The 219,230-nt window shown below is 40.8% G+C and overlaps 4 protein-coding genes and 2 pseudogenes across 9 annotated transcripts; 2 read left to right on the top strand and 4 right to left on the bottom strand.

Moving 5' to 3' along the window:
- Positions 1-1,605: 1,605 nt before the first annotated feature.
- Positions 1,606-22,296, bottom strand: POLG2 (DNA polymerase gamma 2, accessory subunit). The gene is made up of 8 exons (XM_008012078.3): positions 19,198-22,296; positions 15,967-16,093; positions 15,739-15,844; positions 13,885-14,058; positions 8,769-8,909; positions 5,921-6,001; positions 4,176-4,276; positions 1,606-1,809 (listed from the first exon to the last, which is right to left on the bottom strand). Exons 1-8 carry the CDS (start codon positions 19,757-19,759, stop codon positions 1,644-1,646), a joined length of 1,458 nt encoding a protein of 485 aa, XP_008010269.2. The 5' UTR covers positions 19,760-22,296; the 3' UTR covers positions 1,606-1,643.
- On the top strand, positions 14,557-15,263 carry LOC103243192 (ATP synthase subunit f, mitochondrial pseudogene; annotated as a pseudogene).
- A 115-nt stretch (positions 22,297-22,411) lies between the features above and the next one.
- Positions 22,412-29,616, bottom strand: DDX5 (DEAD-box helicase 5). 2 transcript variants are annotated; one of them, XM_008012079.3, is made up of 14 exons: positions 29,514-29,616; positions 28,808-28,994; positions 27,456-27,621; positions 26,997-27,093; positions 26,755-26,888; positions 26,578-26,643; positions 26,202-26,343; positions 25,954-26,114; positions 25,695-25,867; positions 25,229-25,339; positions 24,956-25,017; positions 24,808-24,867; positions 23,347-23,571; positions 22,412-23,118 (listed from the first exon to the last, which is right to left on the bottom strand). In XM_008012079.3, the coding sequence occupies exons 2-14, from the start codon at positions 28,849-28,851 to the stop codon at positions 22,715-22,717; spliced, it is 1,845 nt and encodes a 614-aa protein (XP_008010270.1). In that variant the 5' UTR covers positions 28,852-28,994; positions 29,514-29,616; the 3' UTR covers positions 22,412-22,714. The 2 variants fall into 2 exon arrangements, with proteins under 2 accessions (XP_008010270.1, XP_037849633.1); XM_037993705.2 differs by lacking the exon at positions 29,514-29,616 and adding an exon at positions 29,246-29,352.
- Positions 29,617-29,731: 115 nt separating this feature from the next.
- CEP95 (centrosomal protein 95) lies at positions 29,732-60,143 on the top strand. Of its 3 annotated transcripts, none has more exons than XM_037993702.2 (20): positions 29,732-29,871; positions 31,334-31,462; positions 32,894-33,001; positions 35,866-35,976; positions 38,335-38,440; positions 41,289-41,404; positions 43,357-43,482; positions 44,687-44,877; positions 47,735-47,847; positions 48,036-48,165; positions 49,702-49,855; positions 51,783-51,922; positions 53,515-53,607; positions 54,461-54,593; positions 55,407-55,576; positions 55,687-55,761; positions 57,149-57,301; positions 58,797-58,943; positions 59,238-59,309; positions 59,804-60,143. In XM_037993702.2, exons 1-20 carry the CDS (start codon positions 29,853-29,855, stop codon positions 59,978-59,980), a joined length of 2,463 nt encoding a protein of 820 aa, XP_037849630.2. In that variant the 5' UTR covers positions 29,732-29,852; the 3' UTR covers positions 59,981-60,143. The 3 variants fall into 3 exon arrangements, with proteins under 3 accessions (XP_037849630.2, XP_008010274.3, XP_037849631.2); XM_008012083.3 differs by having other exon boundaries at positions 44,684-44,877; XM_037993703.2 differs by lacking the exon at positions 54,461-54,593 and having other exon boundaries at positions 44,684-44,877; positions 53,515-53,611.
- Positions 60,144-65,266: 5,123 nt separating this feature from the next.
- Positions 65,267-183,997, bottom strand: SMURF2 (SMAD specific E3 ubiquitin protein ligase 2). 3 transcript variants are annotated; one of them, XM_037993699.2, is made up of 19 exons: positions 183,900-183,996; positions 129,108-129,146; positions 121,010-121,118; positions 116,068-116,201; positions 113,471-113,536; positions 109,008-109,092; positions 106,389-106,472; positions 103,264-103,466; positions 100,977-101,061; positions 94,563-94,721; positions 86,712-86,907; positions 84,836-84,939; positions 80,955-81,069; positions 78,876-79,054; positions 77,900-78,037; positions 74,586-74,706; positions 70,576-70,777; positions 69,236-69,311; positions 65,267-68,921 (listed from the first exon to the last, which is right to left on the bottom strand). In XM_037993699.2, exons 1-19 carry the CDS (start codon positions 183,949-183,951, stop codon positions 68,822-68,824), a joined length of 2,247 nt encoding a protein of 748 aa, XP_037849627.2. In that variant the 5' UTR covers positions 183,952-183,996; the 3' UTR covers positions 65,267-68,821. The 3 variants fall into 3 exon arrangements, with proteins under 3 accessions (XP_037849627.2, XP_037849628.2, XP_037849629.2); XM_037993700.2 differs by lacking the exon at positions 129,108-129,146 and having other exon boundaries at positions 183,900-183,997; XM_037993701.2 differs by lacking the exon at positions 113,471-113,536.
- A 7,753-nt stretch (positions 183,998-191,750) lies between these two features.
- LOC103243191 (mitochondrial import receptor subunit TOM6 homolog pseudogene) lies at positions 191,751-192,021 on the bottom strand (annotated as a pseudogene).
- Between the last annotated feature and the right edge of the window lie 27,209 nt (positions 192,022-219,230).

Here is a 219,230-nt window from a genome sequence, read left to right as displayed (position 1 = left end):
TAAAATATTTCCAGATTAAATGATATCTGCTCTCTGCCTTGCAGTAATATTCAAGGAGGCCAGGCGAGGTGGTTCATGCCTATAATCCCCATATTTTGGGAGGCTGAGACAGGAGGATCACTTGAGCCTGGGAGTTTGAGAGCAGCCTGGGCCACATAGTGAGACCCTGTCTCGTATATTAATAAATCAATTTAAATAAATAACTGAAATAATATGGAAGGGTGGTATTAGTGGATGAGGTGGGACTGGCCAAAGGTTGGCTGCTGTTGGTGCTAAATAAATTTAAATAAATAACTGAAATAATATGGAAGGGTGGTATTGGTGGATGAGGTGGGACTGGCCAAGGCTTGGCTGTTGTAGGTGCTAAATAAATTTAAATAAATAACTGAAATAATATGGAAGGGTGGTATTGGTGAATGAGGTAGGACTGGCCAAGGCTTGGCTATTGTTGGTGCTAGATAATCAGTACACGGGATTAGTACTATTAATTATATGTCTGTTTTTAAAATTCTCCATAATAAAAAAAAAAAAGCATAGAATAATCAAAACGAGGCTGGGTACAGTGGCTCACAATTGTTATCCTACCACTTTAGGAGGTCAACGCAGGAGGACTGCTTGAGGCTTGGAGCGCAAGACCAGCTTAGCCAACATGCTGAGACTCTGTCTCTACAAAAAAATTAAAATTAAAGTTAAAAAAAAAAAAGAGAGAAAAACCTACCAAGTAAAATCAATTAAGATAAGTTAGCCAAACTTTTGAAATATTTTACAGGCACTGTCAGTTGGAATTTTTGTCAGGTTGATAACAATGGGATATTTTACACAATCATATCAACACAGAAAAGATTTCTTATAAACATAGATATTAGACAGGAAACAAACCGCAATAGATGACATCTAACATATATTTTAGTTTGCTTTTCAAAAATCCATAAATATTCTTAAGTTTTAAAAGTTGATTTTTAGGTTAACTTTTGATATCTGACAGTATAGATGTGGCAGATTCCATACCTTTTCCTTCCTGGTAACAAAGCCCATTTCTGAGAGAGTGAGATACTATTGCAGCCTCAAGGAATAAATTGTTTGATCTAAATCATTTTCATTCCCTTGGATAGTGATTTATCTAGAAATCATCATTTGACTTAGTTTTGACCAAAGAGATGTAAAGACATCTTCCAACTGGGATGTCTGGAAAAGTTTTTACTTTCCTAATTTAAAAGGGAAGAGTCTTGGCTGACTAGCTCTTCTCTCTTTAACTTTTCTCCTAACTAGATACACAGCCACCTATGATCCTGAAGCGACAATTATAAAGATAAACACCAGCGTACGAAAGATGGCAGAACAGAAAGGAAGTGCCTAGGTCCCTAACTATAGGAACAGTAATACTCGCTTTGGACAGTCTACCCTGTAGAGTTCTTGTATATGAGAAAAACAAACCCCAATTTGCTTAATCCAGTATAGATTTTTGTTTCTTGTAGCTGAACATATTCCTGATACAATGAAAGACATCAAAAATATAAACACTGAATGAAAGCAGGCACCACAAATGTCCACTTCGTAAGTGCAAAGGGGCTAGAAATAAATCTGAGTGAACATAAGACAACCAAATTAGGAAAGAAGAATATTTATTATACAAATATAAAAATCTATACATTCTTAGCTGATGATATATACTTAATCAAAAAGTCTTTTAATTTGGATATATGCATCATTTCCTTCATTGTCGTGTCTCTGCTTCTCAGATGTATTAATCCATTCTCCAAAGTAGTTTCAGTGATCAAAACTGTGAAGAGGATACTCATTTCATCATACCTAAGAACAAAGTAGTTAAACAGACACATGAGCACAAATGTAAATGATAAATTCCTCCATGTTGCCAGCTGTCACGCCAGTGTCCATGCACTCTCAAGAGTCACAAACTCAGTCAGGGCTTGAGGGTGATCAAAAAAACCCAACATTTGTAAAGTTCTGAATCGTATTTAAAGTAAACTTTTCAGACAGTTTCTAACTTATTGCTAAAGCTGAAAAGTCATCAAATCAAATCAAATCTGAGAATAAACACTGGTACCTCAACACATCATTTGGGCATTTGGGGTGATATCACAGATGAACCTCATAATCTCCACCTTTTGGTTCTTGGACGCAATCTGAGAACAATTATTTTAGATGGAAGTCTCTTACAATAAACAATATTATAATAAAGATGCAATTTGGTATAACAAATTATACGGAAGTTTCTTACAATAAACAATATTATAATAAAGATGCAATTTGGTATAACAAATTATACCAAAATCATGTTTCATTTATTACTGAGTATGTTAGCTTATAGCTTCTAGGTCAGTAATAACCAAACAGACAGACGCACGGCTGACCTTCTGTATGCTTACCAAGTCACACTATCTCATTACTGTTTCTTTTGTAGGACTCCATCAGAAACTTTTTATTTCTCTGTTTATTGTCTATTTTGTCCTCCTAGAACATAAGCCATAGTATGGCCAGGCGTGGTGGCTCATGCCTGTAATCTCAGCACTTTGGGAGGCCGAGGTGGGCGGATCACGAGGTCAGGAGTTCGAGACCAGCCTGGCCAACATAGTGAAACCCCATCTCTATTAAAACTACAAAAAATTAGCTGGGGATGGGGTGCCTGTAATCTCAGCTACTAGGGAGGCTGAGGCAGGAGAATCGCTTGAACCCGGGAGGCAGAGGTTGCAGTGAGCCGAGATCACACCATTGCACTCCAGCCCGGGAGACAGTGTGAGACTCTGTCTAAAAAAAAAAAAGGAATAGTAAATTTTTCTATCTTGTTCACTACTATATCAAAGTGCATAAAATATAGTAGGTGCTTAATAATATTTTCATAAAAATATCCTGGGACAATAAAACCTTTACCATATAAAGAACAACCGCAACTTGATAATGTCCACATGGCTCAAAGTATAAGATTTTAGAACCTGAGAGGACAAGAAAGTTCAAGTGCTGCCCCTTCATTTTATACGTAATAAAACCATTAGATGCTCTAATTATAGAAAACTACTTTTCTTTGGACATCATCTGAAAGGTGTATTTTTTTTTTTTTTTTTTGAGAAGGAGTCTTGCTCTGTTGCATAGGATGGAGTGCAGTGGCTCGATCTCAGCTCACTGCAACCTCTGCCTCCTGGGTTCAAGCAATTCTCCTGCCTCAGCCTCCCAAGTAGCTAGGACTACAGGCACAAGCCACCATCGTTGGGTAATTTTTTGTATTTTTAGTAGAGACGGTGTTTCACTATGTTGGCCAGGTTGGTCTTGAACTCCTGACCTCAGGTGATCCGCCCACCTCGACCTCCCAAAGTGCTGGGATTACAGGTGTGAGCCACTACGCCTGGCCTGGAAGGTGTATTTTAACAAATGTTCAGAGAACTGAAGATCAAAACACAATGCTTCACAACTTTTCACCCAAAAGATATGCATTCAACGCAAAAAGTTTTTAAAAAATAACAAGAATGGATTATTTAAAAACAACAATTAATGAAATAGTATGGGGTGAGACTAGACACAGAGAGCTCAATTAGGAGATGATTTCAATAATCCAGGCAAGAGATATTGTTGACTCTAGCTTGGGTAGTGGCAGCGAAGACAGAGATGGATTTGAGATACATTTAGAAGGCAAGCTTACAGCATTTGGTGATGGACTAGATATAGAGTATAAGGAAGAGGGAGGAGTTAAGGATGACAGCCAGTTTCTCTGTCTTGAGCAATTGGGTGAACAGAGGTGCCAATCCCTTAGAAGACTAGAATAGACTATCCCTCCAGAATAGAATTCCTTTCCACTCAGTCTCGGAATGGACCACAATGCCAGCAAAGACAGGCATTCCACTCATATTCCTTCAGTCTTGATTCAACACATGCTGTCTACATACATACTTTCATCCATAAGTGGATAAGCTGAGGTATACAAACTTCATGCCATTAAGTCTTGGAACTGCACATGGCATGTACTCAAACACACTTTGCTGAATCCTGTTCCCTGCTGTAGCAATGAACTAAGTATACATAGTTCTGTAAAAGGGGAAGTGAGGAATAATTTAAAATTATATTTTATATATAAATTTAGAAGAGATTTGTTTCTGTAATTCATAAGGAAACATAATCAAAAACTGTTGAAGAAATACACTCTTTAATGATAATACAAGTCTTACTTTGAATAAAGTTGTTCCAATGAGGACTGCATAGTTTCCAAATAACCAGGCCACACAGAAATTCCATTTTCTAGTAACTCATTAAATAGCCCTTGACAAACCTAGAAAGAAATAGAAAAACTTCAAATATGAAAGAAATAATGGTAGTTAAGAGTGATTATCTTATTTTTGTGAAGCCACAGATCACCCTCTTCAATCTCTAAAATGGGTATGTTTCTTTATGTGATGTTTATAACTTCCATATCATATACTTCATAAATTGTATACTTCTGAAAATGAAGTAAGCATTGCAAAGCTGAGTACTAAATGCCAATCTTCTGAGAAATCTGTATGCCAAATAAGAATTTTTATTATCATCATTCAAAACACAAAATCAAAACAGATTCTGTCAGAAAAAAAACCAGGAGATGCAAAGGGCTGTATGAACTCAGAGCCCTCATCTGACAGGTGAGACCTGAGCCCTAGGTTATACCACCAAGTCAGGAAGAGGAAGAAGAGCCAGGAAAGAAAAAGGATGAGGAAAAGGAGAGGAGTACTCCAGAAGCCAACCATGGAAAATGTTTCGAGACTGATCAACCAATTTCACTGGAATGCTGGAGACAAAAGCTTGACTGGAAATACAGAAGTAATGATGAATAAATGACATAGTAAACTTTACTGTTTTCTTAACAAGCAATAGGGAAGCAAAACAAAGCATAATTTAAAACCCCCTTAACAGTCTAGCACCAACAGTCCAGAGCAGGGTTCCTTACCCTGGCACTGCTGACCCAGGGTGTTTAGCAGTATTCCTGGCCTCCAGGAGAGGCCCGCAGCACCCTCCCACTCTTAGGACAACCACAAATCTCTCCAGACATTACTAAATGGTGACTGAGCTACATCACCCTAGGAGTTTCCTAGCTGTAAGTGTATTAGGGAGGCTGCCATACCCTGGGAGAAAATGTGGGACATAAGCCAGTATCTTCTTTGAGTTCACTACCTCCCATCTTCCCAGACCTCTCCACAGAAGCCAGGGTCAGAAAGCTGGGGGACTCTCAAAGTCTTTAAATCTTTTTAGTGTCCACGTTCACGTCTGGACTGAGTCTCAATTACCCAGACAGAAATGATGACTGCTGAAGGAGTCTCTGGAACGAAATGAAAGCCATCCCCCATGGCTTTTCTTAAGAGTATTTAATCATCAGAACAAATTAGAAGAATCAAATTATATATCTAGAATATCTGAATATAGTCAGTTATCAAAAGTGTTAAGTTCAAAGGGGAAAGGCTAGGCACGGTGGCTCACGCCTGTAATCCCAGCACATTGGGAGGCTGAGGTGGGTGGATCACTTGAAGTCAGGAGTTAGAGACCAGCTTGGCCAACATGATGAAACCCTGTCTCTACTAAAAATACTAAAAAATTAGCCAGGTGTGGTCACCTGTAATCCTATCTACTAGGGAGGCTGAGGCAGGAGAATTGCTTGAACCTGGGAGGCAGAGTTTGCAGTGAGCCGAGATCGTGCCACTGCACTCTGATTAGGGATGTTAGGTTGAGCATCCCTAATCAGAAAACCCAAAATCCAAAATGCTCCAAAACCTGAAACCTTGAGTTCAAAGGAAATGCTCATCAGAACATTTAAGATTTTGGATTTTTGGATTAGAGATGCAAATATACCAAAAAAATCCGAGATCCAAAACGTCCTGGTCCAAAGTATTTTGGATGATACTCAACCTGTAATTAAAATCATGACATTTAAACTCATTTAACTCACCTGTCTTAGTTCCAATGTGGGGCCTCTTCCTACATCCAAAGCAACCTTAATAGGGGCTAAACAAGGGTGAAGTTTAAGTACCTAAGGCAATTAAATGGGGGAAGGAGAAGACAGGAAAGGGGGAAAAAGCATAGTTTGTTTAAATATAACAAAAGTTTAAATATAACACAAGTATTAACAAACACAGTTTCTTAACAGTTACAATTTTCTGTGTGAAAATAGAAGTTAGCTGAGGTCATAAAAACACCATGTAATAACATATTCAGCTGCCCTCCAGATTTCTCCACTTCGATGTTTGGCAGAAAGAAATTAAATTGGCCAGGCATGGTGGTGCATGCCTGTAATGCCAGCACTTTGGGAGGCTGAGGCAGGTGGATTCCTTGAGCTCAGGAGTTCGAGACCAGCCTGGGCAACATGGTGAAAACTTCTATCAAAAAAAATAAAAAAAAAATTAGCTGGGTGTGGCACACACCAGTAGTCCCAGCAACTCAGGTGGCTAAGGTAGGAAGAACGCTTGACCTGGGAGGTCAAGGCTGCAGGGAGCCCAAGATCATGCCACTGCATTCCAGTCTGGGGGACAGAGTGAGATCCTGTCTCAAAAACAACAACAACAAAAAAAACAACAAAAAAAACCAAATTAACTTGAGACCCTCCCATTTTCTGACAACTCCCTCAGTCAAAATGCTTCTTCCAAGCATCACTTTGGACCCTACCAGCCAGGGCCACGTGGCTTAGCATTTCAACTTTCTCTCTCTTGTCAAAACCTACTGCTCCTCTCTCTTTTCATATATACTTTTTTGAATTAAAAAATTAAATTTTTTTTTTTTTTTTTTTTTTTGAGACAGGGTCTGGCTCTAATGCCCAGGCTAGAATGCTCCACTCACTGCCTCACTGCAACTCCCGTCTCTGGGCTCAAGCCATCCTCCCACTTCAGCCTCCTAAGTAGCAGGGACTACAGGTGCATGCCACCATGCCCAGCTAGTTTTTAGTATTTTTTTTTGTAGAGACAAAGTTTTGCCATGTTGCCCAGACAGACTGGTCTCCAACTCCTGACCTGAATGATCCACCCACCTTGGCTTCCCAAAGTGCTGGGATTACAGGCATGAGCCATTCAGCCCAGCCTGCTCTTCTCATTCATTAATTCATCCAACAAACATTTTAATGCCTCTGATACCAGGAACAGTTCCAGGTGCTAGGGGCAAAAATCTCTGTCTCTCGTGGCAGGGAGAAACAGACGATAAAAATAAGTAAATAACATATGTGAAGGTGGTAGGTGCTAAAAAAGGAAGAAGATGGAACATGCTGGCAAGGGGCAGGCTGGGGGAGGTTTTCAGCAACTTTAAGGTGGTCAGAGAAGGTCCTTTTCCTATGGTGACACTTGAGAGGACACTGGAAAGGAGGTGGGGGGACAAGACGTGGATGATGGAGAAAGAGCACTCTAGGCAATGGGGAATACAAATGACAGGGCTCTGAGCTGGCAGCATCTCCGGCATGTTCTAGAAATAGCAAGGTCAGTGCTGTTGGAGCAGACTGAGTGAGGTGGAGAATAGCGGATCAAAAAGAGGGCTTCGGTTTTTCCTGAGTGAGATGAGAAGCTTTCCCGGAGGGCTCTGAGCAGAGGAACAACACAACATGCACCTTTGAACAGAGCCACTCTATCGGGGGAGGAGGGGTGGCGGTGGCTTATAGCAGGGTGGTAGCAGGGGACAGGCTAGGAAGTGGTCAGACTCAGGATATGTTTTGAAGTTAGAGTCAAACAGGATTTGCTGATGGTTTGGAAGTGGAGTATAAGAAAAATAAAGGATTCCTTTCTTTATTAGCTACATACCATTTATAACCCCCATCCCCCAGAACAATTTCTATAATCAGACTTCTCCATGGCTATAGCAGGCTAAATGAACACTGTATAAATTACTTAACTAAGCAGAGTGGTTTCCTACAAACTCATGGTTTCCAATCCCAGCTGAACACTCAACTCAACATTACTTGTTAAAACTTTTGATTTGGGGCAGCTTCCTTTTATCTTCAAAGGGTATATATATGACTATTCCCCACTCGTGCCATTTAAACCCCCACTCTTCCACATTTAAACTAATAGTGCCTCCTAAATCCCTGAGAAAATAGAGGGTATCAGTAAAATGTCCTTCAAAGGCCAAAAAGCCCAGTAGCCTTTTTATTATCTCACTATCCTTTTTTTCTTCCCTGATGTTTCAAATAACTCCTTTTCAAGACACATTCCTCTACTTGGGCTCTTGATTCCATCCTGACCCCTCCTGTTTCCTTCATCTTGCCCCACTAGTCATTTATTTTCTCTCCTATAACTTCAACTTCTCCTCTCAATTTTCTTGATCCATAAAAATGCTCCAAGTGCACGTTCATGCACTAAAATCAGCCTTTCCAGGCCCACATCTAGCTCCTCTGATCCAGCGACCAGCCATGTGGCACGAGACCAGAAGCCAGATACCCGGGGGCAGAGAGGTCAACAGCACTGGTGTCCCTGATCCGGGTCTTTCTTCCTCCTATGTACCAATGCTTCAGCTTCTGATACAAATGGAAGCCACCAATGGAAAGGTTCAGGGGCTAGGAGTCACAGAGACAGCTGTCTGTTCACAATTAAACAGAAATGCCTTTGGGAATACTTATTAGGGATGCCTTGTTCTATTCTGTGAGAACCTGATTCTTATTCCTGTGGCCAGATTCTAAAAAAACTAAAAAATACTTAGACTACATGCACTAACTTTATTATTCACAGTTTATGGTAGAAACCAAGCACACTAACATTAAGAAAAAAACAACAACCACCCATATTTTTAGTTTCCCAAGCCTATCTCTAAAACATCAACAGCACCTTTCTATGAAGATTTTTCTTTCTTGTAAAGGAGTTCTCCGTCAGCTGGAGAGCATCATAGAGGTAGGCCAGCATGCCTCGGTCTAGATCCCCATTTACAGACAGAACACAAGGAACCACATTTTTTCGTCCATCTCGGCCCTTCACAGAAAAACAGAAGAAAAATAAAGAATCATTTCACAGAACTTTTTTTTTTTTCTTTCCTGAGACGGAGTCTCACTCTGTTGCCTGGCCAGGCTGGAGTGCAGTGGTGCGATCTCAGCTCACTGCAACGTCCACCTCCCAGGTTCAAGGGATTCTCCTGCCTCAGCCTCCCGAGTACATATTTTAGACTTACACAATCGGAATACAAAAGTAAAGTTTCATTTTACGAAGCACCCACTCTGTACCAGGCCCGTGGTAGGCACTGGGCCCAAGACGACGATAAAGATGCATTCTCTGCTCTCAGTGAGTCCGATGTTTCATCAGCGAGGCCCAAATGTGAATTTTAAAACTATGGTGCTTGGTTGGGCTCTATCCCAGAGATTCTGAACGAACTCAACTAAGTGGGACCTAGGCATCCATTTTTTCAACAGCCCTACAGACTATTCTTTTAATGCTTCTGAGCTAAGAGTTAGTATTCAGAAAGGTAACCCTTTTTTTTTTTTTTTTTTTTTTTAAATACAGCCGGAGTCTCGCTCTGTCACCCAGGCTGGAGTGCAAGGGTGTGATCTCACCTCACTGCCAACCTCCGCCACCCGGGTTCAAGTGATTCTCTTGCCTCAGTCTCCTGAGTAGCTAGGACTACAGGCACAAACCACCATGTCTGGCTAATTTTTTTTTCTATTTTTAGTAGAGACAGGGTTTCACCATATTGGCCAGGTTGTTCTCAAACTCCTCAGCTCAGGTGATCCACCCACCTCAGCCTCCCAAAGTGCTGGGATTACAGGCGTGAACCACTGTGCCTGGCCTAGAAAGGTAACACTTGAAGTAAAAATTGTTCACTGATTATTCATAAAGTTCAGAAGAGGCCTTAGGGAAAAAAATGGTGTGCTTTAGGGAAAGGGATTTGGAGTATAATTTTCTGAAATGTAAAGTTATTTTCATAAAAAAAAATCTTTTAAAAACTTACTTTTTGCATTAAAGCCATAATTATGAAAATAAACTACATCATAGTACATGATATGAATTAAATATTGATAAATAGACTTCTCTAAATTGAAGAGGAATCATTTCAAATTTCTTAAAAATTTCAATCCTAGAAATTTTTTAAGTTTTGGATAAAAACAGTTGCACTTTCATCTTTCTTTTTTTGTAAATCATTATTCACCTGGATATTAATGTAATTTTAAAAAATACTTAAATAACCACCTTTGGCTAGAGTCACAGAACAAAAAAAAAAAAAAAAAAAGAAAAAGAGAAAAGCCCACAAATTTAAATCCTCAGCTTCTGTTAATTATTCATGATCAACCAGTCTTCATTAATACATATATATACTGACATTTTAAACCTATTTGAATTGCATATGATACTTTAAAGATTCACAAGAATTTGCCCTCAAAGGCAATAAACTTTCTGATACCTGGGACTCTATTCTACCAGTTGTATTTCACACAGTTACAGAACTGATAGTTAATAAGATAAACTGGGCTGGGAGCAGTGGCTCATGTCTGTAATCCCAGCACTTTGGGAGGCCACGGTGGATGAATCACTTGAGTTCAGGAGTTCGAGACCAGCCTGGCCAACATGGTGAAACCCTATCTCTACTAAAAAGACAAAAATTAGCTGGGCGTGGTGGTGCATGCTTGTAGTCCCAGCTACTCGGCAGGCTGAGGCATGAGAATCACTTGAACCCAGGAGGTAGAGGTTGCAGTGAGCAGATATTGTGCCACTATACTCCAGCCTGGGTGACAGAGTGAGACTCCATCTCAAAAAAAAAAAAAAAAAAAAAGGACAAACTCAAGTATTGACAGATTCTGTGGTGTGATATGAATCAAACAAAATCTAAATCTGAATCTTTAAGTATGAAGAATGCTTTAGGCTGGGCACAGTGACTCACTCCTATAATCCCAGCACTTGGGGAGGCCAGGGCAGGAGGATCACTTGAGCCCAGGAGTTTGAGACCAGCCTGGGCAACATGGCAAGATCCCATCTCTATTTAAAACAAACAAACAAAAAACTGTTTAATGTTTTCTAATTTTTTGAAAATTGGATATCCAACAATGTCAGGATATCTGGTGGCAACTCTTCTAACAATATCTGATTTCTCACACCATCCAGAACAAATTATTTTCTATCCTAACTGTTCTTCAGCCTTTATTGGTCTGCTTCACTGTTCTCTAAAAAATATATTTGGACATTAACTATAAAATCAACTAAAAACATATACAAAACGGCCTAAGAGGCTGGGTGCAGTGGTTCACGCCTATAATCCCAGCACTTTGGGAGGCTGAGGCAGGAGGATCGCTTGAGCCCAGGAGTTCAAGACCAGCCTGAGCAACACAGCGAGACCCTGTCTCTATTAAATAATTTTTAGAAAGAAATGGCCTGAGAAACATTTCAAGAAAGCATACTAAATGACAGAAATTCTACTTAATATTTTATAACATAGTCAACTAATGATGAATAATTTTGTGAACTCTGGAAACAGAAAAGGAACAGTGTCATGGAAGAAAAAATTTCTGCAATAGGAAAACTCTTCATTAGTGAAAATGATACCAATAAAAGAACAAAATAATCTGGGCTTGGTGGCTACACATGTAATCTTAGCACTTAGAAAGGCAGAGGCAGGAGGACAGCTTGAGCCCAGGAGTTCAAGACCAGACTGGGCAACATAGTGAGACCCCATTCTTCATACAAAAGAAAGAAAAAAAAAAAAGAACAAAATAAGAGACTAATAGTGACAATACAAAAATCATCTTTAAATCCCTAGGCACAAGGTTGAGCTGTTCTTTAACTATGATAATTAACCAATAAGTTTCATTTGAGAGCTGAATACCCCAAAATGAAGTGTGATGGTGGTGGAGTTAAAGGAAAATGTTCACCAGTTAAGCCTTCTAGTTTTTCATTAGTTATTCATATTTAAAAACTCCAGCCTGGTCAATATGGTGAAACCCTGTCTCTTCTAAACATACAAAAATTACCCAGGCGTGGTGGCGCGTGCCTGTAGTCCCAGCTACTCAGGAGGCTGAGGCAGAAGAACCACTTGAACCTGGGAATCGCGACACTGCACTCTGGCCTGGGCAACAGAGTGAGACGCCGTCTCAAAAAATAAAAAAATAAAAATTAATCTACTTTCTACTCATTATATATAAACTCCTATGTTTTTGCTATGTATTTTTTCTTTTTTCTGTTGAGACATGGTCTCATCCTGTTGCACAGGCTGGAGTGCAGTAGCACAGTCTTGGCTCACTGATGATCCTGGAACAATATATTGCTACAAAAGGTAAGGAAGTGCTCATCAAGACAATGATGGAGATATGTCAAAAGGACACTGGCCAAGTCTAGGACAATTTGACCATCAAAATAAATAATGACAGTAACACACTGTAACCTACTGAGAAAGTAAACTGTGAATCCATACCAATATAAAAAAAAATGGGGGAGAAGGAAAAGCTCTACTCTACAGTATATTGCTGACCAGTAAATCTAGAAGGAATGATAGAATTTGGTTTAAAAAAACAAAAAAAAAAAAACAAAAAAAAAAGGAAAGGGGAAAAAAACACCATTGGCAAATCTCATAGTACTAACTGATTTCAGCAAGAATCATCAAGGGATGCTGCAATCAGTAAGGCCAAATTTGGTGACATGGCCAAACATGGTGACTCATTCCTATAATCCAAGCATTTTGGGAGGCTGAGGCAGGAGGATTGCTTCATCCCAGGAGTTTGAGACCAGCCCAGGAAACAAAGCTAGACCCCGTCTCTACAAATATTAAACAATTAGTCAGGTGAGGTGATACATGCTTGTAGTCCTAGCTACTTGGGAGGCTGAGGCAGGATTGCTTGAGCTCAAGAGTTTGAGGTTGCAGTGAGCTATCACCACACCACTGTGTTTCAGCCTGAGCGACAGAGTGAAATCCCATCTCAAAAAAAACCCTTTCAAGGAAAAAAAAAAAAAAAATCACCATTTGGCAAACCTCACAGTAATAACTGATCTGGGCAAGAATCATCAATGGATGCTGCAACCAGTAAGGCAAAATTTGGTGACAAAGAAATTATCTGCATCATCTTAAAGTATCTGCCCACGACACTTAATTACTAATTTTTTTTTTTTTTTTTTTAGATGGAGTCTCACTCTGTCGCCAGGCTGGAGTACAGTGGCACGATCTTGGCTCACTATAACCTCCACCTCCCGGGTTCAAGCGATTCTCCTATCTCAGCCTCCCAAGTAGCTGGGACTATAAGGGCACACCACCACACCCAGCTAATTTTTGTATTTTCAGTAGAGACGGGGTTTCACCATGTTGGCCAGGATGGTCTCAATCTCTTGACCTTGTGATCCTCCCACTTCAGCCTCCCAAAGTGCTGGGATTACAGGCATGAGCCACCGTGCCTGGCCATTAGTTAATTCATAAGTACAAAATATTTATTAACTTTACATTGGAGAAATCTGGTAGACACAATCTTAACTAAATGATAAAAGTTAACATCACCAGTAACACTCCTCATGACACACTGAGAAGACAGCAGCACCACTTCTGTAGTACTCCCGACAAAAATATATAAATCACGTGGAAACAGCAGACAGATCCCAGTCAAGGCATATTCTATAGACTAACTAGACTGTACTCTTCAAAAATGTCAAGGTCACGCAGGACAAGAGGAACTGTTCATATGAAGGAGAGTAAAGGCATATGACAACTACATGAAAGATAAGATCTTGGACCTACAAAGGCCATTATTGAGATAATCAGTTCAATTTGTAGGGCTCGGTGGCAATAGTGGATTACTGTTAATTTCCTGATTTTGATGGTTGGATTGTAGTTATGTAGGTGAGTGTCTCTGCATCTGAAAAATACACAATGAAGTATTAAGGGGTCATGGAACACCATGTTTGCACCTTATTCTCAAATGGTGCAGAAATGATTTTAGAGAATCTGGGTAAAAAATACATAGGAGCTCGAGGTAAAACATACATGTAATTTAGATACGTTGCCAGGATACATGTGTAAAAGTTCTTGATCTCCTAGGTTCCACAGGGTTTCTATCGACTCCTTTCCCCAGGGAAAACTGTAGTAAAGTTTGTTTCCTTTCCTGCCTTCTTCATCCTGACAGTCACTGCTGGTGAAGTTAGATGGACTCATGGCAAACTGGAAAAGAAAATTTAAGTTTGTCTTAACATATAAATACATGATAATTTAACTCTACTCCCATAATTATCTGTAAGAATTTAAATTGATACTTTTTAATTCAGCAAATGTGTGAAACTACTCAAGTCCCGAAAACAAATTTTAAAATATATTCTAATTTAGTTTTTTTTTCTTTTTGAGATGTGTCTCATTCTGTTGCCCAGGTTAGAGAGTGCAGTGGCTATTCACAGGTGCAATCATAGCTCACTGCTGCCTCCTACTGCTGGCCTCAAGCAATCCTCCTGCCTTAGGATTCAGAGTAGCTGGGACCACAGGTTGCTGAAATTTAGTTTTTAAAAAGTGAAAATACTGGCTGGGCGCAGTGGCTCACGCCTGTTATCCCAGCTCTTGGGGAGGCCGAGGCAGGGGGATCACTTGAGCTTAGGACTTCGAGACCAGCCTGGGCAACAGAGCAAAACATCTCTACAAATAATAAAAGAAGTTGCAGTGAGTTGTGACTGTGCAACTGCACTCCAGCCTGGGCCAAAGAGTGAGATTATGTCTCTAAAAAAACGAAGATGGCGTCAGTTGTACCAGTGAAGGACGAGACGCTTCTGGAGGTCAAACTAGGGGAGCTGCCAAGGTGGATCTTGATGTGGGACTTCAGCCCTAATGGCACTGCTGGAGCGTTTCGAAGAGGTTACTACTGGTACTACAACAAGTACATCAACATGAAGAAGGGGAGCATCTCAGGGTTTACCACGGTGCTGGCAGCCTACATGCTCTTCATCTACTGCCTTTCCTACAATGAGCTCAAGCACGAGTGGCTACGCAAGTACCCTGAAGAAGACACACTCTGTACTCCCCCAACAACCTTCTTGGCCAGAGCCCCTCCATAAGGAACACAATCTCGATTGCTGCTGAATCCTTTCATATCCTAATGGGAATTAACCTCCAAATATAAGATGACTGGTACTTGTGGAAAAAAAAACAATAACAAAAACAGACAACAAAAATAAAAGTGAAAATACTGAGTATATTGCTTAAAGTATTGTTTTTTAGTAGGAAAGAACTACAGAGAAAAAACTGTTGATGTTATCCAGCCTTTTTATGGCCAATAAGGAAGAGGGGATGTTAACCATGAACTAAACTGGGATAAAGAAGAAAGTAACAGATAGTCCAGTCCTCATTCTTACCCTTCTGTGAAGTTCTTGATGACTCGTGATTATTCCATACAGTTTAAATGGGTATTTGGGGATGTTTGAGTCGGGAAATGGTAACATAACACATGGCGAGACAAAAATGCTTACTTCAACTCTTTTCTTCAGTGAGTACTAAAACTTGATTATCAATTATAGAGCCATTTTGACTAATATGGAAAGTTCATGGAGGTAGGTAGGAAAAGCTGAAGCTGTGACAATGGTCAAGGGTCAAACTCTACATCAGCCAGAAATGCTAGGTGAGGGCTTTGAATTTCACCTTATACAGAAAGGCTAATCAACAAACACATCTGAGTCCAACAAATGTTTTTACCAAAGTAACTTTGTAATCTGGAACAATGAAAACCACTACAAAGAGGTTTTTTATTTGTATAACATATTAATAGCTACATATATCAAATAAAATTTCATGTATGTCAGAAGAATTACCACTGATACATTATGACAGTTTATTAACTATTAAAGTTTATTGTTGCAGTACCTTTCTCCACCACTGGAGTCGATGACGTAACCAGAAATCAAGCCATTGGTTTGAAGTTCTCGCAGGAGTAAACCATACTAATGAAGCTTCAGTCTTCTCACCAATTCTTTAGATATAAAAAAAATCACGAAGTTAGCTTATCTGAAAATTATATAATCTATCCCAAGTGGAAATGACTGGTTTTTGACTATTTAAATACAAGGCCAAGTTATTTGCCACTTTTTATACCTTTTAACACCATTTGGTATCTGCTTAGTGTCAAAAACAGGATGAAAACACACTCCAATCTGAGCAAGGCCATAAGGTAGCCTCTTGTTTACCAGATCCAGGCAATTAACATAGTGTTCCAAGGCACCTGTCAAAACATAAATAATTGTATACATCTAGTCCACAAACCCAAATTACTTTTGTCAATAGATACATCTATAGTAGTGATAATGTTAACACAGCAGTACAAGTATCATGGAGCTATAAAGACAGATCTTGGCCGGGCTCGGTGGCTCATGCCTATAATCCCAGTACTCTGGGAGGTCGAGGTGGGCAGATTGCTTGAGCTCAGGAGTTCTGAGACCAGACTGGGCAACACAGCAAAACCTCATCTCTAAAAACATACAAAAATAAGCCAGGCATGATGGTGTGTGCCTTGTAGTTCCAGCTACTTGGAAAGCTGGTAGGTGGATCACTTTAGCCTGGGAGGCTGAGGTTGCCGTGAGCTGGGATGGTGCCACTGTGCTCCAGCCTGAGTAACAGAGTGAGACCCTGTCGATCACCACTTAATTCTAGGTAGTTTCACCCCGACTTTTTAGTTTGAAGTTTTCTTTTTTTTTCTGAGATGGAGTCTCGCTCTGTCGCCCAGGCTGGAGTGCAGTGGTGTGGTCTCGGCTCATTGCAGCCTCCGCCTTCCGGGTTCATGCCATTCTCCTGCCTCAGCCTCCCTAGTAGCTGGGACTACAGGCACCCGCCACCATGCCCAGCTAATTTTTTTTGTATTTTTAGTAGAGACGGGGTTTCACCGTGTTAGCCAGGATGGTCTCCATCTCCTGACCTCGTGATCTGCCCACCTCAGCCTCCCAAAGTGTTGGGATTACAGGCATGAGCCACCTTCCCCAGCGAAGATTTTCAAACCTACAAGAAAGTTGAAAAAATAATAAACATCCATATACAGTGAACACTTGTATACCCTTTACCTAGATTCATCAATTATCAACATTTTGCTACATTTTTTTTTCTTGTTCACTCCCAAATACTGCAGCATGCATCTTCTAAAAATAAAAATATTTCCTATATACCATTATACCACCATAAAAAGTGAACCATAATACCACAATATAATCTAACATATGGCGGATATTTTATTTGTTCCAATTTTCACCCCAAATATCTTTTACTGTTCTCTTTCTTTCCAATTAAGATTCACGTATGGCATTCTGAGTAGGTTTCTTTCATCTCTTTGAATCTAGAACATTTCCCCTGACTCCTTTCCCCCTTAATTTTGCTATTAATGACACTAACTTTTGAGTCCAGGTTAGTCACAGATTATCCCACATTTGGAATTTGTCTGATTGTTTCCTTATGATTTACTTTCGGCTAATAATTTTTAGCAAAATACTACATAGTAGATGTGTGTATCTTATTGCATAATAACAGGAGAAACATGTTATCAAGTTATTCCACTACTGATGACACCAAATTTGATTACTTGGTTAAGGTAGTAAATATCCACTCCCTAATAATATCCTGCTCTCCAACAGTATTTCACCCAATATTTTAGAATCCATTGATGACTGTTGCTTGAATCAATTGTATCAGGGATTGCAATATTAAGAAATGGTGAATTTTCTAATGTATCTTTCCTTCTACATTTATTCCATAGCTTCTGTAAAAACATAAGCTTTCTCTACCTCTTCCCCACACTCCCAACCTCTAGGCTCAATTATTTGTTTTTGATTAATACTATGGGCTCTTAGATTTTAATCAATGTGTTATGATCCATTATCATTAATATGTATCTTAATGTTCAATTTGTCCTAGACGTAGCCAGTGACAACCCTTCTCAAGTCAGCATCTGTGACCTTTTGATATGACCCATTAGTCTTCAAGCAATTCTTTGCTTTTTAGCACTATAAAGTGTTTTAAACTCACCTTGTACTTCCCCTAACCCTAGAACTGGAATCAGCCATTTCTCCCAGTACTGGTTCACCTTAGAAACCAAGATCTGGGCACTAGGTGTGCTCATTGCTACGGAGGGACATTGCTTCTAGGAACATTCAATGAAGAAAGTTAGGAAATATATTTTTAAAAACCATAAGGCTAGGCAGTGTGGCTCACACTTGTAATCCCAGCACTTTGGGAGGCCAAGACGGGCGGATTGCTTGAGCTCAGGAGTTCAAGACCAGCCTGGACAACATGGCAAAACCTCATCTCTACGAAAAACACAAAAATTAGCTGGGTGTGGTGGCATGCGCCTGTAGTCCCAGCTACTTGGGAGGCTGAGGTGGGAGGTTCACTTGAGCCTCAGAGGTTGAGGCTGCAGTGAGCCATGATCACACCACTGCACTACTGCACTCAAGTCTGGGTGACAGAGTGAGACCCATATTCGATTTTAATTTACCAATTCATATTTAACATTAGTTTATACGTACCTTCTTTTACATATTATCTCTTTTTTTACAATGAAAATCTTGGTTCCTAATAACAACTAACCCAACTATTTGATTTTTTTTTTGAGACGGAGTTTTGCTCTTGTCACCCAAGCTGGAGTGCAGTGGTGTGATCTCGGCTCACTGCAACCTCTGCCTCCTGGGTTCAAGCGATTCTCCTGCCTCAGCTTGCCAAGTAGCTTGTTCACTCCCAATACTGTGGCATGCATCTTCTAAAAATAAAAATATTTTAATTTTTATTTAGTTCGCCATCACGGCCGGCTAATTTTTGTCTTTTTAGTAGAGATGGGGTTTCACCATGTTGGCCAGGCTGGTCTCCAACTCTTGACCTCAGGTGATCCACCCGGCTCAGCCTTCCAAAATGCTGGGATTACAGGCGTGAGCCACTGCGCCCGGCCTTGATTTATCCTGTGATACACATGAAATAGTTTCAGAATTATAATTTCAATGTTTCCACTTGGAATAAATCTAAGAAAAGTTCAAAATGTCTTTGTAGTTCCTTATGCACTTAGACTACACTGCACTAAATGACAGCACTGTGTTCAAAAGTTGCCCCGTGAAATTGAGAGCGTTTCCAGGTCCTTCGGACAGATTCTTTAAGGAACAGCAATGATTCCAAGGACCAGTTTTCTCCAGGGTAGAGCACTATTAATATATACTCGATTACTTCAAAAAGATGAGAACTAGCTAACTTCCTTTGCATGGGAATAAAGGGCCAGTTGCAATCCCCAAGATTCAGCAAGACTGCCTCGCCTTTCCACCCCACACCTGTTTTGAAGCATGAAATCGTGAAGCATACCGTGAAGAAGGTTCTCCCGTAGTTTCCCAGAAGTTTTTAATACGTTCTCAAGAAATGCTACTAGCTGTTCCTTACTCAGCTCTTTGTCTTGCAAGATTTCGCGTAGAGTTTCTGCAGAAACTAACCTGAAGGCACTGTCCCCGGGTAGCAAAGGGCCTGGTTCGTGGTGGAGAGCGTCCACCGGGAATACCTGCTCCCTGAACACCACCACCGAGGTCCACCATTCTGCGGCGAGGTTCTTCCGCAACTCTACGCCCAAGGGTCCAAAGCCGGGGTGGCACCCGCTCAGAAGAGAATCCCGGCTAAGCTGCTGCTTGCTTCCACTTAGGAAATGCCTTCTCTGACAGATCTCTAACAGCGCCTCGCTTCCCTCTCCAGACCCGGGGACTTCTGGGTGCTCGCCGTTCCCCTCGAGCTCCGCGTGCGACCTCAGGTGTCCTCCTTGGGGGCTACTCCTTTCCGTCAACAGCTCCGGCTGCCCCGCATCTACTCGACCCCCAAATCCAGACAACAGGCACCTGCAGACCTTATGGCAGGCCCTGACGGCAACACGAGAGCGCATCTCCCTCCAAAGTTAAAGAGCACGCTCTCCCATCACTCAGCGTATCCCAACAAGCCGCCACCACCGTTAACAGAATCCGGGTAGGCCAGGGCGCAGGCGCAACGGAGGTGAGCGTGCTTGCGGGCGGCAGGCCCCACCCCGGAAGCGCATCTCTGCGTTCCGGCGCCTGCCTTCCCCCGCACACCATGGCGGACGCCGGCTAGGATGGTTCTTTACTAGCTTGTCGTTCGTCTCGCGCCCCTCCCCTCACATCCATCTTTTTCTTTCCTCGTAAGCACCTATAAAGGTTATTCCCACCTATTTATAACCGTGCTGTAGCCACTTGAGTCACTTCTTTCTGCCACTGTTTGGCAGCCCAGAAAATTAAAATACTTTATTATCCAAATCACCTTCTATATACACCTCAAACACTTTTAGACTGAGGTGTATATAGATGGTGATTTGGATAACACCAGATTTGGCATTTGGTTCCCATTTAAAGAGTTTTAGTCCTTTACGGTAGTTTAAGCCCAGGCCTTAACTGTAGGCAAATGCTGCCGCCAGGTGGCCTAGGCCTAACCCCAGAGCTGTTGTCTTGACGCTTAAGCTCCCGGGGGTGCGATGGGACTTTGTGACTCAAGTAGTGGTACAGTCACTTTAAATATTGCAGTGGCTTCCAAAGGGCAGTCCTCAGCCAGCAGCATCTGCCTCACCTGGGAATGCACTAGAAATAAACCAAGGGGCCCTGACACGTCTTAAACCCTCCTGGTGAGACAGAAAACTACGTATGTGCGATTTCTTCCAGGGGACCCTTCTATGGGTTCATCAAAACGAGACTTGTGACTGTTTTAAGACTCATAATCACATCGCAGGTTTCTGATTTTATAATTGCTATTTAAATAGGTCGACACCTTAAGAACCTCCCAGAAAGCGGAAAAGTGGTATACCCAGACTGAGGAAGTCTGATTCCAAAGTCCATGATTTCTTACACCAGCTTCACTCAGTTGAACAATCTGCATTTCACTGTGATACTACCAAATTACCACCTGATTAAGCGTGGGTAACAGCTTAGCAATTGAGTTAATGTAACTTAGAACTTTTATCATTAATAAAAGTGCTGTACCAGGTTCAAGAAATAGTTCTTTACAAGTGTGTACAAGTGTTTAAAAAAAGGCCAGCTAGAAAGTGCAACAGTATTGCTGAAAAGCAAATCTAGTAATTAACTGCAAAGCTGGGTACTATTACTGCCAGGTGTTTTCCACATTCAGGAATTCACACCAGGTAAGAGATCTATACGCAAATAAATAGATAGAGAGAATGGGGAGAAAAATCACATTTATTAGTTAAAGACAACCACAGGCTGGACACAACACACATGCTAAAAAGTGGACTGTCTTTTAAAACTTCCAAGGTAAATAGGTAAATGTTTTCCACAGCCCCACAATCATTTCATTAAGTACAAATTAAAAGGCCCACGGTTAAGACATTAAACAGTAAAATACGTAATAAATGCTCCAACCTCCCCTCTCCCCCGAAAGCTGATTCTAAGTTTAAAACCATGAATTTGACTAACCATGCCACTGAAAACCATCCAGGTTACTAGAGGCTGAATGAGTTTTCAATGTCTGAGTCCTAGAAATATCACTCCCTATCCCAGCCCTAGCAAATTCTAACTTTACATTTGACATAAGGCATTAACGTCGATTAAAGCCTCAGTTTAATAATCAGAATTTAAATGAAGTCTCCTGAAGACTTCTGGCAAAACCATGTATCAGACTCTGGGAAAACATTCAGACCCACTTCTAGCTATTACTGAAATAAATGATTAGAAAGTTAGGTTGGTGAGCCAAAGTTAAACCTAAAGCTATCCCCTGGATCTTTCTAGCAATAAACCCATGTTGAACCTACCATGAAAACTTTTATTCACTGTGCTTTTGGTTATGTTGCCTCCTGATTAGTCATTAATTTTAATGAGGTTTTTTCCTTGTGTTGAGTATGAATAGACCTTACAGTTTGAAGATCTCTAGAATTCCCTGAATTATTGGAGACATTCATGACTCCCAGTGTGACTACAGTTAAGAGCCCCAGGGAGCCTGTGAGGACTAGAATCTACAAGTAACCTGCACTAAGAACGTTGTGCAAATTCAATCAGTTAAGCAGACTCAAGTTTAGCTCCTGGCCATCTTAAAGGGCGAATGTATGTCTTTCACAGGTTTGTTCAACATTTCAGTAATTCACAGTATAGCCAAGAGCAGGAGAATAAATCTCTTGAAAAAGCCAGTTATTTGGAGCTTTTTAAATTATAAATTTTGCCAAAGTCATCCACATTCTCACATTATATAGATGACTTTGTATCTATTTTACTATTCTCTTATTTAACCATACTAGCAAATAAGGAAAAGGCTATTAAATGACTCCCCTGATGTTGGGAGCTGACAAAGCTTTTATGCAATGTAGCCAATAACTAAAAATTCACCTAAATCAGTTCATTGACTCCTGCAATATGAATAGTTCATTGTAAAGGGCCTTCTGATTCCCCCTGCCTCCCAAATTAAAAAGGAGCAGTCATTTGTTTTCATGATTAAAAACAAAACAAAACAAAACAAAAAAGACCATCTAAGCAAAGTTTTACATGACATTATATATATAAAATAAAGTACAATTTCCACTTAATTCAGTCTTCAAATATTTTTTATTGGAAGGCCATGCATTGCCTTCATTTATTGTATTTCAAATCACTGTACATTTACTTTTGTGAAAACACTGCCTGCATTTTCTAGTACAAAAAAAACCTAAAAATTGTTTCAGGAATGTAGAGAAATATCCAACTTAAATAGCGAAAAAGTGCACCATAATTACTGCTGCACTGCAGTCATTTCTGCAATTCCCATGTTTCTTAAATAACTATCTTGTCAGATAACACACAATAGAAAGAGCAATTATGAAAAACAGACATTTACATATACTTCTAAAGTCTTATTGAGAATATCCTGTTGGCATTGGATAACCAATCATAGGTGCGGCTGCAGTAGCAGGATACGCATATGCCTGTTGGTTCATACCATTGTGCATATTTGGAACATTACTTCCGTATTGCTGAGTGCTATCATAACCATTCTGGTAAGTCCCTGTTGGATTACCAGTCCTAAAACTGGTCTGTATACCAGCAGACACAAAATTACTTCCAAAGCTCCCATTAGTGTAATTTGCAGCACTGTAAACACCATTCTGAGTTTTTGCCCCAAAATCTCTTTTTAGCAGGCTAGAGTAACCTCTGTCATAATTTTCCCTGTCTCTAAAGGTATTAAATCCACCCCTTTTGCCCGCAGAGTATCTGTCCCGACGGTCATCCTTCATGCCTCCTCTACCCCTGGAACGACCTGTCAAAAAAAAAAAAAAAAATTGCAAATTCATCAATTATGTCTATGACAGAAATCATTGTGGACAGAAAGAATTAGATCTATTCATTGCAGGCGTGAAATGGTTTTACAGTTTTTCAACAGAAGTTTTCCATTCAAGGTTTTACTCACCCTCCAATACCATTTAAATGGATTTGTAGACAACGATGTGACTCACAACTACCAACATTTCCTATCAGTCATCCTTACCTGAACCTCTGTCTTCGACCAACTGAAGCAACTTGGGATTAATTGCTTGATTAGCTTCACGAAGCACAGAGATAAGGTCGCTCACTTGCTTTATGTTATTAGGTGTAAAGAAAGTGTATGCTGTGCCTGTTTTGGTACTGCGAGCAGTTCTTCCAATTCGATGAATATAATCCTCTGAGGAGTTAGGGTAGTCATAATTGATGACAAATTTCACATCTTCCACATCTGTAAGGTGTTGCAGTGTGGCAAAATAGCAATGTACGGAGTTTTGCACACCACAACAGCCAGACCAAAAATAAAAAGTTAGACAATTGTATTCCCAAGAAGGTACGGGCTGCAAAAAATACAGTTAAAATGGTTATCCATTCCCTGTAGGAATACCATTGAGATTGAAAAAAGAAAAAAAAGCACATGTCATCTGTATAAGTTATCACCCACCCAGTGACAGACCCTGTCAAAAGGAATGTGTATTCCCTAGCACATTCCCAAATCAGCAAGTTCCCTTACAGATCATCAAGTGACATCTGAATGCTTCTGCGCAGTAGGGCCACTTAAAGTTTCACAGCAACCTCTTCATGTGCTCATTTTGAGGACCTTGAAACAAAAAAATGTACAAGGTCCTTTGCATTACACATTCATCAGAAGTTCAAACTTCTGGCCACACTGCTTGTCTTGCCAAGACCTTACAACCGCAGCTGCAAGAAAACATACCTGTCCCCCAAAAGTTGTTTTTATGCACTGTGTCTCGTCTAGGCAAGCGCTTCCAAGAAGCCAGGATTCACTTGAGAATGTGTCTCTCTCTGGCAGGTCTCGACATGACGACTACTGTGTAGGTGAGGGAGGAACTTTCAAAGCACTTTCTTTTCCCACTGACTATGTGTGAGAAGTTGCTCCTGCTCTAGATCTCATGTGCCAGTACTCACCAATTTGTAAAAGGCTTAGTACCTTTTAAAGCTGCTCTCTCCATTTCAAACTTGAACAAAAATTTCATTGAACATTGAAGTTTGGAAATATTTCTTCGACATTTCAGCAAACTCACTGAAACTCAAAGACCCACAGATCACAGTGAACAGTTTGAAACAAGGCTGTACCATGGCAGTCATGCAAAGCATGGGACAGAAGAAATACCACGGCAGTGAACTGTGAGGATAACTTCCATTTTTTCCCTCGGAGAGAACAGTTTACGGGGCAGAGGTGATATGTTCTGCCTTTTGAAGATTACTGGCACACGTTCAGCTTTTTCACCTCTCTAATCGACTGGAAGCAGCCAGCCGATCACTAGTCCTCCATCCCCCTCGAGTCCTCCGATTGTCATGCCTAGGCCTTGCCACAAAGACAGCACCTTTATGTGAAAAAAACTTAGAAAAAATGCAAAGGTTAAAGAAAGCAATAAACTTTCTTTAAAAAAGTTAAATGGAGATCTTCTGGGAAACCAAGCCATGAATGCGAGTTTGTACTAACCTAGCCCTCTGGAGGCCACATCTGTAGCAATCAGAATAGGAGCTTTTCCATGTTTGAATTCTACAAAGGAAGGCATATACATGATCAATTATCTGAGCAGACTTCTAGCTGAGTAAGGGGGGAAAAAAACTTCATTTGAAATATTTACCATTTAGAACCCAGTCACGCTCTTGTTGACTCTTGTCACCATGGATACCCATGGCAGGCCACCTAAAAGACAAGTTGTATCATAAAACTCACATTGAAAACCTCAGACTCCAGTGCTTCCACGTCTTGTCACAGAGCTCTTTAATTTCACCAGAAATTAAAAAGAATTAAATTCACTTATATTATCAGATATCCACTGCTCCTGATCCAAAGTTTGCCCTTTCCTAAGCTCAGTTACAAAAAAATCTGCTTCAATGGAGGAGCCCACACATACCCATCTCTCCTCATTTTTCTGGTAAGCTCATCACATCTTCTTTTGGTTTCCACAAAAACAATGGTTTTATTCTCCTTCTCACTCATGATCTCTTCCATTAGACGAATAAGTCTAATAATGGGAGAGAGAAAGGAAAAATCCTGAGTTTTAAAAGACCATTGGTAGGGCCCCACATTTATGGTCAGCAAAACATTAAGTTCAGTTTACATGGCTGGAAGTCAAAGAGGAAACACCTGCTAACCCATGCCTTATGGAGTAGTTCGACCCTTGGTCCTTAAGTCAACCAGGGGACACATGAATTCCTTCTATAGGAAAACTATAAACGGTGATAGTCATTATTTGAAGAATTCAAGATATTTTCAGAAGGATTAATAGGCTAAACGAAATCACACCAACTGAAATAACAACGATCCCTCAATTTTAGCAAGGTTGTTAGGAAGCGAATATAACAGTTAATAAAACTTACTTTTCATCCTTTTCTACGTCATGACACACGTCCACAATCTGAAGAATGTTGTGGTTTGCACTCAGTTCAAGTGCACCAATGTTTATATGGATATAGTCTTTCAAGAAATCTTCAGCAAGCTGTCTTACTTCTTTTGGCCAAGTCGCACTCCACATTAGAGTTTGCCTATCAGGCTAATGGATTTTGGGGGGAAAAATTAGTGTCAGACTAAAAGTAAAAATAGAATTGAATTTGATCACATATTTCAAAGGACACTTACTCTTATTTGATCCACAATCTTCCTTATTTGGGGTTCAAAACCCATATCAAGCATTCTGTCTGCTTCATCAAGGACAAGGTAGGTTGTTCTTCTCAGGTTGGTTTTCCCACACTCTAAAAAGTCAATCAGTCTTCCAGGAGTTGCAATACAGATTTCCACACCTTTAATTAAACACGTAAGTGTAACTACAATACCTAAGATATTTATATTTAGCACCAATGACAAATAAAACTCTCTTCATTACAGACCTCTCTCCAAATCACGTATTTGTGGTCCCTTGGGAGCACCACCATAGATACAAGTAGACTTCAAGCGACATGCTCTACAATATTCAGCAGCTACTTGCTGCACCTGTTGGGCCAGTTCCCGAGTTGGTGCCAGCACCAAACACTAAGGAAAGAGAAACAGCTTTCAGCACAAACCTGGATACTAGTTTTAAACTGTTAACTTATCAGTTATGACGGCAGATCCTTTCTTCATGTGTTGTCCAATACCCAAAGCAACTCCAGCTGAATAGGGAGAGCTAACCTCTGTATAAAACCACCACAAACGATTACATCTTTTGCTATGTAATCTAAAATCTATGTATTACACTTTAATAAAAAGTTAAAAATATATACTTACAATGGGCCCATCGCCTCTCTCTAGGAATGGCTGATGATTGATGTGGACAATGGCAGGAAGCAAATACTATTTGGGGTGAAGACAGGGACAAACAGAAATCACATTAAAATACTCTTGTTTTTAAATTACCATTCCGTTTTCTTGCATATATCACATCAAGAGTTCTCCCAAACTTACAGACAATGTTTTCCCAGATCCAGTCTGTGCCACTCCAACCATATCCAATCCACTTAGAGCAACTGGCCATCCCTGAGCTTGAATAGCAGTGGGTTCAGTGAAATTCTGTCTTGCAATAACATCCATGACATTTGCTATAATTAGTGACAGATATTTAACAAAAATTAGTGATGCCAAGGAAAGGAGGGGGTAGGTGGAAACAAAAACACAGGGGTAGGGTAGAACTGAAAAGTAGCACTCACCAGGGAAATTAGCTTCATAAAAATTTAGAACTGGCTTCGGGCAGTTGTGACCTCTAACTGTAATTTCCTTGCTTCTTCTGTATGTTTCCACCTCTTGCTGCAAAACAAATTATAACGATCTTAAAACTTATGACAACCCCCCCTAACTAAATATGTAATTGGCAAGCCCCTAACATCATAATTTAGTAACCAGTTTAAAGTAGCCTTCATTTTAATCTGGAACCGCATATGAAAACCCTATATGACAAAAAAGCCATTTATTCTGCTATACTCAACCAAAAAAAAAAAAAAAAAAATCCCAAAGCCACCTATTTGCAAAAGTGAGTCACACCTTTCCCAATTATGAAGTCAGAAAACGTAACTCTACCAAAATTGAGTTATTTGCAAAACACCTGTCAGAATTTCATTTACTAGACTCCACTGAGTTACAGCCTGATGAAGCCACATGAATTTACTCACTGCTGTCCGCCTAGCCAAATCAGGGTGCTCTTGATAGAAATTCTTCTCAAACTTGGGCAGCTCATCAAGATTCCACTTCTTTTTAACTAGTTTCTCCCCAGGGTTTCCAAACTTCTTTCCAGATAAGGGCCCCGCCCTACTTCCTCCAAATCGAGGTGCACCAAACCTGGAATGAAGAAAAAACATTATTTACATTTTCAAATGGCTACACCTAGGTTTCTCTACAGATTTGTTTACCATCCCTTGGCACAAGCTAAAGATCACTGAAAGCCTAGCACTATCCTTAGTGATCATCTCTCTCTCTCAACAGCCACAGTTAACGTTTCCCGTAGTCCCAAGTACACACAACTTAGGCCACGTAAACAGCCTGGGATTTACCATATCGAAAACTTGTCACCCAGATGCCAGAATTTAGGATTACACACCACTTCTTGTGGTTACTATTATCTTTCTCACCAGTCTAGCAATTCACTATCAGTGATAACAAGGCTACATGAACCGAAGAGCATCACAACGATGTTACTCATATGGCCGTTTTCAAGCCAAAGAGCTTTGATGTCAACAATCTAGACAGCACAGACAACGAAAACGGAACAAGGGTTTAGAAACACTTCTGCTACCAAACCGAGCTAGGGGGACGCCGCGGTAGAGCTCCGGATCAACGAATCAAAATTATATAACCCAGAAAAAAAGAAAAGGAGGAGCCGGCGACTACCGGGGGAGGAGTCCCGGCCCGGGCGGAGCCGGCCGGGCGGCGTTCCCGCTGGGGCGGCGCTTCCCCCTTTGTCTCGCATTTCTCTCTGCGCCACATTTTCTCGACGCTGCCATTTTGAGCTCCTCCGCCGGGCGGAGTAACAAAGGCGCCGCCGCCATGTCCGAGGCCGGCATTTTATATCCGCGACTCAGCCACATGGCTGATGCCGGCCGCCCTCCTACCCCCACAGCACCAGTGGCTTTGGAGGTGGTCCCTTCGCTCTCACAGAACGCCCGACCACCCCAAAAACACCTCCCGAAAGGCCGCACCTAACAGCTGTTCCTTCGTCTGCCTCGAAACGTCGCGCTTTCATCCGAACAATGCGCTCCCTCTGAATTCCCTCAACAGCTACCAAATGGCAGCCGCCCCGACGGCTCCCCGACCCCCACACAAAAAGCGAGGACGAAGACACTATACCGTCAAATCTCTCCCACTCACTGTTACGTGAATATCAAAATGGCGCAAGCCTTCGGGAAAGGAGGCCCCAAGATAGCCCGGAAAGGCCGAGTCCAAGCCGCAAAGCCCCGGCCCGCCGCCACCCTGACCCGCCCTCCCATCCCCCACCCGCCAGCCCTGACAACTCGGCTCCCACACTCACCCTCGATCCCGGCCGCGGTCTCGGTCACTCGAATAACCCGACATAGCGTCAATGGTTGCGGTTGGCGGGGAACGAAGTAGATAGAAAAAAGTGCGACGAGTCGCTGGAAATGGCTTCGGCGACGGCGAAGCCTTGAGGGGGCGGCAGCGAAGGAGAGACGGCGATGACACCAACCAAAGCTGCACAACTACAGACCGGTGGAAATGAATGAGGTGCCGGCCGCTTTCCGGCAGCCGCTTTTATAGTCTGGACCTCCTCCTACGCCGCAAGGCACGCTGGGAGCCGCTCTATGACCTAATCGCCCCGCCCCTCGCGCAGAGGCCGCAACGCCCGCCGGCGTTCCGCGATCGCCGCGCTTCCACCCCACCCCGTGCCGCTCTCTCAGGTCAGGGCCCACCCACCATTGAAATGCCTCATTCTGCACTTTCTTGACCTCACCTTCTTCTCGTCTTTCCACACCTCAAGAAAGCCACCCTGCCCTTTCCCAAGCCCAGCCAGACGATAAAACAGCCAGCCCAAGCGCGCCCACCCTCCCCACTCGCAGGTGTTTACGTCTCCAAAGAGCCCTCACGCCTGTTACCAAATGAGAGGGAAGGCGGGGGCCTGGCGTTGTCACGTGACTCTACCCCCCCACCGCCCACCGGGACAGGGGCCGCACTACTTCCCCGTTGACGTCGGCGGAGGGATACATAACGAAATAGCTCACCGGAAGTGCGCTGCCAACACCCAGAACCCGCCCCCAGCTGCCGGCTGACTTGGACCGTCCGACCCACGGGTCTGACAATCCTCTGACGGGTTTGGCCGGCGGAGAATGGTCTCTAAACTTCCCAAACCGCTTCCGTGGCACGTGCTGTGAAAGGAAGTGCTCCTCTGATGACCAATCAGCGGCGAGAAGTTCTTTTAACGTCCCTCCCTCTTTCACGCCTCCTTCCCCGCGCTTTAGTTCGTGCGCCCGCCCCCCAGCGTCTGGTCTGCGTTCGGTCCTTGTAGGACACCGTAGCCGGTCTGGCCGCGTCGGAGTCCGGCGGCGACCTGCCTCCGAGACATGGCCCGCTCGGAGTCTGGTGAGTGTTTCCCTGGGGTCGCGGTGTGTGTTTACTGAAACTGTCCACTTTCAGGGAGGCCTCGGGCTAGCCCGGACTGGGTCTGGGATGTCGGCGGGGCTCTTTACTGTCAGACGCTGCGTCGCGGTGGCGGGTTCTCTGGATAGGGTGTCTCAGCTTCATCCCCTCTTCGCTTTGAGGCCGTGGAACAGCAGTATGAGGTGGGAGAGAGGCACTGGGGCGAGGCCGGTAGGACGCTCGGGTCCTGGCTGCAAAAAGAGCAGTCAGAAGGGTCGTCCTCGGACTTGTGTTTCTGTGGGGCGTCTAGCCGCTGTCCATGTGCCCTCCTCCCTTGCACTATGGGCTCTGAGGTCGTACCTTCTTTTGTAGTGGTCTTTAAAGGAACGGCACTCTTAAGGTTTATTCATGCCCCTGCCACAGAAGAATAGTGGTGCTTTTTTCTCTTCAGTGCCCTCTAGAGTCATGGGCTTTGTCTAGCACCGCTTTTGAAGAGCGAATTAATTTGATTGTCTAGGACGCTTTTATCCTTTTCACAAGGACTGCGTACAAACCAGTTGTCGTGGTTTGGCCAGTTGTGAGAAATGGGCTTGGAGAGGGGGATTATGTGCATGGAAGATACACTCTCATTCGTTTCCAGAACGTTGTGTGTCCAGAACATAGTGGAGATGTTTGTTTCTAATATCGATTGCAAGTGCTTTCCTACCAATCGTCAGGCATTTCAAGGAACAAGTATTTTAAGCTAAGTTGCCTTTGGTAGAGAAACTGTTAAACTTCGCAAATCCCAGCAATATCTAGGGGAGAGGAGAATGTGGTATGCAGGAAACGTCAACAGTATTGATAATTCTGAGCTTCATGTACTTCCAATATTTTGTTTCATGTAGATCAATATAATAAAAAAGAAAAACTAACAAATGCATTAGTGTTGATGTTGTCATTATGCCAGTTCTTAACAGCCTAAGTTTAATCACCATTTATTTGGGCACCAGAGAAATCCTGACTTGCGCAAGATAATTGGGTAAACACATGACCAATACTGTTGGGAGTTTGAAGCAACATCTTTTATTAATGACTTTCTAGTAACCTCAGATTATTATTAAACTGTTGCTTATGAGATAATATTCCTGTTTACTTGTAAATATGTTTTAACTAAAAACACCCACGTACGGCTTATATAAGTAACTGAAGATTTTAGGCTGCAACAGTAACAGTTGAATTTGTAGTATAGTTTTGACTATAGAAATTACAGCACTCTGGAAATCATCCCAAGAAATTCAATACATCTTTTTAAAAATCATGCCTAACGGGTCTTTGAAATTCTATAACAATCAAATTCCCTATCTTCTACAAAGTGCAGTGTCTTTTTTTTTTCTGGTGGAGGGGGAGGTTGTTGGATTTTTTGAATGGGTGTGTGATTTTTTTCTGGTGGTATTTAAGACTGATCTTTCCCCCTTTTTCCCAACAGAGTGGGTAACCATTGCCAATAGCCTTCTTTTTAAGTGTCATATACATCTGAGAATACATGAACTTCAAGACTGTGATGCTAATGTTTTTATTGCCCTTTATCAGTCTATTTTGGGAGAAAAGGTACCAGGTAAGACTACTAAAAGCAGGAGTAATTTTGCCTATATCTTAGGCCAGAAGTTTTTGGTCCTTTAGTTAGATGCTTTGGTATTTATAACATTTCATTTTCTCTTTGCCTATATATTTTTAAATATTGCATATTAAATTATATATTAATATACAATATATATTGTATATTAAATGGTATTTAATATTGCGTATTGTCTAATTATAATATTGTATTCCTTAAGGAATACCCTGTGGAATCCACTCAATAATGGCCTTGAGCAGATCAGTTTGAGGGCTCCTGATAATCTCTGGTTAATCCAGTCATGGCTAATGCCTTGTGAAAGTTGCATCCTTTCTGAAAATGTACCTTCAAAAGTTGTAAAATTGCGTGGAACTTGGGAATTTATTGGATCCTGTTACTTAACCAGTGCTGGGGTGAGAATTGATATTTGTACTTGATGAACCTAATTTACCAAGACAGTTAACAAGCGCATATGTCCTTTCATCTTGCTCCCCATCTCACTATGTTCAAGAACAGGGTGGTACCAACTCAGCTTAAGTGATTCTCCCCTGTCTGCCTCCCAAAGTGATAGGATTACAGGCATGAGCCACCATACCCAGCCTGAACTGACATTTTAAATCTTTATACCAATAATTCCAGTTGGCTACTCAAAAGGACATATAAGGGCCGGGCGTGGTGGCTCACGCCTGTAATCCCAGCACTTTGGGAGGCTGATCATTTGAGGCAGGTGGATCACCTGAGGCTAGGAGTTCAAGACCAGCCTGGCCAACATGGCAAAACCCCATCTTTGCTAAAAATACAAAAATTAGCCAGGCATAGTGGTGCACGCCTATAATCCCAGCTACTTGGGAGGCTGAGGCAAGAGAATTGCTTGAGCCGGGGAGGCGGAGGTTGTAGTGAGCCAAGATCACGCCACTGCATTCCAGCCTGGGCAACAGAGCGAGACCCTGTCTCTAAATAAATAAACAAACATACATATATATAAAATAATCCTCGAATGCCTGCTGTGTTTTTTTTTTTTTTTTTTCCTCTCGTAGAAAGCAGCCCATAGTTATGGGTTAAAGTATCATGTCTTGGCTCCCTTACTAGACTATTAGCTCTCTTTGAATGTAGGGACCACTTTATCTTCCTTAACATGGTGCTTCTTGTAAAGCATGTTCATATATATATATGTATATATAAATGGTGTAATAAATGTTCAGTCAATATCCAAAATTGATAAATCGGTTCAATCAATAAATACTCAACCAATAAAGATTCTGCTGTGTAGAGTTCAGGATTTATTAATTTTAATCTGTACTTTACAGCATGTTCTGTTTGGGCAGAGCTTTCATAGCAGTTGAGCATATTCAGTAGCCTAGTGAGAGACAATGAGATGAAAACTTGGCCTCTCATGGATACAAAATTATGTGATTTTTTTTTCCCCCACAGACCTCATAGCTATTCCTAGGAGTCAAGAGGATGATGCACACAATGTACAAGCAGTAATTGATTCGCTGGCCTTGGATTACTTACAGGTCAGCTTGTCTCACATAACAGGTTGGTATATATTTAACTATCACATAATTATGCATTTTAGTAAAATAATTGTTAGAACTGTAGACATTGTTTACTTAACCAAATGATTGAGCTTATGGAGTAGACCAAATTGTAAGATTGAGCTAAGACAATCAACTGATTAGAGGTCAGGCCGATACATGAGAACTTTTCCAGGAGAGCTGTACATCGATTTTGTGATTGATCTGGGTGTGAAACGTGAGTATCCTAGCTGGTAATTTGAGGTATGTTTTTTGTTTTTATGTTATGTTGTTTTGTTTATTTTTATTTTTTTTGATTCAGAGTCTCACTCTGTTGCCCAGGCTGGAGTGTAGTGGTGCAGTCACAGATCACTGTGGCCTCAACCTCCTAAGCTCAGGTGATCCTGTCACTTCAGCTTCCCAGGTAGCTGGGACTACAGCTGTGCACCACCATGCCTGGCTAATTTTTTCTATTTTTTGTAAAGACAGAGTTTCGCCATTTGCCCAGGCTGGTTTGGAATTCCTAGGCTCAGGCAATCCACCTGGCTCCGCTTGTGAAATTGCTGGGATTACAGGCCTGAACCAATGTGCCTGGCCGTGTTGTTTTATTTTAAAGCATGCTAATGCTTCTTGTTTGTGATAGCTAAAAATTAGAAACACCTAAATGTCCATTAGTAGGGACTGGTTAAATAAATCATGATAGTTGCATACAGTGGACTGCTCTGTGGCTATAAAAGATGATTGAATATACTCTTTGTTCCATGTTAAGGGAACAATCTGTAGCATCTGTGATGTGAGAAAAATGTAGTACAATTATAATGGTAATGTGCAGAGTAGTATGCTAGTGTTTGTAAAAACAAAGGTGTGGAGAAGATATTTGCAGTTGTTTGCAATCAGAAGGACTGTCTAGAAGCATATACAAGAAACTCGTAATACTGATTGCCTCCAACAAAGGGAACCTTAGGGTTGCAGGAGAAAGGGACAAGAACTTTCACTGTATACTTTTTGCACTTTCTGAATTTTGAACCATATTATCTATTCAAAAATTTTTTACTGTAATTAAATCTCCAAAATAAAGTATATTATGTTGTATTCTAAAACCAAGCATACAAAATATATTTACAGATCACTATATTATGTGTATTTCATTTATGTTTAGAAATGAAAGATTATTCCAGTAAGTTATTTCAAGCTTATGAATAGAGGGAATATTGACGATGTGAAACTATAATCACAAAAAGAGGATTTATACTGTTGATTTATTCTTTGATAGTTGTAAAAGGAGATAAATGTTAATCAGGATAAGTCCTGATTTACATCTCTTAATTTGGTACTGACAAGAACAAATTTTTTGCAAAGAGAATAAAATACTTCTCTGTCTTAAGTTTTTTAATGCACTTCTAGGTGAGTCAATGGGTAAATCAGTTTGGAAATTATTTGAGAGATAGTCCCATAGTTTCCTTCTTTTTTTGCTATTTGTAATTGCTTTATCACCCAAGTAGGACAAGTTCTGGTATTTGTGCTTGTTAAACATACTATAGCAGGGTTGTTAACATACATGTTTGTAAAACTTTTTAATGCATAGCTGTCTTTGACAGATTACACCCACCCCGTGAAAAATTGTAAAACAGTTTCTCCTGCAGCATGAAGCACTGCATTCTGGCTGGCAGTCTTAGTTGCTAGGTTGTCAGTATACTCCCCATCCTAGAAACTGAAAAGTTTTGAGGATACTCTTGGGATATACTTAGGTATTTTTAAGCCAGAAAACCACATCCAAAACCAAGATTTCTGGTTCATTGTTTTAAACGAAAAAACTATCAAATATTGTCGTTACTAGTAGCAGTATAAAACGTCACATTTCTGGTTAAGGTTTGTTGTGCATCATGGCTGAGGTTACGAATGGCTAGATTCTCCCAAATATCAAGTTTCTACACTGCTTCTCCCATATTGGTGTGAACTCATAAGAATGCCAGGCATGATCTCCCAAAGGACAGAGTATCACAAGAGTTAAGTTCCATCTATACCTGAGGTTGACTTGGAGTCCATTTCAGGTGACATTAAATATGTCAAGTTTTCATGCTTTTTGCCAACCCATTTCTAGTCAGCATTTCAACCTAAACATTCATGTTAAAAATCTGTTATGGAGCAGGTACTGTGCTAGGGACTGTTATAATCTATGAGTGTGAAGTGGATATGGCAGGAGATGTAGCTGGAGACGCTGAAGATGGGGTGAGATTTTAAAAGGTTTTATATGCAGTGCTTATATTTCAGAAGGGAGTCAGGGAAAGGAATTTAATCAGAAAAATGGTATGATATACACAAAATGAGGAGTTAACAAATATGGGGGGTTATGGTGGAGAACTCAGGAATTCCCGATGAAAGTATCCCAACAAGTTTATTGTTTTTTTGGTTGTTGTTGTTTTGATGTTACTCTGCTGCTGTAATCTTCTGAACAAACCACCATTTAGAATAGGATACCACAGTCTGAAAGTGTTCTCTCCTGCCATTTTTTTCCACCAATCTGGTAAAGTCCTGTTTTGCTGCATTATATTTTGGTATAAATCTTACTAGAGATGTTTTCTTAAGTCCAATTATTTTGCTTCTCCAAAAAAGGAAGGAATATGCCAGTGAATTATTAGATACCATATTTAAATCTTCCCCCTTTTTTTCTTCAAACATAATCAGGCAGCAGGAAATTGGTGTTTTTAATATTTATAATTGTTTCATGTGTATTCTTTTTTTTATTTAATCTCCAAGGAACTGTAAGTTGCTATATCGCCTGTGTTCTTAAGTGGCATTTTCACAATGTTATATCCAAGTTTCAAGATTATGAAGCTTTCAGATTTCATGGTTAAATTTTTTAATGGCTCTATATTCTGTCTCCAGGAGAAAATATAGTGAAAGGAGATAAAGAATCTATTAAGAATCTCCTGGAAATATTTGATGGTTTGTTGGAGTATCTTACAGAACGCATCAGTGAAACATCTCATGAGAAAAGTAAGTTTAAGAATGGAAATTTGGTTTGGTTTACCTTTTATGATATGTCCCTTTTGCCTTTTATCTTTTTGTATATTTTTCTTCATAGGAAGCAGATTCACTGATACAGTATACCTGATAACTTTAGTTGTAAATTTCAAATTCTTACTGTTCTAGCTGGTTGGAAACTGTCATAGACTGTCATGTTCTTTATCAACTTGCATATTGCTTATAAATTACTTTAAAACTAATTTATACTAGAAAGGTAAATTTCTGGCTAAATTATTTATTGTCCTATGATTGCATAAAATGTCCTACTCCAAAATTTTGTGTTTCTGAACTGCCATTTATGCTGAACATTTGGATGTTACTGAGGCATCAACAGGAAGAACTGGTGCATTTCTGTCTTTAGCTTGCACTTACATTTGTGACAGCCTAAATATTTCAAATGTTTATCATTGCAAAAAGTAAAAGAACTTAACTGTCTTAATAATTTGAGATTAAGTGAATAATGCTGTTGGTCATGAATGGAGTAATATATTACCTGTTCTTATATTGAAAAGTTACCCAAAATAAATTTTCAGCAGCAACCACAATTTACATAAATTCGAATATAAATTAAGACAAAAAATTGGGGTAGGCTCATCCTCCTTCATTCTCACTTAGTGAGACCTGTGATTATAACATTTGAAATTAATCTTAAAGTTTTTAGTTAGAGATAGTTTCCTACCTTTAATCATTGTTGCTAAACTATTTAAAAGCTGGGAGGGAAAATTGAAAAGTCTGCCACAGTGGACCTTTCTTGGTTTCAAAAATTGAGTGTTTTATATGTGCCTGGGTACTCTGGGAGGATTCCAAGCTGCGTGTCATGTTGATGCTCTCAAACCTGTACTTGAGTCAGGGAGACAGCCATAAATACGTACGTTAAAAGCATAAAGGGGGAATTAGAACTAGGGGAGAGTATTGACAGGTGGAACTCACCTAATTCAAGGCTACCAGTAGGTATTTGTATGGTGTGTACCTTTTTAGTTTTTTTAGCAATAGGGTTAAGAGGTAGAAAATTACCTCTAAGTAAAGAGATAGAGATTAATTTGAAATGTAAAGAGAGCAGCAGTTTTTTACAGTTTAGTGCTTGCTCGCAGGAAGGGGAGGGATGGTAGTGCCTGGCTAATGATACGGCAGTGGGGATGAATAGAGGAGGGCACAGCTGAGGGATACTTTTATGTGAGTCTGGTGGTGATGAAAGACTGAAGGATATTCCCAGGGGAGATCGGCAGTATGTGGTGAGCTACTGGGGAAGTTGCTCAGATAGGCTTCCCTATATGACAGTACCTTAGCTGGACAGCATTTTCTTAGTCTGCTTCTCATCTTTGGAGGTCTAAAATATACTTACCTGGCAGTATTACCTAGAGCTGATTAGAGTCTTCAAAAATGCCTGTTAACAGTAATGGGGAACAAATCTTTATTATCACTAATCGTATCAGCTGTGCAGGGCAGCTTCTACCTGGGACCTGAGCTAGCATTATCATTTACCACTGAAGAAGGAGGGGTTCAAAGGAAGACCGTGGGTTCAGTGCTGGGTTCTGCCTCTCACTATATGACGGCAGTTCTCTAAGCCTGTTTTCTCAGCTGAAATTCTTTCATAGTAGTTCTGAAAGTTAAGTAAGTAGATATGTGTAAACAGTTGAGCACACAGCCTAGCTCAGAGTAAATGCATAGTAAATGTTAATTGATGTTATTGAAATGTTGCTTGGTGAATATGGAAATAGAAAAAAAAAGGTGGGTGTTTGAATAGTGAATCTCTAGACATGGACATGAAAATATCCAAAGGGGTAAATCTGAACCATGGGAGGTTTCACCTACCTATATTTTGAAATCGTTTCCCTAGTGAGTTATAGCCACTGGTGAAAGTATGTATTCTTCAAGTATGGTGGGGTGGAAAAAAGACTGATGATCTTAAGAAAAATTTCATCCAAGCCCTGATGCAGCCTGACTCAGCCTAAGGCATGATTATCTTGGAGCTTGCATTACGTTGATGCAATCATGTTTTCTGTTATCTTGATATACCTCAGACATACCTTACAGATGGAGAGGTATAAGAATATTAAATGGACCTGCTACCAACTTAAGAAATAAAACATTGTTCATGCAACTCTATGCCCTGTTTTTAAAGCAACATTCTTTTTTCTTTGTTACTCGAATAATACATGCTCATTACAGGCGAAGATTTGGTTCTTTCTGATTGTACTTTCACAAGAACCCTGTTTACCATGGCAAATTAGGGTTGCCTCACTGTCCTTACCTCTCCCTGCCTCTTACAAAGAAAAAGTAGTATTCACTTAGGGGTTTTTTGGTATTGTTTTTATCTGTTCTGAACAGGTGAAACTCAACAGTATTTTAAAGAATCCGATCGAGGAGAACGTTTGGAAGAGCCAGAAAGTACTAAAGAATCTAAATCATCATGGAAAAGAGTTTCTTTTGGGAGGTAGCACTCAGTGTCTCTGAATTTAATGAATACAAGTTACACTTTTTGGACTAAGAATTAAAATTGCACATAATATACCAAGATGGCACGAAAAAAAGCTAATGTGAAACTTCTACTAGCTTCTCATATTTTAAACCTACCTGAGGGAGTTTTTAAGAACCTTGAGTTATATATAATACCTAAATCTCAGTATTAACTACCTACTCATTTTTAATTTTTTTTTTTTTTTGAGACGGAGTCTCATTCTGTCTCCCAGGCTGGAGTGCAGTGGCATGATCTCGATTCACTGTAAACTCTGCTTCCCGGCTTCAAGCGATTCTCCTGCCTTAGCCTCCTGAGTAGCTGGGACTACAGGCATGCACCACCATGCCTGGCTAATTTTTATGTTTTTAGTAGAGTTGGGGTTTCACCATGTTGGTCAGGCTGGTCCTGCACTCCTGACCTCAGGTGATCCACCTGCTTTGGCCTCCCAAGGTGTTGGGATTATAGGCGTGAGCCACTGCGCCCGGGCCCTGTTTTTCTCTTAACCATCAAAGTAGGTCATCATCTTTGCAAAAAACTTGCAAAATAGAAAAAGCAGGAAAAAAAAATCTATTCCAAACTAAATAACTGCTGTTGACATTTTGTTACGTTTTTTAGTCCTTTTTACTATGTTTTTTTCTTTTTTGGATTTAGTCATATGTCTATATAATTTTGTTGCCTGCCCCTCACCCCTGCTTTTTTAATAAAGAGACAGAGTCTTGCTCTGACACCCAGGGTGGAGTACAGTGGCGTGGTCAGAGTTCACTGTAGCCTTGAACTCCTGGGCTTAAGCCCAAGTAGCAGGGACCACAGGTGTGTCTGGCTAATTTTTCTCATTTTTTTTTTTTAAACAGAAATGGCGTCTTGCTATGTTGATCAGGCTGGTCTTGAATTCCTGGCCTCAAGCAATCATCCTGCTGCAGCCTCCCAAAGTGCTGGAATTATAGGCATGACCCACCTCACCAGGCCCGTTTCCTGCATTTTTAAACTTCACATTAAGTGTTCTCAAATTGTTAAATTCTTTTTTTTTTTTTTGAGACAGAGTCTTGCTGTGTCACACAGGCTGGAGTGTGCTGTGGCACGATCTCAGCTCACTGCAACCTCTGCCTCCCGGTTTCAAGTGATTCTTGTGCCTCAGCCTCCTGAGTAGCTGGGACTACAGGCACACGCTGCCATAGCTGGCTAATGTTTGTATCTTTAGTAAAGACGAGGTTTCACCATGTTGGCAAGGCTGGTCTTGAACGCCTGACCTCAAGTGATGTGCCCGCCTCAGTCTCCCAAAGTGGGGTTACAGGCATGAGCCACTGTGCCTGGCCTCAAGTTGTTAAATTCTTTTTTTTTTTTTTTTTTTTTGAGACAGAGTCTTGCTCAGTCGCCCAGGCTGGAGTGCAGTGGTGCGATCTCGGCTCACTGCAAGCTCTGCCTCCCGGATTCATGCCCTTCTCCTGCCTCAGCCTCGCGAGTAGCTGGGACCACAGGCATCTGCCACTACGCCTGGCTAGTTTTTTTGTATTTTTAGTAGAGACTTGGTTTCACTGTGTTAGCCAGGATGGTCTTGATCTCCTGACCTCGTGATCCGCCTGTCTCAGCCTCCCAAAGTGCTGGGATTACAGGCGTGAGCCACCGCGCCCAGTCTAAATTCTGTATAATAATTTTTAATCACTGTATAACATCATTCATGTGGATACGTCATAAATTACTAAACCATTCTTCTGAAGTACAGGGTTTTTAAAAATATTATCAAAAACGTGATACTTAATGTTTATTCCTTTTTTCTCCTTATATTTTGAGGCTAGATTCAGAGTAAAACAGTATAAATGTTTTAAGGCTAATAACAGAAGTTGCCAGATTGTTTTCCAAAAAGGCCATGACTGTACATTTACCAACAATATAGAAATGCTGGGTTACAGGACCCTCATGAGCCAATATCATTGATCATTTTCACAGTTTTTAAGCTTGTGCTTATTTCATAGACAAAAATATATTGTCATGACAGGTTTGATTGCACTTCTTGTTAATTAGAGGTTGAACATAATGCTATGTCTTTCTTTTAAATAACTGATTCTCATTTTTTTTAAAAAATAGAGTTTGTCATGGTTCGAAGAGCACAGGCAATGCCTTCTTTTTTAGGTATCGTACGTTGTAAAAAACATGTCTCAAAGGAGACCATCATAAGATGGACATCTTTTCTTTTCTTTTTTTTTGAGACAGAGTTTCGCTCTTGTTGCCCAGACTGGAGTGCAATGGTGCAATCTTGGCTCACTGCAACCTCTGCCTCCCAGGTTCAAGCAATTTCCTGCCTCAGTCTCCAGAGTAGCTGGGATTACAGGCGCCTACCGCCACGTCCAGCTAATTTTTTGTATTTTTAGTAGAGGTGGGGTTTTACTATGTTGGCCAGGCTGGTCGTGAACTCCTGACCTCAGGCGATCCACCTATGTCTGCCTCCCAAATTGCTGGGATTACAGGTGTGAGCCCCCACACCCGGCCTGATGAACTTCTTTCCATAAGATTTTTAAAGTAATAAAATAAGTGCAAAAGTGAAACAATTGAAGGATATTTAATGCAAAATTAGCATCCCACCCCCTTTACTCCCGTACTCTAGAGTCACCAGTATTTGCTGTTCTCCTATACATTTAATCATTGACACTTTAGATACAGCTATTTCCATCATTCATGTATCAGTCAAAACAAAACATAAGCAGCAAGACATGCTAAGCAGCAAAAGGGAGAGTCTTTTCCTTTTTCTGCACCCAGCAGCTGTCCAGGTCCTCAAGGGAAGGGCCCTCTGGTCAGGCTGGGCCCTGAGTGAAGGAGGGAACTTTTTCAGGTGCTCCTTGTCTTCTGAGACGTTGGGCCCCTCTTGGGATGGAGATGAAGCAGAATCCACCGGTGAAATCATTAGACTTGGAGACACAGCGCACACCTTTTCTCTAAGAAGTAATGGTGAGTAGTTAAACCTTGAGTATCAGTTATTATTCAACATAGAACTATAAAAATGTAAATGGCATGTAGGAGTGTTTAAAATTGAGAAGAATAGAGAGAGCCCTAACTGAGCATGGGATTTGAAATTCCAAATATCCCACTACCCATTAAATATGAACACTTATCTGAAGTCACAGGCATATGGGCAGATAAGTCCGAGGCAAATAAATGTATGCAAGTTTATCAGGCAATTTGTGGTTCCTGATACCCTAGGAAGAGAATTATGGATACATCTTATAGTCTGGTCACACTTTCAGGGTATTCCTTAATTGTAGTTTCCTGAACTGGTGGTTGATTCACTTTTTTCATTGTTTCAACCAAGAAGTTCGTACACGCAGTGGCAGTTTTTCTTCTAGGCTTCAGGCAAGATTTCTAATAGCCTACTGCTTGCACACAGTAGACCTGGATATCTTTCAAGCCCCATTTTTGAGCCTCCAACCTTTTCCCTCCTCCAATCATCCTACCCCATCCTGACCACCTTGGCTTCATAAATTACTAAACCAGTATATGGACCATAAGTCTTGGAATATTCTCCCTTTTGGTTCCTGGCAAACTCACCCTCCAGTAGACCAAAAAGCTATGCTTGCCGTTGGGATAGGCACAGTAACAGAAGGACCAGAGTCAAGCGTGGCTATTGCAAGAATGCTTCTTGAAGGAAGAGAATCAGATGGATTGACTGGGAATGGAAGGGATGGTGATTGCAGAAACAGGTTCGTGATGTCAAGTGCTATGTAAAAAAAGATGTTACTGTAAAATGAATTACTTATTTTAACATTATAAGTAGAGAGGGGAATTGTGTTTAAGAATAATGCAGTTAAGGCAAAGGAAAAAAGATTGAGAGAGATGCCTGGCCAAGGTGTTTGGGTTTGATGTGATAAAAGGACTTATGGCAGCTTCCTTTCATATTTAGATTTAAAGTGATGGCTATCATATACATTCACAGGCATCTAATTTAGGCTTCAATATATGGACCATAGTCTTTTTTTTGACACTGAGTCTTGCTCTGTCACCCAGGGTGGAGTGCGGTGGCGCAGTCTCGGCCCACTGCAACCTCTGCCTCAGCCTCCCAAGCAGCTGGGATTACAAGTATGCGCCACATGCCCAACTGATTTTTGTATTTTTAGTAGAGATGGGGCTTCGCCTTGTTGGCTAGGCTGGTCTTGAACTTCTAACCTCAAGTGATCTGCCTGCCTTGGCCTCCCAAAGTACTGAGATTACAGGTGTGAGCCACTGCGCCTGGCCTGGACCATGAGTCATTGTTTGTGGTACTAGCTAAGACCCTAACTGGTATCTATTCATACCAAGACGTGCCCATATAACAGCCAGCATTTCCATAACCCTGGCACCTATTTTTCTAAAGCAAAATAATAAAACATTATATAAAACTGCTTTTAAATTGCATAAATGTTTCTGGACTACAAAAGGGCATCTTTCTGATAGCAATTAAAAATAATTGATATTATGGCCGGTCACAGTGGCTCACGCCTGTAATCCCAGTACTTTGGGAGGCTGAGGTGGGTGGATCACCTGAGGTCAGGAGTTCGAGACCAGCCTGGCCAACATAGTGAAACCGTGTCACTACTAACAATACAAAAAAATAGGCAGGCATGGTAGCAGGTGCCTGTAGTCCCAGCTACTCCAGAGGCTGAGGCAGAAGAATTGCTTGAACCTGGAAGGTGGAGGTTGCAGTGCGCCGAGATGGTGCCATTGCACTCCAGCCTGGTGACAAGAGGGAAACTCTGGTCTGAAAAAAATAATAACAATTGGTATTTTGAGCAGTTGGACCAACATTACTTCTTTCAGCATTATTTAATATTTCTGTTTCCTGAATACAAAACTCTTGGCTTTTAGTATAATGTTCAGTAAACTATTTTGATAGTTAAACATTTTACCTTTAATATTTTCTTTCCTAGGTGCTCAATGTCCTAATGAAATGCTGTCTAAAAAAACCTCAGTCTCACCAAGTTCTAAATCACGTGAAGATGTGTTGTACTCTCCTAGTGTTTTGTCCAAAAATAGGACATCCTTTGTTGAAGACAGTGAGTTGTAATGGATGTTAGTTCTTTACTGCTGATGATCATTCTTGGGGCAATTGTTGTTGCTATTGACCTTTTTACTTTTATTGCTGTATGTGAGATCCTTTTTGGTCTTACATGATCTTACTTGTAAATGTTTGCTATTTATTATGATCTCTGAATTCTGCTTAAGATGGTCTTTGGTTGCATATTTTTGCATCCACTATTATCTAAATTCTTGACACTCACCTTTTCTTTCTTTCTTTTTTTTTTAAATGAGACAGAGTCTCTGATACATTAGTACATCTATTGGTGGTCTTCATATTATTGGTAAATAACAAAGTATAGTAACTGGAAAAACATTCCTTTTTTTTTGTTTCGAGACAGAGTCTAACTCTCTTGCCCAGGCTGGAGTGCAGTGGTATGATCTTGGCTCACTGCAACCTCCGCCTCCTGGGTTCAAGGGATTCTCCTGTCTCAGCTTCCTGAGTAGCTGGGATTATAGGCGCTTGCCACCACGCCTGGCTAATTTTTGTATTTTTAGTAGAGACGGGGTTTCGCCATGTTGGCCAGACTGGTCTCGAACTCTTGACCCTGTGTTCTGCCTGCCTCAACTTCCCAAAGTGCTGGGATTACAAGTGTGAGCTACCGCACCTGGCCTGGAAAAATCATTCTTGTTTCTTATCATCATCTCCAGGATTTTCATGTGGTAGTAATACATAAAAATATTACTGCCTAATGAGTTTTGTAACATGTGAATGAACCATAATTCACATAACATAACATTCTTCAAGTCACTTAAGTTGCTTCCAGTTTTTTATTATTTTAAAGTAACTTTCAGGAAACAGTTTTATGATAATAACATTAAAATTACATCCGGGGTCAGGCATGGTAGCTCACACTTGTAATCCCAGCACTTTGGGAGTCTGAGGCAGGAGGATCACTTGAGCCCAGGAGTTCGAGACCAGCCTGGACAACATAGTGAGACCTCCTCTCTACTTCTTTTAAAACTAAAAAAATTAAAAAAGAAAATTACTTTCTAATTTAGTTAGATCCCTGTGTGCTGAGGCTACGTCTCTGGTTTAATTATTTTTTTATGTTCTTTGTCTTAAGTTTAAAAAATATTTCTAATGTGTTTGAACATGTTTATATACGTATGTATTTATATAAAATGGTTTATTTCTTAGAATTGCATCGTAATATCCACTTTAATTTGTCTTACTAGCAGAAACCCTTTCTGTGAGTAGGATTCCAAATGCTAGGAAGCTAGGGGAGCCTATCCGAGCAGCTATTCCTTTACATCCACCCTACCACCCTTCAGAGCCTCGAGCACCCTGCCCCATAGGAAAAGAATACTTGCATTCAAGTCACTGCCCCCCAGCTGTAAATTCTACTCAAGAGCATATGGAATTTTCTGGGGTAAGTGGAAAAGCTTACTTTCAGTTAGCTAGAAGTACACGTGTATGTGTGTCTCTGTGTTGGTAATTGATTAGAAGCCCGTGTGTGTGTGTGTGTGTGTGTATTGGTGAAGTCTTTATTCTTTGTCAGGGAAGCCCCTATATTTAAAGAAGTCTCTGCTAGAATTGTCAAGCATATTGCACTAGTCAAAGCATTGTCCTCCTTAAAATTTGCCTCTGTATACACCTGCACATTCTTGTTCTAGGAAGATAGGAGAAAGATGAATGTATATAAAGGGAAATAATAAGAGCCAACACATAGTGAATGTTTATTTTGTGGCAGGCGCAGTTCTGGATACTTTAGGGGTGTTGAATAATTTACTGCCCATAACAACTCTGGAGTAGCTACGATATTTATTGTGGCAAAGCTGATATAGACAGGGTAAGGTTACACAGCAGTTACAGAGTCAGGATTTGAACTTGGGCATTCTGGCTTCAGAGTCCATATTGTATCCATAATTTAATAATTTCAAATTTAGAAAACACAGAGTGGAAAAGAAAATAACCATCCATGCATATTCCCATTATCCAGCATGAACCACTGTTCATACCATACTGGCTTATTTGCTTCAATTGTAGTGAGCTGAGATCGTGCCACTGCACTCCAGCCTGGGTGACAGAGTGAGACTTCATCTCAAAGAAAGAAAGAAAGAAAACCCTTTTTATTTAGTCATCCTGTTCCTATCTTTTTAAAAAGAACAGGACTGGGTTTGGTGGCTCACACCCATAATCCCAGCACTTTGGGAGGCTCATGTGAGCGCCAGAGTTTGAGACCATCCTGGGAAAACATAGTGAGACCTTGTCTCTACTAAAAATAGAAAATTAGCCTGGAGTGGTGGTGCATGCCTGTGATCTTAGCTACTTGGTAGGCTGAGGCAGGAATTCCTTGAGCCCAGGAACTACAGTGAGCTGTGACCACACCACTGCATTCTAGCCTGGGCAGCAGAGCAAGATGCTGTCTCAAAAAGAAAAAAATAAAATAAGAAAACAACAGGCAGGTATATACACAAGGTAGATATATAAACAGTGATACGTTCTCATTATTTAAACATTCAAGCAATGCATTAAAAGTACAGAGATGAAATAAGCATTATTAGCATTAGGTGACCACATTCTCAACATTCTATGCATCTAAAAAGTAGAGTGGATAAAAAGAGGGGTTAAAATGGAGTCATAAGATAATGTTTACTTTTCGGAGAATCATAGTGGGAGTTTTGGAGATGGTTCTGAGCTGGTAATATTCTGTTTCTTGACCTGGGTGGCAGTTAAATAGGAGTATTTATTTTGAAATAATTAAGCTAGAAATACTTTGTTTTAAAAGTTTCATAAAAATAAGATTATGTTGTTTGTTTTATTTTTTTTTGAGACAGAGTGTTGCTCTGTCGCCCAGGCTGGAGTGTAGTGGTGTAATCTGCACCCACTGCAACCTCTACTTCCCAGGTTCAAGCAATTCTCCTGCCTCAGCCTCCCGAGTAGCTGGGACTACAGGCGCACATGCCACCACACCTGGCTGAATTTTTTTTTTTTTTTTTTTTTTTTTTTTTTAGTAGAGACAGGGTTTTGCCATGTTGGCCAGGCTGGTCTCAAACTCCTGGCCTCATCCGCCTGCCTGTGCCTCCCAGAGTGCTGAGATTATAGGCATGAACCACCACACCCAGCCTACTAAAAGGTATTTAATTTTACTCTAATAGAAAAAGATAATGAAGTGAAATTAAAGATATCATTAAACATTAAATAAATGGCCAGGTGCAATGGCTCATGCCTGTAATCCCAGCACTTTGGGAGGCTGAGGTGGGTGGATCACGAGGTCAGGAGTTCAAGACCAGCCTGGCCAAGATGGTGAAACCCTGTCTCTACTGAAAATACAAAAATTAGCCAAGCACAGTGGCCGGCGCCTGTAATGCCAGCTACTGTGGAGGCTGAGGCAGGAGAATTGCTTGAACCCAGGAGGTGGAGGTTGCAGCAAGCCGAGATTGCACCGCTGCACTCCAGCCTGGGTGACAGAGTGAGACTCCATCTCAAAAACAAACAAACCAAAAAAACATTAAATGTTTCTTCATCACAAGAAGTATCTTCTAAAAGATGATCTCTAAGACTAAGAAATAAATTTAGCTGGACACGGGAGCTCATGCATGTAATCCCAGCACTTTGGAAGGCTGAGGCAGGTGGATCACCTGAGGTCGGGAGTTCGAGACCAGCCTGGCCAATATGCGAAACACTGTCTTTACTAAAAGTGAAAAAAAAATTAGCCGGGTGTTGTGGCATATGCCTGTAATCCCAGCTACTAGGGAGGCTGAGGCAGGAGAATCACTTGAACCTGGGAGGTGGATCGAGCCTTTGCACTCCAGCCTAGGCAACAGAACGAAACTCAAAAAAAAAAAAAAAAAAAAAATTTAAAATGTTAAGGGTTTATATTCATATTTTGGGAGGTGTTGTCTTTGTTTTAACTGTTTCAATTTTGGACAGCCTTTATTGACGTCAATACAAAAGATAACCACTTGAATACTCTGTACTAGTGGTAATTTTTTTGTTGCCCAGGCATAGTGGTAATCCCTGAAATTTCTTATTTAGAGAACACCTGGCCTGTCTTTTTATTTGAATGGCATCCTAAGCCACACTTTTTCTCTCAGCCCAAATTTCTAGACATCGCTCCAGTTCTTTGGTGCATTGAGTGTCAATAGGGTCTTTTGACAAATGCACTTCCAAACGGAGGTTGAAGGCACATAGCTTGTGCCACAGTTCCTCCCTCCCTCACCCCCAGAAAGTTCATGTTTCTTATTTGTAGCTTTTTCAAATCAACTGTTTTCTGTTTTTAATAGGATCTAGATGACAGAGTTTTCTTAACTTCCAAGTTGCCGAAAGACAGCAAAGAGGACGTGTACCCAGCTCAGGTCCAAGGGCCTAGGACAAGGAAGCCTCCCAAAGGAAAAAGGTAACATTACTGCAGACTTAAGTGTTTACAGTCTGTTTGCAAAGAAATTTGAAAATGCAGGGGCATAATCTCCAAATTTAGCTGTGAAGACCAGAATGAAATATTTGTTAAAGTATGTATTACAGTTATTTTAAACTAAATAATAGACACCTAGCTATTTTAACTGTCAGATGGTCACTTAATTACAGAAATGAAAACAGAGCTACAGCCTCATCCTGCAATTCACCTTTTCCCCAGAGGCCAAGAAAGAGATTAACAGAACAAGAATTACATGATGTGTCAGAGAAACTCTCTCAGCGACTCTCTGAACTAGATTGGGCAAGTCTTGTTTTTTCATCTATATTGAGATTCCCATGGCTTAAGTGATCATTTAAATAATCTCTCAGTTGAAAGTGAGGTATTAGAAATATAGTTGTGTCTTATTAATAGTTACTGTGAGGCCGGGCGCGGTGGCTCAAGCCTGTAATCCCAGCACTTTGGGAGGCCGAGACGGGCGGATCACGAGGTCAGGAGATCGAGACCATCCTGGCTAACACGGTGAAACCCCGTCTCTACTAAAAATACAAAAAACGGCCGGGCGCGGTGGCTCAAGCCTGTAATCCCAGCACTTTGGGAGGCCGAGACGGGCGGATCACGAGGTCAGGAGATCGAAACCATCCTGGCTAACTCGGTGAAACCCCGTCTCTACTAAAAAATACAAAAAACTGGCCGGGTGAGGTGGCGGGCGCCTGTAGTCCCAGCTACTCGGGAGGCTGAGGCAGGAGAATGGCGAGAACCCGGGAGGCGGAGCTTGCAGTGAGCTGAGATCCGGCCACTGCACTCCAGCCTGGGCGACAGAGTGAGACTCCGTCTCAAAAAAAAAAAAAAAAAAAAAACAAAACAAAACAAAAAACTAGCCGGGCGAGGTGGCGGGCGCCTGTAGTCCCAGCTACTCCGGAGGCTGAGGCAGGAGAATGGCGTAAACCTGGGAGGCGGAGCTTGCAGTGAGCTGAGATCCGGCCACTGCAGTCCAGCCCGGGCTACAGAGCAAGACTCTGTCTCAAAAAAAAAAAAAAAAAAAAATTACTGTGAAAATGTTCTGTAAATCAAGCAGACGAACAGGAAGTGATCTCTCAGCCATTCATGATCTAACTAAATTTAGTGCAGATTTATTCAAATTTTATTGAATTTTGATGAAAACTAAATCATTTAATGTAAATGATTATGTTAAGCCATTTTTCTTTAGATATATCTATATAGTTCCCCTTTGCCGCAAAAGACAGATCTGGTATGAAATTGGATGGATCACTGATTCTCACAAAATACAATATTACAGTTTTAAGGTATCATTGAATGAATGTTTTAAATCCCTATGTGACTTAGTCAAAAGTTTATTGAAACTTGGTGATCCATAGCACTGATCTATACCTTTTTAAAACTAAACATGTATGCCAGGTGCGGTGGCTCACACCTGTAATTCCAGCACTTTGAGAGGCTGAGGCAGGCGGATCGCTTAAGCCCAGGAGTTTGAGATCAGCCCGGGCAACATGGTGAAACCCTATCTCTACAAAAAGTAAAAAATTAGCTGGGCTTGGTGGTATATGCCTGTAATCACAGCTACTCAAGTGGCTGAGATAGGGGATCACTTGAACGCAGCAGGCGGAGGTTGCAGTGAGCCCAGCTAGCACCACTGCACTCCAGCCTGGGTGACAGAACGGGATCCTGTCTCAAAAGTAAATAATTAAACATGCATAAGCGTCTGAAAACTTGTTATTAATGACTGTCAAAGGAAGCTTTTTTAAAGGTCTGCCTACTCCTGCGAATTTACATTCTGGTGAAGTCAGTGAAAGATGTTGAAAAAAGTTTTCTCAATAGATGTTAAAAAGTGCCCTGGGTGATCGGATTAAAGAAAAGACTCACCATAAAGATGATGATACTGGAAATGAAGAGGTAGAGGATGGAACTGAGGAGACACTGTCTCAGCACAGTGATGGCATCGTGGAGTATGGGCCAAAGAAGACAAGGCCAGGTACTTACCCCAGAGAGACTGAGAGAGGGGGACAGCCATGTGAACTACTTAGGCAGTTCCATCTGTTCTTAATAACTTAGATTCTAATTTTAAATAGTTGAGAAATATATAAAAGGATCAGAAGTAATATCAAACACCTGGATCTTCCCCGGCTAGAAGTAGCAGGTGTTAACAGTTATATTTGCTTTAGCCCCTTTGTGTTTAAGAAATAAAACAGTAGAAACCCCCTCTGCTCTCCCCACAGATCTCTTTTCCCCACCCTTAGTGCAGCCACTATCTTAAAGTTGGCATCTTTTCTTCTGATCCTTGTTTTTATACTTTAACAGCTCATACGTTACTTGTCTAAACATACTATTGTTTTATGTTGTTTAGAAATTTACATACTGTATATATTATTCTGCAGCTTGCATTTTTTTCTGACATTATCTTAGAAATCTATTGCTGTTGATACTTATAGATCCAGCTCATTCATTTTAACTGCAGTGTAACTGAGTTCTTACAGTGTGTCACTTTTGTGTGGGTATGTATGTCTATATGTATAACACTATACATTTCCCCTATTGCTGGACATGTTGATTGTTTCCATTTTCATTACTATAAAAAATCTGCAATGAACAGCCTAGAATATGTGCAAGAGTTTCTGTGATATCTCCATCTAGTAGGATTGCTGGATCGTAAGGCCTACATTTCTTCACCACTGCCAGCTTGCCCACCAAAGTGATTGCACTGCTTTATACTCATATCAGCAGTTTCTGGTTTGCCACGTCTTTGCAGACACTTCCTACTGTTTGATATGCCATTGTTCAAATCCAATTATCCTGTCTTCCACCAACTAAAATCCTGCATATTTTATATTTAGTTTTATCTACTTTGGTCATCCATTGTTTCTTCAGAAATAGCCTTTTTCTGACCCAACTTCCTTAACTTTTTCAGTTGTTTTTTACTCCTTCAAGAATGCTCTTTCCTTCTCTTGATTGTTTCGTCTCTCTTCCCTTTAAAAGGACTCAGCCAATTTCTAGGCACCCTCATCCAGGAACCTCTTCCTTTCCCTTATTATGTACATACACATGGTATCCTGTTGTGAAAACAGGTTATAAATTAAAATATTATTTCAGGTGCGTCTTCAGTTTCTAGAGAAGAATACATCATGCATCATGAGCAGCTATCATTCAAAATAGATTATGCAAGTCAGTTTTTAAAAATACATCTTAGAATTTGAAATGTGAAAGATTTGAATTAAAAGCTTGTGAAAAAAATAACAAGCTCAGGGAAAATTTATTTATAAAGGTACCAAAACTAGCTTCTTTGGTCTTAAGGCTCTCTTGAAGTGCTTTTCCCACTGGAGTCATCCTCTTCACAACTATCAGATGCCCAGACACACCTATAGACAATGGGATAAAAAGGTTTGTAGAAAGAAATGGTTTGTTAGATCTCTTTGGCAGTGTGCAATTAGGAGGGCTAGATTGCTAAGTAGGGAAAAATTGGGACCGCTTAGACAATGCTTAACATGTTAACTTTGCCTGTAAGCATATATAATAAGATAGATATGTATGCTTACATCCCACCTCCTCAGGACCCAGATAGGTTAAAGGATAGCAGATGCGCGGCTCAGATAATTTACCTTTTCTCTTTTCCCATCTCCCCCATCACCAAGAGCACTCTCCATAGTCCTTTGTGCATAGGAGGCATTCCATGTGTTGAATATCCAAAGTTGAATGTAGAAGCTAAATGTTTGAGACAGTACATATTTGTATACATTTGTCTGTTACTTGGTGTTACCATACCAATACAAGTTAGTTACAGAAGACAGTCCCTTTAGCACATTTCACTCATCAGTCTCTCTGGATTTAGTAAAAACCAACTTTGGTTTCCAGCATAACATTCTGGCTATCAGGAACTAATGTTATGTGTTTTTTCTCTGTTGCAGGACTTTCCATGCATAGAAAGCCACCCTACAGATCCCATTCGCTCTCTCCATCTCCAACTAACAAATGCAAACAGTTCCACACGGAGAGAAAAAGGCAGCGCAAACCAAGAGAAACAGATACCCACCAATTCCGAGCACAGGTGCTTCCCCATCTCTTGACTACCATTAAGCAGCAGCCAATACCATTTCCCCTCAGCCAGATGCTACCATGAACATGCTGTTGATTTAAGGCTTAAAATGCATTTAATATTCTTGAGCGGAATGGATGATAGAGAGCTACGTGGCATAGCTTATGTCCCCATTAGCATAAAATTATACTCATGAAACTTAAGAAAAATAACCTGGCCAGACATAGCTTGGTGTTCCAGTAGATTAAGAAAGAGGAGATCAGCGTGAATTGTTATTTTCAGAGTGAGCTTCAGAGATGAGGGGAATTTGAGGTGGATTAAAGTGACAGGCCACTTGAGTTACAGAGAAGATGAGATCAAGTACCCAAGACAGGAATGAGAGGAGGTGGTTGGGATTCAACAATAAGGAGACTGACTGGTATTACCTAGGAAGACTTTCCACTGTGGAATGTGGATTTTGAAATGTAGCATGGATTTAGAACACTTAAGTTGTTTACAGTAGTAGGTTTTATAATGCAGTAGGATTTATGATGGTGAAAAACTAAAACTAATTCAGAGGTCTCACACTCATTTGTAACTCAGCATGTAACTTCCACTCAGGAGAGTATCAAAATAATTGCAAAAACTTGAGAACAGAAAAAATGCGTGATGTAAAATTTCATTTTATGTCCCAATTATATATGTTAATGTAGATTTGTGAGCCGGGTGCAATGGCCCAGCACTTTGGGAGGCTGAGACAGGTGCATCAGCTGAGGTCGGGAGTTTGAGACCAGCCCGGCCAACATGGTGAAACCCCATCTCTACTAAGAATACAAAAATTAGCCGGGCATGGCAGTGCACGCCTGTAGTCCCAGCTACTCAGGAGGCTGAGGCAGGAGAATCACTTGAACTCGGGAAGTGGAAGCTGCAGTGAGCCGAGTTTGTGCCCCTGACTCCCGCCTGGGCAAGAGTGAGACTCTGCCTCAAAAAACAAAACAAAAAAACCCATACATTTTGTGATACAGAGTCTGAAAGGAATTTTTTAAAAAGTGAATGAGTGGCCGGGCGCGGTGGCTCATGCCTGTAATCCCAACACTTTGGGAGGCCAAGGTGGGCGGATCACAAGGTCAGGAGATTGAGATCACGGTGAAACACCATCTCTACTAAAAATTAAAAAAAAAAAAATTAGCTGGGCGCAGTGGCAGGATTTTTTTTTTTTTCCTCAAAGCGGAGTTTCACTCTTGTTGCCTAGGCTGGAGTGCAGTGGCATGATCTCGGCTTACCTCAACCTCTGCTTCCCGGGTACAAGCGATTCTCCTGCCTCAGCTTCCTGAGTAGCTGAGATTACAGGCATGCACCACCACGCCCAGCTAATTTTGTATTTTTAGTAGAGATGGGGTTTCTCCATGTTGGTCAGGCTGGTCTTGAACTCCCGACCTCAGGTGATCCAGCTGGCTCAGCCTCACTGCATGCGACTAAGCTTGGATGCTCATTTGAGGCACCGCTGGGATTCAAACCCTGGATCTCCTGTTTACTAGACGGGTGCTTTAACCAACTAAGCCCTGGTGCTGCCCGTTATATATGTTTTTAACAACTGTACTATCATATGACCTTTTCCCCTATAGGCATTTACTGAAGCATTTGAAAGGGAACTAAGAAGACATAAAGTTCAAGAGAATATTGGACCTCTAAGAATACATGAGAAGGAGGAGGAAACAGTGGGTAAAAGTCTACACTGTAATAAATGCCATTTGATCAGATGAGGGGGAAGTACAAAGATGATCTTTTTAAAAGAAGAAGGGGCCAACAGGGCCTTAATCATGAGCTCTTTAGGAAAAGGCAGGATTTCATGTCATGATACAGGACTTTTGCTTCTTAATAAGGCATTCAGGTTGCTAAAATATGACAAGACGTGGTTCCAAAGAAAACTAGCGTTTTTTCCCCTACTTAAAACTTACCATCAGTTTTTATAAGGGTATTTGACTTAGCAGTTCAGGGTCTTAAAAACTAGTCTAGGCTGACAAAATTAAAGAAGAGTAAGAGAAGACAGAACATCCTAGTTGCTCTAGACCTGGTTGTAAGAAACCCAAAACTGAAGTTTTCATTGCCTTTCAAAAGAATGGTTACAGAAACGAAATGAAATCATGGGGAAAATGCTTATGCTAAAATATTAGTGAACAAAACAGGATATAAAGTATAGTATGGTTACAACTAAGCATACTGCATAGTTGCTTGAGAATTTTTTAAATCTATATGGAAAAAGAAGTACATCGAAACATTAATAGGTTAAAAAAAAAAAAAAAGGTTAATAGTGGTTGTATTTAGGGTGTGGGACTATGGTGACTGAAACTTGAAAAAGATTCAGTGCTTTTTCAAATTCCGAGGGATGCCAGAGGCCAAAAGATGCCTTTAGTTTAGAGTGAGTGAATTATTAACTAGATTTTACAAATTTGAAGTAAGGTGGTTTGGCTGGGGAGTAGTTAGCTATTTTTGTCAATATGTAATATTTAAGATGATGCATGAAAGAACTATTAGACCTTTTATCTTTATTGTTTTGCATCTGCTTCTAAGGAAAAAATATACAGAGGAGAAGCTGTTCTTAAAGAAACTCCAGAATGTAGTCAGCCCTGGAAGATTTACTCTAGAAAAACCACAACTCAAAGTCCAAGAGGTGGCCTCCCAAAGCCAAATAAAGCAGTTCCAAGTAAGAACCACAGAATTGTACTTTATGGAAAACTGGCAGCTTTTGAAAGCGAGTGCAGCATTCCAGGGACACAGCACTGAAAGCTAACATCCACCAGTTAGCTGAAGAAAGTTTTTTTTTTTTTTTTTTCCACTGCCATGTGGCTGGTTTTCTGTAGAGGGCTAAAACTCTTCAATAAGGAAGTACCTTAGGGAGGCCTATATATTGGCACCCAAGGAATGCCAGGACTGCCACCTGCTGCGCCACCATTAGCCTCACTCCTGTGCTTACTCACTTTGGATGCCTTTTTGTCTGTTTCTGGGAAGTTGGTAGAATGAAGGGGATGCTCCAAGGCAAGCAGATGACCTGTCCACCTCCTGTATATTGACAGTGCCAATGAGTGTAGAGTCTTGTTACAAGGAAACAAAGCCATGAGAAATGCCAGGCTTCCTGTTATACCCCAAAGATTGCTGGCCCTCCTACTATATCCTTTAGACCAGAAACTTTTCTTCTAAGCACTTGCCTACCAGGAGGGTTGAGGAGTCTTCTATTTTACCATACATAGAGAATCTACCCGCAGGCACTGAAGCAGCTGAGCAATTAGGATGGACTTCCCAGGACTAGCATGGCATCAGTCAGAACTTATTTTTATCCTTATCAGTAGTTGACTTACTCCAATCAGAGGAGGAATGCAAATTATTATAAGTACATTTAGAATTGTTCTTCACAGAATCAAAACCACATCACTTACATAAGCTTTGATCTACCAGGGATGCTGGATGACAGTTCTTGTCCACAAGTCTCAGATTAAGAACATCTTCTTTTACCTTGCAGTGAAAGTAAGTGAACACAGTCTCCTGCCCCTTATGCTGGAGCAGTTTCCGTTTCTCTATGTTTCTGGCCCAACACTAAGCAAAATGTGGAAACAGCAAATTGCACAGGTTGAACAGCTTAAGAAAGAGGCATGTAGAGAAAATCGATCAAAGAAGAAACTGCAAGATGAAGTAAGTGACTGTCAGTCTTAAGCATAGAAATTTAAATGAGAGAAGAGCTTATCCTTGAGAATTGAGTGAACAGCATTATTAACCTACTTGATTTTGTGTCCCCCTTCAAGATAGAAGAAGCCCTAAGAAGGCATGACCTCCTTACTGCCCTTGTCAGGAAAGAGTATGAACATAACAAGAGACTGGTATGTCAAGAGCAAGTTGGGTATTATAATTTTGAATTTGTTATATTCATTCCCTTTATGTGTGCTAGCTGGGCAACAGTCCCACAGACCCTTCACCTCTAACGCCTGCATGTGGAAGTGTTGCTTAGGTCTTTAACCAAAATTGATAGCCCATGCCTGTAATCCCAGCACTTTGGGAGGCTGAGGTGAGAGGATCACTTGAGACCAGTCTCAGCAACATAGTGGGACCCTGTCTTAAAAATATATATATATATATATATGTGGCTATGGAAAAAATGAGCTTGGCATGGTGGCATTTGCCTGTGGTCCCAGCTACTTGGGAGGCAGAAGTGGGAAGCGTGGGAGGGCAAGGCTGCAGTGAGCTGTGATCTTGCCACTGCACTCCAGCCTGCGTGCCAAAGTGAGACCCTGTCTCAACAACAATAAAACAAACCCAGAATGGGCAGGGGAAGAGCTAGGTACTTTATGTACACAGTTGCAGTTAGTCTTTATAGTAATATATTAGAGATGTTTTCTATGAAATGAAAACCCTGAAGCTTTGAGATATTAAGTAACTTGCCCTGGGTCTCACTGATAAGCAAGGGACACAGCTGAGATTTTAATCCAGTTCTGTCTGTGGACCTCCATGGATCCGTCTAGGTGCCAAGTGGCTGAACTTAGTGCTGTTTGCCATCTCCCATCCTTCTCAGGTCCCAAGTAGAGAGCTCCGGGATTTATCAGCCTCCATTACAATTTTGATGAGAAACTGTACTTAGAGAATTATGAAGGGAGAGGATGGAGGTCAGAAACAATCTGCCAAAGGAAGAGATTTGAAAATCTTTGCCTGAGTGTGGAGTAGAAATAAGCCATGAGAACTATAATACTAAACAGTTCCAGAAAGATCTCAGGAACTGCAGATGGTACTTTCCTATGGGGGGTGAAAAACACTAATATCTGAAACACCTACATAAGAGTCTGTAGGTGACCCCATTTCCTCTTCACTCCTTTGTCAGATATTGTCTAATTTCCTTAGTTTTTGCCTAATTAAATACTCCTGGCAGCCCAGGCGCTGCTTGAAAGTCTGGATGTGCCATTTTCCTACTCCTTGTGAGCTGGCATATGGGCCAGCCTTGTTAGCAGCCTCCTGGTGGCATGGGAAGTGAGCTCTCAGTTCCGCAGGAGTGCCCAGGATCACTGCTGCCCTCTGCTGCGGCGGGGGGTTGTTGGAGCTGCTCTTCAGATTGAGGTGATGAAGCTGCCAAAGGCTGAAGGGCTTCTGGGGCCACTGGCCCCCCACACCTGGCATACTGCCTGAAGACATCGTGATGGGGAGTGGGGCAGATGAGAATGCTGGAGTCTGCATTCCTCTTGTCCTTACTCTTCTCTTCCCTCCCCTTTCCCTTCTTAGCAAGACTTCAAGGACTGCATTCGTAGGCAAAGGTTGACCCAATCAAAGATAAAAGAAAATCGACAGCAAATCATTCGTGCTCGAAAATATTATGATGATTATAGAGTTCAGTTGCATGCAAAAATGATGAGAATGAGGACCCGGGAAGAAATGGTAAGTCTGGCTTTTCTGTCCAGCCCTGTTAAGAAGGTGAACTTTATTACCTTTCAGGACCACCTTCTTTGTTCGTGAGTCTTGTCCAAATTTGAATCTAAAATCTAAGTCGAAGTCCTATAGTGCTGGCCTTGAGTTCTGCTTGGCCGCACTTCATTTTCTTACTCCATTGTGCATTCCCGTCCATTCTCAGTCTCTGTCTCTCATCTTAATGTGAAGTCTTACTTCCTCCCTGCCTCTTACACATAATAGGTACGTCTCCAGTAAAACTACTTTAGAGGTTTGGGAACATGTTGTGAGAGACAGAAATTTAAGGTGTGATAACATGACCTTGTATTCCACATAAAATCAGGGATAGTGTCAAAACAGCTGTACTGTGAGAGGTTTTCCACAAGGTATTTGCTATGTCATCCTTTTCAGGCTGAAATGATTAACCTTTTGAGATCCCAGGCGAGCAAGAAATTTCATCTGTAAAATATTTTAGTAATTGTAGTTAACTACAATGGTAAAATGTAAAATGGTGCAGCTGCTTTGGAGAACAATCTAGCAGTTCTTCAGAAGGTTACCGAAAGGTCATATAGAGCTACCCTATGACCCAGCAATTTCACCCCTAGCTATATAATCACACAAAAAACACAAATGTTCATAGCTTTACTTGTAATAGCCTAAAAGGAGAAACAACCTAAAGTGTCCATCAGTTAATGAATGGATAAACAGTGTGCATTTATTCATACAGTAGGATGTTACTTGGCAATAAAAATGAATGAAGAATTCATATATACTGCAGTATAGATGAACCTTGAAAACATGCGGAGTGAAAGAAACCAAATATGAAAGGCCACGAATTACATGATTCCATTTTTAGGAAGTGTCCAGAATATGCAAATCCATGGAGATAGAAAGTAGACAGACTGGTGACTGTCAGGGGCTAAGGATGGGACGGGGGAATGAGCACTAATCAGTATAGGGTTTCTTTTTGGGGTGGTAAAACTGTTCTGTAGTGGTGATGGTTGCACAACTAAGTATAATAAGGCCTACTGAGTTATTTACTTTAAAAGGGTAAGGCTGGGCTCAGTGGCTCACACTTGTTATAATCCCAGCACTTTGGGAAGCTAAGGTGCAAGGATTGCTTGGGACCAGCCTGGGCAACATAGTGAGACCTCATTTCTCCAAAAAATTAAAAATTTAGCCAGGTGTGGTGGCACATGCCTGTAGTCCCAGCTACTCAGGCAGCCAAGGTGGGAGAATTGCTTGAGCCTGGGAGGTCAAGGCTGCAGTGAGCTGTGACTGCACCACTACACTCCAGCCTGGGTGACAGAGCGATAACCTGTCTCAAAGAAAAGGAGGTAAATTTTATAGTATGTCAAAATATCTGAATAAAACTAGTATTTCAAAAAAAAAAAAAAAACCTTTGTGAAATATAATCAGTATATACCTCTAGTTGGCCAAAATGATTATATTCCTCAGTGACTTTATTTTTACGATTAAATGACAGATATTTAAGAAACTGTTTGAAGAAGGTTTAAACATTCAAAAGCAAAGATTACGAGACCTAAGAAACTATGCCAAAGAAAAGCGAGATGAACAAAGGAGACGCCACCAGGATGAACTGGACTCCATGGAGAACTACTATAAGGACCAGGTGGGCTCCTGGCACTTGATTACGCTGTTGTGCTTAGTCCTGACCACTTGCCCTTGTGGAAAACTTGCTTAGTCTGTTGACAGTAAACTTCCTTGTGTTAACTAAAGTTTGCACTCTACAGATTAGAGGACCCCATTTTCAAGATTGAAATTTAAGATCAAATAATACTTGACCATAGTACAGTATATTGTCCTATTTCCATTAAAATTATTTTAAGCCTATGAACATTAAGAAATGTTACATTTGGACTATAAACATTAAATATAATATTTGGTTTTTTCTTCCTATAAACAGTTTTCATTGCTGGCAGAAGCCATATCACAGGAACATCAAGAACTTAAAGCCAGAGAGAAATCTCAGGCCCAGGTAATAATTAACAAGATAGAAGCAAAGTCATGCACTACTGCATGGCAACGTTTCCTTCAGCAAGGGACCTCGTACATTGGTGGTTGGAGCACTAGGCTATACCATATAGCCCCGGTGTGCAGTAGACAGTACCATCTGGGATTGTGTAAGTACACTGACATTTTGCACAATAACAAAACACTTGCTGCATTTCTTGGAACATATCTCCATCATTAAGTGACACATTTATTTACATTTTATTTACATTTATTTACAGTTTAGGAAGTAGAAAACAAACGTAAAGGGAATGGAGAGAAGACTAATAAGGCAATCCATCTATGACCCAAGACATTTTTATCCTATGATTTTAACTTTAGTTAGGTCTCTGTAAGAGCTGCTGCTAGATTATTAAAAATTTTGGAGGAGTTTGATTAGCTGGAAGATGAAGAGGGAACAATAGATGAGGGCCTGGATAAATGCTGTGAACGGCAAGATGACATGCCTTCTTTTTTCAGACATTACATAAGGTGAAGAGGGAGCTGAGATCTAAGATGGAGAAGGAAATTCAACAGCTGCAGGACATGATAACACAGAATGATGATGATGTTTTCTTCCGGGAACTGGAAGCTGAGCGCTTCAGATCTCGGCTTCAGCTGGCTTCCTTTCAGTACAGTAAAAGTCCCTCCCTGTGAGGCCAGACTTGATCATAGGTGAAGGTTCTGGAGGCCTTTACCAGGACAGAGCTAGAATTGAGCCAGTAAACAGATAAGCCAGAAAAATCATTTTCAAATGCTTTACCTGTATTTCCAGTACTTTTTATGAATTTTAAAATAAAAATTGTTTTCTAAAAGCTTATTACTTTTGAATTTATGACCTAACATCTGAAAAGGGGGGATCTTCATTAGTCGTATTTGTGCTAAAGCAATTAACAAGCCTTGTTTGAGCAGCCAGCTCCTGAAGTTTGTTGCTTTAAGTCAATAAAAATAATTAAGAATTAGCACTTGACAAAAAAATACATACGTTAGAGAAGAAAGGTGGGTGGTTATCAGAGGTGGGCCTTGGAGAACCTTGACAGTACCGTGTATGTGTCGACTTTTCATAACGTGGCTGGAAGATGAGGGAATATGCATTATGGCAGTTGGGCGCAGTGGCTCACACCTATAATCCCAGCACTTTGGGAGGCTGAGGCAGGTGGATCACTTGAAGTCAGGAGTTCGAGACCAGCCTGGCCAGCATGGTGAAACGCCATCTGTACTAAAAGTACAAAAAGTAGCTAGGCATGGTGGCACCCGGCTGAGGTACAAGAATCGCTTGAACTTGGGAGATGGAAGTTGCAGTGAGCTGAGATCGCACCACTGCACTCCAGCCTGGGCAACAAAAGTGAAACTCTCAAAAAAATAAAAAATAAAATGCATTATGGTTTCTTTTGGTTGGCAGAAGATAGCAGTGAGAAGAGATAAAGGGTGGAAAGCCAGGCTGTCATTCAAAGATGCATTAGTGACTGCAGGTGGGAAGAAGGCATGATGGGCTTCAAGTGGGCAAGAGTGTACCAGCCTCATCTCTGGTATGGAGGAATATGAGGAAGAAAAACCACTTGGGGATGGTGTTTTCAATGGAGAAGAAAAGCTACACTTAAGCTAGAGGAAGCTTCAGAGCAGTTGAGGATATGGGGACTTGGATGGAAGCCCAGGAGTGGCAGAGAAGAGTGCTGTGGGGATGAGTGTATGCATGATGAGAGGCCAGGAGGCATGAAGCAGTGAAACCGGACCTAGAGAGAAAAGACATCTGATCAACTGCTGTGGTTCTAAGTGCTGAGCTCTTGGAATGGAAACTGTCAGAAGGGTGGGCCACCAGGCAGGCGAGAGCTTCCAGCGGGGAAAGGCTTAATGGACTGGGTGTGTTTGGAGCATGGTAAGTGACATGCGGACACCTGTGATGGGTTGTGACAATTCAACAAGCACAGGTGAATGGAAAGGACAGGAAATGCACAAGATGAGGTGAAGGGGTGGCCTGCCCCTCCGCACCTGTGGGCTTTTCTAGTCAGGTGGGACGAGAGACTGGGAAAAGAAAGAAGACACAGAGACAAAGCAGCACTCAGCATATGGAGGACGTGCGCTGGCACTGGTCTGAGTTCCCTCACTATTGATCACTATCTCTACCGTCTCCGAGAGGGGATGTGGCAGGACTATAGGGTAATGGTGGGGAGAGGGTCAGCGGGAAAATGTGAGCAAAGATCTCTGTCATAAATAAGTTAAAGGAAAGGTGCTGTGCCTTAATGTGCACGTAGGCCAGATTTACGTTTGACTTTACACAAACATCTCGGTGCATTAAGGAGCAGTATTGCCGCCAGCATGTCTCACCTCCAGCCACGAGGCAGTTTTCTCCTATCAGTAAATAGAACATACAATCGCGTTTTACACCGAGACATTCCATTCCCAGGGACGAGCAAGAGACAGAGGCCTTCCCCTTTTACTAATCCTCAGCACAGACCCTTTACGGGTGTCGGGCTGGGGGACGGTCAGGTCTTTCCCTTCCTAAGAGGCCATATCTCAGGCTATCACTGGGGAGAAACCTTGGACAATACCTGGCTTTCCTAGGCAGAGGTCCCTGCTGCCTTCCGCAGTGCATTGTGTCCCTGGGTACTCGAGATTAGAGAATGGTGATGACTTCTACCAAGCATACTGCCTTCAAGCACTTTTTTTTTTTTTTTTTTTAACAAAGCACATCTTGCACAGCCCTAAGTCTATTAAACCTTGAGTCAACACAGCATATGTCTCTGCAAGCACAGGGTTGGGGCTAGGGTTACAGATTAACAGCATCTCAAGGCAGAAGAATTTTTCTTAGTATAGAACAAAATGGAGTCTCATGTCTTCTACTTTCTACATAGACACAGTAACAGTCTGATCTCTCTTTTCCCCACAATAAGGCTAGATATGCAAGAGCTGGAACATAAGTTCTAAAAAGTGTTAGAGGATAAAGTAGATCTAGATAGCCATAAAATATTGAGTAAAAAAATTTTAGACTACAAAATATGCAGTTTTATAGAAAAAACCACGGTGTGAACGGGTATTATACATATGATGCAATATAATGTAAATACAATACAGAAAAGATCTAGAAGCATAGCACCCAGAAAAGATCCAGAAGCATAGCAGGTGTGACTCTGAGTGGTAGATTATATACCATTAGATCTGTTAGCACAAGCCTAACAATGCTTTTACTATACTTTTTTTTAAATGTAAAATATTTTAGGAAGATTAAGTTGCTAGTTCTGGTGATTGGTGGGAACTGGTGCTCTTTACCAAGCTAAAAAGTAACTAGGAATAACCAAAGAAAAAAAAAAAAAAAAAGAATTTATGAGAGAATTGGTCAGGGAAGGAATAGGATTGCTCAGCAAAGGTCAGAAAATAGGAGACAACATATTTTTGAAAAATGAAAAGCAAATAAAGATCACTTCACCAGACTAGCTTAACAAGCAGAGGACGGTGCGATTCAAGTGCTGTGGATCGTGTGCATCAAGCCAGTCAGCCTGGAGCAGCCCAGGAAAGATTCATCACAATCGTGCATTTGGAAAGTCCTGTGGGGGATGTTACAGAGTGAGGTGCTTCGTATTAGAACTGAATGCCTCATCTATCATAAGAGACTAACCAGACAATATTTACAGTTAATGAAAAGCCCAGCCTGGCCAACATAGTGAAACCCCATCTCTACTAAAAATACAAAAATTACCGGGGCATGGTGGTGCACACCCTGTAATCCCAGCTACTTGGGAGGCTGAGGCACGAGAATTGCTTGAACCTGGAGGTGGAGGTTGCAGTGAGCTATTGTACCACTGCACTCCAGCCTGGGCAACGGAGCAAGACTCTTAAAAAAAAGGGCATTAAGAATACTTAAGTGGGCAGGAGAAACATCTTAGGTTCCCCCGCCCATCCCATAGACTGCACCATGGCATGGTGGTACCTACCTGTAGTCCCAGCTACTTGGGAGACTGACCAGTAGTTTGAGGCTACAGTGCACCATGACTGTGCCAGTGAAATAGCTACTGCACTCCAGCCTGGGCAACACAGTGAGACCACAAACAAATAGCCAAGTCTGGGATTCAGGGCCTTGCTGAGGTGGGGTATTGATTCATGTGCTCCCGTCATGACTGACTGCTTTGCTGTACATAAATTGAGTTTTGAACGCTTAAGTTTGAACTTAGCCTACAGTGAGACACAGGCTAGCATTACTTTGGAAGTTCATTTTCTAACCACCATGCAAAGCTATATGGCTATCAGCTAGTACAGAGCCTGGCACATAGTAGAAGCACAGTAAATATTTGTTGAATGAGCAGCAGACAAGTCACATTTAGGGCAGATACCTTTTAATTAAAATTTAAAATCTGGTCTGTCTAGTTTGCTACGAATGTTAACATAGGAATGTAAAGTAACACTTTTCTTGTGTAATTACCTCCTCTATCCTGTTACTAGGCTCTTGTTCTGTTGCATATATTCTATTGTATATACATGTATTGTAAGCATTTGGTATATGAAGTACAAATCAATAGTGGGTAACATGGTTAACCTTCATTACAATGAAGGGACAAACTTTTCAGGTTAAACTTCTGATCATTAGTCAAATCAAACTTTTGGATAATTTGTAGACTATTATAATACGAAAATAAATAAAAAGTTGTTTTTGAGTCAGGGTCTCAAGTCTGTTGCCCAGGTTGGAGTACAGTGGCTCAATCACGGCTCACTGCAGCCTTGGCCTCCAGGGCTCAAACGATCCCCTCATCTCAGTCCCACCTCCAGCAGCTGGGACTATCAGGCACGTGCCCCTATGCCCAGCTGGTTTTTGTATTGTTTGTAGAGATGGGGTTTCGCCATGTTGCCCAGACTGGTCTCAAGCTAGGCTCAAGAGATTCACCTGCTTTGGCTTCCCAAAGTGCTGGGATTACAAGTGCAAGCCACAGCACCCGGCCTGAATTTTTTTTTTTTTCTGAGACGGAGTCTTGCTCTGTTGTCCAGGCTGGCGTGCAGTGGTGCAATTTCAGCTCACTGCAACCTCTGCCTCCTGGGTTCAAGCAATTCTCCTGCCTCAGCCTCCTGAGTAGCTGGGATTACAGGCATCTGCTACCACACCTGGCTAATTTTTGTGTTTTTAGTAAAGAGGCGGGGTTTCACCATGTTGGCCAGGCTAGTCTCGAACTCCTGACCTCGTGATCTGCCCACCTCGGCCTCCCAGAGTGCTGGGATTATGGGTGTGAGCCACTGTGCCCAGCCAAAAATCTTTAATATACTAAAACTTTACAAATTTTAGATAAAACCAGTAAACATAGCAATGAGGGACAAAGCAAAATAAAAATATTCAAAAGAATATAAAAGTATATAAACAAAAGCATGCTCACCCTTTGAACTTTAATACACTGCTACTACTTACATGTTGCCCAGGTTTTCCCTTCTGTTGTACCCTATGCTGTGTAGACTTACACAGACCATATTCATTCCTTTTCTATCCATGGAGTTAGCTGGACTTTAGTCCACTATCATTATTAAAATCCACGGCTTCTAGAAAAAATACAATTGATTTCTCCTTTTCATTTTGAGAATTTTACTGCTCGACATACCAAGGTAGGGCTGGCAAATGTGAGTCCCTATCACAGGCCTGCCCTCCGGAGCAGAGATGTGTTACAGCAAAGATGGATGCAGACTGGTGACAGGACCAAGATGCTCTTCCCCACTAACCCCTGACCCCCTCAGAAATCCACCTACGTGCAGCCCCCAATAGGTACTGCCAACTGGGCAGTCACCACGGCCGGAGAAAATGGGCGCCTCCTCCGCTCTGCCAGGAGACAGAAGGGAGGCCTGAGCTCTGCAACATGACAGAGGCACCAACTCAGGATGGCATGTGTTCTTGAACTTTTCATTTTGTGACTCATGTTGTCACCCTCCATAGAGCCAATCATAAATGTTTTCAAAACAATTACAAACTCAATATTCTTTAAAAACTTTGATGCTGTGACAGTGCAAACAGCATTGATTTTATTGCTCGACTTCGGCATGGGCACATACATAGTTAATTTTTAAAAACCATTTATACAGATGTTATTGATAAAGCTCATGTAACAAATGAGTGAAAATACAAAGAATATCAAAGCTAAAACACTCTGTAATAAATACAAATACAATGAAAATGATAAAACTTTGTTTTTAAAGTCAGTTTGAGAGAAGAATATTACATAAAGTGAACTAATTACATCTAGAAATAAAACAACTCAGCATTTGGAACAATCATCCTAACATGTTAAATACCACAAATGGCACCCGTTGACTGTACGCTTAGAAAACAAGCAGAAGGCGCTGCTCTACCAAACTAAGGATGGCTGGAACAGCCTCTAACTCCCAACAATGCAATCAGTCCTATGCACTGGAAGTTCAAAGCCCAGATTAGTGTTGTAAAGCGAATTACACTGTATTTGAAAGAAGAGCATCTTGTGCTCCGGACTGTAAATACATGAAAGAGAAAAAGGCTTGGTAAAAAACCCATTCGGGGCAACAAACTATGTGCAAAACAAAATGTACACTATACACAGCACTATTTAAAAAGTACACCAAGATACAAGGCCCTCTGAGACAAGACTCACCTCTCTGTACTGCCTGTGAGCTCTACGAAGGAATCTCTGTTCATAACTAAGCATTCATGATGGAAAGGCAAGAGTATGAAAACAGGTATCACATATCTGAAATAACAATACAGCCAGGGGGAAGACAAGAAGAAACCAGTTAAGAGGGACACAGAAATAAAGATTCACATTAAACATGAGGTGCGAGTCCATGGTTCACATTGGGGGTTTCTGCTTAGCACCTATTTGGAAGTAATTGGGTAATGTAACTTTGAAATGGAAATCTAAATCGTGTTTTTATAGATGATGTTGATAGCGTAGACTCTTACAGAGAGTAATTTATTTATTTTTGGGGGGAGCAGGGGGGACGGAGTCTCACTCTTGTTGCCCAGGCTAGAGTGCAGTGGTGTGATCTTGGCTCACTGCAGTCTCTGCCTCCCAGATTCAAGCAATTCTCCTGCCTCAGCCTCCCAAGTAGCTGAGATTACAGGAGTGTGCCACCATGCCTGGCTAATTTTGTATTTTCAGTAGAGATGGGGTTTCACCATCTTGGCTAGGCTGCTCTTGAACTCCCGACCTCAGGTGATCCGCCCGCCTTGGCCTCCCAAAGTGCTGGGATTACAGGCGTGAGCCATGGTGCCCTGCCAATTTCTTTCTTTTAAAGCTCTATTAAGTCATTAGCATAAAGTTAAAAAGGCACTCAAAAAACAATGGTATTTGCCTGCTTTATATTGTGTATTAAAATAAGTGATAGTAGCATTTCATTATTACTGCATCCCTGTCAGTTATGATTTATATAAAGTATTCATTATGTACTTATTTTTTACTGAAAGATTTTAAAAGTAGGCACAATTATAAACTGCACTAGTGCTTTAATATAAAAGAGAGATGGGCCTGCAACCAATAGGGTACTACCATGACAGCTGAACATTACCGATTATCAAATAGCATAAAACTACCTTCCATACATTTCAAGATGCTCTTCAGTACTCAGAATGCAATGTAAAAAAACAAATTGTTTGAGAGGAAAAAGGCAGACATAAGCATATTACCACTGCACAGTTACAACTATGACTAGCTTACTTGTGGCAGTTGAATGTGGCCAAATGAAATACATTGAAGTACTTAAAAACTACACAAGTAGTTCTCAACTTTTTTAGAGCAGCAAAATCTCCACTTCTTTCATCCCATTCATTCCTCCCCGCCCCGCTGCACCCCATGAAAGCTTACTTGAAATTCCAATATACATAAGAGAAAAACAGGCTGTTCTGGGTAAAGGGGGTGGGGATATGAAGCCTGAGGCCCCTGCTAAATACCAACTAGGCCTTCCCCCTCGCTCCCTCTCTTTGCCCCTCTTCTCTTAAACCATTACTCCTGAGGCACCTCTGAGGAACCCTTTGGCGCCAAGAACACAGACTGAAACCCACTCCATCACATGAAACAGAACAGAGGACCTATTTACTTCATAACTTTAAATTCTGCAGCTTAATTATCTCATGAAAATTTGCTTATTTCACATCAATGTAAAAAAACCCCTGAATAGTGCATATTTCTGATGGTTGAATTTAAAAATCCAATTGCGATTTCAGATTTTTTCAATCCCTCACCCCAGAGTTTTCATTGCTTCTGGATCATACAACATACCACACACCTTGAAAGCTAAATCTGGACGTTTCAAAATCAAATGCAAATCTTCGACACCAAGGGAAGTGGGATTCCCTTACTTCCAAAATGAACTCTTTAGTTTCAAAGTAATTTATGCCATAGAGTTAGAATCACTGTTCATACTACCGCCCCTCAACCTCACTTCATTCTGTTAGGTAAAAGCAGGATTTTCTAAGCTTATTAATAATCTTTAAGTAAAATTCTTCCTTTTTCATAATTTTACCCAATTAAAATTATGAGCAGTTAACACTTTAGGATAGTTTTGTTAATGGAAACTTACATTGTAGTCAAAATACAATATAAATTCGGTGCACTTGTCAGAGACTTTGGTTTATAGGAATAGTACATATATTAAAGATAAGCTGACCCAGCAAAATAATGAAATCCCATCCCATTCGCATGCTGTGAGAAGCTATAAAAATGCAGTATTTTAAGATTAAAAGTAAATCCAAAATACTAATCTCATTGATTCAAGATAAAAACATTAGTTTTTTTTGTTTGTTTTGAAAGAGTCTCTTAAAAACAGGGAGCCCCTGAACACATCTTATTGTCGCAAATAAATGGCTAAGTTTATACTAAACGTCTGCATTAGGAATTTGACAACCAAAATTATATAGCTGTATTCCAGGAAACTCATTCTTGAAAAATGTAAAAAAGACCCACTTAGACTAAGTTGAAACATATAATGCAAAATATAATGCTCTGCCATAGAAAAACACAAACATGTAAATGGCTTAATTTGTTAAAGATGATTCTTTTAGCCAATTGTTTACAAAGGTAGAATAATTCAAAATAATTTTTTATTTTTATTTTTTACAAAGAGCAAGTACAGGAGCTGTTCAAAATTATGTATTCAATCAAAATGAAATGTGACTTGTACCGACTGCTGAAGTTGTCTTGGTGTTTGAGAGACTTGAAATCTGTGAAGCAATTTGAATAGATTACCTTTTATAAAAATAGTAGTAGTCTTTAAGTGTAGAATACTGCCTAACTCTGGAAATGTAGGAAAAGTCAGCATTCTTTAGGTTCAAGATATTAAGTTTAAATAGCAGCTGAATGTGGCCTCATGGCAAAGCATAAAGACCTTTTTTCCTTGAAAAGGAATTTCAAAATTGTCCTTTCCCCTCACAGTGTCCTAAAATGTAAAAAAAAAAAAAGGGGGGGGGTTGTTTTCCTGTATTTCAGCATTCTTTGAAACTCTGCTGAAAGGAGACTGTCAGTCAGGGTTGTATAAATAGAGTCCTGGGCAAATCCTTGAAGCTCGTCATTCCACAGCAAATCCACATGTTTCTTCAATGGCTGTTAGCAGCTTTTCATATAGCTTTTCATAGCTTTCATAGGGCGGAATGTCTATTCGATTGAAGCTGTGAATAAGCAAATCAAATTTTACACAGTTCATTCATAATAAGTAAACTGGCCCAGCAAGTGTGTACCAATATAGCCACAACACTCTGTCACACAGAAAACTAAAAGGTATTTCTCTAAAACAGAGGTGACCACTTTTGAGTTTTCCTACCAGTTTTCGAATAATCTTAACTTTAAATCGCTTAAGCTGCTTATCATTCCCTTTAAAGGCTCATTCAACACTAGTAAGTACAATAAAGAAGAAGTCCAATCTGTTCGGAACTAACACCTATGTACATGGAATGGGGGGAATAAAGCTACAAAAATACCTTACCAAGTGTGGGCTTTCGGCAGGTTGTTTGTGCAGGCATCAATCTGGTGTATGGTAAAGAGTCTCGGGCCTGCAGCACCTGCAAATGAAGGAAATATGGGTGAAATCACTGCAGGTGCGTGCATTCATTGCCAAAATCTTAGAATAAAACTGGCACGTAAACCACAGGATCTGGGGATAGAGGAATGCTAATGAATCCGCACGTACTACCAAAGGGCAGCAGGAAAAGCATCTGGGTTTTGAGAGCCAGAATTAACCTTGGATAAGGCTTAGATTCCATAATACCTTTGTATTTCCATTTGAGAAAAAACTCGAGATTGAAATCTCTTTCCCAATTTCTATATTTTAGAGAAAATCAATATCCCAAAAGCATGAGAAGAAAAGTAATCAGGAAAATCCAAGGTAAAACACATAGGCACACATTCAAAAAGATGACCTAATGCGAATTTAGATTTCATGACTCAAACTGGGCTGAGCGCAAAAGAGTCGTCTATAGAATCCATTTCAGTTCGCACAGACACCCCATATAAATGCACGTAGCAGAAATACAACCTCACTTTATGCATCTGGGCAGTGTGATGCTGAGGAGCTCTCCTTACAGAGAAGGGCAGCACAGCTGAAAGCAGGTTCGCCCCAGGGATTTCAGAGCATGCGCTGTGGGCAGCACTGCCGAATTATGTACCAGTCTCGCTCTGTATGTCCTTAGTCATCACCAGCAGCTTTGACAATGAAGTGCTTAAGAGGTAAAGGAAGCAACTGCCACCCAGTGAAGCGCCACAATCATTAGCAATATTACAAGCTCATCCCAAAATTAACCAGCTGATTCCACGGAAAATCATTCTTAAAAAAGGAATATGGTTGTAAACAAATGGTCTGATGCCATGCAGTAATTAAAATGTTCTGACCGAACAGATGGTTTCCATGACCCATGCTGCTTCTGTCTAATAAAGAACTGAAAAGTAAGGGGAGAGGCATCCCAGGCAGGTAAACATTTTCACCAGGTCGAGATGTGAACATGAAAGTGAATGACTTCCCTTACAGGAATGTGCAACAGAATTAAAAGTAAGGTGACCAGAAAACAAAAGGCAGAGCATCACCACGTACGGTCTCTAGCATGCGGCACTCACTACAATCAGAGAAGCCCACAGAAAAGGCTCTTGGGAGGGGAACAAGAGAAAGGAAGGAGAAGAAGGTATCACAATGTGAGAGTCACAGGTAAGAAGTGAAAAGAGAATCTCTAAGCACACAGTTTATAAAATATCTACACAGACCCCATACTGACAGACCTGGCCCCCACCCCTGGTCCACCTGCCGCCCCGCTTGCCTGCCCCTCGGGCTGTTACCTTGCAATGCTTTGAAGCCCTGCAGAGGCACTCGAGAGGACCCTGTCACAAACTGAAGCAATCGTGCTCGTCGCTCTTCATCAAAAAACTCCACAGCTTTCCAGAACCATTTGACAATGTTGCTGTCTGGTGTACAGTGTTTTAACCGGGTGTTTACCTTCCAGTCACTAACATCTATTTTTCCAAGTCCACAAATAATAAGCTGTGAAAATAGTACACAGTAATGAACCTGTGGAAACCATAGCCAGGTCAAAAATTCCTCAAAAGAGAACTTCAGATTTGTACTGCTGGCTCTCATTTGGTGGTTCCTAATCGAAGTTGCACATCAGAATCATCTGAAAAGCTTTTCAAATTGACATACCAGGTTCTAGGCTCAGAGATTTTAATTCTGTGCATCTGGGGTGACAGTTGGGATCTATATTTTTAAAAGTTCCAGAGGTATCTACTCATTGCAAACTCCTTCCCCAGGGTCTGAGAGCCACAGCTGTGATAGACTTGACCAGGTAAAAAATTGTGACTGTTTCATAAGTTCATAATAAAATTATAAAACTTTAAGAAAATAGACAGCAATTGAGATCCAAAGAGTAAATACAGTTGATATGTGCCTTCTTTGGACCTGTACCATCTACTAGTTTCAATATCTATTAGCTTTGTTGATTGAGGGTAATTCAATCAATGTCCCCTGCTGTAATATGGCAGTAACATCCATTTCACTACATCCTGTGGAAGCAACCGATAATGCACAGAAACTTTAGAAATGGGTGTTGAATAAGTGATTCATACAATTTGCTTAATTTTTTTTTTTTTTTTTTTAAGACAGAGTTTCGCTCTGTCTCCTAGGCTGGTGTGCAATGGCATGATCTAGGCTCACTGCAACCTCTGCCTCCTGGGTTCAAGTGATTCTCCTGCCTCAACCTCCTGAGTAGCTGGGATTACAGGCATGCGTCACAATGCCCAGCTAATTTTTGTATTTTTCAGTAGAGACAGGATTCCGCCATGTTGGCCAGGCTGGTCTCCAACTCCCGGCCTCAAGTGATCCACCTGCCTCAGCCTCCCAAAGTGCTAGGATTACAGGCGTGAGCCACCATGCCTGGCCTACATTTGCTTAATAATCTTAAATTGATATTAAAGCACAAAATACATGAGCACATTGATACAGACCTCTGCTAAACACATCCTGATGGGAGGGTCACACAGATGAACTATATCCAAATCATTTTGATATTACTAATACATCTCCCTAGGGTCCAAGACTAACTCACCATACTAATCTAACAAGTTTATAATAGCGAATTCCATGTGTACTATAAAACATAACTTGCAAATCCTAGATTTTATAGAATTAATTAAACCCAGGATTAATGTATACACTGCTAAAATAAATGTTATACATATCGTCTTTAAAAATGGGTAGGGTGTGGTGGCTCACGCCTGTAAGCCCAGCACTTTGGGGGGACAAGGCATGCAGATCACTTGAGGTCAGGAGTTCAAGACCAGCCTGGCCAACATGGTGAAACCCTGTATCTACTAAAAATACAAAAAGGTAGCCGGGTGTGGTGGTGAGCACCTGTAATCCCAAGGCATGAGAATCACTTGAACATGGGAAGTGGAGGTTGTAGGGAGCCGAGATCCTGTCAGCCTGGGGGACAAAGTAAGACTGTCTCTCCAAAAAAAAAAAAAAAAAAAAAAAAACCCAAAAAACTGTTAGCCAGGTGTGGTGGTGCACACCCGTAGTCCCAGTTACCGGGGAGGCTGAGGTGGGAGGATCACTTCAGCATAGGAGTTAACCGTGAGCTAGGATCATGCTACCGCACTCCAGCCTGGGCAACACAGTGAGACTCTATCTCAAAAATAAAAATACAAAGTTTAATGATTCAGGCCCGGTGCGATGGCTCATGCCTGTAATCCTAACACTTTGGGAGGCAGAGGCAGGTGGACTGCCTGAGCTCAGGAGTTTGAGACCGGCCTGGGCAACATGGTGAAACCCCGTCTCTACTAAAACTACAAAAATTAGCCAGGCATGGTCGTGCACACCTGAAGTTCCAGTTACTCGGGAGACTGAGGCAGGAGAATCGCTTGAACCCGGGAGGCGGAGGTTGCGGTAAGCAGAGATTGCGCCACTGCACTCCAGCCTGGGCGACAGAGTGAGATTCTGTCTCCACAAAAAAAAAAAAAAAAAAAAAAGAAAAAGAAAAAGTATAATGACTCATTAGCAGTAGAAACTATATTCAAATCCTAACCCTACCAAATAAAGTCTCCAGTAAGGCTTCCATAGGGTTCTGAAATAAAATCTCCAACAAAGCTTCTACAGGGTTCACTGAGTTAACACCACACTGAACAGGGAGGAGGTTATCCAAAAAGGATTATGGGTGTGTTTAATGACATAAAAGACTCCTCCCTAAATTCTTTTCCTCAGAAGAATGGCAGTTAGAAGGCCAAATCCTCGTTTATTGTGTAAAGAGATGAAAACGCATTATATTGCAACCTTATCGGCATTCCTGCTACGTTCTCCTCCAACTACTTCCTTCTGGCTATTTCACTATGAACAATTCAATCACAAAAGGAATGGGGAGAGTATTAAGTAAGACCAACCTTTTTAGATTTGTTTGCTAACAGGTCTATTAACAGATTTAGTTGATTTAGTTAGAAAGGACATTGAAGGCAGTGAATAAAATCATGTTTCAAATTATTAGTAGACTTCAAATATTTGTGTTATCCCTAACTACTAAATAAATATGGGAGCCTGAATAGAATTAAACCTCATGTTTCTTAGTAGTTCAGTAGGAAATTCAGATGTATTTGTCAAAGGTCTTAATTACAAAACCAGACCTGAGGTGTTTAAGGGACAGCTTTAAAAGGAAACAAAAAACTATTAACTGTTTTGTATGGCTGTTAATCTAAAGACATTTAGAGGTCAGGTACGGTGGCTTACACCTGTAATCCGAGCACTTTGGAAGGCCAGGGTGGGTGGATCATTTGAGGTCAGGAGTCCCAGACCAGCCTGGCCAATGTGGTGAAACCTTATTTCTACTAAAAATATAAAAATCAGCCGGGCGTGGTTGCGGGTGCCTGTAGTCCCAGCTACTTGGGAGGCTGAGGCAGAAGAATCACTTGAACCCAGGAGGTGGAGGTTGCAGTGAGCCTAGATCATGCCACTGCTCTCCAGCCTGGGCGACTCTGTCTCAAAAAAAAAAAAAAAAAAAAAGATACAATTTCTCCTAGGTGTTTTAGTTATTTTCTCAATGATCTTGTCTTGCAAGCTTAGTGTAAAACCAACTGAGAGTAGGCTCTTACCCAAATTAATTTCAATATGGTAGATTAATGAGGTTTTACTTAACTAAATCAGTAACTACTAAGTTAAGGAATAAATATATATTGGAAGAATGTACATATAAGTCATGAAATCTGTTTAAAATAAGAAAGTACAGGATAGAAAAATAAATTTTAAATGTTCACAATATAAGAGAGATTGCTCACAGTCGGGCATGGTGGCTCAAGCCTATAATCCTAGCACTTTGGGAGGCCAAGGCAGGCAGATCACTTGAGCTCAGGAGTTTGAGACCAGCCTGGGAAACATGGCAAAACCTTGTCTCTACCAAAAAAAACAAACAAGAAAATTAGCCAGGCGTGCTGGTGTATGCTTGTAGTCCCAGCTACTTGGGGGCTGAGGTGGAAGGATCATTTGAGCCCACGAGGCCTAGGCTGCAGTGAGCCGTGACTGCACCACTGCACCCCAGCCTGGGTGACAGAGTGAGACCCTGTCTCAGAAAAAATAGAGAGAGAGAGAGAGAGAGAGAGAGAGAGAGAGAGATTGTTCACTCACAGAAATTCCAAAGCATGAAAGGCCTTCAAAAGCATGAAAGACTTTTCCTGTGAATAAGAATTCTCAAGCATAGAACCATGAAACTTAGAAAGTACTAGAAATATGACTTTCCTATAAAATTAAGTAACAAAATAATTCCCAATCCTTTCTTGTTATACTAGTGATGTTATAATACTAATGCACTAACCTCTAACTCCTTTTCATCAAATGTCTTCAGCAAATGTTGTGGAATTACTTCATTAAAACCTTTCTGCAGAGCCAGGAATTGAGCCTCAATGCCTCGTAAAAATCTCCAGTTCACATAGAGCCTGTAAACATTAGGCAGGATTGTGTAAAATCACATATATTTTCAGATCTGGTAATTATTATAAACCTCTACTTTAGCAACATTGCATTTTACAAGCATCTAACATTAACAATTTAGCCTAAAGTCTAAAAATAAATCTCAGACTAATGGGGATAAATGATCCCGGAGGTGTGACACAGTTCAGTGTTGATGAAAAGTGGTAAACTTCTACTAACAGCAGCAGCATCAGCAGAGCAACCCTTTGAATCAGAGAAGCTCCCAGGAAACAGGATGTCTACTAGAGCTGAGTCTTGATGAAATTTCTTTCTAAACTTACAGCAGACACGCCAATAACTAGAATAAAGAGCTCTTTCACTCAAAAATGACTATTTTTTCTGATTTTACTTGTAAATGTAATTTGATTGTGTTGGGTGTTTTGTTTCTATTTGAGGGAGGTCTGTGGGAGAACAGGAGGTAGATAATCCTCAAACCAAAAATGAGAAGAAGAAACAGTAAAAGCCAATAGCAAGCGCTTTTTGATTAAATAATCATTGTTCTCTAGAGGATATAAAAATTCTGGAAGATGTAATTTTACCAATAAAATATGCACTAAACTACATCTACTGTGTGACTGTATGATTTATAAGTGAATTGCTTTTAATTATCTACCTACCCAAGAAGACCTCTCCATCTCACACATCACAGAACTTACTCATCTGTCAAATTTGTTAACATTTCCAAATTTGGAGAAATGGTTCTCCACTTCAAGAAATAAGTTACTTAACAATACATCCTTTGGAGGACCATATTTTTGTTTGCTGGGCTAAGGGGACAGAAAAACTGTACAACTGTAAACATTTTTCTTTGTAATTTTTAATCTCAAAACTGTAGCTGGCAAGAGATTAGTACCGTGTGCTGTAAACACGACTGAACCCTGGAGAGTGGGATCCAGGGACTGAGTAGGACACACGAGGTCTTGAAAAGGAGATACTGCTAAGACTTAGGAAATTCTCATTTGTTCTTTCTTTTTTTATTATTTTAAATTTATATTAGATAGAGTTTCGCTCTGTCGCCCAGGCTGGAGTGCAGTGGTGCGATCTCAGCTCACTGCAACCTCCACCTCCCAGGTTCAAGTGGTTCTCCTGCCTCAGCCTTCAAAGCAGCTAGGATTACAGGTGCTTGCCAACACACTTGGCTTATTTTTGTATTTTTAGTAGAGACAAGGTTTCACCATGTTAGCTAGGCTGGTCTCAAACTCTTGACCTCAGGTGATCCACCCACTCTGGCCTCCCAAAATGCTGGGATTACAGGCATGAGCCACCACACCCAGCCTGTTCTTTCATTTTTTAAAGTAGAAATGTAATACATACTTTTTATGTATGTAACAAAAAACCAAACATTAACTATGGAGACAGTAAAATATGAAAGTCCATTCTTTTACCCTCTTTCTCCTCCCTATTTCCAGTCCCATCACCTCCACTCCCTCATCCTAGGCAAAAACTGTATTTGACTGCAGCCTCCTGAACATCTTCAGTATAATTATTAAAAAAAAAAAAACAGCCAGGCACGGTGGCTCACGCTGTAATCCCAACACTTTGGGAGGCCAAGGCAAGCAGATCACGAGGTCAGGAGTTTGAGACCAGCATGGTCAATATCGTGAAACCCCATCTCTGCCAATAATACAAAAATTCGCCAGGTGTGGTGGTGCGCACCTGTACTCCCAGCTACTCGGGAGGCTGAGGCAGGAGAATCACTTGAACCTGGGAGGCAGAGGTTGCAGTGAGCCAAGATTGTGCCACTGCACTCCAGCCTGGGCAACAGAGTGAGACTCTGTCTCAAAGAAAAACAAAAGAAAACAAAAAGCAAAACAACAAAAAAAAACATAGACTTTGTTCCTACATAATTCTTGTAAGATTTAGTTTTAAAATTTGACAGCTTATGCAGTATTTCTTTTAAATATCCACATAATATTTTGTTGAATGTATAATATAATCATTCTTCTCTAAAAAGATTTTAGTAGTGTAATTTTTACAAGTAGTATTTAATTGACCATCCTTTCCTGTACTTCTTCAATTACATGTGTGTTTCTGCAGAAGAGTCCTAAACACAGAGCTGCTAAAGGGCACGTACTGCTGGTATCAAACTGCTTTCCAGAAAAGCTATGCCAGTGTTCACTCCAATCAAGTGGACCTCATTTTTAAACTAGGAACAATGTTAGTAAGATTTGAGAACATGATCTATACAAAAAAAGTATAGCATGCAAGTTTCTGTGTACATACAGTAAAGTTGAAGTTCAAACTTCCAAAGCTGATTACCACAGTTTTATGTTTAGTAGACTTTTTATTCTCATAAGCCAAATTAGCCCAATACATAAAAATTCCTCAAATTTACTTTATGAAATCTGAAAAACATTTATTTACATTTATCCCTAAACTCACAAAGTGCTTGTTTATAAACAGGCTAAATGTTAGTAATATACAGCACAAAAGCCCTTCTGAATTGCCACCTGTGATAGCTACACCACACATGGCCCCATTGCCCACATCTCCTGGTATTCACACCTTTGTACAGCTCCTCTTCCATGATGAAACTGGGCTGGCTGTCTCAGTTTAACCAGAAGTAGACAGCAGAAGTCATGTTGGCCAGGACCAGGCTTAGGCCTTAAAAAGATCTAGCAGCTTCTGCTTTTGAGCTTTGGAAAGCTGGCCACCCCATAAGAAGTCTATCAATACAGTGGGTAACATGGTTAACCTTCATTACAATGAAGGGACCAACTTTTCAGGGAGAAAGAGTGGCTATGGGGAGAGGGAGTGGTCATGGAGAGAGGGAATGGCCTTTGATATCACAGAGGGAGAACCAAGGAACTCAGCCAACAATGAGAACTAGGACCCAGTCAGTGACCCCAGTGACAGCCATGCCAGCTAGCCCTCGGCCATTTCAGTTATCCTAGTTATGAGTGAAGAGGCCATCTTGGTGTTGCAGGCCTAGCTGACATCTTGTGGAACAGCAGTGTGTCATCCATGTTGTTCTTTTGCCCAATTTTTACCCTCGGAATTGTGAGAAATAATAAAATGGCTGTTCTTAATAAGCCACTAAATTCTGCTGAAGCGGATTTGGTAACACTAAGTAATACTATCTAAATATTTAAGTTTGTTCATACTAACATCCTAGAACATTTAAAAAAAATTCAGCCTTGAGAACATAGGAGTGTTTACCTGACATATTCTTTTTTATTTTCTTCATTAACAGGGATACTTTTCCCATTTGGCTTAAGTTCATGCTGAATAATTTCACCATATGCATTATGTTCAACACAGAAGGTATGGTCCAAAACACCTGTAATATCATTCTCACTGGAAAGGAAAGAGGAAGAGATAGGTAATTGGGAAACCTAAAATACAGACCCTATAGATGTATTAACTGGTGAGATAAAACTAAGATCATTTTATAATATGACAAATGTGAGGTCAGATTCAGCTTATGAACTCTTAAACTACCACACTACCTAGTTCCTTCTGGACAGAAAAGTCAAAGAGCTTTAACCTTCATAAACACAGGAAACATTTAACTTCCTGAGTGATGAGAAAGAGCCCTGGTCAAAGCTGGGACTTGCTAGAACCACCAATATAGGACAATTTCAGTTATATTTGGCATTCTGAAGAGCCCTACTTGGTACTGTACTCCAAGGGGCCAAGTGCCTGTGTATCCCTAGTTGAGAAAGCCACTGTATACTTTATAAAAAATAAACATTTCCAGTGTATCTTCATAAAAATAACGACCTCTTGCAAAACAGAATCAGTTCTTAGCTTAAATTCAACAATTAGTTCTTATCTAAAAGTACGGTTCCAACAATCGCCACTTCATTAAAAGCAATGGCAGCAAGAATTTGCTATTCTAGCAGGTTTGGAACAGAATTTACATCACATTGAGGAAATAATCATATAAAGTACTTTTAAAAACAGAATATACTAGTTTTTTTTTTTTTTCTTTTTAAAGTCGTAACACTTGCTAAGTTTAAGGAATTTGAAATATATAAAGAAGCTACAGAAAGGGGGAAATCATATGAGATCCTATCACTCAACCACTCAATATTTTCTGTGTAATTTTTTTTAAGTACATCGGTTTTGAAACTTTTTTTTTAAAAGCTCAAGAGTTTAACTATAATGAAGAGACAGAAGACTCAATACATACAGTATCCACACTAAACTGTTATGAAGATCTGGATCTACTAACTCCATGTCATCCAAAGTAATTGACTTCCCAAGCAATTGCTTATAAAAAGGCAATGTGAAACCACCATCAATATAATGTCCATGAAACACAGCCATTCCCATTATTCGTCCAACAAAGTGGAAATAGGATAAATGTTCCTGAAATTGAAAAGAGTGTATATACTCAAGTTAGAAACTACCCAGGAAAATTTTAATAAAAATGAAATATTTCAGCAACATTAATTTTTTTGAGAATAAGCATAAAATTTATACTCTTCAATATAGTCAGGAGAGAGTATTTCTCTAGGGCATGCTCAGGAGTCTCTAGATCACTCCGGAACAGCATATTACACAGGGTAATATGCCCTTCTCACAGGGGTCAGTCATTCTGTAAATTTTATCTTTTAGAAATTAAGCCCAAACTATGGTCCCAGAGCTTCATTCAACTACTTGCAGATTCTTTTCTCTTCCTTCTCTCACTTCCTTGCTGAGCCCTTTGTCATGAAAAAAAATCTTTCAATTCTAAATCTCCCCGCCTCCTTGACCTAACCAGAAATTAAACATCAAAATACCATAGATTTAAGAGCAGAGACTTGGTGTCAGGCTTGAATTAGAATTATGATTCTGCTAGTCACTGGCGTATGGACAAATTAACCCCTGTACGACTAACTGTCCACATCCGGAAATATGAGGATAATAACAGTATCTAAAAAGCATCTCTATGAGGAGTAAAATGAGGTGATGTTTGAAACCCATGGAACTGGACCTGGCATGCTGTAAGCCCTCAATGAATGTGGGCTATTGTTACTACAGGGGCAGCAGTGCGCCCTCCAAAAAGAACCTTCACCTCAAAATCCTCCCTAAATAATTTCCTGAAACAAATCTAACATTTCTACCCTTTTATATATATTTGGTCTTTTGTCACAGATTATTTTGTTAGATGTTTGTATTTTTAAATTCTTTTTTTTTTTTTGAGACAGAGTCTCGCTCTGTCACCCAGGCTGGAGTGCAGTGGCGTGATCTCGGCTCACTGCAAGCTCCGCCTCCCGGGTTCACGCCATTCTCCTGCCTCAGCCTCCCGCGTAGCTGGGACTACAGGCGCCCGCCACCATGCCCGGCTAATTTTTTTTTGTATTTTTTTTTTTTAAGTAGAGAAGGGGTTTCACCGTGTTAGCCAGGATGGTCTCAATCTCCTGACCTCGTGATCTGCCCGTCTCGGCCTCCCAAAGTGCTGGGATTATAGGCTTGAGCCACCGCGCCCGGCCAAAACTAAGTAATCTTTTAAGCTCGTCTTTAAACCTCTTTCTTTTTTAAAAGTAATAAAACACACACACACGCACACGCACACACACATATATATTTACCACAGTTGCATTATACTATTTGATAACCTTCTTTTCCCTTAACACATCATAAACACCAAATTTCCAAATCATTAACTATTATCCCACATGATCATTTTAGTGGCTGTATAGTATGCCCTTCTATGGAAAGACAATATAAGAACAATACATTAGTATTAACTGCTGACTTCTGTTGAGTGCTTAATAATGTAATTGATAAGAGTTGTACATTTAATAACATACAGCACTGTGCTAAATGCTTAACGTGCCAGTCCCCATTTAATTCTCATAACCCCTCTTTGAGGTACACATTTATTTATTAGCAATGGCAAAACTGAAGCTTAAGTCCATGAACTTGCCCTGAAAGGTCACAAAGCTAGTAAGTATGAGACCACGACATGTCTTTCTAATTCCAGAACCTATGCCTTTAACCATTTGTGTGATTCTGCTTCATGTCATAATTTAATCAGTCCCCACTCTTGAAGACAACTATTTGTTCTCAGTTGAGTGCTACTATAAACAATAAACATCCCTGTTTCCAAATTGGTGCATGTATCTGTAATCATCTGCTTGGGAAAATTTTGTAGAAGAGGAATTGCTGAGTCAAAGGGTACAACTAAGACAAGGACAAATAATTTCTATATAATAAACTACATTAATATATAAACATGAAAAGCATCACAGGTCACAATTCACATCATAACTTCAAATCATACCGGATTAACTGCAGAATCAGGATTGATCTGCAATGTATAGATATCATCTCTTGAATACTGGAAGAGGCCATAGTATGGATTCAGCATTTCATGTGACAAGAGATACAACCATTCCCTAGAAAACAGATATGACCCAGGAATTTTTTTGTTAATGTATACATTTTTATTAAGATATGCTATTCATCATTTTAGCAAATAATTTTTTAAATTAATAAAAGGCAAAAAAGCACTAACTGTAGTTATATAAGATCACATTGGAAAAATCTACCATGCCCAAATAGCAAATAAAAACTCTATTATATTGAAGTAACATCTCACTCAAAATTTAGGAAATTTTATTGTATTTTAGCATCAAAGAGTATAAAGGTATTATCCAACAGCTCAGCTACTCACGAGATGATATAGTCCAGTGGTCTGTTACTTTTAATTGCCAAATAAATTTGTAATCCATAATAAACATAAAACAAAAGGAAGAATATGGTTTTATTTCAAAATGTCCATGTGAGGCTGGGGACGGTGGCTCACACCTGTAATCCCAGCACTTTGGGAGGCCAAGATAGGTGGTTCGCTTGAGCTGAGGAGTTTGTGACCGGCCTGGGCAACAAGACAAAACCCCATCTCTACAAAAAATACAAAAATCAGCCAGGTTGATAGCACGTGCCCATAGTCCCAGCTACTTGGGAGGCAGAAGTGGGAGGACTGCTTGAGCCCCGGAGGTCGAGGCTGCAGTGAACTGAGATCACACCACTGCACCCCAGCCTGGGTGACAGAGTGAGACCCTGTCTCAAAGGAAAAAAAAAAAAAAAGTCCACGTCATCTATACTATCCTGGTCTACTATCACGGCAGATTTATACCAGTTTATACAGACATATAATATAGTATTGATTTACTCTTCATTTTGGACAAGGGTATATTTTGTTGTAGTATTAGTAAGGACACTTCATTATCCATTTCATTATCTTTCACTGTATAAACCCTAAAACATACCATGATAAAAATATAAGTGGGCAAAGATTGAAGGCATTTGGTGTAGGTATGGACTCAAGGGCAAACCTGCATTCTTTGGGTATGTTCCATAACACTTCTTGACTTCAAATGTAAATCAATGTTTTTAAAACCTGGAATAAAAAGTACTACCACCTTGAATTTATTAAATCCTTCACATTTTTCAAAGTATAAAAGATAATTTGTTACTCACTTTGGAAATGCACTAGTCTAGGACTTAAGAGATGTAGTTCTAGTCTTAATTATTGTCATTCCTCGGCTAGGGAAGGCTATTTAAATGATATATTTTGGTATTATGGATTAAACAGATTGAATAATATTTTTGAGCAAATGCAGAATAGTATTAAAACTAGTTAAGGGAAAATATTTCCAAAGTCTATGTGATGGAGTCTAAATCAAATTACTACCATTATGTAACATTTGAAAAACTACTCTAGAGATTAAAAAAAGAAGTGACATCTCCACATAAGCAGCCTTCCCAACATAACACTCATCTGATGTGTCTTGTGGTTTTGGTGTGTGTGTGTGTTTTTTAAAAAGAAAATCTGAATTTTTGTTTTGTTTTACCAAGTATTTAGAACACAAATAAGAGCAGAACTCAACTACTTTGAGATTCTACTATGGAATAAATTTCAGAAAAACCAGATCACCGTCACATTCCATTTATTCTGCTCAAACCCTGACAGTAGTAAGGTTAAAAAACAAAAAACTGGGCTGGGTGCAGTGGCTCATGCCCGTAATCCCAGCACTTTGGGAGGCCAAAGAGGGCACATCACGAGGTCAGGAGATAGAGACTAGCACGGCCAACATGGTGAAACCCCGTCTCTATTAAAAATACAAAAATTAACTGGGCGTGGTTGTACGCGCCTGTAGTCCCAGCTACTCGGGAGGCTGAGGTTGGAGAATCGCTTGAACCCGCGAGGCAGAGGTTGCAGGGAGCCAAGACCGCACCACTGCACTCCAGCCTGGTGACAGAGTGAGATTCTATCTCAAAAACAACAACAACAAAAACTGACTACTAGGCAGGCATGGTGGCTCACGCCTGTGATTCCAGCACTTGGGGAGGCTGAAGCAGGAGGATCACTTGAGGCCAGGAGTTTGAGACCAGCCTGGGCAACATAGATGCTGTTTCTACCAAAAAAAAAAAAGTTTGAGACAGAGTCACGCTCTGTCGCCAGGCTGGAGTGCAGTGGCATAATCTCGGCTCACTGCAACCTCTACCTTGTGGGTTCAAGTGATTTCCCTGCCTCAGCCTCCTAAATAGCTGGGACTACAGGTGTGCGCCACCACACCCAGCTAATCTCTTTTCTTTTTTTCTTAATTTTTAGTAGAGATGGGGTTTCATCATGTTGTCCAGCATGGTCTCGATCTCTTGACTTTGTGATCTGCCCACCTCGGCCTCCCAAAGTGCTGGGATTACAAGCGTGAGCTACTGTACTTGGCCAAAAAAAATTTTTTTTTATTAGTCATGGAAGCATGTGCCTATAGTCCCAGCTCTTTAGGAGGCTGAGGCAGGAAAATCACTTGTACCTAGGAGTTCGAGGCTGCAGTGAGCCATGATCACACCACTGCAATCCATGGAGCCTGGGTGACAGAGCGAGACCTTGTCTCTAAAAAACTAACTAAATAAAATAAACTACTTAATTGATCTACACATATAATTACAGTACTCAGATGCCACCACTAGATGATGATGATGAAGTTTTCCCAATAAACATTCACTCTAGTTATGAGTAAGCAATACAAATTCCACAGAAACTATCAAGTCCTAAGTATGATGTGGAAGGGATTATTTTTTAAAATCCATACTAAAGAAACTATCCATCCATAAGTTTAAGAGGTGACGAATGAAAATAAGTCTATAAATACATGTAATGCTAAATAACAATGGGAATTATTGAAAACATAATTTTGGTTGGATTTAAGATTAAGGAAAGCAGAATTATCATAATGATCCTTAGAACATTTCAATACAGAGCTACAGTGTTTCTCCTGCATTTATATAAAACAAATTTTCACACTTAGTAAAGAATTCTTGTAGTAAATATAGTATCAGAAACAAATCACTGGCTGGGTGTGGTGGCTCACACCTGTAATCCCAGCACTTTGGGAGGCTGGGGCAGACAGATTGCTTGAGCTCAGGAGTTCGAGACCAGACTGGGCAACATGGCAAAACCCCATCTCTACAAAAAAAATACAAAAATTAGCCGGGTGTGATGGCTTGTACCTGTAGTCCTAGCTATTCAGGAGGCTGAGGTGGGAGGATCTCATGAGCCCAGTATGGGGAGGTTGCAGTGAGCCGAGATCATGCCACTACACTCCAGCCTGGGTGACAGAGAGAGACCCTGTCTCCAAAAAACAAAAAGAAAATCAATTTGACTTGACCTGTGAGTTACAAATGTAGCAGAAGCATTATACTTTCTGTACTGAAACATTCTGAGGACCATCATGATACGTACATGTGTATAAACACATGCATGCATACACATTCATTTAACAAGGTAAAAAGACATATCAATGGAAGCAAAGAGAACCAGTATTCAGTTCAGGTTATATATCATTTAAATCTCAAAACTGTTCCTGACAATGTAAAGCAGAGGCAATACCATGCTGAAGGAGAGAGATAGAGAAAACACAGGGCCTGTAGTCTCACTGGACTCAGATGATCTATTGGGGAGTTGTAAAATACTTGTCTGGTAGCAGTACTACCCTAACCTCATTATGAATATATCTGTTAGGATATCCTCAGTAATACAAACATTAGGGAATATAATACCAAAAAATAAATGTCAATGAGAAAGTTACACCACAGGAAGTATCTTAAATTGGTAAGTACAAAGATCCATATGTCATAAGCTGGCAAGCAAGTCCTTACCTGGCAACCCCTCCATAGTCAAGGCCTTCTTCTCCACGAAATTTTATCATTAATCGCTTCCAGAGATCTTTTGGTCTCATTTTCATGACCTGTCGATATGATTCCTGAAAAAAAATAATTTTTAATACAATATTACTATTAGGTCCTTTTAGCCTATTACTTAATCTCTCCCTGCCAATCTACTCAAAAAACTCAAGTCTAAATAAGGTGAAATTTGGCCAGGTGCAGTGGCTCATATCTGTAATCCCAACACTGTGGGAGGCTGAGGCAGGAGGATCACCTGAGGCTAGGAATTCTAGACCAGCCTGGGCAATATAGTGAAACTGTCTGCACAAAAAAAAATTTTCTTAAATAGCTGGGCATGGTGGCACGCGCCTATAGTCCTAGCTACTTGGGAGGCTAAGGTGGGAGGACTGCTTGAGCCCAGGAGTTCAAGGCTACAGTGAACTATGATCATGCCACTGCACTCCAGCCTGGGTGACAGGGCAAGACCTTGTCTCTTTTAAAAAAAGAAAAAGAGGCAGCCTGGCGAAGTGGCTCATGCCTGTAATATCAGCACTTTGGGAGGCTGAGGCGGGCAGATCACGAGCTCAACAGATCGAGACCATCCTGGCCAACACGGTGAAACCCCATCTCCACTAAAAATACAAAAATTAGCTGGGCACGGTAAGCATATGCCTGTAGTCCCAGCTACTCAGGAGGCTGAGGCAGGAGAACCGCTTGAACCTGGGAGGTGGAAGCTGCAGTGAGCTGAGATTGTGCCATTGCACTCCAACCTGGCAACAGACTCTGTCTCAAAAAGAGAAAGAGAAATGGGGGGGGGGAGGAAAAGGGAGGAAAAGGGAGGGAAGGGAAGGGGGAGGGGAAAGGGGAGGGGAAAGGGGAGGGGGAAGGGGAAGGGGGGAGGGGAAGGGGGAAGGGGAAGGGGGGGAAGGGGGGGAAGGGGAAGGGGGAAGGGGAAGGGGGGAGGGGAAGGGGGAAGGGGAAGGGGGGAGGGGAAGGGGGAAGGGGAAGGGGAAGGGGGAGGGGGAGGGGAAGGGGGAGGGGAAGGGGGAGGGGAAGGGGGGGAAGGGGAAGGGGGAGGGGAAGGGGGAGGGGAAGGGAAGGGGGGAGGGGAAGGAAAGGGGGGAGGGGGAGGGGAGGGGGAGGGGGGAGGGGAAGGGGAAGGGGAAGGGGAGGGGGAGGGGGAGGGAGAGGGGGAAGGGGGAAGGGGAGGGGGAGGGGGAGGGAGAGGGGAGGGGGGAGGGGGAGGGGAAAGGAAAGGGGGGAGGGGGAAAGGGGGAGGGGAGGGGAGGGGAGGGGGAGGGGAGGGGAAGGGGGAAGGGGGAGGGGAGGGGAGGGGGAGGGGAGGGTGAGGGGACAGGAGGGGAGGGGGAGGGGAGGGGGAGGGGAGGAGGAGGATGGGGGGATGGGGAGGGAAGGGAAGGGGAGGGGAGGGGTACTTTCAGTATTCTTGGAAAAGAGCATAAAATAAATTTAATTTCTAATTTTTTTTTTTTTTTTTTTTGAGATGGAGTTTCATTCTCATTGCCCAGGCTGGAGTACAATGGTATAATCTCAGCTCACCACAACCTCTGCCTCCCAGGTTCAACCGGTTCTCCTGCCTCAGCCTCCCGAGTAGCTGGGATTATAGGCATGTGCCACCACGCCCAGCTAATTTTGTATTTTTAGTAGAGACGGGGTTTCTCCATGTCAGGCTGGTCTCAAACTCGCAAACTCAGGTGATCCACCCATCTCGGCCTCCCAAAGTGCTGGGATTACAGGCGTGAGCCACTGCGCCCGGACAATTTCTCTCTAATTTAAAATAAGGTTTGTATTAGCAAACAATGGGTTTCTGGAAAAAAAATAATAAAACAAAATAAGGCTGTAAATTTACCTCAAAAATCTCTTCCCTGGAAACCTCGATGCGGCAGTGACCTGCCTGAGGCTGTTGCTGGGAAAGTTCTTGCCGCAAAATTTTTAGTTTCTGAACCAGGTCTCGCTTGTACCTTGGGACTGTCAGGCATTCTGTGTCATCAGGACATAACGATACCACTTGCTGTTGCTGTTGGTCTTTCAATTGGTTCTGCCGACTAGAAGTAAACACAGATGTTATTATTAAAGTATTTCAAATTTTAAAAATTGCAATTATAGATTTAAAATAGCATCATATTATAAAGCAAGTCTAGCTATATCATTTTCCAAGCCTTAGTAGAACATATACTTGGCTTGACATTTTTTGGCAGCAATAAACCAGCTACAAAGTTTATTTCTCATAGTCCACATAAACTGATAGAATTGGATAATGGAATTTTATCCATAAAGCTTTATATAGCTTCTGAAGACAAATTTTTCCAATATAGCTTCCATTTTCCCCTACAGAGTTAACCATCACCCACTTTAAAACTCTGGCATGTGCCAAACACGGCTTGTTATCTAGAAGCTGTCTTTCCGGAAGAGCCAAACAGGAGTCTGAATGGCAACTTGGCAGGGATCCCTTCTTTTTTATACACCAGGCCAAATATTATACCTAAAACATATGACCATACAAAGAAAATATAGCTTTGTTAAAAATGCCAAGTCAATATTACCTACCGTTACAAATACTATAATAAAGATTTTTTAAATATACACACAAAAGCAAAATAGATTATGTACATAAATGCATTCCATAAACTGTATAATCTTATTTTTTTTTAAATGAACTTGGGTATATTTCACATCAGATACAAAAAGTAACTCAAAATGGATTGCAGACATCAATGTAAAATCTAAAGCCATAAAACTTCTAAACACAGGAGAAAATTTATTATGACATACATTAGTCAATTAATGATTTCTTAGAGATAACACCAAAAGCACAATCCATGAAAGAACAAATGGATAAACAGAACATCCATTTTTAATTTTTTTTTTAAAGAGGCAGGGTCTTGCTATATTGCCTAGGCTGACCCTGAACTCCTGGCTCAAGTGATCCTCCTGTCTCAGCCTCCTGGTAGCCAGAACTACAGGCACACAACACCACCCCTGGCTTAAAGAAAATTGCTGCTCTTCAAAAGACACTGTTTAGGAAAACTAAAAGACTAGTCAAGTCACAGACTAGGAGAAGACTTTTGGAAGCATATATCTGATATGTAAATATCCAAAGAAACTCAAAACTCAACAAAAATCTGAGCTGCTCGATTTGGGAGGGCTGGGGACATGGCAAAAGATTCCACCAAAGAAGCCATTCTACTCCTAGCTTATTTATTTAACCAAGAGAAATGACAGCATATGTCCACACAAAGACTTGCACATACACGTTCATAATACTTTTATCTGTCAAAGTGAAACACTGGAAAACAACCCACATGTCCATCAGTAGAGAAATGAATAAACTGTGGAATACCCATACAATGGAATACCACCACCAATGAAAAGAAATGAACTATATATGCAACGACAGCGATGAATCTCAAGATTGTGTGAGTAAAAGAAATCATACTGCACGATTCCATTTATCTAGAAAATGCAAACTAATACACTGACAGAAAGCAGGGCAGTAGTTGGCTGGAGATGGGGTGTTATGGGTTGAGCTGTGTGTCCCCCAAAAAGATATGCTGAAGTCTCAACATCTGGTCAACCTGTGGATTTGACCTTATTTGGAAATAAGGTCTCTGCAGATAAAATCAAGGTAAGGTAAGATCATACTGGATTAGGATGGCCTTAAATCCAAAAACTGATGCCTTTATATAAGAAGAGGGAAATTAGGATACATACATACAGGAAAGAAGACTATGGGAAGACAGATAACAAAGATTGGAGCAATTCGTCTATAAGCCAAGTAACACCAAAGTTTCCAGAAACCGCTGGAAGTTAGGAGAGAGGCATGGAACAGATTCTCTCTCAAAGCCTCCGGAAGGAACTCATTATCACTTACTACAGAGTCAGCCCCTTACCCTGTAGTTCTGCCTCCAGAATTGTGAGAGAATGAATTTCTGTAATTTTAAGCCACCCAGTTTATGGTATTTTGTTACAGCAGCCCTGCGAAACTAACACAGGGTGGAAGTCCCACAGGGAAGGACAGAAAAAGGAATCACAAAAGGGCAAGAGAAAACTTTTGGGGGTGGTGAATATGTTCACCATCTTCACTGTAGTCATGGTTTCATGGTGTATGTCAAAACTTAAACTGTACACTTTAAATATTCAGTTTATTGTATGTCAACATATTTCAATGAGGCTGGTTTTCAAAAATCCAGTGGACATCAAGCCTCTTCACAAAGCCTCCTGTGAAAGACTAAGTCATGCAAATGGAAAGGTGGCTTAGAGCTGAAGAATAAAACTGACACAGAAGAAAATCCTTTTGGGATGAGGGCAGCTAGCCTGGAACTATTGTTCCTGATGCACTTAGGGGAAAAAAAAATTAACTACTCAATAAAGCAGCCTGTCTCTTCAGGTGTACTAGGGTGCAAGGGACAGTTCTGTAAGGGCTGATGCCAGAGTGCGGCCAGGAAACAGTGGGGGTGCTGGTCTGCTATCCTTTTGGGCCTCTGCCAATGTCTAAAGACTTTATCAAATAAGCAAATGATTTTCTTGAAATCAAGTAAATCTGATAAGCAGGGAAAAGACTCAAATTGTAATCCCCTTGCCCATAAGCCATGTTTTTCTTTAAAAAGAAAAGCTTCCTTTAAGGGTATAGGGCAGAATATCTTCATGCAATGCCAGTCAAAGGAAGGGAAATAAGTAATTAGTGTTACAGGAATCAAAATAGGGAAGGGAAAAAAAAACCCTCCATAGTCAGACTGGGTGGTTCAAATCCCAGCTCCAGCACCTTTTATGCACCTCTGGACAAGTTTTATAACTGCTTGACACTCCATTTTTCTCACTGGTGAGAAGGAAGTAGCCCAGGATTGCAATGCAGATGACGTGGGCACTCAGAGCATGGTAGTGCAAAAAAAATGTCAGTTACTATAGCTACTATTAAGGCAGTTACTGAGTTAGAAAAACATGCTTTTCAAGCAAAGGAAATGAAAAAAAAAAAAAAACGGACTAAAATGCTTTCTAAGAAGAATATGCTTCCTTGGCAAAGTTATTTATTAAACTCCAATGACAATGTTTTGCAATAGTTTAACAACACTGTATCCTGTCACTGATAGATTAGATACTGAGGTTTCACAGAAACTATGCAATCTTCAGAACATGTAAAATGACCCCCTTGGAAGAGAATAATGGCAGTAATATTGCAGGAGGGATTTGTAAAAAAAGGGGCTAAGGAAGATTAATGCGTCTGTATAAGAAAGGCTTTAAGTCAAACCAGATATCCTAAAAACGTACATTTATATATAATAGGACCAGGATACACTTCGAAGAGGTAACTTCTTTTGTTGCTTCCTCCCAAAATATTAATTCTCAATTCTTCTCAGCTTAAATACCATGTTCCTCTCTAAAACACGATTTGTCCCACAACATTTTTATCTGGCTCAGATAAGCAAGGTCTCAATCTGTTGCCTAGAATGAAGTGAAGTGCAGTGTCACGATCATAGCTCACTGTAACCTCCAACTCTTGGGTTCAAAGGATCCTCCTACCCAGCCTCCCAAAGCACTGGGATTACAGGCATGAGCAACTGTGCCCAGTTCCTCCTGATTATAATGCAGTACTGCCTTTCTCATTTCCTAAATGCTGAAACAGTAAAAAAAAAAAAAAAAAAAAAAAAAAAAAAAACCAAAAAACAAAAAACAAAAAACTAGCTAAAAAAAGTCATCTAAAAATATTTTAGGTTATATAACAATATAATCCAAACATCATAGCACCCTAAAATCCAAAATAAGGGTTAAACTAATTTCATCACTTCAGAATTAGCCTAATAACAATAATCTATATTCTAATGATATTTTTGCCAAAAAATTTCCAAGACAGAAGAACAATAAAAACCATAATAGATCTACCAAATGAGGTAATAATATATTTGATGGCTCAGAGACCTAGATTCAAAACTCCGTTAACACTCATTTAAACAAAAACCCCAAAATTTAAAAATGTTTAAAAAATAGAAATAAAACATTAATAGAAAAAATGTTCTATCTAACATATCCTGATATGTAAAGATTAATAAATTAACAGTTAGAATTTAAAATTAGCACCTTATGAATCTTTTTTTTTTTTTTTGAGACGGAGTCTCGCTCTGTTGCCCAGGCTGGAGTGCAGTGGCGCAATCTCGGCTCACTGCAAGCTCCGCCTCCCAGGTTCACGCCATTCTCCTGCCTCAGCCTCCTGAGTAGCTGGGACTACAGGCGCCCACCACCGCGCCCGGCTAATTTTTTGTATTTTTAGTAGAGACGGGGTTTCACTGTGTTAGCCAGGGTGGTCTCGATCTCCTGACTTTGTGATCCACCCGCCTCAGACTCCCAAAGTGCTGGGATTACAGGCGTGGGTCACTGCGCCTGGCCTAATTTTTGTATTTTTAGTAGAGATGCGGTTTCACCATGTTGGCCAGGCTGGTCTCGAACTCCTGACCTTAGGCAATCCGCTTGCCTCAGCCTACCAAAGTGCTGGGATTACAGGCGTTGAGCCACCACACCCAGCCCACATAATGGTTTTTAAGAAGGTTTACCAGTTTGTGTTAGGCTGCATTGAAAGCCGTCCTGGACCCAGCCTAAGGGCCGTGGGTTGGACAAGCTTGACCTAAAGGGATGATCCTGGAGGCAGGAAGTAAATAAAGCACAACCATCTCTTGGAGCTTTCCTGGGCCTCTGAGAGAGCCATATTGGCTCTTCATTATCATTGTATATTTGTCAAGTACTTTGGGTATGTTACATACCAAAGCAGCAAAAAAAAATGGGATACGGGTCTTCTTAAGGAATTCAAAGTCCAGTAGGGGAAACAGAAAGGTAACAAACAATTACGATACAAAAGTAAAACAAAAGCCCTCTGCAGAGTGCTCCAACATCTTTTATTCCTTATCATCTCCCCAAAATCCAATTTGTTGTCCTTATATGCCTTTTAAAAAAACCTAGGCCGGGCACGGAGGCTCACACCTGTAATCCCAGCACTTTGGGAGGCCGAGGCAGGAGGATCACTTAAGGTCAAGAGTTGGAGACCAGCCTGGCTAACACAGTGAAACCTCGTCTCTACTAAAAATACAAAAATTAGCCAGGCGTGGTGGTGGGTGCCTATAATCCCAGCTACTTGGGAGGCTGAGGCAGAAGAATTGCTTGAACTCAGGACGTGGAGGGTGCAGTGAGTTGAGATCGTGCCATCGCACTCCAGCCTGGGTGACAACAGGGAAACTCCATCTCAAAAAAAAAAAAAAAAAAATTCCATACACAAAAGTAAAGTCCACATGGATTAATGACTTCACTGTAAAAGACAAAACTATAAATGTATTAAAAACATTTACTTATAGTTCAAATTTTAAAAGATAAAGATTACATTAGAAAAATGGGCAAAAAGATACAAATTCACAATACAGTTGATGCAGCTGGTCAATAGGCCAAAGAAAAACTGTTCAAGCTCAACAGACAATGGCAAAAAATTGTGAAGAAGACCTTCACAAAAACAGGAAATCCAAATAGTCAATAAACCTATAAAAAGGTGCGCAACCTCATCAGCAATTAGGCAAATTCAAGTTAAAGTTACAATGGGAAACTATTAAACATCATCAGAACGGCAAAAATTTCGAAGTCCAACAACAGCAAGTACCAGCAAGCTTCTGCAGCAACAGGAACTCATATATTGCTGGTAAAAGACTAAACTGGCATAGCCACTTTAGAAAAGTTGCCTTTATATATTAACGTTGAAGACAGAAATATTCTATGACATAGCAATTCCACCACCAGGCAAGCACCCTAGAGCAGTGTTACTCAAAGGGTAGACTGCAGATGACACTTATTTTGCTCTCTAGGCTATATAGATCCTAATGCATACTTCTCTATTTCTTCAGATACTTTTACATTAGGGCTTTCAAATACCTGCGACCTTCATTTGTAAGCAAGGTTTTAGAAAAATCTTCTATCTACAATAAGGTAAGATCGATCTACTGACATAATGAGACTGCCAGGATAATTATACATATTTCAAAGGAGGAACCAAAGATACACATTTTAAATGTTTTCTCCTATTATCCTAAAAAAATTGGTAGCCAGTTCTCATTTAAATTTTTTGCTTTATTAACCTAACTCCAAAAATTAATGAAACAAGGACATTTTCAAAGTCATTTTAAAGAATATTATTGTTTTGTTGTGTTTTTAACATTTTAACACACATAATAAGAACTTTACAAAAGGTGAATGAGGAAGACCAAGCAGGTAACGAACGTCACCATTCATTTAGAGAAGCTAAAATGAAGTATTCTTAGCTTAAAATCCTTGTTGCTATACCACTCTCAGTGTTTTTGCCAGAAGTGTTAAAAAAGACACTTTGCTACTTTGCTTAGTAATGAAGTTTCCTCTTCTCTCTTTTCCTCCTCTTGCCCCCATTCTTCAGAAGGCAATGCTAATAAACAGAATTAGAAGAAATGAGGCAGCTAGAGAGAAAAGAAAAGCAAAGGATGCAAATACACACACAATGTTTAGGAGAGTGCCTCACAGGCAGCTGAAGTCAGAGCATCTGGGTTTGACCCCAGACTTCACCACTGGCAACATATGTAGTCATGGAACCTCTATGCCTCAGTTTCCTCATCTGTAAAAACGGCAGTAGCTAACTCACGGAGTTTTTCTGAGGATGAAATTACTAATTTGTGGAGTTTTTTTGTTTGTTTGCTTTTTAAAGACAGAGTCTCACTCTGTTGCCCAAGCTGGAATGACTGGCGCAATCACAGCTCACTGCAGCCATGACCTCCTGAGCTCAAGAGATCCTCCCACCTAGGTGTCCTGAGTAGCTGGGACCACAGGTGAGCACCATCATGACCAGTTAATTTTTAAATTTTCTTTTGAAAGAAGAGGACTCACTATGTTGCCCAGGTTGGTCTCGAACTCCTAGGTTCAAGTGATCCTCCAACCTCAGCCTCCCAAAGTGCCAGGATTACAACATGATCGACATGCCTGGCCTTACTAACACATGTAAAGTATAAAAAACAATGCTTGGCACACAATAAGTGCTACTGAAGTGTTAGCCATTAATATAAATTATTAATAATTTTGTTTTACAATGGCAACACAGAATTAGCCTGTTCAACCCCTACTTCTGCTGTCAAGATACTGCCTCTGTAAAAGACCACCTTGAGCACCTCTGATAACCCTTTTCCTAACATTCCAAGATAGGTTCCTACTTAAAAGCATAGTAGGTTTAAAATACTCATATCAGAGTAAACCTTGTCACACTCTTACATAAATTTTGCTCAACAAAAGTAAATTATAATTGATGAAAGAAGATGTTCTTTCTTTCTTTTTTTTTTAAAGAGGGTCTCCATCTGTCACCCAGGCTGGAGTTGGAGTGGTGTGATCATAGTTCACTGTAGCCTCAAACTCCTGGGCTCAGGAGATTCTCCTGCCTCAGTTTCCCAAATAGCTAGGACTGCAGGCATGTACCACCACATCCAGCTAATTTTTTAATTTAAAAAACTTTTTTTTTTTTTTTTTTTTTTAATAGAGACGTCTCATTATGTTGATCAGGCTAGTCTCAAACCCCTGGCCTCAAGTGGTCCTGCTGCCTCGGACTCCCAAAGCACTGGGATTAAAGGCATGAGCTACTGCACCCAGCCTCACATTTATTATTGAAAGCATCTATCTGTTTGATCTTCCCATTTTAACATGTATTGTTTCAAAAACTTACTTTAAAACTAAATGCAAGTTAGCAGAGAGCCGAGGATCTGTAAATTGTGTTGTTCTGTTGTTATGGTCAACGAAATAAACTCTGCCTGTTGCAGTATTACGGATCTCCCATCCAGGAGGCAATGGACCAAGCTCTTCACAATTGATGTTGCTAAGATCCCTGCAAAAACAAATATAAAATAAAAAATACCTCATTGCTGGCCCTCCTCAACCAAGCAAGTGTAAATGACACAGAACAATTCCACAAAGTCTGAGAAAATGTATTGTTTCAGAAACTTGAGATGTTCAACTGGAATCTTTAATTCCCAATGGTTTAACAAACTCGCATCTTCAAAGCCCAATCCATAAATGGCTCAGAAAAACTTATCACATAGTCTACATTTTTTAGTAAGTTCCTAGGCTTTAATGTAATACAGATTTAAACTAATATAAAATCAATCACAATATTTGCCAACATAAACTGTATTTCAATACGTGTTTGACAGGAAATAATTTTACAAGTGTCAGTGATATCAAGAATTAAATGCTCTCTAAAATTTCCCTTCATTTCTTTACTATACCATAAAATTTGCATAAAATGTCCATCCCATGATTAATTTTAAGCTCTCCAACAAAGCAAAACTGGAAATGTACTGAAATTATGATCCTGAAAAAAATCACAGCATATTTTTAAAGAATAAGCTGCAATTCTAAAATCTGTAGTCAATGAAGAACCTGTTTAAGATACATTACCAAGAGTGCTCTAAGGGTTACCACTGCAATAAGAAAAGCTAAGATTTTTTTAATGGACGAAAGACTATTGTTATTATATTACACATTCTTAAAATACTAGTATATATAGACAAGGATTTATAGCGTCTTAAAGAATGAGTTAAGCAGCTTCCAGGTTGGTGAACACACTGAGGTACCGGGGTGGTGGTCTGACCAGAGAGGGCATGGTAGCTCCTTGCCCTCCCCGCATACTGTGCCCTAAGCATTGCTTCTATTTGGCTGTTCCAGAGTTATATTCTCTATAATAAACTGGCAATAGTACTGCAAATTCTTATCCTCTACACTGTTAGAAAAAAAATCTTTCAGTGAAGCTTCCAAAGTGTTGAAATTGCTGGTTGTCCTCCACCAGAAAAGTCACTGCCTTTGGTGACATAACTGAGATTGCATGTTAACAATGTAGGATATGCTCAGGTCATTTCCAGCCTTAAATGAATACTTTAGGCTACCAGAGCCATCTGTAAATACCAAAGAAATGACATACTCTAAAAGTGACCAAGCAAACTCAAGCATCTAGACAGCAAAACTGTTCCTGTGGTCCTCTTTTTATTATTAAAAAAAAAAAGAAGAAAAAAGCAGCATGTTTAATGTAAATTGAAATTGTAACAGATAATTATAAGTAATGACAAATTTCATCAAAATCACATTTTAAAAGTTAAACTAGAAAAATGTTTTTCCTGAGATGACCTCTCCTTGGTCAGGGTGAAACCAGTGATGGGCACACAGGGACCTAGGTTTGCCGAAGCAATGATTCTGACTTCTACTATAGGTGCTCCAAGAGACTCTTACTACAGAACAGCTAAAGTGTAGGAAAAAACACTATTTGAAACACTGCTAGTCTCAAAAGAGGCAAGTGAAAGTTCCAAGAATCCTTCTCAAATTAAAAAAAAAGTGGGGGAATTTGGGGGACTGAGTGAAGCTGGTACCTGAGTGGCAGGTAGGCAGAGGGGCAGGCCAGCAGCAAGACTGCGATAGGAAACCTGAAGCTTCCTCCCCAAGCTGAGAATTCAAAGAGGGAGTTCAGCCTCCCAAATTCAGCCTCCCAAAGTGCTGGGATTATAGGCGTGAGCCACTGTGCCGGTCCCAGATAGATTTTTTAATAGTTTAGAAATGAAAAACAGGAGCTGGAGGCCATTATCCTTAGCAAACTAAAGCAGGAACAGAAAACCAAATACTGCATGTTCTCACTTATAAGTAGGAGCTAAATGAGGAGAACACACGGACACATAGAGAGGAACAACAGGTACTGTGGCCTACCATAAGGGAGAGGATCAGCAAAAATAACTAATGGGTACTACGCTTAGTATCTGGGTGACAAAATCATCTGTACAACAAACCCCCATGACACAAGTTTACCTATAACAAACCTGCACATGTACCCCTGAACTTAAAAGTTAAAAAAAAAAAAAAATTAAAATAAAAAAATGAACAATTCTACTGACAAAATGCAGAATTTCATTTCATGTCATTTTATTTAGAATTTTATAAATCTACAGTCATACATGGGAGAGTGCTAAAGCACTGATTAAATGAGCAAAAAACTAGAAATAATCTTTATGTCTCATTGGATCTGGTTAAAGAAAAATGCAATGTTATACAGTCATACAAAGTAATACAGATCTGTATTTCAGGACTACAGTCAGTCAGTATGCAATATAACAAATAACAAGGCATTAGTCATTGTTTTAAAGAGAAATGCAAAACATGATGAAACGAGATTTCTTGGATAAAACTAGGTATCCTGGATATCTTTAAATAAAGTTTGTTTTAAAGAGTCTGACTTTGCAATTTTATAAATATCTTTGAATAGTGATATTCTAATAGAATCTAAATATTTATAGTATACTTTCATAAAAGATCCTCCATACAAAAGGCATGTTTGCTAAAGGATCCTCCAAAACAAAAAATACAAGTTTTTAAGGCAATTTGGGGGATACAAAATAAGAAAAATAATCCCAAGTGTTATTTCATAAAATCATCATTCAAACTACATGTCGATACTCAACATGAGATATTCTTAAAGCTTTGCGGAAATCCTTTACTCATTAATAAAAAACTGACATGTTTCCTCTGAAATAAGTGTCTATTACCAACAGTGGTGCTGAAATCTGTCTCAATTTCAATTTCTGTTGCCAGATTACATACTATTCTTTCAACATATAACTCAAGGTCAACTTTCTCACTATTGTAAATCATTTAGTTAAAAAAAACATGATCGGCCAGGGGCGGTGGCTCACACCTGTAATCCCAGCACTTTGGGAGGCTGAGGCGGGTGGATCATGAGGTCAGGAGATCGAGACCATCCTGGCTAACAGAGTGAAACCCCGTCTCTACTAAAAATACATTAAAAAAAAAAAAAAAAAGATTATTTTTATTCTATACATTTCCTACAAATAATTTCTAATTATTTTAAAGAAAAGCTTATTATTGACCTTCAACTGGATAAACCGAATCCAAAAAGATTTTCATAATTTATATAATAAAACTGATTTTGAAAAGTTAGGCCCTTGGATTCTTTTTTTTAGTAAGCTTAAAAAAAAAAAAAAGTAAAATTTCCTCCCCACTACTTTTTATTTATTTAGATATGGAGTCTTGCTCTGTTGCCCAGGCTGGAGTGCCATCATGAGATCTCGGCTCACCACAACCTCCACCTCCCAGGTTCAAGCGATTCTTCTGTCTCAGCCTCCTGAGTAGCTGGGATTACAGGCACATGCCACCATGCCTGTCTAATTTTGTATTTTTAGTAGAGACGGGTTTTCACCATGTTGGCCAGGCTGGTCTTGAACTCCTGACCTCAAGTGATCCTCCCGCCTCAGCCTCCCAAAGTGCTGGGATTACAGGTGTGAGCCACCGTGCTCAGCCCCCACTACTTTTTAAAAACTAACAGCTTATATTGTCAAGACATGGAAATGGCAACCTTGATAAAGTAATGAGTAATAGCACATTCCCTTGGTTGCCACCCTCAAAGGATTCTGAGCTCTATAACACAAAGTAAGACATTTTCATAATTGTAGTTTTATTTATAAATAGAGAGCATCAAAGCAACCCAAGACAAGCTAGTCACATCTGTTTTTTTTTTCTTTTTTTTTTTTTTCTTTTTTTCTTTTGAGACGGAGTCTCGCTCTGTTGCCCAGGCTGGAATACAGTGGCGTGATCTCAGCTCACTGCAAGCTCTGCCTCCCGGGTTCGCGCCATTCTCCTGCCTCAGTCTCCTGAGTAGCTGGGACTACAAGCGCCTGCCACCTCACCGGGCTAGTTTTTTTGTATTTTTTTAGTACAGACGGGGTTTCATCGTGTTTGCCAGGATGGTCTCGATCTCCTGACCTCGTGATCCGCCCGTCTCGGCCTCCCAAAGTGCTGGGATTACAGGATTGAGCCACCGCGCCCGGCAGTCACATCTGTTTTTGATTCAAATACACAATAGAGTCCTGAGTATAAGCTTTAGGCAGAAAAAAACCCTCTGTGGGTTGTTTTGGGAGGTTTGTTTTGTTTTGGAGGAGGGGGGCTGCTGTGCTTAACATAAAATACCCACAACCTACAAATCCTTTGTATGTGCAACATACAGAGTTGATTTCGAATTTAATTTAGAATTCAAGCTTTTTTCCAGTTTCAACTGGACTACTTGGTACTTTGCATCTATTCATTAAAAAACAACTCAAAATAGGGCCAAGTACGGTGGCTTATGCCTGTAATCCCAGCACTCTGGGAGGCTGAGGTGTGCAGATTGCTTGAGCTCAGGAGTTCGAGACTAGCCTGGGCAACATGGCGTAACCCCATCTCTAATAAAAATACAAAAATTAGTGGGGCATTGTGGCGCATGCCTGTAGTCCCAGTTAAGAGGCTGACGTGGGAGGATGGCTTGAACCCAGGAGGCAGAGGTTGCAGTGAGCCAGGACTGCACTACTGCTCTCCAGCCTGGACAGCAGAGCCAGATCCTATCTCAAAAAAAGGGAGGGAAGAAGGGAGGGAGGAAGAAAACAATGTTCCAAAAAATTATGGTAAATCACTAAATTCACTTGTGTGTCATTTCATCTTTTTGAAGTTAAAAGTAATTGACATTTTGGTTAGTAAATGCAGTATCTGCAGCTGAAATACAAAAGTCTGGATATTTAAATTAAATTAGGGCCAGGCAGAGTGGCTCGTGCCTATAATCCCAGCACTTTGATAGGTCGAAGCGAGAGAATCACCTGAGGTCAGGTGTTCATGACAAGCCTGGACAACATGGCAAAACCCCATCTCTACTAAAAATACAAAAATTAGCTGGGTGTGGTGGCAGGTGTCTGTAATCCCAGCTACTCAGGAGGCTGAGGCAGGAGAATCACTTGAACCCGGGAGGCGGAGGTTGCAAGTGAGCCAACATTGCACCACTGCACTCCAGCCTGGACAACAGAGTGAGACTCCGTCTCAAAAACATTAATTAAATTATGTTGTTTTCTAAAAATGAAATTTTAATAAGGAACACATAAAGGAACATTGAATACATTTATGAGGTTAAATTTTTTAAATGTTTTTTTTTTTTTTTAAGCTGAACCATATTAAGAGTATCAACCTACTACGCTTTTTTAAAGGGGATGTGTTCTATGTTTCTCCCCAGGTCAATTTTCTTTTTCTATCCTTTTTTTTTTGTTTTTTGTTTTTGTTTTTTTTTTGAGAAAGGTCTCGCTCTGTCACCCAGACTAGAGTGCAGTGGTGTGATCTCGGCTCACTGCAACCTCCGCCTCCCACCTTAGCTTCGCAAGCAGCTGGGACTACACAAATTTTCTTTCTTTTTTTTTGAAATGGGGTCTTGCTCTGTTACCCAGGCTGGAGTACTATAGCGCGACCAGGGCTCACTGTCACTTCAACATCCACGGCTCAAGCAATCCTCTTGCCTCAGCCTCCCAAGCAACTGGGACCACAGATGTGCTCCACCACATATGGCTGATTTTTAATTTTTGGTAGAGACCGGGTGTATGTTGCTAGGACTGGTCTCAAACTCCTGGGGCTCAAGCGATCCTTATGCCTCAGCCTCCTGAAGTGTTGGGAATATAGGTGAGAGCCATTCTGCTCTGCTTGGTGCCCTAGGACAAGTTTCAAACTCCTAAAAGATCCATGTTTTTATTCCACTCTTTTTTTTTTTTGAGACAGAGTCTCGCTCTGTGACCAGGCTGGAGAGCTGTGACATGATCTCAGCTCGCTGCAACCTCCACTTCCCTGGGTTCAAGCAATTCTCCTGCCTCAGCCACCTGAGTAGCTGGGACTATAGGCACGCGCCACCATGCCCACCTAAGTTTTGTAGTTTTAGTAGAGATGGGGTTTCACCATGTTGGCCAGGATGGTTTCGATCTCTTGACCTCGTGATTTGCCCACCTCGGCCTCCCAAAGTGCTGGGATTACAGGTGTGAGCCACCACGCCTGGCCTATTCCACTTTTTTTAAGGGGAAGCAGGGGAGGATGGCTAGGAACTGGTGAGGGAGGGGAGAACTGAGGTGGGATTGCAGAGAAGTAGGCGAGACTTTCTGCTAAATGTCGAAACTGCAATAACTATCAGAAGAGTCAAACTTTTACATAAACTATTTTTAAAAGGTAAAAATTTCTTAAAAATCAAAGAAATCCTAGGTGAAATGGCTCTTTGATAGTCTAAAGAGTACTTAAAATACGTACTTACCTGGGCACTCTTGGATCATGCCACGTGCTCACACCAGTCTGTGTATGTAAGAAATACACCTGACCTTGTTGCGTTGTCCTCTGTTCTGTAAAATTAATAAACACTGATAACAAAAACATTCAGAATGTCCGGATCAAAGACAGTTATATACACTAAGATGATACACTAATAGGGAAAAATCTCCAAATTACCAATCTATTTTATTTATTATCAAAAAAGGGCTTTACAAATCATTTGTTCTGTCTCTTGGAAACAATTTCACAAATGATGAGGGCCACGGGTCAGCTATCTAAAAGCAAACTAAACTTATAACGTGGCTCAAATACTAAATATGTTGCAATGGAAAACAAATCAAGATTGTCACAATACTAATAATTAAAAGATTTTAAATGAGGTATAAAAGGCTCTGAGAAAGAGGCTGGCCAACATTGGGAAGATCTGAGGAAGAACTTACGGAAATTTTCAAAGAGTCTGGAGGTTGATAATGCTTACTATGCCTAATTTTATACCAAAACTTACGTTTTCTCTTTGCTAGACAAAGGTGTATTCTCAAGATTACATTTGAGCTCAAAGAGAAGCAAAACAGTGAGATACTGGGAAGACATTCTATGTCATAAACAGATAGAGATGGAAAAATAGCCAAATTAGAAAGAGCAAGCATGCACACTGGGGAGAAAAAAGTCAAGGACAAAATGAACTCAAAGCCCTTGGAAAGACAGAGGAAAGGCCAGGGTGAAGAAAACAACCTATAAAAGCGTTTCTTTATGGTGGGTTTTGTTTTGTCTTTTTTTTTTAAAACAACAGAACCACTTTTCTTTAAATAAAATCTAATGAGAAACTTCAATACATAAAACAATAAAACTATTATTAATATTTATTAGTATAAATCTAATTTGTTTATAAACATATAAAGTCAATAAACTTAAACTTTTAAACTTTCACAAATTATAAACAAAATCATATTATTATAGAGGACAGCTATAATAATTTCAGCCTTGGTATCTATTTTATTTTTATGTTGTGGTTGTACAATTTTTAAAATTCAAATCACAGAAACATTGTAAAAGTATAACCACTCCCACTCTAAAGAGCTTGCCTTCTAATCTCCAAGAGAAATGGCAGGAGAGAATTTCTTCTCAGGTCTGAACATTGATAATTACAGTTAAAATTTACTGTGCCAGACACTGTGCCAGTGTTTCACATGAGATTAGGTATCACTGATTTCTTGCAACAAACTTAGATGGTTGATGCTATTATTTTCCCCTATAGAGGATAAAACTGAGGCTCAAAGAGGTTAAATGATGTGTCCAGTGTTACATGGCAACGCCAGGATATGAACCTAGGTCCTAGGTCTCTCAAGCCTCTAATTTAATGATTGTGCTAAAAGTTAACCTCTGAGTCATAGCACAGTTAATGGACAAATTTTTTCAAATTAAAGAGCTAAAATACATTTAAAACTAAAATGAGAATCATGCATTTGCAGAAGAGTTTTTAAAAATATCCTTGAGTAAAATAAAACTTAGGTGTGGCAATTCACAATGTTGGTTATTAGGTGTCAACATCAATCCAAAGTGGTTTATCTACAGTCTGTTAAGAGGGCAAGGATGTAAGTAACCTTGGTGAGCTTTTGGCAAGCAAGGAGAGGAAGTCAAGTTCAGACTATATACAAGTATTCACAAGATGGTATTAATTTAGAAACTTCTGTATTCTATTAGGAGAAGACTCATGTTATCTTTCACATGAAATTTTATAATCTAGGATTTTATATAAGATTGTAATCATTTTATACAAACATAGAAGTGACTCAATCATTTATATAACAATCCACTCAGATAATCCAAAATTATAGACAATACAAATACATGATCAGAAATATGCCTTTGAAATTATTTCTAAATATATGTCTAAAAAATTACATCGTAGGTTGAACTTCAGATTACTGTTATCAGTAACAATACCATCTTACCTTTCTATTCAGTGCCTATTTACAAAATAGTCTCACTTCATCTCGTATGCTTCTCACACTACCTTTGTTATAAACTAGTCATCTCACTTCATGATAAAAGAGCACAAACGCTGAGGCTGAATGACCAGTGCAAGGTCAAACTGTTGGCTGGGTAGTCATCTACCACTTCAAAGACTTTTCAAAGTTGGGAGGTTTTATATTTATTTTCATGCAGAATCCCTAAGCCCAGATTAATAACTTTTTCAAAATATATTTTCTGACTTCCTCAGCAAGCTGAAATCAGTAAACCACATTTTATTTTTCCTTTGCTAGTTGTCATACCATAGCCTTCTGGTAGGTCTGGAGGAGTATGTAAATGTGTCCTGCTCATGTAATTTCTATGTCGTTGTGACCTGACTCTCCTCTCTGCCAGCCTGGGATCTGAAGACTGTCCACACGTTGCACCATTTGTTCCACTAATTGGAGTGTTCTCATCAACAAAGCAGCTAAGAGGTCTGCCAGGGCTAGAATATTCGGATGCCGGTCTATTGAAAATTAACAAGGAAAAGACATTATCAATTTAGATATCGAAAGTAGAGTTCTCTAGACAATATATATACTGCAGTAACAATCACTTATCATATTTGAAAACAGAATGACTAATACAAGTGTAACGACTTCAAGAACTGAGTAAAAGCAAATCTGAAGTCTCTAAGCACCAAAGAAACACAAATGATAAGCACGTCAACTATGTATTTAAATGACTTTATTTTAATGACATTTGATATAAAATCCACATATATCTGTGGATGTGAGACTGGTTTACAAACTACTGCTAGATCTAGCTACAGCCTCTCTCTCAGATCTGACTTCCCACCATTCTCCCTCCCACTCTGCTTCTGCCACACTCGTATCGTTCTGTTCCTTGAACTTGCCGAGGTCATTCCACCTGAGAGCAGTTGCTCTTCCTTCCACCTGGCATATTCTTTTCTCCCACTCTCTCCAGGCCTGGCTCTTTTTTGTCATTCAAATCAGTTTATTATTGCCTCCTAAGAGGTCCCTCAGACCTCCCAATCTAAAAAAGTCACCCAGTCCTTTGACAACACATCACAAAAAGGAAGAAGACAGTTTGTCTCTTTAAGGAGCTTCCAGTCTACTATTGCAGATCTTCCAAAATAAAAACTAATCAAGAGTTCATTCTTAAATTAACATGAACGGGTATGGTGGCTCACACCTGTAATCTCAGCACTTTGGGAGACCGAGGCGAGCGGATCACTTGGGGTCAGGAGTTTGAGACCAGCCTGGCCAACATAGTGAAACCCCATCTCTGCTAAAAATACAAAAATTAGCTAGGCGTGGGGGCAGGCGCCTGTAGTCCCAGCTACTTGGGAGGCTGAGGCACGAGAACTGCTTGAACCTGGGAGGCAGAGGTTGCAGTGGACAGAGGTTGCAGTAAGCTGAGATCATACCACTGCACTCCAGCCTAGGCAACAGAGCAGGACTGTCTCAAAAAAATAAATAAATAAAAAAATAATTAGCATTTAAAACAACAATCATCCTTACATACACGTAGAAATTAAAGTTAATTTTACTGGTTAAATGAGTCGGAAGGAAATGGGTGTTCAGTGAAACCCTGAACACTGACACAAGTACATATTCATTTGTGCTCACATATAATAAAAATGGGTACTTCAATAAATTCCTTGGCAGTTTAATACTAGAAATGCAGCTTGGCAACATGAGCTGGCTTTTACCTGAGAATCATAATGTTAATGAGAAAATGTTGTGATCCAATGAGTTAAGCAATTAGTTGTGTATAAATAAAAGTAGGTGCAGCTAATGAAAAGAATTTGGTATTTTATGTCTCGGGCCAGTCCTGCTCAAGAGGGGGAAAAACAGGCAAAACAAAACATTGCACAAGATGGCAAATTTTGTTCTCACTTAAAAGAGTGGGGAGAAGGGGATTCAGTCAAGTAGACTATTTGTTTTTGGTTACTTCAAAAGCACCTCTTTGCAGTTTCCAAAATTATCTTGCATCCCAATGTCGTTATACAGTAAGCTCCATAAAGTGACTATACTTGACATTCTTCAAGATTTAGTTCAGAGATTCTTCTGCTTATCAATTTAATTCATTCAATAATTTTATTTTATTTTATATTTTTGAGACTGAGTCTCGCTCTATTGCCCAGGCTGGAGTACAGTGGTGCAATCTCGGCTCACTGCAACCTCCACCTCCTGGGTTCAAGCAATTCTCCTGCCTCAGCCTCCGGAGTAGCTGGGATTACAGGCACCCACCAACATGCCCAGCTAATTTTTGTATTTTTAGTAGAGACGAGGTTTCTCCATGTTGGCCAGGCTGGTCTCAAACTCCTGACCTCAAGTGATCCACCCACCCTGGACTCCCAAAGTGTTGGGATTACAGGCGTGAGCCACCATGCCTGGGCAATTTTTTTTTTTTTTCTTTTTGAGATGGAGTCTCATTCTGTCACTCAGGCTACAGTACACTGGCACAGTCTCGGCTCACTGCAACCTCCACTACTCGTGTTCAAAAAATCCTCCCATCTCAACATCCCAAGTAGTTGGGACCACAAGTACATGCCACATGCCCAGCACATTTTTTTTTTTTTTTGAGACCAGAGTCTCGCTCTGTTGCCCAGTCTCACTCTGTTGCCCAGCTTACTGCAAGCTCTGCCTCCTGGGTTCACGCCATTCTCCTGTCTCAGCCTCCTGAGTAGCTGGGACAAAAGGCGCCCACCACCACGCCCGGCTAATTTCTTTTTTGTATTTTTTTTTTTTAGTAGAGATGGGGTTTCACCGTGTTGGCCAGGATGGTCTCGATCTCCTGACCTCAAGATCTGCCCACCTTGGCCTCCCAAATTGCTGGGATTACAGGTGTGAGCCACTGCACCCGGCCATGCCTGGCTAATTTTTTTGGTAGAGAGCGTCCCCCTTGTGGTCTCCCGCAGCTGGCCCCTTGGAGGTTCCTGGATGTCGTACGGCTTCCTCCTTTCCGGGACCCCTCTCCTTTCCTGAGTGGCCACTCTCCATCTCTTGAAGGGGTACCCACACTTTTAAGTGAGAACAAAATTTGCCATCTTGTGCAATGTTTTGTTTTGCCTGTTTTTCCCCCTCTTGAGTAGGTCTCAAATTCCTGAACTCAAGTGATCTGCACGTCTCGGCCTCCCAAAGTGCAAGGATTACAGGCTTGAGCCACCACACACAGCCTCATTCAATAAACATTTATTGAGTACCACTGCAGGCTCTGGAGCTACAATGACAGCATGACCTGTCAAACAAACTGTTGAAGATCACTTTAAAAAAATAACAATGGCACCTGTTGTAAGATGTACTGATCTACAACAGCATAAACCGACAAAAAAAAATCTAGTAAAGCTGACAGATAAATAGAAAAGGACTTCAGGAGGGTGGCCAGCATAGACTATGGGAAAATACTTGTACGTACTTACCGTGTTGGGCGCTCCCATTGTGTAGTTCTTGTTATATGGTTTAGATACTGGATTCTTCCAGAGGCAGTTCTCCTTTCTTCCCAGCTTAAATAAAAATATTGAGTGATACAGGAAACTTGGACACAGAATGTTTTCAGTGCAACAAGCAAGCCAGTAAGATATCTGCTGTTACAAATCAGGAATGCCAACCTGAAGTATCAATTCACAGAATACAGAATTTTTTCAACTTATTTTAGAACTACATAATATATTTTATGGGATTCTGAAGCTTCTAAAGTATTTACGCTAAGGTGTATCAAATATTTTCCATCAGCCAAACTCTGAGAATTTTTAATGTCAACAATGCACAATTAAATTCATACTAATTACTCCAGAATATGGAAAATGGCTATACTAAAAATATATTTAGTCATAAAATCACGAGGTCTCTTGACTTCGTGATCCACCTGCCTTGCCTCCCAAAGTGCTAGGATTACAGGCATGAGTCAAAGCGCCCAGCCGAAAGCTTTTCAAAGCATTTAGCCTGCCCAAACTAATTTTTTAACAGTCAAGACTGTTGGCCGGCATGGTGTCCTCATGCCTGTAATTCCAGCATTTTGGGAGGCTAGCGTTTTGGGAGACCAAGGTAGGCGGATCACCTGAGGTTAGGAGTTCCAAACCAGCCTGGCCAACATGGTGAAACCCCGTCTCTATTAAAAATACAAAAATTAGCTGGGCGTAGTGGCGCGCGCCTGTAATCCCAGCTACTAGGGAGGCTGAGGCAGGAGAATTGCTTGAACCCGGGAGGCAGAGGTTGCAGTGAGCCAAGATGGTGCCACTGCACTCCAGCCAGGGTGATAAAAGCGAAACTCCTTCTCAAAAAAAAAAAATCTAAACAGCCTTTTCTTTCTTTTTTTTTTTTTTTTGAGATGGAGTCTTGCTCCTTCGCCTAGCTGGAATGCAGTGGTGTGATCTCAGCTCACTGCAACCTCCGCCTCCCGGGTTCAAGCAATTCTCCTGCCTCAGCCTCCTGAGTAGCTGGGACTACAGGTGCACGCCACCACACCTGGCTACTTTTTATATTTTTAGCAGAGATGGGGTTTCACCATGTTGGCCAGGATGGTCTCGATCTCTTCACCTCGTGATCCTCCCTCCTCAGCCTCCCGAAGTGCTGGGATTACAGGTGTGAGCCACCATGTCCAGCCAAGACTGCTACTTTCTATCAACTCTTTATCATAATTCATTTAATGAAAAAGAGCCAAACGGCTATAGAAATGTGATAATTCTAATATTTCTACAAAGATATTGGCAGAGGTTGAAGGGCTCTAAAAGACAGAAAATGAAGAGATGCTAGGGTATTTTCCCCCCTCTGATTACAATTATAGTACATTAATGTAGGGCAAGTTTAGAACAATAAGCCTTATTACTGCTGGTACTCTCTCAATATTGATTAGTTATTTCATCCTAAATTTCCTTTTCAAAAATATCATAATCTACCTCATATCTACAAAAGAGCTAACAGACATATCTGGAAGCTAAAGTGATCTATGAACAGTTAAGTATAGTGATTTTTAACTGTTTAAAAAATGAGCAAATACCGTAACCTGGGTATAAAATTTTGTATAAAACGTAATTGGAGTTAAAATTTAACCATTTATATACTTAAATGGATGCAATTTATTACATGTAAGTTATATCTCATTGAAGTTAATTAAAAATACTTTGAATGTTAAAAATAAAATCAGAAAAGAGTCAGAACTAGTATTAAAGAGACCAATGATAAAAATCATGACTTTAGAATCAAGACAGGTTTGTGTGTTTTGGCTTTGCCACTTACTATCTGGCCTTAAACAAATTACTTAACTTCTCTAACTCTTAGTTTTTGCGGGTAACAACAGTAATAGCAATAGAAATAATAGTAGCTAATTATTTACTAAGCACTTATTTTATGCAAGACACTGTGCTAAAGTGCTTTACCTGAATTATTTCATTTAATCCTCTCAACATTTTATGGAGTATGCTATTATCACTCATACTCTTTTGTAAATAAATATAAACCAAAGCGCATGGAAGTTAAATAAAGTAAGGTCATAAAGCCAGTACACAGAAGAGTAAGGATTAGAATTCAGGTGGTCTGATTTCAGAAGCATGGCTATATACTACCTTCCAAGATGCTATGAGAATTAAATGATATGTACATAAAGCGCTTGTAACAGTATCTGTCATATACATGCTCAAATAAATGTTACTATGTTATTTTAATTACTATCACATAAATTATCCATCCCATCCCTCTTAAATACAGCAATGTTTCTAATTTAGCACTTGCAGGGCCTGTTTTGAATAATTTAATCAAGTAACTTTTTTTAACTAGATAATATTTACAAGAGACTTATATTTGTCAATAAATTTCATTTGTCTCCTAGTCAAAACTCTTAATAACCAAATTTAACACATCTAATTTGTGGCTTATTTTATAAATTTGTTGTGACAAGATCTTCCATTAATTTTACCATTACAAGGAAAATCTACATTCAATATACAATAAACACCATTTAATATAAAATAAACACCAACTTATTTATATTCTAAGAATATTATCTATATATTTCTCTAATGATTTCAGTGATGTTAGCTTACCCGTCTGGTAAATCATTATCAAATAAACGACTGCAGTCCACAACTTGTCCTCCTGTGCCTATTCGGTCTCTGGACTGAAGACTTACTATTAAATGACAGAAATATTACTAAGATTTGTACAACTAGAAAGAACTATTATAATCAAAAATTTCTATCTTTAGAAGACATCTGGCTTAGCTTATTTTAATACTTTAGAATGAATTCTTTTGTTTCTACTAAAATTTACAATTTCTTTTCCCATAGATTTTTCTCTTTAGGAGTAATATTAGACTTCTAAGGTTTTCTATACTTTAACATGTTCACGGAAGAAGCCTAATTCCTTTTTCACCATAGTAATGGTGCATAGCAGAGTTACTGCTGTACTTAAGAAGAGGCATAACGTATTAAGGGTATATTCATGTACAAATGAGTTTGAAAAGTCCACATTAATGTGACTTTAATACTTGATCATCTGACCATCTAAAAAATACACTGGGCTGGGCGCAGTGGCTTACACCTGTAATCCCAGCACTTTGGGAGGCCAAGGCAGGTGGATCATGAGGTCAGGAGATCGAGACCAGCCTGGAAAACATGGTGAAACCCCATCTCTACTAAAATACAAAAAATTAACCAGGTGAGGAACTATGGGTATGGTGTGCACACCTGTAGTCCCAGCTGCTGGGGAGGCTGAGGCAGGGGAATCACGAACCTGGGAGGCAGAGGTTGCAGTGAGCCGTGATTGTACCACTGCACTCCAGTCTGGCGACAGAGTGAGACTCCGTTTCAAAAAAAAAAAAATATATATATATATATATATATATATATATATATATATATATATATATACTGTATTCTAGCAAGAGGGCCATCCTGGTATTCCAGTAAGAGAGCAATCCTTGGATTCCGTCTGAATAATGAAAAAGTTAGGTTAAATAATATCCCTGAAGTCCTTCTGTGCTACTCCTGTATTGTTTAATTCTAATTCTGGTAACTCTCCCAAAAGACAGAAGGCAGTACGGTCAAACTTGACTATAATCCAACTTCTTAAATAATCGGTGAGCACAAGTATTACATCTAAGGACCCTTCATTCAAAGAAGGGTCTCAAAATTCTGAAATCTTCCAGCTCTGTGAACATTTTGAAAGATCAGTGCAACACAAAGCTCCTTGATATTAAGTCCCATTTAGAGGAGAGAACACTATGAACACCTACTTGGCAAATGTAAATAAAACATTATATGAAAACTGTACTAGACAACTATATTAATCAGTTTTTAAATAGATAAAATAAGTGAAATGCTTACCAAAATACAATCACAGTAGAAACAATGTATTTTCTCATTAGTATTGTTTAGAATAATAGTAAGATTTAAAGCTGAAGAGTTTCATGGGCTTCAACTTACATCTCCAGAATGCTATGTTAATAGCACAGCTATTAACTGGTTAAATGAATTACATACCCACCATGGACTATCATACAACATTAAAAATGCTACAGATTTTGCAAGCCTTAATGCAAAGTAGGGAAAAAAAAAAAAAAAAGTAACAATGCTATAGAAATGTGTTTATGGTCCAAAAAAAAAAAAAAAAAAGAGGTTTATGATAAATTTAAACTGGTTTTTAAAAATTCAGTATTATCTCATTTAAAGAAAAACATAAAAAAGGTATACATTCAAGTGATAACAATAATGATTCATTAGACTTTCCATGCTCAAACAATCCTCCCACCTCAGCCTCCCAATGTAGCTGGGGCATAACAGTTTTAAACAAGGAAAAAAGTTTGTACTCCTTGAATCAATTATCTAAATTTGGGAGATTCTTTTCTAAAAAAAAAAATAAAGCAAAGTGCACAAAAATGCTTGCAAGTTTCAATGTTATAATAGCAAAAAAAGAAAATTTTAATTAAGTTGTGATATATCTATATATTTCATCCTTTAAAAATCATTAATTACAAAGATTATAAATACTAGAAATGATTATCATTAAGTGAAAGAAAGCAAAGTAAAAATTTAATGTTCACTGGAATTAAAGACATAAATATATACATTTTATATACATATTTACGTATATAAAAATAGTAGAGGGGAATACAGTTTTTTTTTTTTTTTTGCGATGGAGTCTCGCTCTGTTGCCCAGGCTGGAGTGCAGTGGTGAGATCTTGGCTCACGCCACCATGCCCAGCTAATTTTTGTATTTTTTTTAGTAGAGATGGGGTTTCACCATCTCTACAAAATTCACCAGGCTGATTTCGAACTCCTGACCTTATGATCTGCCCACCTTGGCCTCCCAAAGTGCTGGGATTACAGGCATGAGCCACCGTGCCCGACCCGGGAATACAGTTTTTAAAGTTAGTCTTCTAGTGCCCTTTTCTCCATTTTCCAAAAAGTATATATACCTACTTACAATTATTTGTTAGAGGGCTCATTCTGAAAGAACTGGAACTCATTCTGTTTTTGAATGACAGAACTAAACAATCATAATGTCTGAGTCCAGCCTGCCTCTCTCTTTACTAATGGTCCTGTTATGAACACCAGATTAACACAAGAGCTTTAAATAAATACATATATACACGCATACACATATTTAAGAGTAAAACATTTGTTTTTTATGTGGTGTACTCCAGTAGGTATATTTCTAATGTCTAACAAAGTCTGCTATTTATATAAACGCAAATTCACACCTAGTAAAACTATTTTGTTACTACTAGACAGTAGTTAACGAGCATTATGTAACATATCAAATACAGAAGAAACACTTTTATGTGAAAATATTGTATGACTGAATTTATTTTTGAGATTTTTTTTTTTGCTCCCTTCTCAATCTAAGAATGACAGGAATTATCAGTAATGCTGTAGTGCAGATCAGGAATCCCCAACCCCCAAGCCATGGATGGGTGGGGTATTGGTCCAGGGTCTGTTAGGAACCAGGCCGCACAGCAGGAGTGAGTAGCGCGTGAGTGAGCATTACCCCTGAGCTCTGCCTCCTGTCAGATCAGTGGCGACATCAGATTCTCATAGAAGCACAAACCCTATTGTGAACCACATACACAAGGCCCACTCCTTAGGAGACTCTAATGCCTGATGATCTGTCACTGTCTCCCATCACCCACAGATGGAACCACCTAGTTGCAGGAAAACAAGCTCAGGGCTCCCACTGATTCTACATGATGGTGAGTTGTAGAATTAGTTCATTATGTATTACAATGTAATAATAATAAAGTGCACAATAAAAGTAATGCACTTGAATCATCCTGAAATCACCCCCACCCCCAGCCTGGTCTATGGAAAAACTGTATTCCATGAAACCGGTTCCTGGTGCCAAAAATGGTGGGGTGCACTGGTGTAGATACTTCCCTGGGATAACCACAATAGGGCTTTGCTATGTGGCTACTCTGGTGGTTCTCTAACTATGAACCCAATTCACTGCCTTGTAAAATGAAGTACCTTCAAGTACCTTGAGTAACTCAAACCTCTCTGATGGGTTCATAACAAAATAATCTTATTCTAAGTTCTGCTCTATCATGAAGTGTGACATTCCTATTGGATTTTTCTTTTTTCTTTTCTTTTTTTAAGACAGGGTCTTGCTCTTGTCACCCAGCTGGAGTGCAATGGTATGATCTTGGCTCACTGAAACCTCCGCCTGCCGGGTTCAAGCAATTCTCCTGCCTCAGTTTCCCAAGTAGCTAGGATTACAGGCACCCGCCACCATGCCCGGCTAATTTTTTGTATTTTTAGTACAGATAGGGCTTCACCATGTTTGCCAGGCTGGTCTCGAACTCCTGACCTCAGGTGATCCACCTGCCTCAGCCTCCCAAAGTGCTGGGATTACAGGTGTGAGCCACTGCGCCTGGCCACATTTTTCTTCTTTAATTTAAGAAGCCTCTAAGATGAATAGTGTCCTTCCATACTATGCATCTTGAGCAAATATCAATTCTGAAGAAAGGTCTCAGCAAATTTTGTATCAAGCCCTTCCCTCCAGGTCAATTCAAGACACCCTAAATATCATGTAAGACTACTAAGTACCTCATAAGTAAGGTAACAATTTCTCCCTTTTTCCAGTGCTACACTACCATCACTCATTTTTTTTTTTCAATTAGCATAGATTTTAAAGCTGTAAAGCATTAAACATTAAAACAAGTTCAATGGAATGTTCTCTTCTTACTAAAAAAACTAGTTTGAGAATTATTTTCAGTAAACTTCAATAACATCTATAAAGTCTGAACTTAGTGATCTACTATATTAGGATACTTTGAAAGAATTATTTCCTAAAGGATCAACGGTTCTTCACAACACTTTTTTTTTACAATAAGTTTTTAAAATTAAGTTAACCTGGATCCTAGATTCACTGCAACATTTTACCTGGCTCATTTAATTCAGGCCAACACAATGAAGCTACAGTTATTATACTTTGATTTAAAAGGTATTTTACATTTTAAGGTCAGTTTGAATGAAACTAAAATTCATGTAACTTTAAATTCCACACTTACCTACTATCTGTCCTCTAACTGTATCATTGTCATTTGGCCCAAGTTTGCATAAATCCAACCTCTGATCTATTTGAAGTCAACAAAGAAAGCAATGAAAAAATTAGTTGATATCAGAGATTCTAACATCTATAGAGTGACAATAAATTTCCACAATCCATTAGAAATCAAGCCTATCATTTAAAGAGTTCAGATTTCAAAAACCATGAAACACTGGTGTATTACATTGCCAACATGCAGTCACATTCTCTCCAAAACTTTTAGACCACTTTAGTCTGAGTCTTAATAGTTGTTGGTCTTAAGGAATTTATCCCTGAGCCTTGGTTTTCTCAAATATGACAATATGTGAATCTTCATATTTTTTGAGGATTAAATCAGATAATTACGCAAAACTCTCAGCATAGTGCCTGGAACATAAGTGGCCAACAAATGTTAGCTGTCATTAACATTTTTTAACTAACCATTTCAAATGACATGGACACAAAAAAGTATTAAGAAGAAGCCAAGAATAAACTGTAAAATCTGGGTTTGCATCAGTTCTGTCATTCATTTAAGAGTAACTCATTTATTCTCTCAGATGCCTCAACTGTAAACGAGAAATAACACTGGCCTGACCCTGAAAGTTACAGTAAGGAACAAGGTCACTTAAAGGATGCTGGTTTTACTTTGATTACCGCACTTATAGCTGAACGCTTTTACAACTGTATGCCATCTGTCTACTCATCTGTGAATTGATAAAAGGAGGAGACCATATCTTAGTCTTTGCATTTTCCACTCCAATCTGGCAGAACATTGCATCAGGTAGGTGCTCAATAAACATTTGATAAATTCAATACTACTGCACATCAAAAAGGTCAAATTAATACAAGGAAACAGTCACAAGAAACACAAAGAAAAATCCATGCCCCTAAACTACAGTCCCCAGTTATCCAACCAAAAATACAGAGACTTTTCTCTTTGCAAAATAAATGGGTGCTACTAAGTTGGCTATATAGTGGATTCTGCAGAGCAACTCCTCCTCTCCTATTCAGTCCTTCCAATGCAGCATGCTCCCTTTGCCAGGAGGCCTTTGCCCTTGCTTATCAGAGGACAGGATTCATGCCTTTTTTTCCTTTATACAGCCAGGGTTTAGAAGAGTAGCACATTAGGTGTTCAATAAAAGTTGGGTAAATTGAACATGGGATAATGTCAGACATTTGATCTATAACTTTTCAGTTTGCTGAGTAAAAAAACAGTTCATTTTTATAAGCAATTCGTTTTTTCCAATCCCAATGTCTTTTCCCTACTGTTGTCACTCTGTCAGCCCAGAAATATAAGAATTTCTTAGATGCCTTTAAATACCTTGGACTAAGAACTTCTAGCTCAATTTTCTGCCTTTTTCTTTTTCACAAGGTCAATAGACACCTATGCTGTGGTATCATACTACATTAAAAGAGACAATCTCTTAATATATTTAACATTCAATGCTAAATTTACTCTGTTTTTTATTAGTTTCCTTAGATCTTATGTGAGTTTGTTTAGCACATGCATCTGGGCTAAAATCCCATGACAATGACTAACAGTATTTTTTACATTATATAAAAAAGAATTCTATAGAAACAAACACACAAAAAAACCTGTTGAAAAAGGAATTCTCATTTATGTTCCAATGGAAAGATCCATCCAAAAGATTCACCTGGTTATGCTAAGTCAACTTATAAATCCATTACGAAAACCACTACTAATGTCTTGATCTTGGTCTAATCTTCTAAATCCCCAGGCTGGTGATAAACTCAGCTACAGTTAAGTCATTAATACAGCTGTCGTACACTCAAAATAACGTTTAATCTTTAACTTTTAATTTTGCCACAGCAGTTCTTACCCTTTTGTAATTGCCCTTTAACTGCCAGCTTAAACACTCCAATCACCTCAATAAAAACATTTCATCCACAAATCCACCAAAACCAGAAAAGGGTACTAGAAATTTTAAAAGGCATATACATCCTGACATCTTTCTTTCTGCCATTCTGGATATCAATCATTTCTTAATACTTGTAAATTAGCTGGAAATGAAGCATCAGCTCTGATTTGGCTATAAGTTTCACATATTTAAAACTTTTTTTTTTTTTTTTTTTTTTGAGACAGAGTCTTGCTCTGTCACCCAGGCTGGAGCGCAGTGGTGCGATCTGGGCTCACTGCAAGCTCCGCCTCCTGGATTCACGTCATCCTCCTGCCTCAGCCTCCCGAGTAGCTGGGACTACAGGCACCCGCCACCTTGCCTGGCTAGTTTTTTGTATTTTTTAGTAGAGACGGGGTTTCACCGTGTTAGCCAGGATGGTCTCGATCTCCTGACCTTGTGATCCGCCTGTCTCGGCCTCCCAAAATGCTGGGATTACAGGCTTGAGCCACCGCGTCCGGCCTAGATCAGGAATTTTCACCAATGTTTCAGATGTACACAGGAAGTTGTGTTTGAAGCCCTACCAACATACTCAAATATATGTATTTTTAAATATATATTTGAGAATACATATACAGTGCATGTATATATGTATATGCACACATACATATACACATACACACATATATATTTTTTAATTTGAAAAGCACTCGTATCTACTCACAACCAGTGTCTTTGAGGCGGTTGATGGCATTGGAAAGAAGACGAACACAACCAAGAAATCCAGCACCTTGTTTCTTATGGATCTTCTTGTGATTCCATACACTGATCGTAACTGAATCAGACTTTCCAATATACCTAAAAAACAAAACAGCTGCATGAGTAACTTGGTAGTTACAGGCAGTTGGCGTAAAATTTTTCTTTTGTTCTTTTTATACTCTAAAGTTACATACACACTTCAGAGTCTGGCTGGATTACGCAAAATACTTCTTGAGTTAATCCACAGGATTGAATTTAAATTTCTAATAATCTTGAAAGTAAAATCTAAAAAGAAATTTTAGTATATTTTTATCACATCTGCCACTCTCAAGCTGGGCTATAATTCTAGTCAGTAAGAAGGCTATTTTAGTAGCTAGTGTCTAATAACACTAAGGGAGTTTATTAAATAACTTCTTTCCAAGAAAAAGAATATTAAAAACTTTTATCACAGTCACATTTTAAATACATTTCGATGACATGACCTACTTTTCAAGTGATAGTGTCAAGGCTGACAGACCAAAAATCTGACCTACCTGTTATATTTTAAAATGCTGTAGAACAAAAGCTGTTTGTAACGCTTTTCCCCTGCTTCTTTCCTGTATGCAGGCCTTGAGCGAGCAGGACTCTTGCAGATTTCACTTCACTGCCTGCAGACAAGCAGAGCAGGGAAAAGCGTTACTGTACTTGTCTGTGCATACACCTGCAAGTATGTAAAAGCTCTACCACAGCCAATAGTTAACATGGCGTCAACCCATGCAAAAAGATAATAAAATAACATATCAGTAGAATCCTAGCTCTATTTCAATGACAATAAGAGGTCAAATTTTTGGTCCAGCAACCTTGATCTTAAAGTATCATTCAATAAATTAGCAATATCAGAAAAATTCACCTAGTATAGAGAAAAGCCTAAACCATTTAAATAAGGACTAAAGCTTTTAAATAAGTGACATGGAAGGTACACTTGAGCCCCAGGATCCAGCTGTGCCTAAAAAAAATGCCCACCCCTGGGCTTTTAATTACGCAAATCAGTACATTCCCTTTTAAAAAATTAAGACAATTTGAATTTGGTCTCTGTTACTTGCAAATGAAAAAATTTGAACTAAAATATTGTTCAGTATGCATGTACCAATTTTCAAATACACCTACCAGATCTGTCTTGGCATGTATCTACCTGCATGTAATTCCAGAGCCAGAATCAAGTACTAAGTAGCTGAATTACCCAAACTAAACATTTTTTTTTAAAAGTTACATTAGGCCGGGCGTGGTGGCTCACACCTATAATTCCAGCACTTTGGGAGGCCGAGGCAGGCAGATCACCTGAGGCTGGGAGTTTGAGACCAGCCTGACCAACATGGAGAAACTTTGTCTCTACTAAAAATACAAAAAACTTAGCCGGGCATGGTGGCGTGCGTCTGTAATCCCAGCCACTCGGGAGGCTGAGGCAGGAGAGTCGCTTGAACCTGGGAGGCAGAGGTTGCGGTGAGCCGAGATCGCGTCATTGCACTCCAGCCCAGGCAACAAGAGCGAAACTCCGTCTCAAAAAAAGGAAAAAAAAAAAAAAAAGTTACATTAAACCAGTTGTCCAACTAGTAAGCCTGGTTTACAGGTATGCTGAAATACATATATTGATTACCTCAGTCCTCAGGGCAACGCATCACTGGCTTAAGCGACTTCATCTGTGTAGTCCAATGTGCCATATTTTTTATGTACACCATGATTTGAAAAGGCTGGTAAATTCTACATTAAACCATAATAAGAAATTCCTAATTACAGACCTTCTGGAAGACAGCCTAACTCTGAATTACTAAAAATTATGAAATATATTGTATTACTTAAGGGTGTATGTCACAAACATTCTGTCCAAATATTCCTGGGCCAGAAATGAATCTGAAATATTACCTTTTCTTATACACTGAGAAGTACATGCTCTCACTTTAATGAAACCTCACGTAATATACATGGCAACATAAACAGTAAATCCTTTTACAATTGAAAGTTAAATAGAGGGCTCTATTAGCTTCTATTAAAATTCTGACTTACTAACAAACATATGATTTATAAACAAGTTTCAGGATGTTTTGTTGAGAGGGGGAGAGGGACACCTCTATAGGTGAATATAATGTTACCATACAGACCAAAATATATACTCAGGATTTTGGGCTAAAATTTAATTATTAGACTTTTGTTTGTATAGTTAGCCAATTAAAGGCAAGGGTTTTGCAAAATGACTTTAGAAACAATCATGAGAGAAGCCTCTGGTAGCCAATTAATATTAATTGTAAGATAAACCCTAATAAGCACATGAAAAGATGTTCAACATCACCAGTCATGACGGAAATGCACCTCAAAACCATGACCGGATACAACTTCATACCCACTAGGGTGGCTACAATTTTTTTTTAAAGAAAATAACAAGTGACAGAGGAATAAAGAAACTTCCAGTGGCAAACAACAGTCAAGACAGATCAAAATCAGGATGCCATCAGCAATACTCTGAACCTACACTGTCCAAAATGGTACCCATCAACCACACGGGACCCTTGAGTACTTCAAACATGGCTAGTCCACACTGAGGCAAGCAGCCAAAGAAACCACTGATTTTTTTTCTTAACATAAAATGAGAAAACTGCTGATTTTTAAAAGACATAGTAAATATGTATATATACATATATGTAAGTAGCTCAATATTTTTATATTGACATGTTGAAAGTATTTTTGATATATTGAATTAAATTATTATGCTTCATTTTAAGAAACAGGGTCTCGTTATGTTGTAGCTGGATTATAGGTGCAAGCCACCACGCCCAGTTTATCGGCTTAATGTCATCTGTCTCTTTTTGTTAATGTAGATGCTAGGAAATTTGAAATTATAGATGAGCTCCCATTTGTGCCTTGCATTATATTTCTACTCAACAGTACAGATCTAAACCTAGAAGATAATGGAGCAACGTATTCAACATTTGGAGGTAAAGTGATATTTCACCTAGAAGCCTATACTCAAACCATATCAAAAGAAGTCAAAATATATCTTCTGCTAAGATCTCAACTTTCTTCCCATCTTTGTATTATTTCTCAAAATGACAATGGAAGATAAAGTTCACCACAACAGGAGAGTAAACAATCAAACAAAAAAAAGAAGTCACTAAACCTAGAAGAGACAAAGGAAATTGCCAGGCAAGTCCCAGGACAACTGCACAGCAGGTCTTAGAGAACCATCACACCAGACTGAAGAAAGAGAACAAAGACTCCCAGGAGAGGTATCTCCAAGAAGAAACAAAGCCAATGGAATACTGACAGAACTGAATATATGGAGAAAAGATCTTTAGTTCTGTAGGAGAGTTTGAGAATCATGACATATAATTTCGCATTTCTAGCTAAGAGATAAATAGAAAACTAAACAAAAGGGGAAAGTAGCTCCTAACTTCAGAAAAAAACAAAAGCTGTCAAGAAAGAAAATATAATTCTTGTACCCATGTGACCCAACTATGGATATTTACATAATCATAATAATGTAAACATGGAACAATGGTTTAACCAAAAGGTTCATACAATATATTGGAAGACTAAAAAAAGGAGGGGCTTGTGAGTGGCATGAGAATGGGGATGATGAATACCAATTTTAAAAGCTGAACCACTGGGCTGGGCATCGCAGCCAATGCCTGTAACCCAAATACTTTGGGAGGCCGAGGAGGGAGAATCTCTTGAGCCCAGGAATTCAAGACCAGACTGGGCAATATAGCAAGACTCCATCTCTACAAAAAATTACCAAAAAAAAAAAAAAAAAATTAGCTGGGCATGGTGGCATGCACCTGCAGTTCCAGCTACTCAGGAGGGTGAGGTGGGAGGATCAGCTGAGTCCAGGAGTTTGAGGCTGCAGTGAGCTATGATTATGCCACTGCACTCTGGCCTGAGCAACAGAGTGGGACTGTCTCTAATTTTAAAAGAATTTTTAATAATAAAAAATAAAGCTGAATCATCTTCTAGGTAGGGAATTCAAAAATACCGAAAACTAGGCTTGGCGTGGTGGCTCATATCTGTAATCCTAGCACTTTGGGAGGCTGAGGCAGGCGTATCACTTGAGGTCAGGAGTTCGAGACCAGCCTGGCCAACATAGTGAAACTCCGTCTCTAATAAAAATAAAAAATTTAGCTGGGTGTGGTGGCAGGCACCTGGAGTCCCAGTTACTCAGGAGGCTGAGACAGGAGAAATGCTTGAACCCAGGAGGCAGAGGTTGCAGTGAGCCGAGATGGTGCCACTGCACTCTAGCCTGGGTGACAGAGCAAGACTCTGTCTCCAAAAAAAAAAAAAAATTACCTAAAACTAAAAAAAGAAAACTGTGAGGCTATAAAATAAAAAGCATATCTAGAAACAGATGAAAATACCAGAACAAACAGCCAAAGTTATTAAAGCAGTTACCTTGAGGATGGGAATCAGGAATGAGAATGGAGCAGGGAACTTGCTGTTTTCCAGTAAAAGCTTTATAGTATCATTTGCCTTTTTAAAAAGGTGCATATGTTCCTATGGTTAAAATAAAATTTAAAAGAAAGAAACCATCCATATAAAGGCAAAGAGAATGCCTATTCAGTGCAACCCAAATTCTTATTTCTGGTTTTATAATTGGTCTAAAGTGGTGAATTAATACCTTTATTTAATTGAAAAAAGAGGTGGGGGACTGCTCTACTGTGAGCCAGTTTCATTTTGTTCTTCATAGAATTTAAGGGATACCTCATCTTTCAGAACCTGTCTATAAGCCGAAGCACATTCCCACTGGGCTTTTCTTTACGCCTTTTATGAAGACCAAATTATACCACAGATGAAACTCAGATCATTTCCCATGATTCTTTTCAAAGACTATATTAAGTAACATTAATTATATGTTTCATTTCAAACTAATTGTTTAAACCTACAGGTCATAATGCTGATTCCACTTTGGATCGAGTGTATTCTTCACAGTATCTGTAGAATGGCATTGCCCAGATCCATCAACCACCACCTTAGCAAATGGATCAGGAAGTCCTGTGAAAAAAAGATTTTTTAAAATTAATAATTTGACATTTAAGATAGAAGATTAATTATACAAACATTCCATTTGCTACAAAAGATTATTCCTTTCTTTTAAAAAAAGCTTAACATTTAGCTATAAATGAAGAGTCCATTTTTTAAAAAAAAGACTAAAGTTACTTCTACATAAAACCCAAAACTATATTTTCCTCGTTTCTGTCTCAAAATATTCCCAGTTTAAACTAAAATCTAGAGATTACTTCATAATGTGGAAGTTTTTGTAGGTTGTTACCAGCCCTCTGACCCCAGGAAGGTGAATTCTTGTAACTATTCATGGATTTTTCTTTCCAAATGTCTCCCTCAGTAGCTCATTTAAAGAAAGAGCTTATTAAAGGTTTTTATACAGGAACGCAGGCTACAGAGAAATCAAATTAGCAAATGGGTTTTGCCGAATAACTACCAGGAAAAATGAGACTGAAACAAAAGATGTAACACTCTGCCTTAAAAGAGCTTACTATCTAATTGGAAAAATACTATACATGAAAAACAAAAAAACAAAAATACCTGAGAATAAACAAGTGCTTAGTGATACTGATTATAATGCAAACACTTATATCATTATGTTAGGTACTACTCTAAATACATTCATCCTTAATCCTTACAGTAACCCTATGAGGTAGATGCGGTTATTATCCCTATTTTACTGATGAGGAAACTAAGGCACAAGGCGGTCAATTAACTAGGCCAAGGTCACAGAGTAGTAAATGGCAGAGCCAGAATCTAAAAGTGTAGATTCTAAACCCATGTCTGGTTCTCGACTTCATGCTCTGAACCACTATGCTGTATTTTACCTCTTATTTACCACGTGGTCCAACAGTGAGTACAAGTAAGAGCTCAGAAAAACAGGAGAACAGTTTGAATCTGAACAGTAAAGAAAGGGCTTTGAGGAGGGGGGAACTCATCTGGATTTTAAGGCAGGGGTCTCCAATCTCTGGGCCATGGGCCAGTACAGGTTCATGGCCTGTTACAGCCGGAGGTGAGCAGCAGGAGAGTAAGCATCATGGCCTGAGCTCCACCTTCTGTCAGATCAGCGGCAGCATTAGATGCTCACAGGAGCTCAAACCCTATTGTGAACTGTGCGTGCAAGGGATCTAGATTGTGTGCTCCTTATGAGAATCTAATGCTTAATGATCTGAGATGGAATAGTTTCTACCCAACACATCCCCTGCTCCCCATGTCCTTGGAAAAATTGTCTAGAACGAAACACGTCTCTGTGCCAAAGGTTGGGGGCTGCTGCTTTAAAGGACATACAGGAGAAGGAGGACTTTCCTAGCAATAAGAAGAGTGCCAAGGAAGGTATGACAATACAATATTTAAAAGACTTTGAAGAATCTAACCAAAGAGCTTGTGCTAAGGTGTAAAAGTAAGTACTGTTGGAAATATGACTGATCAAGTTAAGAGAGGCTTAAAAGTCAGACAACAGGGCTTGGATTGACTGAGGTAGATAACAGGGAGTCATTTCAGATTCTTGAGCATGGCTGGAACTACAGTCGTATTTTTCTTTCAGTGGTATTCAGGGTCCACTAGAAGAAGGAAAGACTAGAGGCAGACCATACATGAAGCAGTTGTAATTATCCAACAGTAGGATGAAAAGACCCTGAATGAGGGAAGTCATATGGAAAGGGAAAGGAAATGACAATTAAGATAGCTATTTTGAAAGATCTAATACAAATTAATAAGAAACTTGTATCAAAGATGACAATACAGTTTTCGGCCCAAAGCAATAACGGAAATGATTCTTTTGACAAAAATTTAAAAGGTGGAACTAAAAATGCTAGAGAGACAAAAATGACACTTCACGTGTTAGACATATTGGGATAGAGTAGATTTCCTGTGGACAGCTGAAAATACTAGAACAAAACAGCGTTAACTGTTGGTGACTGGAGAAATTTTGCATGTTGGTATCAATGCTAATTTTTTTAAGATACTAATCTGCCAAGTTTCAAGGACAGACAAATCACCAGTTTCCCAATTCTATGACTCTGTGATCTATCGCCTTCAAATATTAAAGGAGGACCAAAACCTAAGGGTTAAGTTTCAAAGAAACTGGGTAAGTTAGGGTATTAAATCTATTTGACTATATCATTCTTGAAGCTGAGTACTACGCACAATATTTCAATAACACCTAACCATTTATAAATGTGTTCAATGGAAGAAAGTTTTTACCTCCACCCTCAATACATGAAGTATTTCCTCCTGGGAAGAATTCACTCTATCTTGTTATTTTCACTCTACTATTTAAATAAATAAACATATAAATGTATGTTTATAAGCAAAAACAAAAAAAATCACATTTCTAAACTTTCCCTTTGAGTGTTATTAAACTAGTTGAAGAATTAAGTCTCTCTGCTGGTTTCTTGCTTTTTTAAAAAAATAAAATTAAAAAGAATTAAGGATTGGCCAGGTACAGTGGCTCACGCCTGTAATTCCAGCACTTTGGGAGGCTGAGGCAAAAGGATCACTTGAGCCCAGGAGTTTCTAAGACCAGCCTGGGCAACATAGTAAGACCGCCCCCGACACTCCCCACAAAATAATTTAAAAGTTAGCCAAGCATGGTGGCATACATCTGTAGTCTCAGCTACTCAGGAGACTAAGGTGGGAGGATCACTTGAGCCTGGGAGGCTGAGGCTGCAGTGAGCCATGATCATGCCACTGCACTCCAACCTGGTTGACAGAGCAAGACCCTATCTCAGGGGGAAAAAAAAATTTAAGGATTAAGAAAAACAACATCTGACAAAGGACTAATATCCAGAATCTACAAAGTACTCAAACAAAGCAGCAAGAAAAAAACAATCCCATCAAAAAGTGGGTTAAGGATATGAATAGACAATTCTCAAAAAAAGATATACCAACAAGATAGGCCAACAAGCAGATCGAAAAATGCTCAACATCACTAAATATCAGGGAAATGCAAATCAAAACTACAATGCGATGCCACCTCACTCTTGCAAGAATGGCCATAATCAAAAAATTTTAAAATAACAGATGTTGGCATGGATGCAGTGAAATGGGAACACTTTTACACTACTGGTGGCAATGTAAACTAGTACAACCACTACGGAAAACAGTATGGAGATTCCTTAAAGAACTAAAAGTAGATCTACCGTTTGATCCAGCAATCCCACTACTAGGTATTAACCCAGAAGAAAAGAAGTCATTATACGAAAAAGATACTTGCACACACGTTTGTAGCAGCACAATTCACAATTGCAAAAATATTGAAGCAGCTCAAATACCTATCAACTAATGAGTGGATAAAGAAAATGTGGTGTGTGTATGTATATATACATATACGCACACAAACACACATATACATATATACACCATGGAATACTACTTAGTCATTAAAAAGAAATAATTACATTCACAGCAACCTGGATAAAACTGGAGACTATTATTTTAAGTGAAGTAACTCAAGAATGGAAAACCTAACACCGTATGTTCTCAGTCACATGTGGGAGCTAAGCTATGAGGATGCAAAGGCATAAGAATGATACACTGGACTATGGGGACTGGGGGAAAGGGTGGGGGGTAGTGAGGGATAAAAGACTACACACTGGGTACAGTGTACACTGCTTGGGTGATGGGTCCACCAAAATTTCAGAAATCACCACTAAAGTCCTTATTCATGTAATCAAACACCATCTGTTCCCCCAAAACCTATTCAAATTAAAAAAATAATAAAAGAAAAACAACTTTTTCCATACAAAATGTGGCTTCCAGATCCTTAATTCAGTAGGAAAGTCGCAGCTTTTTATGTTCCCTTTCTGTTAAATAACACAATAAACAAAAATATAAGTTCAATACCTTAATTAAAAAATACATAGGTTTCAACTTAACCTGATTATATTATTCTACAAAAATTTAACTTGAGAGCCAAGTTACTCTAATACGGTCAAAAGCTATCAGGTTTTCTGAAGTTAGTGAGACATCTAGTGGTAAATACAAAGTGGCTAGAGAACTTTCCGCATTTTAAAAAATTTCTCAGCCAGGCACAGCGGCTTACGCCTGTAATGCCAGCACTTTGGGAGGCTGAAGTGGGCAGATCATGAGGTCAGGAGATCGAGACCATCCTGGCTAACACGCTGAAACCTCATCTCTACTTAAAATACAAAAAATTAGCCGGGTGTGGTAGCACATGCCTGTATTCCCAGCTACTTGGGAGGCTGAGGCAGGAGAATCGCTTGAACATGGGAGGCGGAGGTTGCAGTGAGCCGAGATCGCGCCACTACACTCCAGCCTGGGTGTCAGAGACAGACTCTGTCTCAAGGGAAAAAAAATTTTTCTTCTCAATTCTCCATTATTTCTGAGGCATATAAAACAGCTAAAGCTCAAAAACCTCCTTACTACACAAATGCACTTGAAAAGCTGCAAATAATAATAAAATAACATTTTTAAGTCAAAAGTGTGTTACCTTCCAAAGAAAACAGCTTTATTTTCAATTGGGCCAAGAAAAAAAAAAAAAAAAACATTTAGCCAACCCATCTTGGTTCTAAATGACTTCAATTTGGCCCCCTATAAAATACCTTAATACATTACCTTACACAGAAATCTTTTTTAAAATGTTGCAGAAGAACAAATCTGACAGTAATGAAAACACTCCTTTTCATATAAAAAGCACACGTAAAACAGATAACGAAGGCAGGGCACAGTGGCTCACGCCTGTAATCCCAACACTTTCGGAGGCCGAGGCAGGCGGATCACGAGGTCAGGAGTTTGAGACCAGCCTGGCCAACATGGTGAAACCCCGTCTCTATTAAAAATACAAAAATTACCTGGGTGTGGTGGCACATGCCTATAATCCCAGTTACTCAGGAGGCTGAGGCAGGAGACTTGCTTGAACCCAGGAGGCAGAGGCTGCAGTGAACCAAGATCGTCACTGCACTCCAGTCTGGGGACAGAGCAAGACTCCATCAGAAAAACAAAAAAACCAAAAAAACAAAAAACAGATAATGAATAAATGGGTAAATACGTGATAAAGTTAATGGTAGAATCTAGATGGTGGATCTTTACTATAAAATTCTTTTATCTGTTGCTTTATGTTTGAAATTTTTCCTGCTAAAATTCTGGGGGAAAGGGGAAGTGACTTATTTTTAAAAGTCAATAAGCTTGAAAACAGTTCAAAAACATGAGTTAATAAAACTTTTCTCAACAAGGATAGCACCCAATAAACAGTATTATCTCACATACAAATTACAAAAGACAACACATGGCAGTGTATTTTTTCCTGCAATGAAAAGCATATATCTATTTCATCACCCTATAGTCATACTTGGTATTAAAATTTGCTTTTCTCATTCAATACAATTTTAATTGAATCACAAGCAAAAATTTAACTATATTTTACTATTAATAACTGCACTGATCAACAAACACACATTCATTTATATTTAATTGAAGAATTTAGGAATTACTGTCTCTGAAATTAACGTGGGCCACCCTTAACAGGTCACAAATCTCTGTAAGTATACATGTAAATCTACCACAGAATGGACGTGGGACCTTGGCCAGTGTGAACCTGGGAGGTAACTTCCATCCCTGGCTAACTCCCCTCTGAAGCCCTAAGGATTACCGTTCCTGTTTCCCTTTCCAGGCCATCAAGAGTCTCCCATTCTAAGTTTTAAAGATAATGACACTGTTTCCCCTAATCTTATCCCTAAGGCAAGTTCACACTCAGAATTTTTATCAATTTTTACTGCCTACACCAATGAAAAAGGGAAAAGATTTCCTTCTTTCACTTACAATTTAAGGACAAAGATCACATAAAGGGTAACAATCAGCTCTCTAAGGTTTATAAAATATTAAAATATGATTCCTCTAGGTTTCCTAGGAAAAATTAGGTAAGGATATCTGGATATTTTATTAGAGAAGCTGTGTCCTGGGACTCTAGAGGAAGGAAATTTGAAAAGGAAAGCTGGGAGACAAAACTGAAGATTTTATCTTCAAAACCGGAGCAGATGTCTTAGAGGCTACAGAAGCAGCTGTAAGAGTGCTCCTCTCAGCCGGGTGCGGTGGCTCACGCCTATAATCCCAGCACTTTGGGAGGCCAAGGCAGGAGGATCACAAGGTCAGGAGTTCGAGACCAGCCTGACCAACATGGTGAAATCCCGTCTCTACTAAAAATACAAAAATTAGCCAGGTGTGTTGGCATGCACCTGTAATCCCAGCTACTCAGGAGGCTGAGGCAAGAGAATCGCTTGAACCTGAGAGGCGGAGTTTGCAGTGAGCCGAGATCATGCCACTGCACTCCAGCCTGGGTGACAGAGTGAGACTCCGTCTTTAAAAAAAAAAAAAAAAAAAAGTGCTCCTCTTACTTCCCTCCCTTTTCTCCTGTCTAACCCTACGTGCCACTTTTCAGGCCCACTAGGACAAATCCTACCTTAGATTAACCTTATAGAAGGTTTAAAAAAAAAAAAGTACACCTCAGTTAGTAGCAACAGGGATGAGGTAGGAAGTGAGCAGCAGCCTCAGAGACAACAGTGATTGGCGGCAACAGGGAGAGATGGGGAGTTCTGTGGCCACTGGGACTTTCTACCGTGACAAGCTTCTGGGGAGAAGGCACATGGTACATAAATTTAAACTGCTTATAATTTTCGTCCTATGTTCCAAATTATCCTATTTGCTTTCTTATGTAAGCAGAAAGATAACCATAAATATTCATAAATATATAGTTTTATAAGATGTTATTTTATAAACTTTAAGTTCTGCTCTAGAAAAACTCAAAATAATAAAATTTCAAGGGGAATGAATTAAGTGTAATTTTAAATTATACTGGCCGGGCACAGTGGCTTACACCTGTAATCCCAGCACTTTGTGAGGCTGAGGTAGGAGGATCACTTGAGGCCAGGAGTTTGAGACCAGCCTGTGCAACACAGCAAGACCCCGTCTCTACAAAGAATAGTAAATAAATAAATAAATTAGCTGGGCGTGGTGAAGTGTGCCTGCAGTCCACCTACTCAGGAGGGTGACGTAGGAGGATCCCTTGAGCCTAGGAGTTTGAGGCTGCAGTGAGCAATGACTATGCCACTGTACTATACCCTGGCTGACAGGGCAAGATTCTGTCTCTAAAAAAAAATATATATATATATATATATATAGCTCATTTCTTTTAATCAAACCCCTAAAAATCATCTACTATCACATGAAATCAAACAGTACACATAGCCTGTGACTTGAATTTAAAAATTTAATGAATCATCTCTACTCTAATTTCAAATATTTTACATACAAAGTGTTGTTGGCTGAAGTTGTGTTTTTTTGTTATTATTATTTTTTTTTTACTAAAAATTGTATCATTTTTAACCAATAATTTAGAGCTACAACAGAATAAAGATTGTTAATATACATGCTGGGTACTTCCCAATCCCCTCTCACAAAACTTAGTACTAAATAAAGCCAGAAAAAAAAAAAAATCACAACAGACTGGTAAATATAATGTACATATGGGAACCAAACATCTGCTTTGGAATCTGAGACGTAAGAGCATCTAGGATCAAGTGTGGCAGAGATTTCTTTCCTACACTCTGGAAATTCCAAGCAGGCTCAACGACTTTTCCACCTTCCAGTGAATCCTGAATGAATACAGCTTCCTATGAAATTTTCAAAAGGAAAAAAGTGTTCACAAAATAATCTCTTAAACCTTTCCTAGGATTCTAGTAGTATGCACACCTTCAATATACATTACACACATCTGCATCTACATACCTGCATATACACGCATTCTCATAAACACATGGGAGAGGTTAAAAGGAAAAGGCTAAGGCTAAAAAGCACAAAACCTTCTAAAAAAAAATATGATGTCAAATGGCTCTGAACCAAAGCATTCATAATAAAATAACACTGACGATATTTCTGAATAGAGAAACCCCTAAACCAGAGAATTCTGAAAATCCTGTTCCCAAAGATCTACATACAATACACAAGATTTAAAGTTAATTTACTTACGGAAAAAATCCTTTTTCACCAGGTTTTTTGCACAGAGTACTGTAAAAAAAAAAAACAAAAAATACATGGGAAAAATTAAAATGTTAAGAGTGTACTGTTACATTTTAAAACACTGAAAACAGCAGTGAATAGTTAAACCCTAACTATAGCAAGGTATGAAACATGATCACAAACTTTCAAACTAGCAAACAAAAGACAGTTGAACCAGTGGTTGCAACTTTAGCAATGATCGCCAGTAATAACTGAGGGCAAGAAAGTTTACAAATCTGATATTCTAATAATAAGATAGAAATTCAATTCCTATCTTCCATCAAGATCTATTCTCTGAGAAACTCAGTGGCAATGGGAAAAATAGTTCAAAGGAGATATGTAAAGTCAGGTTGTTATATCTATTTTAAGGATGAAATAATTGTATACTGAAGAGGAACATAAATAAAGATACAGCTTTGCTGATATAGATGATTTTTTTTTAAAATAACATTCTGTTCTCCACCTAAATGCCACAGAAACTTCATAGGAGAAATCAAATTACCTTATCCTAAATAGTCAGTTAAATGACAAGATATGTCTACTATATCTTTGAAGAATTTAAAGTTAATATATTAAATCTAGATATCCCAAATCCACATTTTCCAAGTTACTATACATTAAATTACTTACATGGATGGATGCACAACCCTGTGAACATACTAAAAAATACTGAATTGCCCACTTTAAAAAGGATAAATTTTGGCTGGGTGCAGTGACTCACACCTGTAATCCCAGTACTTTGGTAGGCTGAGGTCGGCGGATCACGAGGTCAGGAGTTCGAGACAAGCCTGGCCAATATGGTGACACCCTGTTTCTATTAAAAATACAAAAATTAGCTGGGCGTGGTGGTGTGCGCCTGTAGTCCCAGCTACTCAGGAGACTGAGGCAGAAGAGTCACTTGAACCCGGGAGGCGGAGGCTGCAGTGAGCCAAGGCTACACTGCACGCCAGCCTGGGCTACAGAGCAAGACTCTTTCTCAAAAAAACAAAAAGAAAAAAAAAGGATAGATTTTATAGTATATGAGTTACATAACAATTTTAAAATTACTGCTTACAGGCTGGGCACGGTGGCTCATGTCTATAATCCCAGCACTTTGGGAGGCCAAGGTGGGCGGATCGCTTGAGGTCAGGAGTTTGAGACCAGCCTAGCTAACATGGAAACTGTGTCTCCACTAAAAATACAAAAATTAGCTGGGTGTGGTGGCGCACGCTTGTAATCCCAGCTACTCAGGAGGCTGAGGTGTGAGAATCACTTGAACCTGGGAGGTGGAGGTTGCAGTGAGCCAAGATTGCACCACTGTACTCCAGCCTGGGCGACAGAATAAGACTCTGTCTTAAATAAATAAATAAATAAGCAAGCAAGCAAGCTTATAGAGTCATAAACTTAAAACTTCTTTAACTCAAACTTGATACAAGAGAAAGAAAAACACCAATTTTCATATATGTAAATTTTAGTTTATAAAATACCTATGAATGTAATGTTTGGTATTTCTATCCACTTCTACTAACAGTTTAAATGAATTACAGTTACTGGAAGTTTAGTGTATAAAAGCTCATTTGACATAAACTTGGGAATGAGTCTAAATAAATATAACTAATCACTGTAAGGGTTCACATAAAAAAACCTTTTGAAGACAGATGTCATCAGTAAATAAATAAAATTATTAAGTAAGCACAAGATACTGATATACTAGGCAGAGTCCCTTAGGCCTTGTCTTAGAGTTTTCTTTTTAAAAACATAAAAACTCAATTGATCATGAAAACTAGGGCCATAACTAAGAATAACAAATCACAAACTGGATTTAGAAGAACTCCTCCCAAACTTTTGTCATAATATAAATTGAATAGAATATTTAGGATCAATACACATGTAACACAAAAAAAATCTAAATTACAATCTTCCGTTTTAATGAGGTAATGATGATGTTTTTAAACAAACCACTATCCTATGATTCATGAAGTGAAATGATTTCACATCCGACTTCAGAGAAAGAGAAAACATGAGATCTCCTCCAACACACTGCCACCAAACTTACATATTCATTCTTTTTTTCCTTCCTTCCACTGACAATGTCTACTCTCCTAAGACTATCCTCTATCTCATATCCAAAACACCATTTTCTTGGGGATCTTCACAGCTGTTATACATATCCTCCATCTTGCCCCCTTTTCTAACTACTTTGTCAGCATTTAAACATACTCAAGTCTTACCCAAGCCTCCCTTCAGCCATCATCTACCTCTTCCCCCTCATAATGAAACTTCTTCAAAGAAAATAAATGTGCAAAAATCACAAGCTTTCCTATACACCAATACCAGACAAACAGAGCCAATTGCTACAGAGACAATAAAATACCTAGGAATACAACTTACAAGAGATGTGAAGGACCTCTTCAAGGAGAACTACAAACCACTGCTCAAGGAAATAAAAGAGGACACAAATAAATGGAAAAACATTCCATGCTCATGGATAGGAAGAATGAATATCGTGAAAATGGCCATATTGCCCAAAGTAATTTATAGATTCAGTGCTATCCCCATCAAGCTACCACTGACTCTCTTCACAGAATTGGGAAAAAACTACTTTAAATTTCATATGGAACCAAAAAAGAGCCCTCATAGCCAGTACAATCCTAAGCAAAAAGAACAAAGCTGGAGGCATCACAACACCTGACTTCAAACTATACTACAAGGCTACAGTAACAAAAACAGCATGGTACTGTGTATATATATATATATACACACCAATGGAAAACAAATATATAGACCAATGGAACAGAACAGAGGCCTCAAGAAATAACACCACACATCTACAACCATCTGATCTTTGATAAACCTGACAAAAACAAGCAATGGGGGAAAAGATTCCCTATGTAATAAATGGTGTTGGTAAAACTGGCTAGCCATATGCACAAAACTGAAACTGGACTCCTTCCTTACACCTTACACAAAAATTAACTCAAGATGGATTAAAGACTTAAATGTTAAGACCTAAAACCATAAAAACCCTAGAAGAAAACCTAGGCAATACCATTCAGGATATAGGCATGGGCAAAGACTTCATGACTAAAACAAAAGCAATGGCAACAAAAGCCAAAATAGACAAATGGGATCTAACTAAACTAAAGAGCTTCTGCACAGCAAAAGAAACTCATCAGAGTGAACAGGCAACCTACAGAATGGGAGAAAAAAATCGCAATCTATCCATCTGACGAAGGGCTAATATCCAAAATCTACAAAGAACTTAAATTTACAAAAAAACAAACAAAAAAAACCAAACAACCCCATCAAAAAGTGGGCAAAGGATATGAACAGACACATCTCAAAAGAAGACATTCATGCAGCCAACAAACATGAAAAAAAGCTCATCATCACTGGTCATTAGAGAAATGTAAATCAAAACCACAATGAGATACCATCTCACGCCAGTGAGAATGGCGATCATTAAAAACAGGAAACAGATGCTGGAGAGGATGTGGAGAAACAGGAACACTTTTACACTGTTGGTGAGGGTGTAAATTAGTTCAACCATTGTGGAAGACAGTGTGGTGATTCCTCAAGGATCTAGAACCAGAAATACCATTTGACCCAGTAATTCCATTACTGGGTATATACCCAAAGGATTATAAATCATTCTACTATAAAGACATACGCACATGTATGTTTACTATGGCACTATTCACAATAGCAAAGACTTGGAACCAACCCAAATGTCTATCAATGATAGACTGGATAAAGAAAATATGGCACATATACACCATGGAATACTATGCAGCCATAAAAAAGGATGAGTTCATGTCCTTTGCAGGGACATGGATGAGGCTGGAAACCATCATTCTCAGCAAACTAACACAAGAACAGAAAACCAAACACTGCATGTTCTCACTCATAAGTGGGAGTTGAACAATGAGAACACATGGACACAGGGAGGGGAACATCACACACTGGGGCCTGTTGGTGGGTGGGGGGTTAGGGGAGGGATAGCATTAGGAGAAATACCTAATGTAGATGACAGGTTGATGGGTGCAGCAAATCACCATGGTACGTGTATACCTATGTAACAAAACTGCACGTTCTGCACATATACCCCAGAACTTAAAGTACAATTTAAAAAATTTTTTAAAAAGAACTGCCTATACTTTTTGACTCTACTTCTTTACCTCCCACTAATGCCTTGATCCACTGCAATCTGGCTTCCTCCCTCACCACTGCCTCTGAACCGCTGCTATAAAGCCCTGGAGACCTAATTAACAAGTCCATACAATGGATATTTTTCCTTCTTTATGGCACTTGACCCCCTCATGGGCATTTGCCACTATTGATTATTCCCTCTTCCAGAATCTCTCTTCCAGTTCTGTTTAACACCACATTCACCTGGTTCTACACGGCATAAAACTCATTCTAAGTTCTCTTTGCCAGATCTTGCTATGCTAAAAACTTGAAGTTCTTCAGGGTTTTGCCCTAGGTTCTCTTATTTTACTCTGTAACCTGAGGATCATAGTGTCCATTTTTGTAAACCTTGCAATTATATGTAAACTATTACATATATGTTTATTTTCTGGGGAGAGAATCCACATTTTTCCTGGGAGAGAGTTCACAGCTTAACAGATTGACAGAACTCTTCCTCTCTCTCAAAAAATAAAATTCGAAGAGCCACTTTTCCATATATTCTCTCTGGTCTTTACCATTTACTCTATGGTTATCATGATACCTAAATTCATAAAACCCGATCCTTAGGTCTCTCCTGAACTCCAGGTCCACAAACCAAACATGCGTTCCCACCAAAAAATCATGTCTTCCCCGCAAATCTGCTCCTCCCTCCAGTTGACTTTCTTTCCAATAAATAGCCTTCCTTTCCACTCCACTACCCAAGTCAGAAATCTCCATAGCAACCTTCACTGTTTTCCGTCCCGAAAACCTGACAATTACAATTCTCAGCAATTCTACCCCGGAAATATCCTTCATATGTCCACTTCTGTCTATTACCGATGCCAACACCTTAGTCCACCATCCACTATCTAGGTAATTACAACATTCCCCTGCCTCAAAACCTCACTTCCCTCCAGTTCTCCACGCTGGACCTGAAGTGATCTAAAAAACTAATTAAGTCTTTCCATCCACTTCCCCTTCTAAGATCCTTAAAACATTTCAAAGGTCTTCTGGCCCAAACTTACATTGCCTTCAATGCCCTTCAAGCCCTGGCTCCTGCTCACCTCTCTGACCTCATTTTCATCACCACAGCTCCCTTCCAGGCCCTCAAGTCTAATTCCGGCCATACTAACCTTTACTTTCTCAAATGTATATCTCTTGCCCACAGCCTTCACGTGCCATTCTCTCTGCCTGAAACATTCTTCCTAGGCTTCCTCACCTACTCATCTTCTGGTCTCAAAAGGGAAGGATGTCTTTTAGAACATGTTTCTCTCAAGTCTTCCCCACTTGTATTTTCACAGAAGCTCATACTTATCATAAACACTTATCACATTTTATTGTTCTCGTTTAAGTTTGGAATGTTGCTTATAATTGTAGAGGTGATAAACTCCACACAGCACGAATCATGCCTGCCTCATCTCTTCATATCCCCTGCGCCAAACACATACTATGCCTGGCACTTGATAGGTACTCAATAAATATCTGTTGAATGAATGAAATAGACTCTAAAATAAATAACTTCATTGAAAAGAGGGCTTTTTACACTATGTAACAATGGCCAATCCTCACATAATCATAATTTTGATTTAAGAAATCTTATTTTAGGCCAGGTACTGCGGCTTATGCTGTAATTCCAGCACTTTGGGAGGCCAAGGTGGGCAGATCACTTGAGGCAGGAATTTGAGACTTGGGCAACACAGCAAAACCCCATCTCTACTAAAAATACCAAAAAAAAAAAAAAAAAAAAAAAGCCAGGTGTGGTGGCACACACATGTGGTCTCTCAGCTACTCAGGAGGCTGAGGCATGAGAATCACTTGAGCCTGGGAGGCAGAGGTTGCAGTGAGCTGAGATCACACCACTGCACTCCAGCCTGGGCAACAGAGTGAGACATTGTCCCCCTCCACCCATCAAAAAAATCTTATTTTTATCATTTCTCTTTACTTAAAACATACTTATCTGGTCGTGTTTAACCAATTCTTAAAAAAAAAAAAAATCACAAAATGTATAACATTCAGTTTCAAAGAACAATTGAAAAATCAAAAGAACAAAGAACTTTAAAATCAGGTCCAAAGTTTATGAAGAGAAATTGCATTTTAGTAATCAAGAGATTAAGGAAAATAACATTAGCATTCTAGAAGAAACAAGACTAACTTAAAACAAAGAAATAATATCAGGATTGGTCAGACCGCTATGCTTCATGCTGGATCTAAGCAGTTTCAGCAAGTTCTTGTCTAAACGACTTTCTGCCCTGGAAGCAAAAACTCTCATCTGTAACTTTCAAAAGGAAGATTGTCAAAACACGACCTAAGAACTGGTAATGTTATTTATCTGTAAAAATAAATTATTTTCACATCCTGGAGCCTTTACTGCACTGTTCTTGTTTCTTAGGAATGTACCTTGGGGACTAGAACCACAGCCCATTGCTCTTTTCATTCTCTGTTCTAATCACAGAAGATTGGTAAATGCTCAAAGAATCCATGAATTTCAGTATGACAAACTCCTGATTATGTCACCATAGCAAATTCTCAACTAAGGAGGTATCAGAATCTCCTGGAAAATGTATATACAATATTATAATTTTGTGTTAGAAGAAAATCTCTCATCTTTTGTAATAGAAACTATGGAAAGTAGAGCTAAGATTAGGACTCATGGGACTAGGGAAGGGTGGCAGTGTGGGAGAAGTTTCATTTTTGTTTTCTAAATGTTTCTTAAGAAAATAGGTAAAAATAATGTTGAAAAATGCTGGACAGGAAGGGAATAACAGGAGAGAAATCTTATTAGGTGGGTGAGGACAAAACAAAGGCTATGGGGTACAGACTTTCTCCTAGACCAGCAGTCCCCAACCTTTTTGGCACCAGGGACTGGTTTCCCGGAAGACAAGTTTTCCATGGGCCAGTGTGGGGGTTGGGGGGTGGCAAAGGAGTTTTGGGAATGATTCAATCTCATTACACTTATTGTGCACTTATTTCTATTATTATTACATTGTAATATATATAGAATAATTATACAACTCACCATAACGTAACATCAGTGGGAGCCCTGAGTTTGTTTTCCTGCAACTAAACAGTCCCATCTGGGAGTGAAGAAAGACAGTGACAGATCATCAGGCATTAGATTCTCATAAGGAGGGGCAACCTAGATCCCTCGCATGCGCAGTTCACAGCAGGGTTAACACTCCTATGAGAATCTATTGCCACTGCTGATCTGAGAGGAGGCAGAGCTCAGGTGGTAATACACGATGGGAAGTGGTTGTAAATACAGATGATGCTTCACTGGCTCACCTCCTGCCGTGTGGGCCATGGCCCAGGGTTGAGGGCCCCTGTCCTAGACAGCTATCAATATTTCAATATCTTTAATGTTTAGTAAGCTTATATATATGGAATTGAAATTATATAGAGAAAGGCACAAAAATCTGAAGTATTTGAATTAATTCAATTACTTTTCACTAATTTTTGTGTTAAAACATTATACTAGACTACAGATATTTAGCAGGCACAAGTCAATTTTTATTAATGCTAACTACAAATGTAGCATTATACCACCACAGTACCATGCTACAGAATCCACTAGGGACAATGTCTCAAACAGCCCATATATTTGTACTAGATTAAGTCTGCTTATAAAACTTTATCATGTTACTACCCTTCTCAAATTCCTTCAAAGCATTTCTCATTCTTAAGTCTATACTCCCAGAACCTAGCTTGTTCTAGCTATTGTATTCACTCCTTTTTCAGACAGATGGTTTGAAATGATTAGTAAAGATGATCAAAATAAGCTGACGTCAGTCATACTGGATAAAGCTTCTGTATTTCACATGGATGCAGGTGTGATCATCTTGAGATACTTAGGGAGAAGGGAATACTTCTATATCATTCACTCTCTCATTCAACATTTCCTGAACACTCACTTTGTGCCACGTGCTATGACAGTTTCTGCAGATACAAAGATAAATAAGACAAGATCCTTTGCTCTCAGAGTTCACAGGTCAGGTAAAATTCAAATACCATGTCATAAATGCCTTTCATTGTTGTTTTCTCAAGATATGGTTTAAGCTTCATGGAAATCTTGTATTTCATTTGAGGCAGCGATTAGAGAAAACCATTTGCAGAAGTACAGATGGCAATTTTCATTTAGGTCAATAATCTATTTTTCTGATAGGAGAGGAGTTATCTATATGCAACAAACCAGGTAATAGTATCAGAGTAAATCGCAGTTGTAGAAAGAGAATGTTATGCTTGTTCTTACTAAGTTGTATTCATAATGAATGATGCTATCTATGCTTAATGTGAATAAAGCTCCCAACTACTTAGTATATCCTTGCCAAAAATTCCCCTTCCTCCTCCAGATTGGAGTTGCATTCCAATTACACTGCTGATTGGAATGAGACTGCTTGAAAGAAAGAAAAAAAAAAATACTCAGACATCCCATCTTCCTTCACCCCACAAAAAGATTTTGTAATACTGTTTCTGCAACTCAAAAGTAGTGTAAATGCTTTTGAACACAGATTTCTCTGCATGTTCTTTAAACTTATGTTATCATTGTAAAATAAAACTGAAGTTCAGAATAACATTCCTATACAAATCCCAGCAGATGGCCCAGTGCTTCAGAAGTATCAACTGATGGACACCATTCCTGACCAGTGGCACATGACATCTTTCTGCTCCGAGAAACAGCCTCCATCTCAACCCCTAAACATGAGATGAAAATGAAATTTAAGTTCTACAGAAAACTTCTACACAATTTTTGTATGTGTTTTAGTTATTGTTGCTTGAAACAAGAGTATCACACAAAGATTCACATTCTAGGTGTTATTACAAAATGTTAAAATGAGCAAATATATCACATATAATTCTATATGCATAAAAAGGATCAGTTAAGTAAATGATACCAAACAGCATGTTGAAACATTACACAGTCATTAAAGATCATGTAAATGTATTTATTGATGGATAAGAAAATATTTTCTTTTTCTTTTGACAGTCTCGCTCTGTTGCCCAGGCTGGAGTGCAATGGCGCGATCTCAGCTCACTGCGATCTCCGCCTTCCAGGTTCAAGCGATTCTCGATTCTCGTGCCTCAGCCTCTCAAGTAGCTGGGATTACAGGCATGCGCCACCACACCCAGCTAATTGTTGTATTTTTAGTATAGACAGGGTTTCATCATGTTGGCCAGGCTGGTCTCAAATTCCTGACCTCAAGTGATCCACCTGCCTCGGCCTCCCAAAGTGCTGGGATTACAGGCATCAGCCACCACATCCAGCTTAGAAAATATTTTCTTAATATACTTTTAAGAGTAAAAGTCATTTTACATGTAGTATATTTAATAAAATATGTTTTCAGTAAAGAATATAAACATATTGGATAACATTTATCAAATATTTACTATGTGCAAGTATACACCAACCACCCTGTGAAATAAGTAGTAGTACTACCGTCATTTTAGAGATGAGGAAACTAAGATTCAGGCATAGAGACTTATCAATGATTATGCTTTTAAGAACTAGAGTTGGTTAGGCACGGTGGCTCATGCCTATAATCCCAGCACTTTGGGAGGCTGAGGTGGGCTCATCATGAGGTCAGGAGTTTGAGACCTGCCTGGCCAACATAGTGAAACTCTGTCTCTTCTAAAAATACAAAAAATCAGCTGTGTATGGTGGCAGGTGCCTGTAGTCCCAGCTACTCAGGAGGCTGAGACAGAAAAATCACTTGAACCCGGGAGGCGGAAGTTGCAGTGAGCTGAGATTGTGCCACTGTACTCCAGCCCAGACAACAGTGTGAGACTCTGTCTCCAAAAAAAAAAAAAAAAAAAAAAAAAAAAAAAAAAAAAAAAGAACTAGGGCTGAGATTCCAACTCAAGTAGATTAATTCTAGAACCCAAACTTAACTACCACATACAGTGAAACATACTCTCTCAGGCTAGTACTTCTTTTTAAAGAATCTTACTCTAGGCTGGCACAGTGGCTCATGCCTATAATCCCAACAGTTTGGGAGGTCTAGGTCGGCTGACGGTTTGAGCCTAGGAGTTCAAGACCAGTCTCGGCAACATGGCAAAACCCCATCTCTACAAAAAAAGAAAAAAAAAAAAATAGCCGGGCATGGTGGTATGTGCCTGTAGTCCCAGCTACCCAGTAGGCTAAGGTGGGAGAATCACCTGAGCCTGTGAGGCTGCAGTGAGCCATGTTCACACCACTGCACTCCAGCCTGGGCAACAGAGTGAGACCTTATCTAAAAAAAATAAAATAAAAATAAAATCTTAGTCCAGTTAAAGCAGTTATTGGTGACACAGGTTCACAGAACGGTTAATTGAAAACTAGGTTACAGAAGGGTGTTCTACAAAAGATTAAGAATTCTCCTCTTTCAACAGATACAGTAATTTACCTCAACAATCATATTAGCCCTGCTTTTAACTAAATATCTTGTCATTTAATCAAGGAATTTTAGGTAATTCATTTCATTCATGTTGCAAAACAAACTAGGCCCTTAAGTTTAACTTAATATATTCAGTACCTGGCAAGTAGTTAATCTAATTAGTATGTTTGATGATGTATTAAAAGATACAGGTTCTGAGGTAATTATCCTTACTAAGAACAGTATCAGCATTTAAACATTTCAACAAGGCAAAATTGGTTCTCAGTTAGAAAATTTATTATATTTTATTTTTTTGAGATGATCTCACTCTGTCACTTAGGCTGGAATAGAGTGAAGCAAACATGGCTCACTGCAGACTCTAGTTAAATTTTCTGGGCTCAAGTGATCCTCCCACCTCAACCTCTGAGTAGCTGGGACTACAGACGCACACCACCATGCTTGCTAATGTCTGAAATTTTTTTGCAGAGATGGCGTCTTGCCATGGTACCCAGGGTCAAGCAATCCTCCTGCCTCAGTCTCCCAGACTGTTAGAATTACAGGCATGAGCCACCACGCCCAGCTTCAGTTAACAAATTTAAAATGATCTTTCTAGTCCACTCATATCAAACAACTTTTAAGTAACTACCTAAAAATTTTTTTCAACTAAGATGAAGATTTTGGTAAAAAAGTTCTCACAAACATGCGTGCTTTTTAAATTAATAAAACAAGATGAGCGTATACAAATAAGCTTTTTAGACACTGAGTGCAAGTTTATCAATAACAGATCTACTTTGATATAATAAATGCAGATTTTAAAGAAATCTAGTCAGAATTATAAATTTTATTCTAGTCACAATTATGATTTTTTTACTTATAGTGATCAGAGGTAATTTTAAAATAAAGTTTATCTTAACAAGCATAATAATCAAGTTCTGGTGTAAGTTCACATGTTAAAAATAAAAAAGGGCTGGGTGCGGTGGCGTATGCCAATAATCCTAGCACTTTGGGAGGCTGAGGTGAGAGAATCACTTGAGCCCAAGAGTCAGAGACCAGTCTGGGCAATATAGTGAGACTACGCCTCTAAAATAAATAAATAAATAAATAATTTAAAAGCTCAGCTAAAGCCAAGCAGCACATTCAGTACGAGATAAAAGAAAAGCACTTGGTCTCGGTATCTGGTACACAGCAGGCACTCTGTGAAGGCTATTATTTTGAGAAACTATCTGAAAGGATTTCAGCTATATATCTTAAACCAGTATTTCTGTGAATTCTTTACTCCTATATGAGGATGAAAATACATAAAAGTACCATTCTCCATTCAAAAATTCTCCATGACTTAAAGACCTATGCTGTGTGCAGACCAAACATTATCCTGTCTGTTGCTGCTGGAGACTCAGTCTCCACCTTCTCTACTGGACTCCTTCATTCAAACAGACCCACTCACAACTGATGGCTGTTCAAGAGATGAATATTGTATATTTAAATTAAACCACACATTTACTTTCTTCATAAGGATGCCGAGAGAAGGAGACCTTACTGTAAAGTTCAAGTACATACTTGCAATGAAGCCTGAATATTATTTTATATGTAGAAAAAGATTTGTATCACTTTTTGGCCACACCCAAGTTTCCCTCCTTTACCTTCTTTTTCTAGAGACACTCATAGAGGCAGTGTAATACAGTGTGTTAAGCTATAAGCACTATAAAAGAGTTAAATAATTAGGGTCAGAATGCATGGGTGTGAACCTGGTGCTATCCCTTACGAACTTGTGACCCTAAAAACTACTTAACTTCTCTTTGCTTCAGATACCTCATCTGTAAAAATGAGGACAGGAGGATACTAAGAGCCACCTCATAGCGTTGTTTTAAAGATTAAACAAATTGAAATACAGAGAACACAAGAATAGTACCTGGTACACAGCAAGTGCTCATAAACAATTGGCTATTATTACTCAATTCTAAAAACTCTAATAAAATTAACCCACCAGGTTGCAAACACATTAAAAAAGAATACGGCTGGGCATGGTGGCTCACGCCTGTAATACTAGCACTTTGGGAGGCCGAGGCGGGTGGATCATGAGGTCAGCAGATTGAGACCATCCTGACTAACATGGTGAAACCCCATCTCTACTAAAAACACAAAAAATTAGCCGGGCATCGTGGTGGGCACCTGTAGTCCCAGCTACTCGGAAGGCTGAGGCAGGAGAATCGCCTGAACCCAGCAGGCAGAGGTTGCAGTGAGCCGAGATCATGCCACTGCACTCCAGCCTGGGCAACACAGTGAGACTCTGTCTCAAAAAAAAAAAAAAAAAGAGGAAGAATATAATTTGGCAAGACGTTTGCCTTAACCAAAACCAATACCATAGATTAGGTGGCTGAAACAGCAAACATTTGTTTCTCACAAATCAATGGAGGCTAAGTCCAAGATCAAGTTGCCAGCAGAGTCAATGTCTGGTGAGGGCCCTCTTCCTGGTTTGCATACTCCCACCTTCTCCCTGTATGCTTGCATGACCCCCATCATCTCTCCCATGTCTCTTGTTATAGGGGCACTAATCCTATTCATGAAGGCTCCACCCTCATGACCTCATTACCTCCCGAATGCCTCACCTTCAAATATCATCACATTGCGGGTTAGGCTTCAACATATGAATATTGGGGGACACATTCCATTCATAGCAAAGCTTATGTAACTAGCAAGCTTTCAGTAACTGCTGTTAAATGAGTCCCAATCTGTTTCTTTAGCCTCATTCCTTTCCCAAGCTCCAAACCCACATACCCGTTTAGATTCCTCACCAGCACTTCAAATTATATTTATTCAAAATGGAATTCATCATATTCCCTAGTGAACCTGCTCTTCTTCCGTTTGACCTCTCTAGTGCTGTGAACTGCACCACGTTTCCAACCATTCAGAAAGCAATGTCTTTATCTCTCTTCCTCTCTCTGACCACCTCACATATCTAAAGCAGTTGCCAGATTATATCAGGTTGTCACATACCTCTACTTATCTCCATTTCCAGTGTTCACACTTAAATAATACATCTAGAGTACTTTACAATGTGCCAAAAACTTCTACATAGATTATTTTCTTTAATCCCTAAAGCTTGTGAGTTATCTGACATCCACAGAAAAACTGTAAGTGAATGTTGTGGCTCACCCCTAAGCACCACCTAGGAAGTGAGTTTAGGCATTGTGAATTCAGGCTCCATCCTATTTTTCTATAAATCCCTCACTCAGACAGTGCCAATGATTCCTGTTTTCTCACTCATTAACCTCTAGATTGACAAGCTCATCCTCTTCCCTCAAATAAGTCCAGGACTTTTCTGCCTTTGCCTTTATTCATAATGTTCTTCCCACCTTAAATGCTATTATCCCAATCACTGGCCCTTAAAATCTTATCCATTCATCAAATGTCTGTGAAGCCTTTTCTGACTCTCTTTTTGAGTCTGATTTTGATCTCTTCCTTCCCGTGAACCTCCAACAACACTTGGATTCTGCTTGTTTTATTATAGTGCTTTCTCATTTTGCTTGTTATTCATGTGATGTCTTACCTCTGTCCCATTAAGCTATAAAGCTCTCCTACAGTTTATTATATAATATCTTAAACATAATATGCAAATACTTGTTGAATCAAAGAAAACTCTCAGAAAACCACTGATGAGTTATAAGGATAAGCAAACTAAAAGGTAAAGGATACATGCAGCTCACTCCTTGCTTCCCCTTACCTACTAAGTCTTTATGTTCAAATCAGGATGGCTTCCTTAACTATTCATAAGTACTCTGCTTATCCATTCCTTAGTGCCCAACTACTCACCTACTAACAGATCTCACTGAGCCTTCTCTCTCATTCACAATAGAAAAGTACATTGTCCCACAATGTTCTAAAATTATATTTGCCTTGTTTCTGCAACAGTGTAAACAAAGATAAGCTTCCATATCTTCTGCATTCTTCCAGACTCTAAAACTGTAGTCACTCAAATACCTGACGATCTACTAAAGAGAACAAAGTGCAAAGGTATTTAGCTTTCCAAATAGGCTCAATTTGAAAACACAGGCCACAAACACAAATAGGAAAGAAAACTGCAACTATAAAAAAGCACTGTAGGCTGGGAGCGGTGGCTCACGCCTGTAATTCCAGCACTTTCGGAGGCTGAGGTGGGTGGATCACCTGAGGTTAGGAGTTCGAGACCAGTGTGGCCAACATGGCAAAACCCCATCTCTACTAAAAATACAAAAATTAGCCAGGTGTGGTGGCATGTGCCTGTAGTCCCAGCTACTTGAGAGGTTGAGGCAGGAGAATCACTTGAATCTGGGAGTCAGAGGTTACAGTGAGCCGAGATCACACCACTGTACTCCAGCCTGGGTGAGACAGCAAGACTCCATCTCAAAAAAAAATTAGCCGGGCGAGGTGGTGGGCGCCTGTAGTCCCAGCTACTCGGGAGGCTGAGGCAGGAGAATGGCGGAACCCGGGAGGCGGAGCTTGCAGTGAGCCGAGATTGCGCCACTGCACTCCAGCCTGGGCGACAGAGTGAGACTCCGTCTCCAAAAAAATAAAAAAATAAAAAAATAAAAAATAATAATAGGCTAGGCGTGGTGGCTCATGCCTGTAATCCCAGCACTTTGGGAGGCCGAGATGGGTGGATCACAAGGTCAGGAGTTCAAGACCAATCTGGCCAATATGGTGAAACCCCGTCTCTACTAAAAATACAAAAATTAGCTGGGCATGGTGGTGCATGCCTATAATCCCAGCTACTCGGAAGGCTGAGGCAGGAGAATTGCTTGAACCGGGACCTAGGAGGCAGAGGTAGCAGTGAGCGAGATCGCGCCACTACATTCCAGCCCGGGCTATAGAGCAAGACTCTCTCTCAAAAAATAAAAATAATAATAATAATAAAAGGCACTGTAGTGAGCCATCATCACATCACTGCACTCCAGCCTGGGTGGCAGGGTGAGACCTTGTCCCCAAAATAAGTGATAAATAAAATATTATAATAATAAATTTTAAAAAATAAAAAGCACGGTAATGTATAAGAAAATACTTCTATATAACTACATATTTTTGAAATAATTCCTGGGTTAATATGGAATTCATAAATGTGATAAACTTTTTATTTTAGAATAGTTTCAGATTTACAGAAAAGTTACAAAGTTAGTACAGTGTTCCCATATATCCAAACTCATTTATTCTATTATGAACATCTAACAGTAATATGGGACATTTGTCACAATTAATGAACGAATACATTATTATACATTATACATTAATATTATACATTATTAATTAAAATGGATGTTTTATTCAGATTTCCTTACTTTTTACATACTGTAGAACACCGTAATACATTTAGTCACATCTGCTAAGGCTCCCTGTGGCTGTAACAGTTTCTCTGGCTTTCTTATTGTTTCTCAGACTTGTTATTTATGGCCTTGACGGTTTTGAGGAATAACATTGGTAAGGTATTTTGTGGAATGCCCCTCAACTGGGATTTGTCTAACTTCTTATGATTAGACGAGGTTTAGGAGTTGTTGGGAGGAAGACTACAAAGGTAAAGGTGCCATTCTCATAACATCATTATCAAGGGTACATACTATCAACAGGATTTATCGCTGTTGATATTAACCTTGACCTAGCTAAAGTAGTGTTTGTCAAGTTTTTCCACTGTAAAATTCCTCTTTTTTCCCCCTTTTCTATACTGTATGTACTCTTTGGAAGGAAGTCACTATGCAAAACCCACATGTAAGGACTAGAGAGTTATACTATACCTCCTTAAGAGTGGGATAACTACATAAATTGTTTGGACTTATTCTGCATGGGAGATTTGTCTATTCTCTATCTAATAATTTATATCAGTATGGACTCATAAATATTTGTTTTGTACTTTGGGTTAAAAGCCAATACTACTTTATTTTATTGCTCACATTTTTCCAGTTTTGGCCACTGGGAGCTCTTTCAATAGGTTCGTGTGCTCCTTTGACATACTTCCATCACTTACGGGAAAGGGAGAGCTCTTTCTAACTTTCTAATATTGGAAAATGCTCTAGGATCATTTAAGTTCCCTACCCTGGCCTCAGAATTAGTCATTTCTCCAAGCAACCCTAGGAATTATCAAATTTAAACATCCATAAAGACCCAAAATTTTCAAATATAAACAGTTAAGCCAGTGAACCCTTCAGTTCCTAAGGTCTTCCTTCACTAGATCATTATGTTCCATGACATCAAGAGTATAACTTTGATCTCCACTGTATCCCCAGAGTCTAGAAAAAAATGCACAGTAGGCATTCAATAACTACTACAAATACTGAAACTATGAGACTCCAGAAGGTGGCTCCAGATTGAGTCATAACATAACTCACCATTCCAATGGAATCTGCCTAGATTTCTCATGTTTAGTCTCCTGTTCTAACACCACTGTGTCTAATTCACTGCATTGTTTTACAGTAAACAAAAAGCTTCCTTTTTCCACTGCTCCTCCCTTTTACTCCATTGCAAGCCAGAAGTTTTGTTAAGTATTCCCCAGTAAAATTTCCAGTGCAAAGGAATATACATCACATTTCCTAGGTTCTTTCTATAATGGCATATTGCCATTTACATCATCCTTTTCCGACTTCTATTGAAATTACCATTTTTAACTTGCTATGAAGAGTTTAAATGAAAGGCATAATGCCAAATCCTTATCAACATTAGCAGCAGAAGAAAAATTACTGACAAAAATCTACTGATACCAAATTGGACATAATGCCCTCAAAACACCTAGTTAGTATGTATGTAAAACAAAGCATCTAAAACCTACCAAAATCCTTGACAAATCTATATGTAGATAGGAAAAAGCTTAAGTTAAACATAAATTGTCTTGTCTCTATATATTTGATAATGTGAAGACATGGTTCCCTCCATAGTTTATCCATATATATGCAAAATAAACTAAAATTATAATGGGGTGGTTCTACTAAACAACTTTATGATACAATATTCACTAATTTGTGATGGCTTGTTTTTCAGAGAAAGTTACCACATGCAAAAAGAAAGCTACAACAAATGACTCACTACTGACTAAAAAGCAAGTCTGATAATCCTACAATAGAGCTCTACTTCAATCTTAATAGGATATCAAAGTGCTATAAATTATACTGCCTTAGGTGAGGCACAGAGGCCAATGCCTGTAATCCCAGCACTTTGGGAAGCTGAGGCGGGAGGACTGCTTGAGCCCAGGAGTTCAAGACCAGCCTGGGCAACATGGTGAGATCTCATCTGTACAAAAAAAAAATTTTTTTTTTTTGAGATGGAGTCTTGCTCTGTCATCCAAACTGGAGTGGAGTAGCGCAATCTCAGCTCACTGCAGCCTCCAGCCCCCAGGTCCCAGTCATTCTCCTGCCTCAGCCTCCCAAGTAGCTGGGATTACAGGCGCATGCCACCACACCAGGCCTCTACAAAAAAAAAATTAAAAACTAGCAAAGTTTGGTGGCAAATGCCTGTAGTCCCAGCTACTCAAGAGGCTGAGGCTGGAGGACTGCTTGAGCCCAGGAGTTCAAGACTAGCCTGGGCAACATAGTGAGACCTCATCTCTACAAAAAACTTTCTAAAATTAGCAAGGTGCGGTGGCAAATGCCTGTAGTCCCAGGCACTCAGGAGGCTGAGGTGGGAGGATCGTTTGAACACAGGAGGTTAAGGCTGCAGTGAGCTGTGTGTTCGTGCCACTGCACTCCAGCCAGGGCAAGGCAAGAAAGAAAGAAAAGGAAAGGAAAGGAAGAAAGAAAATAATAATTGCCTCAATAAAATAGCATTTATAGAGAGTATGAGCCATAGAGGATAAGTGATCTGTGGCCACATGTGTAGTATGTGATCCTGACCCACTGGCCACTGCTAATTGGATAATAAGCAGCTGCCACATCCAGTATGAGCCAGTCAGATCCTCTCTCTTGGCTAGCATTGACAGCCAGTGCCTCCACACAGAAGGAAGCATAAGCATTTAGAAAGAGGATGGTTCTCCTGACTCTAGGGGACCACTGGAAATAATCTCAGTTCCTGAGGCTTTCCAGTTTCTGGATCCTGTCTCTCCAAAGCCAGGCCACACACCTTCCCCTTTGGGTACCAAAACTATATCCTCCCAATAATTTCTCTTTTTGCTTAAGTTAGTCTGAATGGGTCGTTTTCCTGTTACTTGCAACCAAAAATGTCTGAAGATAAAGGGAATCCGCAGTGCTTACCAAAGCACTGTCATACGCCAAAAAGCACACTTAAGCAAAAATGCAAATATGTTAAATCCCCAAATCATTAACATTTTACAAGTTAAAATGTTTTCAAATGTTAGTCCTAATCTTAACAAAAATGACACGTGTTCAAAAAATTGCTATGCAGAGAAGAACACATGAACATGCTTCTAATATACAATTTTGTATTCAATAGAGATCTCTGTTTTATGACACCAGCAAATTACCACAGTGTAAATTATGGGCCCACATATGTAGAACTGGTATTCGTTGGTGTATATCTACTGTAGCACCTTAAAGTCATGGTTCTCAGGGTTCTCAAATTTTAGCATGTATACTCTCTCTTCCTAGAGGGCCTGTTAAAACACACTGCTGAGTCCTAACTCAAGTTCCTAATTCAGTAGGTCTAGAGGGGGGCCCCATGACTAAATTCCCAGTGATGCCAATGCTGCTGGTGTCAGCACCAGACTTTGAAAAACACAGCCTTAAATAATGGTTGTTTACTTTTAGGGGGATGAGTTTTTACTCAAAGGAGCGCTTTACCATCACCGTGATGGTAAAGCGCTCCTTTGAAAATCTAAGAAAAACTATGTACTTATACAATACACACACTTTAAAGGGTTTACAGAAACTCAAAAGCTGATCGACATATGCTTCTAAATTCATATATATGTTTAATAAATACTATGGCAAAATTATACCAAGGATAGTTTGTAAATTATGTAAATTAGTGGCCACTTCGGGGAACTTGCAATTTCAACGAGGGCTTACACCCCCACAATGCCTTAGAACCAAAGGAGGTAAAACCCCGAAAGCAATAGTCTACATTCTTGAACTCTCACACTAAGACAACTAATGGCTCAATAACTCAAAATTAACTTCCTTGAAGAATTCCCTAGCAAGAGGTAAAGAAAGGGTAGCTCTTTCTCTGTGACTTCCTGCCTTGAAAGCTCAGCCTTTATCTTATCTGCTAGAATCCCAGTGTACTGACTCTTCAGATGAAGACCTCACACTACTCTCACAATTGATCATCACAAGGCTCCCTCACATCTTCCTGCCTTAGATATCATGGTCCTATCTCCTCCCCTGTTACTGAGCACCCATGCAGTATGGGACAGATAATCCCACAATTTCCATTAAGTACTTACCCCTACCCTTCAAAAGAAAGCCAGGCTGCTGTTTTTAAACTCTAGCCTCAGGCAAAATCCCTACGCCCACTAAAAAGACCGAAAGTTTTCTGAGGAGTTTAGAACACTTTTACCTATCTAATACTACCATACCCACCAGAACCTCACAAACTTACAGACTACTAGTTTCCCTAAGAAGGTCAAAGATGGTTCCAAAAAACAAGTTGGAACCCTAATGTAGATCAGGTATCACTAATCAGAGGGAAGTTTAAGAAAAGTGTCTGTACACCTATAATCCCAGCACTTTGGGAGGTCAGGGTGGGAGGATCCCTTGAGCCCAGGAGTTTGAGACCAGCTTGAACAACATAGTGAGACCCTGTCTCTATAAAAAAAATTTTTTTTTTTTTTTTTTTTTTTTTTTTGAGACGGAGTCTGGCTCTGCCGCCCAGGCTGGAGTGCAGTGGCCGGCTCTCGGCTCACTGCAAGCTCCGCCTCCCGGGTTTACGCCATTCTCCTGCCTCAGCCTCCCGAGTAGCTGGGACTACAGGCGCCCGCCACCTCGCCCGGCTAGTTTTTTGTATTTTTTAGTAGAGACGGGGTTTCACCGGGTTAGCCAGGATAAAAAAAATTTTTTTAATTAGCCAGGCGTGGTGGTGTGTGTCTGTAGTCCGAGCTACTGGAAGGCTAAGGCAAAAGGATAGCTTGAGCCCAGAAGTTTGAGGCTGCAGGGAGCTGCGATCACACCACTGCACTCCACCCTGGCAACAGACAGACCCTGTCTCTAAAACAAAACAAGTAGAAGGAAAAGTATCTGCTTCACACCATTCCCAAAGTCTTTCTAACTAAAGTAGATTACACCAAAATTCTAAATTGCAAGCAAAGTCATTTATAATCAGAAGATTTTAGAAACTTTTAGGCAATATTTTTATAGACCTAGAGGCAGACCTAAATGGCCTTTTCAGCCTCCTTTAATGGATTAAAACCAGAAATAGATTAGTGGGAAGAAGGTCAGTGGACTGGCAAATAGATTATTTACATGAATTACAACAGAATATTGTACAAGAACTCTAAACAAATTTTTAAAAAATCATATGTCTCTTCAAATTAAACAACTCATTCAAAGTCTAACAATACCTCCTATGACTGGTAGAGAAAAGAACTGTCCTGGGGGGATGTGGAATCCATAAATCATTCAGGTACTAGAAAAGTAACCATCCTTTAAGAACTAAGAAAGGAGGCCAGGAGCGGTGGCTCACGCCTGTAATATCAGTACTTCGGGAGGTCAAGGTGGCAGATCACGAGGTCAGGAGTTCGAGACCAGCCTGGTCAACATAGTGAAACTCCACCTCTACTAAAAATACAAAAATTAGCCGGGCATGGTGGTGCACTCCTGTAGTCCCAGCTACTTGGCAGGTTGAGGCAGGAGAATCGTTTGAACCCGAGAGGCACAGGTTGTGGTGAGCTGAGATCACACCACTGCATTCCAGCCTGGGCAACAGAGCAAGACTCCGTCTCAGAAAAAACGTTAATACAAATTAAGTGGCTAGCAAAAATCCTAGAAGAGATTTATTTATAAGAGGCTTCTGATTTTTAAAAATCTTCATGCTCTCATCAAGTAAAAAAACCACTTCATTTGAGATATTACCAGCTAACTGGGAATTTCTAAAAATATAAGGTCCTACTCAAATTAAATGCTACAAAAGAAAAAGAGCCTGTTACTCTACAAGCGTGCAGACAGCTAACTGGCCAAAACACAAGAAAGTAGTTCCTGCCATTACATCCAAACTGGTGCAATAGGTTAGGGGTAAGCAGTAAGGCAGAACTGTAATATTGTGAAACCTAAAATTTAAAGGCTCTACTGGGGACAACTACTGGGGGCAAGGGGACAAAAGACAGTGCACCCAGAGCTGAAACAAATTTAACAGAAAAAGGTTTTAAAACTATCCTTAGAAAATTTTAAGAATTTTGCCTCTCAGAATTTGCCTCTCATTAGTTGAACTGATAAGGATAAGAACAAGCTGCTATACAAACTTCTTGAAGGCTCCAGCTAAGCGCTGTCTTTTACATGACTGGGGAGCACTATACGATTGGGGAGAACTTAAAACATATCCTTGAAGGCCCTACTTTCAACCAGCACTCAATTATCTCTAAAGAGTCCTTAAAATGCAACTATTAGTCAAATGCAGTGGTGAGGTCAAGTCAGAAAAGTCTCCATTTCATCAGTTAGAGCACTGGTATCCTCCCTAAGAGCAGCTTCATAAGAGTACTGTGCAAAGGCTGGGTTAGTGCACAAATGAAAGGTGAAGGCCATGTGGAGTGGCTCACGCTGTAATCCCAGCACTCTGGGAGACCAACGCAGGAGGATCACTTGAGCCCAGGAGTTCAAGACCAGCCTGGGCAACATGGCAAGACCCCATCTCTACAAAAAATTTTAAAATTAGCTGGTGGCTCATGCCTGTAGCCCCAGCTACTTGGGTCAAAAAAAGGGAGGGAGGGCCGGGGGTAGGAGGGTGGAGAGGGGCAAGGGGCAGTGGGGAGGGGTGTGTGTGTGTGTGGGAGAGAGGGAGAGAGGGAGAGAGAGAGAGAAAGAGAGAGAGAGAGAGAGAGAGAGAGAAACAAGGATACACATGAGAGTAGGCTACTGTTTGTAAAAGTCAGACCTGAAATGAAGAAATGCAGGAGTTAAAGAAAATGGGCTAAGGAAGGCCTTTAAAGATGAGAGACGCGTGTGGATATTTAAATTCTGAAAGAAGATAAAAAGAGTACTTAATAGGACAAAGTTCCAGAGTCCACAGAGGAAAATTAACTAACCTTCACAGATGAGGAACACACCTTGACTGGTCATCTTTGAAAACCAGCCCAGCTCCTAAAATCTCCTCTCTCAGAACACAAAATGCACTTAGACATGCCCTCCCAAAAAACAAAACACCATGAAACAAACAAAACACCATGAAACAAACAAAACACCATGAAACAAACAAAAACCGGAAATTTGACATGACCCTAATTCCACCTCTGCCCTCATTTTCACACTTTTTATTGGATGTAAGAAATATTTACACAATAATTAATATTCATTAAGCATTTACTACTTCTCAGACGTGGTGCTTATGCACGTTATATAGATTAGCTCATTAAATACCAGAGAGGATCAGCAACACAGGGTCAGCAAAGCTGCACGTGGCTATCATATCTGCCTCTCAACATCTATTAACCACCCATCACCCTAGTATTATTCTAAAGACTGTCTTTTTTGTGTGTGGGGGGGTGGTGGGACTGAGGCTCACTCACCAGGCTGGAGTACAATGTTGCAATCTCGGCTCACTGCAACCTCTGCCTCCCAGGTTCAAGCGATTCTCCTGCCTCAGTCTCCCAAGTAGCTGGGATTACAGACGCCCACCACCACGCCCAGCTAATTTTCGTATTTTTAGTAGAGACGGGGTTTCACTATGTTGACCAGGCTGGTCTCGAACCCCTGACCTCAAATGATCTGCCCATTTCGGCCTCCCAAAGTGCTGGAATTACAAGCATAAGCCACTGCCTCTCTTTAAAAAGGGGTGGGTGGGAGGAAGCAAAGCTAAATTTTAATCTCCAGAAGTTTTGACTTGGCACATCAATCACTAATTTATCCATTAGCTCAGATGTCCAAAGCTAGACTGGCCAAAGTGTCGTGCAATCCACACCACATGGTTAATAACTGACCATGCCCCTACATACTCCTAATAGCAGCCCTCCCAGGAAATGTGTGCCGATTAAACCAAATCCATTTCCAATTGACTTATATTCAGGGCAGCTGTGGGAAAGAGCGATGGGGGGACTTCTCTTAATTCAAAACACATACTCAGCCTATTTGACATAAAACTTGGTCTTAAAGGAAGTTACAAATGCTTCCTATATCCTTTTTTCAGCTGAAGGGGAAAATTAGACAAGTAACCACTTGGGGAAAAAAAAAAACTTGTTCAAAGGCCTCCAGACTTCTGTCAAGAGACCTAAACAATTTAGGAAGACCATGTAACACAGAGCTTAGAGACAGGAATAAAACACATCTGGCTTCAAATTCCAGCTTCCCACACTTAAGAGAAGGCCTGTGAGCCCTTGGACAAACGATTTAACCTCTCTGAGATCAGTGTTTTCTGATGACAATATAATATTTGTACTCGCCTACTTCAGAGTATTATTTTGAGGATTAAGTGAGATGACTTAGGTAAAGAGTTTCTTAAAACTTTGCAAATAGGGATACACAGTATTTATTGTTACAACAGAAGGTAGAGGCCGGGTGTGGTGGCTCAAGTCTGTAATCCCAGCACTTCAGGACGCCAAGGCAGGCAGACAGCTTGGGCCCAGAAGTTCGAGACCAACCTGAACAACCTGGGGAGACCCTGTCTCTACAAAATCCCAAAAATTAGCCAGGCGTGGTGGCACGTGCCTGTAGTCCCAGCTACTTGGGAGGCTGAAGTGGGAGGATGGCTTGAGCCCAGGAGGCCGAGGCTGCAGGGAGCCATGATCATATCACTGTACTCCATCCTGGGTGACAAAGCAAGACCCTGTTTCAAAAACAAAACAAAACAAAAAAAAACAGATAGATTCCTCTATATATAAAAACCTATAGATTCCTCTGTATCCAGGTACTGGGAGTCAATCAGAGTCCCTCAAAATCAAATAGAGGAAAGAACAACTTCAAAGAGAAAGCAAAGTATAAAAACAAAAACAGAGAAAGAACACTCCCTTTCCACTAAAACCTCCCTACCCACCCCAGTATCATTCCATCCCAGGTGAAAATGTTTATTAGCTGGGTAAAAATAAATATTTACATAAATTCCTTTACCATATATTTACAATACAATATAATAAGAATAACCATTAAATGTGTCATATTCACTTGGTTGCAAGTTTAAACTCCAGGATTCAACTAGCATCACTGGTTTGCTTTTCACATAACATGAATTATCTTACAGTAACTTCAGTTGATTAGAGGCACTAGAGACTCAGTAAAATTCTGGTCCCTACAATTCTGAGCCTTCAATAATATGCTGAAAACACCAAACAACTTTCAATTCTAAACTTTATTTAGAGGTAACTTATAAACACAGGCAACTACGATGAGATTAGCCTCCCACCCCCCAAAAAAAAGTTGTGAAGAGTTTTACACTCTCCATACGAAGTTACTATAAAAACATAAAATTTAAATAGGCCGGGTGTGGTGGCTCATGCCTGTAATCCCAGTACTTTGGGAAGCCGAGGTGGGCAGATCACCTGAGGTCAGGAGCTTGAGACCAGCCTGGCCAACATGGCAAAACCCTGTCTCTACTAAAAATACAAAAATTCGCCAGGTGTGGTGGTGCATGCCTGTAATCCCAGCTACTTGGGAGGCTGAGGCACGAAAATCACTTGAACCTGGAAGCTGGAGGTTGCAGTGAGCCGAGATTCCACCACTGCACTCCAGCCTGGGTGACAGTGAGACTCTTGTCTCAAAACAAAAAACAAAAACAAAACAAAAAAAAGAGTAACTGGCTGCTAGCGTTCTGGGAGCTAAGTAATACAAAGGGGCTGAGAGCTTCACCATTTAAAGATGTAGCCAATCCCCTCATTTTCAGGTGGGCATTTCTTTACCACCTTCCACAGCACCAGGTATTCCTGGGTCTGCAGGCAGTCTGGCTTTCTCCACAAGATAAATCTTTGACTTTTTGTGAGGTTGGGGAAGAATACTCATCTGCCTGCCTAGGATGAGGCATGCATAGAACTTTCCACTGACTTTAAACCATTTCCTGCTTTCAGCTTCACATCTTGCTTGCACCCTCAGAGATACCTGGTACCTTCAATTCCTGAGTCTTTCTAGAGATATGTGATATGAACTGGCTAGAATCATGCAAGGAATTGGTATCCGCCTCTGCAAATATTTTATATTCCACTTTCTCAGCTAATTAATCTACTCCAACTACTTTCCATTGCCCTGAAGTTTTTTTACACCACTTATTTGCTGTCTCCTGTTCTTTCTGCTCTTATAAATTTATGCTGTTTTTATTCCCTTACCCGCTGTGAACGGGGCTTGGGGACAGAGCAGAAATAAACATGTTTGTTCAATTCAAGCTTAAATTTTCATGCTTAAAAAGAAGACACAGTCCTTGAATGATTTTTATCTGATGCTAATATATATCCTGGGTGCATTCAGATTTCATGAAGCCTGGAGTTTACAGAGTCTGGGGGCTCCACTTTAAGAGCACAGAATTGGGTATTGACAGCCAATATTCAATTTAGAATGAGAAAATAAAATCATAAATTTTAACAAACTGCCAAAAGCTACAAACATCATAACCTAATAATAATAATATTTGTTATGACAAGTTTTTTTCCAATTTGTTTCCAGATAAAAGTCACATAAGGCCAGGCATGGTGGCTCACACCTGTAATCTCAGCACTCTGGGACGCCAGGATGAGTGGATCGTTTGAGGCCAGAAGTCCAAGACCCACCAGGCCAACATGGTGAAATTCCCTCTCTATTAAAAATACAAAAATTAGCCAGGCGTGGTGGTGCACAGCTGTAATCCAGGTATTAGGGAGGCTGAGGCACAAGAATCGCTTGAACCAGGGAGGCGGAGGTTGCAGAGAGCCGAGATCACACCACTGCACTCTGGCCTGGGCGACAGAGTGAGACTAGGTCTCAAAATAAATAAATAAAAAATAAAAGTCATATAACAGGAAAATCACTTTAAACTGTATAATTCAATAATTTTTAGCATAGTCACAGTGCTGTACAACCATCACCAATATCTAATTCCAGAACATTTCCATCACCCCAAAACAACCCCCATACCACCTGTTAGCAGTCACTCCCCATCTTCCCTTCCCGGTCTCCTAGCAACCTGAAAATCTACCTTTTGTCTCTCTATGGATTTGCAGAGTGGAATTATACAATATGGCTTTTTGTGTCTGGCTTCTTTCAATCAACCTAATTTTCTGAGCTCATCCATACTATAGCATACATCATCAGCACTTTATTCCCTTTTATGGCTGAATAATATTCCATTGTATAGATATGCCATATTTTGTTTATCCATTGAGTTGACAGACATCTGAGTTGTTCCCACCCAACTATTTTGGCTGTTACGAATAATGCTACTATGTACAAGATTTTTTGTGAACATATATTTTCAGTTCTCTTATGTATTGCCAAGTCATACAGTAACTATGTTTAACTTTTTGAAAAACTGCCAAACTGTTTAGCAGAGTGGTTGAACTACTTTACATTCCCACCAACAATGTATGAGGGTTCCAATTTCTCCACATCCTTGCTAACATCTGTCATCTTTCCATTATTACAGCCCTTCTAGTGGGCGTGAAGTAGTATCCCACTGTGGTTTTCATTTTCATTTCCCCAATGATTCATGATATTGGGCATCTTTTCATGAGTTTTTTGGCCATGCATTATGTCTTCTCTGGAGAACTGTCTATTCAAACCCTTTGCCCTTTTTTTTGAGATGTGGTCTCACTATGCTGCCCAGGCTGTTCTCAAGGGATCCTCCCACCTCAGCCTCTCAAGTAGCTGAGAGTACAGGCATGTGCCAACACACCTGGCTAGTTGCCCATTTTTTAACTGGATTGTTTCTCCTTTTACTGTTGAGTTTTAAGAGTTCCTTATGGCTGGGTGCGGTGGCTCACACCTGTAATCCCAGTACTTTGGGAGGCCAAGGTTGGTGGATCACCTGAGATCAGGAGTTCGAGACCAGCCTGGCCAACATGGCGAAACTCTATCTCTACTAAAAATATAGACAGTAGCCGGACGTGGTGGCACACACCCGTAATCCCGGCTACTCGAGAGACTGAGGCAGGAGAATTGCTTGAACCCAGGAGGTGGAGGTTGCAGTGAGACGAGACTGCATGCCACTGCACTCAGCCTGGACATCAGGGCCAGACTCCGCCTCAAAAAAAAAAAAAATTAGCTGCGCATGGTGGCATGCGCCTGTTGTAGTCCCAGCTCCTCGGGAGGCTGAGGCAGAAGAATCACTTGAACCCAGGAGGTGGAGGTTGCAGTGAGCTGAGATCACGCTGCCGCAGCACTCTTGCCTGGGCAATAGAGCAAGGCTCCATCTCAAAAAAGAGAAAAAAAAAAAAAAGTTCTTTATATATTCTGTATACTAGACCCTTATCAGGTATAACTTACAAATATTTTCTCCCATTCTATGAGCTATCTTTTAGCTTTCTTGTTAGTGTCCTTTTAGACACAAACGTTTTTAATTTTGATAGAGTCTAGGCTAGGTGCAGCGACTAATACCTGAAATCCTGACACTTTGGCAGGCTAAGACAGGAGGATCTCTGGAGCCCAAGAGTTTGAGACCAGTCTGGACAATAGAGTGAGACCTCATTTTTACAAAAATAAATAAGATTTTTGTTTAAATTGACAGAATCCAATCCAAAGTCTTGTGTTTCTACCTTTTTTTTTTTTTTTTTTTTTTTTTTTTTTTGAGACAGAGTCTTGCTCTGTCACCCAGGCTGGAGTGCAGTGGCACGATCTTGGCTCATAAAATCTCCACCTTCCAGGTTCAAGAGATTCTCTTGCCTCAGCCTCCCAAGTAAGTGAAAGTACAGGTGCCCGCCACCATTCCTGCCTAGTTTTTGTATTTTTAGTAGAGACGGGGCTTTCATTCATGTTGGACAGACTGGTCTCAAATTCCTGGCCTCAAACAATCCACTCATCTCGACCTCCCAAAGTGCTGGGATTACAGGCGTTAGCCACCCAGTAATCCATCTAAGAGTCTTATGGCTTTCTTTCATTGTTACATTAGTCTTTAATCCATTTTGAGGTAATTTTTATATATGGTATGAGATAGAGGTTCAACTTCATTCTTTTGCATGTGGAAAACCAGTTGGTCCAATACCATTGTTATTATTTTTTTCTTGAGATGGAGTCTCATTCTGTTGCCCAGGCTGGACTGCAATAGCGCGATCCTGGCTCACTGTAACCGCAGCCTCCCAGGTTGGCGATTCTCCCGCCTCTGCCTCCCTAGTAGCTGAGACTACAGGCACATGCCACCATGCCTAATTTTTGTATTTTTAGTAGTCAGAGTTTCGCCATGTTGGCCATGCTGGTCTCAAACTACTGACTTCAAATGATCCGCCCACCTTGGCCTTCCAAAGTGCTGGGATTACAGGTGTGAGCCACAGCACTCAGCCCCAACGCCATTTTTTAAAAAGACTAATCTTTCCCCATTGAATGGTTTTGGCGCCCTTGTCAAAAAAAAAAAAAAAAAAAAAAAAAAAAAAAAAAATCAACTGACCACAAATCTGTAAGTTTCTTTCCGGACTTTCAATTCTATTCCATTGATCTATATATCTCAATCTTTATACCAGTACCACACTTTCCCATGAGTTTTTTTTCTTTATCTTTTTTTGAGACGGAGTCTCATTCTGTTGCCCAGGCTGGAGTGCAATGGCATGATCTCAGCTCACTGCAACCTCCACCTCCTGGTTTCAAGTGATTCTCCTGCCTCCACCTCCCAAGTAGCTAGGATTACAGGAACACGCCACCACGTATTTTTATATTTTTAATAGAGATGGGGTTTTGCCATGCTGGCCAGCCTGGTCTCTAATTCCTGACCTCAAGTGATCCACCCACCTCGGCTTCTCAAAGTGTTGGGATTACAGGTGTGAGCCACTGTGCCTGACCAATTTTTGTATTTTTATTAGAGACAGGGTTTCATCATGTTGGGCAGGCTGGACTCAAACTCCTGACCTCAAGTGATCTCCCTGCCTCAGCCTCCCAAAGTGCTGGGATTACAGGCGTAAGCTACCACGCCCAGCCTGTTGTTGTTATTGATGGCTTAGAAGAGTTTTCTTTTAGCACAAGACCATTATCAATAATGTTATATAAACTTTTAGGACTATGGTCAAACCTGGGAAAATTCTTAACAAGTCTCTTTCATATAAAGCTATAATAAAATCTTAAAGAATTTTCCCCAGACAGGCTTTTGACATCAAACCTTGTTTTTCCTCTATTAACCACACACTTTGGGTGCCAGATGCCACAGGACACATTCATATTGCTAGACAACCTCTAGCTATGCAGGTTTATGTCACAATGCCCCATGAGTTAGCACAACAGACAGAGTATTCCTAGAAACCTTTCCCATACTGGGATGGCTAGTAATACCTTGACTATACACAAAGAGGCTGTGAATCTATAAACATATCTTGCAAAAATCCAACTAAATATATCTGCGAGTCAATTTCCCCATAGCCAGACCACAAAAGTGCCCACAGCCATTCCAATGCCACTCAACATAAGGAAAAGTATAACAAAGGGGAAGTCAGGTAAAAAGACAGCATAGCTGACTGTGGTTTAGACGACTTACATTTGCAAATTCTTCAAAGATATGTGACCACCTACCGGCAATATTCTGTTTTTTTTTTTTTTTTTTTTTTTTTTTTTGAGACAGAGTCTCGCTCTGTCGCCGGGGCTGGAGTGCAGTGGCCGGATCTCAGCTCACTGCAAGCTCCGCCTCCCGGGTTCACGCCATTCTCCTGCCTCAGCCTCCCGAGTAGCTGGGACTACAGGCGCCCGCCACCTCGCCCGGCTAGGTTTTTTTTGTAGTTTTAGTAGAGACGGGGTTTCACCGTGTTAGCCAGGACGGTCTCGATCTTCTGACCTCGTAATCCGCCCGTCTCGGCCTCCCAAAGTGCTGGGATTACAGGCTTGAGCCACCGCGCCCGGCCCCAATATTCTGTTTCTTGATCTGGATGCTGGTTATATACGTGTGTTCAGTTTCTGAAAAAATCTTAAACCACACTCTTATAAAATTTATGAATTTTCTCATTCATATGTTATATACCAATAAAACTTTTTTAAAATTAACCAAGTAAATACCTTGCTAGGGTCCCTTCCAGACCCTCAGATTGGGTCTTGAAAATTAAGCTTCAGGCTGGGCGTGGTGAGTCACACCTGTAATCCCAGCACTTTGGGAGGCCAAGGCGGGTGGATCACCTGAGGTCAGGAGTTAGAGACCAGCCTGACCAACATGGCAAAACCCCGTCTACTAAAAATACAAAAATGAGCCAGGCCTGGTGGTGCACATCTGTAATCCCAGCTACTTGGGAGGTTGAGGCAGGAGAATCACTTGAATCTGGAGGTGGAGGTTGCAGTAAGTTGAGATCGCACCATTGCACTCCAGTCTGAGTGACAGAGTGAGACTCCGTCTCAAAAAAAAAAAAAAGAAAAGAAAAAAATTAAGGTTCATTAGTTTCAAAGAGATAATAGCAACTAGATATCATAAGATGTGGTGTCTAATACCAGCTATTCCTTGAACTACCCATGGGAGTCCAAGAAGACACATATGCCTCCCTAAGCAATTTTCTCACCTAAAATGGGGAAGTTTAAGCTAGACTATAAACTCTAAGACCTCTTTCCAGCAGTCATTCAAGAAATACTTCCCAAGTACCCATTAGTGTTTGGCATTACATTAGGTAAATGAAACATGCACACAATCCCTGCCTGCCCTGCGGGCGCTCCCCATCTAGTAGGGATTAAAACACAATGAGCAGCATTAGGTAAAAACTAATCTGAATAAATATGGATTTCAGTTAATAAAAATGTAACAATATTGGTTCATTAATTATAACAAATATACCATACTGACGTAAGATTAGTTAATAGGGAAAACTGGTTGCGGAAATACAGGAACTCTATACTATCTTCAGATTTACAGATCTTTAGATTTACAGATTTTTCTTTAGATTTACAGGTTTTTCTATACATCTAAAACTATTCTAAAATCAAAAGCTTATTTTTAAAAAGACAATAAACAGGTAAATGAATATTAAAAGAAATTGTATTCGGTTCTCAGAAGTTAACATGGTATTATGGATGTAGAGACTACCTTAGAAAGACTAGCTAGGAACACTCTGAGATAATACAACTGACACAGAAAAAGAAGAAGAAACAAGAGAAAGAAAATCCCTTCAAAAGAAAGTATATATATAAAAACCCTGAGGTGGAAAAGAGATTGGCCTTTTCAAGAAATTAAAAGAAAATCCACGTGACCAAAGCATAATGAGCAAAGGAAAGCCCAGTCAACAGGGGCAGATTATATAAGGTCTTGGATTAATAGTGTCTACTTCATTCAAAGTATAATGGAAAGACACTGGAGGGTTAAAGCAAGGAAGTAAAATCATCCAATTTACTTTTTTCTTTTTTAATTCATGAAGCTACACTGTGGAGAATGGATTGTAGACGGGTTAAAGAAAAACAATGAGGCCGGACGCAGTGGCTCACACCCGTAATCCCAGCACTTTGGGAGGCCAAGGTAGGCAGATCACGAGGTCAGGAGACCGAGACCATCCTGGCCAACATGGTGAAACCCCATCTGTACTAAAAATACAAAAATTCGCTGGGCATGGTGGCAGGTGCCTGTAATCCCAGCTACTCAGGAGGCTGAGGCAGGAGAATCATCTGAACCAGGGAGTCGGAGGTTGTAGTGAGCCGAGATCGTGCCACAGCACTCCAGCCTGGCAACAGAGTGAGACTCCATCTCAAAAAAAAAAAAAAGAAAAAAGAAAAACAATGCAGACCCTACAGGGAAGCACTAATATCCTTTTATTCTTAACCTTGAATTATAATATTTTTTCAATACAAAAATCATTCCAAAAATAATTCCAGAAAATTAAAAAATTAAGTTCTATAAATTATTTTATTCAGATAGTGTCTGCTTTCTTTTTACCAATCTGCTTCTCTATGACCTTTCTAATCCTTTATAAAAATAATTTATGGAGTTTACACTTTAATAAGCTATCATAACTCTTCTAGAGGCTGTTGAAAATTTTTATGCCATTTGTTAAGTGCTCTGTAATAAAATTCCTGGAAATTCAAAGGTAGAACACAAAATAAATTATAAAAGCTGAAAATTTTTATCCATTAGATTAATATATCAAAGAATAAATAGTCCAACCCTCTCAAAAAAGACAAAAAGTAGCAGCACCTGCTGCCACTGCCAACACCTGTGACAATTTTTTAAATGACTGCAAATTCTTTGAAACTTCTATCAAGATATGGGAGTTTATGTTCCCTCTCCTTGAATCTAGAATAGCCTGTAACTAACTTGTTTTGTAACCAATAGAATGCAGGTAGGACTTCCTAGGCTAAGTCAGAAAAGGACATGCAACTTTCACTTAGTTCCTTGGACAATTCCTGTTGGCGCCCTGAGTCAGTCATGTTAGCAGTGTAGTTGCCCTAAAGCTGCCATAAACCAGTCCATGTAGAGACCACATGGAGGCTCTGACATGACCTGAAGCGAGAGATATGCCAAGTCACCCCCCAGCTATTCCAGTTCTAGCCACCATCTGAATAAACACACAACAGACTCTGGCCAAAATGACCCAATTAAGCCCCTTGCCAAATCCCTGACCCACAGAAACCAGGAGATAATAAAACTATTAGAGTCTCACCCCAGCTGGAATGCAATAGCACGATCTCCGATCTCGGCTCACTGCAACCTCCACCTCCCGGATTCAAGCAATTCTCCTGCCTCAGCCTCCTGAGTAGCTGGAATTACAGGTGCATGCTGCCACGCCTGGCTAATTTTTTGTATTTTAGTAGAGACAGGGTTTCACCGTGTTGCACAGGCTGGTCTCGAACTCCTGAGCTCAGGCAATCCGACCGCCTCAGCCTCCCAAAATGCTGCGATTACAGGTGTGAGCCACCACGCCCGGCCCTGGGGTCATTTTTTATGCAGCAATTCTAATAAGCCTTTTCTAGCAAATATATGATAATTCATGTAAATATTTGGGAGGAGGAGAAGAATTTGTTTGGTTAGCAATACAGGTCGATTTTCTAGCTTCCATGTACCTAAGGGATCTGGAAAAGCTATGTAATATAATAACTCACAGAAAGCAAGGTACATTCTCCCTAAAGTCAACATAATTGGCCTTATAATCTCTACAGATTCTTTACCTGCATCATGATTCCTCTATAGCAAAAGAGAATGGATAAATATATTTATCAGGCCACTGAGTAGTCAAACCTGCATCATGATTCTTCTATAGCAAAAGAGAATGGATAAATATATTTATCAGGCCACTGAGTAGTCAACTGAGAGCCTTATACCATATAATCCCACTAAATACAGTAGTTATTTATTATGGCCTAAATTAATCCCTGGCTTCTCCTGAAACAAAATGAGCGAGTCATTTATTGCAGAAGCATCAAAACTACCAAACAAAGCAAAAATTAAGTTTACTCTCTTTTGAATCAAGAGTTATCACACATTACCACTAAGAAGGACAGATCTTTTAAATTATGTTTATCAGCCATCCCTTTCTAAAACTTTTATTCATTTCATTAACAGATGTATTAAGCACTGTGTGTATGCAAATATTAGTATGAATGAGTCTACAGCTATAAAGAAGTTCACAGTGCTATGGGGAAAACCTTAACCAACCAATTTTAAGTTGAATTTTACTTATTTATTTATTTATTTATTGAGACAAGGCCTTCCTCTGTCACCCTAGTTGGAGTGCAGTGGCACACTCAGGACTTACTGCAGCTTCGCCTCCCAGGCTTAAGAGATCCTCCCACCTCAGCCTCCCTGGTGGCTGGGACTACAGGCATGCACCACCACGCCTGGCTAATTTTTTTGTATGTTTTGTAGAGATGGAGTTTCACCATGTTATCCAGGCTTAAGTTGAATTTTACCCTTTATTTTTTACTTTGAGATAGGTTCTCGCTCTATCACCTGGGCTGGAGTACAGTGGCACCATCACAGTTCACTGTAGCCTCAACTTCCTGGGCTCCAGTGATCCTCCCATCTCAGCTTCCCAAGTAGCTGGGATCACAGGCATGCCACCATGCCCAGCTAATTTTTGTTTTTTTGGTAGAGTCAGAGTTTCGCCATGGTGTCCAGGCTGGTCTCGAACTCCTGAGTTCAAGCAATCCACCTGTGTTGGCCTCCCAAAGTGCTGAGATTACAGGCATGAGCCACTGCACCTGGCCTTAAATTGAATTTTAAATCGATATATTAAGTAATACAATGAGAAGTATGCTAAAGTAATATAGGAGAATAAATAAGGGTGTGCTAGATGTTTTGTTTTCTATTTACTCCTCCAGATCTATTCTCCATCCTTTACCCTATGCCCTAGGAGGCTGCTGTCACATACTACATAAACTGGGCTCCTTTGTTCTCTGGCTTTAAATTGGGTTCAATAAATGAGAAGCAACAACTAGGGTCTCTCTGCACCCCTACAACTACCCTCTTCCTTTGCCCTTGCTGGGCCAAATATGGTGCAACTTCCTAGCATTGCTAGTCCCTAGGTGCTGCACTATTCCTTGCTGGATTCCTGTAACCCTTCCCATACCATTGTAAATACTCCCTTCATTACACTCTTTGACCTAACGTAAGAGTGTTACTTGTTTCCTATCAGGATACTAATAGAGAGGGACACCTAACTCAGCCTGGGGAAGCCCAGGAAGAATTCTCAGAGGAGATAACGCTTCAGCTACGTTTTTTGTTTGTTTGTTTTTTGAGACTGAGTCTCAACTTGTGGCCCAGGATGGAGTGCAGTGGTGTGATCTCAGCTCACTGCAGCCTCTGCCTCCTGGGTTCAGGCGATTCTCCTGCCTCAGCCTCCTGAGTTGCTGGATTATAGGTGTGCGCCACCAAGCCTGGCTAATGTTTATATTTTTAGTGGAGATGGGGTTTCACCATATTGCCCAAGCTGGTCTCAAACTCCTGGAGTGCAGTGGTACAATCTCGGCACACTGCAACCTCTGCCTGCTGGGCTCAAGCCATCCTTCCGCCTCAGCCTCCCAAGTAGTTGGGACTACAAGTACGCACCACACACCAGGCTAATTTTTGTAGTTTTTGTAGAGATGGAGTTTCGCCACGTTGCTCAGGCAACCCACCTGCCTCAGCCTCCAAAGTGCTCGGATTTCAGGCATGAGCCACCGTGCCCAGTCTCAGCTATATCTTAAAAGTGGAGGACCAAGCATGGTGGCTCACGCCTGTACTCCCAACAATTTGGGAAGCTAAGGCAGGAAGATCAATTGAGCTCAGGATTTTGGGACCAGCCTTGGCAACACATCAGAACCTCATCTCTACTAAAAATAAAAATTAAAAAAAAATTAGCCAAGTATAGTGGCACGTACCTATAGTCCCAACTACTCAGGAGGTTGAGGCAGGAGTAGTACTTGAGCCTGGGTGGTCCAGGCTGCAGTAAGCCCTGATCAAACCACTGCACTCTAGCCTGGGTGACAAGAGCAAGACTCTGTCTCAAAAAAAAAGGAAAAAAAAAATTGCTGAGTAGCCGGGCACGGTGGCTCACACCTGTAATCACAGCACTTTGGGAGGCTGAGACAGATGGATCACCTGAGGTCAGGAGTTTGAGACCAGCCTGGCCAACGTGGTGAAACCCTGTCTCTACTGAAAATATATATACACACAAAAATTAGCCAGGCATGGTGGCAGGCGCCTGTAATCCCAGCTACTCAAGAGGCTGAGGCAGAAGAATTGCTTGAACCCAGGAGGCAGAGGTTGCAGTGAGCCAAGATCACGCCACTGCACTGCAGCCTGGATGGCAAGAGCAATACTGTCTCATTAAAAAAAAAAAAAAAAAAGGGCTGAGTAGATTAGGCAGGAAAACTAGGTGGAGAAGGAGGAAGGAGGGTAACAGCATCTGAGGCAACAGCACTGTCAAAAACTTGGAGATACAAGAGATTATGAGATTTAAGAAAAGACAAGTTCAGAATGGTAGAACACAGCGGTATGATAGGAAGGCTAGGGCCAAATGATAAAGAGTTTTGAGATGCTGAGGTATTTAATAAATCTGTTTTCTATAATAAATAAATTTGAAGAAAAAGAAAATTCAGAGGAAGAAAAGAGGAGAAAGCTATAGTTTAAAAGATAATTAAGAGACACACCAACCCAATATAATGTGTAGACCTCTTCTGGATTTTGATTAAACAAATTATTCAAAAAGGGAGAGGGGAATCAGGTACAGTGGTATACAGCTGTAGTCCTAGCTCCTCTGGAGGTTGAAGCAGGAGGATAGGTTGAGGCAGGAGGACTGCTTGAGGCTGCAGTATGCTATGTTCACACCTGTGAACAGCTAGTACATATTAGTCTGGGCAACATAGTGAGACCTTGTCCCTAAAAAAATAATAATTAAGAAAAATAGAAAAGTGGTGAGGAAGACGAGGAAGAGAATAATTGGACATGCATGTCTTTTTTTGTTTTTATTTTTTTAAATTCAAGACAGGGCATCACTATGTTGCCAGGCTGGTCTCAAACTCCTAGGGTTAAACAATCCTCCTGCCTCAGCCTTCTGAGTAGCTAGGATTACAGACATATGCCACCATACCCAGTTGGAAATGCATCTCTTAATGAGATAGATGGGGTTTTCTTACTTTCAATTACTTCGTGTGTTTATTAATGACTATTACTTATTGCTGGAATGAGGGTACAACATAAATTTGAATCCCATTTTTCATTTTATAAATATAAATGCTAAGAAAACCTATTCAAATAAGTAGATAAGAATGAAAGAAGTTTTGTTATAGTAATGCCATTAAATTTTCTGAGTTAAATGCCAAAAAAATTACCAAAATCTATGATTTTTAAAAATTTTCTGGGAAATGGCATTTGACTTCACTATTCCTTATAATTTTTTTTTTTTTGAGATGGAGTCCCGCTCTGCTGCCTAGGCTGTAGTGCAGTGGCACGATCTCGGCTCACTGCAACCTCTGTCTCCAGGTTCAAGCAATTCTCATGTCTCATGCCTCCCGAGTAGCTGGGATTACAGGCACGCACCACCATGCCCAACTAATTTTTGTATTTTTAGTAGAGACAGGGTTTCACCATGTTGGCCAGGCTGGTATTGAACTCCTGACCTCAAGTGATCTGCCCGCCTCAGCCTCCCAAAGTGCTGGAATTACAGGCATGAGTCACTGGAATTTTTCTTTTTTTTAATTTTTATTTTTTTCATTTTTATTTTTTTTTAAATTGAGACAAGGTCTGGCTCTAACACCCAGGCTGGAGTGCAGTGGCACAATCTTGGCTTACTGCAACCTCTGCCTGGTGGGCTCAAGTCATCCTCCTGCCTCAGCCTCCCAAGTAGTTGGGACTACAGGTATGCACCACACACCAGGCTAATTTTTGTAGTTTTTGTAGAGATGGAGTTTCACCATGTTGCCCAGGCTGGTCTCAAATTCATGAGCTCAAGCGATCCACTCCTTTAGCCTCCCAAAGTGCTGGGATTACAGGCATGAGCCACCACTCCTGGCCCTACAAAAATTATTTTTAATGATTAGCTAAAACTTGATCAAGTCCTTCAATTTTGCTGAAAACTAATGAAATATGACTTACGAAAAGATGCTACCCAGTCATTGATATCACCGCCTTCTCACCAACATGCTGATTTGTCTCTCTAGTGGTGTGGAAGGCCTCGCACCACAATGTACTATTTAGGATGTCTGGCCAATGTGCCTTTCTTTGTAAAGTGGAAGGTAGAAAATATGAAAGATTAATTGTAGAATCTAGAAAGCCCCCTTAGAAATACCTACGGGCTTTCATTATTTTATTTCAGCCTCATTGCATACACCATTAACTCTAGCACTGACTGTGGTTATTTCATCCATCAAGTCCTATCTGTTTGGTCACCTGCAAGTTCCCTGAAAGCAAGATAAAGGTCTTAACCTCTTCTTAAAATCCTAGAACCTACATCTCAGTGTTAGGTGCAGGTAAGACTCCCAGCAAATGTTTACTGAATGAATATGTAAATATGAGCATATTTCATCATTATTCTTAGTCTTCTTCCTTGCTAGAAAAAAACATAATTTTGGGTTAACTAAGCTAGAAATCAGAAGAAAGTAAAAAAAAAAAAAAAAAAAAAAAAAATCGGAAGAAACTGGGAAAGAGAAAACTAAAATACATGAACCTTCAAATTTTATCACAATGAACTTTCGGTACATCCATCCTCATTTCCAAAGAACTAGAATAGAGGTCGGGTACGGTGGCTCACACCTATAATCCCAGCACTCAGGGAGGCTGAAGCAGGCAGATCACCTGAGGTCAGGAGTTTGAGAGCAGCCTGGCCAACATGGTGAAACCCTGTCTCTGCTAAAAATACAACAATTAGCCAAGCGTGATGGTGGCAGACACCTGTAATCCCAGTTACTCGGGAGGCTGATGAAGGTGAATCGCTTGAACCCAGGAAGGGGAGGTTGTGGTGAGCCAAGATCACGCCATTGCACTCCAGCCCAGATGAGAGTAAGACTCCATCTAAAAAAAAAAAAAGACTGAGGGAACAAATTTTGTCAGATAAAAGGTGCTCATTTCACTTTCACTGGTTCAGATTACCTATCAGAAAGATACCTTGGCAGACACAGTGGCTCATGTCTGTAATTCCAGCTACCAGGGAGGCTGAAGTGAGACGACTGCCTGAAACCCAGAGTTCAAGACCATCCTGGGCAACAGTGAGACCCAGTCCTTAAAAACTTTTTTTCTTAATTAGCCAGGCACAGTGGTGAGCGCCTGTTGTCCTAGCTACTCAGGAGGCTGAAGCAGGAAGACTGCTTGAGCCTAGGAGTTCCAGGCTGTAAGTGAGATACGATCATGCCACTGTACTCCAGCCTGGGCAACACAGTGAGACCCTATCTCTCAAAAAAAAAAAAAAAAAAAAAAAAAACCGGATCTCATTAGTAATTAAATGACACAATAAATGAGAATATCTTAAAACCACAGAGCTCTGAAAAAAAATGTTAAATTATCTTCCTAACATTGACAGACTACTTACATGTGACTTTCCTTAGATGATAATCCAGAAACAGATTTTATTCCAGTGAATGTTAGTGATCTTCATTTTGTTAAGAAGCAAAATTTGCAGAGTGTAGTAAAATAGTTCTATCCATGAGGTCAAATATTGACAAATGATACTTCAGTTCTATATCTTTATAACTTAATGTTGTTGAAATTACTAAGGTATAAATGTTAGTTAATTCAATAATGACATCACAAAGAGAGATCTTATTTGTTTCAACTGAGGTCCCTGGGATCACGAAAGCCTATTTTCAATTTCATCATTCTTTAATTCACAAGTGGCTCACACATGTAACTCCAGCATTCTAGGAGGTCAAGATGGGAGGACTGTTTGAAGCCAGGAGTCTGAGACCAGCCTGGGCAACATAATGAGACTCCATTTCTACAAAAAATTTAAAAATTACACCAGCATGGTGCCACATACCTATAATATCAGCTACTCAGGAGGCTGAGGCAGGAGGATCACTTGAGCCCAGGTAGTCAAGGCTATAGTGAGCCATAAGCCTGAACGACAGAGTGAGACCCTGTTTCAAACAAAAACAAAAACAAAAAACAAAAAACAAAACACACACACACAATTTATTGAAGTACTACGTATCCAGTACTATGTTACAGACGGTATTTTGAATGTATCAAATGCCGTTTTACTTTTAAGTTTTTTTTTCCATCCTTCTTTCCTTACAAAAATTCCCCACGTTCAACTGTAAAAAATCTCTATCATCCTTATTTGTGGTATTAGATTCACATAATTCTGAATACTCTTACCAACCAATCAGTGTTTTCTTCTTCACTGGAGGAAGAAAGTAACATGTAAAGCCTGATGACACAAAAATCATGAAAATAAAAACAGAACTAATTACTAATGTTTGCAGCTCTACTGTCTACTCCTACAACATGTAGCATTTAAAGAGTTTACATAAGAAAGCTCACACTAAAGTATGATTTTTCATTAGACATTGGAGTCAAATTTTCAGTTTCTAACTCTTCAACACCATTTATTCCAAGTACACTCATTTAAACTTTGGGTTTCAGTTTTACAGGTTTTTACATACCCTGACATCTATCAGTGCAAAAATACCCCCATCTACTGGCAAGAGGTGACGCTACAGGCTACTTTTGAAAGTGCCAGCATGCTACAGGAGAATTTATCAAGTCATAAAGACTTCATCCAAACAGCTCCCCCATCTACAACCCGACTCCCAAAATCCTGAGCCATCCAAACGATTCCCCAAAGCTCTTCTACTTCTTACCAAATACTGGGGAATGGAAGGAACAGAGAAGTATAGTTAATCGGTTAAATGTCTCCCATATTAAGATAAAAATTGTTTATAAAAATATATTTTTAAATATTTAAAATATTGAGGCCAGGTGCAGTGGCTCATGCCTGTAATCCCAGCACTTTGGGAGGCTGGAACGGGCATATCACTTAAGACCAGGAGTTTGAGAAACAACCTGGCCAACATGGTGAAACCCTGTCTCTACTAAAAATACAAAAAATTAGCAAGCATGGTGGTGCATGCCTGTAGTCCCAGTTACTGGGAAGGCTGAGGCGGGAGAATTGCTTTAAACCAGAGTGGCAGAAGTTGCAGTGAGCTGAGATTGCACCACTGCACTCCAGCCTGAGTGACAGAGCGAGACTCCATCTCAAAAATAAAATATTGAAAACATTTGATTAAAATATTGAAATATAAATACCTAATTATATTTCATTATATGAATACTTCATGATATGCTGATACTCCAAGGTATACAAGACATTTATGCCTTTTTTTTTCTTGCCTAGCTAGGATTTCAATCCAAAATGCTTACTTTAAAAGACATGTATCATTTAAACAAATACATATTAATCATTATTAATGTTGTACCTGCTCTTATAAAATATAATTGGTTTTGACCAATTTCTTTAAAACAAAATCTGTGGTCAAAAATGACAAAGTATGTCTACAAAAAACTTTATACCTTTAACAGTATCTTTCATGTACATTCTTCCATCATATTGCTAAAATAAATAAGACTTGCCTTTTTTTTTTTGAGACCATGTCTCGCTATGTTGCCCAGGCTGGTCTTGAATTCCTGGGCTCAAGCGATCCTCCAGTCTCAGCCTTCTAGATAGCTGGGATTACAGGCACACACCATCACACTTGGGTTTTTGTTTTTTGGGTTTTTTGGGGGTATTTTCACACCTGGTTTTAACACTGTCATTTTAAGCATGCATTTATAACTAAAGGGACAAGCACAGAGAAAATAAGTGATTTGTTTAGACGCAAAAGCTTATACGTGGCATAACTAGGATATGAACCCACATTTTCTGCCTCCAATTCTATACTCTCCACAACATTCTGACTACCTCTCATAAAACTACCTGTCATAAAATGACCAGGTACGGTGGCTCATGCCTGTAATCCCAGCACTTTGGGAGGCCAAGGTGGGTGGATCACTTGAGGTCAGGAGTTCGTGACCAGCCTGACCAACATGGTGAAACCTCGTCTCTACTCAAAATAAAAAATTAGCTGGGTGGAGTGATAGGCCCCTATAATCCCAGCTACTAGGGAGACTGAGAAAGGAGAACTGCTTGAACCCGGGAGGCTGAGGTTGCAGTGAGCAGAGATCACGCCACAGAACTCCAGCCTGGGCAATAGAGTGAGACTGTGTCTCAAAAAAAAAAAAAAAAAAAAAAATTACTAAGTATATCTTACATAGAAAATAAGATCTACATTATGGATTTCTGCTTTGTGACAGTGTCCAGGAATGCACGGTGGTTAAAAAAAAAACAAAAAACAAAAAACAAAACAAAAAAAACTGCTGACTGGGCGCAGTGGCTCATGCCTGTAATCCCAGCACTTTGGGAGGCCAACGTGAGCTGATCAACTGAGGTCAGGAGTTCAAGAACAGCCTGGCCAACATAGCGAAACCCCGTCTCTACTAAAAATACAAAAATTAGCTGGGCGTGGTGGTGGGCGCCTGTAATCCCAGCTACTTGGGAGGGTGAAGCAGGAGAATCACTTGAACCTGGGAAGTGGAGGTTGCAGTGAGCTGAGATCGTACCATTGCACTCCAGCCTGGGTGACAGAGCAAGGCTCTGTCTCAGAAATATATATATTTTTGTGTGTGTATATATATACACATAAAGTAAAAAAATATATACACATAAAGCTGGGTGTGGTGGCTCACGCTTGTAATCCCAGCACTTTGGGAGGCTGAGGCGGGTGTATCATTTGAGGTCAGGAGTTCAAGACCAGCCTGGCCAACATGGTGAAACCCTATCTCTACTAAAAATATAAAAATTACATGGGCATGGTGGCATGTGCCTGTAGTCCCAGCTACTTGGGGGGCTGAGGCAGGAGAACTGCTTGAACCTGGGAGGTGGAGGTTGCAGTGAGCCAAGATCGTGCTACTGCATTCCAGCCTGGGCGACGGCAAGACTCCATCTCAAAAAAAAAAAAAAAAAAAAAGAAAGAAAAGAAAAGAAAAAACACACACATAAGTAAAAACAGGCCAGGTGCAGCAATGACTCAGGCCTGTAATCCCAGCACTTTGGAAGGCCAAGGCAGGGGATTACTTGAGGCCAGGAGTTCAAGACCAGCCTGGACAACACAGTGAGGCCCCATGTCTACAAAAAAATTTAAAAAATAAAAAAAATTAGTTGGGCACGGTGGTGCATGTTTACAGACCCAGCTATTCAGAATGCTGAGGCAGGAGGATCATCTGAGCCCAGTTCAAGATTGCAGTGAGCTCTGATTATGCCACTACACTGCAGGCTGGGTGACAGAGACCCTGTCACAAATATACTAATACAAGCAAAAATGATAAATACTCATAACCCAACCCACACTAACACACCAATCACCTCCCTTCTTTTCTGTGGCCACATTTTAGATATGTTTATTCTTTATATCCTACCTTTTCCAAAAATGATTTGAGGGGACTGCTGGTAAACAGGTAAATTTTGTTAAGTCCTGGTTGTTGCAATCCTCTTTCATCACATCAGCAAGAGATGAAAAAGACTAATAATTTAGAAATGTAAAGTTCATAACAGAAATTCTGAAAGGAAAACTACAGGGCCCAATCTAGGCTTTTTCTGATTTCTTATATCTCCATTCATGGTACCACATAATAAAAATAATATCTGTCACAGATCAAAATTGATAAATACTTATTGGTTGAACAAATTAAACAATGGCTCCAAAGTATTACAAGATCCTAAATCAAAGACTCAATTTGTTTGAAAGCTACTTTATTTTAAAGCTATAGTAATCAAGACAGCATAGTGTTAAAAATAAACTTAAAGGGTAGAATCATAAAGAAAACAGAAGAGAGTCCAGAAATAGAATTCTATGTATACTGTTAACTGATTTTTTGTTTGTTTTGAGACAGAGTTGTGCTCTGTCGCCCAGGCTGGAGTGCAGTGGCGTGATCTCGGCTCACTGCAACCTCCACATCCTGGGTTCAAGTGATTCTCTTGCCTCAGTCTCTTGAGTAGCTGGGATTACAGGTGACTGCCACATACCTGGCTAATTTTTTATTTTTAGTAGAGACGGGGTTTCACCATGTTGGCCCGGCTGGTCTAGAACTCCTAACCTCATGTGATTCTCCTGCCTCGGTCTCCCAAAGAATAGGCATGAGCGACCGCACCTGGCCTGTCAACTGATTTTCTACCAAGGTGCTAAGACAATTCAATGGAGGAAACAAAAGTATTTTTCACCAAATAGTGCTACAAAAATGGAATATCCATATGAAAAAAAATCATGACCCTTACTTTTCACAGCATAATAAAAAATTAACTTGAAAATAAGTTTAAATGTATGAGTTAAAATTATAAATAATGCAGAAGAAAACACAGTTCTAAAATCTTTAGAACTCTGGGTTAGAAAAAGACTTAGGACTCAAAAAACATGAACCACAAAAGAAAAAAATTGATAAACAGGTTTCATCAGCATTCAAAACTTCTTCTCTTTGGGACATCTTTTAGGGGAGCAGGGGGAGCAATGGTCTAGGAGAAAATATTTGCAAAGTATACATCTCATAAAAGGCTTACAACCAGAATTAAATAATTCTCAAAACTCAACAAGAAAACAATCCAATTTTAAAACATGAACAAAAGATTTGGATATTCACCCACAATTACATGGACAATAAATAAGTTAATTAAAATATGCTTAAAACTGTAGGTTATAAAGGAAGTAAAAATTAAAGTACAATGAAATATCTGTACCTACCAATTAGAATGGCTAAAATCAAAGACAGACAATACCAAGTGCTGACTAGGATGGGGAACTACTAAAACTCATACAAAGCTGGTTGGGGAACTACTGAAACTTATACAATGCTGGTAAAAATGCAAAATGGTACAACTTTGAAAAAAAAAATTTTTTTTTTTTTTTTTTTTGAGACAGGGTCACCCACACTAGAATGCAGTGGTGTGAGCACAGGTCACTGCAGCCTTAATTTCCCAGGCCCAATCAATCCTCCATCAGCTTCTTGGGTAGCTGATACTACAGGCACAGGCCACCACACCTGACCAATTTCTGTATTTTTTGTAGAGACAGAGTTCTGCCATGTTGCCCAGGCTGGTCTCAAACTCCTGGGCTCAAGCAATCCACCCAGATTTTTTAAAAGTTAAAATGCATACTTTCCGTATGATGCAACAATTCCACTCATTTACCCAAGGGCAAGAAAAAACATGTTCACAAAGAGCCATGTACTCAAATGTTTATTAGTAATGGCCAAAAACTGGAAACAACAAATGTCTGCAGATATTTACAAACGGATAAACAAATTGATGTACAATGCAATATTCCTTAGGAATGAAAAGGAATGAAGTACTGATACTCAGCATGGATGGATCTCAAAAGCATCATGCTAAAAGAAGTCTCACCCAAAAGACTGCAGATGGTACGATTCCATTTACACAAAATCCTAGAAAAGGCAAAATTATAGTGACCGAAAACAGATCAGTGGTTGACAAGTTCCGGGTACTGAAGAAGACAACTGGAGATGAAGAGGTAAGAGGAAATTTTTGGGAAGAAATGGAAAGAGCACTGCATGATTGCAATCATGCATGTGGTAATTCCTCCCTAAAAATGAATCATCAAGGTTTATTTAAAAATTTAAACTTTATGTCTGCTATCAATTTTTGTGTAAAACCAAACCAAACTGCCAATCAAACTTAAGATTATCTTTTGACACATTTTAATATAATATCAAATGTGGTTTTAAAAAAAGGTAGTCAACGCCATCAGAAGCTATTCTAAAACAGTCGGTCTGAAACTATTCTTGTTCAGAAGATTGCTCATATTTAAAAAAATTTTAATGAAATAAAATTGCTCACTTTCTTCAACTACTTATATGTTAGAGAGAAATCCAAGAGAAAAGAAAAATTTTAAGTGTTAACATTCAACTATAACAAGTACCAAACACTGATACCTAAAAAACTAGCCATCAGCTGGGCGCGGTGGCTCATGCCTGTAATCCCAGCACTTTGGGACGCCGAGGCAGGTGGGTCACCTAAGGTCAGGAGTTCGAGACCAGCCTGACCAACATGGAGAAACCCTGTCTCTACTAAAAATACAAAATTAGCTGGGTGTAGTGGCACATGTCTGTAATCCCAGCTGCTCGGGAGGCTGAGGCAGGAGAATCGCTTGATCCCAGGAGGCGGAGGTTACAGTGAGCCGAGATGGTGCCATTGCACTCCAGCCTAGGCACCAAGAGCAAAACTCAGTATCAAAAAATAATAATAATAAATGAATAAATACAGAGATGAGGTCTCACTATGTTGCCCAGGCTGGTGTCGAACTCCTGGGCTCAAGTGATTCTCCCACCTTGGCCTCCCAAAATGCTGGAATAACAGGCATGAGCCACCACGCCCAGCCATAATTGTTCTAATCAAGCAAAAATACATATAACTGCATTCCTAAATACAAGCAATAACAAGGATTAGAAAACACAATGTAAATCACACAAATATAAATTATCTGAAATTAAATTCAAACACAGGAAGAAAATTATAAAACTATCCTGAGCAATATGGGCCAAAGCTTAAATAAATGTAAAAACATAGCATGCTCCTGGGTGAGAAAACTACACAAACTTAGATATCTCTTTTTCCCAAAGTAAAGCAATTCTAATGATAATCCCCATGAAATGTCTTTTTTTTTTGAGACACAGTTTCACTGTCGCCCAGGCTGGAGCGTAGTGACATGATCTCGCCTGCAACCTCCACCTCCTGGGTTCAAGTGATTCTCATGACTCAGCGCCCCCAGTAGCTGGGATTACAAATATGTGCCACCGCGCCCAACTAATTTTTGTATTATTAGTAGAGACAGGGTTTCACCATGTTGGCCAGGCTGGTCTTGAACTCCTGACCTCAGATGATCCACCTTCCTCAGCCTCCCCAAAGTCCAAGGATTACAAGCATGAGCCACCACGCCTGGCTCCAATGAAATTTCTCATTAAGCTTAACAAGTTTAATATTTATGTGGAAGAAAAAAATAAAAATAGCAAAAAAAAAAAAAAAAAAAAAATTGGGAGGCCAAGGCAGGCAGATCACTTGAGGTCAGGAGTTCGAGACCAATCTGATCAACATAGTGTAAGTCCATCTCCACCCAAAAAAAAACCCAAAAAAAATTTAGCTGGGAGTGGTGGCATACACCTGTAATCCTAGCTACTAGGGAGGTTGAGGCAAGAGAATCACTTGGACCCAGGGGTCAGAGGCTCCAGTTAGCCAAGATCACACCAATATACTCTAGGCTGAGTGACAGAACGAGATTCCATCTCTTAAAAAAACTGGCCTAGTGAGAATATTAAACGAAATTATAAAGCTACAATAATGAAAACGGTATGGCACTGAACAAGAGATATATCTGACAATCATAATTAACATAACTGAAAAGATACTACATCACTGTGGAAAGGAAGAATTGGTTAATAAATAATGACAAGATGGCTAAATAGCAATTGAAGGGGAAATAGTTTATTAAACCATTTTTAAAAAACATTAAATATAAAGTACTTATTTATCAAACTTCTTGAAAAATAAGGCCTTCCAAGTACAGAATAGGAAAAACAAAAGTTGGACAGATTTTGAATCCTAAGATAATACATTTCTACGTATCCAAACAATGACCAATATTAAAAGACAAATAATTCACCATGGAAATGTTTGCAGCAAATATGACAACAGATTAATATATTTGTAAGTCTCAGGTAGATCAATAAGAAAAGCACTAAGGCTCTAACATAACTAGGACAAGGCCAAACAAGTCAATGAAAATAAATATGATTAGTAAACAGGAAAATATTCTGCTTCATGAATGTTTAAATGGCACATGCCACAAAATTAGCAAAAATTTTAAAACGCAATTAGCTAATGCTTATAACAGAATAGTAAAAAGGACATCTTTATTTACTGCTGCTCTAAATAGGCCCAACTCTTTTAAGAAGCAGTCTAAAGGAAAAATTAAACACGAAACCTTAAAAATATCCACACACTTGACCTCAGTAATACTATTTTTATGGAAGCATCCTAAAAAAAAAAAAATCCTTTTAAAAAAATCAAAGTTACCGGCCGGGCACCGGTGGCTCACGCCTGTAATCCCTGCACTTTGGGAGGCCGAGGCGGGCGGATCACGAGGTCAGGAGATCGAGACCATCCTGGCTAACACGGTGAAACCCCGTCTCTACTAAAATACAAAAAATTAGCCGGGCACGGTGGCGGGCGCCTGTAGTCCCAGCTACTCGGGAGGCTGAGGCAGGAGAATGGCACGAACCCGGGAGCGGAGCTTGCAGTGAGCCGAGATGGTGCCACTGCACTCCAGCCTGGGCGACAGAGTGAAGACTCTGCCTCAAAAATAAAAAAAAAATAAAAAAAATAAAAAAAATCAAAGTTACCTACACCAGGATGTTTACAGTAATTATTAGTAATAAAAAATATGGAAATAAACGTTCAAACAAGAAAAAAATCTGAACGACTGTTGCTGTTGAATCTTCTTAACCAGTTATCCTAAAACCAGTCTTCACGGCTCCCATTCCAGTCCATCCTCCATACTGCTCCCAGATTGTGTCTAAACAGCATATATATCAAAGCTTAAAATTCTGCAATGGTTCCCACCACCTTAAAAAAAAAAAACATCTTGGCAAACTACAATAAGGTCCTAACTAGGTTGGTCCCTGTCTAGAGCCTCACCTCTTGCCACTCACACCCAATGCATTAGCCATAAAGAACACATGCAGAACTATTCTGAACTCTTTATAGCTCTCCAGCATTAAATAAAATGCCAAAAAGGTCTTAATCCATGCTCACACAAGGATCCTGTCTTCATGGCACTTAAAGCATAGGAACAATAAACGCCTATCAGTGGGTTAGGTCTGATACTAGAAGAAGAGCTTATTAGAGTCACAGAGGACAGTTCAACTCAGGTCAGGGAAAGTTCTAGGGATAACAGTAAGGCCGGGCGCGGTGGCTCAAGCCTGTAATCCCAGCACTTTGGGAGGCCGAGACGGGCGGATCACGAGGTCAGGAGATCGAGACCATCCTGGCTAACCCGGTGAAACCCTGTCTCTACTAAAAAAATACAAAAAAAACTAGCCGGGCGAGATGGCAGGCGCCTGTAGTCCCAGCTACTCGGGAGGCTGAGGCGGGAGAATGGCGTGAACCCGAGAGGCGGAGCTTGCAGTGAGCTGAGATCCGGCCACTGCACTCCTGCCCGGGCGACAGAGCTAGACTCCGTCTCAAAAAAAAAAAAAAAAAAAAAAAAAAAAAACGGTAATCTTTGAGTTGAGCCTTAAAAGATGGGCAAGTATTGCCAGGGGTGAGGGCGATTCCAAGTGAACAGAATATGTCAATTTTATTTTTCCATACAAATTCTAATAAACTTGTAATAAGCTTTCTAGACAACTTTGGTTGTGACATGTACTTCTCCAACTTTCAGTTTCTCCTACTACTTAGAGCTACTATGAAAATTAAAAGTGGTAATAGATATGAACTTAACACAGCATCTGGCACTTAAACTTTCAATACATGTCAATCACACAGAAACATGTACAATGCTGATTACAACGGCGTATTTCAAGGGTTCAGCATTCTTAGACAAAGAAAGTATCAGTAAACAAAAGTGAAGACAAAGAGAAAAACTAGTAAGAACAAAGTTAAACAAACGACCTATCACCATTTAGCCAGGGTGAAATACTTCTCTCTACAGGCCCTAATGAGATCCTCACGTTACATATTACAACAAAACAATAATTTATATTCATTTTATATTGAATCATGAATAAAACATTAAGTTCTACTAAGTATGGTCTATTTGAAAAGAGGAGGACATACTACATCTTTAAGACTCTCACCAAAAAAGGCTAAAATAGGCCGGGCGTGGTGGCTCAAGCCTGTAATCCCAGCACTTTGGGAGGCCGAGAGGGGCGGATCACGAGGTCAGTAGATTGAGACCATCCTGGCTAACACGGTGAAACCCCGTTTCTACTAAAAAAAAATACAAAAAACTAGCCGGGCAAGGTGGCGGGCGCCTGTAGTCCCAGCTACTTGGGAGGCTGAGGCAGGAGAACGGCGTAAACCCGGGAGGCGGAGCTTGCAGTGAGCTGAGATCCGGCCACTGCACTCCAGCCTGGGCGACAGAGCAAGACTCCCTCTCAACAACAACAACAAAAAAGGCTTAAAATAGGCCAGGCATGGTGGCTCACACCTGTAATCCCAGCACTTTGGAAGGCTGAGGCAGGAGGATATCCTGAGCACAGAAGTTCAAGACCAGCCTGGGTAACCTAGAGTAACCCCATCTCTACCAAAAAAAAAAAAAAAAAGTAAAAAAAAATTAGCCAGTCACGGTGGCGCATCCCTGTAAGTCCCAGCCAGTTGGGAAGCCAAGGTGGGAAAATCACCGGAGCTGGGTGGTCAAGGCTGCAGTAAGCCAGGATCGCTCACCACACGCTGTTGCCACTCCACTCCAGCATGGGCAACAGAATGAGACTCTGCCTCAAAAAAAAAAAAAAAAAAAAAAGTGAAAATAAAAATCTTGTATGCCTAAGTATGACTCTTCATTAATCTTTAAAACTAAGTTATGTTAAATGAGATGTTAGTATGTTATGATAGTAATAGCTCAACCAACAAGAAAAAAGTGAAAGTGATGACTAAAATACACAGATTGTATTACGAATACCAAACTACAAAAAGGACCTTAGCATGTTCTACTGCCTGCCTGAAGAGGGTTAGACTAGAAGACAGAATTTAAGAGAAAAGGAAGGAGCTGAACTACATGGGCTTCCTCCTCAGAAACCAAGAAAATAAAATGAATTGGGGACATTCAAATCACTAACACCTGTAGTATATAAAAGTCATCATGGGCCGGGTGCGGTGCCTCACGCCTGTAATCCCAGCACTTTGGAAGGCCAAGACGGGTGGATCACCTGAGGTCAGGCATTTGAGACCAGCCTGGCCAACGTCGCAAAACCCCGTCTCTACTAAAAATACAAAAAAAATCAGCCAGGTGCGGTGGTGGACGCCTGTAATCCCAGCTACTCGGGAGGCTGAGGCAGGATAATCGTATGAACCCAGGAGGTAGAGGTTGCAGTGGGCCGAGATGGAGCCACTGAACTCCAGTCAAGAGTGAAACTCCATCTCAAAAAATATGGTCATGGTGTATAGGCATCATGGTGTACAGGCACACTTAAAAACCTGTGAAACAGAACAAAGCTATAATTTTTAAAGCCTTGAATCGATCAAATATGTAGTGAAACAGGATTAAGATGCTAGCATATCTAAAGGGAAATTTTTAAAGTTAAATTTCCTTACATTCTAGACAAGATTAACCTCCTTATTGCCAAAGACTTTGAAATTAATAACATGAGAAGCAGCACACAAAAACATTAAATGCATAAAAAAGGTCTGAAATAAATGTTCTGGAGGAGTAATATAATGTTATTCTACTTCTCCATACCCAAGAATTTAAAATATTAGAAATTACACTAAACTGCTTTTTCCAGCCTTTGGTTTTCAGAAACAATAATGATGTCAAAAATTATCCCAAAGTTTTTACTGTAAAGAATATTTTTCTATCCAAACCATTGTAAGAAAAGCCTGTATCAGATAGTCATATAAGTATGATACAGAAATTATACATTTTGTAATAAATTTGTTATAGAAATAGTAGTTGAAGTTGATAGTGTTACCATACAGCCCATTTCAATGATCGTATGTTAATGTGTCATAAAGAACAGAAGTAGCTTGATGGATGAAATCGGATTCTAACCCCCAGTTGCCTGAGGAATCTAAAATTTGGGATCAAATTATTAAATTAGCCCCACCTTCTTAGCATTGACAAATACCAAACAGTTCACTGATTGTGGTTTTAAGAATAATATGTGGAAAGGTCTAATATCAATTGTGGGCAGAGATCTCATGGTTCAAATATTTCCTCTTGTTCAGAAAGGGAGTGTGTGTATGAGTGAGTGTGTGAGTGTGTGTATGTGTGAGTGTATGTGAGTGTGTGCGCGCGTCACCATGTAAGAAATGTTTATACCTTTCAGTAAAGGGGCAATTCCACAATAAGGTTATTATCAACTAAAGTTTATACAACATCTTGAAATCAAAGGTACTCTATAAATTTAAAATACTAATATGGTATTAACTTAAAGCAAAGAATAACAATTTTAAAACACCTTATAGCCCAAGTGTATTGTAAACCAAATATAAATTCACTGTGAGATCTGTCTTTTTTTAAGTGATTTTTTTTCCTCTATTAGGGAACCCAGATCTAAAAGAACTGTTAAACACTTAGTCTAAAGGTACGCCAAACATTTCTTAAGGTCTTAACAAAGAATCAACTTTTTTTTTAAACAAAATGAGGCCTAGGTTAAATATTTTATTTGGCTTCTCAAGATGGACTGAGAAGTTGGGCACCAGCTCCAGACCAATTCCTGGACGCACATCAAACACAGCCCCGTCATTTATCCAGTCAGTCAAAACAATCTTTTCCATCTAACCCTTTAATGTTTATGTCCTAAAAAGCTGCTAATTGAATCCAGCTCTTGAGATCTATTTGCTAAAATCTATACCATCTAATTTGTAAATGATGAACAAAAATGAAAAAAAAAAAATGTTAACTTTCCTGGCAAAACAGAAGAGACTCCACTGTAACCAAAGAAGGAAGGACAGTGTTTTTAATATTTGTCAAATTTTAAGAGAAAACTATTCAGAGACAAATAGTTGTAAGAAACTCAGAGTACCTCAAACTGTTTTTACTATTAAGAGGACACAGGGTATTTAAAACTTCTCAGAAAAACCTGAAACAAAATCACTATAAATGTAGTTCAATATTCCCTCTTCCCCTAAAATATAAGCATAATCTTTCCTCTTAACAAACTTTAATTATAAATTTTTATAACATATCATAGGTAGTACGGAAACCACAGATAAACACTTTAAGATCTACTGAGTCATACTAAAAACCTCAAGTAACTTTATTTGAAGAAAATCAAAATCCCTATTTTTTCCCTCATCTATATAGCCCAGAGGAAAGTAAATGGAAACAGCCAATTTCTGATGCTTTCTGCACACCTGGGATCACATGTTCTTTCCACGATCACTGACTCCAGATAGCAACAGCAACAGATAAACTCGAAAGCAACAAAGATCCCCTATAAAGGTTTCCATTGTCTCCTCCCAATATAACGACACTGAATGGGAGGGAGCAGGGGAGAAGGGGGAATACAAGTATTCTGCAATCCAGGTTTTCCATTAAGAACCACTCAGTTAATGATTCCTTGCAATTTTCCCTAGGGAAAGGAAAACTGTCATGAAGGTAATATATTATTTAAATTGCAGCCAACATACATTCAAGCTAAATTCTCAAATACCAAATTCACTGCAAGTTTTCACCCAGCAAGTTCAGCCAGTGGACTGAGATGTGACACACAAGCATTCAACTACAAAATTAGTCCAAATAAATCTCAAAGTCTAGTGTGGGCAAACATAATTACAGTTGATTCGTACACGTGCACGCACACACAAATCCTCTACGGAAAATTATCTTTCTCACCACTCACCCGAATATAAACGTGGACAATTTATCAGGGGTAAATGATGAAGGTAGGATAACGACGTGATTTCAATTCCTTTTCAAACCAAATACAAGTGCTCCTAAAATGGGGGTGGCATGTCCATGTAAGAATACCAAAAATGGCACTGTAAGTAAAACGTACCTGTAATATTAAAGATTTCATGCACCTGGAATCATAAACACTTTGTAAGTGTAGTTTTCTATCTGGCAACCCCTCCGGACATTCTTTTCCATTTAGAAAAAGGAAGGGGGAGGGTGGGGAGAGTAACAGAAAGTTTGCTCTAAAGTTTGTATGAGGACATACTTAGAAATGTACCCCCTCCCTCCCCACAAAAAAGTGTGTTTTTAAAGCAGGTCTGGAGTTAGAGGTGAGACACAAGTTCTGCGGCCTACAAGGAACAACCCCAAACATGCCACCCTACAATCAGACACTTCCAAAACACAGTGTACAATGAGCCCGAGCCGTCGGATCAGACAGGCACACCGGAAAAGTCAACCTGTCTCCTCTCCTCCGAGAGACGTGAGTTCAAGGTGTGTGGCCCCGGCAGCGGTGGCCGGCGGCAGGGAGTGAAGGTTTTTCACGCGGGCATAAGTGGGTGTGCAAGGTAACAACCCGGGAACACACACGCACACCCTCCCGTTAAGCGCTCCATCTTTAAGGAGTGTTTACTGCGCGCAGCCAGCAACCGGATTCAATAATCCTCGCCACGGGAGCTCTTCATCCCCTTCACGATCCCACCTGGGCGGTAGCCCAGGGGCTGCTCCCCAAGACCCGGGAGGCAGCGTGGGGCTCCTTGACCAAGACTTTCCGACCTGAAATCCGCCAGCGATGCGAACCGGTGTATCCTCCCCTCCACAAAAGACCACCCCCACCCCCCGCCCCGAGTCATCCTCGGCTTTTTAAAGAATGTCCAAGCCGGAGCAAGTGGTTTTCCAATTACTCTCCCTGAACTAGGCCTTCCCACTCCTCCGACCCCCAACTCACCATTGATCGCGACCCTGGCCCTTCCTAAGGCCACAGGCACCCCCCGCAAGCTCGCCCACCCCGCGGCTGCCCAGCCCGGCCCGCCGCCCCCCCTCACCTGTCAGGCGCAGCTTGACGGGCCCGTTCCTCCGGCCTCCGGGGTTAGACATGTCCCCGGCGGCGGGGGCGGCGGGCGGGACGGGGACGGGGGCGACGGCGAGGCGCGGCAGAGTCACCACAGCGGCCGGGGCTGGGGCCCGAGCAGCCGGCGCCGCGGCCGCCACGGCCGGAGGGTCCCGGATGTGCCGAGCGTCGTCGCCATGAGCCGCGGAGGGAGCGGGACGCCGAGCTCCCCCCTCCTCCCACTTCTCCTTCCTCGGCCCGGGCCGCACAACAAAGCGGCAGCCGCGGCAGCCCGCGCCGCCTCCGCCCGCGCCCCCGCCGCCTCCTCGCGGGCGCAGCGGCCTTTCCCTCCTCTCGTCTCGGCGAGGCCCAGTAGCCGACGGGGCTGGTCGGCTGAGGCGGGCGGTGCTCGGCGACGCCGGAGCAGGACTCTGGGCTCGGCCGCTTCCTCCTCCACCCGCCCTCTTGTCTGAGGGACCCGGGACCTGGGGCCGCCGCCGCCACTCGTCGGCTCCGGGGGGCGGGGAGGAGACGGGAGGCGGGGCCGGCGGGCGGGGCGGGGCCAGCGGGGCGGGGCGGGGGCGGGGCGGGGTCGGCGGGCGCGCGCACGGTGCCCGGGGCGGGCACCGGCTGTCAGAGAGGGTGTGAGTTGCCGCTGAGGGTCCCACGAGGAACGCGGGGAGGGAGCAGGCAGGGAGCAAAGTGGCGGCGGGGGCGGCAGCTCTGTGACACTTGGAGGGATTTAGTGTCCGGTCCACTTAAGGGAGAGCTTTTGTCCCAACAGGGCCGACTGCATTTATTAGACGCCCACTGCGTGCAGGGCGCTCCTAGAGACTGGGGCAAGGAAGGTTAGAACCGAGTCCGCTGCCTCCCGGGAACTTGGCGTCTTTCGGACGAGGGAAGAGACCGCATTCCCACGCCGATGATTCCAGCAAAACCCCAGGAGTGCTCTGCTCCTAGTCTTGTAGTTGACACCTGCATCCGAACTCACCTGGTGGAGGAGATAGGGTTACCTGCCGACTCCCGCTCTTTTCAGGTGCAGCCAAGGATAGGGAGATGATACGTCTTAAAGGATTAACAAGATAAACCTTGGAGAGTAATGTATGAAGAGTTGTTAATACACTACTGTATTTCGTTATCTCAGGAGGAGAAAGAAATTTTTTTAAAAAAATGTGTACCTTATCCTTTGACCTTGTAACTGTACTGCTAGAAATATTTTTTCTTTTTTTGGACAGGGTCTCCCTCTGTCATCCAGGCTGGACTACAGTGGTGCGATCACGGCTCCCCGCAGTCTCAACTTCCCGGGTTCAGGTGATCCTCCCACCTGAGCCTCTGGACTAGCTGGGACCAAAAGTGTGCACCACTACGCCCCACTAATTTTTGTATTTTTAGTAGAGACTTGTTTAGTAGAGACATTTAGGTTTTCCCATGTTGCCCAGGCTGGTCACGAACTCCTGACGTCAAGCGATCCGCCCGCCTCGGCCTCCCAAAGTGCTGGGATTACAGACCTGAGCTACCTCGCTGGCCCTATTCTTGACAAATAATCGTACAGAAGATTTTTTTTTTTTTTTTTTTTTTTTTGAGGCGGAGTCTTGCTCTGTCGCCCAGGCTGGAGTGCAGTGGCACTATCTCGGCTCACTGCAAGCTCCGCCTCCTGGGTTCACGCCATTCTCCTGCCTCAGCCTCCCGAGTAGCTGGGACTACAGGCGCCTGCCACCACGCCCGGCTAATTTTTTTGTATTTTTAGTAGAGATGGGGTTTCACCGTGTTAGCCAGGATGGTCTCGATCTCCTGACCTCGTGATCCACCCATCTCGGCCTCCCAAAGTGCTGGGATTACAGGCTTGAGCCACCGCGCCCGGCCCAGAAGATGTTCTTTGTTATATTCCATTAATACCAAAAGGGGAATGAGGGAACAGCATAATGGTCCAGGAACCGCATGGTTTTTTATGCAGCCATATAACTATTTTTATGAAGATCATATACTATGGAAGAATGTATATGTAATGCAAAGTTTAAAAACAGAATAGAAGTTGTATGCATATACATGTGAAAGTAGCACAATGTAAACTACTGACAACAGCGTGGGGGATTTTTTATGTGATTCCTTAGTTTTGCTTTAGGCTATTATAACATTAATGCAATTTTAAATATTTTGGATTAATATATTTTAATCCTTATTCCATGCCGGTTATTTCTTTTAATGCATCAGTGAAGTCACTTCTCCAGATAGTTACCTCTAAGAGCATTTCATCAGTTTGGATACAGATATACAATTAAAAGTAATCCAAAAAAAGTATATGAAGTTCTAGATATCACACTAAAAATACCACAGATAGACCGGTCACAGTGGCTCATGCCTGTAATTCCAACACTTTGGGAGGCCCAGGAGGGTGGATTATTTGAGGTCAGGAGTTCGAGACCAGCCTGGCCAACATGGTGAAACCCCGTCTGTACTAAAAATATATATATATAAAAATTAGCCGGGCGTGGTGGTGCATGCCTGTGGTCTCAGCAATTAGGAAGGCTGAGGCACAAGAATCGCTTGAACATGGGAGGTTGCAGTGAGCCGAGATCACTCCACTGCACTTCAGCCTGGGTGACAGAGCGAGACTCCATATCAAAAATAAATACATAAATAAATAAAAATAAAAATACCAGAGATAGTGCCAGCAAATCATTCAACAAGTATTAAGTGGTCATTTTGTGCAAAGCAATGAACAAGGTCCTTTAGAAATGCTTCCTTGTACTACAAACATATAGAAATCAACGTGAACAATAGCTGCTACCACAATTTAAGAGGCCAGTGACAAAAAACTTAGCAAACTGGTGTACACATTCACATTTGCCTTATTTTTATGGCACACGCTTTGTTCCCAACCACCCAACAAACATAATTTGTAGCCTTGTATTAGGTAATAGAAGTTAGGATTTCAGAACGTGATGGGAGACCTGGGGAAGACTGCTTGTTTTGAAGTTGAAAGCAGTGCATTCAAATATGTGACAGCATAGAAAAATGTGTATAGGGTTAACGTGCAGAGGTTTGTATTTAAGCTTTCCTGTAAGGTTAAATCCTGTTGTTTACAACAAATATTCAGATAAGAATAACACTGTAAAATCATTCAAGGCCTGGGCATGGTGACTCATGCCTGTAATCCTAGCACTTTGGGAGGCCGAGGCAGAGGAGTCACTTGAGCCCAGGAGTTTGAAACCAGCCAGGGCAATATGGCAACACCCCACATCTACAAAAATTAGCCAGGAGTGGTGGCATGCACCTATAGGCCCAGCTACTTGGAAGGCTGAGATAGAAGGATCACCTGAGCCCACGGAGGTCAAGGTTGCAGTGAGCTGTGATCACGCCACTGTTTTCCAGTGCCACTGCATTCCACCCTGGGCAGCAGACTGAGACTATCACAAAAATACAAAGAAAATCAATATACTGGTAATGATTTTTTTAAGCAGGTACATGGATGTTCATTTTATTGTTTTCCTTGCCATGTTAAACATTGACATTGACTGTAAACATTTATTTTTTTTAAAGTAAGTAAACGTTTAAAATGAGGTAATATAACTGAAAAAATAAAACAGAATAGGGGCTGAGCATGCTGGCTAACGCCTATAATCCCCACACTTTGGGACACCAAGGTGGGAGGATCACTGGAGCCCAGGAGGTCGAGACTGCAATGAGCCATGATTATGCTATTGCACTCCAGCCTGGGCAACAGAGTAAGACCCTACCTCAAAAAAACACACACACACAAAAACAGAATACTCCTAATAGGAAAGTCATTTTGAAGGCCTCTCTTAAGTGAGTGGCCTTATCTAGTCCAGGCTCAGATTTCAGAGATGACTGGGTTAGAAAGCTTTAAAAAAAAGAAAAAAAAAGTTTATGTGTTTCTGTTCCCTTGGGGATATGTTTATGTCTCCAACGGAGTATATATGTAAGTTATAATGACAACATGTAGGGAATTACCAAATTAATAGATGGAACTTGGGAAAGATAAGGCAGAACATTAAGGGATGGGAATCTTATGTAAAATCAGTTATATACATTCAGGTATAAAAGTCTTTGAGGAAAATAGCATTGGACATGAAAACAGGACTTTTTTTTAGACAGAGTCTCACTCTGTTGCCCAGGCTGGAGTGCAGTGGTGCAATCTTGGCTCACTGCAACCTCCGCCCCCTGGGTTCAAGCGATTCCTGCCTCAGCCTCCTGAGTAGCTGAGATTACAGGCAGCCACCACCATGCCTGGCTAATTTTTGTATTATTATTATTATTATTTTTTAGTAGAGATGGGGGTTTCACCATGTTGGTCAGGCTGGTCTCGAACTCCTGACCTTGTGATCCACCCGCCTCAGCCTCCCAAAGTGGTGGGATTACAGGCATGAGCCACCATGCCCAGCAGTACCATTCTTTACACATCAAAATATTACTATGAGATTCATTCAACCACCATTTTATGTTATGTTATGTTATGTTATGTTATGTTATGTTATGTTATGTTATGTTATTTTTTTGAGTTGGAGTCTCACTCTGTCACCCAGGCTGGAGTGCAGTGGTGCGATCTTGTCTCACTGCAACCTCTTCCTTCCAAGTTCACGTGATTCTCCTGCCTCAGCCTCTCAAGTAGCTGGGAGTATAGGCACCCGCCACCACCCCCAGCTAATGTTTGTATTTTTAGTAGAGGCGAGGTTTCACCACGTTAGCCAGGCTGGTCTCAAACTCTTGACCTCACATGATCCGCCCGCTTAGGCCTCCCAAAGTGCTAGGATAACAGACGTGAGCCACCATGCCCGGCTCTATTCTTGAAAAATAAATAATAGTACAGAAGATGTTCTTTGCTAAATTCCATTAATAACAAAAAAGAAATGAGGGAACAGCATAATGATCCATAAACTGCATGGTTTTTTGGGTTTGTTGTTGTTGTTTGTTTTTTGAAATGGCGTCTCCCTCTGTTGCCAGGCTGGAGTGCAGTGGCGTGTTCTCGGCTTACTGCAACCTCCGCCTCCCAGGTTCAAGTGATTCTCCTGCCTCAGCCTCTAAGTAGCTGGGACTACAGGCGCGTGCCACAAAGCCCAGCTAATTTTTTATATTTTTAGTAGAGGCAGGGTTTCACCATGTTGGCCAAGATGGTCTCAGTCTCTTGACCTCATGACCCGCCCGCCTTGGCCTCCCAAAGTGCTGGGATTACAGGCATGAGCCCCTGTACCCGGCCAACTGCATAGTTTTTTATCCAGCCATTTAACCAACAATTTTTATGAGGATCATATAATATGAAAGAATTTATATGTAATGCAAAGTTTAAAAACAGAAGAAAAGTTGTATGCATATTCATGCAAAAGTATGTAGCACAATGTAAACTACTAAGGAAAATAGTGTGAGAATTTTTTTATGTGATTTATTAGTTTTGCTTTAGTTTGTTAAAACATTAATGCAATTTTACATGTTTTGGATTAATATACTTTAATCCTTATTTCGTGCCAGTCACTGCTTTTAATGCATCAGTGAAGTCGCTTCTCAGGATCGTTACCTCCAAGAGCATTTCATCAGTCTGGATACAACCTTACAATTAAAGTGATCCAAAAAATATATGAAGTTCTTGACATCGTACTAAAAATACCAGATAGGCCAGGCACGGTGGCTCCTACCTGTAATTCCAGCACTTTTGGGAGGCTGAGGCAGGTGCATCATTTGAGGTCAGAGTTCGAGACCAGCCTGACCAACATAGTGAAACTATGTCTGTACTAAAAAAAATACAAAAAAGTTAGCCAGGCGTGGTGGCGCATGCCTGTATCCCCAGCTACTCGGGAGGCTGAGGCAGGAGAATCTCTTGAACCCAGGAGGTAGAGGTTGAATGAGCCAAGATGGCGCCACTGCACTCCAGCCTGGGTGACAGAGTGAGACTCCATATCAAAAATAAATACATAAATAAATAAAAATTAAAACACCAGAGAGAGTGCCAGCAATTCATTCAACAAATATTAAGTGGCTATTTTGTGCAAAGCAATGAACAAGGTCCTTTAGAAATGCTTCTTTGTACTAGAAATATATACGATATGAACAATATCAATATCAGTGTAATATATCAATGTGAACAATAACTGCTACCACAATTTAAGAGGCCAGACAGTGGCAAAAAACTTAGCAAACTGATGGACACATTCACATTTACCTTATTTTTATGGCACACTCTTTGTTCTCAACCACCCAACTAACATAATTTGTAGCCTTGTATTAGGTAATAGAAGTTAGGATTTCAGAACATGATGGGAGACCTGGGGGAGACTGCCTCTTTTTTTTTTTTTTTTTTTTTTTTTTCAGACGGAGTCTTGCTCTGTTTCCCAGACTGGAGTGCAGTGGTGAAATCTCAGCTGACTATAACCTCCACCTTCCGGGTTCAAGCAATTCCCTGCCTTAGCCTCCCAAGTAGCTGGGATTACAGGCATCTACCACCATGCCCAACTAATTTTTGTATTTTTAGTAGAGACAGGGTTTCACCATCTTGGCCAGGCTGGTCTTGAACTCCTGACCTCATGATCCACCTGCCTTGTTCTCCCAAAGTGCTAGGATTACAGGCGTGAGCCAGCGCACCCAGACAGAGATTGCTTGTTTGGAAGTTTAAAGCAGTGCATTAAAAAATATAAGTGACAGCATAGAAAAATGTATAAAGGGTTAACACGCAGATGTTTGTATTTAGGCTTTCCTGTGAGTTTAAATCCTGTTGTTTAAAACAAATATTCAGATAAGAATAACACTGTAAAACCATTCAAGGCCTGGGCATGGTGACTCATCCTAGCACTTTGGGAGGCTGAGGCAGAGGAGTCACTTGAGCCCAGGAGTTTGAAACCTGCCTGGGTAACATGGCAAAACCCCTATCTACAAAAAATTAGCCAGGAGTGGTGGCATGCACTTATAGGCCCAGCTACTTGGAAGGCTGAGATAGGAGGATCACCTGAGCCCACGGAGGTCAAGGTTTCAGTGAGCCATGATCACACCACTGCATTCCAATGCCACTGCAGTCCAGGGCAGCAGACTGAGACTCTATCTCGAAAACCAAAAAAAAAAAAAAGAAAGAAGGCCAGGTGCAGTGGCTCACACCTGTAATCCCAGCACTTTATAGTTTTAACTATAATTTTTTGGCAGTTTTTTTAAATCAAATTGAGGAAATTCTCCCATATGCCTATTTTATCTGAATTTTATTATGAATTGGTGTTGAATTTTGTCAAATGCTGTTTTTCTGAAATTAATTGACATGATTCCTTTTTTTTCTTTTTAGCCTTTTAGTATGGTAGACTACATTGATTAATTTTCAAATATCAATCAGCTATGCATCCTTGGATAAACCCCACTTTGTCATTTGTGTAATTCTTATATATTGATTAATTATATTTGCTAATATTTTGTTAAGGATTTTGCATCTTTATGATGTGTATTGGTTGGCAATTTTCTTCTGTTTTGTGTGTGTTTTCTTTGGTTTTGGTGTCATAGTAAATACTACTTAAAATAATTGAGCAATGTTCTCTTCTTTTTTTTTTTTTTTTTGCCTTTGTGTGCGGTATTTATTTCAAATGTTTGTTAAAACAGCACTGTTATTTCTCAGGACAAGAGCAAAGATCACCCCCTGCAGAAGTTTGGGAACTATGTACAGAACTTTATAGAACAGAGGCAACACTTTAGCTTAAGCCTGTCTGCTGACCAGAGAATGGAACTCTGCGTGGACTCAAGGAACAAAAGGAAACTAGGCAGGGAGAGGGAAGAAAAGTGCCCATCTGAATCAAACTTCAGCTGCCATCAGGGCACATCTTGTGGTGGTCACAGATTGTAGGCTGTTTTTTGGAAGATTCAGGTTCAGCACAGGATTCCATTTGTCTACTTGGCTACACCCCTGGCTGAGGTGCCATGAGGTCAATGTCACTCAAGTTCCTGGCCAGCCAAACTCCTGCAGCAAAGAGTCCCAAATTTAGTATCAAGTTCCTCCAGAAGTCATTCCTATCAGTGGCAAAGCGGTAGATGCCCCGAAGCCAATCTCCCACGTTGTCCAGTATTTCTGGAGTTTCATTAGCCCAGCCAGCAGCGCTCACCGGGACCCCGCTGGAAGCCATAGCAGGCAGCTTCACATGGGCCTGGGTAGAGGAACCCGAGCAATGTTCTCTTCTATTTTCTGAAAGAGTTTAGTAGAATTGGTGTCAACAATAATAATAATTATTATTTTTTTAGATGGAGTCTCACTCTGTCGCCCAGGCTAGAGTGCAGTGGCATGATCTCAGCTCACTGAAACCTCTGCCTCCCAGGTTCAAGCCATTCTCCTGCCTCAGCCTCCCAAGTAGCTGGGATTATAGGCGCGTGCCAGCATGCTCAGCTAATTTTTGTATTTTTAGTAGAGGCGGGGTTTAACCATGTTGGCCAGGATGGTCTCGATCTGACCTTGTGATCCGCCTGCCTTTGCCTCCCAAAGTTCTGGAATTACAGACGTAAGCCACCACGCCCAGCAGTTTTAATTATTTTTATTTATTTATTTTTATTTATTTATTTTTTCTGAGACAGAGTCTTACTCTGTCTCCAGGCTGGAGTACAGTGGCGCGATCTCAGGTCACTGCAACCTCCACCTCCCAAGTTCAAGCGATTCCCCTGCCTCAGCCTACCAAGTAGCTGGGATTACAGGTAAGTGTCACCACGCCCAGCTAATTTTTTGTATTTTAGTAGAGATGGGGTTTCACCATGTTAGCCAAGATAGTCTCGATCCCCTGACCTCATGATCCGCCCGCCTCGGACTCCCAAAGTGCTGGGATTACAGGCGTGAGCCACCGCACCAGTCCATTTCATTTTATTTTGTAACATTAGTAATTTGTGTCTTTTTTTCTCCCTGTGAGAGGTTTGCCAATTATTTTATCCTTTTAAAAAAATCAAATTTTTGTATTGATTTTATGAATTAGGTTCTATATTCAGTTTATTTGGTATATTCACTTATCTTTACCATATTCTTTTTTCTTTTCGCCTTGAATTTATTTTTTTCTTCTTTTTCTAGGTTCTCAAGGCAGGAGCTTAGATTATTTATTATTTATTATTAGATTATTTATTTCTAATGTATACCTTAATGGCTATTAATTTCCCTCTCAGCTCCCCTTCAGCCATGTTCCACAAATTCTGTATTTTTGCTCTTCTTTGAAACTTCCTCCTTGACCATTGGATTATTTAGAAGTGTGTTGTTTGATTTCCAAGTGTTTTGATATTTTCCTATCTTTCTGTTACTGATTTCTAGTTTGATTACATTGTGATCAGACAACACAGTCTGCATGATTTCAAATATTAAGCGGCTATTTTGTGCAAAGCAATGAACAAGGTCCCTTAGAAATGCTTCCTTGTACTACAAATATATACGTGAGTGAGGGGTGCAGCCTCCGTTAGAAGCTCCCAGCTTCCTTCTGGGGGCAATAGGACTCACCTCTCTCCTGCCTCCGGGGCACTCACGCGCTCTCTGACTCTTTCTCTCTCTCTGTCTCTTTCTCCCTTTGCCTCCCTTTCTCTCTCCCCCAGACCCATACGATGTGAACAATATCAATATCAATGTACTATATCAATGTGAACGATAGCTGCTACCACAATTTAAGAGGCCAGACAGTGGCAAAAAACTTAGCAAATGTACACATTCACATTTGCCTTATTTTTGTGGCACACGCTTTGTTCCCAACCACCCAAAGAACATAATTTGTAGCCTTGTATTAGGTAATAGAAGTTAGGATTTCAGAACGTGATGGGAGACCTGGGGGAGACTGCTTGTTTTGAAGTCGAAAGCAGTACATTCAAATATGTAAGTGACAGCATTGAAAAATGTATATAGGGTTAACGTGCAGAGGTTTATATTTAGGCTTTCCTGTAAGTTTAAATCCTGTTGTTTACAACAAATATTCAGATAAGAATAACACTTTAAAACCATTCAAGGGCCGGGCATGGTGACTCATGCCTGTAATCCTAGCACTTTGGGAGGCCGAGGCAGAGGAGTCACTTGAGCCCAGGAGTTTGAAACCAACCTGGGCAACATGGCAAAACCCCGTATCTACAAAAAATTAGCCAGGAGTGGTGGCATGCACCTATAGGCCAAGCTACTCGGAAAGCTGAGATAGGAGGATCACCTGAGTCCACGGAGGTCAAGGTTGCAGTGAGCCGTGATCATGCCACTGCATTCCATCCTAGGCAGCAGACTGAGACTCTGTCTCAAAACCAAAGAATAAGAAAGAAGTCCGGGTGTAGTGGCTCACACCTGGAATCCCAGCACTTTGGAAAGCTGAGGCGGGCAGATCACTTGAGGTCAGGAGTTCAAGACCAGCCTGACCAACATGGTGAAACCCTGTCTCTATTTTTAAAAATACAAAAATTAGCCAGGCATGGTGGCATGCGCCTATAATCCCAGTTACTCCAGAGGCTGAGGCAGGAGAATTGCTTGAACCTGGGAGTCAGAGGTTGCAGTGAGCCGAGATCACACCAGTGCACCTCCAGCCTGGGCAACAGAGCAAGACTCCGTCTCAAAAAAAAAAAAAAAAAAAAAAAAGCAAGTTACTAAGATGCTACGCTGCTGACTTTGAAGGTGAAATAAGGGGCCATGAGTCAAGGAATGTAGGTGGCCTCTACACACTGGAAAAGGCAGAAAACAGATTGTACCCTAGAACCTCCAGAAGGAAGGCAGCCCTGCTGACACCTTGATGTTAGCCCATTGAAGCCCATTTTCAAACTTCTGACCTCCAGAACTGCAAAGGGAATAAAAGTGTGTTGTTCTAAGCCAACAACAACAACAAAATGAACTACACTCTTCTAAATTACAGTATTAAGGAAAGCTAAACTTTCAGCATTAAATGCACCCAATTGCTTTATCACAGCAACACTTGTAGATATATTTTTGAGGAAAAAAAAAAATGGGAGAGACACAATTCTTAGGGAATTCACCCTCTACTCTCTTCCTAAAATGGAAATCTACTTCGAAAGTAAATTGTGCATACGCATACCTTTGATGGGTATAAAAATTGCAGAAAATCTTTTCAAATCCTTTTTATTCCCTTATGACTTCTAATTTGTTTTCAGGAGACTTGTTCATGTTTTATCAAATCATTGTTTTAGGTATCTGTCTCAAATATGACACCACCTATTTTATATCAATACAATTAATCCTTTGGCATAAATGAAATGTAATAGAACTGTCCATTGAAATGCTATAACAGCAACTCATTCAATAGCATTTTCTAAGAAAATGGTTTTTGTTTGGTTTTTGTTTTGTTTGTTGCCCAGGCTGGAGTGCAGTGGCATGCTCATGGGTCACTGCAGCCTAAACCTCCCAGGCTCAAGCAATCCTACCTCCTCAGTTTTCTGAGTAGCTGACACTACAGGCATATGGCAACATACTCTGATTTTTTTTTTTTTTAGAGACAGAGTCTCACTATGTTGCCCAGACTGGTCTCAAACTCCTGGGCTGAAGCAATCCTCCCGCCTTGGCCTCCCACAGTGCTGGATTATAGGCATGAGCTACTGCACCCAGCCTACCAAAAAAACTTTTTCATTAATGTATTTTACTAATCACTTAAAGTTGTATTCTTTGTGACAGCGTCAGAGACCATAAGTGAAAATCTACACATGGTTATCAGAATATGTCAAAGCTTTTGTTTAAAACATTTTTCTGTTTTCCAGGGCTAATGTCAAAATGTGATGTGACTCTGCAAGAAAATGCTTACCATCTGTGGTTGGTATTTTTTCTTCTGCTCCAGCCATTAATATATATTTTTACATACAAGAGTTGTCTCCAGTAATAATAAATCTGTCTGAGGTAAGGTTATGTTAATAATTGTACTCCTGCAAAGCTATTTTTGTAGTGTAAATTTCAAATTTAATACAGCTTATCCACCATGGAAGAGGCTAACATCAAGTGCTCAGCAATTTATACCACTGTTTAAAAGTTAACTTTCTTTCATTTTGAAAATATCACTAATTTGGCCAGGCACGGTGGTGTGCGCCTGTAATCCCAGCATTTTGGGAGGCCGAGGTGGGTAGATTGCTTGAGGCCAGGAGTTCGAGACCAGCCTGGCCAACATGGTGAAATCCCATCTCTACTAAAAATACAAAAATTAGCCAGGTGTGGTGGCAGACACCTGTAATCCCAGCTACTCTGGAGACTGAGGCAGGAGAATCGCTTGAACCTGGGAGGCAGAAGTTGTAGTGAGCCAAGACTGTACCACTGCACTCCAGCCTGGGTGACAGATTGAGACTTCCCCCCACAAAAAAAAAAGAAAGAAATGAAAAGACCTTATTGTAGTCTTTTTGTTTGTTTGTTTGTTTGTTTGTTTTGTTTTGTTTTGTTTGAGACAGTCTCGGTGTGTCGCCCAGGCTGGAGTGCAGGGGCAAGATCTCAGCTCCCTGCAACTTCTGACTCCCAGGTTCAAGCGATTCTCCTGCCTCAGCCTCCCAAGTAGCTGGGGCTACAGGTGCCCGCCACCACACCGGCTAATTTTTTGTGTTTTTAGTAGAGATGGGTTTTCACTATGTTGGCCAGGCTGGTCTTGAATTCCTGGCCTCATGATCCGCCTACCTCAGCCTCCCAAAGTGCTGGGATTACAGGCATGAGCCACCACACCTGGCCTGTAGTCTTAAAGTGGCTTTCTTAGCTGCCAACTCTAGGACCTCTCAACTCAGCTCCTCGTGTCTAGTTCAGTCTCCCAGTGTCCCCATCTCATGTTTCAAGGAGAGAAAATTTCATTGGCTTCTTGGTCAGCCACACACCTTTGGCTCAGTCAGTGGAGGCCAAGCTCCCTTAGTGCAAACACAGCTACCTGGGCTTATCCCTGCTGTAAGGCAGCGGTTCTCAAAGTGGGTTCTCTGCACCAGTGGCATTAGAAATGCACATTCATGGGCCCCACCCCAACCTATGGAATCAGCATCTCTAGGGATGGAGCCCGGGACACTGTATTAGAGCTATAAGCAAGGGCAGATTTCCTCAGGAAGGGATGTGTGTAGGGAATACCTGCTTTTTTTTTTGAGACTCTGTCTAAAAAAACAAACAAACAAACAACAACAAAAAAAAAACAAAAAACAAAAAACAGCACCCTGAGAAGGCTGAAGGCAACTGGCAACTGGCACGGGGGAGCCCAGATCTGCAGAGACACAGGTAGGAAATGTGACCCTAGCTTCTGTGATTGGGTGATTGGATGATTTCATCATCTTGATTTTGGACTTCAACCCTTCACCGCACCTGGCCCAGGTCTTTCCAAGTAGATAAATAAATGATGAACTGAAGGCCAGGCATGGTGACTCACGCCTGTAATCCCAGCACTTTGGCAGGCCGAGGTGGGAAGATCACTTGACACCAGGAGTTCGAGACCAGTCAGGGCAACATCACAGGAGCCTGTTTCCAAAAAAAAAAAAAAAAAAAAAAGGAAATGAGTTCGTAGAAGGAGACTGACAAAGCAGACAAACAGAGAGAAGCTAAGAGACTTCTCAAGAGGGAGACAAAGAGAGTGACTGACAGATTCCCTGTCAGTTCTCCTGGCTCAGGCATACTTCTCACACTCCATTTCCGAGAGGGCCCCCAGTGAATAACCATTCTGTCCCTTACTTAAGCAAGTTTAAGTGGACCCCTGTTCTTTGCATTTATTTTGTCTCCACTTGAAACCCCTTTTCCTTTTCAGATCTGTCCCAAGCTCATCCCCAAAGATCCTTGATTGTCTATCTTGCTCCTGCCCATGTTCTTCCCCAGAACTGGACTGTCGCCTGCGACCCAGCCCGTGGCTTGGATCCCACCACCAAGGTGCCGCGCTTTCTACAATCTAGAGCAGCCTGATACATATGACTAGTGTGCACTTGAAACCTGGCTAGTGATGGGCTGCAAGTGTAAAATATACAGTGGATTTCGAAGACTCAGTATGGAGAAAAAAGCAAAACATCTTATTAATATTTTTATATTGATGACACGTTAAAATGATAATATTTTTGATATACCTGTATTAGGCTAAATAAAATACAATATTGGCCAGGTACAGTGGCTCACACCTGTAATCCCAGCACTTTGGGAGGCCCAGGGTGGATCACCTGAGGTCGGGAGTTTGAGACTAGCCTGGCCAACATGGTAAAATCCTGTCTCTACTAAAAATATAAAAAATTAGCCAGGTGTGGTGGCGAATGCCTGTCATCCCAGCTACTCGGCAGGCTGAGGCATGAGAATCACTTGAACCTGAGAGGCAGAAGTTGCAGTGACCCAAGATCTCGCCACTGCACTCCAGCCTGGGCAACAGAGTACAGCATGAGACTCCGTCTCAAAAAAAAAAAAAAATATATATATATATATATGTGTATATATACACACACACACACATATATACACACATATACATATAGTAATTAAAGCTCATTTCATCTATTTCTTTTACTTTTTTCAATATGGCTACAAGAAAATTTGAAATTACAAATGCGACTCTTATTATATGTCTTTTGGACTGTGGTGACCTAGAGGTAATGACCATTCACTTATGTACCTTCAGAATGTTTGACACAAGCTAGATTTGCCACTGGCGGGCTCTGCACTCTGCCCAACATCAGACTTTGCCTACCTCACCCCTCAGGCCTTACCTTACCCACCCAGCTCTCTAATTATTTTCTATGGTGAGGTCAGTTCAACAGCAACTATCTCACCCTGGTGAGAATAAAACAATCTAGTGTAGATTTTCTTTCAGCCCCTACCACACCTGCCTGGTTTTGCCTTACATTGACCATCATGTCCTGTGCCTAAGTCTTAAAACTAGACAGAGCTTGTACAGCAGATTCATGCGTGCAGTAGAAAGGTGGGCTAGATGACCTCCGTTATGGGTTAAACTGTGACCTCTAAAAAGATATGTGGAAGTCTTAATCCCTGGTACTTGTGAATGTGACATTATTTGGAAATGGGCCCTTTGGAGGTATAATCAAGTTAAGATGAGGCTTTTAGAGTGAGTCCTAATAATGACTGTATTCTTTTTTTTTTTTTTTTTTGACAGAGTCTCACCCTGTTGCCCAGGCTGGAGTGCAGTTGTAAGATCTTGGCTCATTGCAACCTCTGCCTCCTGGGTTCAAGCAATTCTCCTGGCATAGCCTCCCAAGTAGCTGGGATTACAAGTGCCCACCACCATGCCCAGCTCATTTTTGTATTTTTGGTAGAGACAGGGTTTCACCATGTTGGCCAGGCTGGTCTCAAACTCCTGACCTCAAGTGATCTGCCTGTCTTGGCCTCCCAAAGTGTTGGGATGACAGGCGTGAGCCACCGTGCCTTGCCCTGTGTCCGTTTAAGAAGAGACAAATTCCATGTGAAGACAGAGAGACACAGAAGGAATCCATATGATGACAGAGGCAGAGACTGGAGTGAAGCAGCTGCAAACTGAATATTAAGGATTGCCAGCCACCACCAGAAGCGAGGAAGAGTCAACCTAAGATTCTACTCAAAGTCTCAGAGGGAGCATGGCCCTGCCAACACCTTGATTTTGGACTTCTGTCCTTCAGAACCGTGGTGTTTTATGTTTTAAACCACCCAATTTGTGGTGCTTTGTCTCAGGAGCCCTGGGACATGAATACTTCTAAGCCTCTTCCATACTTTATCACATACGATACAGGTAACAAAACACATTGTGCAACTGGTTTTCATTTTTTGTTGCACTTATAATGCTGTACTTTTTTAAAAAAATAGAAAATCATGTAACTCTAGGCCATTTTATGCACCCATTTTAAGTATACACACCAGCCTGTTATATTGTGAATTCTGAGATAAAAGAGAATGTAATTTGAAGAGATTACATATTTTCCAAAGCCAATTTGGTGATTTAAGCACGGAAGTATTACAATTAAATATTTGAAAAGTTATCTATGCATGTTTTGCTGTAAGACGATAGCATGAAGCAACACATCTTTTCAGGATGAGGTAGCAGCCCCGGCCCCGGGGGAAGGGAGCTCGGGCATCACTCGACTGCAACTACTTTGGACGACTGAGCAACATGAGCAGGCTCAAAAAAAAAGTCATATCCAATCATCCTCAAAATACAAACTGTAGTAGCTAGAACACAATTCTCTAAGGGCGAGATGGGAGGAGAAGTGGAAATATTTGTACGATGCAGTCTTTATGGGTAATGCAGAGAATATGGGCCAGAATGAGATCAACATGACTTGTAAGCCCATGGGTCAATGTCAAACCATTGCTTAAAATTCCTCAGTGGCTGCTCATTGCCCTCAGGACCCAGTCCAAAGAGCTTTGTGTGGCATTTCCAGCACTGCCGGGCCCCTGCCCACCTCCAGCCTTATTTCCTCCTTCTCCTCTGCTCTGCCTGTACCAAAGAACTCAAGACTCTCATCTTTCAGGTTCCTTTTGTCTCATTGAGGTCAGTTTCTCCTCTCACCCTCAGACAGTAAGTAGGCACCTGCTTTCCCATCTGTCTGGCCTATCCAAACAGGAAAGCATATAATATGAGTATTTTACATCATGTAATTGACTACTTAATTGATTCATAAATTATATTGTAGTGTGAATGTGTCTGATAATATATTACTTAGAGTTTTGTCATTTTTGTTAATTTAATTTTATTTTTTTTGAGATGGAGTCTCACTGTGTTGCCCAGGATGGAGTGCAGTAGTGCGATCTTGGCTCACTGCAACCTCTGCTTCCTGGGCTCAAGGGATTCTCCTGCCTCAGCCTCCCAAGTAGCTGGGATTACAGGTACCTGCTGCCATGCCTGGCCGATTTTTGTGTTTTTTGTTTTGTTTTGTTTTGTTTTGTTTTGTTTTGTTTTGTTTTTTCCAGTTGAGTCAGGGTTTCACCATATTGGCCAGGCTGGTCTCAAACTCTTGACCTCAGGTGATCTGCCTACCTCAGCCTCCCAAAGTGCTGTGATTACAGGCGTGAGCCACTGTGCCTGGCCTCATTCATTTTAATTAATGATAGCATTTTAAATGGGAGAACCACCAGAGATCATCTACCATGTTCACCTCCCTCTAGATGAAGAAAATTAGGCTTATTTTTTTTTTTTTACATCTTAAAAGACAGGACTAGAGCCAGGCGTGGTGGCGGGCGCCTGTAGTCCCAGCTACTTGGGAGGCTGAGGCAGGAGAATGGCGTGAACCCGGGAGGCGGAGCTTGCAGTGAGCCGAGATCGCGCCACTGCACTCCAGCCTGCATGACAGAACGAGACTCTGTCTCAAAAAAAAAAAAAAAAAAAAAAAAAAACAGGGACAGGCATGGTGGCTCACGCCTGTAATCCCAGCACTTTGGGAAGCTGAGGCAGTAGGTCAGGAGTTTGAGACCAGCCTGGCTGAAATGGTGAAACCCCATCTCTACTAAAAATACAAAAATTAGCTGGGCATGTTGGTGGGCACCTGTAATCCCAACTACTCTGGAGGCCGAGACATGAGAATCACTTGAACCTGGAAGGTGAAGGTTCCAGTGAGCAGAGATCGTGCCACTGCACTCCAGCCTGGGCAACAGAGTGAGACTCTGCCTCAAGAGAAAGAAAAAAAAAAAAGAAAAGACACTCAGATGCCTCTTATAGTGTGTATAACTGTGATCATCACAGACTCTGACAATAAAGTCAATTATTGGAATACATCCTCTTCGTTAGTAGGGTCTTTAAGGTAGCACCCCGCCAAATTCCAGATAAAAACTTCAGGCCTGCCCTGAGGTAGGGCTGGACTTCCCTGGGGCCTCTATCATGGGAGGCTCATCCCAGTAAGACCTACAGCATGGAGGAAGTAAAGAAAACACAAAGAGCTCTGTAAGCAACTGGGTACCAAGAGAAACTCTAAAATCCACAGTGGGGAAAGTTGTTCTATCTTTCCAAGGCCTGAGTGAACTAAGGGGCGGTGAGAGGTCGGAAGTATTCCATTAATTAATATCCTTCCATATGTAAGGAAACTTCCAGAATTGAGTAAGAAGCAAACTCCCCCTGCTATTCACTAACAGCTGAATCGATGAATGTCAAGATCATTAGAAAGCAATGTCATTTCATATTTTCCAAATGACAGAGAAGAATATTTAATTGCATCCATTATCTGGGAAAGCTGATACTGTAACTGTGGAGATATTTATGAAGCAAGAAGGGCCCTTTACCTACAGAGGTGCATAAACACACTCGGACTAGAATTTCTAGATTTCTAAGTAGTTGTTTTTGGTATTAGACCCCCAGTGGCCATTCCTTTATTAAAACTTGTCCTTGTGTGTTTAAAATCCTATCCACTGAGTTGGTTTCAACCTTACTGGAAAGGAATTTGTAAATAAATATCAAAGCACATGGTAATGTTACATTCCTAGGAATCTATTCTAAGGAAATAATCAGAGATCTACACAAAGACATTGGCATGGTTTGGCTCTGTGTCCTCAACCAAATCTTGTCTCGAATCATGATCCCCACAGGTGGAGGGAGAGAGGTGATTGGATCATGCGGGCTGTTTCCCTCATTCTGTTCTCGTGATAGTGAGCGAATTCTCACGAGATCTAACGGTTTTATAAATGGCATTTTCACTCTCTCCTACCATCTTGTGAAGAAGGTGCCTGCTTCCCCTTCCACCATAACTGTAACTTTCCTGAGGCCTCCGCAGCCATGCAGACCTGTGAGTCAGTTAAAGTTCCTTTGTTTATAAACTACCCACTCTCGGATACTATCTTTATAGCAGTGTGAGAACAGACTAATACAGACATATATAAGGATATTCATCCAACACTGTTTACAAGCACAACAAAGTGAAAGCAATTTAGATGCACAAAAGGAGATTGGTTTTAAAATACATGGTATACTTGTATAAAAAACTATTTTTGTTTGTTTGTTTGTTTTTGAGATGGAGTTTCGCTGTTGTTGCTCAGGCTGGAGTGCAATGGTGTGATCTTGACTCACTGCAACCTCCGCGCCCTGGGTTCAAGTGATTCTCCTGCCTCAGCCTCCTGAGTAGCTGGGATTATAGGTGCGTGCTGACACATCCAGCTAATTTTTGTATATTTAATAGAGACAGGGTTTCACCACGTTGGTGAGGGTGGTCTTGAACTCTTGACTTCAGGTGATCTGCCCGCCTCGGCCTCCCAAAGTGCTAGGATGACAGGGGTGAGCCACTGCGCCCGGCCTGAAAAACTATCATGTAATCATTGAAAATAATGTTCCCAAAGACATTTTTTCTTCGTGTGTGTGTGTGAGATATACATATATATGTTAATATATATGTATATGTATATAATTTGTTTGTTTGTTTTTTAATAGAGACAAGATCTCACTTCATCACCCAGGCTGGACAACACTGGCATGGTCACAGGTCACTGTAACCTCGAACTCCTGGGCTCACGGAATCCTCCCGCCTCAGCCTCCCAAGTAGCTAGGACTCCCAGCATGTGCCACCAGGCCCAGCTAATTTTATTACTTTTCAAATGTTCTTTCTCACTATGTTGCCCAGGCTGGTCTCAGACTCCTGGCTGCAAGTGATCCTCCCACCTCAACCTCCCAAAGTGCTAGGACTACAGGCATGAGCCACTGCACCTGGCCTCTCAGATATTTTTATATTTAAAAAAGAAGAAGAGAATTCCCCTCCCTCTCTCTCTTCCTAGACTTCCTAGAGAAAAGAACCAACACAAATTTGGCATGTATTCTTTCTGCACAGGTTTTCATACTTCATTTATTTAGTGACATAAGGGAATGTTAATAATATACATATATAATTTTTTAAAAAGCAAAAAACTAAAATATATGTGAGGAACGACCCCAACTCCAATTTTAAAATAAATATACCTATACATTTATTCATTCAAAAATGATGTTTATTAAGGATGTACTAGGGGCCCTGGACTCCCACGGTGGGATTTCCAAGCCCGGCCATGGGAGACGCATGGGGACTGATGGGTTCCCAGATCCATATTGTGGCAGATGTCTCTGGCTCAGTATCTCTCATTGGCTGCCTGTCACCTTCGAGGGAGCTCTGGGATGGAAGCCCCCTCTCACGTCCCACCACCCTCCCCAGGCTGGCCTTTTAGAGGTGACCCCGGGGGAACCGCGTTGAGGCTGCTTTCAAATCCTTCAGTGAGAGTTCCACCAGATGGCCTGGGTGGACCAGATGGGATGAGACTGGACCACCCCAGACCGTGATGTTCTTGCTGGGGGTGGGTCGGGGGTGGGTCAGGGGTGGGTTGATGTACAGGGTAGACAGGCGGCCCCAGCATTATAAAACTGAGATGCAGCCGGCTGCAGTGGCTCACGCTTGTAATCCCAGCACTTTGGGAGGCCCAGGCGGGCAGATCACGAGGTCAAGAGATCGAGATCATCCTGGCCAACATGGTGAAACCCCGTCTCTACTAAAAATACAAAAACTAGGGGGTGTGGTGGCGGGCACCTGTAATCCTAGCTACTTGTGAGGCTGAGGCAGGAGAATCGCTTGAACCAGGAGGCAGAGGTTGCAGTGAGCTGAGATTGCACCACTGCACGCCAGCCTGGCGACAGAGTGAGACTCTGTCTAAAAAAAACTGAGATGCATTCCTAGGGTGCCAGGGTATGGGAGTGTCACATAGAATGCCCTTCTTCCAGTCGGCCTGCCTTCAGCTTCCTCAGGCATGATGACAACTTCCCATCAGAGCCTCTTTTTCCCTTTTTCCACCACAGAGATAAGAAACATTAGAGGGAGAAAGAGTTCAATTAATACTGCTTATCCTCATTTGTGTAATCATCAGTGATCTACATACAGACAGATGACTAGACAGGGATGCAAATCAGAAAAAAAAAAAAAAAAAGGAATATACTAGGGGCTGGGAACAGTGGCTCATGCCTGTAATTGAGCACTTTGGGAGACCAAGGTGGGTGGATCACCTGAGGTCAGCAGTTTGAGACTAGCCTGGCCAACATGGCAAAACCCCATCTCTACTAAAAATACAAAAAAAAATTAGCCAGATGTGGTGGGAGGTGCCTGTAATCCCAGGTGGGAGGCTGAGGCATGAGAATCACTTGAACCAGGAGGCGGAGGTTGCAGTGAACCAAGATCGCGCCATTGCACTCCAGCCTGGCTGGTCCACAGAGTGAGACTCCATCTAAAAAAAAAAAAAAAAAAGGAATATACTAGTTGCTGAGCGCTGTTCTTAGAGCTTGAATTTAGTGGAGGAAGACAGATAACCAACAAAGAGACAATGCATAAAATACGAAAGGTAAGAAGAGAATTTTCCATTGCTTTCTAGGATGCATTTTCAGTGCTGAGGTTGACAATCACAGTGATTCTCCAGCTTTACTGAAAATGTTGAAACAAAAAGAATTAAAAACAAAAAGAATATGTTGAGACAAAAATTATACCCCTTTCCCATTGGATATTGAAGAAGAAGGACGGACACTACTGGATCATTGCACTCAGTGGCGGACACTGTTTGAGATTGGCATCAACACAGACCAAGAGGGTCCAAGAGATAGAGTGAAATCTGATCTTGATTTTCCCATGGGAGGCCCTGTAGGAAGTCATTCATAAAACCTCCGCCTAGTTTGGGTCAGGTTTTCAGTCACCAGCCCATAAGAGTTTCAACTAGGCTGGGCACAGCAGCTCATACCTGTAATTGCAGTACTTTGGGAGGCCAAGACAGGAGGATCGCTTAAGCCCGGGAGTTCAAGACCAGCCTGGGTAACATAGCAAGACCCTGTCTCTACAAGAAATAGAAAAAATTAGCCAGGCATAGTAGCATGTGTTTGTCGTCCCAGCTACTTGGGAGGCTGAGGCAAGAGGATCCCTTGAGGATGGGAAGTTGAAGTTGCAGTGAGCCTGATCGTACCGCTGCACTCCAGCCTAGGTGACAGAGCGAGACCCTGTCTAAAAAGAGAGAGAGAGAGAAGAACTAATTAATATATCCAGTGAAGCAGAATCTCTAGGTGGAAGCTGCAATCTGCATTGTTAACTAGATCCCCATGTGAATCTTTTTTTTTGTTTTTGAGACAGAGTCTCACTTTGTCACCCAGGCTGGAGTGTAATGGTGCAATCTCAGCTCACTGCAAGCTCTGTCTCCTGGTTCAAGTGATTCTCCTGCCTCAGCCTCCCAAGTAGCTGGGATTACAGGCACACACCACCACGCCCTGCTAATTTCTATATTTTTAGTAGAGACAAGGTTTCACCATGTTGACTAGGTTGGTCCTGACCTCTAGTGACCAGCCCACCTTGGCCTCCCAAAGTACTGGGATTATAGCCATGAGCCACTGTGCCTGGCCTCCCATGTGAATCTGCATTGAAGAGGTGAAGAATTTGCTCCAGAACGGGGGCAGCCAAAAAGCAAACTTTTTCTGTAAAGGGCCAGATAATAAATATTTTAGGCTTTGTATGCCATAGTCTCTGTGGCAACTACTCAACTCTGGTACTGAAATGCAGATGCAGCCATATATGAATGGGTGTGGCTGAGTTCTAGTAAAACTTTGTTTAAAAAAGCAAGCAGTGGGCTAGATTTGGTTCACTGGCATGGTGCCCGCCCCTGCTCTAGAACTACAGCCATAAGCAAAGAGAAAACTACCAAATCTGGAAGGATCAGTAAGATTCAATAAGTATTTTTCCAAAATCTATAAAATCTGAAACCCTTTAATAGTTGAAAGAAAGAAGCCAATATAATTATAAGAAGTGCCCATATTTCTTGAGGGCTTACTATGTGCCAGAGGCTATGCCAAGGGATGTATCATTTAGAATGCTTTCATCTCGTAGAACATCTCATATACCAAGTAGTTGGGTTTGTTTTTGTTTTTGTTTGTTTGTTTTTGTTTTTGTTTTGAGACAGAGTCTCATTCTGTCACCCAGACCGGAGTGCAGTGGCACGATCTTGGCTCACTGCAAGCTCTGCCTACTGGGTTCACGCCATGCTCCTGCCTCGGCCTCCCAAGTAACTGGGACTACAGGCGCCTGCCACCACGCCCAGCTAACTTTTTTGCATTTTTAGTAAACATGGGGTTTCACCAGGTTGGCCAGGCTGGTCTCGAACTCCTGACCTCAGGTGATCCACCTGCTTTGGCCTCCCACAGTACTGGGATTACAGGCATGAGCCACCGTGCCCAGCCCCAAGTAGTTTTAAGATAGGGTTGATTCCATGGTTGGAGTGGCAGTGCTTTCCTGATTTGTTCAAGGACACAGGTTCTTTCCACCTCATGCCTCTTCCTTTCTTGGGGCTTGAGCTGTGCCCTCAATTTACTCCCCTCATGACCACAAAATGGTGACTACAATTCCAAGTCACACATCCAGACCAGACAGTCTTCAGAAGAAACAGATCATCTCTTCCTCTGTCTTTTTAAGATGAAGAGATCATTCCCAGAAGCTCCTCCATACCACAATGTTTCCTTTCTGTTTTTTATTTTTTGAGACAGGGTCTCACTCTGTCAACTAGGCTGGAGTGCAGTGGCATAATCATAGCTCACTGCAGCCCTGATCTCCTGGGCTCAAGAGATCCTCTTTCCTCAGCCTCCCAAGTAGCTGGAACTACAGGTATGTGCCACCGTGCTCAGCTAATTTTTTAAAATTGTTTTTAGAGACGGTTTCACTATGTTGACCAGGCTGGTCTTGAACTTTTGGGCTCAAATGATCCTCCCACCTCGGTTTCCCAAAGTGCTGGGATTACAGGCATGAGGCACCACACCCGCCCTCCTTTCATGTCTTAATGGTCAGAATTTGATCATGGGCTCACTCTCAATTATTAGAAAGGGGAATGGAATTTCCAAGATTAGTTGAGTAATCAGGAATCCTCTACTGATCTTGGCTATGTAGAGGATGTGGGGGATGGAAGGGTGTGCCCGTAAAGGCTGTATGAATATCTGAATAAAATCAGGGCTCTGGTAGGAAGAAAATATGCGGGTCAGAAATGGATATTGAATAAGCAACCAAGTGATATGACCATAACACAAGTACCATGACCAGGTTATATTAGTTTCCATGTTTTAGAGATAAGAAAATGAGTCAGAGAGGGGAAAGTGACTAGGTCAAGGTTACAAAGATACTAAATGGAAGAGACTAGATTCAGGCATCCCAGGTCTGTGACTACAGCACCCACTCCCTCAACCACTGCACTAAAGTACTATGGTGGGAAAGCTGAGGTCAGGAAAGAAAAAAATAGCTCCAAAGCTTGCCTCAAACTCAGCTAAACTTGGGCCACTTATAAAACCTGTGATGTCGCTGGACACGGTGGCTTGCACCTGTAGTCCTGGCTACTCAGGAGGCTGAGGAGGGAGGATCATGTGAGGCCAGGAGTTTGAGGCTGCAATGAGCTATGATCACACCACTACACTCTAGCTTGGGCAGCAGAACCAAACCCCATCTCTAAAAACAAATAAGTTGGGCACAGTGGCGATGTCTGTAATACCAGCACTTCTGCAGGCCAAGGCGCAAGGATGGCTTAAGCTCAAAAGTTAGAGACCAGCCTGCGCAACATAGTGAGACCTCATCTATGTTAAAAATTAGCCAGATATAGTGATCTGCATCTGTAGTCCCAGCTACTTAGGAGGCTGAAGCAGGAGGATTGCTTGAGCCAAGGAGGCCAAGTCTGCAGTGAGCTATAATCACCACTGCACTGCAGCCTGAGTGACGGGGTGAAACCCTGTCTCAAACAAATAAAAATAAAAACAAACAAACAAAAACCCTGTGATGTTACCAAGTCTCCCTAGGACAAGCAACCCCATAATGGAGCGAGTAAAAGCACAATAATTTATTTAGCTCACAATTATATGGGTAATTTGGGCTGGGCTTCTGGTCTCAGCTGGACTCACTCATGCACCTTTGGTCAGCTGGGGACTGGCTGGTCTAAGGTAGCCCCTGGTGGACACATGGGCTGGTTCCACATGGTCCCTCACCCTCCAGCAGGTTAGGCTGGGCTTGTGTGTGTGGAGGCTGGACAGAGTGCCAAGAGTGGAGGGAAATAACGAAGGCGGCCAGACGTGGTGGTTCACGCCTGTAATCCCAACACATTGGGAGGCCGAGGCAGGAGGATCATCTGAGGTCAGATGTTTAAGACCAGCCTGACCAACATGGTGAAACCCCATCTCTACTAAAAATACAAAAAATAGCCAGGCATGGTGGTGCGGGCCTGTAATCCCAGCTACTCAGAAGGCTGAGGCAGGAGAATTGCTTGAACCCGGGAGGCAGAGGTTGCAGTGAGCCGAGATCATGCCACTGCACTCCAGCCTGGGCGACAGAGCCAGACTCCACCTCAAAAGTGAAAAAAAAAGAAGTGCTTAAGGCCTCTTGAGGCCTTGTTTGGATCTAGCAAAAATTACTTTTCGAATGAGGACTGAACTAAAAAGGAATTTTATTTTCTCATTCCACGGAAAGACAGATGCAACAACATTAAATGCCCCGTTCCCATGTTTGCAGTTCAGGGAGGTATTCAATAGGTTGGTCTGTTTCCAGCCAACATCACCTAGGCTCCTAAGGGACAAGTACTCTTAACCAGAGCTAGAAGATGAGGCTAAGAGATAGGACATGGATCCAGTACAGAGAGGTGGAAAGCAGCACCATGGTCAATGGATTGAGACTGGGATAGGGCTGCACAAAGAGGGCATCTGAAAGCCAAATATTTAAACCCTAAGACAAGATTCCAACAAGTCTATTTGTGCCTGCCCCAAAACCAAAAAACACATTCCATATGGCAATCAAGAGACCAAAGCTTATATATACAAACATATACATATATCATATATACATACATATATATGTGTGTGTGTTTTGTTTTGTTTTGAGGTGGAGACTTACTCTGTCGCCCAGGCTGGAGTGCAGTGACATGATCTCGGCTCGCTGCAACCTCTGCCTCCTGGTTCAAGTGATTCTCATGCCTCAGCCTCCTGAGTAGCTAGGATTACAGGCCCACGCCACCACGCCTGGCTAATTTTTGTATTTTTAGTAGAGAGGGCATTTCGTCATGTTGCCCAGGCTGGTCTTGAACTCTTGACCTCAGGTGATCCACCCGCCTCAGCTTCCCAAAGTGCTGAGATCACAGGCGTGAGCCACCGCTTCTGGCCAGCGCCATATTTTCTACTATCCTGGTAAAGTAAATATTTGTACCAAACCCCATCAAACTTGAAACGAATAGAATGTTCTTAATTTTCAAGGTGCTATCTTTAAAGATCTTCTCCAGAATGACTTGTGATATCTTTATAGGGGCCAGGGGGTTTCCCCTCAGTATAAGCATTTCTTTACTTACAAGATTATAATCTCGTAAGATGGTAATCTTACAATTACTTACAAGATTCCATAATTACTTACAAGATTATAATCTTGTAAGATTATAATCTTACAATTATTTACAAGTTTCCATAATTACTTAAAAGATTAGTATCTTGTAAGTAAAGAAAGTACCAGGATAGTAGAAAATATAGCACTGGCGGGACGCGGTGGCTCACTCTTGTGATCTCAGCACTTTGGGAGGCTGAGGCAGACAGATCATGAGGTCAGGAGCTCGAGACCAGCCTGGCCAAGATGGTGAAACCCTATCTTTACTAAAAATACAAAAATTAGCCAGGCGTGGTGGTGGGCGCCTGTAATTCCAGCTACTCAGGAGGCTGAGGCAGAGACTTGCTTGAACCCGGGAGGCAGAGGTTGCAGTAAGCTGAGATTGCGGTCACTGCACTCCAGCCTGGGCGACAGAGTGAGACTCCATCTCAAAACAAAAACAAAAACAAAAACACTGTGGTCTAATCTATATGTCTTTTTTCTGAATTCATTTGAACTCATTCACTGCTATCACTAACAGTTTAAAGACTGGGCATGGTGACTCACGCCTATAATGCTAGCACTTTGGGAGGCCGAGGCAACATGGCGAAATCCCATCTCTACAAAAAATACAAAAAATTAGCCGAGTGTGGTGGTGCACACCTGTGGTCCCAGCTACTCCAGGAGGCGGAGGTGGGAGATCACCAGAGCTCAGGAAGTGGAGCCTGCAGTGAGCTGAGATTGCGCCACCAGGAGTACGACCCTGTCTCAAAAAATCAAAACAAAATAAAACACAGTTTAAATACTGTATGTAGGCATTTAAAACACTTTGGAGTTAATTTATTTTCTTTTTTTTTTTTTTTATTCGGAGTTTAGCTTAGTCGCCCAGGCTGGAATGAAGTGTCATCATCTTGGTTCGCTGAAACCTCCACCTCCCGGGTTCAAGCAATTCTCCTGCCTCAGCCTCCTGAGTAGCTGTGATTACAGGCACGTACTACCATGCCAGGCTAATTTTTGTATTTTTAGTAGAGATGGGGTTTTACCATGTTGACCAGGCTGGTCTTGAACTCCTGGCCTCAGGTGATCCACCCGCCTCGGCCTCCCAAAGTGCTGGGATTACAGGCATAAGCCACCGCGCCTGGCCTTTGGAGTTAATTTCTAAGAAAAGGCAGTGGACACAAGCAAGTTGTATTTCATCTTATGAACTCAATCAGAAATTTACAGCATTTAAAAAAAATAGAGAGTGGGGCCTTGCTCTATTGCCAAGGCTGAGGTGCAATTACATAATCATAGGTCACTGTAGCCTCGATTTCCTGGGTTCAAGCCATCTTCCCCGCCTCATGCTTCCTAGTAGCTAGGATTACAGGCACATGCCACCACAGTAATTTATTTATTTATTTATTTATTTTTAGAAGAGAAGACGGAGGGAATCTAGCTGTGCTACCCAGGCTGGTCTCTAATTCCTAGCCTCAAATTATCCTCCTTCCTCAGCCTCCTGAGTAGCTATTATTGGCATGAGCCATTGCCCCCGGCTGAAATTTATAGTCTTTATGTATGAATTCATGAACAGCAGGAAGCTTGGCCCATAGCATTTCTGAAAGTGGAACTTGGCTCATGTGAATACTCATAACAAAAGAGAGATTGCCAAAACAAGCAACTTTCTCTAAATAGAGGCGAAATAATAGTCTTATAGAGTAAATCTTCACAATGTAAAAACATATAGAATCAGTTCACTAAACGTTCTCTAAAACATGCTTCCAACACGCTGTTAAGTGGAAAAAAACCTTCATGATATAGTATTACTGTATAAATTCATCTCTTAACAGAAAAATATACTATATATGCAGATTTAAACTCTTTTTTTGGAGACGGAGTCTCACTCTGTCGCCCAGGCTAGAGTACAGTGGTGTGATCTTCGCTCCCTGCAACCTCTGTCTCCCAGGTTCAAGCGATTCTCCTGCCTCAGGCTCTCCTAAGTAGCTGGGATTACAAGCGCCCACCACCATGCCCTAATTTTTGTATTTTTAGTAGAGACAGGATTTCACCATATTGGTCAGACTGGTCTCCTGACCTCAGGTGATCCACCTGCTTTGGCCTCCCGAAGTGCTGGGATTACAGGCGTGAGCCACTGCACCCAGCCGATTTAAACATCTTAAAGGAAACACATCAAAATTTAATTAGAGGTTGTTTCTAGATAATGGGACCATGGGAATTTCTATTTCTTCGTTGGCATATTTGTATTTTCCACTTTTTTCTATAATGAACATCTATTGTTAAAACAGGTAAGATACTGAGTTTTAGCAAGATAAAATATGCAAATATAAAAGAAATAAAAGAAATGTACCAAATGTCAACAGTGGTTACCACTAGATGATAGCATCATATGAGATTTTCCTTTTCAACTTTCTTTGTTTTTTGTTGTTGTTGTTGTTGTTTGTTTGTTTGTTTGTTTGAGACAGAGTCTCACCCTATCGACCAAGCTGGAGTGCAATGGCATAATCTCGGCTCATTGCAACCTCTGCCTCCTGGGTTCAAGTGATTCTCCTGACCCAGCCTTCCAAGTAGCTGGGACTACAGGTGTGCACCACCACGCCAGGCTAAGTTTTGTATTTTTAGTAGAGACAGGATTTTGCCATGTTGGCCAGGCTGGTCTCAAACTCCTGGCCTCAAGTGATCTGCCTGCCTTGGCCTCCCAAAGTGCTGGAATTACAGGGGTGAGCCACCTTCCCTGGCAAATTTTCACGTTTAGCTTTGATGTTTTCTGAATTTTCCATAAAAAGCATATATTAGAATTATATTGATAATATCACATATTATATCACCCCATATTAGATGAATGGGAAGAGGAAGATAAGTGATTACAGAGTTAGAAGGGTCACTTCAATAAACTAAGACTAAAAACTTCTGCGTTATCATCAACTGCTAGAGAGTCTTTCTTTTTAAGATGTCTAATTGTCGGCTGGGCATGGTGGCTCATGCCTGTAATCCCAGCACTTTGGGAGGCTGAGGTGGGTAGATCATGATGTCAGGAGTTCAAGACCAACCTGGCCAAGAAGGTGAAATCCCGTCTCTACTGAAAATACAAAAATTAGCTGGGTGTGGTGGTGGGTGCCTGTAATCCCAGCTACTCGGGAGGCTGAGACAGGAGAATTGCTTGAACCCTAGGGGCGGAGGTTGCAGTGAGCCGAGACTGTGCCACTGCACTCCAGCCTGGGCAACAGAGCAAGACTCCATCTCAAAAAATAAAACAAAACAACAAACAAACAAACAAACAAAAAAGATGTCTAATTGTCAATAGCAAGATCCCTAAATGAAGCAGATAAAGATGTGATTCGCAAGTAGCAATGACACCTTCATACCGGTCCTAATGGTAGAGGAGTTCCTTAACTCAACACTGCCCCCTTCCTGTGGTCAGAGCACCTCTCTCCGATGTCGTCAGGAATAACCCTAGGCCAAATTCAAGTGAGAAAACTGGAGTTTAACAGAGTTTCCTAGGGTTACTTGGATCCAAAGAATCAGTTGCTGAAGTAGAAGTTGAGGGAGGTCTGAGTCAAGAACAACCTCTGTGAAAACGACTTCAGGCTTTTAGTTGACAATGGGCTCGGTATGAGTCATTCTAGTGACATGCGCTCTTGGCCAAAGAATTGCACTGAGGATGAAGGACATGATGGTGACCTGCTGCCAGCAGCCCAGCAGCCCACGCCACAAGCAATACTTTCAGTTCTGGGTGCTTTACTGTAAATGGGACAAGGAGGAGAGGAATCAAAGCGTTTAGGGACTTCGAGTCATGCACCACAAGGAATGTTTGGAGAAGCTGAGAAAGAAAACTCAGGGGGCGGGGAGCGGTGGCTCACGCTTGTAATTCCAGCACTTTGGGAGGCTTTGGTGGGTGGATCACTTGAGGTTGGGAGTTTGAGACCACCCTGGCCAACATGGCAAAACCCCATCTCTACTAAAAAATACAAAAATTAGCCAGGCGTGGTGGCACGCGCCTGTAATCCCAGTTACTGGGGAGACTGAGGCATGAGAATCGCTTGAACCTGGGAGCCAAAATTGTGCCACTGCACTCCTGCCTGGGTGACAGAGCGAGACACTGTCAAAAAAAGAAAGAAAAAGAAAAGAAAACTCGGGGAACCCTAACAGCTAGCTGCCTTAACATACCTGATAGGCTATCAAGTTCCGGTCAATTAAATTTGTTCCATGTGGTTCTATAGGAAGTAGCCAGGACCAGTGTGGTCGGGCTGTAATTGGAATTATACTGAGACAGACCTTGAGATAGGAGAAAGGATTTTTGAGTAGTTTGAAATGGCAGAAGATACATTGGTCTTGAAACTGCTCCTCAAAGTGTGGTGCAGAATTGCAGCCTGGCGTCAGAGGAAGCCCATTAGACAAGTGCTAGGTCTTAGCCCCCAGCTCAGACCTACTGAATCAGTGCCTGCAGTTTAAAAAGATGCCCAGGGCCAGGCGTGGTGGCTCACACCTGTAATCCCAGCACTTTGGGAGGCTGAGGCAGGCAGATCACTTGAGGTCCAGAGTTCAAGACCAACCTGGCCAACATTGTGAAATCCCACCTCTACTAAAAGTACAAAAATTAGCCGACATGGTGGCAGGTACCTGCAATCCCAGCTACTAGGGAAGCTGAGGCAGGAGAATTGCTTGAACCTGGGAAAGCAGAGGTTGCAGTGTGCTGAGGTCACATCATTGCACTCCAGCCTGGTCAACAAGAGAAAGACTCTGTCTTTAAAAAATAATAATAATAATTAATTTAATTAAAAAAAAGATTTTAGATAATTTTTTGTGCCTATTCTGCTTATGTAGATAAAAACATTTTTGAGACATGATCTCACTTTGTCATCCAGGCTGGTGTGCAGTGATGCCATCTCAAGTGATTCTCCAACCTCAGCCTCCCAAGTAGCTGGGATTACAGGGGCCTGTGACCATGCCTGGCTAATTTTTGTCTTTTTAGTAGAGAGAGGGTTTCACCATGTTGGCCAGGCTGGTCTTGAATTCCTGACCTCAAGTGATACACTTGCCTCAGCCTCCCAAAGTGCTGGGATTACAGATGTGAGTCACCACATCTGGCCTCATGTACAAGTTTTCATATGGAAGAACTCATCATCTTTTACATTTCTGAAAATATATTAATGTTATGCAACTCTTTGGAAAAGTCACACATAAAATTTCTTAAAATTTTTTAAATTTTTATTTTTTTGAGATGGAGTCTTGCTCTGTCGCCAGGCTGGAGTGCAATGGCACCATCTTGGCTCACTGCAACCTCCGCCTCCTGGGTTCAAGCAATTCTCCTGCTGCAGCCTCCCGAGTAGCTGGGACTACAGGCATGTGCCACCACACACAGCTAATTTTTCACCATGTTGGCCAAGATGGTCTCCATCTCTTCACCTCATGATCCACCTACCTCAGCCTCCCAAAGTGCTGGGATGACCGGCATGAGCCACTGCGCCCAGCCTAAAATGTCTGTATTTTTAAGTTCCACTATCCCATTTCTCAGAACTTGACTCAAATAAATAACACACACGCAGAAGGTACTAGGTAGGAAGTTTCTAAGCACAATATTATTTAAGCATCACTGTTTTTTCCTTCTTCTCCAGTAAAAGGTACAAAAATCGGGCCCATCTCCTTAATAACTGAAATATGACTCAGGGAACATCTTCCTTTTATCCCAAGAGGCTTCTCCAAAGAGAAAATTGGTCCATCTCCAAAGGGGCCTGACTAGTGGGTGTTGCTGGGTTGCTCTCCCACAGGGTCACAGTTGAGAAGAGGCTGTCAGTGACTTGGGCACAGGACGGCACCCCTGCTCATTTCCACACAATGGCAAGTCCCAGGAGTTGCAGCCTCAGTCCCTCCCAGGTGCACCCTGGTGAGTCTCCCCTCCAGGCCCCTATGTCCTTTAGATGACGTCAGTGAGGATCAGCTCAGTCTACCAGAGAGATTCTAATACCATTAAGCCTCATAAGGGCAGATTTTCCCACCCCCTCCCCAACAACGTTTGTGTGGTATGCTCCAAGGACAATGGGTGGTGTCACCTCACCCTTCTCCACAACATGGGGTAACCCTTGCCTTGCGTCTACCTAACCACAAAGAACCACTCAAGGGCATCTTCTCAAAGATCAGTGCCACCGTTGGCAGTCTCTATTTTGAATTTGCAAAACATAAATATGATTTGCTTTTTTATGCATAGGCAATATATTTCACTGAATAATCAAAAAAATGCAAAGGAATAACAGTGAAAAGACATCCTCTCAATCCTGTCTCAGTTTCCTGCTTAGAGACTATTTTAGCGACTAGCCAGTATTACTGCATGGAAACCCTTTTTTGCATGTTGCTTTCTTATTCCATTTCTGTGCACAATCAGCTTCTGCAAATTGTTTGGATGCATCATAACTTGCTTAACCAATCCCTTAGTAGGTTGTTTCCAGTCTTTTGCTAACCAATCAACAATGCAACAAATACCCTTAATAGGCATCACTGCGCATGACAAAATGAATTAAATGTATCTGTAGTACACTCTGAATTTGCGTAGATAACACCAGTTAATTTGGTCTCCATAGAGATTTAGTAACTCACCTAACTCAGCAGGTGGAGCTGGGATTCAGACTCACATTCTCTATGCCAGAGTTCAGGCTAATAACCACCAAGGTAAACTGCCTTTTTGATGTTTTTTTGTTTGTTTGTTTTGAGACAGGGTCTTACTCTGTTGCCCAGGCTAGAGTGCAGTGGTGTGATCATAGCTCACTGCAGCCTCAAACTCCTGGACTCAACCAATCCTCCCACCTCAGCCTCCCAAGTGGCTGGAACTACAGGCATGCTACCATGCCCCACTAATTTTTTTTTTTTTTTTTTTTTTTGTACAGACAAAGGTCTTACTATGTTTCCCAGGCTGGTCTTGAACTCCTGAGCTCAAGTATCCACCCACCTTGGCCTCCCAAAGTGCTGGGATTGCAGGTGTGAGTCACTGCACCCGGCCACCTTTTTGAAATTTGCCAATCTGAGATCTAAAGACTGGTACTTTTCCATCATTTTAATGTGAATTTATCTTTCTATGAAAGAGGGTAAACGCTGTATCATAGCTTAGTTTGTTTCTTTTTCTGTGAGCTGTCTATACCTAGTATTTGCCCATTTTTCCATTACATTATTGGCTTGTTTCCATATCAATTTGTAAGAATTCTTTATATATTAGGGAAATTAGTCCTTTCTGTATTCAGAATTGAAAATACTGTTCCCAGGACAGGTGCGGTGGCTCATGCCTGTAATCCCAGCACTTTGGGAGGCCGAGTCCAGAAGATCACTTGAGGTCAGGAGTTCGAGACCAGCCTGGCCAACATGGTGAAACCCCATCTCTACTAAAAATACAAAAATTAGCTGGGCGTGGTGGCATGCACCTATAATCCTAGCTATTCAGGAGGCTGAGGCAGGAGAATCGCTTGAACCAGGGAGGCGGGAGGTTGCAGTGAGCCGAGATGGCGCCATTGCACTCCAGCCTAGGCAACAAGAGCTAAACTCCGTCTTAAAAAAAAAAAAAACACTGTTCCCAGTTTGTCTTTTGACTTATAGTGGTTACCGCCATGAAGAAAATAGATTTTTATATAATCATATTTATCCATTTTTTATTTTATGGATTCTGAACTTAGTTTTATAGTTGAACAAAATTTTCATTTATGAGATAATGAAAAAAACTCTCCAATGAATTTTTCAAGTATTTTCACAGTTTTTCTTTTTCTTTTTTTGACATCTAAATATTGGGTACACTTGGAATTTGTCCCAGTGAAATATATGTATCCAGTTTTCCCCACAGATGGCCACTCAGTTGTCTCCACACTATTTTTTAATTACCTATCAGTTCCATTGATTTATACCACCCTTATCATACATTAAATCCCACTGGCAATATTCAAATGATAGCTTCTTTTAAAAAATGAACAAAACGTCCTGTGCGTAGGCACCCTATTTCACTCCCTTTCTCCAATACATTTATCAATCCATATCAGGAATACCTTAAATATTTGATAACAGAGCCCAACCATAGAATTTTGGTTGAAGTATATTCTTTTACATCTCGCTGATGGAATACTATGCAACTTTTAAAGCAAATATTATAAAGATTATGTTAAAACATGAGGGAAATACTTCTGATGAAAATGTCAAGTGAAAAAGAAAGAATATGAACATTATGCAAACCAAGAATATGACCACATTGTGAAAAAATGCACAGAAAAGAATCACATGAGCAAAATACCAGAAGGATGATAGCGATGTTATTGGGATATGAGATGAGAGATTTTCCCCCACATTTTTCTCTTCAAATCTTTTGTAGTGATTATATCAGCATAATTTTCAAATTTTCACTTTTTTTTGGAGATGGAGTCTTGCTCTGTTGTCCAGGCTAGAATGCAGTGGCATGATCTCGGCTCACTGCAACCTCCACCTCCCAGGTTCAAGCGATTCTGTTGCCTCAGCCTCCCAAGTAGCTGGGACTATAGGTGCGTGCCACCACACCTGACTAATTTTTTGTACTTTTAGTAGAGACAGGTTTTCGCTGTGTTAGCCAGGATGGTCTCGATCTCCCGACCTCGTGATCCGTGCACCTTGGCTTCCCAAAGTACTGGAAATACAGGCATGAGCCACCGCACCCAGCCTATTTTCACTTTTTAATAATGGCATTTTGTCCATTTGTGTTTTTCTCCTTTGCCTCAAGAGACTTCATGAAAATGATGATAAAGAAATAAAAAGATGGCCAGGTGCAGTGGCTCATGCCTGTAATCCCAGCACTTTGGGAGGCTGAGGCAGGTGAATCACGAGGTCAGGAGTTTGAGACCAGCCTGGCCAATATGGTGAAACCCTGTGTCTACTAAAAATACAAAAATTAGCCTGGTGTGGTGGTGTGTGCCTGTAGTCCCAGCTACTTGGGAGGCTGAGGCAGGAGAATCGCTTGAATCTGGGAGGTGGAGGTTGTAGTGAGCGGAGATCGCTCCCCTGCACTCCAGCCTGGGTAACAGAGCGAGACTCAGTCCACCCCTGAAAAAAAGAAATAAATAAAAAGATTACAAATTCACAAGTCCAAAAAAGAATAAAAGAGAAAGAGAAGATTTCATGGTTGGAAAATCCCAGCATGTTTTTGGGAAAGAGCAAGCTGATGATAGAGTGGTAACAG

The sequence above is a fragment of the Chlorocebus sabaeus genome, chromosome 16 (genome assembly GCF_047675955.1).
Source record: "Chlorocebus sabaeus isolate Y175 chromosome 16, mChlSab1.0.hap1, whole genome shotgun sequence".
Classification (NCBI taxonomy): domain Eukaryota; kingdom Metazoa; phylum Chordata; class Mammalia; order Primates; family Cercopithecidae; genus Chlorocebus; species Chlorocebus sabaeus.
Note: the sequence above shows the minus strand (reverse complement) of the source record. Positions and strands in the feature narration are given on the sequence as shown.

Excerpts from the sequence above, each read along its gene's own strand:
- POLG2 (XM_008012078.3), bottom strand. The coding sequence starts at position 19,759 with ATGCGCTCTCGTGTTGCCGTCAGGGCCTGCCATAAGGTCTGCAGGTGC. Across the intron at positions 14,059-15,738 it reads GACTCCAGTGGTGGAGAAAG|TTTGCCATGAGTCCATCTAA; the intron begins GTACTGCAACAA and ends TTTCTTTTCCAG. Across the intron at positions 6,002-8,768 it reads AGAAAAATCTTCATAGAAAG|GTACTTAAACTTCACCCTTG; the intron begins GTGCTGTTGATG and ends TAATTGCCTTAG.
- CEP95 (XM_008012083.3), top strand. Across the intron at positions 51,923-53,514 it reads CCCACCAATTCCGAGCACAG|GCATTTACTGAAGCATTTGA; the intron begins GTGCTTCCCCAT and ends TTTCCCCTATAG. Across the intron at positions 55,762-57,148 it reads ATGAACATAACAAGAGACTG|CAAGACTTCAAGGACTGCAT; the intron begins GTATGTCAAGAG and ends TTCCCTTCTTAG.
- SMURF2 (XM_037993699.2), bottom strand. The coding sequence starts at position 183,951 with ATGTCTAACCCCGGAGGCCGGAGGAACGGGCCCGTCAAGCTGCGCCTG. Across the intron at positions 74,707-77,899 it reads AATAAAAAAGAATATGTCAG|GCTCTATGTGAACTGGAGAT; the intron begins GTAAACACTCCT and ends TAATGTTTACAG. Across the intron at positions 69,312-70,575 it reads GGGCTTCAAAGCATTGCAAG|GTGCTGCAGGCCCGAGACTC; the intron begins GTAACAGCCCGA and ends CTTCATTTGCAG.
- DDX5 (XM_008012079.3), bottom strand. The coding sequence starts at position 28,851 with ATGTCGGGTTATTCGAGTGACCGAGACCGCGGCCGGGATCGAGG. Across the intron at positions 23,572-24,807 it reads TGTGGCCTCCAGAGGGCTAG|ATGTGGAAGATGTGAAATTT; the intron begins GTTAGTACAAAC and ends AACACCTTACAG. Across the intron at positions 23,119-23,346 it reads GGTCGAAGACAGAGGTTCAG|GTCGTTCCAGGGGTAGAGGA; the intron begins GTAAGGATGACT and ends TTTTTTTGACAG.